At 41.6% G+C, this 288,358-nt stretch overlaps 3 protein-coding genes, 3 long non-coding RNA genes and 1 other non-coding gene across 24 annotated transcripts; 5 read left to right on the top strand and 2 right to left on the bottom strand.

The window, feature by feature from the left end:
- Positions 1–39,271: 39,271 nt before the first annotated feature.
- PLEKHF2 (pleckstrin homology and FYVE domain containing 2) lies at positions 39,272–107,074 on the top strand. Of its 6 annotated transcripts, XM_019453513.2 has the most exons (5): positions 39,272–39,397; positions 68,032–68,095; positions 78,134–78,233; positions 78,791–78,925; positions 104,446–107,074. In XM_019453513.2, the coding sequence occupies exon 5, from the start codon at positions 104,460–104,462 to the stop codon at positions 105,210–105,212; it is 753 nt and encodes a 250-aa protein (XP_019309058.2). In that variant the 5' UTR covers positions 39,272–39,397; positions 68,032–68,095; positions 78,134–78,233; positions 78,791–78,925; positions 104,446–104,459; the 3' UTR covers positions 105,213–107,074. The 6 variants fall into 6 exon arrangements, with proteins under 6 accessions (XP_019309058.2, XP_019309056.2, XP_019309057.2 ...); XM_019453511.2 differs by lacking the exons at positions 39,272–39,397; positions 68,032–68,095; positions 78,134–78,233; positions 78,791–78,925 and adding an exon at positions 79,311–79,425; XM_019453512.2 differs by lacking the exons at positions 39,272–39,397; positions 68,032–68,095; positions 78,134–78,233; positions 78,791–78,925 and adding an exon at positions 79,327–79,441.
- TRNAK-CUU (transfer RNA lysine (anticodon CUU)) lies at positions 61,844–61,916 on the bottom strand. The gene has a single exon. It is a non-coding gene; the product is annotated as a tRNA-Lys (tRNA).
- A 14,910-nt stretch (positions 107,075–121,984) lies between the features above and the next one.
- On the top strand, positions 121,985–147,843 carry LOC109269517 (uncharacterized). Of its 2 annotated transcripts, none has more exons than XR_008420052.1 (3): positions 121,985–122,576; positions 123,804–123,840; positions 146,952–147,843. It is a non-coding gene; the product is annotated as an uncharacterized LOC109269517 (long non-coding RNA). The 2 variants fall into 2 exon arrangements; XR_008420051.1 differs by lacking the exon at positions 146,952–147,843 and adding an exon at positions 128,471–132,560 and having other exon boundaries at positions 121,987–122,576.
- A 622-nt stretch (positions 147,844–148,465) lies between these two features.
- On the bottom strand, positions 148,466–179,224 carry NDUFAF6 (NADH:ubiquinone oxidoreductase complex assembly factor 6). 7 transcript variants are annotated; one of them, XM_019453505.2, is made up of 9 exons: positions 178,995–179,224; positions 171,359–171,458; positions 166,222–166,344; positions 160,867–160,923; positions 157,053–157,155; positions 155,886–156,019; positions 155,361–155,462; positions 151,339–151,395; positions 148,466–148,609 (listed from the first exon to the last, which is right to left on the bottom strand). In XM_019453505.2, the coding sequence occupies exons 1-9, from the start codon at positions 179,189–179,191 to the stop codon at positions 148,481–148,483; spliced, it is 1,002 nt and encodes a 333-aa protein (XP_019309050.1). In that variant the 5' UTR covers positions 179,192–179,224; the 3' UTR covers positions 148,466–148,480. The 7 variants fall into 7 exon arrangements, with proteins under 7 accessions (XP_019309050.1, XP_019309051.1, XP_053752517.1 ...); XM_019453506.2 differs by having other exon boundaries at positions 171,355–171,458; positions 178,995–179,108; XM_053896542.1 differs by lacking the exon at positions 171,359–171,458 and adding an exon at positions 164,690–164,816 and having other exon boundaries at positions 178,995–179,102.
- Positions 179,225–179,239: 15 nt separating this feature from the next.
- On the top strand, positions 179,240–239,840 carry LOC109269516 (uncharacterized). 5 transcript variants are annotated; one of them, XR_008420050.1, is made up of 7 exons: positions 179,240–179,443; positions 188,387–188,532; positions 191,315–191,368; positions 213,600–213,753; positions 235,184–235,206; positions 235,996–236,181; positions 238,656–239,840. It is a non-coding gene; the product is annotated as an uncharacterized LOC109269516 (long non-coding RNA). The 5 variants fall into 5 exon arrangements; XR_008420049.1 differs by having other exon boundaries at positions 235,996–236,190; XR_002081119.2 differs by lacking the exons at positions 235,184–235,206; positions 235,996–236,181 and adding an exon at positions 225,398–225,523 and having other exon boundaries at positions 179,243–179,443.
- A 9,337-nt stretch (positions 239,841–249,177) lies between these two features.
- Positions 249,178–255,724, top strand: LOC109269518 (uncharacterized). Its single transcript, XR_008420053.1, has 2 exons — positions 249,178–249,456; positions 254,917–255,724. It is a non-coding gene; the product is annotated as an uncharacterized LOC109269518 (long non-coding RNA).
- Positions 255,725–258,144: 2,420 nt separating this feature from the next.
- On the top strand, positions 258,145–276,415 carry TP53INP1 (tumor protein p53 inducible nuclear protein 1). 2 transcript variants are annotated; one of them, XM_019453510.2, is made up of 5 exons: positions 258,145–258,368; positions 266,088–266,347; positions 266,896–267,253; positions 270,421–270,458; positions 271,566–271,670. In XM_019453510.2, the coding sequence occupies exons 2-4, from the start codon at positions 266,236–266,238 to the stop codon at positions 270,440–270,442; spliced, it is 492 nt and encodes a 163-aa protein (XP_019309055.1). In that variant the 5' UTR covers positions 258,145–258,368; positions 266,088–266,235; the 3' UTR covers positions 270,443–270,458; positions 271,566–271,670. The 2 variants fall into 2 exon arrangements, with proteins under 2 accessions (XP_019309055.1, XP_019309054.1); XM_019453509.2 differs by lacking the exon at positions 270,421–270,458 and having other exon boundaries at positions 258,146–258,368; positions 271,566–276,415.
- Positions 276,416–288,358: the final 11,943 nt, after the last annotated feature.

Here is a 288,358-nt window from a genome sequence, read left to right as displayed (position 1 = left end):
GAGAGAGAGAGAGAGAGAGAGAGAGACACGGAGGAAGGGGCAGAGAGGGAGACAGAGGATCCAAAGCAGTCTCCAGGCTCTGCACTGACAGCAGTGAGCCTGATGTGGGGCTCGAACCCACGAACTGTGAGATCATGACCTGAGCCGAAGTCAGATGCTAAACTGACTGAGCCACCCAAGCACCCCCTAAATGATCCTATTTAAAGGTAACTTAAAAAGAAAACACTTAGGCCTCTATAAAATAGTGGCAATTACTTGACAAATTATATACAAGTATACTTATGAGCACAGATGTGCTCTTCAGGGAAAACACAAAGCTCTCCAGATCCTAGCTGCATCCCTGAAAGCCTCCTGTCCCAGTGGGGACAATGCTGGTCAGAGGAGGTCCATGCCCACTGCGTTCCACCCTTCAGAGAATGAAGTCTCTTGCAGAGCAGGCGGGCCCCAGACGCCAACAGGCCCATAGAAATGGCCTAACCCTAGGTAGATACCGTGGAAAGGGCCCTGAAAGAATGACTTTTCAATGTTAACACATTGAAATTGACTGCATGTAATTTACAGCAAACTTCGGAGTGAGGTCACGACTCTGGACTTGCTGTAGATGAGTCAGAACACGTCTGGCCCAGGAGACTCCACGCTCCAGCAAATGCGTGCTTTCTTGCACGTAAGCTGGCTATACCGGGCGGGCAGTGACCTCATGTAATCACCCCGTGTGGTATACTCCAAAACACGCCATCTCCCAAACTGGTTCTGCTCCTTGCATCACCCTGGCATTACCAGATACCTGATTCTGCAAAATATTTGCTGATCTTCTTGGCCACAGGGCTCTGTCTGCATAACCTGAGCAGAGACAAGGGGCAGTGCAGGGCAAGGGAGGAGGCTGCGATGGTCCTCATTCTGCCCCAACCTCCTGGGCCTCCTGCATCTCAGAGATTTAACAATCCCTCTTCTTTCCATCTCCTTTGAGGACTAAACAAGACAACAGATGGAAGTGCACTTGGAAAAGCATTAGGTGTGGAGCCAAGGCCAAGTGACATTTTTAATCACTGGCATTATTCAGTTTCCTCTGCAAACAATGAATTCCACATTGTCTTTGCAGGGTACAAAAAAAAAAAATCTTCCTCTAAATTATGTTTCAGTAGCTACGTGTTAGCTGATTCTCCACCCCCTTCCTCATTACCCACTTCCAAGCTTATAGCTCCAGAGTTCCCCAAGTGGACCACTGAGTCATAAAGAATTAACCTAACCCAAAGAGATGTCTGGCCCTAGTCCTAGGCTCCTTTGAGGTATCCCTAAGCCCTTGGAATGTCCTGCCTGATCAGGGTTTCCCTGGGGGCCTTGGACCACACAATGTGATTTATGGAGGGGGCTTTGGCCACATGGTATTAGCTTAACCTCCAGAATGGCTAAGAGATTCAAGTTCAGCCATGTGGGTGGTACAGAATGGCTCTCTGACTGAGCCTCAATAAAAATTAGACACCAAACTTCAGGTGAGCTTCCATGGTTGGCAGTCCTCCAAGAGTATTGTCACACATTGTCGCCAGGAAAAATTGGTGCTATCCATGACTCCCCTGGGAAAGGAGAGCCAGAAACTCCACTCTTGGAACTTTCTGCTCCACTGGTCTCTTTCCTTGGCCAGTTCCTTTCATTGTAATACACTGTAACCATAAGAGTTTTCAGTAAATTCTGTAAGTCCTTCTAGTAACTTATCAAAAATGAGGGTGAACTTGGGGGCCCTCAGACTTGCAAGTGCCATCAGAAGTGAGGGTGATCTTAGGGGCTGCCTCCACATTCTAAGTTCTTACCCATTTTTGTGCCATGGACTAACTCACCTGGTTTCTGGAGAAGGCTGTGGACCTTTTCCAGGATGATGTTCTTAAATGCATAAAATGAAATATAAAAATATTCAAAGAAAACCAGGTTGGAATCAAAGTATCAAAACATGTGCTTCTTTATTAACATGTTAAAGGACAAGTTCTAGTAGCAGATTTAATACCTAGTTTTGAAGTAGTGACACGAGTGGCCCATCTTTCAAGTTATCTGCAACAACTATGAAGAAATGTAGACTTGTGTTTCTTTCAAGGTCACAGGTTTTGTTACCACTATTGTATTCTGTCGCTTACATTCATAATTGAAGGTGATTCTAAATTGTAGTTAGAGGTTAGTGAAAGGAAAAGGTCAAAATTTTTTCCTATCCAAGGTCATAGACCCCATGAATTCTACCCACAGACGATCAAGGGGTCCATGGGCCCCAAATTAAGAATCCTGGTCAGGGGCTTGGATGATAATGTTACCCTTCATAGCTGCTGAGATAGATCTTATGTCAATAATAATAATAACAACAACAACAACAACAGCTAATATACATTGAGCATGTGCTCTGGGCTAGGCATGATAAATGTGTGTCATACAAATTGACATTATCACATTGTCATTTTTATATTATATCACTTAATGATGAGCTTTCTGGTTAAGAAAATAATGGCCACTGGGTGCCTAGGTGGCTCAGTCAGATAAGCATCTGATTCTTGATTTTGGCTCAGGTCATGATCTCACAGTTCCTGGGATCGAGCCCCACATTGGGCTCTGTGCTGACAGCTTGGAGCTTGCTTGGAGTTTTCTCTCTCCCTCTCTCTCTGCCCCTCCCCTGCTCGCATGCTCTCTCTCTCTCTCTTTCAAAATAAATAAATAAATAAATAAACATTTAAAAAATAAATAATGGCTACTGCTTTTGACACACTTAATCTGGGCAAGGCCCATGCCAAATGCTTGCAGTACACTATCCATTTAGGCCTCAGTACAAGTTGCTCAGGTGGGTGTGTTATTCCCATTTTATAGACAAGGAGAGTGAGGCTTAGAGAATTTTTTTTTTTTTAAAGACAACAACCATTTATTTATTCACAATTTTGTGGGTCAGAAATCTGGGCTTGATTCAGTTAGGATGGCTCATATCTGTTCCAGGTGTTGTCATCTTTGCTTGGTCATGTTTTTGGTTTTTGTTGTTGTTTTTGTTTTGTTTTTTTTATGAAATTTATTGTCAGATTGGTTTCCATACAACACCCAGTGCTCATCCCAACAGGTGCCCTCCTCCATGCCCATCACCCACTTTTCCCTCCCCCCAACCCCCCATCAACCCTCAGTTTGTTCTCAGTATTTAACAGTCTCTTATAGTTTGCCTCCTTCCCTCTCTGTAACTTTTTTTTCCCCCTTCCCCTCCCCCCTGGCCTTCTGTTGAGTTTCTCAGTTTCACTCATATGAGTGAAAACATATGGTATCTACCTTTCTCTGCCTGACTTATTTCACTTAGCATAACACGTTCCATTGAGGCTTAGAGAATTTAAGCAACTTATTCAAATTATAATGCTAGTAATTGGTAGAGTAAGGAATTCAAATTTGGCTCTCTGGTTTAAGACATAGAACAGCTCACAAAAACTGGCAGAAAGGCACATTTGCAAATAAAAAGGTACAAACAGAGATGCCACCAGATGACTTCACCACAATGGTCCTTCATTGTTAAGGCAGGAAGACTGACCACTGAATGGAAATAGACATAATTCAGCACAAGGTCCTGCAGAGATTAACAAATCAATGATTGTCAAGGCAAGGCCATGAGGAAGTTCCTGTGCTAATCATTGGTATTTGGAATCCAGAACCATGGAGGTCACAGAAGACTAATCGGTGAAGAGCTTCCTGGTTTCTCTAGGAACCCCCATGCTCTGCACACAGAGGAAACTGCAGGTGCCCCACTAGGCTAGAATCATCCTCAATACCAGGCCACGTGGGCTTTGCTTCCTCCAAAGAAAATAATCTTGGAAGGTCGCTATTAGAAATGGACTCCAGATTCTACAGAGCGACTATTGGCAGGAAAGCCCACACAAGAACCAATGTGCTTTGCAAAAGCAAAGGCAGGAAGGACTGAGACAGAGGTAGGGAAAACACCTTAAAGTAAGATAAGTCCCAGAACAGGAAACTATATGGCACCCGTGCCACCACTTCCTATCTCCTCACCCATGGCTGACCTTGCTAATGAGGCACTTATAATTCCCCCTTGCTGAGATTGGATGCAGCCTCAGAATCCTTCTCAACACAACTGTCCAGGTAGCTACAACCAATTGATTGACACACAGTTGAAACTTATTTTCCAGCTGAGCCAGGCAAACCAAAAGAAAAGGGGAAATGTGCTACACTTGAGATAAGGACACAAAACAAGAATAGCTCACACTCCTTGAGTGTTTATCTTGTGCCAGAAATCCTTGTTCTAAACACTTTACATGTATTAACTCATTTTTCCCCTTCACAGCAATCCTGTGAGGTTGATACTATTGTTAGCCCCATTTTCCCTATGAGAAAACTGAGACACAGATAGGTTACGTTACTTGCCCAAAGTCACCCAGCAAGTAAGGGATAAAGTTAGGGTTTGAATCCAGGCAGTCTGGGTCTAAACCTTGCATCTTTAAATAACCAGTACACTATGTTGATACTGTTCAGGTGCTAGGGATGTTTTCAGCTAACGATCACGGTAAAAGACAAAGATAAGAACAGCTTTACAGTTTTGCATGTTGGACAACAGCAAAGGTGCTTCTCCATCCTAGAAGACTCTTCTCTGAGTCTGTAGAGAGATGCTTTTGTCAGTAAATGTACCTTGCCCTGGCCCTGCTTCTCAGTGCAGCTGACTTCCCCATTTCCTACCTCCCCAGAACGGCTCATTTGCAGGTCCAGGCTGGCCACCGCTTGGACAGGTAGCCGAGCCCAGCAGGAAGTGTGTCTAAGGTTTCTAAGGCTGGGCCTCCCCTTCTCCTGCCTCACCTCGTGCCCTCCAGGGCCTGTGTATTCCCTGACCAGACTGCTGGCCTAATTGCAGATTCCTGGCATTGTCTAAACTGGCCCAGCTAGAACTGGGAAGTTTTTAGAAACCACGCATTCTGCTAACACCAGCTGTCGAGGAGAACAGATGCAGAGGAGGCCAGCTCCACCCCTGCCTAGGGTTCCAATGGTGACAAGTCAGATCTCCAAGGAAACAAGCCAGAGTTAAAGCATGCGACTCAGCCACCATATCGCATCTTCTCTTTTCAGAGATGGAGCCTAAGGGAGCCTTAGGAGAGTGATTGAATCCCCTGCTCTGCATTAGAAAAGGCTCATACATGACCTTATAGGTAGCTGCTCTCAGCAGTAGGAACAAGCATGTCATTGAATTTGAACTGAACCCAAAGCCACCACTAACATCCCCTCAAGTTTCCCTGTTCAGTGGCCGCTAGGCAGCCAGCAGGTGGCCATAGCAGAACGCAGCAAGGTGCTGTCTGCTTTACTACCTTTTACTACCATTCCCTCCTTCTGGTCTGTGGGCACAGAGATGGAAACAGAGACTTTCTCAGGGGCACTAGACCAGCAGCTCTCAGTATTACTAGTGGGGGTTCTAGTTTTTGCCCAGAGTGACCTGGGAACCACTGGGCTCCCACACCAAAACCCTGAAGGGGAGTCAGGTGGGAGCGAGTCTGGGCCGACTAGAGGGTCTCAGGCTGGCTGAGCCCATCCAACCATGTTAGCATCAGCCATCATTTAATGAGTTAATTCTAACTCAGACCCCCCTCCTGTTTCAACCCATGAAAGGGGAAATTTTTCAGAAACCCCATTTAAAGTGCTTCAAGTGCTTTCAGTAAATTTTGCAGAGCACTTTGCCGTATATAACCCCATTTCCCAGGTGATATTTATTTACTCTTACATGAAATCTGAGAGGCAAGAAAGGTAGATCGCTATACCCATTTATTAGGCAAGGAAATAGGTTCTGGAAGATGGGGTGAAAGCCAACATTGTGTGGCAAGTAAAATGGTAGAAAAACATCCAAACCCAGATCTGAATTTGAAGTCCCAGCTCTTCTCACCATACCAAGCCAACACCCTATTGTGCTGATACCTCATTGGTGACCCACTTGAGAGGTTCCTGGGGTACCATGAAGCAGAGGCAGAACTACAAATGAACTTCTGGGCCCTCACAGCCTCCCCCAGCCTGTCGCTCTGGCACCTGGTATGCCCTTCCCCCACTCCCCATCTCCTATCCCACCCTCACCTTCCTGGTAATTACTGCTAGAGCAAATAGCTTAGGCCATTAGACTCTTGCCAACATTTGGTCAGCATTCACCTACCACTGGCAGGACAGGGAACAGCTAAAATGAGAGGGTTAGACAATCCTGTCTATACTAGGATTATAAATGTGTAATTCTCTGCACTTATCTCCAGCTTTTTGTTAAGAAGTCATTTCAAAAATAGGTCAAATGAAGGGTGAGTCAGACAGCAGCCCTTCACATCTGCTTAGGTCAAGAAAACCCAGGTATAGAGAAATGTCCTAAGCAGTTCCCTGCAGTCAATGCTTTTGTTGCCACATGGAAATCTGGCGAGACCCCTGCTTTGGGAAATTTTCACAGGACCTGTCCAGCAAACTCCAGGCACATAAGTCTGCAACCTCACCATATTTTCCTTTTTGATGGTAGGATTTGGGACTGGTTCACCAAAGCTGCTTAGGCCCAGTCTCAAGAAACAGCCAGTTCCCAAGAGATCGAGTCCACATGGGTCCTCCTTACTTCTGAGGTTCTCTCTGGCACCTCTGCTGTCCCCTCTGAGGACTCTGAGGTCCCCTCACTGCGGTGTCCTGTCCTCCTTCCTGGCACAGGAAGAAAAGCAATCTAGTAAAATTATAGCCTGGTAAGATGTGGGTGTCACTCTTCCCAGAAGTGAGAAGTGCAATTCAGCAGAGGGAGAGCAGTGATTGGGTAAAGGGGTCAGAACCGGGTTGCTGACTAGGCCAGACTCGGGCAAGTGGCTATCACCTTCACTTTTTCTCCCTCCCCTGGCTTTCAAATCTGTGCTCTTGGTTCCCTCTTCCCCACTGGGGGACTGTATCTTAGGAAGATCCCAAAACATTTTGGCCATTTTCAGATATTAACCAATGATCCTTATTTTCAGGGATTAAAAGTGCCAAGCCAATCTCAGTGAGATCTTGAAGGTCTCAGCCAGTTTATTCCTTCACCTTCATCCCCCACCCCATCTTCCACCCCCACACCTGACCCAGACACAGAAACCTGCCATGAGAAGGGCTATCATCTCTTCTTTGTCTCTTCCTTTGAGTATTTCTACTCCTCTGTCACATTCACCACCTTCTTTCAGGCTCTCTGGGTTTGGGGCAAGAAGGAGAAATGAGAAGAGATATTTCTAAAAGGGGCAAAATGTCCTTTTAATTAAAGGGCTTTCTACTCCCCTCTGGCCAAAATCAGCAAGGAAAAAAACCCAGATGCCCAGTTAAATGTGAATGTCAGATAAACAAGGAACAATTTTTTGGTAATAGAAAGTGGCATGCCATATCTGGGCATCTTGTGTTTCATTTGGAAACTATACTCTGGCTGCTAAGTGCCTCCAAGTCATGGAAGGTGTATGAGTTTCCCATTGCTGCTATAACAAACCACCACAAACTTGGAGGCTTAAAACAACACACATTTATTTTCTCATGGTTCTGCAGGTCAGAAGTCTAAAATGGGTTGGCAGAGCTGCATTCCTTCTGAAGGCTCCAGAGGAGAATATGGTTCCTTGACTCTTTCAGTTTCTGGAGGCCACCGGCATTCCTTAGCATGTAGACAGCATCCCCCATCCACCCGTACCCCCCCCCGCCCCTCCCCCCCTGCCATCCTCAGAACCAGCTGCAGAGCATCTTGTCTCCTCTCTGACTTCTGCTTCTATCCTTATGTCTTCACTTTAGTAGCAACCCTTGTGATTGCATTGGGTCCACTTGGGTAATTCAGGATAATTTCTCCATTTCAAGACCCTCAGCCTAATCACTTCTGCAAAGTTCTTTTTGAGGTTAGCATGTGGATATCTTCTGGGGTCTGTTATTTAGTGGTTGTCTACAGGAAGACTCTTTCCCTATCCCTCAAGGGGATCTTTAGTGAGTTCTTTATTTTTTTTTTTAACTTCTTAAAAATTATTTTAATACCCTGTACTCATTAGGAAATTTTCAAACAACAGAGAAAAGAATAAAGAAAATAAGTGAAATTTACCTTAAACCTTCCCACCCCAAAATAGCCAATTTTACTGGGTCTTTGAGATCTTCACTACCTCTGCCACCTTTGGATTGCACACAGAGGTGATGGAGATCAGGAACCGGGATAGGAGCTGGATCCAGAATCAGTGAGCTCAAAAGCACGTCCTAATGTTAGTTCTTGCTCAAATTTTATTCAAGTCCCTTGGTCTCCTTGTGCCTCAGCTTCCCTTTGCCCCTTTAGGGAAAAATGTGTCAATGGCAGAGCCCAATATTAATGGCTACCATTTATTGGATGCCTTTTAGATAGACACGATATTGTATTATACGTTTCTGTATCCAGGAAATTAACTTACTCTCATATTTACCCAAGGAGATAGGCACGATCACTGAGGCTGTGAGAGTGGCTTGCTTAAGATCTCACAGCTGCTAGCAGCAACTAAATTAACATCTACCTAATGAACCCAGATCTACCCAACCCGAGAACTGTCTGCATAGCCACGACTCTGTGACTTCGTATACCATGTGTTGCAAATATCAGTCACTTTTACTGATGTCTCAGCTCCTGTCAAATACCCTTGCTATGTTTGGGGAAACTTCAGACCTGTGCGTTTCACCTCTACAATGTAGAACCTAGAAAACTCAAATCAGATTCCAGCCTTTCTTGCAACTTGGATGAAGGCACGTGTCTCAGATTCTGTCAGATACAATCCTATGCTTTTTTTTTTTATTTCTGCAATATTTTTTCTTTTAATTATTTTTTTCATCATGAGAAGTGAATTCTTTAATCTCCATCCCCTATTTCACCGATCTTCCACCCACCTCCTCATCAGTTTTTTCTTTATAGTTATGACTCTGTTTCTTAGTTTGTTTCCCTTTTTTCCTTTTGCTCATTTGTTTTGCTTCTTAAATTCCACATATGAATGAGATCATTTGGTATTTGTCTTTTACTGACTGACTTATTTTGCTTAGCATAACACTCTCTAGCTCCATCCATGTTGTTGCAAATGGCAAGATTTCATTCTTTTTTATGGCTGAATGATATTCCATTGTATATATATACCATTCCATTGTGTGTGTGTGTGTGTGTGTGTGTGTATATATATATATATATATATATATATATATATATACCACATCTTCTTTATCTGTTCATCTATAGGTGGACACTTGGGCTGCTTCCATAATTTGGCTATTGTAAGTCATGCTGCAATAAACAGTGGTGCATGTATCCCTTTGAATTGGTATTTTTGTATTTTGGGGATAAATACCCAGGATTGTGATTACTGGATGATAAGGAAGTTCTATTTTTAACTTTCTGAGGAATCTCCATATTGTTTTCCACCAATATGGCTGCACCAATTTGCATTCCCACCAACAGTGCACAAGGGTTCCTTCTTCACATCCTCACCAATACTCATTGTTTCTTGTGTTTTTGATTGTAGCCATTCTGACAGGTGTGAGGTGATATCTCATTGTAGTTTTGATTTGCATTCCCCTGATGATGAGTGATATTGAGCATATTTTCACGGGTCTGTTGGCCATCTGTATGTCTGCTTTGGATAAATGTCTGTTCATGTCTTCTGCCCATTTTTAAATTGGATTATTTGTTTTTTGGGTATTAGGTTGTATCAGTTCTTTACAGATTTTGGATATTAACCCTTTATCGGATATGTCATTTGCAAATATCTTCTCCCATTCAGTGGGTTGCCTTTTTAGTTTTGTTGATTGTTTCCTTTGCTGTGCAGAAACTTTTTATTTTGATGTAGTCCTAATAGTTTATTTTTGCTTTTATTCCCCTTGCCTCAGGAGACATAGCTAGGAAAATGTTGCTATGGCTGATGTCAGAGACATTACTGCCTGTGCTCTCTTCAAGGATTTTTATGGTTTCAGGCCTCACATTTAGGTCTTTCATTCATTTTCAGTTTATTTTCATGTACGGTAAAAGAAGGTGGTCCAGTGTCTTCCTTTTGCATATGGCTGTCCAGTTTTTCCAATACCATTTGTTGAAGACTGTCTTTTTCCCACTGTATATTTATTCCTCCTTTTCAAAGATTAATTGGCCATATAATTGTGGGTTTATTTCTAGGTTTTCTGTTTACGCGTATTTTTATGCCAATACCATACTGTTTTAATTACTACCACTTTGTAACATAACTTGAAATCAGAAATTGTGATTCCTCTAGTTTTGTTTTTTCTTTTTCAACATCGTTTTAGCTATTCGAGGTCTTTTGTGGTTCCATACAGATTTTAAGATTGTTCTAGTTTTGTAAAAAATGCCATTGGTATTTTGATAGGGATTGCATTAAATGTGTAGATTGCTTTGGGTAGTAAAGACATTTTAATAATATTTGTTATTCCAACCCACGAGCATGGAATGTTTTTCCATTTCTTTGTGTCGTCTTGAATTTCTTTCACCAGTGTTTTATAGTTTTCAGAGTACAGGTCTTTCACATTTTTGGTTAAGTTTATTCCTAGGTATCTCATTGTTTTGGGTGCAATTATAAATGGGATTGATTTCTTAATTTCACTTTCCGCTGCTTCTTTATTAGTGTATGGGAATGCAACAGATTTCTGCGCATTGATTCTACATCCTGTGACTTTCTGAATTCATTTATCAGTTGTAGTAGTTTTTTGGTGGAGTCTTTGGGGTTTTCTATATATAGTACCATGTCATTTGCAAACAGTAAGAGTTTTACTTCTTCCTTACCAATTTGGATGCCTTTTATTTCTTTATGTTGCCTAATTGCTGTGGCTAGGACTTCCAGGACTATGTTGAATAAAAGTGGTGAGAGTGGACATCCTTGTTTTGTTCCTGACCTTAGGGGAAAAGCTCTCAGTTTTTCACCATTGAATATGATGTTGGACATGGGTTTTTCATGTAAGGCCTTTATTCTGTTGTGGTATGTTCCCTCTAGACTTACTTTGTTGAGGGTTTTTATCATGAATGAATGTTGTATTTTGTTGAATGCTTTTTCTGCATCTATTGAAATGATGATATGGTTTTTATCCTTTCGTTTATTGATGTGACATATCACATTGATCATTTTGTGAGTATTGAACCCCTCTTACATCCCAGGAATAAATCCCACTTGATTGTGATGTATGATTTTTTTTGATGTATTGCTGGATTCAGTCTGCTAATATATTGTTGAGGATTTTTGCATGCATATTCGTGAGAGATATTGGCCTATGGTTCTCTTTGCTTGTGGTATTTTTATGTGGTTTTAGTATGAGGGTGATACTGGCCTCATAGAATGAATTTGGAAGTTTTCCTTTCTCTTGTATTTTAGTGGGCTCTCTGATCCAACGGGGGATCTCCAGTGCTGCCCCATTCTCTGATCCAGGCAACATGGGTGATGCCCTCTCCAGCTAACTTTCTACAAAAATTCCTCAGTACCTGCTTGAAGGTATAACCCAAGAGGTACTTTCTGCTGGGTTCTCCTCTCCTGAACAGGCAGAAATTGGGGTGGGGTACTTTCAAGTCCCTCAAGCCTGGCTACCACCCAAGGTGTCGGGTCACATTGGACCCCAAGGAAACATTCCAGCCCAGGCCCCAACAAATTCTAGAAGTGTATGCCACTCCGAAGAAACAATTTAATGGAGTACCATCAAGTGGCCTGCACATTCTTTCTGATTAAAGAAATCCTTGACTCTCTAAACAATCTTTAGCCTTTTCTTGGAACTAGGCTGGAGGTGGGTGATGTGCCAAGATCAGAAGTTGCAGGACCAGTTTGGATACTTCTTAGCAAGCTCTTCATGGATGGTCTAGCACCTCTCTTAAAAATACATGTGTGTTGGCAGAGGTGAAAGTGGTAGGGGTGGGAGTCACTTATTATTCTAAGCCTTGGGATTTAACCAATATCCCAGAGAGCCAGAAAACTCTAGCGTATCCATCCAGACAAAGAAAAAAGTGAGCTAGAGTATAAATTCAGAGGAAAGTACAGCTATCACCTAATCCCAAATGTTTTACTGGTATTTTTTTACTGGTATTTTACTGGTACTGATGTTTTAACAGAGGAGAGGGCAATGATTGACTTGAAGGTATGCATTGCTAATGAAAAAATGGTCCACATCCACTTCCACTTTCACAGGAAGCCTGTTATATACCTGGTGCTGCCTTCCTGAGCCCAGCACCAGTATTCTTCAGGGGAGGTTGGGCCCTAAGATTCACCTGAGCTGGCCCAAATAGCTTATAATGACCAATCGGAAAGCAGCTTGGATAGCACTAGAATGGCTCATGATCTTGGTCCACAGGTCCATCCTGCATGTAAACAGCCACCCACTGTATTTGGAAGGGTATTGAGGCTGCCCTGGATTCAGTGGGAGAGTGTGCCATAATCACCTTAGTGGGTTGAATCCTGGCTTCTCACTTACAAGTTGTGTTTACAAGTTATGTGACATTGCTGCTTAAACTCTGGGAGTTCGCTTCATTTTTTTTGTTGTTTTATTTATTTATTTTGAGAGAGAGAGAGAGAGAGAGAGAGAGAGAGAGAGAGAACGAGTGGGGGAGGGGCAGAGAGAGAGGGGAAGGGAGAGAATCCCAAGCTGACTGCACACCATCAACGCAGAGCCCAGTGCAGGACTTGATCCCACGAACCACAAGATCATGACCTGAGCCAAAACCAAGAGCTGGATGCTCAACTGACTGAGCCATCCAGGTGCCCCAGGAGCTCACTTCTATAAACTAATAAGACCTATTTATGGTAGGGGCATCTGGGCAGCTGTCAGAGCAGAACCTGCTTGGGATTCTCTCTCTCCCTCTCTTTCTGTCCTGCCCCAGCTCACACTGCTCTTTTTCTTTCTCTGAAAAATAAATAAATAAACTTAAACAAATAATATATTAGGGGCACCTGGGTGGCTCAGTCAGGTAAGCTTCAGACTCCTGGTTTCAGCTCAGGTCATGATATCACAGTTCATGAGTTCAAGCCCTGCATTGGGCTCTGTGTTGACAGCACAGAGCCTGCTTCGGATTCTCTGTCTCCCCCTCTCTCTCTCTGCCCCTCCCCTGCTCGTGCTCACTGTCTCTCGAAAATAAATTAATAAACATTATAAAATAAAATAAAATAAAATAAACCCATTAGGGGTGCCTGGATGACTCAGTCAGTTAAGCATCTAGCTCTTATCTCAGCTCCAGTCATGATCCCACAGTTTGTGGGATCAAGCCCCACATTGGACTCTGTGCTGACAGGTCAGAGCCTGCTTGGGATTCTTTCTCTCCCTCTCTCTCTCTGCCCTTCCCCCACTTGCTCTCTCTTTCTATCTCTCAAAACAAATAAATTTAGAAACAAAATACTGTACTAAAGACCTACTTATGATATGGAATTTTATGAAGATTAAATGAAGTGATGTTTGCGGAACACCTAGCACTCATTTGCACCCAGTAAGTGTTATCTTCCTTCTTTCCATATCTAAGATCGGTCTACCTTCTCTCCATGTCTATATGTTGGTGAGTGTACAAACTGGAAGCAGTATTTACCATTTAGTCCCTGCATCACATAGATGCAAACCCACCTGGGACTAAGGACAGAGACATCATTAAATCCATCAATGGCCCATCTTGGGTGTGACAAAATTCCTTTGGCATTGTCTTTCCGGTTGGCATTCTGAAGGGACAGGTTTTCATACCTGAAGAGACAGGCATAAGAATTAGGTGGTTTTGCCAGGAGCCCGTGAGATAATCACCCCCTCCGTACTGAACACGGACACACACATACACCACTTCCCAGAGGTAGTTGGAGGGATCGGAAAGAACCTGTCTCCTAGGACATCCATCCCCAGGACACCTGTAGAAAGCAGGGTATGGGGGAATCTTTTCAGCTTACTCAGGGAAAACCACTTAAACTCAACTGCAGAGTTGCTTTTCCTTGTCTTATTAGCGAGGTGCTAGACTAAGTGCTTTGGTTCCTTCTCACACAACCCGGTGAAGCTGGCAGTTCATCGTACCTAATTTGCACAAGGAACTGGGCACAAAGAAGTGCTCATATGGGGTTATGGTATGTGCACAAGAGCTCAGCACTGGTCTACAGGGCTCTGTTCTCCCCTGGGCGAGAGCTGCTCCCTGCAAGTCATCTGACCCGATACAGGTCTGTGCAGAGCTCCCAGCTTGGTGTGCTTCCCTCCCTAAAATGACTGACCCGTTTTGCCTCACCCACACCCCAAGCACCCCCAAAAGGCAGAAGGAAAGTGCACTGCACTTATCCGCCCTGTCCTCTGACGCTGGTAGGTGGCTCATCACTTTACCTACCCAACAGGGACCTGGCCACACGGGGAGGCCTTTTTTTGGCTTCAGCAGGCCACCAGGACTGGGGAGGTGTTGAGTAGACAGCACAAGGCCTGGGCTCCGCTGTGCCTCTCCCTGCGAAGGGGATGTAGCCGACACAGCACCCAGGGGACATCTGAAGTTGTGGCCCAGGGCAAAAATCTGCTCTTTGACTTTATCGTTCTCAAGAGCCCAGAAAGGAATCTCTACCGTGGGGCAGGCAGGAGGGTTCATGCCTTCAGAGGGCCTAGAATAAAGTGCTGACTCATGGACAGGTGTGAGCAGAGCTAGGGAGGGGTTGCTGGAGGGGTGCGGCTTTGCTAGCCTGGAGGTGCTAATCCCAGCTTCTCCCCTGACCTTCTGATGACCCGAGCCCTCCCTCTGCACTGATGTCAGGCTTCCTAGGGATCTAGGAGAGGTGGAAGATACCACATTAAGCTCCTGAAAGAGATCAAATGCCATTCTTTTGGAGTTTCCAGTTTAAAAGGAGGCCTGCAGGGGCGCCTGGGTGGCTCCACTGGTTAAGCGTCTGACTTCAGCTCAGTGCATGATCTCACAGTTCGTGGGTTCGAGCCCCATGTTGGGCTCTGTGCTGACAGCTCAGAGCCTGGAGCCTGCTTCGGATTCTGTGTCTCCCTCTCTCTCTGCCCCTCCCCTGCTCACACTCTGTCTCTCTCTCTCAAAAATTAATAAACATTAAAAAATACTTAAAAAATAAGGAGGCCTGTAGGGGCACCTGGGTTGCTTAGTCGGTTAAGCAGCGTCTGACTCTTGATCTCAGCTCAGAACTTGATTTCAAGTTCAGACCCTGTGTTGGGCTCTGTGTTGAGTGTGAAGCTTATTTTAAAAAAATAAAAATAAAAAATAAAATAAATAAACAAAAGGAGGCCTGCAAAAAAAATGAAATAGTCACTACAATACCAACGGCTCATGTTTGAATGGCACTTAACCTTTTTCAGGGCATTTCATAATGCCCAAGCCAGAAACCTGGTTAATCTGTATTCCTTTCCCTTCACAAACCTTTCTGTACCAGCCCAACAATGCTTTGTTGGTTGAATCCATTCATGGGAATTAATGAGATCCTCACAGTGACCTGGGAGGCAGCCAGAGTTACAAAATCATGCTTACAGATGGTAAGAAGGAAAGGGAATTGACATCTGTTAGGGGGTAAGGGTGCCACATTTAGCAAATCAAAGTATAGGATTCCCAGTTAAAGTTGAATTTCAGATAAATAGCCAATAATTTTTTAGTATAAGTGTATCCTATGAGTATCTGGGATGTACTTATACTAAAAAATTAATTTGCTGTCTATCTGAAATTCAGATTTAACTGGGTGTCCTATATTCTATCAAGTGACCCTAGTCAGAGGCCTACTGCACACCAGAAGTTGTCTCTATATTCTCTCATTTGATCCGCATTCAGCCCTGAGAGGAATCGATGATTAAGTTACATTGACCTTATTGTATGGATGAGAAAAGGGATACTTTGGGAAGTAACCTGATTTGCTTCATGTACTACAGCTCAGAAAAATTGGGTGGTACTGGAACCTCCAGCCCTTGATCTCTCACCCTACTTTTTAGTGGGTTGGCATTTGCAGGGTGAGATAGGGTTATGGCTGGCCTGAGCCATAGGGGGCAGCGGGAGGGGGGGTCCCACAGTATTATAGTCAGAGAAGACAGGTCCCAGGCAGGAGACTCAGTTCTTAGAGTGGAGCCCAGGCACATAGACCAAATTCACCTGGGTCCCTGTGGGCAACACTACACAGGCAGGCAGGGATGCCCCAGTGGCACCTGCCCACAGTTCATAACTGATGCCTTTGCACCCAAGTGATTTAAGATCATACGTGGAATGCTTGAATGCTACTTACTGCTATGACAGTAAGTAGTGTGTATGTACTAACCAACATACTAGTGTATTCATGTATTGGTATAAGTATGCGCCAGGCATTGTGACAACTCTTTATATCCATTACTTCTTTTAATCCCCACCACCACCAAAAAAACCCTAATAGTTTTATTACTAGTACTGATGGCCACCATTTGTTGAGTGTTACTTCCAAAAAAATATTTTAATGATTCTCGCAGTAGGCAATCACATCATCTTCAAACAGAGATTATTTTGCCTCCTTACCTCCAATAGTTAGACATCTTGTTTAGCAATCTTGTTCGTTGTGTTGACAAGCGCTTTTTAACAAGGAGATGACAGTGACACATGTCTTTTTCTGACTTTTTAAAAAAATTTTTTTGAATGTTTACTTATTTTTGACAGAGAGAGACAGAACATGAGCAGGGGAGGGGCAGAGGGAGAGGGAGACACAGAATCCGAAACAGGCTCCAGGCTCTGAGCTGTCAGCACAGAGCACTACACAGGACTCGAACTCATGAACCACGAGATCATGACCTGCGCCCGAGTTGGGATGCTCAACCCACTGAGACACCCAGGCACCCCTCTTTTTCTGACTTTAACAGGACTGTCTAATTAAGCATAATTCAGTTTGAGATTTTTTACAAATCACATTATAAATTTTTATATGACTTTTCAGTATCACGATCATAAGAAGTTTTTATATAAGACTGATTATATTAATAGATTTCCTAATATTGTTATCTCTGCACTCCTGGATGAACTTCACCTGGCCATAGTACATTTCTTAAGTTATATTCTATTGCTAATATTTTATTTGATATTTTTCATCCACGTTTATAAATAAGTTTGAAATGTGGGATATGTGTGCATATGCTGTGTGCTATCATTTCTGTCTTGGACAATTAAAGTTTGTGCTCTGCTTTTTGTTTGGGAAAACGCATAAGCTGTAATGCATGTTCAGTGTTTGCCTTCATATCCAGGGCAGAAAAACAAAGGGCAGCATAATGGTAACAGTGGTTATCTAAATACTGGGATTACAGGGTTTTTCCCTTCATTTTCTATGCTAATTGGGTATTATTTTTATAACAAAATGTTCTAAATACATGCCTTTAGAAAAGATTGAATGGCATTCTGCCAGCAGTTATCTCTAGAAGGGAGAATGAGATAGGATTTTTATCTTCTCTCTCTTGCTGTGAATCTCTCCAGCCATCAGCACCTCCCCATTTCTGTCCAGGCCTCCACCCTGCTGACCAAAAAATATAAATATACATGCTTACATAATTACTTTTGTAAGTGCTACCAACTCAGGACTTCTCAAATTAGAAGAAGCCAATATAAACAGATATAAAGTATTCTCAGGACAAAATGGACAGGAGATTCTGTGGCTATTAAGGGAGGGTAGGTCAGAGAAGGCTATCAGCTCTGAATGTCACATTTTGGAAACTGGAGTCAGGTATAAGTTATGCCTTTTTATATAAATCAGACAATTTGTCTCGGGATCTCAGCAAAATTAGGAAGTCCTGCTTCCTTTAGGAAGTTAGCGTCTTCACTTTAATGGGACAAGAGGGATTTTATTATTATTATTATTATTTTAATTTTTATAAGTTTATTTCTTTATTTGGAGAGAGAGAGAGAAACAGAGAGAGTGAGCGGGGGAGGAGCAGAGAAAGAGAGAGAGAGAGAGAGAGAGAGAATCCCAAGCGGGCTCTGCATTGTCAGTGCAAAGCCTGACACAGGGCTGGAACCCACGAACTATGAGATCATGACCTGAGCCAAAATCAAGAGTCAGGTGTTCAACCAATTCGGCCACCCAGGCGTTCCGGGATAAGAGGGATTTTAAACAGCTTGCAGACTTATACAATGCACCTGCAGCCTTATATTATGCACTAGTATGTAGATACTGGCATCTTTCTTCCAAAGATTCTCAAGTACTGCACCCATTTTGACTAACTTTCTTGAGCTGTTAAAAAAAAAAAAATTGCTGGAAGTGTGAGTCTTAAAAAGTAAAAAAATGTATTCTCTTTATCTGGATGATCAGGTTAGCTCTAGACTGAAGGCAAGGGCAGGGCTTGGCCCAGCAGGGTCCCCTAGCCCCTGAGGACATTTTATCAGGCCACCAGGGGACTATACAAACTGTTAGAGTAGAAAAATTAGTAGTTCCGCCAGCAAAGAAGTTCATTTTACTTTCCATCCCCAAAGAATGTCATAGCTTACCGACTCTGCCACTGGGCCATGTACAGAAGGTATAACACCACCACTACTCAAATCCTGATCTCAAGCTGCCCTTGTCTCCCTCAACAGCATTTGGAGGCCAAGAGTTTTGTCATTGCTCTGAGTTGGTAGATCATAATGCATATTCATCATCTGAAAAGGTCAAAGTTCAGATTTTCCAATGCAGGGTCATGATATAATTTCAAGTTGGCCAGACTAAAGAAGATTATTTTCAAAAACAACTTGCTCTGCGAGGTCAGATTTTGCATTCTCTGTGTCTTCCAAGCATTAAACGTTATTTGACCTCTATCATGAAAAATGTTTACTCATTCAACAGTTTTCTTTATGCACTCACAGCCCTGGCATTCGCTGAGTATTGCCAGACACGGCTATCGACCATGGCAAAATAAAGAGATGAAGAGTTTTTCTTCCCAAAGAGCTCATAGTCTAGAGGGGAGACAGATTTTGAGAACACAATTACATTGAGATCAGGACCCATAGAACGATAAACACAGGGTGTGATGAGAACACAGAGTTAGGGTGCCTACTGGCCTCCCAAGCTGAAAAGATACGTCAAGGCAGCCAGGCCAAGGAGGCTCCATAAGGAGGCAGGGACAGAACCCCGGCCCCTTGGGAGAACCTCAACCACTGTGCTTCCTTGATTCTAAGGCACCATGGACTGTAAGATACACCATGGATTTCTCAGCTATTGAGGAAGAAATAATAAGCTATATTTAAACTCAGGGCCAATCTAGGGTGGAACAAGTGAGGTACATAGGACACAAAATGTAAGGAGGCACTCACTCTCACTTGTGCCAGACCCCGAAAGTGACCTCCTTCGTATATTTCTTCCTAGGCACCGCTCCCCTTACTCTAATTCTGCTTAAATTACATAAATTTTTCAACTATCAATAGCATACATTGGTCAAAATACCAACATGTCACTTTCTTCTTTATATTATATTAATGATATATTATATTATATTATGTTATGTTATGTTATGTTATGTTATGTTATGTTATGTTATGTTATAATTAAGTCAAAGCCTGCTTTGTATTCAACATCTGAAGAGCCTTGGAAATTATTTTTGGCCATTGCCAGTTTTGCAAGATTATGCAAAGGCATCCCACCTTCCATAACCAGGACTTGTGACCTTGACTTCTATAATACCTATAAAATTAAGAGTATAAGTTCAAGGTCTGTGGATGAATCATAGAATTGCTTGCATTTTCTAGGTCCCCTTGACGTTTCTGAAGTTTTTGACAAAGTGTCCATTACTCTAGCTTTTCAGAATTTTGAAAATTTGGGGATGTATTCTGAGGGACTTGGCCATATCTACTGTTTCATTTCCATCACCTGGCATGCGCAAGCCATCTTCTGAACTTTCATTTCAATGTCATGTCATTGTGTGATCTTTCTGAAGATGTGAAGTAATAATTAAGAATCTAAAGTTAAAATTCAGTCATGTGAGGTACCATCTAAGTAAATAAGTCAGTGAAGTGCACATCTGATAAGCAGATGCGTCAGGCCAAGTTCTCACACATACAGATGTTAAGACACTCATGATAGAGCTTGTCCTCTGCCTGGCTGGCAAATTTCTTTTGACAGGTTTAAAAGCCCCAGGGTTGGCAAACTAGGGCTGAATTCCTGCTCCTGATTGGCCCAGGGGCCCAAAATAGTTTCTACATCAATAAATGGTTTTAAAAAATTGAAAGAATAATTCTTCATGACAAGTGAAAATTATGGGAAATTCAAATTTCAGCATCTATAAAAAACATTTTATTGGAACACACATAAGATACAGCACAATTTTAGAAATAGTACAATGTGAAAAGCTGTAATGTCCTCGGATAGAACTGATAAGGGAATAAAAAGTCTCCATTATCTCCCCAGGTATTTGGACAGAAGGGATGTGAAGAGATGGGGCCGTAGATGGAGAGGGAAAAAAGGGAGGATTTTATTTGCTGATGCTTTTTTTTTAAGTTTATTTATTTTGAGTGGGGGATGAGAGGCAGGGTGAGGGGGGAGAGAATCCCAAGAAGGCCAAGCAGACTCCAAGCTGTCAGCACAGAGCCTAAAGCAGGGCTTGAGCTCACAAACCATGAGATCATGGCCTGAGCCAAAATCAAAAGTTGGACACTTAACCGACTGAGCCACCCAGGTGCCCCTTGCTGATGCTTTTCTTAATTTTTTAAGATGAGAGATGCCTGTGGGCATTTATATGAGAGTCAGGAGAGACAGAAAGAAATACAGAGGGAGAGGAAGAGAGGGAAAGAGGAAAAAAGTGGGTGGGGGGAAGACAGAAACAGAGACAGAGAGACAGAGATAAATAGAAATAGATTGGCTAAAAATACAATATAGAACGGAATGAACTAATAGAGCATGTCCTGGAAATCTCGCTTGCCTTTTAAGCTCTCAAAAACAAGCTTTTAGAAACTATTGATTTCACATTTTTTATGATATCTCACAAAATTGTTCATGAAAAACAAACGGAATATTGAGTGGAAGTCATGCTCCTTCAGAAAGCAAACATTTTAGCCTTAAAGAGACAGTAAAAATGTTTCCAAACAATCATCTTGTATGTATGTCCATCTCCAGGTTTCCCAGTGCTTTTGAAAACAATGCTTAATTTGATCCAAAAAAACCACCTACAATGGAGACAAGGCAGATACCCTCATTCCTGATGTAAACAGCTTTAATTTTGCCAGGGACCACTAGGTGCCCAGGACTGGCCTAAGTATCAAAAACCTTGTATGATTTAATCCTCCCAACAACACCCTGAGGTTAAGTACAATTATTACCCCCAGTTTACAGCCAAGAGAACTGAAGAGTTAAGGAAGTTAAGTAAATGCAAATTTGCACAAATTCCTTCTTCTTTTTTCTTAATGTTTATTTATTACTGACAGACAGAGACAGAGCATGAGCATGAAAGGGGCAGAGAGAGAGGGAGACACAGAACCCGAAGCAGGCTCCAGGCTCCGAGCTGTCAGCACAGAGCCTGATGTGGGGCTTGAACTCAAAAACTACGAGGTCATGACCTGAGCCAAAGTCGGATGCTTAACCGACTGAGCCACCCAAGCACCCCAAATTTGCACAAATTCTTAAGTCCTCTTGATACAAATGAGGGAACTGAGGCCTGGACAAAGTCAAGTTACTCGTGCAAGTTACTCATATTCATAACTGGTTGAAGCAAGTCTTAACCCCATGCAGGTCTGACTCCAAAGCCCATGTCCTTCACTACCAGATTGCCCACCTCTCCTAGGTCATAGGTAAGTTAACACAGAGACAGTGCCTAAGGTCAACAGTCAGCATGGGAGTCAGAAGCCTGGCTACTCCTCATCAAAGATCTGTTTCTATACCACACCACTTCCCTGTTAAGACCTACACTGCTGATTCTGAGATTTCTAGATAGAGTTTTCAAACTTTTTCTGGTGAAAGTTTCCCTTGGGAGAATCAGATGATGTCAAATATCCTTCTACTGCTGACATGGAATGATTCTAAGAAAATGTACAGAAACTCAGAATTTTAATAACAGAGGGCATCCCTCTCATGTAATAAAAGAAAAACAGACTAATGGGGCACGTGGGTGGCTCAGTTGGTTAAGCATCTGACTCTTGGTTTTGGCTCAGGTCATGATCTCAAAGTTCCTGAGTTAGAGCCCCATGTCAAGCTCTGCACTGACAGGACAGAGCCTGCTTGGGATTCATTCTCTCTCTCTCTCTCTCTCTCTCTCTCTCTCTCTCTCTCTCTCTCCCCCTCTCTCCCTCTCTCCCTCTCACCCTTCCTCCCTCCCCTTCTCTCCCTCTCTCTCTGCTCCTCCCCTCTCAAAATAAATAAATAAATTTGAAAAAAAATTAAAAAAGAAAAAGAAAAGCAGACTGAGTGCGACTTCCTCAGGGTTCATGAATATATTTTAAGAATGTCCCCAAGAGGCCAAACAAGCAAAGGGAAAATGCCAGGGACACTGGGCATATACCCAAGTGTATCCACAGGAGCAGCACAGGCTACTGCTGTGACCAGTAAGCCCCTGGAGTGTGACTCCTTCCTACCCAAAGGATGATGCTTTCCTTGTCATCCTCTCCAGCCGGCTGGTACCAGGTGGCACCCTAAGTCACACGGAAGGGTCTAGAGTTATCACTTCCTCCTTCCCACAACAGAGGCCCTCTGCCAAGTGGTTGTGCCCACACATGCGTCCACCTACAACTTGCAAGGAACCATGAGCCTCACACTCTGGAATGACTCCCAAAGCTGGGGTGGCCACTTCTTCCTCAGCACTCTGCTGGATGACAGGGGACAGTGGAACCAACATGAAACACACTAAGTCAAGATAAAAGAGAGGAAGCGATGCAGCAGTGATTGATCTCATAATAATTGCAATTCAAAAATAAAACAAATCCCTGCTCCCAGGGTGTCTCATGCTCCAGCCAAAGGGAGGTTGGCTCAGGCCACTGAAGGAATCCATGCACCTTGGCAAGGCTTTGCAACTAGGGGCCAGAGGTGTGACTTCACCACTTAGTTGTGGCCTGGGGATATACAGCTGAAGTATTTTTATCTGTCCCTTTTTCTTTCCATGCAGGGACTGGGGGTAGGAGGAGCCCTAGAGGGGTCACCAGGCAGCCCCAGCAGGGGAAGAAATAACAGAAGGATGAAGGAATTCCAGCCCAATCTTCCTGGTTGTTCTCCACCTCCTCTGAGTAGTGAGTAGCTCAGTATATTTGTTCCAGAAACAAGCCTAAAATTTCACTTGGTAAATAAAGGGGGACTAAGACACTGCAGAACACTTATCTTGAGCTTCTAGAGAAAGAATAAGCAGCTTGACTACTTTTCAGACAATAAACCCATGAGAGAGGAACACCCCCACACATAGCCCTCCTACCCCTGGGAGGTAGTGGCCAAGTGTTTATGGTGGGGCTTGGCCAGGTTAAGGGTTCAAAGAAGATCCACTCTGTAATCCTGGTTACATGTTCGCTTAACCAGGGGAGCTGTCAATAAACTGATGTCCAGGCTCACAAGACAGTTAAATCATAACCTCAGGGAGAAGTCCCCGGGCATTGGTTATTTTTACAGAACCTTCTCCTCTCCCCACCCCACCTCCCAGCCAGGCCAGGTGTGCAGCCAGGGTTGAGAAGCACTGGCCTCAAAGCTAGGAAAGCCCATAGCAGCCGTGGTGATGTTCAGACATGAAGCATGTCTCGGCATCCCCAAACTGCAGACCCCAACCTATGAAATAGTGTTCCAGGCACATTTCTTTCCTCTCCACCCATTCCCCAAGGCTGCTCCAAGAGTGGTTATGTGGGGTTATGATAGACATCTGTTGCTTTTGGAGACAAATATCTCCTTGTTTCTTTAGGGGCAGTCCTTACTAGGCCTGTCCATTATGGTCCCTCTTCCTGGCTGGCGGAGGGGCAGACCCAGACTAAACCAATGCAGCCCTTTCTTCCTGAAATCTGATTCTTGTGGGGAGTACCACAGGAGCTGAATTATGTTGGTATGTGCCCATAAATAACTGAGAGTCCTCGAGATGCTCTGCTGCCTAAGACCTGGATGTTTCTTCAAGCCTCTGAGCTGTCCCAGGATCTAACACATCCCTTTATGCCTTAATTAGCTGTAATTGGTTTCTAGTGCTTGCAATCAAAGAACTCTGATTAATGATTTTATCGATCAGAGTAGGTCAGGTTATGCTCTGGTAATGCTCCATGCCATGGAACTGGGCTCTGTTCCATGTTATCCCCTCACCGGGCCCCAGGCTGATGGAGTAGTCATCCCTGGAATATCGCCAGTCACTATAACAGACGGGAAAAAGCACCTCAGAGGGCCTCACCCCGTCCATTAAGTGCTCATGCCCTGAGTGGCACATGCCAGTACTCACAGCTTAACGGCTAGAACCAACCAGAATTCCCACCCAACTGTTCAGTGCAAACCTGGAGGGCAATACTTGGCAAACAGCACTAATAGTCTTCAGCTACATTAATCCAATAATTCAAATATACTAAAGCAATCTGCCGTATTACTGCTTCAGTAGATTTTTGAGAGCTAGCTCGGCAGACTGACCACTCTTCAAAACAGTGTTCCTATGAGAAAATACATGCCAAGTTCCAAGCAGCTGGCTTATAAAATAAAGTAGAATGCAATCTGTTGGTAAGTTGGGCTTCCTGTCCTTACAATTTTATTTTAGAAACATAGTCCCAGAATTTGACAATGTGGATTGAAGTGCTCAACTGCAGCCATGACAAACAGATCCGGCCACATAATTTGTGGGCCCCGATCCTAGGGCCCCTTGTTCAAAAAGTAAGGGAAAAGTGCTGTTAAAGGTACTGAAATATAAAGCTTTTTCCTTTCTTCCATGGGTGTTTTTAATTTACTATTTAATATTGTTCTCAGCAAAGGAAAAGTAAACTTTTAAAGTATTAGCATGAATTAGGGCACCTGGGTGGCTCAGTCAGTTAACCCGGCTGGATCATGGTCGACTCAGGTCATGATCTCACAGTTTGTGGGCTCGAGCTCTGCTTCAGGCTCTGGGCTGACAGCATGGAGTCTGCTTGGGATTCTCTCCCCCCCCCCACCCGCCCCCCCGGCTCTCTGCCCCTCCCCTGCTTGCACACACTCACTTGCTCTCTCTCTCAAAAAAAATAAACTTTAAAAAGAAAAGTACTAGAATGAATTATACTGTTCATCTTTATATTGTGCAATGCCAGTTTTAAACGCAAATATAAAAGCATTTTACAAAGTTTCTATTTCAGAGTTGGTACTTGCATGTGTATTTCATTTTTAACAGTGGAAATGTTGTACAAAACTAACTCAGCTGATATTATTTCACTTAATACAAAACGGAGTACCAACAGAAATGCCAAAGGATACGATAAGAGTCCTTTGTTCACTCATGTTTCTCACCTTCTTTATGTGTTCAAAGCAAGTCCTGATTCAAACAAAAATGTACAGTCCCCCAGGCTGTTAGAGCTCCCGCTCACCCAGGCAGAGATCACATACCAACCTTGCACCTGCTTTAGTCTCACTGAACTCCTGTACATCGTGGGTCCGCCAGAACGCTGTGTCCCGAGGGCATCATGAACATTATATGTAAATGGGATGGTGAGGAGTGGCATTGAACACTCATATTGTGTAAGTCTGTCTCTCACGTGCATCCTCCATTGTCCCGCTGGACTTCACTTATGAAGCAGAAGTTCAAAGAAAACAGTTATTAGCAATTTTGGCACAGTGACAGCAGAGCATTAAATCCAGCACAGGACCCTTCTGAGCACAGGTCTATGTGACTGCACAGAGCACACCCAGGAAGCTGACCGTGATGACAACCATATCCCCTCTCGTCTCATATTTAGCAACTCTGAGTGACACCGATCTAAGAGGTGTGAACAGAGCTTGAGCGATATGGCCTGCCATTATTTGTTCATCACAAATATTTATTGAGCATTTACTATGTGCCAGGCACTGTTTCGAGTGCTGGAGATAACACAATAAACAAAACAGAAAGCCCTGGCCTCATAAAGCTGAACTTCTGCAAGAGAGACAACACAGTGTGTAAACAAAATAAATAGTGTGTTAGATGGTAGTAGATGCTAAGGAAGAAAAAAATAACAAGGAAAGGAGTAGGAAGGACTGGAGTGAGGGTACAGCTTTATATATTCATGTTTAACCTTTAACAGCCATTTACTGCCATAGTTAAACATAGATAAAGTATCATAAGAGAAAGCTGAGAAAGCTGATGGGGAAAAAAGCAGATCCTGGTGGTTAGAGAATAGGAGGGTTTTCCAAAGAGGGGGCCTATGCTGGACAAACCACCCCTCCCCCCACACAGGCAGGGTGCCTGAAGGGGGGGGGGGGGGGGGCTTCCTGTCTTTTCCAGCCAAGATTATCTATTGTGTGTAAACGTGAAATGAGGCTCGTTAAAAGAGTTTCCCTGAATGTAAGGACTAAACAAATTATGAGCTTTTGTAGCACCGGGAAAGTTCGGTAACCTACATTTAAATCAACTTTTCAGTCAAACTGTTCACATCCATGGTTAGATGAGCTCGTAGATCAGGCACCATAATTTAAGCCCCAAATGGGGGGGGGGGGGTCCCAAGTCCTGGGAACCAGATAGCCAATTTTCCTAAGTGAAAGAGAGAAGGTGAGGTATCTTCTGCCAGGGCTTTATTCTGCTGGTTGAGTACAAAGCAACACCAGACCTTCAAGAACACTGTCCTTGCCAGTCTGTCTTTTTAGACATCTCTAAAAGTCATTCAATTTACTCCAAGAGAATTGCTCACTAAGCAGATTATTTAAAAAAAATTTTTTTAATGTTTATTCATTTTTGAGAGAGAGACACATAGAGCATGAGCAGGGGAGGGGCAGAGAGAGGGAGACACAGAATCCGAAGCAGGCTCCAGGCTCTGAGCTGTCAGCACAGAGCCCGATGTGGGACTTGAACCCTCGAACTGCAAGATCATGACCCAAGCTTATATTGGATGCTCAACCGACTGAGCCACCAGGCGCCTCTCAGATTATTTTTTAAATGAGGTTATAATGCATTTCTCGACAAATGTAACATTTGACAATAGACATTAAGATGGAAAACTTTGGAAAAAACAAAAATTTCCTCTTTACCCTTTGCTTTTATGATGTTTTTCTACTCTTCTAGTAAATTAACGGACAAAGATTATCAGAAGGCTCTCTGGGGGACGCCTGGGTAGCTCAGTCAGTTAATCCACCACCTCTTGATGTTGGCTCAGGTCGTGATCTTGAGTCATAGGATCAAGCCCCTCATCCGTCTCTTCACTGACAGAGCAGAACCTGCTTGGGATTCTCTCTCCCTCTTTCTCTGCTCCTTTCTCTGCTCATGCACTAGTGCGTGCTCGCTCTCTCTCTCTCTCTCTCTCCCTCTCTAAATAAATAAATAAATAAATGAACTTTAAAAAAAAAAAGGCTCTCTGGGAACTTGTTCTTGAGTCACTTTCACATCCTGGGTTCAAATTCCACTTCTATTAATTTTTAAGACACCCGGTAGTTTGGGGAGAAGAAATTATAATTTCTGCAACTAAAGTGTGGTGACCTTGTAAAAAAGAAATCAGCATCAAATATGCTAACCATCCAGGGACACCTGGGTGGCTCAGTTGGTTAAACGTCAGACTTCAGCTCAGGTCATGGTCTCAGGGATCACGAGTTCAAGCTCTGCATCAGGCTGTCCATTGTCAGTTTGGAGCCCACTTAGGATCCTCTGTCTCCTTCTCTCTCTGCCCTTCCCCTGCTCATTCTCTCTCTCTCTCTCTCTCTCTCTCTCTCTCAAAATAAATAAACTTTAAAAAACTATGCTAACCATCCAGACACAGAGCCACGTACTATTGTCTCCTCGTCCCCTCTTTAATCTGGGCAGAGCTTGACTTGAAAATTAATGCTTAGCCAAATCTTCCTGCCTGGCTCCCCAAACTTGTGCCTGCAGGCTGGCAAGGGAAGAGGCGCTGGGGCAGCCAGCCGAGGAAACAGTCACTGGAGGTTGGGGAGCGGCCCACATGGGCACCGTTTATTCTGTGCTCTCAGGCAGAACGAAGAGGGCTGGTGGGGATGCTCGTTACTCATTCACCACTCCTACTCAGAACTCGGTCTGAATGGCTTCGTGTTATTATTTGTTGGCAGATTCTGCCCACGTCCCTTCAGCGTAAACCCTGGCTTCTCTGAAGCTGGCTTTGTCTCTCACCCCATGGTTGGGTGCGAGCTGCTTGCATTTTGAGGCCCTTAAAGAACTTCACGAAGTAGAAGAGACAAGAAAAGAGGCAGTCACACAGGACACACTGGGTGTACTATTCTTACCAGTCCTTCCAATTCCAAGGAACTCCCGCATCTTGAATAGTTAATGAAAGTTAATGCACAGCTGGGCCCCACTGACCTGATACCTTATCCTAACATGCCGGATAAAGGGTGTCCTTGGGAGGGCTCCCGGAACACAGGGATGACAGGACGACCACTTTACAGAAAAATTTATATTTGCAAATAGTATAGTTAAAAAAATAAAAAGCCAATGTAGGCTCATTGATTATAACAAAGGTATCACTCTGATGCCCCATGATTACTATGGGGAAGGCTGTGAATGGTGGGGAGAGGGCACACATGGGAACTCTGTACTTTCTACTCAATGTTTCTATGAACCTAAAACACTTCAAAAAATAAAGTTCATTAAAGACTAAAAAAAAAAAAAAAAATCTATGGGGATATCTCCCTATTCAGAATAGTTTCATAGCCCAACCATTTTTTTTATCTTCAGGCAGCAGCTATTTGCTGTAACTTAAAATACAAGTGTTAAATTTATTATTTTTTAATGTTTATTTATTGTGAGAGAGAGAGCAGGAGGGAGGGCAGAGAGAGAGGGAGAGAGAGAATCCCAAGCAGGTTCTGTGCTGTTAGCATAAAGCCTGATGTGGAGCTCGAACTCACAAACTGTGAGATCATGACCTGAGCCAAAATCAACAGTTGGACATTCAGCTGACTGAGCCACCCAGGCACCCACAAGTGTTAAATTTAAAACTCAAAATCTTGGGGCATCTGGGTGGCTCAGTCAGTTAAGCATCTGACTCTTGACTTCAACTCAGGTTGTGATCTCACGGTTCATGGGTTCAAGCCCCACATTGGGCTCTGTGCTGATAGGCCAGAGCCTGCTTGGGACTCTCTCTCTCTCTCTCTCTCTCTCTCTCTCTCTCTCTTTCTGCCCATCCCTCAGTCACACACAGTCTCTCAAAATAAATAAATTAATTTTTAAAAAACCTGAAAAGCTTAATTTTTTTAATGTTTATTTATTTTCAAGAGAGAGAGAGAGAGCAGGTGAGGGGCAGAGAGAGGGAGACACAGAATCCAAAGCAGGATCCAGACTCTGAGCTGTCAGCATAGAGCCCGATGCAGGGCTCAAACTCACAAACCATAAGATCATGACCTGAGCCCAAGCAACTGACTTGAGGCCAAGTCAGTTGCTTAACCGACTGAGCCACCCAGGCACCACCCCCCAAGAAACTGAAAATCTTAATAGTTACCATTAGTTAAACATTTGCTATTTCCAAGCTAAGCACTTTAATTATCTCATGGGCTTCTTAAAAACAACTCTACCAGAAAGGTGCTATTATTACTCCTATTTCGCAGAAGAGGAAACAGGCTTAAAAAGGTGAAGAAAATTGTATCCAGTCATACAACCAATAAATGACCAGCTAGGAAATTAGCATTAACTGAAAAAAAAAAAAATTAAGGCGAGGAGAAGCCATCAAATATTTTTTGCCTAAAAACAAACAAAATAAACACTCAAAAATTTAAAAAAAATAAAATAAAAAAACCCTTACCCTAGAAGATAAACAAGCTGTAGTTGACAAGCTTGGGCGAAGGGAGAGATAAAAGAGTAAATAGAGGGACATAGAAAGTGGGTATCATTTTCTAAGCAAGATACAGCTAGTGGGGGGAAGGGGTGGTTAAAAGAATTCTCCCAGAAAAAAAAAAAAAAAAGCTAAATTTGGAGAAAGAAAGGAAAGGGAAGCATAGGAGAAGAGAGAGAGAAGAGTATCGAGAGGATGGGTCATCTCATTTATTTGACTTTCATATTAGAATTAATTGGTTTCGGGGGGCCTGGGTGGCTCAGTCGGTTAAGCGTCGGACTTCAGCTCAAGTCACGATCTCGCGGTACGCGAGTTCGAGCCCCGCGTCGGGCTCTGGGCTGATGGCTCAGAGCCTGGAGCTTGCTTCCGATTCTGTGTCTCCCCCTCTCTCTGCCCCTCCCCCGTTCATGCTGTGTCTCTCTCTGTCTCAAAAATAAATAAACGTTAAAAAAAAAAATTAAAGAATTAATTGGTTTCAACAAAATCATAGTCTCTGGTGGCATCAAACGGGCAAATATGCCTTAAAATACTTAAATTCAATTATACAGTTCAATAAAAAAGGCTTTAAATAGTTTTTAGTTTTTATGTAGTGTGGCTGCTTCTGCCTGCCTTCTGCGTCTTAGAGTTTACACTACTGTGTCCGGGGCCCCTGGTGGGGTGAGGATCTCACTGCGCAATACTTAAAATATGTGTTTTGGGAGACACCTGGGGGGCTCAGTCGGTTGAGAGCCCAACTTTGGCTCAAGACACGATCTCACAGTCTGTGATTTCGAGCCCCTCATCGGACCCTCTGCTGTCAGTGTAGAGCCCACTTTGGATCGTCTGTCCCCCTCACCTGCCCCACTTGCACTCTTTGTCTCAAAATAAATAAACATTAAAAATTAAAAAAAAAAAAAGATGTGTGTCTGGGGTACACCGTGGCCCCAAATGCAAGCCAGTGGCTTCACCTGGTGCTTAAATGAAGAAACAGCCACCTGTTCCTAAACTGGAGAAAACGCTGTGTTTGTCTTCCTGAGGCTGTATGCTGGTCTCTTCCTGAAGGATTTTCAGAAGGAGCCTTAACTTTGCTGGAATTCTGCCCCCATGTGCTATTGTAGAATGTAAGCCCCACGGATGGATGGACTCGAGGGGCAGCTGTCCTTCTACTTCCTACCCAGCTGTCCCCAAACACTAGAACCATGTGTCAGGAGAAGCCACACCCAATATCAACGATGAATCTCTTGCTCTCTGTTCTCTTCATTAAGACATTCATTTTAAAGGACACACCTTCATTTCAGAATTCTTTATCAAAATTACACTGGGACCTCAATCATTCCAATTAGCAAATACCACCAAGTAACTAGGAAATTGGGTTGTCGGCAGGCCCCTGTCTCACGGCCTCAGGTAGGTCATCACCTTGCATCTCACATTCCTTATCTGGACACACAGGAGTGGGTCAGGTGACCTTAAGCCCTTCCAGATACAAACTTCTATTATTGTGTTCACCTCGAGCCGCATAGCAGGCAAAAGCTAGAGTTAAAAAGAACTCTAAATCTCAAACTCTGACCAATGAATGAACTTTGGATATATTACCCAAGACAGACCAGTTCACACTCAGACATAAGATCACACACACTGCACAAATATACTCATGTACATGGCCTCTACCCTATATACCGCATGCAGCCTAAAAAAGTTGTATCTCAGGGCACCTGGGTGGCACCAGTTGGTTGAGCGTCTGACTTTGGCTCAGGTCATGATCTCGCGGTTCATGGGTTCAAGCCCTGCATCAAGCTCTGTGCTGACAGCTCGGAGCCTGGAGCCTGGAGCTTTGCATTCTGTGTCTCCCTCCCTCTCTGTCCCTCCACTGCTCGCACTCTGTCTCTCTCTCTTTCTCTCTCTCAAGAATAAATAAACATTAAAAAAAAAAGTTGTATCTCATGCACGTAAAATAAGAAAAACAGTCTCTGTTATTGCCCTGGTATTCCATGAGAACATCTTAGGACAAATTGATAATAAGGTCAGCAAAATGAGCTGTCCTTTATGGGTCATATGACTGAACTTCCAAACCTGTACAGACTCCTGCTGTTATTATTACAAAACAGCAAAAGGAATAAAATAGTGATGAGTTAATATTTAATTGTTGAGCAATCGTGGAGAAACCCAGACTGAATTCAGAATGTTTAAACATCCAAATGTTGGATGACTCTGAGAATAGCACATCTAACAGTCACTGTGTGAGTTTACTGATCCCTATAGCACTTCGGAGCCTCAAATCCTGCATTGGCTCTCTAGTTAGATTTTTACTTCAGTTACCTTTTATTTATTTAGTCTGTCTTTTGTTTCTGAATTACTTACCCCTGGATTTTTAATTAAAGAAGTCCAGGCATGAATAAATTCATAAATCAAGAATAACAATGTCTCATTTAAGGATTTTCAGGTGGTGAGGTCACTGCAGCTTCAATGACGTACATATATTTGGTTTCTAGTGAGTTTGGGGTCTTAGATTAAATTACAAGAGATTTAGTACAGTTAATAATCACCATTTACAAGAAGGGAGGATAACAAACTACATCTGCATGTTCACGTAGGTCACGTAGGTCCTGACAAAAGCAAAATGTACAGAAAAATCTGTTCCTATTTAGGGTGGGATGGAGTCAGTGCAGCAAGGGTCAGAACCTCAGCATTCTGGAGCTCCCCCCAACCACAGTCTGCATTCAGCCACTGTCCCCACCGGCATCACGTAACTGGTCACGGCACATCTCTGCTTACAAACACTTGAGCAGGCACTGTAAGGCCCTGCGGGCCCCACCAGTCACTCTTCCACAAACACTGTGTCCCAGCCCCACTGAACTACTTAGTCATTGGTCCCTGGTAGTGTGAAACTCCCTCTTGTGCCTCGGACCATACCCTTCCCTCATTGGGAAAATCTACTCTCTCCAATCCAGAGAAGGCTGCTTTTTTCCAGAAATACCTGAGTCTTTTTTTTTTTTTTTTAATTTTTTTTTCAACGTTTATTTATTTGTGGGACAGAGAGAGACAGAGCATGAACGGGGGAGGGACAGAGAGAGAGGGAGACACAGAATCGGAAAACGGCTCCAGGCTCTGAGCCATCAGCCCAGAGCCTGACGCGGGGCTCGAACTCACGGACCGTGAGATCGTGACCTGGCTGAAGTCGGACGCTTAACCGACTGCGCCACCCAGGCGCCCCTGGAAATATCTAAGTCTTAATGGCTCTCCCATCAACTGAAGGACTTCTGAACTTGTGTCTTTGGAACACTTACAGCTCACCAGTTCTTCCAAGCACCAGATTCCTATTATCTTTGAGCAATGGCCAAAAGGTGAGCCCTTCCACTCCCTGACGGCCCTGGTCATCTCTTTGCCTACTCTAACGCCCAAAGAGCTCTGAGCTTCCTTGCCATTGATCAACTTCCTACTGCTCCTTTCTCTCTGTAACCTTTACCTGAGCCCTATACAACTTCATTGCATGTTAAAATGTCTCTCATCCATAATCATGTCATCAATGTGTCCTTCCCTCCACCTCCTTAGGCTAAACGAACTCCAGCTCATCCCTACAAGGACACCACTTTTCCTTGGCAATCTTCCTGAGGAGATGCCATTCATTCTCCTTCACCCCACAAACTATACCCAGGAGTTGAGAGAACCCCAATGTCAGTTTCAGATAACACAATTCCTTTACCCAGTCAGGCTAATGCTAAACTAGCCTTTACACTACATCCTGTCAACGTCAAAGTGCTGACCTCCAGACATTCCTCCTCCTCATTCAAGGAGCCTTTGGCACTTTGCCCAATCTTCCTTTCCACACCAAATCCTGCCATTATGCTGGATAGCTTCAAGATCTTGGTTCTGTGGTCTCAAAAGAATGTCCCCTCAATGCCACTTAAGCTATCCTTCCCCTGGCCACCTCCTAAACCTTGTCATCACCCAGAATTGTTCTACCTATGAAGTCTTAAATTCAATAGCCTACTCTGATCACAAACTATCACTTTTCATTTCAATTACCGTCACCATATCTGTATTTTATTTCAGCAAGACTTTCAGGATCCTGACTCCTCTGCTGTCTCCTTTTCTATCAACCTATTTTTACTTCCCTCCCTGTCAAACTAAGACTCTATGACACATCACATTAATCATTGTCTTACAAATACCCTCAACTCCACTGCTAAGTTCATTATCTTTCCATTGCACTCTCCCTTGATAATCTCATGTCCTCTGTTTGGGTATTTCTGATATATAATCTCTTTTTCTATAGAAGATGTGAAGTCATTTGCTTTGCAATTTCTTTTCACGAGACTGTAAAATCTCTGTACTTAATTTTTTTGAGCTAGAGAATTATCTTGACACAATACAGGTATAAAATACTGCCAAAAATTTGCTCCCGATGCATGTTTATAGCATTTTTATGAGAAGTTTCCCAAATCATGATAGCCACATGTTTTGCACATTTATTGCATGCCAAGCATGAGTATTCAAGCTTTGTGAACTCTAGGGTCTACCCCAAAATTCTGCAAGATATTTTCTTTTTTTAATGTTTATTTACTTATCTGAAAGAGAGAGAGAGTGCACACGAGCAGAGGAGGGGCAGAGGGAAAGAAATCCCAAGCAGGCTCCATGCCGACAGCCAGAGCTGGAAAGGGGCCTTGAACTCACAACCCCGGGATCATGACCTGAGCTGAATCCAAGAGTCGGAGGCTCAATCGACTGAGTCAGCCAGGCATCCCTCTGCAAGGTATTACTGACCTCAGCTCTCAAATGAAGAAACTAAGACTCAGACCGATTATATGAAACCAACAAGGTCCTGCTGCAAGTCTGCAACAGCATGGGCTGGGCTGTAGTTCTGGTTCTGAAGGAAGCTAAAGTCCATCTGCTTCCCACTTGCTTGCTTCTCCAGTGTGGGAATTTCTGTACCCATCCAGTTCAGTGATGGTCTTCTTACCAATGCTAACTGGAGAATATTTGTTATCTGTGACATGGAAACAATATGCAACAGTATAATCAATAGCTAAAGGACCAGAGATTTTCCCTAGAGTCGACGTTATGGATGACATCTCTTTAATTTTTTTTTTACATTTTCTTTAACATTTATTTATTTTTGAGAGACAGAGACAAAGTGCAATCAGGGGAGGGGCAGAGAGAGAGAGAGGCAGACACAGACTCAGAAGCAGGCTCTAGGCTCCAGGCTCCGAGCTGTCAGCACAGAGCCCGAGGCTGGGCTCGAACGCACGAACTGTGGGATCATGACCTGAGCCGAAGCTGGACGCTCAACCGACAGAGCCACCCAGGCATCCCATGGATGGCATCTCTTAAAGAGATTACTCCATGCCCAGGCCACGTATTTTTTAATATTACATGATTTCCTTTACTGAAACATACCATACCCATATCGTGCTTTATAAAGCCTTACTATAAGGAAATCCTATTAAAAAGCCAGTTCCCAACTTTCTTTTTTTTTGCCATTAGAAACAATATTGATACCAACTTTCAAAGTTCCTTTTTTCTAAATTCTGATCACCATAACATCTGGGAGAGATTTCTAAGATCTTGAATTTTTCTTCAGTCATACAGCCTACAATGGGATACTGACTAAAATGTTAGCAGTCACCAGAAAAAAATGATATTTTTCTCTATACACATCCCTGATCCCTTTAACGTGCCATATTTTTTGAAGCTACAAACTGATCAGTCTTACCCTCTGCCTCAACAAAGAGGCAAGCTTTTGGTTTCTCTGTTCATCGGAAAAGAGAGAAGCAGGTCCTCGAAATTTAAATAAACAGATCCAAATTGTTCCCAAAGGGAAGTCAGTAGCAAAGTTTTTCCAAAGCTTTGCAAGGCAGTGGAACGCAATTTGAAGTCTGCCTAAACTTAGTATTCTTATACTGGTTTGAGGGGGGATTTGAGTAGCTGAGGTAAGAAATCAGGAAAGAGGTAATGATGAGTAGCAGAGACATTCTTCACTTTGGGTAGGATAGCTTTTGTCATTTCCAAAGCGCACTTTGAAAAGGAAAAACCTGCTGAATCTTCTTTTGCAGATATGCGAAAATCAAGAAAAGGCCCCTGCTTGGCAAAGGCAGAGCACAGAACTGTGAAGAGGCCCAGATGCCTTGCAAAGGGAAATCCCTGCCATGGGCTTCTCCTTCTGGCACTTGGAACACAAGGCTGGGAGAGCCGCCTCTCCTGTCACACCCACAGAGCTGGCCTGTTAAGCAGGAACAAGCAGCCTGGCATTCCTTGGCACCCTGGCACTGGATGAATTAAAATGTCAACAAGCTGTAGCACTTCCTTTAAGCTTGCAACACTTGCTTCAAGAAAATAATGTATGTATACAGGCTCAGGAGACATTTATCTTTCTCCTGAGAGAGGATGTTCAAGTGGATACTTTTATCACATTTAATTCAATTAGCAATTATTGAGCACCTACTATATGTCAGGCACTGACTGTGTGAAGTGCTGATGATAAAAGTAATGAACAAAACAAACCCCGGCTTTATGAGTCCCACAAAAGCCTAAGAAAGAGCCATGAGAAAGCAACTCTAAGACAACAGAAGCAGATTAGACTAGCAGATGAGTGCAGTTCTGTTGGGAGGCAGGGCATGGAGAGGGGGAGGGGCTAAAGGGAGAGCACAGCAGGGGAAAGTGGTCACTTTGGAGCTGGGTTTTCTCCAAAACTTCAAGCCAGGAAGCCCATCTCAATCTTTCCTTTCAAGGTTCACTGTTCTAAGAACTCACAAAGGCCTGGAAAGAGCTACATTCTTTAGATACATAATATCCTAATTAGTGGCCATCCTCGGAAGCCAAACAAATCAGTGGGGCAGCAGACTTCAAAGCCACTCATCTGATGACAGGCTAGGACACAGAATGACTTTAAATAAGAATAAGCCCTGACTGTGCTGCATTTTGCTAACATCCCAGTTATGACCATTCCCAGCATGCCTAATTTTTTCACTCCTAAATTTTTTTTCTCTTTGTCATGCCAGAGCAAGATAAATCTGTCTTCAGTAATCCACAAAGGGAAATCTTAACAATTCATTTATTTTTTATTTTTATTTTATTTTTTTGAGACAGAGAGAGACAGAGCATGAGCAGGGGAGGGGCAGAGAGAGAGAGGGAGACACAGAATCCGAAGCAGGCTCCAGGCTTCAAGCTGTCAGCACAGAGCCCGATGCAGGGCTCGAACTCACAGACTGTGAGATCATGACCTGAGCTGAAGTTGGACGCTCAGCCGACTGAGCCACCCAGGTGCCCCAACAATTCATTAATTTAAAAATGCATATAAACTTGATCCTAAAAGTTATCATTCTGTTTGAATTTAGTAAGTGAGCAAAAGTTCTTGAATCCAACTGACATATTTCCCAGCAGGGCCTAGCTTCCTCTTGGTCTAGAGGCCAACTTTATTTTTTAAACTATAGGTTACGTAAGCAAATGTTCAGCCTTCAGAATAGAATTATAACCTAATAGTTGGTTCTAGCTTAGGACAGGAGACTACATCTCTATCTTGAGCTGTAACATGCATTCATTCCAAAATTTCTGAAGTACCAGTTATGTACATTAGCAGGGGTTCAAAACTGGAGCCCTCTCCACCTCTCTCCATCTGTCACACCAACCTCATTTTCATCATAGAATTTATACTAGCTGGCATTGTAGGATGTGATATACTAGAACAAAAGCTTCATGAGGGCAGGAACTTCAGTACCTTTGATTTTAGCTTTGATCACTGCTATAATCCCAGAGCCTAAAACAGTGCCTGGTGGAAAGTACTTGCTCAATGAGCTACATGATGGTTCATCCAGGTGAATAGATGAGCCAGGCATTGTGCTGTGTAGTTGACATGAATTTACAGGACACAGAAGTAGCTACCTCATTTCTACATAAAAGTAGTTGATGGGTTTCAGTCTAGAGCAGGATGGAAGGATGTGCCTTCAGGCTGATTTGCTTTAGCAAGCACATTGTTTCCACTTAGATCATGGATTGATTTGGGGTGATTTGACGTAGAGAATAATGGAGATTATGGAAAAGCAGCTAAATTCCCTCCAATAAGTGGATAAATAAATAAAAGAATAAGTGTGTTTGATTGACTATCAAAGTTTCTAAAATAGCAATCTGGGATCCTTTCCCTCAGGATGTTACATTTAGTAGGGTAAATAGACACATTATGGTAAACACAGTGGATGCAAAACACACATAAATAAAGTGTTGAAGAAGCCCCAGAAAATCAACAATTAAATAAAAAAGACAGGTGAGGTTATTGAGCTGAGGCTTATCGTAAGAATAAGAATTTTCCAGTTTTGCTCATTTGCAAAAATCTTCAGTAGTTCCCTCAAATACCCACAGAGACTTCCCCGACTTTGTGTAGCCTGTTCAGATTAGACATAGCAGCATGACTTTGAGCCAAACTGGCTGGGTTCATATCATGGGCTGGCCAATTATTAGATGTGTAAACTATGTCGCTATCCTTACAAGTTATCCAACAATACTAATATACCTACCTCACAAGGTTGACAGAAGAATTAACTGACTTAATAACTGTGCTTAGAATAGGGCCTGTCATTAGAAGCAACATCAAGTGATAGTTGCTATGATCTGTTATTGTTATTAATGGAATCACTATTACTGTTGTTGCTATGAACAGAATAGCATGCCTAGAGGTGAAAAAAATTACCAATTATGATTTAAAGGCAGTTCTAGTTTCCATCCTAGGCAGTGAGGTCAACGGGGTCTGCAAACGACGACCCATGCCAGAGAGAAAGCCAGTTTTAACAGTCTAGGTAAATCTTGCCCCCAAAACACATAGCACAGCCTTTAATATAAAGGGATGTTAAATTGAACTAGTCACATATATACAACATGAGCTTAGATAACAGATGCATTACAGAAGGGAAGTTCCCCGGGGCGCCTAGTGGCTTAGTCTTTTAAGCGTCCTGACTTTGGCTCAGGTCATGATCTCGCAGTTCACAAGTTCGAGTCCCGCGTCAGGCTCTGTGCTGACAGCTTGGAGCCTGCCTGGAGCCTGCTTTGGATTCTGTGTCTCCGCTTCTCTCTGTCCCTCCCCTGCTCATGGTCTGTTTCTCTCTCTGTTAAAAACAAATTAAAAAAAAAAACTTAAAAAAAAAAAGGGGAAGCTCCCAATGAAAACACATAATTACTACTTATTGATAACGGGATAATTAATTGGTAAAAGGAAAAAAAATGGGAAAACCTAAATGTTCAACAGCAGTAGAAGATGTAGAATACTATATAGTCATTTAAGAGTCTCATGCTTTACCGACTGAGCTAGCTGGGCAGTTTATAGTCATTTAAATAATTGTGCACAATCCATCTTCTGCCTCTATTGTTGACTCCTAGTTGAAAATTAAGCTTTTCGAAGTCTCTGTGCTCTTAAAGAACTAATTTCTAGAACTTAAAGTCACAGACTGGGAAGCCTAGGATGTGATGACTGTGGAGTGCTTTGGAAAATCCTGCTAAGTGGCGACTCACCTGTTGCTTGTTAGGGATCTTGAGGGCTGCGCACATTACCAGGACCTACTTTGTTTTCTGAAGTCAAGCCCTCGACTGAAGCAGAGGATGGTGTACAGACCTACTTTGTTTCCTGAATTCTAGAGCTGGGCTGGAAAAGAGGCTGCTGTTGCAGGTGTTTGAGAGAGATTTCTGGTCGGTTCTGAATCCCTTTGTCTGCAGTTGCTATGAAACATTTAAAAGGTGAGAGGCGGTCCTTTATTTCCTATAGCTCCTTGTTTATAAAGGGTTTTATACAGGTGAGAGCAGCTGATGCCTTAGTGGGAATATTCTGATCTGGAGTCTCTTCTGCTTCCCCAGAGTGAATTTCTTAACAGATTGAAAAATTCAAATTAGTGTCCATTGGCTACATCTTGAGTGTTCCCCGAATTGGGAAGAGGTGTAGAGAGCACAGAACAATGAAACAATGAACTGGCTGCAGTCGGGGGAAAGGTGTGAAACCTCATCGACCACAGCTTCTTAGACCACAGAGGGAGAAAATGCAGAGAAAATTAGTTGAGCCGTGGCTATGGGGCAGCTGGAAAACCTCGTAAGTGCAGTGGCCGCGCTTTCTGAGTTAAATATTGGTGTTCTGAGTATAGACCAAAACTGAGCTCTGTTGGAATATTTGGAATATGTGATTTCCTAATTCTGCAAAATCTTAATGGGAAATCAGACAGATTGTGTCCCAAGAAGAAGAAAACCTAGTAGCTGCACTTGAGAAATCTTGAGGAAGTTGAAAAGTAAATGGATGATTTGAGAAATCTGAGAAAACTGGAATTTGAAGACAGGTGTTTAAAAAATTTTTTCTTAAGGTTGTTTATTTGAAGAGAGTTTGAGCATGTGTGTGGGGGAGGGGCAGAGAGCAGAAGAGAGAGAATCTCCAGTAGGCTCTGCATTGTCAGCTCAGAGCTCGACTCAGGGCTCAATCTCACAAACCAAGCGTTCATGACCTGAACTGAGGTCAACAGTTGGATGCTTAATAGACTGAGCCACCCAGGTGCCCCTAAAACTATTTTTTAATTTAAAAAATGTTTATTGTAGAAAATTTGGAAAATACAAAACAGCATAAAGAAAATAAACTGTCTGTAATCTCACCACCGCGAAGTAACAACTCCTGGTGTTTTGTTGTATTTTCTTCTAGTTTTGAAAATTGAATGTGTAATGTTTAAAAACTATGGTAAAATACACATAACAAAATTTATCATATTGCTCAGTTGCTAAATTTTTTCTTTAATGTTTATTTACTTTTGAGAGACAGAGTGTGAGTGGGGGAGAGGTAGAGACAGGGGGAGACACAGAATCCGAAGCAGCTCCAGGCTCTGAGCTGTCAGCACAGAGCCCAACTCGGGGCTCGAACTCACAGATCATGAGATCATGACCTGAGCCAAAGCCAGAAGCTTAACCGACTGAGCCACCCAGGCACCCCTCATTTTACTCAGTTTTAAGTGTGCAGTTCAGTGGCATTAAGTACATTCACACTGTTGTGCAGATACTACCACCATCCACGTCCAAAACACTTCTCCCCTCAACACACTGGAACTCTGTGCCCATTAATCACTAACTCCCTCCCTCCAGCTCCTGGCAGCCACCATTCTACTTTCTGTCTCTATGATTTTAATCGAACACATAGTTTTTATTTAAAATTAAAATTATACTGTATATAGAGTTTTGTGCCCTGCTCTTTTTAACTAATATTGTATCCCTCATTAATAGTCTTGTCAATGTCATTTTGTAATATATTCTATACGGATGTCTCTTCCTTTTTTTTTTCCATTTTCTTTTAAAATTGTCCATATGCATACTTAAACAAAGTTTTGTGAGTAAGCGACATTCTGTAGAGTGTTTAAGTAACTCCATAAAATTAACAGCTGTTGAAATCTTTTGGGAAAAACAAGATTAATGCTGTCACGCAGTGTCTTCTCGTTTGATTTTGATAAACAAGCTACACTTGTTAGAACAGAAACAAGAAAAATACTTACCTAATCTAAGTGAATTTTCTGAGGCCATCTTAACATGATAAACACCTGTGCCAACATTCTACATTTGTTCCCAGTATAATTATTTACATAGAAAAAGAGAGGATTATAAAACATAAAGGAACCTACAGTTTTATATAACACTATCTTTCCTAGGAGAGTTATAAGATTTTTGGCCTCACTTCCACTATTTTTTTTTTAGACTAAATGCAGAAAAACCTAGGTGGTGGTTACTTTTAACCTAAAACACTCTCCAAGAAGAAAATTTTTCAATTGTGACATGAGACTAGGAAAACAAGACAGTCTTCTTTGGAGGCCCCATCCCACTCCCATCACCCCTTGGCTCATCTGTTAAGGTGTTAATGGGATTTTCTGTGTGGTGTTGGGACCTTTGTGGAGCAGGCATTGCGTCACTCCCTTCCCTGGGTCTAGAGCGCCTCTCCTGAGGGAAAGAGCAAAATTTACAGTTGTGGCCTAGGTGAGGGAAAATCCCTGAATCTTAAAAGCCTGTTTCTTCCTAGGGCCTCATTTCCCAACAAACCAAGCCCTCCCCAGGACCGTGCACTATGAAAGGAAGTGTCTTTTTCCTTTAAACCTTAGAAAATACACCCATGCTTAATCAGCCATGTTCCAAGCATATTAAAACAAGCTATTGCTAATGGTAGATTTCAACTAGATCTGTTCTCCACTGTACAGACCTCAAAGTCTTCAGTACCATTGAGGACTCTGTTCTTATTTTCCAGTGTGATGGGAGCACCACCCCAATCCAGAGAAATCTAGTTTCCTTGAAAGCTGGCTTTGCTCTCAGGGCATGTTCTTATGGGTGGCCACCGGTTCTCCCGGGCTTCCGATTGGCCAACAAAAATGGCCATGTTCACCATCCCTGCCTCCACATTCTCTCCATTCCATGACTTCCACTGCCTGGCCAAAAACTTCTATGGTTCATGCCAGGGGTTGATGACGAAGAGTTCCTAGTACTTTCCCTGTCCTAAATGCAGAGGAGAGCTCCTGTAGTGATGGTCCCTGGAGACCAGCCTCTTGAATGTTCTACCCAGGTTACAGAGCCCCAGCTTTCTCACTGGGGCTTTCTGGAGCCACCCACCCCCCCCCCCCCCCGGTGTTTGGTTCTCATTCCTAACCACCCCATTTCTACTGTCTCATCTCTAAAGTGTTTCCTATAATTGGGCAACTTCAAGTGCCTGTACAATAATTAACCTTCCATTAGTAGAAGTTTGACTTCTAATGCTTTCTCTGGTACCCCTCTCATTGCTTTAGGCTTCTGGAGAATATCTGCAATTGTGCTTTCCCAAGCCCTCTCCCTCTGAGGCTCCAAGAGTGTGGGATCTTTTGCATTGGTCTGGGCTGCAGAGAATGATCCCCTCAATCGTACATAAAGCATTAGGATGAATTGAATGTGGATGAGCCTGTCTGATCTAGAAATTGATTTTAACCAATCAGGGAAGCTACATTGTAAAGGCTCAATCCAGAGGCAGTCTCTACCCTTCTCAGCTCCTAATCAATTCCTGTTGTTCCTCATCCTGTGTGAGAAATAAATTGGCAATTGCAAAAAGTTCCCGAAATGAGGATATCCGTAAGAGTTAGGTTTTAACAGTGATTTCCTCCTCAAGTCGATATTCAAAATATAAATAGAGGGAACAATAGTAAACAGAAGGACAAAGCAAATAGTTAAACTTGAAAGCAAGTTTGCCTCCACAAAAACCCTGACGGAGTTGTGGTTGCATTTATTTTTCCTCTTAAAGAAAAGAAAATGAAAATTATTGATAGTGAAAAGGAAATGGTCTGAGTTGCTGAAATGTTTGGTTTAGAGGATTACTTCATATAAGGTCAGATGCAAAGTTGCCTTTGGCTTTCTGAATATCTTGTACCTTTGAGTACTGATTTTCTATAGGTTTTAGTTTCACTTTCTGTGTGTTTTTCATATATGTTAAATCAATTTATATCGTATGCTAATAACTGGCTAGTTTGGGATCAGGTATTTTTAAAAGTTATATTAATTCAGAAGGTGTTGGGAAATATTGGCCCAATAATGCAGCTTTCAGTATAATTTATGACCAGAAATCTTTGCATTAAAAAAATCTTCTGAGTCACTGTATCAATTATGTCCATAGAAGAATACATTGTTTTCTATTTTTGTAGGCATTTCCTGTTTCACTTTTACATATTCTGTAATGTAGGTACAACTATTGTTTTGTTGATTCTTGTACTTGGACAAACCAAAGTTCAGCAACACCGAGTTTTTTTCTTCTTCCCCTCCACGCCTCCCTCTCTTGCCCCAGGGTCACTATAAAAAGCAGGAATAAAGTGCATGTTGGCTGTCTCCCAGCTCAGTGTTCCATACTTTGGGTGAAGCCGGATCTTGGAGCACTTTTCAGTTACCTACTCATTTATGCAATCTGAGTCAGGTAAATATGCTTAAGCCAAATCAAAGCCAAGTGTTTAATATGCTTATTTTCAGAATGATTTTATTTACAGTAATTGCTTTCCTGTTTTTTACGCAATACATTATGTTCTTAGCAGGGCAGAGAAGTGTATTTAAACCCCCTATCTGGCGACTTGGCCCATTTTCTCTGCATCTGATGATAGCATCTGGCAGGACCCAAAGCTCCAATCCCAAGTGATTCACATAATGTACAATGTTACCCTTGTCTGGTTTTCTCTTCACTAGGACTGTCTAATAGGATTTGGACTAAAGAATTTCCACAAACTTAAAAGTTGAATCTTAGATTTGGATGGGATCTTTCAGTTCATTAAGTGCATTTCCCACCCAATGCAATAATCTCTTCCATAGCCTACCTGACAGTGGTTATCACCCCTTATCCCCCAACACCTCCAAGGACAGGCCCTCACAGTGGATGAGGCTGTTCATTCCACTCTGAACAATGAATTCCTGGAAAGTTCTTCTTCAGGTCTTCATGATGAACAGATATTTTTGTCTCTAATTTCCACCCATTGGTCCTACTTTGATCATCAGATGACAAATTACATCATGGTCATAAAATTAGAATTGACCTTAACATTTTTTTTTCAGTGTATTTACTTATTTTGAGAGAGAGAGAGAGAGAAGCAGGGGACAGAGCCCAACACGGGGCTCAATCTCACAAACGTGAGATCATGACCTGAGCCGAAATCAAGTCGGTTGCTTAACCAACTGAGCCACCCAGGCACCCCTTGACTGTAACATTTAAATTCTTCTTTCACACAGTGAAAATGTAAATAATTCTCATACTACCTCCTAAGAAGGTGACTTTTATTATCTAGGTAGATATTTCTTGTTCTTTTAACTGTTCATTCTCCTTTTATGGCTCACATAATTGAGATTCTTCAACTTGCCAGAGGCAGGAAACCCAACTCAAAATGGCTCAAATGAAGAAAAAAAGTATTGATTTACTAATTGAAAAGTCCAGAGGAAGAGGAGGGTTCTGGCCCAGCCAATGCCATTAGGGCTAGGTCTCACTTGCCATCTGTGTCATTCAGTGTCCCATCAGGAGAAACAAGCCACACAATCATTTGAACAGGGAAATTTTATTTATTTATTTATTTTTTTAAACTTTGTTTTAAATATAATTTATTGTCAAATTGGTTTCCATACAACACCCAGTGCTCCTCCCAACAAGTGCCCTCCTCAATCCCATCACCCACTTTCCCCTCTCCCCAACCCCCATCAACCCTCAGTTTGTTATCAGTATTTAAGAGTTTCTTATGGTTTGCCTCCCTCCCTCCCTCTCCGTAACTTCCCCCCCCTCCCTGGGTCATAGGGTAGATTTATTTTTAAATTTTTTGAGGAACCTCCACACTGTTTTCCAGAGCAGCTACACCACCAACAGTGCAAGAGGGTTCCCGTTTCTCCACATCCTCGCCAGCATCTATATAGTCTCCTGATTTGTTCATTTTAGCCACTCTGACCGGCATGAGGTGGCATCTCAGTGTGGTTTTGATTTGTATTTCCCTGATGAGGAGTGATGTTGACCATCGTTTCATGTGTCTGTTGGCCATCTGGATGTCTTCTGGATGTCTTCTTTAGAAAAGTGTCTATTCATGTCTTCTGCCCATTTCTTCACTGGATTATTTGTTTTTCAAGTGTGGAGTTTGGTGAGTTCTTTATAGATTTTGGATACTAGCCCTTTATCCAATATGTCATTTGCAAATATCTTTTCCCATTCCGTTGGTTGCCTTTTAATTTTGTTGATTGTTTCCTTTGCAGTGCAGAAGCTTTTTATCTTCATGATGTCCTAATAGTTCATTTTTGCTTTTAATTCCCTTGCCTTTGGAGATGTGTCGAGTAAGAAATTGCTGCAGCTGAGGTCAAAGAGGTTTCTTCCTGCTTTCTCCTCTAGGGTTTTGATGGTTTCCTGTCTCACATTCAGGTCCTTCATCCATTTTGAGTTTATTTTTGTGAATAGTGTAAGAAAGTGGTCTAGTTTCATTCTTCTGAATGTTGCTGTCCAGTTCTCCCAGCACCATTTGTTAAAGAGACTGCCTTTTTTTCCATTGGATATTCTTTCCTTCTTTGTCAAAGATTAGTTGGCCACACATTTGTGGGTCCAATTCTGGGGTCGCTATTCTATTCCATTAGTCTATGTATCTATTTTTGTGCCAATACCATACTGTCTTAATGATTACAGCTTTGTAGTAGAGGCTAATGTCTGGGATTGTGATGCCTCCCACTTTGGTTTTCTTCTTCAATATTACTTTGGCTATTCGGGGTCTTTTGTGGTTCCGTACAAATCTTAGGACTGCTTGCTCTAGCTTTGAGAAGAACGCTGGTGCAGCTTTTATTGGGATTGCTTTGAATGTGTAGATTGCTTTGGGTAGTATTGACATTTTAATGATATTTATTCTTCCAATCCATGAGCATGGAGTATTTTTCCATTTCTTTGTATCTTCTTCAATTTCCTTCATAAGCTTTCTATAGTTTTCAGCATACAGATCTTTTACATCTTTGGTTAGGTTTATTCCTAGGTACTTTATGATTCTTGGTGCAATTGTGAAAGGGATCAGATTCTTTATTTCTCTCTCTGTTGCTTCATTATTGGTGTATATAAATGCAACCAATTTCTATACATTGATTTTGTGCCCTGCAACTTTGCTGAATTCATGTATCAATTCTAGCGGACTTTTGGTGGAGTCGGTCAGATTTTCCATGTACAGTATCATGTCTTCTGTGAAAAGGGAAAGTTTGACTTCATCTTTGCCAATTTTGATGCCTTTAATTTCATTTTGTTGTCTGATTGCTGATGCTAGGACTTCCAACACTATGTTAAACAACAGTGGTGAGAGTGGACATTGAACAGGGAAATTTTAATCTAAAGAATTATTAACTATAACAAGGATTGGAATAACAATTTATTTCTTGGCTTTCAAGAAATAAAGAGAATTCTAAAAAATGCAGGAGTAGCACATATAAGGAGCAATATTCCCCCTGGGGCTGGGATAGAGTACCCAAGGACGAGCCAACCATTCCCATCCCCTGACCCTGAGTTGAGATCCAGACCTTGTTGGAGAGGTCACAGCTCTATTTCACTGATTGGCAGAGGAGTAGCTCTCATGCTGTTTCAGGGGAACTTCCTGGAAATTTACCCCCTGGAATTTGCTGGAAATTCATCTTCTTAGGATGCTGGGGAAAGTGTAGATGCTGATGAAGTATAACATTATGACAGCTACTAAAGAAAAAATATTTGAGGGCCCATGTACATTTTTGCAGAGCAGACAATAAATTGGGGCTGAATAAATTGGGGTTGAATCTGGGGCTAAGAGACAATAAATTGATAACTGGCAAACAACCATTATATTCCTTTCCTTTCTTCGGGCTCTATGCTCACTCTCCCATGGTAACAAGATGGCTGCCAGCAGCTCCAAGTTCCTATCTCTTCCTCTAGGTGACTCAGCTGGGAAGAGAAGACTCTCCCAAATATTACACTGGATCACGGTTAATCAAGTCTAACACAAGGTTAATCAAGATCTTGTAACACAAGAATGTGTTCATTCCTGAACCAATCACAGTATCCAGGTGTCTCTGTTGCTCTGATTGGCCAGGCCTGAGATATCCTACCCCTGGAGGTAGGGGTGAGTCAACCTCACCCCTATCAAATGTACAGAGAAAGTTCCAAGTAAAATCAAGCTGTTGATCCAGAAGAGGGAGTGGCTGATAAGCAGGCAAAACCACACTTACGGTCGTTAGGGGCAAAAATCTCAATCAGCCAATGCCTCTCTTTTCTCACCTTGGTAAAGTACAAACAATAATAATGTCTATTTGAGTTAGAAGGGATTTTTAAAATGCCACACCTTTATTCCTGCTCACATTTAGAAAAACTTGACAAATAGGCTCAAGAGCCAGTGGGATGCAGTATAGCATGTTAGCTTTATTAGGGAGAAAGGCCAATATCAAATGCCATTCAGGGGCTGTCACCATCTCTGGTAGCACTAAACAGCCCACAGGACCCTACATACCTCCCTGCCCCTCAGGCCATATGAACTGGCAACTGTAAAACTTATGAACTTATGGCATAGACAGAGATGAGTAGACCAAATCTTGTGTTCTTTGTAGCTAGACAAATCTCAAAGAGGAGAGTAGTGAGCTGATCCAGATATGCACAATTCTTTTTTTTTTTTTTTTTTTTTTTGGTGGGGGGGGGCACAAGTGAATAAAGGGAAGAGAAAGAGAGAGAGAGAGAGAGAGAGAGAAAATCCCAAGAGGGGCAGAGGGAGAGACAGAAAGAGAAAGCGGGGCTCACCCAAAGCAGGGCTTGTGTTTTTATCCCAAGTGGGGCTTGTGTTCACCAGAAGTAGGATTTGTGTTCTCTCAGTGTGGGACTTGAACTCATGAACCGTGAGATCATGACCTGAGTGGAAGTCAGGTATTTAACAACTGAGCCACCCAGGTGCCCCACAACTCTTCTTTGTAAACACTCCCTGCCCCTGCAAAATAAACTATTCTTCTTCCCCTGGGAAGAATACGTGAGGGTGGGGCAAGAGAACAGGAATGTAATTCTAGCAGAGTCCCATCTACACTCTCTAGCTTGGTTAATTGGGTTTACCCATTAAGATTATGGTTACCTAAAGTTTTAGCTACCTCCTTGGAGGATCAGGCATCTGTCAGATCTGGCTCCCTCCTTAATGGGGCTCTGTCAGTTCCAACCACTTTTCCTATGGGTTATTTTCTGGGCACTTGCAGTATTTTATTTTATTTTATTTTATTTTATTTTATTTTATTTTATTTTCCAATATACGAAGTTTATTGTCAAATTGGTTTCCATACAACACCCAGTGCTCATCCCAACAGGTGCCCTCCTCAATACCCATCCCCCACCCTCCCCTCCCTCCCACCCCCCATCAACCCTCAGTTTGTTCTCAGTTTTTAAGAGTCTCTTATGCTTTGGCTCTCTCCCACTCTAACCTCTTTTTTTTTTTTTTCCTTCCGCTCCCCCCATGGGTTTTGTTAAGTTTCTCAGGATCCACATAAGAGTGAAAACATATGGTATCTGTCTTTCTCTGTATGGCTTATTTCACTTAGCATCACACTCTCCAGCTCCATCCACGTTGCTACAAAGGGCCATATTTCATTCTTTCTCCTTGCCATGTAGTACTCCATTGTGTCTATAAACCACAATTTCTTTCTCCATTCATCAGTTGATGGACATTTAGGCTCTTTCCACAATTTGGCTATCGTTGAGAGTGCTGCTACAAACATTGGGGTACGGCACTTGCAGTATTTTAAATTTGCATTGGTTGCAACATTTAAAGAGGGGGTGATATCACGTACAAATCTCATTTCAGGTTCTTTGGGTGAAAAAAAATAAGTGACTTAGAACCCTCATTCTCACAATGAAACGATCTGCTCGACCTGAGTAGCAGCTGCCACCTTGAGATTGAGGATGATCTCTCCTGTTTGCTGTAGTCCACACAAATCCCATTTATTACAACTGGCCACCTCACTCATTTACTTACCTGCCTGGCCAATGTAGGCATTTAAACATATAACCCCTGTGCTAGACCCCCTATAACTGGTGCCTTCCCTGCCATTCTGGGTGGCCTGGTTCCACTAGGTGGATGCCCATCCGTACTCTTTTAGGTGGGACTAGCCAACTCTTACCAAGTGAGCCTAGAAGGGCGCAGGCAAAGGCTGATCTATTTCTGTAATTCTTAAAAGAATAAAATGACAATAGGCATGTTACCTGTGCAGTTAAGCATGGCTGTGGTTATTATAATGGTATAACCACCATGCAGAAAAGAATTTAGAATGTCCACATTCACATTCATGAACAGCCCGGAATAGAGGAAGATGGCGGCGTAGGAGGATGCTGGGCTCACCGGGCATCCTGCTGATCACTTAGATTCCACCTACACCTGCCTAAATAACCCAGAAAACCGCCAGAAGACTAGCAGAACGGAGTCTCTGGAGCCAAGCGCAGACGAGAGGCCCACGGAAGAGGGTAGGAAGGGCGGTGAGGCGGTGCGCGCTCCACGGACTGGCGGGAGGGAGCCAGGGCGGAGGGGCAGCCTGCCGGCCAAGCAGAGCCCCCAAATCTGGCTGGCAAAAGTGGAGGGGCCGGACGGAGTGTGTTCCGACAGCAAGCGGGCTTGACATCTGGAAGGTTATAAGCTAACAGCTCTGCTTGGAGAACGGGAGGGCTGGAGGACAATGGGAGGGAGAGTTGTTGAGCCCCGCACGACAGAGCGCAGTTTGGCGGGGAACAAAGGCTCTCGCCAGCGCCATCTCCCTCGCCCATCCCCCAGCCAAAATCCCAAAGGGGACCGGTTCCTGCCAGGGAACTTGCTTGCACCGCGCAAACACCCAACGCTGTGCTTCTGCGGATCCATCCCCTGAGCGGGTCTGACTCCCTCCCGGTGCTACAGGGCCCCTCCCGAAGCGGATCTCCGAAGGAAAAGCGAGCTGAGCCTGCCCCTCCCACCCCTGTGCACCTTGCCGATCCACCCCGGCTAACACGTCAGATCCCCAGCACCACAAGCCTGGCAGTGTGCAAGTAGCCCAGACAGTGAATCCCGCCCCTAGGAGAGGGGAAGAGAAGGCACACGCCAGTCTGACTGTGGCCCCAGCGGTGGGCTGGGGGCAGACATCAGGTCTGACTGTGGCCCCGCCCACCAACGCAAGTTATTCCAGACAGCACAGGGGAAGTGTCCCTCAGTCCCGCACCACTCCAGGGACTATCCAAAATCACGAAACGGAAGAATTCCCCTCAGAAAAACGTCCAGGAAATAACAACAGCTAATGAACTGATCAAAAATGATTTAAACAATATAACAGAAAGTGAATTTAGAATAATAGTCATAAAATTAATCGCTGGGCTTGAAAACAGTATAAAGGACAGCAGAGAATCTCTTGCTACAGAGATCAAGGGACTAAGGAACAGCCAGGAGGAGCTAAAAAATGCTATCAATGAACTGCAAAATAAAATGGAGACAACTACGGCTCGGATTGAAGAGGCAGAGGAGAGAATAGGTGAACTAGAAGATAAAATTATGGAAAAAGAAGAAGCTGAGAAAAAGAGAGATAAAAAAAATCCAGGAGTATGAGGGGAAAATTAGAGAACTAAGTGATGCACTAAAGAGAAATAATATACGCATAATTGGTATTCCAGAGGAGGAAGAGAGAGGGAAAGGTGCTGAAGGTGTACTTGAAGAAATAATAGCTGAGAACTTCCCGGATCTGGGGAAGGAAAAAGGCATTGAAATCCAAGAGGCACAGAGAACTCCCTTCAGACGTAACTTGAATCGATCTTCTGCACGACATATCATAGTGAAACTGGCAAAATACAAGGATAAAGAGAAAATTCTGAAAGCAGCTAGAGATAAACGTGCTCTAACATATAAAGGGAGACCTATAAGACCCGTGACCGATCTCTCTACTGAAACTTGGCAGGCCAGAAAGGAATGGCAGGAGATCTTCCATGTGATGAACAGAAAAAATATGCAGCCGAGAATCCTTTATCCAGCAAGTCTGTCATTTAGAATAGAAGGAGAGATAAAGGTCTTCCCAAACAAACAAAAAGTGAAGGAATTCGTCACCACTAAACCAGCCCTACAAGAGATCCTAAGGGGGATCCTGTGAGACAAACTACCAGAGACATCGCTACAAGCATGAAACCTACAGACATCACAATGACTCTAAACCCATATCTTTCTATAATAACACTGAATGTAAATGGACTAAATGTGCCAACCAAAAGACATAGGGTATCAGAATGGATAAAAAAACAAGACCCATCTATTTGCTGTCTACAAGAGACTCATTTTAGACCTGAGGACACCTTCAGATTGAGAGTGAGGGGATGGAGAACTATTTATCATGCCACTGGAAGTCAAAAGAAAGCTGGAGTAGCCATACTTATATCAGACAAACTAGACTTTAAATTAAAGGCTGTAACAAGAGATGAAGAAGGGCATTATATAATAATCACAGGGTCTATCCATCAGGAAGAGCTAACAGTTATAAACGTCTATGCACCGAATACAGGAGCCCCAAATATATAAAACGATTACTCACAAATAAAAGCAACCTTATTGATAAGAATGTGGTCATTGCAGGGGACTTTAACACTCCACTTACAGAAATGGATAGATCATCTAGACACACGGTCAATAAAGAAACAAGGGCCCTGAATGATACATTGGATCAGATGGACTTGACAGACATATTTAGAACTCTGCATCCCAAAGCAACAGAATATACTTTCTTCTCGAGTGCACATGGAACCTTCTCCAAGATAGATCACATACTGGGTCACAAAACAGCCCTTCATAAGTATACAAGAATTGAGATCATACCATGCATACTTTCAGACCACAATGCTGTGAAGCTTGAAATCAACCACAGGAAAAAGTCTGGAAAACCTCCAAAAGCATGGAGGTTAAAGAACACCCTACTAAAGAATGAATGGGTCAACCAGGCAATTAGAGAAGAAATTAAAAAATATATGGAAACAAATGAAAATGAAAATACAGCAATCCAAACGCTCTGGGATGCAGCGAAGGCAATCCTGAGAGGAAAATACATTGCAATCCAGGCCTATCTCAAGAAACAAGAAAAAAATCCCAAATACAAAATCTAACAGCACACCTGAAAGAAATAGAAACAGAACAGCAAAGACAGCCTAAATCCAGCAGAAGAAGAGAAATAATAAAGATCAGAGCACAAATAAACAATATAGAATCTAAAAAAACTGTAGAGCAGATCAACGAAGCCAAGAGTTGGTTTTTTGAAAAAATTCATGAACAGCCCATCACAGTGTACCCAATAGAATCCTATGATCATCACAGTATTTACACACACGCACACACACACACACACACACACACACACACACACACACACAGAGTGAGGAGAAGAGATTTGCTGGTAACTACTGTTGGGAGACAATTCTTCATGGATCTTCAGTGTTTCTGTATGACTTGCAAGGACAGGTACTGACCTCCCTTTATTCTAGATCATATTTCTTAGCCTCATCTAAGGATGTTTATACAGTGAATAGCCTTGGAATATAGAAATAGTGTCTCCCTGCAGAGCAAAGGGCAGTCATGTTTACAGTCCAGTATAATAAAAGATGATGTCTCCTCAGGAGCAAAGGGTATTATTACTGCCCATTGTAAAACAAGATTTGTGTTTCCTAACCATAGGCTTCCCTCCTGTAACTTACCCCATTGTGTGTGTAGTTCCCACTGGGTTCTCTTCACATTACACCAACAGCTGTGTTTCTTTATTATGTGACTTCAGTCCCTGCTCATGGCAAAGAAAATTGGGCCAGTGTGGGCCCCTGATTCCAGGACAGCATTACATTAGCTGGTCAACACTTACCCTGTGGTCTGGCTGGGCAAGATAAGCCTGGCCAATCAGAATTCTCTTTTGAGAGAATAAAGTTGCTAGTAACAGGAGCAGGAAAGGAAAGGATGCCTAGAAAGAGTGAAGACAAATTAGAATTGGGGACACAAAATGGTAACAGCAAGTCAAATTTTGAGCAGAACAGATGCACACAGAGAAACAATGTTGCTATAGGAAACAGAGACAGAGATAGAGTAGCCCAAGAAAAAGAGAGAAAAAGTAGCTTTGGTTCCTGATGGCTTCCTAGTTTCTGTTAACAAATATCTTTATCATAAATGCTCTTTTTCTAAAGATTTGAGTGACTCTTTGTTTCAATCAACCAAAGGACCCTGACCAAGACAGCTGGCCATGCCTGTAAACAGGCATCTAGCTGAGAAACAGTACACTATTGCTCTATCACAAAATACTCCTCTTCCAGAAAGGGACCGTGAATGTGGGAGCAACCATGTTAATTACCCTTAGGAAACAGAAAGTTGCCTTTAAGAATGTTACTTTAAAATGATGAATTTTGTGGTATTGAATTATATCTCAATAAAGCTGTTGATTTTAAAAAGTGTTTTTTTAAGGGGTGCCTGTGTGGCTCAATCAGTTAAGCATCTGACTTGGCTCAGGTCGTGATCTCAAGGTTCATTAGTTCTAGCCTGGTGTCAGGCTCCATGCTGACAGCTCAGAACCTGGAGCCTGCTTCAAATTCTGTGTCTCCCTCTCTCTCTGCCTCTCCCCCACTTGCACTCTGTCTGTCTGTCTGTCTGTCTCTCAAAAATAAATAAACATTAAAAAAAATTTTAAGTGCTTTTAAAAGAAAAGCTAATGTAATACAAATCATTGGGTTTTTTGAAGGTACCAGGGAAGTCATTAAGGACAAATGTGTGGGACAGATTGAGTCTGCCTTTAAGGAATAGGAGGAGCTTGGGAGTGTATAACCACATGCCCTGGGTCATTTGGATTTGTGACCTAAGAGCTTGGACAGTCCCAAGGAAACCTGAGGGGACCAGGATGGCCCCTGACTGTGGTATTAAATAGTCTGGGCAGCAGGTGTCTACTTAGGTAGTATTGACAATCCCTCCCACTCAAATGATCTTAACATCTGCTAGTGTTTCTCATCCATTAGGATGGCTATTAACAAAAGAATAGAAAACCGCAAATGTTGGTGTGGATGTGGAGAAATTGGAACCCTTGTGCTTTGCTGATGGGAATGTAAAATGATGCAGCCACTGTAAAGAAATTGCTATACTATTTTGTACAGAAAAGGAAACCAGTTACATGGAGGTGACTGTCTAAGTGGAGACTGTGGAGTGGAGAATGCCTAAGAAGGAATGCAGTGAGATTAACCCAGATAGGGCATTAAATGACACCAGAGACCATCACTCAGGTTTTAGCAAAATAAAGGACCCAGAAGAATTGAGCAGAGGCTTGAGATGACTCTCAGACCAACATGGAATTCTTAGGGGCTCTTCTCTCTGTAGCTCCAAGCTCATGCATAAATATTCATATTCATATTGTTTTGAGTCTGCAAATTGGAATATCATAAATGTACATGGCATCTAGGCCCAAGAACATTGGGACAGGCTAAGGGGAGGACGTGCTGTGTGAGACTTGAGGAGAAAAGCCTTGTCTGAGCCAGGTGAACTTTGCTGCAGGTGCACTGGGGGCATCATAAATGAGATGCTCCTCACTACAGACCCTCTAGGATAGTGTTTCTAATGCGTCATGTGAGATTCTGCATGTTCTAGGTAAGAAAGGATTTGGTCTTCCAATAAGGCTGATCTAGGTCACTGTCTGCAACCTCCCTACTCCCTTTGCTGATAAGGAAACAAACTTTAATTTGTGAAATAAAGGTGACTTATCCAAGATTATGCAGGCAGGGCCATCTCTGCCTCTTCTCATGGAATATTTTGCTACACTTCCAAACAATTTGAAGTTGTGTATCAGTAGGTCTTTATAACAATTCTACTTTTCTCTATTTTCTTTGAATTACCTTTATCCAGCACCCTGAATGATGATAGAATGCATTCTTATTAATTCAGGAAGGGGATCCTAATGTTGCCCATGGAGTTGGGGCAGTTTCTCCAATAATGGCGCCCTTAGCCCAATAGTAGCAAATAATGGTGGCCAGGCATCCTTAGGACTAGTGGTATATACCTCAGAGATGGTTAGAGAAGCAAAGGCCTCATTTGGGGGTCATGGGACAGAATGAACATATTGAACTCTACAGCTGTGGTCCCATTAGCATCTTGCCTAACCAAAAAACCACACACCAGACAGAATATGCTTCGGGTCCCTACCCAGCAACTTTTAAGATGCCTTTGCGAAACTCTGTATCAACAGACACAATTTCATTGCTCTGTGATGTATCTATCATTCATGGGTGCCATTTACTTCAGACGCCAGACGGGCTGCTTAAGCAGTTTCCACTGTCAGTGGTGTAGAGTGTTGGACACATTCCAGTAAAATTAAAACTAATACGTGTTGAGTGTTTGCTATGTCCCAGGGACTGTTCTAAGTGTTTTTTAATCTTGTTTTAACATTTATTCATTTTTGAGAGACAGAGCACGAGTGGGGGAGGGGCAGAGAGAGAAGGAGACACAGAATCCAAAGCAGGCTCCAGGCTCCCACCTGTCGGCACAGAGCCCTACGTGGGACTCAAACTCACAAGACTGCGAGATCATGACCTGAGCTGAAGTCGGATGCTCACCCGACTGAGCCACCCACATGCCCCTCTAAGTGCTTTCTATACATTTATTCATGTAATCTTCAAAACAACCCAGTAAGGTAGAGGCTATTATTATTCTGATTGAGCAGGTGTAGAAACTAAAATAAAGAGCTGTTAAGTCACTTTTCTGAAAGCGGCAGCCAGTAAGTGGCAGAGCTGGGATTTGAGCCCAGAAAATCTGGAGTCAGAATCTGTGCTTTTAAATCTTTACACTATTCTGCCTCTCGTGTACTATATGGTTTAATATAATGGGTAATTATACATCAGAACTACATTGTCTTTCAGTCTCCTGAAGGGCATTTTGACCTTCTTCAGGGTTGACTATCCCCCCCCACCCCAACCCTTTTTCAAGAGGCCATTGGTTAATATCCTTTCTGGATCCCAATGTTTAGTGTCAGTGCTATAATTTGTGTTGCTATGGAAAATTTCTGGCTGAATGCAGTTTTCCTTATGTTGATTAGTAAATAACTTGTAATTTTTTCAGGCAAAGAGTTTCTGAAAAGGAATTACTGGGTTTTTTTAAGATTTTATTTTTTTTAAGTAAATTCTACACCCAATGTGGGACTCGAACTCACAACCCCTAGATCAAGAGTCACATGCTCTACAAACTGAGCCAGCCAGGCATCCCTAGAAAGGAATTATTATCCCATGTCTCTAATCCTCTACTTGGAGGTGAAGCCTGGTGGGCTGTCCCTGCTTATCTGACCCAGAGTAGCCTGGGCAGGGAGCCTGAGGTTCTCACCCATGGCTATGAAGTTGGAACCAAGACTCTCAGACAGATTGGGGACATACATACAGACAGATAATGAACTCAGGAGTTTTATTCTAGCAGGGTCACCTAAACAAAGTAGCACTGAGGTGGGTCAAAAGAGCTAAAGCAGAGTGGAATGGGTTGAGAAACCCAGCAAAGATAGGAGAAGGAAGAGGCAAGCCAAAAGGAATCATTAGCGGGCTTTCCAGGCAACTTTGACTGACTCTGTGCAAGATCAGAGAAAGGAAGCTGTTGCCAGAAGTACTGACATGTTTGAATAAACTTCCCAAACTTCAGAGAATGCTTAAAACTCTATTCAAATCTTTATTAGTTTTCACATCCCTTAAATATGCATATAATCAGTGTGAACAATTCTGTGTGCTCTTTCACTTAGTGTTAATAAAGCATTTCTAGGAATCAACACAGTCCACATTCTTGGATCTTTTATGACATTCCTTCTTATTGCTCTTTGGCCATTTCCCTACCCTTGAAGCAATTCCAATATCTTTCTCTACTGGACAATGCTTGATAAGGTGTTGTGGACCTGTGCCTGCTAAGGCAGAATTCTCCCAGGCACACGTACACCTGGGCTCGTACTCATTGTGGGCATAGAATCTTGAATTCTGAATAGTCATCCGGGTCCACCTTGCCCAGCTGGCTACCTCCAACAATAACCAAAGGTGTCCTGGGACTCAGGGCCTCATAAAATCCATAAAGAATTAATTTAAAAAGACCAAACCCAGATTGAAAGAAGAAAAACTTATTATGTACCAGTTATCCTACACATAACCAGATATCAAATATTGTCTAGAGTGATTCTATGTTAACTTTAAAAATCCTCTGGTCGTGGTTAACACTTCTGTCCTTGCAATCCAGTGTGATTCTTCTTCTGCTTCTGTCATCCTGATTCTGTTGATTCCATTCTCTTACTTAAAACCCACCACTGAGTTCTGGGCTCTTAGGATGAAACCCAGTTCCCAACTCCAGTCAACAGAATTATGGCCCCAACGAGGTTCACATCTTAATCCCTAGAGCCTGATAATATTATCGTACATGGCAAAAGAGACTCTGCTGATATAATAAAATAAGGATCTTGAAACAGGAAGATTACCCTGGATTATCTGGGTGGGCCCAACATAATCATAAGGGTCCTTATAAAAGGGAAACAGGAGGGCCAGGGTCAGAGAAAGAAGATGTAAATAGGTAGCCTCCAGAAGCTGGTAAAATGAAAAAACTGATTCTCCCCTAGAGCCAGAACAGAAGAATGGTGCTGAGGAACATTTCTAAGTGCCGAGGTTCCCACATTATCCTCTTTGATGTCATAGAATTAGTCTTCTGAAAATCCGTAGACATATATCAGCCACAATATTTATTAAGTGCCCTCTGTGTGCAAAGATCTCTGCTTTAGTACATAATTATAGTTGGTTGAATAGTGGTACCCCCAAAATGTGTTCAAGTCCTAACCCCTACAACCTGTGAATATGACCTTATTTTGAAAAAAAGTTCCTGGGGCACCTGGGTGGCTCAGTTGGTTAAGCATCTGACTCTTGATTTCAGCTCAGGTCATGATCTCACAATTTGTGAAATTGAGCCCTGTGTGGGGCTCTGGGCTGACAGTGCGGAACCTGCTTGGGATTTCTCTCCCTCTCTCTCTGCCCCTCCTATGCTCTGTGTGTGCATGTGCTCTCTCCCTCTTTCTCAAGGTAAGTAAACTTAAACAAACATAAATTTTTTAAAAAGAGAAAGAAAAATGTCCTTGCAGATATAATTACATTAAGGATCTCAAGATAAAATCATCCTGGCATTGAGGTGGCCCTAACTCCAACAACAGATGTCCTTATAAGAGAAAGACAGAAGGAGGGGTGCCTGGGTGGCTTAGTTGGTTAAGTGCCAATTCGGTTTAGGTCACGATCTCACAGTTCATGAGTTGGAGCCCCACGTGGGGCTCTGTGCTGACGACTCAGAGCCTGGACCCTGCTTCAGATTGTGTCTCCCTCTCTCTCTGCCCCTCCCCCGATCACACTCTGTCTCTCTCAAAAATAAATAAACATTAAAAAAAATTTTAAGAGAAAGACAGAAGGAGATTTGAGGCACAGAGATGCACAGGGGCAAGGCCATGTGAAGACAGTGGTAAAGATTGGAGTTATGTTGCCAGAAGCCAAGGAAAGCTTGGAGATGCTAGAAGCTGGAAGAAACAAGGAATGATTCTCTTCAGAGGGAGTACAACCTGGCTAACACCTTCAGAGGGAATCCAGACTTCTGGCCTCCAGAACTGTGAGAGAGTCACTTTCTGTTGTTTTAAAACCCTTTCTGTGGTCATTTGTTATGGCAGCCACAGACAATACTACAACAACCTTCCCTACACTTCTCTGTTCTGTAAGCCACTAAGATCCTGTTTGCCTATCACACTACAGACAAAAGACACCTTTCCATCCTGCTCTTTCCCATCCCTCCACGCTTCCGCTTGTGGTTCCTGTCTACCTCTCCTGTGCTTTAACCACCTATTAGTACACACTTCTCTGAGTGACTTTGCTTTCAACACAAAAGCAACCGGTGCTGACCGGCCTGAATGGACGCTGGCTGCCATGATGGAGCAAAGTCCAGGAGGCCTCTGCTGTGTCAGGCATTACCTCTTTAGGTGCTGGATCATGGCTAGCAGATATTGGCAAGAGTCCCAACGGGAATTCTTGTTGTGTACCCAGAACTGTGCTAAGTGGCCTATATCTTTGAAACCACACCACAACTAGATGGGTGAGGAAACTGAGGCTAAAAAAGGTTCAGTGATGTGCCATATGTCACTAGTTAGCAAACAAGTAGCAGAGTAGGGGCTGGAAGCCAGGCAGCTTGACTCTGAGTTCTGTTGTGGAGCAGCTGAGGAAATGCATGGAGACGGTCATTTCTCTATGGAGTAGAGAATAGTTGGAAAGAAGTGCCATCCAGTCTGGGACCCTCAGAAACAGGAATTATTTATTTCAGAAAAATGGCATCAGAAGGGATACAAGTTGACTCATCATTCGGTCCCAGCTGGAGCCTCAGAGCCAAGGAATGCATCAACCCCAGGGGAAAGTGAGCAGGGGTGTGGAGCACTCTCCCACTGGTACCCCAGGGAGGGGTGAGCTCCAAGCTCGGGATACAACCATGGCAGAGAACTCAGAGTACATGGAAGGCAGAAGGATTTTTGGGGAAGCTGGGAATGACAGCCAGAACCCCAAAGGCGGGAACTTGGTAAGATTCCCTGAGGCCTGAGGTTTCCCGCATTTGCCGTTCTTTCCCCTCCCGCCTCCCTGAGCTGACCCTGTGAAACCTTGGCACGGAAAGGACACATGTGCTTATTTGAGTGATGCGCAGACTGGGTAAAACAAGCCAACCTGTGTGTCCAGCCTTGGAGTGGAGAAGTGAAGCCAGAGATAGAATGGGTAGTGTTGCCTTGAAAGAGGGAAGGGCCCTCAGCAGCCCGAGGCCTGTAGTAGAGAAAAAGGAGAACCAAGGAGACCTACCTCAGCCTCAGCCACAGGCATGGCCCCTGGGGCTTAACCACTGAACACTCAGTGCTCCCTGCACAGACAGGTGGAGGGAAAGTGAGGGGAGCCGACTTAAAAGTGAAGAGCAGCTGGTACCATGGAACTTACCAGTGCATGACCTCCTTGCTTTTACTCCCCAACCCCCCATATTATGATGGCCATGTTTGCTGACAGTCGGTGGCCTTTTCTGGTACTACGTATGTAGGTGTGCCTTACAGGGATTTTAAAATAAATCTAGTCCCAAGTGATTCATTATTCTATTACATTAGTTAGCTGTTGGCAGATCTGTCACACCGTATACAAAAGCTGAGCTATTTTTGTGCTTGTACTTATGAGTCATCTCGCCAACTTTCTGTATATATTTTCTACCACTGTTCTATAATCACATTTTTTCATTCTGGGAATACAGGTGTTAATTATGTTTTTACTTTCTCCTACATTCTTTTTATTCTGAGACCAAAATAGCAACAACAAACAAAAATATCTTTATTTCTTTAATATCCCATGGAGATGTCTAAAACTGACTTTGACACCCGTGCTGCAACTTAGATCTGAAGTTATAAATAAGCTACTGTAAATGTTCTTCTGAGATTTGCAATCAGCAAAAGTGTATATCAAGATAGCCTTGCATTTGTAGAGCCTGTCATAGTGTGTGCTCATCTTACCAAATGACTAAGTCTTCAAAAATTCTTTTTTGTGTTTACTAGATCTGCCTTGTCCATCATTGCTATTGAACTTTAAAAAGTTCATCTTAAACCCTCAATATGTGTTTACACCAAGAGAGCTGAAGGAGAGAGGGAAAAATATACAGTGACTCAAGAAAAGATGGATTTGGGGGCACGTGGGTGGCTCAGTCGGTTGAGCGTCCGACTTCGGCTCAGGTCATGATCTCTGTCCATGAGTTCGAGCCCCGCGTCGGGCTCTGTGCTGACTGCTCAGAGCCTGGAGCCTGTTTCAGATTCTGTGTCTCCCTCTCTCTCTGACCCTCCCCCATTCATGCTCTGTCTCTCTCTGTCTCAAAAATAAATAAACGTTAAAAAAAAAATTAAAAAAAAAAAAAGGAAGGATGGATTTGTATGGCAGAGAAGACTACAAAACATGTGTTTCATTTACTACACTATTTCTGGAAGGTCTCCCTTTGGCAACTTTAAAAACATTTTTTTTCATGTTTATTTTTGAGAGAGAGAGAGAGAGAGAGACTGCGCATGTGCGCGTGTGCAGGGGAGGGGCACAGAGAGAGGGAGAAAGAGAATCCCAAGCAGGCTCCCTACTGTCAGCACAAAGCCCAACGTGGGACTCAATCCCACCAACTGCAAGATCATGACCTGAGCCGAAATCAAAAGTCAGCCACTTAACCAACTGAGCCACCAAGGCGCCCCACCTTGGCAACTTTTAAGTGTTGTTATATCATTTCTTGGAGGCTTCTCTAGCTGTTCAAATGTGGTGAAAAGATGAGAGAATTGTAATATGAAGGTAAGGGAGGGTCTGGCTCCTCTGATTGAAAAACGTTTTTCCATTTTCCCCTTTTATGTCACCTCGAAACCCTGTCGAGTTGACTCAGTCACACTGGCTGGAGCTGAGTTGCAGATACTTGAAGGGACACACACTTCCCCATTCGTATGACCACACTGGGAAGTTAGAAGCATAACTTTGACTCAACAGGAATTTTTTTGTCCACATACTTTCCATATCCAAGCTGTCAGGCCTCAGATGAAGGTCTTTACACTGTGCCAAAGTTTATTCTCATGGGCATCAAACCCAATTGCTCAACAGATAGCTTGTTGTTGCTGCTGCTGTTGTTGTTGTTGTTATTTGTTTTTAAGTAAACTCTACACTCAACATGAGGCTTGAACTCACGACCCTGAGATCAAGAGTCACATGCTCTACCAACTGAGCCAGCCAAGCACCTCTCAACAGATAGTTTTGAGAGAAATTTGGACCTCAGAGAGCTTCCCATAGTCATTTGTCCAGACCGATGCCCTAAAATTACTGATGTCGACAAGTCAACTTGTGGACTTAAGGGATGACACTTAAGGAATGACACTCCTCAACAGCTGAAAATATGAGATGTTCTTGATTTTTTAAAATATTTCATAGATGCTGCAGATGATAATTTTGTTCTGCAACCATAACAACAGGGGCCCAGACCACTCTTTTTGTGGTAACTATTCTCAATATATTTTCGGCTCAGTTTCACCTTATTTTGAAGTGAAAATACACATATTCTAGAGAACCGAAGGTAGTGCAGGGTGGCTGGATCATTGTTGGTATTAATTAATAACAATCAGTCTTTTTGTTGAAATCAACAGAAAATCCAATTTACACTGATTTAACAAAAGAAATTCATTGTCTCACCTAAAAGGCAAGAGGTTGTTCAGGCCAGAGATGATTCAGGCCATAGAGATAAGTCTTGATGGTGTCAAGGGCCTCATTTCTTTTCCTCTCTCTGTTCTGGCTTCTACTATGGAAGCTGTACCCCCAGGCAGACTTCCTTCATGGTTGCAAGATGAATGTCAATAGTCCTGAGGTCATATGATTCCTTGTTCATGTCAGAAGGACAGAGAACATCTTTTTCTTCAATTATCAAATAAACTCCTGGGTTTCATTCCAGGAATGGGACCATTTACTGGATCCAGGAATATGGGGTAGCATGCTGGGCAAAAGTAAGCTCATCCCTGGAGCAGAGGGAGAATTAATCACATGTAAACTGTTTTGCTGAGAATGGGGTAGAAATGGTTATGCAAAAGAAAATGGGGGCAATGTTTTACCAAAAGAGGAGTATATGGATACAAGGAGGGAAAAACAACCAACATCCTTTATGGAGTGTTGGGAGGAAAATTGTAAACTACCCAGAAAAGTAGTCATAGTTGTTATGCCCAGAATTCGTGATCCCCCAAATACCGCCAGGGAGCCGAGTCCGATGTAAAAGCAAAAGAGCCTTTATTCAGGCTAGCTCGAGCTCAATCCCCTACCTGCACCGACGCAGCGGTGAGATACCGGGGAGAGAGAGCAAGTTTCAAAAGGACAAAGGTTTTATTGGGGCCTAGGGGCAGTTGGTGAGGTAATGGCTATGGCCTCAGCCAATTGGCTGGGGAAGGGTCCGAGTCCTGTTAGGCAGGTGAGGGGGGGGTTACTCAAGGGGAGGAGGTGTGGTCAAGGTGAAGGACACAGAACAAGATGGAGTCGGCCTGCGTAGGCCCGCCCTTTCATTCCCCCCTTGTCATGTAGCTGAGGGACCCAATCATGGGACCGGCTGCATTTATGGTGACAAGGGGAACAGAGTTTGGAGGTTTACGCAAAGTTCTGGGAACCAAGTGTCCCTGGGGTGGCTCTGGGAGGTCTGATTAAGTATTGTCCCCAAGCTGGTGTCTATGATCTGCCAGGTGATGTTTTGAGGGGCGTGGGGACTCCCGGCAGCATGAGCAATGACAAGCAGAGTTAACAGAGTTACCAATATTAGGTGGGTCGAATGCGCTGTAGCTTGAGCTTGAGCGGGTTGTGTTGGTCCCGACTGATGGCCCATCGCGTGACAAAGTCCTTCCGGATCGAGGAGGGGTCCGCTGGCCGAACGTGGGTGTGATGGACCCAGGTCGCGATGCCGTCTACCTTGAGAGCGGTGGGGGTTGTCAACACCACGATGTAGGGTCCCTTCCAGCGCGGCTCGAGGGTCTCTCGGTGGTGCCTCTTGACATAGACCGTCTCCCGGCCTGTACTGATGAGGTGTCGGGGTCGGGCCAGCCTCATAGATGGCACGGAGGCGCGGCCAAATGTCCTCGTGCACCCTCTGGAGCCCTCTCAAGGAAAGAAAAAGTTCTTGATCTTTAAACTCAGCAATAAGTTCAGCTCGAAGGCTGGGAATAACAGGGGGTGGCCTGCCAAACATGATCTCGTAGGGAGTAAAACCCAGAGTGTAAGGAGTGTTTCTAACCCGGTAAAGGGCGTACGGTAGGAGAGTCACCCAGTCCCCGCCAGTCTCCATGGTTAATTTGGTAAGGGTCTCTTTTAGGGTTCTATTCATTCTTTCTACCTATCCTGAGCTCTGGGGCCTATAAGCACAATGTAATTTCCAGTTTGCCCCCACCGCCTTGGCTACTGCCTGTGTTACCTGCGAGATAAAAGCTGGTCCATTGTCTGATCCTACCATGGTAGGAAAACCATACCTGGGTAAGATGTCTTCTAGTAGCTTCTTAGCCACCGTCTGAGCCATTCCATGCTTGGCTGGGTATGCCTCCACCCAGCCAGAGAAGGTGTCTGTAAATACCAGGTCCTCGTGTAGTGCCTCGTCGAAGATGGTGGGTGAGTTTTTGAATCCCTGAGGTAGCCGTGTCCAGGTGAGTTGCCCACTGTAGCCTTCCTCCAGATCATGCCACTCAAAGGCGAACAAGGGTTGGCTCTGGGGTGCCAACGGCAGACTGAAGGCGTCCTTTAAATCTAGTACAGTATACCAGACCCTGGAGGGCGCCAAGGAGCTCAAGAGAGTATATGGGTTGGGAACAGTTGGGTGTATGTCCACGACCCTCTTATTTACTTCCCGGAGGTCTTGTACCGGTCAGTAGTCATTTGTGTGAGGCTTTTTGACCGGCAGTAAGGTGGTGTTCCAGGCAGACTGGCAAGGAACTAGTACCCCTAGGCTTCGTAGTCTCTGGATGTGTGGCTGGATCTCCTTCCAGGCCTCCTGAGACATGGGGTATTGTTTGATCCTTACCGGACTCTCTCCTGGCTTGAGCTCTACCAGGACTGGGGTCCTGTGAGCGGCTAGTCCCATCCCCCCTGTCTCTGCCCAAACCGAGGGGAATTCTTGTAGCCATCTGTCTATACTATTCTCTCTCGGGAGAGCCTCCTGGTGGAGGAGGTATTCATCCTCCAGTTTCATGGTCAGGACCTGGATGGGGTGGCCCTTGCCATCGGTGACCTGAGGCCCCCCTTGTCTGAAAGTTATCTGAGCTCCAATCTTGGTCAGTAAGTCCCATCCTAACAGCGGGTAGGGGCATTCTGGTATTACCATAAAGGAGTGGGATACCCGGCCCGTTCCCAAATCTACTGTTCTTCGGGTAGTCCATGAATACTGGCTCATACCAGTTGCCCCTTGTACCCAGGACTTCTTGCTAGCTGGTTTTCCTTGTGGGGTGCAGAGGACCGAATGTTGTGCTCCGGTGTCGACAAGGAAGTCAACAGGGGTCCCCTCCACTTTAACAGTTACCCTGGGTTCGGGGAGAGGGTCCGAACCCTGACTCCCCTAATCACTTAGTTCATCTAGCTCTAGGACTTTTACTCGATCAGTCTTGCTTCCCTTCCCGCCGGCCCTTTTTAGACAATCTTGGGCCCAGTGCCCTATCTCCTTGCAGTATGCGCACTGATCCTTCTGCAGCCTCTGCTTCCCCCCCTTGGTGGTTCCTTTACCTTTTCTTGCGTCGTCTGCCAGCTGCCGGAGACGGCGGTCTCGTTCCTCAGGGAAGTCAGCAGTGGTAGCTAGTAGTATTCTGGCCAGGTCTCGAGTCTGCTTACTGCTGGCAGCTGCCATGGCGCGAGCCTGCTTGTCCTCAGGAGGCTCCCGGTTATTATATACCTTTTTAGCTACCACCAGTAAGTCCTGCAGACTTTTTTCTCCTAGTCTATTTTCTGTAATTTTCTCCTAATGTCTATGGCCGATTGGTTTACAAAGGCTATGATAACAGCTGCCTTGCTTTCCGGAGCCTCTGGATCCATGGGGGTATAGGTACAGAATGCCTCCATGATCCATCCTAAAAAGTCAGCCGGAGATTCATCTTTTCCCTGTTGTACATTTCCTACCTTGGCCAAATTGGTTGGCTTTCTAGCAGCCATTTGGAGACCCCCCATTAGAGTCTGGCGGTAGACCTGGAGCCTCTCCTTACCTTCTGCTGTGTTGAAATCCCACTGGGGCCGAGTTAAGGGGAAGGAGGCATCTATCTGAGCCTGGTTGGTGGTGGGATTCCCGTCTGCGCCCGGAACTAGTTTTCGGGCCTGATTGAGGATTCTTTCTCTTTCTTCAGTCGTGAACAGGACCTGCAAAAGCTGCTGGCAATCATCCCACGTGGGCTGATGGGTAAAAAGAACAGAGTCTAATAAATCAATAAGCCCTGCCGGTTTCTCGGAAAACTTAGGATTATGAGCTTTCCAATTGTAGAGGTCACTAGTGGCGAAAGGCCAATAGTGATGGGGCTGATTCCCCTCCGCGTCTGGGGGTTTGGTGGCTCGCAGGGGCAGAATAGTGGAGTAGGCAGCGGAGGCGGGTTGCTCCCTCTGAGACCTTTGTCTGGTAAAGGGCGGGCTTCCCACTGGAGCGTTTCCGCCTCCCGCTCTCAGAACAGCGTCTGCCTCCCCCAGAGGGGGAGGATGGTGTTCTTCCAGCATCCTAGAGGGGTTATACGGGGGAGGAAAAAATTAATTTTTCTTCAGTACCCCCCTGTAGGACAGGGTAGAGGGGTGCTGAAGGCTGGGTAAGACTTTTCTTCTTCTTTGTCCCCTGCAAAGCAAGAATGGGTTTGGCTCCGGAGGGAGCGGGGCTAGGAAGGGCTTAAGCCAAGAGGGTGGGTCTTCTACAAGGTCCTGCCAAGTGATAATGTAAGGGAGCTGATCAAGATGGCCCATCTTAGGCTGAGAGATGATACTCCTGACTCGGTGGATGGTAGGGAGGTCGAAGGTCCCCTCTGGTGGCCATCCGACATTGAAAGTTGGCCACTCGCTAGAACAAAAAACTGCAACCGACCCTTTCGGACTTCCACACTGAGGTTGTTAGCTCTTCCCCTCACATCCTTAAAGTGATCAATCATAATACTTAGAGGAGTAGTCTGAGTCTGTCCCATAATGTCCATCCAGTAAGTCCACAGAACAAAACAGAGAAACACAAAAACAGACAAACAGAGGGCCCCTAGAAAGTCTTCCAACTCCATAGAAGCAAAACTGAGAGCTAGCTTAGACATTTGAGGGGATTCCACGTCCCTCCAAAACCGATGAGGGGATTCCACGTCCCTCCAAAGACGACGGCCTCACGCCGACCAGTGGGAGCGACCCGCCTCGTCTCAGACCTTTGAGGGGATTCCACGTCCCTCCAGAAGGGAGGATCGGAACGTCTTCCGAAACTCCCAGCCCGTGGTCCTCCAGTGCGTCCACTTAGACCGCGTCGGGCACTACCAGAATTCCAGAAATGAGCACACACAGAAAAGACAGAACAAACAGACACTAACCGTGGCCAGTCAGGCTCTCCGGGTGGGGGCTCTCTCAGGGGTCTTGGGGATCCCGGACGAGCCCCCAAATGTTATGCCCAGAATTCCTGATCCCCAAATACCGCCAGGGAGCCGAGTCCGATGTAAAAGCAAAAGAGCCTTTATTCGAGCTAGCTCGAGCTCAATCCCCTACCTGCACCGACGCAGCGGTGAGATACCAGGGAGAGCGAGTTTCAAAAGGACAAAGGTTTTATTGGGGCCTAGGGGCAGTTGGTGAGGTAATGGCTATGGCCTCGGCCGATTGGCTGGGGAAGGGTCCGAGTCCTGTTAGGCAGGTGAGGGGGGGGTTACTCAAGGGGAGGAGGTGTGGTCAAGGTGAAGGACACAGAACAAGATGGAGTCGGCCTGCGTAGGCCCGCCCTTTCAATAGTGAAGGGGTTTGTTAAGGAGTCTGAACTCGACATCCTTTGAAGGGTTATAATCAGCTATTATCACCCAACATCTACAGAAAGATCTCCAGAGCCATTTAATAAGGCTTTTTTTGTGTGGTTGTAAGAGTTTGATGTCTGGTTAGTGAGTACATGGATGCCTATTATTTTCGTCTTTGTATTCTTTTGTTATGTTTAGAATATTTTACAATTAAAAAGTGAAAGTAATGTAAAGTCATAGTAGACATTATATCATTTTTTCTCCTTGCCTCATACCCAAGAAACTATATTTCCTTGTTTACCTTGTGCTGACCTATAGGCTGTAGGCAGCCTATATGATATCTATCCCTTCTGGGCTGAGGTAGAGAAAGGTCCTGTGTAAACTTTTAGTTCTGCCTTCTCCTTTAGGATGATAATGATGGCCAGCTGTTGAGATGATGGAGCCACAAGAGCAAAGCAGCTTCCTTGGAAAGTAAGTAGTCACATACTCTGGTTATCAATTTCTGTGTGTCAAATAACTCTAAAACTTACTGGCTTAAAGCAATAATTTTGTATTACCTCCCATAGTTCTGTGTGTGCTGAGTGGGCTCGGCTTGACCATTCTCCCTAGGGGTCTCTCATACTGTTGCAGAAAGTTGTTGGCTAAATCTGCAGTCTTTTGACCACTCACCTGAGTTGGAAGTCCAAAATGGTTAGAATTGATGCTATCAACTGGGTGCTCTGGAGCTATCAACCACAGCACCTGTATGTCTTGGGCTTCTTACTGCATGGGTCCTAGGTTCTGAGAGGAAGCAGCCCAAGAGTGTGTGTCCCAAGAGACCCAGGAGGAATTAAAAGTTTTCTTATGACCTATCCTCAGATGTCACACACCATCATTGCTGCCATATTCTATTGATCAAGGCAAGTCACCAAGACCAATCCAGATTCAAAGCAAGGGAAATTGGACTCCTACATTTGATATAGGGAGTAGCATGTGGTACAGGGAGGGTAAATACTGATAGTGGCCATCTTTTATTATCTGCTATATCTGACCTGACCTACAGTGGACTTGAGATGAGCAAAAAATAAATTTTATGTGTGAAGCCATAGAAATTTGGGGGGTTGTCTGTTACCTTAGCATAAGACTCACTTAAGCTATCAAACAGAATGGGAATTATAGAAAATATGAAAAAGTCCAAAGAAAAAGAATGACCGTGATTAACCTTTCATATTTCCTTCTTACCTTTTATTCATATTTTAATATAGTGATCATGCCATGTGGATAAGTTTATAGTGTTTTTTCCCCACTTAGAATTTTAATATAAATATAGCCCTTTCTTATACAGATGTCTTAGTAAAGACTTTAAATTATTATTTTTTGAAGATTTTATTTTTAAGTAATCCCTACACTCAACATGGGGCTCGAACTTACAACCCCAAGATCAAGAGTCACATGCTCTACAGACTGATGCAGCCAGGTGCCTCAAGACTTTAAATTATTGAATAATATTTCATTGATAAAGCACTCAACTGCTTCAAAATACACATTTAGTGTTTTCCCCCTTTACTTAATGTCATAAATAATGCTGCCATAAATATCTTTGTGCATAAAGCATTATTTCTTTTTGATAAATTATATTCATTCATCTTTAGATCCTTGATTTTATAAGGTTTTATCCTAATAAATGTCTTGACATCATCCCTAACTGTATTTCCTGTGGACAGTGCCCCAGTTTATAGTTCTAGTCCTGATCTCTCCACTTACTCTAGACTTGACATCACTAGTTGTGATCACTAATAGGCATTTCAAACCAAATATGTCAAATTATTCTTGATTCTCCTTCCATTTCTCAAACCAGTTCCTTTCCTAGGCATCCTTATCCCAGTCGATGAGGCCATGATCTGCTCAACTGCTTACGCCTAAGCCTGGGAGTTACTCTGCATTCCTCCCATTCCCTTGCCTTCTTGCAGTCAGTTAGCAAGTCCTACCTGTTTTATCTCCAAGGTATACCTCATTTGTCCATTTCTCCTTCCAAAGCTGCCCACAAGGCCATGCTATCATCATCTTCCTCTGAGCTACTGTGATGTTTTGCTGAGAGGTCTTCCTGTTTCCATTTTTGTTTTCAATTCTGAGTTAAATCTGTTAAAACTGTAAATCAAATAGCGTCACTCTCCTGCTTATAGCCAGGCCCCTCTGGTTCAGCCCAGAACGCTTCTGGCTTCTACCTACCTCACTTAGCTCTTAACACCAGCTCCTCCCCTGCCACACTGATCTCTCTACTCTGAGTTCACTATAAACTCTTTCTGCCTCAGGGCCTTTGCATAATGTTCCTTCCTGTCCTTGAACACTTTTCTCTACCTCTTCCTGGAGTTGCCTCTTTCTCATCTTTCAATTCGATTGTCTTGTCGATTGTCGTCTTCTTAGAGAAGCTGTATGGACTATTCTATTTAAAATAGCCAGTCACTTTCCATTAAGTACTCTGTGATGGCTCCAGAACTTTTATTGAAGAATAGTTTAGGGACAATAAATAATCTGGTTGAGAATGTGGGATGGTGGGAAGGGCTATGACACGTGTCTTGAAGATTCATTTACATAGCAGTTTACATTAGACTGAGAGACTATCAGTAGTCTTCTCAAAGACCAGTAATAGTGGTGGTGGGGTTGATGAATATTATGGGGATAAAACACCTCCCACCCTAAACACTCCTGGGTGATGTCATTGTACTTACCGTATCTGTTTCCTTTACTGCACTCATCACTGTCTGTAATTATCTTATTTTCTGTGCTTTCTCCCCTTGCTAGAATCTAGGCTCCTTAAAAACATAGTTCTTGTCTGATTTCCCTCCATACCCCATGCTACCCCCAACTCTAAGAACAATATCTAACTCATAGCAGTCAATAGATATTTTTAATAAGTTAATGAATTGCTTTATAGATAAATAGGACTAATTTACTCTATTTTATATTTCCACCCCAACCTTATCACCAAGTAGATGTCCATGGATTATTTTGGTTTTCAAATCCAAGATGTGCATATTTATGTTTCTATACATATACATGACACTCCATTTCTGGGAAAGTAGAATGTGTGTCAGGATTCCTCACACAGGAAGGCGGAAGCTAGGAGAAAACAAGGTAAAGATATGCTGGAGATGATATGGGAAAAAAAAAAGACAGTAAAAGGGTTCAGTACTTGGAGAATATGGAAAGAAGGTGCTGCATGCAGAGGAGACCATTCATACCTTTGCATTATCATTAAAAAGCTATTCAGTGTTTTCCAGATCAAAATGTTCTTTCTAACCTTTAGGAGTTTTGACCCCAGCTTTAGAAATAGTACTCTGCACCACGTCCTATGGTCTCTGGCTGTAAGCCTGTCTCTTGACTGTGTTCCCTGTTTCTTGGCTGGTTTCCTGCCTTGCCACTCAGTTTCATTTCCAAATTCGGGTTTCCTTATGTGTGAGTCATAGTTCAATAAACAGTGATTGTATGTGCTGAGGCTCAAATGAGGCAGAGCAGGGCTACTACTCTGCAAAGACTTTGGACATTTTCTCCAGAGTACTCTTGGTCCAGGCACCTCACCCCTCTTCTAGAACCAGGGGCCCTGTTGTATTTGGCCATGCCTGCCTGTTCTGGCACCCACCGGGCCTGGTGGCTGAACTTGGGCTAAGAAGTGAAGAAACATATGGGTGGGTTTGGATAGAAGTCAGGGACTGAGATGGGTGCTGGGGGCTGCTCCATACAGAGCCAGAGGGAGACTAGGTAAGGAGTGCAGTTGGGTGGTTACAACTGAATGATGGCTTGTTTTCATAGGATTTGTTCTGCTTGTGAACATTCTTCATTTGTTGTCAATCTAGAGTGTATGAAGGGTCACTAAAGAGGCACAGATATGAAGGAAGGACCTTTGCAAGAACTGGCCAGAGATCTATAAATCAGGCATGTCAAGGTTTAATATACTATTTCCTGCCTTGTCACATAAGTGATAAAATTTATATTTTATTAATAATTTCAACAGCAATAACATTTAGTACTATAACATTACCACCACATCCACTGTTTATTTAAGACCCTCTATTTTCCAGGCATCTACTATTTGCTATGTGCTTTGCTTATATTAGCCCCAATCTTTATAATCCTAGGGCATAGGGGATTATTTTCCCATTTTTACCAATTTTTACTAACAAGAAAATTGAACAGAACAGTTAAGCCATTTACACAAGGTTATAAGCTAATAAGTTGTAGAATCAGAATTTGAACTCAGGTCTATCTGGCTTCAAACTATGAAAGTTTTAATTTTTATTTTAAAATGAATTTTTAATGAAATCATGCTTAAATTTCTTCCCTTTCCATAAAAGTATGAACGACCTGTTTACACTACTACTCCAGAAAAGTATATTGCTTTTTAAAATAGATTCTTTCAATAATATTTGGATTTAAAGTTACTGTTGGATTTTATTTAATCTGGCACCAACTTTTAAAAACATAATACGGTATTCTCATTTTGCAGTTTCCATACTTATTTTAAGCTAGTTTATAGAAGGTAAACTTTTTCAATAACTGCTTGTGGAGGTCAACGTTTTGTCATTTACAAGAGTTAATGTTGAGAAATAAGGCATTTGTTGTATAATTCCACTCAACTGGCAGGGAAGGTAATGTGCAAATAATTTAGGAATTTTCTACAGAAGAAAGCAGACATTGTGCCTTTTTGTGTATAGAGTACTTGAATATGATTTTTACTTCATTGAAAAACTTACCCATGATTATGCCTTGTGTTTTTTTTTAATAAAACAATACATACTTATTGTAGAATATTGGTAAAACACATAAGAAAAAGAATCATGTATAATTCTACCAAAGATAAAAAAAATTAATGTAGTTGTATATTTTACATGTCCCTTTTATACAAAAGTTTCCATATTTTACATGTAATTTACTATCCTACCTGGAATTTATTTCAGGATGGGGTGTTGAGCCTTATGTTTCTAGAAAAACAGAGATGAGCATGGAACTAGTTCCTTAGTTTCCAATATGACGTGATGTCCCTGTTGGAAATATATAAACTCAGTTTGAAGTGAGACAAATCCCTGATCAATTTATACCCACTGTTGGAAAAATTCACAAGATTCGATGTATACTAGATGCATATGTTAAAACTCCCAAGATCAAGATAAAAAAAATTTAAGTTTATTTATTTATTTTGAGGGAGAGGGAGAGAGAGAGAGAGAGAGAGAGAGAGAGAAAGCACACGCAGAGGAGGGACAGAGAGAGAGGGAAACAGAGAATCCCAAGCAGGTTCCATGCAGGGCAGAGTCCAATGTGGGGCTCAATCCCAGAACCCTGGAATCAGGAGCTGAGCTGAAATCAAGAGTCAGATGCTCAACTGACTGAGCCATCCAGGTGTCCCAACATCAAATTTCTGCCAAGAAAATTTATTTTTTTTTATATTAATAAGGTTCTGTGTTCAAATTTAAATGTCATTTTTGAAGGGCATCTTGGTGGCTCACAGTTGATTTCGGCTCAGGTCACGATCCCAGAGTTATAGGATCAAGCTCTGTGTTGGGCTCTGCCCTGAGTGTGGAGCCTGCTGAAGAGTCTCTCTCTCTCTCTCTCTCTCTCTCTCTCTCTCTCTCCCTCTGCCCCTCTCTCCTGCTCACGCTCTCTCTCTAAAATAAAAAAAAATAATAATAAAAATGTCATTTTTTGATTCTGAGGTAAGATAGCTTGACAGATTGTTAAAAGCGCAGTAGTCGAGAAATACAATTTACAATAAATCTTTCAAGAAATGAATTAAAATTCCTTCCAAAAAGCTTCTCAACTCCCCAGCCTTAAATTCTAACCTTTCCAAGAGACATATGCAATATTTTTTTCCCTTTGTATGGATTTTATTTTTTAGAGCAGTTTTAGGTTCACAGCAAAATTGGGTGGAAAGTACAGAGTTCCATAAATCTCCTGCCCTTACACAAGCAAGCCTCCACCACTCTCAACAGCCTGCACCAGAGTGGTGCATTTGTTACAGTCAATGAACCTACACAGACGTGTCCTTATCACCCAAAGTCCATAGTTTATATTAAGTTCCCCCCCTGCTATAAATTTTGACAAATTATATAGTGACATGTATCCACCATTATAGTATCATATAGAAGTTTCATTGCCCTAAAAATCCTATTTATCCCTCCCTTTCCCCTAATGTCTGGCAACCACTGATCATTTTACTGTCTTGCAATATTTTTGAGAGAATTTTCTTTGTCATTTAATCGGAAAACATTTCTAAATGATCTTCTAAGACATGACTATAAGGCTCTCTAATAAAATAGCATAGAACTACATTTCCACGAATCACGAGGCCTTCTTGCTTTAAAGCAAAAAGTAGACAATGATGCAATTGGGGGATGTGGTTATAACTTGGATTATTCTCTTCACATAATGAAGTTTTATAAGGAATATAGTATCTGTTCCTACTTCCTGCAGCCCAGGATGTGATTGTGCCAAACTAGTTTGTACGACACAGTGGCGAGCAAAGCCACAAACATCCCATATTTAAATGTTTAGAAAGACCCACTGTGTATGATAGATTATAGCCAGGGAACATCTTGTCTTCTGCAAGAAGAAAAAATTCACTTTTTGTTCACTGAGGAATTAGAAAACATAAAGTACATTGTTTTTTAATCATGTTGCTGTCAGTCTGGACCTATTTTGAGACTGGATATTTAAGACAGCTATCCTAGTTTGTTTTGAATTATTTAGTATTGTTTCTTTAGTGCTTTATTATATATATATATATTTTTTTAATGGGTTTTTTTGGTTTTTTGTGTTTTTTTTGGGGGGGGGGGTAATTTCAAACTCACAGTTTGCACAAACAGAAATTATAGCAAGAACATCCATAAACTCTTTACCCGGATTCATCTACTAACATTTTACTCCATTTGCTTTATCAGTTATGTAAGTGATTTATTTCTTTTAGAGGTAATATTTACATTATATGTTATGTATGAAATATTTTCTGAATCATTTGAGGGTATATTATATACCTCATCGTCTTTTACCCCTAAATAGTGTGTATATCCTAATAGGGACTTTCTCTTAAATGACCAAGACAGTAAATTTAACTTTAATATAATACCTTTGTCTACTTTTCTGTTCATATTCCGATTTTTTCAATTGGCCCAATAATGTCCTTTGTAGCGTTCTTCCCTTCCGCTAGAGGGCCTAGTCTAGGGTCAGGTATTATATTTAGTTGCCATGTCTTTTCACCTCTTTTATTTTATTTATTTATTTTTTAAGTTTGTTTATTTATTTATTCTGAGAGAGACAGAGACAGCACAAGCAGAGGGAGGGGTAGAGAGAAAGGGAGAGGGAGAATCCCAAGCAGGCTCCACACGTCGGCGCAGAGCCCAAAGTGGGGCTCAAACCCACAAACTGTGAGATCATGACCTGAGCCAAAACCAAGAGTTGGACGCTTAACAGACTGAGCCACCCAGGAGTCCCTCACCTCTTTTAATCTGGAACGTTTCCACTGCCCTTTTTAAGAATACAGCCCCACCACCCCTTTCAAAAACGGAATATTATGTTTTCAGGTTTGTCTGATATTTTCCCAGAAGTCTATGGAAACAGCCCCCTCTAATCTGAGCTGTTTGAAGCTGTACTGGAGAATAATGGTTTCTCCTTTTCTTCTGCTTTTCAAATTTCACACATGTGTCTCCATTGGCGGGATTTAACCTGGAAACATTTAAGGAAAAGTCTTCTGGAAAATGGAATTCTAAACTTTCTCCCACAGCGCACAGAGGGGTGGCAATAGTGCTAAGTTGACCATGGAGAAGCTGGGGATAGAACAAAGAAGACCGTGAACTCCCCGTCCTCATGGAGCGTACTGTCTCCAGGGAGATCTATAAGTGCCATGAGGGAAACACAGGGCTGTAACCCAGAATAACAGGGGCACTCTCTCGGGGCACAGAGAACTGAAAGATGACAAGGAGCCACAGCTATGTGAAGGGTGGGGTGCGATGGGCTTGACTTTCTAGGTAGAGAAGTGGCCAGGACAGCGGGTCCCCTAGCAGAAAAGAGCTTGGTATATTTTTAAAACAACAGGAGATCAATATGACTGGAATTTGGTGGAGCTTGGCATTATTTTATGGTGGAGAGGATGGCAGAGGTTGTATTGTGCTGGGGTTTATAGGACCTAGTGATCAACTGGCATTTTGCTCAAAGTGAAATAGAAATGTTCCTACCCCATGTGGCACCTTTGGGCAAATTAGAAAAGAGCATCCACTTCTCAAAGCATTTCCATCTTGTTGGGAAATTGTTGTAAAATACTTTTAGTAGAACAAGGCACTTCACTGAAATCTGCCAGAGAATACTTGTAATAAATACAAAATTTTGGGGCACCTGGGTGGCTCAGTCAGTTGAGCGTCTGACTGCGGCTCAGGTCATGATCTCGCGGTCCGTGAGTTCGAGCCTCACATTGGGCTCTGTGCTGACAGCTCAGAGCCTGGAGCCTGTTTCAGATTCTGTGTCTCCTTCTCTCTCTGACCCTCCCCCATTCCTGCTCTGTCTCTCTCTGTCTCAAAAATAAATAAACGTTAAAAAAATTTTTTTTTTAAATACAAAATTTACAGTGTTCCAATTTGAAAGGCAGTCTTCCAAAGGGTGGGTTGTTCTACTACAACCTGTACAACTGCATATTGCAGCCTCCATGGGGAGTCATAGAAGGCTTTCTGTGGGGAAGTTGAACAATCCTGTGTTGTCCCTCTGTGGAGGGGACACAAGGAGAGGAGAGGATTTCAGATGAGGTGTTTTGCAGGCAGATCCTACAATATTTTAGAAGCAAAGAGACTGGATGAAGGAGATAGGAAAGAGGATGAGATGGTGATGACTCATCAGGTTTGAGGGTAGCAGTGCCATTTTGCTGAGATGGGCACAACTGGGAGAAGACGGGGGCCTATGGGTGGGGAGAACAAAGAAATCAAGGAGTAATTAAAATCCAGGCGTTTGCCATCTCCCCTTGAATGCTCTTTTCAACTAAAAGTTTACCAAATTCTTAACTTTTTAAAAAATAAATATCCTTGAAAAACTTACCCTTTAGAATCAAGGACAATTATAAACCTTTCAGGTTTATCAAATTGGGTAAAACTCAAATATTACCAATATTTTCAAGTTCCTCTATGTTTTAAGTATTCTGCCAGAGACTTTACATACCTTATCTCATTTCCTCTGCTCAGCAGTCCATGAGGTAGTTCCCATTTTTATTTCCATTTTATAGAGGAGATGTGAGGCTCAGAGAAAGATCTTATCACTGGATTTGAACATGGTGCCATGGTTACAGGTCCTAGTCACAAGTTGATCCTACTGCCTTAGTCCCTTGTTTATTTCAGCTTTATCAGTGCTATCCAAGAGTACATTCTGCAATGAAGGAAATATTTTATATCTGCACTGTCCAGTAGTCATGTGGCTATTAAGTACTTGAAATGTGGTCAGTGTGACTGAGGAACTGAATTTTTAATAACTACATGTGGTTAGTGGCTACCATATTTGTCAGTATAGCTCTAAATCAGTGAGGTCCCAAGAGGGTTGTGCTACAACCCAGGGAAGGTACAGAACATGCAGAGTGCAGAAAGAAAACACAAACAATGTTTTACATAATTACTTCTGATTTTTTGTGTGTATGTTTTATAATGTACCTAATATAGGTATACTAGGTATATAATAATAGATGTATATCTGCATACCATATATTACATACATTATTACATATGCAATTAATATACATCCTATACAATAATTTTTATCTAGCACTTACATAGCACTTACCATGTACCAGGCACTATGCTTTACAAATATTAACTCATTTCACCTTCATAATGAGACTATGACGTAGATACTTTCATTATAGTTCTTTTAGTTTCTAACTCCATGCATTTTACGTTAAGCTAAATAAGTATGCTGGGAAGGGAGAGAGGGCAAATATGTTCACTGATGGCTGAATGACCAAAAATGTTTGGTGACTAGACATAGCAATTCCTAATCTCAAAATTTGAAGAGATTTTGGAGATGATCAAGCCCATCTTTTTCCCCACTGAAATGTGCTTTGCACATAGAGGGATGAGGCTGAATGAAGGTGGGGTAGGGTGATGGTTGAGACAAGTGTCCTGGAGACATTTGTACTTGTCTACAGAGACAACCACAGCTAACATATGTTAAGATTTGTGTAATGATCCTAAAAGTTTCCCCATTAAAAAAAGTTCATCCTTGGGGCGGGCACCTGGGTGGCTCAGTAGGTTGAGCTCCAACTTTGGCTCAGGTCATGATCTAGTGATTTGTGAGTTCGAACCCCAGATTGGGCTCTGCGCTGACAGTTCAGAGGCTGGAGACTGCTTCAGATTCTGTGCCCCCTCTCTCTCTGCCCCTCCCCCCTAGCTGTCTCTCTCTCTCTCTCTCTCTCTCAAAAATAATAAAAACATTAAAATTTTTTAAAGTTCACCCTTGCTAGTTTTGTTCTAGCTACTAATTAAAAAAAAAAAATTTATTTTTGTTTCTGAGATGTTGAAATAGGAGAGGATAGGAGCCGAAGACCTAAAGATGATAGAATCCCACATCAAAAGAAAGCGGATCAGGATCAAGGCCTGCTCATGTTCCCTTGGTGGGTGCTCAGTTATGTGCAGCTCGGATGCTGGCGGCTCTAATTCAAGAACTGTCAAACAAAGGTTAAATATTCTTGAAATAATACCCGAATCTAATTTACACCTACACACTTTTTGTGTTGAGTATGCCGCAGTCCCCTTCCCCCATTCCTTGTCCATTCTCAGACATCTTTGATATTTCTGCATGTACCCATCAGCGCGCTTAGCAAACAGTTGCTGCGGTATGAGGAAGGGCGGGTTAACCTTACATACTATCATCACTGTTTCCAAGCCTGTTGAAGTAGGTAGATGAGGTTTTGCAGCGTCAGAGAAAAGTTCTGGGAAGACGAGAGTTCTAAGGCAGGCAATAAAGGCATGCCCTTAAAGGGCTGTGCAAAGTACATGGGGTAGGTGTTGTAACCGCAGTCCTTTCGGTTTCAAGAGGTATGGGCTTTACGGAGAGCAAATGAAACATGTGATGGGCAGGAACGCCGCGCTAAGCGGAACTAGCAAACAGACGTACGCCCGGACGCCTTTGCGAATCTACATTTACAAAGCCTTTCTTTCCCGCCTGTAGAAAGTTCTTAAGTTCCCTGGGGAGGCCCGTTCGTGGTAGGGGAAAGGGAACCCAGCCTTCCTTCCCTTCTTCCCAAGAACCTCGTAAAGAGATGAACAATCCTTTCCAAAGGAGTGCCAGAGCCACGCAAACCAGGTAAGCCTTCCCACGTGCACCCGAGGGGCCCCGGAGAGCCTGACTGCACACGGAGCGGAAGAACGAACCCTCTGCCTCGGACTGCCTAGGTGGGTGTGTCCACTACAGAGGCCCCGCCCCCTCGAGCACGTCGCGCGGGCCGCACGGGCGGGGCGAGGGAACAAGCAAGAAAGGGCGGGGGAGTGAGTGGTGTGGGTGTGCTCGTGCCCAAGCGCTCGCGCCTGGCGTGTGGGCGGCGGCGCGCCCGTGCACGCGCAGGGGAGAGGCCAGCCCCGGCGGCCGTTGTGGGGTTCGACTGGAGGGGCGGGGGAGTCACCTGCGAGCGGCTGTGCCGGTCGTCCGCCCGCCCGCCGCGTCCGGATCGCGCCGCCTGCGCGGGGCCGCTGGCTGCACACACCCTGGGAGACTGGGGCGGAGGAACGGGCAGAGTCCGCGCCCGGCGCCCGGGACGACGAGGAGTCGGACCTTCGCTGCCGTCGCCGCCGCCCGCGCCCGGCCGGGTAGGTGAAGCCCGAGGTTGGTTGTGCGCCCGTCCCTGGCGGGCCGGGAGAGGAGAAGCGAAACTTTCCGGCGCTTGCCTCCGCGGTCTCCGGGCCGTCTGCGGCGCGGGGAGGTGTCGTCGTCGCGGGCGGCGGCCGACGCCATGTTGGGGTCTGTGAGAAACGGGGCGCTCCCGGGCCGCTCCCCGCGCGCTGGCGTTGGCCCGCGGGCGCCGGCAGCGAGCCTCGCCCGCCCGTAGAACACAGCCGCCTGCGCCCGCGGGCTCGGGGGCCGTCCGGAGGGTCCGCGCTGGTGCCTGCCGGCGCCGCGGGACCGCGGGCGGGGGGCGGGCCGAGGCGCCAGCGGGGCCCCGAGGTCCGGCGAGAAGAGAAGTTGCGGGGCGTGAGGACTGGGGTCCGGTTCGCGGCCGGTGGCGTCCTGGGGCCCCATCGTTTTTCTTTCCGAAAAGTTTGCAGTGTCTGGGCATCAGGGACGGTGTAAGTCGAACAGCATATTTTTATGTGACTTGGCAAAATACGGCACCGCAGAATTTGCTCGGATAGAAGCGTTGGCTCCAACGCATTGTTTATTTCGAGTCTTTTAAAGTTGTATGGTCTTCTGCCGAATTTATTTTTCCTTTTTAAAATGTTACGGAGGGCCAACAGCTTGCTGCTCATGTTGCTTGAATTCCCTTGTGTGTTCTTTCATCATAGCAATCACTTGTGAGTGTGCGATGGCAATGGTAGTATTAAGGTTACAGATAACTAAGCCCTTTTGTAAGACTCACAAAGTATGTAAGTTGTTAAATAGCTTCTTTGTTGTGTTTTATAGTACGTTACAGAGGAGACTAAAGAAAGACTTACGAACTTTGAGGGACTTACAGGCATGTGTCATAAGGTGAAGTGATCTTTTCATTACGAAGTTTTTTTTCTCCTTTTCATTTTTTAAAGGTGCATGCCTGCCATTTTTTTGAGCATTTACCTTTTTTTCTGTATTCTCGTGGCTCACGGGGTCCTCAGGTTAATTCAGTATTAACGAAGGCTTCTATTTTTAATCTATTTGGGTCCTGACGGCGCTGGAGGTGAATGGTATTAAGTTTCTGTCCTTAATTGGAAAGCACATGCTATCGCCTCAAAAGATAAAACTGGTGTACTCACCAAGGCATCAGAGATTCAGCTTGAATTACCCCAGTAAATGAATGTAAATTGATATTTTTAAACAGAGGCATCTTAGCTTTAAAATTCTGTTAAATGAACTGAGGGGACTCTTAACCACAAGTAAGATAAACCCTAAATCATGTCTTGGAGAATTTCTTTTCTTAATCTAAAGGTAAAGATAGTTTCTGCTCAGATTTGGTTGCTAATTTCCTTAGTTCTTAAAAAAAAAAAAAATCCTTTTTGTTTTGCTTCACTGTCAAGTAAACACCATTATACACATTTGTTTTTCTGGATGAAGAATTAACCTAGAAATGAGGTGACTTAACTAACTTCACAGATCTAGCAACCAAACTGGTATTTCACTGAGGTCTTTAGGATTCTGAAGCCTTCTTGTTTTTCCTGTAGCATAACTTTGTAGAATACATAACTCCCAGTTGTGGGGCAATCTCTGTCCACCTTGTCTCCTCTGTCTTTGCTGCTCTTCTTGATTTTAGTTCTTCAGTATACTTATTTCCTAGAGAGCTGACTGACAGGGGTTCTTGTGGTGAAATTTTCACTTGAGCCTAACTTTTTGAAACCTTTCCTATGCTGTTCTCCTTACCATAACCCCCTTTTCTCCTCAAGAATAAATCACTTATCACATTGCATTCCAATAAATATTACATTGATCTGTCTTCGCACCTCCTTGACCACAGACACCGCACGGAATCTGATTTACGTCTTCATCCCCAGTGTGCCGAGAACACAGCAGATGCTCACTCAGTAAAGGTTTGAATGGATGAAGACACATATGTCCCATATAAATGTACTTCATGAATTTCTTATTAAATTGCCCTTTCCATGGGCATAGAAGTTAAATCTTCTCTAATGCCTCTTTCTTTCTTTTTTTCTTTCTTTCAGAATTTGTTAACTCAATAAATTTTGGCCTAGGGATACAGAACTTGAATGTTTATGAAATTTCCATGTAGATAATGGGCTGAAGTATAATCAACAAAGAAGAAGCAGTGTGTCAGCAAAAGAATAATCATTTCAAAGTGTAAAATATAGAGATAATGCCTGATAAATTTGAAGGTCATGTTTATACATTGAAGCTCTTTGGTAGAGCAACTCTCATTTCTCTGTCAATTTTTCAGAATTGTCTTAAAATTTTGGTTTAGAATGCCTTACTCGGTGCAAAGCATTTAAAAATTGCTTTTCTATTGCTAAGCTTATCTTTGAGAACTGGCTTTGTATGCCAGCTGCATGCTTAATAGCAATGTTCTTGTTGGCTTAACTGAATAAAGCATATATGTAGATACACTTTCAGAGTGCTGTTTCAAGTTGCAGGTCTCTAGGTGAAGGGGTTTAGTAATTCTATAATGAAATTACTGTAGAATTTGGGGTCAATTTTCTGCCCCCATCCAAAGTAACTTTCTCTCCAATTGATCCATAAACCAAAAATTGGTATGCTCAATTTGGGAAGCATTCAAGTAGTTGCTGTGAGTGCTAGAAAAAGCAGGTTGCTTATATGATAGACTTGAACAAATAACCAGCAAATTTGAATTCTAGCTCTCCTCCTTACTAGCTTGTGACTCCTGAACAAGTTGCTTAATTTCTCTAAACTTCACTGGACTCATTTTTGAAATGGACACAAATATTGCCTCAAAGAGTTGTGAGGATCTACTAAAATATGTTTGTGAAAGTGCCTGGTGCATGATACTCAGTAAGTTATATTAGCAAATGAACAAAGTGGCTGTCATTTACATAGAATCATAGAATTTTAAAAGGAAGCAACCTTAGAAATAGGCAGTTTAGTTCTCAGCCTTGCCGGCACATTAGGATTCCTTGAGGAGCTTCTTAAAAATACTGATGCCTGAACTCCACCCTAGAACAAATCAGAATACTGGGTTTGGGGTCAGGCATAGGTAGTTTTGCCTGTTTTTTTTGTTTGTTTGTTTGTTTTGTTTTTTTTAAACCACCCGTGATTTTAATGTTCTGTCAGAGTTTGAGAATCATTGATTTAATTCATTATCCCATCTCCTTATTCTCCTCATTTCGTGGTTGAATCAAATGCAGAGAGAAGTTAAGTGCCACCCAGATTCCTATCTCTCAGGCTGAAAAGGATGTATCTGAGTCAAAGGAAAGTAAAGGATTGCAGAGGTTAAAGTAACAGTTATAGTCATTTCAGACCATAAAGGTGGGCCACATTTGTAACTACAGTTCACTAACTCCAGTGACCTTCACCTCTACTCTACATCAGTAACCTACGTGGATGACTGAGTTACTTAACCTTGTCATCATCCTTAACTACCTCAAGTCTTAAAATCACCAGAGGTGATGATTCAAGAGCCCGTGTTTCTGTTTCTGTTTTCCATCATACCTGATGAACCAGCTTTGTGTCCTCATTGTCACCTCCCAGGCTGTTATTTTTCTTCCTTCTTTCCAGTACTGAACCTTATAGTTCATATTCTGTGAACTCACTAGCACCTCATATTCTTCTCCTTGACCTTTGCTGTGTATAACTGGTCAATTCTCAACCTGTAAATACCGCCATTTCCTTTTTCTGCCTAGCACTCCTGATAAAAGTCACAGCTTTGGTAACTTAAATATTTCTTTTCCAGCTGCCTGTGTACTAGTTGCTTTCTAATCCTTTTCTCATCCCAAAGTTGACTCATTTTCTCTGTTCTGTTTTTACTTTAACTCAGGTTGCAAACCCCAATCTTGACATTGTTGTCTCTTAGAGATGAACATGCTTCCTTCTAATATGATTAAGATTTTGTGATGTGAATTTTCTATTTTCCTCTTTGTATCAACTTTTTCATCTTTCTTTCTTTACATTTTTTGTAAGTGGAGCTATCCTTTTTTTTTTTTAATTAAAAAAAATATATTTTTATTTATTTTTGAGACAGAGAGAGACAGAACCTGAGCAGGGGAGGGGCAGAGAGAGAGGGAGACACAGAATCCGAAGCAAGCTCCAGGCTCTGAGCTGTCAGCACAGAGCCCAACGTGGGGCTCAGACTCACAGACTGTGAGATTGTGACCTGGGCCGAATTCGGACGCTTAACCGACTGAGCCACCCAGGTGCCCCTATCCTTAATTCTTTATACTTGTTTAATTTAACAGTAGTTGGGGGGAGGGGGGGAATTAAAAAGATCTTTTTTTTTTTTTTTATCAATTGTACCTATAACTTTGCATTTGTTTTTTTACACCTGATTTTTTCTACATGTTCTTTGCATTTTGTTACTTAAGAAGGTTTATTCTTTTTTTTTTTTTTTTTTAATCAGAGAATATGTGTTCATTATAAAATAATTAGGCAGTACAGGAGTGCCTGGGGGGCTCAGTGGATTAAGCGTCCGACTTTGGCTCAGGTCATGATATCACGGTTCATGAGTTTGAGCCCCCTGCATTGGGCTCCACACTGACAGCTCTGAGCCTGGAGCCTGCTTTGGACTCTGTCTCCCTCTCTCTCTGGCCCTCCCTCACTCGCACTTTGTCTCTCTCTCAAAATGAATAAAAACATTAAAAAAATAACAATTGGGCAATATTAGCATATTTTACCCTAGTGCTCAGAGACAACCTATACTAAATTTTTGATGTGTATTTTCTAGACTTAAAAAGAAAAAAAGTTTATATGTGCTGTTTAGAAACCTTTATTTAAGAAACTGCCTTATTTAACAACTTTCCACATTAAATATTAATCTCTGTTCTGTCAAAAAAATCCATTATATAGATAATGCCATTATTTACTTAACCAGTCTCCTATTGTTGAATGTTTAGGTTATTTCTGACTTTTCAACATTACTAAGACAAAGCCACAGTATGTGAATAACTTTGTACAATGATTTAAATTTTTTTGCATATATACTTGGAAATAGAATTTTTGTGTAAACTTTCTAAAGTGCTTCTGTTGCCAAAAATGGCATTCAGAAAAGTTGTTCCAGTGTGTTTTGTCAAGAATATGAGTGCCCATTTTCCCCATATCATGGAGAGGTGAATAATACATCATTTCCCTTTTTATTTCTTTGATTAGTACTGAGAACCAACATTTTTCTATTTACTGGTCATTCTTATTTGTTTTGGAAATTGCCATTTGTATCTTACCCATTTTTCTTTGGGGATATTTTACTTTTTTCTTATTGATTTTTTTTTTTTTTAATTATTTATTTTTGAGACAGAGAGATACAGAGCATGAGAGGGGGAGGGGCAGAGAGAGAGGGAGGCACAGAATCGGAAGCAGGCTCCAGGCTCCGAGCCATCAGCCCAGAGCCCGACACGGGGCTCGAACCCACGGACCACGAGATGGTGACCCGAGCCGAAGTCGGACGCCTAACCAACTGAGCCACCCAGGCGCCCCTTTTCTTATTGATTTAATTACATGGGCCCTTTGTATCTTAAAAATGTTGACCCTTTGTCATAGGTTACAGATATTTTTCTTAACATTAATGCTTTTTCCTTTCAATGTTGAAGTTTTAAAATTTTATGTGGTAAATGTTTTCTTTTAAGATATTTGGCTTTTCATGTTACATTTAACCATTCCTGTCTATGGCTAGGAATTTAGATTCCATTTTCACTATTAGAGTTAATGCCAGAGGGAAAATTTTTTATGCACAGATGTGTGCCCCTCCCCCTGCCCTCCTCAAGAGTTTCTTTCTCAGGATAAATTTCTGTGATTAAAAATTCCAGGATCAAAGGGCATTGCTTTCTGAAGTATTTTATTATTATACATTACCATTAGTCCTCGATTTGTCCACATGTTTCACTGCTTATTGTGGCCTTTTGGCACAATAAGGTTATTTAGTCTGTGAGGCTTGTGAGACATGTGCAATTATGTTGAAAAGGTGCTTTGTGCTCTGTTTTCTCCCCTTCTCTTGCTTCCTCTCTAGGTGTTCCTGAGAGGTCAGTCCTTTGCACTCTTCTTTCTTCCAGAGTATCAATCAGTATCTCTACATGAATGACTACTCCATCTTTTTAGTCCTGGAGCTCCCTGCTCATCCTAGCATTTCTGTTTGTCTGACAGATGTCTGTCTTGTGGATATGCTGAAGGTACTTCAAGATAAATATGTCCCAAACTGATTTCTTGTCCCTCCTGAAGCAAAACCAGCACCTGCCAGTGGCTTATGCTTAGACCTTTGAAGTCATCTTTCACTCACTTTTCATCCACATGTTCAGTTGGTCTCTAAATACTGTCCTCTATACCTCACTAATTCTCTCTTCCCCTTCTTATTTCTGCTGTTAATTATTGTGACTCAGGCTTTTGTTAATTTTCTGGGTTTTTGGGGTTTTTTGTTTGCCTTCAGTCTAGTTTCAGGAGTCTCTCCAGTCCATCCTGTGTACTGCTTTTGTATATGGATTGATATTTTCCTATTTGAAGGCCTTAATCTTCCTGTTGCCTGTATAATAAAGTCTAAACTGTTCAGTCTGATACTTACTTTTCTTTGCGGTTTGCTTTTCCCTATCTTACCAGATTTCTATTCAACCACTGTACTTTCTCCTGGCCCTACCCCCTCTAGCATGGACTCAACTGTTTCTTCTGTGGGGAAAATGTTTGTACATCATCGTCCCCCTTGTCTTCCTCTCTCCCTCTCCCCCAAATAGTTTGACCTACTATTGCATTAAGGCCCAGCTTGAATTTCTAGTCATTATAGAGTTGTTTCTAGATGTTCCCCCTGTCTACAGTTATCTCCCAACTAAACTTTTTGGCCCTGGGCTTTATCACTCTTAATTTTTTGAAAATATTTTTAGTTTGTTCTTCTCTGCTCCTTTATTTTTTTTTTATAATGTTTAGTATTTATTTTTGAGAGAGAGACAGCATGAGCGGGGAAGGGCCACAGAGAGGGGGAGACACAGAATCTGAAGCAGACTCCCGGGTTCTGAACTGTCAGCACAGAGCCCAATGCAGGGCTTATACTCACAAGCCATGAGATCATGACCTGAGCCAAAGCCAGACATTTAACCGACCGAGCCACCCAGGCGCCCCTAGTTTTGAGTGCTTCTTTTATCACTACTTTGTACAAAGTAAGGGTCAATAAATGTTTGCTACTACTTCATGTTTATTGAAAGTTAATACTAGTTTTACCAGCTTCCTCGCTGCTTAGACCAAAAATCTGTGGAGTTAATTTCAGCTTTATTCTTCCATATCTAGTCAGTCATAGCAATCCTGGACCTGATCTCTATTCTTTCTTTTTCTGTTGCAAACTTCACTCTTATCAATTCTTACCAGACCACTCCTTCCAAAAGCTTCAGAAAAAACTGTGAGGAACAAAAACTCACCGTAGTCTTATTTTTTTCTCTCCCCATTTTTCTACTAAATGTCTCTGTCTAGCCTCGGCTGCAGATGTACGTGTGAATTTCTGTCTTATTTTATTTATAATGTTTATTTTTAAGAGAGAGACAGAGTGGAGCGGGGAAGGGGCAGAAAGAGGGGAAGATACAGAATCTGAAGCAGGCTCCAGGCTCCAGGCTGTCAGCACAGAGCCTGAAGTGGGGCTCAAACTCACGAACCGTGAGATCATGACCTGAGCTGAAGACAGACGCTCAACAAACTGAGCCACTCAGGCACCGCACATGTGACTTTTTTTTTTGAAACAGATATTTTCCTGTAGAGCTTTGTGCCTTTACCATTGTTTTACTTTCTGAGGTTCCACATATTGTTCACACCTATTTCAAGTGTTCAAATGCTACATTCTTTAAGCCATATCTTCACTCTTCCTTTTTTGCTTCCTTACCACTTTATTATTTTTATCACAGTATTTATCTTATTGTGCTTTTCATTAAAATTTTGTGGTAACGTGTCTTGATTCCCAGCATCTCATTCATTCTTTCCCTCTGACACAAAGCATAAAGCCTTGAATGTGGTGAGCAGATTATAACTGCTTTGAAAAATACTAAAGAAAATTTATTAGGGATGTGATGGAATAATCAACTCCACAGTAGCATTTTAGTTGAGCTTTACTAGCTTTGTTTTTCAATATTATACGGTGGGTTTTTTGTTGTTGTTTTCAGCAGTCAGCCCTGTACAGCTGCCCCTGTACAAATACTTTTTGAAATGATGCACTTTTTTATCTGAATTTTGTTGATGGTAAAAATATGCACACATCATCATTTTTTGTTTGCTAACTAAACAGCTGTGCTTCTTGGCAAGAGAAGAAATAATTTTTATATATTATCATGAGATTGAGATTTTTTTAAAACAGGATCTGCCATGCTCAATACTTAGAATTTATAATTAGATGCTAGCTGAATGGACCTGAACATTTGCTTGTAAATTTAAATTCTGTGGGTCTAGTGAAGCAGTTGATGTATAGGGTGTGGTTCCTGTTTTCTGTGAATATTAGTACAGATGTCAAAAATGAAGTCTTTGATTTTCTTTAAACTCTAGGTTGAGAAGCTTCTGCTTCTGCTGGTTATACTCACCTCAGTACAGATTGATGGCATATATATGCAAGCATTTTTGTAAGTGTTTTGGGGAATACAAAATTGTACGAAATAATATTCTTCTAGGAACCTCCAAATATTTTAGGGAAAAGTAGGTATATAAATCTTGATTCAAACCTTATAGAACATAAAGTGCCGTGAAGTGGTACAGATAAAATGATAGGAGAATTTAAAGATGAAACAATATCTCTGGGTGTGAAGCTACTGAGCTGACTACATCTTGAAGAATTGGTAAGATTTCAGAATGGCAAGGGAGAGGGGCACATATTGGGCTCAGAGGTAGGTGAGGAAGCCAGAGTATATTCTAGGAACAGGTGGTAATCTGGTTTGATTATAATAGAACATATAGAAAGAGGTAAAACTAGAAAAATAGACTGAGGACAAGCTTAGGCATGACTGATGGGCTTTGAATGCCAGGTTAAAGATTTTTGATTTGATTTGGTTGGCCAGGGAACCTTTGGTTTTTGAATAAGGAGTTAACCTGATTATAGTATAGTTAAAGAATATTAATCTTGCCTTGGGTTATATGGCTTAAATGCTAGTTAAAGTCTGGAGGTCTTGTTTAAAACCTGAGGTCCTTATTCTTCCCTCTATCTCCAACTTTTCTAAAGATCTTTTGTAACTCCCAGTGTCTTTATTCTGTTTTTCCAATTTTTTTAAAATTCTCAACTATGACTTAGTTCTTACACACCATGGTGAATTTCTCTACCAAGCCTAACCTGTTTGAAATTGCCTTTACTGACACCCTAAAGTAGTCACAGCTTTTACTTTTTACTCCCTTATAGTATTTGAATGATTACTTTTAGCATTTTAATACTTATTACCATATTTCAGTTCTTTTCCTCAGTGGCTTTCCCCAAATACATAATAAGGTTCACATAAGTTAAATATTTCTATAATGTTTATTTCTGAAGGTAACAATGTATATTAGAAAAAAATTGCATTTTTATAAAAACTAGCTGTGAGACCATGGGAAAATTGTTTAACTATACATGACTCAATTTATTTTTTTGTAAAATGTATGTAATTACCACTTAACAAAATTTAGATCATTAAAACAGTAAAATGTGGAAATGCCTAACACTTGTATAGGTGTTGAGTACATGTTAATTTTTCTTTTTTCCTTTTCTGGCTAAGCCTGTAGAATAATGCATTTGAGTCTGCTCTTCAGTAATGGGCAGATTTGTGCCTAGAGGAGACTTCTTAAAAAATTACTGTGGCTTCTCTCTATATGTGGTTTAAAATTTTGGTTTCAGTTCCTCTCAACTCAGCTTTATATGAGTTTAAAATTAAAATACAAAAGCTTGTCCCTCTTTTTCTTATCTAAGAAATGTACTTTTTAAAAAATCATTACTAATTTCTGTAATATGTTGTGGAAGAGTATTCAAGATGCTGGCATAGGAACTCCCTCCTCCAATGGACACATCAAATCTACAGCTACCTATGGGACAGTTTCCTCTGAATAAAACTTGAAAACTAGCCAAACAACTCCTTCACAACAAACTGTTAAAAGGACCACATTGAGACAGGTAGAAAAGGCAGAGATACAATCTTGCCAAAAACTCCACCCTCATTGCGGGAACCCTCAGTTGGGATGGATCTCACAAATGGAGCTTCTCCCTGAGGAACCAGGGGGTTCTGCCCTGATAAAGTAATGATCATAAAGATGCTCACTGAACTTGGGAGAAGAATGAACCCAGTGAAGACTTCAGAGATAGAGAAGTAAGAAAGTACTAAACAAGTCACAGAACTGAAGAATACAATAAGTGGACTGAAAAATACTCTAGAGCTGTTCAGCAGCAGACTAGATGAAGCAGAAGAAGGGATCAGTAGTCTAGAAGTCAGGGGAGTGTATAACTCACCCCAACACAGCAGCAAAAAGAAAAAAGAATTCTAAAAAATGAAGATAGTTTAAATGACCTATTGGATAATATCAGGCAGAATAGCATTTGCATTATCAGGGTCCCAGAAGGAGAAGAAAGGAGAGAAAACTTATTTGAAGACCTAATGGCTGAAAACTTTCTTAACCTGGGAAGGAAACAGACATTCAGATCAGGGAAGCCCAGAGAGTTCCAAATGAGATGAACCCCAAAAGACCCACACCAAGACATATTGTAATTAAAATGTTCGGGGTACCAGGGTGGCTCAGTTAGTTAAGCATCCGACTTCAGCTCAGGTCATGATCTCACTGTTCATTAGTTCAAGCCCCACATCAGGCTCTCTGCTATCAGCGTAGAGCCTGCTTCATATCCTCTCCCCCTTTCTCTCTCTGCCCTTACCCCACTCAAGTGCACTCTCTCTCTCTCTCTCAAAAATAAGTATAAATTAATAAATAAGTAAAATGTAAAAAATTAGAGCACCTTAAAAGCAGCAAGAGAAAAAACAACTGGTAACAAAAGAAGGCACTGTCAGCGTACTTTTCAGTAGAAGCTTTGCGCACCAGAGGGGAGTGTGGCACAGTGTATTGCAATGCTGAAAGGTAGTAGTAACTTTCAACGAAGAATGCTCTACCTGACAAGGTTATCATTCAGAATTGAAGGAGAGAGTTTTTCCAGATAAGCAAAAGCCTGCTTCAGATTCTGTATCTCCCTCTCTCTCTCTGACCCTCCCCCATTCGTAGTCTCTCTCAAAAATAAAAACATTAAAATTTTTTTTTTAATAAAATAAAAGAACATCCTATCAAAGAATGAATTGGTTAACGAGGAAATTAAAAAGTACATGGAAGCCAATGAAAATGATAACATGACAGCCCAAAACTTGTGGGATGCAGCAAAAGCAGTCATAAGGGGGAAATATATGGCAATCCAGGCCTTCCTAAAGAAGAAAAAAGGTCTCAGATACACAATCTAACCTTACACCTCAAAGAGTTGGAAAAAGAACAGCAAATAATACCCCAAACCAGCAGAAGACAGGAAGTAATAAAGATTAGAGCAGAAATCAATGCTATCAAAATTTTTAAAAACCAGTAGAACAGATCAGTGAAACCAGAAGCTGGTTATTTGAAAGAATTCACAAAATTGATAAACCACTGGCCAGTTTGATCGAAAACAAAAAGGAAAGGACCCAAATAAAATCAAGAATGAAAGAGGAGAGATCACAACCAACACTGCAGAAATACAATAATAAGAGAATATTGTGAGCAACTATATGCCAATAAAATGGGCAATCTGGAAGAAATGGACAAATTCCTAGAAACATATAAACTACCAAAACTGAAACAGAAAGAAATAGAAAATTTGAACAGACCCATAACCAGTAAAGAAATCGAATCCATAATCAAAAATCTCCCAACCAACAAGAATCCAGGACTGGTTGGCTTCCCAGGGAAATTCTACCAAACATTTAAGGAAGAGTTAACACCTATTCTCTTGAAGGTGTTCCAAAAAATAGAAATGGAAGGAAAACTTCCAAACTTGTTCTTTGAGGCCAACATTACCTTGATTCCAAAACCAGACAAAAACTCCACTACAAAGGAGAACTATAGACCAATTTCCCTGATGAACATGGATGCAGAAATTCTCAACAAGATGCTAGCCAACCAGATCCAATAATACTTTAAAAGAATTATTCACGATGATCAAGTGGGACTTACACTTGGGATTTAGGGCTGGTTCAGTATCCACAAATCAATCAATATGATACATTAATAAAAGAAAGGACAAGAACCACATGATCCTCTCAATAGATATAGAGAAAACATTTGACAAAATACAGCATCCTTTCATAATAAAAACCATCAAGAAAGTAGGGATAGAAGATCATACCTCAAGGGGGCACCTGGGTGGCTCAGTCGGTTGAGCGTCCAACTTTGGCTCAGGTCATGATCTCGCAGTTTGTGAGTTTGAGCCCCACGTCGGGCTCTGTGCTGACATCTCAGAGCCTGGAGCCTGCTTCAGATTCTGTGTCTCCCTCTCTCTCTGCCCCTTCCCTGCTCACACTCTGTCTGTCTCTCCTTCAAAAATAAACATTAAAAAAAAAATTTAAGAAGATCATACCTCAAGATCATAAAAGCCATATGTGAAAGATCCACCACTAATATCATTCTCAGTGGGGAAAAACAGCTTCCCCCCCTAAGGTCAGGAACACGACAGGGATGTCCACTCTCATCACTGTTATTCAACATAATATTGGAAGTCCTAGCCTCAGCAGGCCGACAACACAAAGAAATAAAAGGCATCCCAGTTGGCAAGGAGGAAGTCAAACTTTCACTGTTCACAGGCAACATGATACTCTATATGGAAAATCCAAGATTCCACCAAAAAACTGCTAGAACTGATCCATGAATTCAGCAAAGTCGCAGGATATAAAATCAATGCACAAAAATCGGTTACATTTCTATACACCAATAATGAAGCAGCAGAAAGTGAAATCAAGGAATCGATCCCATTTACATTTGCACCAAAACCCATAAAATAACTAGGAATAAACCTAGCCAAAGAGGTGAAAAAGCTACACATTGAAAACTATAGCAAGCTAGTTGAAAGAAGTTGAAGAAGACACCAAAAAATGAAAAAATATTCCATGCTCATGGATTGGAAGAGAAAATATTGTTAAAATGTCGGTACTCCTCAAAGCAATCTACATATTCAATGCAATTTCTGTCAACACTGGAATTCTTCACAGAGTTAAAACAAACAGTCCTAAAATTTGTATGGAACTAGAAAAGACCCCAAATACCCAAAGTGATCCTGAAAACGAAAACGAAAGCTGGAAGCATCACAATTCTGGACTTCAAGTTGTATTACAAAGCTGTAATCATCAAGGCAGAATGGTACTGGCACAAAAATAGACACTTAGATCAGTGAAACAAAATAGAGAACGCAGAAATTGACCCACAAACATATGGCCAACTAATCTTTGACAAAACAGGAAAGAATATCCAGTGGAATAAAGACAGTTTCTTCTGCAAATTGTGTTGGGAAAACTGGACAGCAACATCAGAAGGATGAACCTGGACCACTTTCTTATACCATACGCAAAAATAAACTCAAAATGGAGGAAAGACGTAAATGTAAGACAGGAAGCCATCAGAATCCTAGAGGAGAAAGTAGGCAAAAACCTCTTTAACCTTGGCCACAGCAACTTCTTACTCAAAATGTCTCTGGAGGCAAGGGAAACAAAAGCAAAAATGAACTATTGGGACCTCATCAAGATAAAAAGCTTCTGCACGGTGAAGGAAGCAGTCAGCAAAAGTAAAAGTGATCCGACAGAATGGGAGAAGTTATTTGCAAATGACATATCGGACAAAGGGTTAGTATCCAAAAACTAAAGAACTTATCAAAGTCAACGCCTAAAAAACAATAATCCAGTGAAGAAATGGGCAAAAGACATGAATAGACACTTTTCCAAAGAAAACATCCAGATGACAGACAACATGAAAAATTCTCAACATCATCATCAGGGAAATACAAATCAAAACCACAATGAGGGGGTGCCTGGGTGGCTCAGCCAGTTAAGCGTCTGACTTAGGCTCAGGTCATGATCTCATGGTTCTTGGGTTCAAGCCCTGCGTTGGGCTGTGCTGACAGCTCAAAACCTGGAGCCTGCTTTGGATTTGGTGTCTTCCCCTCTCTCTGCCCCTCCCCTGCTCATGCTCTGTCTCTCAAAAATAAACATTAAAAGAATAATAAAAAACCACAATGAGATACCACATCACACCAGCCAGAATGACTAAAATCAACAACTCAGGCAATGACAGATATTGACAAGGATGCAGAGAAAGAGGAACCCTTTTGCACCATTGGTGGAAATGCAAACTGGTACAGCCACTCTGGAAAACCATATGGAGGTTCCTCAAAAAATTAAAAATAGAACTACCTTACAAACCAGCAATTGCATTACTAGGTATTTGTCCAAAAGATACAGGTGTGCTGTTTCAAAGGGGCATATGCATCCCAATGTGTATAGTGGCACTATTGACAATAGCCCAAGTATGGAAAGATCCTAAATGTCCATTGACAGATAAATGGATAAAGAAGATGTGGTGTGTATATATATATATATATATATATATATATATATATATATATATATATATATATACATACATACATACATACACAATGGAGTATTATTCGGCAATCAAAAAGAATGAAATCTTGCCATTTGCAACAACGTGGATGGAACTGGAGTGTATTACGCTAAGTGAAATAAGTCAGAGAAAGACAAATATATGACTTCACTCATGTGGAATTTAAACAGATGTGGAATTAAACATATGTGGATATAAAAATGAACATAAGGGAAGGAAAGCAAAAATAATATAAAAACAGGGAGGAGGACTAAACATAAGAGACTCTTAAATATAGAGAACAAACTGAGGATTACTGGAGGGGTTGTGGTGGGGATGGGCTAAATGGGCAAGGGGCATTAGGAAAGACACTTGCTGGGATGAGCACTGGGTGTTATACATAGGGGATGAATCACTGGATTCTACTCCTGAAATTATTATTGCACTATCTGCTAACTAACTTGGATATAAATTTAAAATGTGTGTGTGTGTGTGTGTGTGTGTGTGTGTAAAATGGTGTATGCCCCCACCCTAAGCAGTTAGGTAATTTTTATGAAATCTCTCATTTTAGTGCCTGAGCTGAGATTAGAATCCAGGTCTTTTGGTTCATAGTTTATTAGTTTTTCCAACTATAATGCACAGTTGAATATTGAAGTTCACTGATATCAGATGTCATGGGTATGTGTAAGAAATTAATTAGATGACTTTTTGTTTTAAACTCAACTGCAAAGATGAGATAGTAAGTTTTGATTTTCATTGAGAACTGGGCCATAGTACTGTGACTGTTGGGCTCTCTTCTCCATTGTAAGTAGTGTTCTCTTTTTTTTAGAAGAATTTTTGCCTCTTCTAGTGTTACATTTTTAACAGGTGGTAGGCCTCCACTGAAGAGCATATTCAGAAACAAGATGTAACCAAAGACTAAGGTGGAGCTTGAACAATTGAAATGTAGTTCTTGTCTGCAGTTGTGAAGGAGATAACTTGAAGCTTTGGATTGTTTAATTTTTTTTTTTTAATTTTTTTTTTTTTTCAACATTTTTTTATTTATTTTTGGGACAGAGAGAGACAGAGCATGAACGGGGGAGGGGCAGAGAGAGAGGGAGACACAGAATCGGAAACAGGCTCCAGGCTCCGAGCCATCAGCCCAGAGCCTGATGCGGGGCTCGAACTCACGGACCGCGAGATCGTGACCTGGCTGAAGTCGGACGCTTAACCGACTGCGCCACCCAGGCGCCCCAAGGGATTGTTTAATTTTTTTAATTGGTATGTAAATCTGGCTTTATGAAAGTTAAAAGGTTTTTTTTTTGTTTTTACCATTTTTTTGGTTTTTTTTTTGGTTTTTGTTTTTTATTCTTTTGCCTTAGTTCTTCCCTTTGTAATTATGAAATAGTGCTGCCAGACACTGTTTGCTGAAAAAGAAGACAAAGGGGAAATCATTTGGAAAACGGGGAATTTATAAATTTCTGTGAAATGGCTGGGCATGGGGGAGAAAAAACAGAAATACCAGTAGTTTTCTTATCAATAGTAGTAATAACAAATTAGAAAATACAATGGGGAAAAGATTAGATTCAAAATAGCAACAAAAAGCATGAAATACCTGGGAACCTACTAAAGAAATGTCTCTTGTTAGAAGAAACCTACAAAATTATTGGGCTACCAAGGAAGATTTGAAACCTTAGGAAAAGAGATTATCAACCTGGCTAGGAACAATAAAAACTTAGGATGTTGGGGTGTCTGGCTGGCTTGCTCAGTGGAGCATGTGACTCTTGATTTTGGGGTTGTGAATTTGAGCCCCATGTTGGGTGTAGAGATTGCTTAAAAATAAAATCTTAAAAAAGAAAAAGGAATATGGGAACTTACTCTAAATTAACATATGGTTGTAGCATGAAGTCCATAAAAATTTTAGTGGATTTTGTTCTTTAGTTATTGTAATTGAAAAATGGTCCTAAACCTTGGCTGCACATTAGAATTACCTGCAGGAGGGGCGCCTGGGTGGCTCAGTTGATTAAGCAGTTAGACGTCTGACTTCAGCTCAGGTCATGATCTCACGGTTGGTGGTTTGAGCCCCGCATCCCCAGGCTGTGTGCTGACAGCTCAGAGCCTGAAGCCTGCTTTGTTTGGATTCTGTGATTCCCTCTCTCTCTCTGCCCCTCTACCACTCGTGTTCTCTCTCTCAAAAATAAATAAGCAGTAAAAAAAATTTTTTTAATAAAAATAAAAAATAAAGAGTTACCCAGGGAGCTTTTTAAAATATTCCAGTGTCCAGCCATACCTTTCATACCCCAGACCAATAAAATTAGAGTATTTTATTTTGGGGGAGGGACCTAGGAATCAGTATTTCTGTAACCCTTTGTATTTATCATTAGTCCATTGGCTTCCATTTTGGTTTTTGAGTTTCTATTTTAAGCAGTTCAATTATCATAGTAATTGATGTTTTGTAACCTTTATTTCTTAGAGATCTGCAAAACAAAAAAGAAAATTACTTAATAAAAAGTAGAATAAGGGGTGCCTGGGTGGCTCAATTGTTGAGCATCTGACTCTTGATTTCATCTCAGGGCATGGTCCCAGGATGGTGGTTCAAGCCCCATGTTGGGCTCCACATGCAGCCTGGAGCCTGCTTGCGATTCTTTTTCTCTATACGGGATCTTAATGATCTTGCTTTTCTGCATTTTGAAGCATTTAACTATTTTGGTGTCCTATCATACCTTTCAGTTTTATAATGGCCTTGCCAAAAGTACTGCATCATCTTTCAAAAAGATACAAAAACAGTGTGCAGATATTCATCCTTCTTATTCTTTTGTTTGTTTTAAGCCTACATTTAACATATTTGAGAATTTAGATTTTTCAATTTTTAATTTTCCATCTTTAACTGCAAAGAAAAAAATCAAAAGAGGTAGGCATTTCAGAACTAGTCAGAAGATAAGTGTAAAGAAACAGCAATACTTTAATAATATTGGCAAATCATTATAGTGAAGTCTCTGAGTGTTCAGATGATTTTCTAGATGAGGTTTTTCCAACTCAGAATTAATAAATAAACAGTACTGAAGACAGAAATGAATATATTACAGGGGCACCTGGGTGGCTCAGTCAGTTAAGCCAACAACTTTGGGTCAGGTCATGATCTCAAGGTTCGTGGGTTTGAGCCCTGCCTCAGGCTCTGTGCTGATAGCCTAGAGTCTGCTTTGGATTCTGTCTCCCTCTCTCTCTGACCCTTTCCAGCTCACACTGTTTCTCTCTCTCTCTCTCTCTCTCTCTCTCTCTCTCTCTCTCTCTCTTTTTCCCCTCCCTCCCCCATCCCCTCCTCCCCCCTCTTCCCCCTCCCCCTCTCCTTCTCCCTCTCCCAAAAATAGTTTTCTAAATTTTTTACAAAAGAAATGAATATATTATAGACTCAGGTGTTATAACTTATGAGCAATTAGTTGCTTTTTTGGATATATATACCTTCAATAACAAATGTGGGATAAGAAATTTGCTGTTTAAATTCTTATAGTTTTTAAAATCTTTTTTTTTATTATTCCTTTATTCTTATTTCTATAAATTAGTCATAAAATGGCTTAAAATATAGTAAGAGGGGTATTTTAAACTTAGTAGATTGAGATGGTTGGTTTTTTCCGGTATATTGAAAGTCAGTGCTTTCCTGTGGTTCCAGTGTGCAGCTAAGGTTGGAAAGTACTCTCCTAGTAAATTTCACCTGGACAAATAAACAGAGGAGATTAGGTAAGACGTTTTTAAAAGGTTAAGTAATGAGGATAGCCTGGATTAGTCCTACCAGATGTATAGTAATCACACAAGAATTAGAAAACAGGATAATGGATTAGACCAAACAGCCCAGAAGCAGATGTTAGAATATATAAAAGTTCACTATAAAGAGGGTGTTGTAAATCAGTAGCTTAGATTAATAACCATTAATAAATGTTGCCACTTTTTGACTACTTGCTGAACATTTTATATGCATTATCATTTAATCCTCTTCCTGACAAAGCTGTTGCTATTATTATTCCCATTTACAAGTGAGGAAACCTGAGGTCACTTAGTATTTGGCCATTCTAAAGCAGTTGGCTAGCTCTTTTAGAATGCAAATGTTCAAAAAGAAAAAAGGAATTTTTACCTATGTCAGAATAAATTTCAGGTGGATAACAGAATTAAACATAAAGTTCATATCATAAACATAGATAATAAATACAGGTATCCCCCACTTTTTGAACTTTATGAAAGACCTACATTAGTACTTCTGTTCACTGGCTGAAAGAAACCCAAGGTGGATTTTTATTTTTACAAAAAAAGGTGAAACAAGTGAAAATAGTGTTTGCTTTGTGGCACCTGGCTGGCTCAGTCAGTAGAGCATGCATCTCTCTCTCTCTCTCTCTCTCTTTTTTTTTTTAACTAGGCTCCATACCCAATGTGGGACTTAAATTCATGAACCCAGGATCAAGAGTTGCATGCTCTACCGACTGAGCCAGCCAGGCACCCCAAGCATGCAACCGTTGATCTCCAGGTTGTGAGGTTGAGCCCCACATTGGGTGTAAAGATTCCTTAAAAATTAAAATAAATAAATAAATAAGTAAGTAAATAAATAGGGCACCTGGGTGGCTAAGTTGGTTAAGTGGCTTGGGCCGTGATCTCACAGTTTGTGGGTTCAAGCCCTGCATTGGGCTCTCTGCTGTCATTGCAGAGCCCACTTTGTATCCTCTGTTCCCCTTTTTCTCTATACCTCCCCCCTCTCAAAAATAAACATTTAGAATAGAGAAAGAGAAAGAAGAGAAAAAGGAGAAAAATGAGAAAAGAAAGAAAATAGTATTTGTTTTGCAGTGAGCCATCATAGAGTTAGTACATACCCCGAGCAGTGACAGTGGCACCACCAAGCTCCTCTCCTGGAGTTCAGCATCTCTGCATCAAGCCACATAGTTTTGAACTGTGTCTTAGATAATGCATCTGTGTTTTATCTTGATTTATTTTTGTGTATACATTAGCAAGATTTGTCCTAAGGTATCAGAAAAGCCTAAAAGTGGGGGATTTTTTTGGTCTGGGAACACCCAAAAATGTTTCCATATAAATTAATGGGAATTGCTTTTTTGCTTTTAGCCTTTTCGTTTTACAGAAGGTTTCCTGGGAAGGCTCTACTTTCTAATAGTAGATGAAACCTGTAGGTGCACCTGATATCTGGATAAGGAGAGCTTAGGAGTAATGGAAGACAGATCACAAAGGGAAATGTCTAAGTTTAAGAAATAAAACTGCCTCTGTGTCAACCACCATAAAATACAGTTTAATATACTAGGAAAAGCAAAGAAATAAATGGGTTAATAGCCTTTATGTGTGAAACACTCATACAAATTAATAATTCCTAAATATACAAGCTTAGAAATACAGGTGGTTAATAAACACTTTAGAAAGTGGTTGGCTTCACTAGGTAGCTGTGAAATAAAACACTGAATTAAATTAAAAGTAAAAGATGGGATTTGAAGAGGGCATTTGTTGGGATGAGCACTGGGTGTTGTATGTAAGCGATAAATCATGGGAATCTACCCCCAAAACCAAGAGCACACTGTATACACTGTATGTTAGACAACTTGACAATAAATTATACTAAAAAAAAAAAGTAGTATATTATTTTTTGTCTCAGGACCTTTGCCCGTAGTATTAGGTCCTTTGCATGGCTGACCTCCCTATCCTTTAAGACTCAGTGTGTTGCACCATCTCAGTGAACCCTTTTTGAATTACTTAGTAAATGAGTTTTTCCCTGTATCTTGACACCCTGCTGATTTCCTTCATTGCACTTCACCTTTCAGAATCGTTTACTGCCTTTCTCCTTCAGTAGACTGCTCTGAGAGGAGAATAAGAATGCCATCTAAAAAGTGTTCAATAAATGTTAAATAAAAAAGTAAATGAAAGTAATAGAGTGACATGCCATTTTTGGTATCTAGTTTGCTGACATTTTTGAGGAAAAATATGTGAGACAAGATTAGGTATGTACAGTCATTGTGCTGCTTGGTAAATTGGTGTTACCTCTCAGAAGGGAAATTTTGTAAAAGGTAACAGCCTTAAATATTCGTGCCTTTTGACCAAGTAATTTTATTTCTTGGAAACTGTTCTAAAGAAATCATCTCTGCCAGAGGATGGGGAAGCTTTCTTCCTAACTCTTCGTATAGTCAGTGGTATTCCTTCCTAAGAAAAGTAGATAAAAATTTAATTAGGCCATGTCTTAGAGTTGTCTTCTCCTTTTTCTGTGCCCCTCATTGAGTAAGTTATGCAAAGGACTCCTTCCTTGGCTGGCTGAGTAATCTTACATTCTATATTCTCACAAAAGTCTTTAAGAGTTCTTACTGCTTGAGGCACCTCACTGTGCTCTTGGTAAATTTGAATTTGGGCTTTGGGGGAAGGCAGAGGCCCTGTTTAGGCCCTGAGTGAAAGGGTAGTACCCTAATCCAGTTTACCAAAGAACCTTGCTTTGGGGTATCTAGCAGTAATCCAGCTAAAAGTGGTACTTTGATTTTGCTTTTGGTGACTTCCCCCTATTCTCCCATCCCTCTATGTGCTGTCCCTGCTGGACACCCAACTATTTCTGTTATGTGTGTGTGCTTGCGCGCACAGGGCATTTGTGTATTCCTGGGTTTTTTAGCTCAGTGCTTCCCTTCTTCATGTCCTTCTTCATGTCCATACAGAAATATTTTAGGACCAACAGGGATAATGGAGAGGTCTTTATGCTCATTGTTGTTCAAATATAGGTCACAATCCATTAGTGAAATCAATCAAGTGGGCCTGCAACTATCATTAAAATAAATGAAGATAACAGAATACATTATTTATAGTTGGAAGAATTATGAGTATGTATTTGTAATCCTGCAGTATGAAATGTATTTTTTATGTGGGTCACTGTCAAACTTTGAAAGCTATTTGTTCTAGCCAAATATCAATTAATGATGCCCAAACATCTCTTTTGTTTCTTCATTCTTAAATGGGGCAAGATTTATGAACAGAGATTCAGGCTTAAAATTGTAAAATTTGAAGAATGATCCATTCAGGAGACTGGCTAAATAAAGCATGATGACTTGTCCTTTCAGGTTATTTTTTTCTCAAGTTGGTATTCTTTTCTTTCTTTTTTTTAGGGTTTGCAGTGAAGGTCCAAAGGTTAGCAATAGCTTTCTTAATTCTTGTAGAATCAATGGAGCCTTAAGGAATAATTAGTGTACCATAATATACTGGTAACAGCACAGAGGAATCACATTGGAGCCCCAGTTCTGTGACAGCCTTGGACAGCGTTCCTAACTCCTTTATATCTGTTTACCCATCTATAAAATGGAGCTAATAGTGCATTTCTATTGTAAGGTTGCCCTGAGTAGGTTATACAGTAATGCATGCAATGCTCAGCTGGGTGCTTGGACTCCCAATGAGTAGAATAACTTCCAGGCTGTTTTGCCTTGGACATTATTGAATGTCTGTCTTTGTGCCTTAGTTTCTCCTTCAGCTCACATTTCAGCAAATATTATTAGATGCTTCTTTGGAAGATGTAAAAACTTGTTTAATTACTTCACAGGAATTTGAGACCATTAAAGTCAGAAAATAATGAATGTAAAAAGTATTGCACAAATTTGGATGGTATTAATTCCAGTAGTAGCAATAATAGGAAACCTGTTTGCACTGCATTTGAGCTGATTAATATCTGTATGTCCAAAGAAGTAAAATCTGCCGTTGATTTAGATGGAAATAAATAGATACTTTCAGTTCTCTAAAGCACCAATCTCTTCTGCCTTAGGACCTTCAGTTACTTCTTTTGCTTGAAATATACTTCTCTGTCTCCACGCCTCATGTCTGTGTATCTAGTTCCTCCTTATCAGCTGAAAGAATACCACTTTAGAAAGGCCTTCCCTGACCATCTAGTCTGAGTAGCTTCTTAGTTCTTTTTTTCAAAAATCACTTTAAGGGGTGCCTGGGTGGCTCAGCCCGTTAAGCATCCGACTTCAGCTCAGGTCATGATCTCATGGTTGGTGAGTTCGAGCCCTGCATTGGGCTCTCTGCTGACAGCATGGAGACTGGAGCCTGCTTTGTCTCCCTCTCTCTTTTACCCTTCCCTGCTCACGCTGTCTTTGTCTCTCTCAAAAATAAACATTTTTTAAAAAATCACTTTAAAAAATCAGTACATTAATTTACAACTTGGTTCTCGATTTTGTTTTCTGTTTCCCTTCTCACCAGCTAGGATGTAAGCCTTGAGCAAGGACATTGCATGTGTTGTATATTATTTTTTCTCCTGCACCTAGATTAGTGATTAACAAAATAAATACTTGTTGAATGTTTAAAGATAGTGTAAAGTATGAAAATTATCTATAATTGTACTTCTTAGAGATAAGTAACCATTGTTGACATTACATAGTTTTCTAGTTTTCTATGTGTGTGCTTACATATTTATAAGTGCCTATGATTATATGTTAAACCATATTTCACTGTGTGTAAAGATGAACATGTTTTACTGATGTCTCAATTTGGGGTGTCATATAATCAGGGGCATGCCATGATGTAATTGTCAGCATTTTTCATTTTCAGTGGCACATAAAATGAGGATGTGTCTTATAGTATCTTAGATTTGATGAAACACAGTATATATTTGAAACAAATGAGATTATGACATTCAACTCTTTCCCCACCTAAATATCTTGAGCATTTTCCCATATCACTATGTTTAGACCTATCTCATTATTAACATATACTTAGCATATTATTATGAGTGTATCATAAATTGTTCAGCCAGTTTCTCTTGTGGACATTTGGAGCTTCTCCAACTTTTTTGTGTGTGTTACAAACAGTGCTATGTTGGATATACTTGCACATATGTTTATGCACTCGACTGGAATTTCTTTTGATAAAATACTTAGATCAGTGAGTATACATATTTTCTGTAGTGTACAAGAGTGCCTGTTTCCCTGTATCCTCAGTAGTACTTCATCTTAGGAAATTTAAAAAATTTGTGTTAATCGGATTAGTAAAAAATATCCTAATGTTGTATATCATTGAATTATGAATGAAATTGAGACTCTTTTAGTGTTAATGAGGTGTTTTTATTTCCTCTCCTGTGACGCACTGTGCATAGAACAGTAAACCTTTAATTGGTTGGCACATTTGCTGCAATTAGAAAAAGAAGTCATCACAGTTTGGAGCCATGCATTATCATATAAATTCTTTGGAACAACTTTAAGGGCAGAGCCTACCCTTGTGGAGGGCAAGAGAGCTTTATAAGGACCCAAGATTGGAGGAGAGACAAATTCAGGAATAATCAGAATCTTTGTAATGGAGACCAAAAAGGGGTACAGTGTCATCAATTTATGAACTGAATACTGGAATTTAGACTGTGTTCTTCATCTTTAAACTTTAAATGCTCCTCTTTAATATGACTTGGTTGTGGTAGTATTAGGTTAGTAAGTTTGAAATAGGGCACAACTCAAGGACTTGAATGAAGTCAATATTGGATCTAGAGATTAAATCTATGGTCATTTAAGATTAGATTAATATGAAATGCCAAAATGTTCTTGTCAACATTTTTGAGCACCTTTGCTGTGCTGGAGGGTGTCATTTTCGGAGATAAAGATCAGATAGCCTCTGTCTTTTAGGTTCCATTGCAGCCTTGAAGGAGACAGATTTCATCCTTTGGTAAGAATGAAACCAAAAGGTACATGGAATGTAAAGAGCATAGAGGAATGTATTTAGTCTAATAGAGTTTAAGGGAGACTTCTGAATTAGATATAACCTAAACTGAGTCTTGAAGGATCAGTAAGAGTTAGGTGTGAGTAGTAAGTATTAAAGGATATACGACAGCATAAGAGAAGGTACATGTGATGAAATGGACTGTAAATAGTAGGATATTAGAACAAGTTTGAGGTGAAGAGTGACTTCTGATGAGTCTAAGAGGGTAAGCAAGAACTAGATAATGAACAGCCTTGTATGCCATGCTAAAAATTCTGCATTTTGTAGATCAAAGGGAGTTCTTTTGAATAATGACATGGTGAGATTTGCATTTGAGAAATCACTGCCTGAAGATTGATTTATGGGGCAAGACCAAAGGCAAGGAGACACGTCAGGAGACAGTCTGGTAATCCAGATGAGAGGAATAAGGCCTTAGCTCAATGGTAATAGCTTAATTAATTTCTCTTATTCAGAACCCCTCTGAGATTAAATTTCATGGGACTGGGATTATTATTTTGCAGAGAGGACTTCTATTTATCATCCAGTTGCTTATTCCTTTATGTCTGTAAGAAGTTTATGCTTTTCATAAGTACCTAATTCAGTAGTATAGTGCTATGTTGAGATGGTTAATCTTTTTTGTATGCTTTGTAATTTTCTTAGAGGGAAACAATTTTGTTGGAGTATTTTGCCTATAAGTAAAAGTATGGATTTGTTAAATTTAGGTTATATAATCTTTTAACTTACATAAATTTCCAATTTCTATGTGCTAATTTCTTCTTCTTTTTTTCCCAAAGGCTACTAGCAGAAGATGGTGGATCGCTTGGCAAACAGCGAAGCAAATACTAGACGTATAAATATAGTAGAAAACTGTTTTGGAGCAGCTGGTCAACCCTTAACTATACCAGGAAGGGTTCTTATTGGAGAAGGAGTATTGACTAAGTTGTGCAGAAAAAAGCCCAAAGCAAGGCAGTTTTTCTTATTTAATGATATTCTTGTATATGGCAATATTGTCATCCAGAAGAAAAAATATAACAAACAACATATTATTCCCCTGGAAAATGTCACTATTGATTCCATCAAAGATGAGGGAGACTTAAGGAATGGATGGCTTATCAAGACACCAACTAAATCATTTGCAGTTTATGCTGCCACTGCCACTGAGAAATCAGAATGGATGAATCACATAAATAAATGTGTTACTGACTTACTCTCCAAAAGTGGGAAGACACCCAGTAATGAACATGCTGCTGTCTGGGTTCCTGACTCTGAGGCAACTGTATGTATGCGTTGTCAGAAAGCAAAATTCACACCTGTTAATCGTCGTCACCATTGCCGCAAATGTGGTTTTGTTGTCTGTGGGCCCTGCTCTGAAAAGAGATTTCTTCTTCCAAGCCAGTCCTCTAAGCCTGTGCGGATTTGTGACTTCTGCTATGACCTGCTTTCCACCGGGGACATGGCCACGTGCCAGCCTACTAGATCAGACTCTTACAGTCAATCATTGAAGTCTCCTTTAAATGATGTATCTGATGATGATGATGATGATGATGATAGTAGTGACTAAGGACATATTTTGAAATATTTAATTGGGTGTGACTACCTGAGAAATCAGCTCTGGGGGAACATAGAATTCTGAGCTTTCTCTCAGTTTTGCTCTAGCCGTGAATTTGCCTGAGAATCTTTTAACCTATGTGCCTCGATATATTCTATAGACAATAGGTCCTGTCATTTTGTCCCCCCACCCCCACCCAACTCCCCGCTCTTCTACAGGGATAGACTTTTGCAAATCTACCAGATAAATTTTTGGTTTCTTATTCTTGTTTAATTTTAGATTATTTTGTTGGAAGGTTGAGAAAAGATTTTTTTTTAACAGATCATGTATTACATTGACGTTTACTATATGTTCTGTTATATGGAAATACCAAAAGCAAAAAATGATGGAAAAAGTTGTATAACGCAGTTAGCTAATATTATTAGCTTTTTTCCTAACCATTCTATGTAATGGTTAAGACACCAGTAACAAAAAAACGTGATTTGAAAATACTTTGTTCGGCTTTTTCATATACCAAGTGGTGCCTTATCATAATAGCACTGTTACATGAAATAAGCCCCTACCTTCTCACTTTTAGTTTGTTTTGAAAATACACTGGTGCTCTTTGAGGTGATAAAATGAGCGTTTATGAATGGGTATACTTACAAAATACTTCTCATCTGCAAGCTACAAATAACTAAATTTAGAGCTTCTTCATTTTATATGAATATTTTTCCATAAAATAGTTGTGATTATATTTTTATGTTTTATAGGTACCAAATTGTCAAATATATATTTTAAATTAATAGGTTGTCATTCTTAGGGATTTGATTTGAAATTTATCAAATACAGAATTGTCACACTGCATTAGTTTCTACTTTTAGTAAAGCATATTTGTAGGTATAAATTCATCTGCTTTAACATTATTTCTAGAATGAAAAATCTTACAAAACTTTTGAAATTAAACAATCTCTTTAAAAAAAAAAAAAATCCCACGATAGAGCATAGATCTACTTGGGCTGAAGACTTGGAAGAAATAATGTGTAAGAATGATGAAGACGGACCAGTTAAGTTTGACTAGACTTATATTGGTGGAAGTATTGTCTATTTCAGTGTGAAACTATCTTGAATTTGCAAATATAGTGTTATATTTTATAAAGTTTTGTAAAGTCCCAAATGATACTTCTATTTTTGTAAAACAATTATATGTTAATCTGTTTCTGAAATCATTTTGCAATCTATAGAAATAGAGTAGCAGTTGATCTTTCTAAATTGTAAACTTTATTGAGTCAGCCTAGATTGCTTTTGAGAATTAGTAATTTTTCACTTTTTGCTTTTGAGGCAGCCATTTAGGTTGAAAGTATATTTATCATATAAAACTTGATGCATTTTGCACTATTCTCTCCATTTGTATGCTGCAAATAACTACAGTCTTTCAAATATGAAAAAATCAGCCTAAAGTTTATTTTAAATTCCAAACTTCTGTGTTTTTAAATATTTAAATCTGGATATATTGCAGATGTCATGACTGTTTGATTCAGTAATATGACAGAGAATTTTTGGGTTTGGTTAAGGCACTAACTTTACTGTTAGATTGTGAAAGCATCTGAGATACATAGATTTCCCTGTAGGAAATGTGAAACAAAGCCACAACAGGTTTTTTTGTTTGTTTTAATATCATATGGACATTTGTTTCCAAGCAATATATACAGTATAATTGCAGTATAATTAATCAACATATCTCAAAAAGACCATGAAGCCTGAGAAGTGCTAATGGAGACTTTCTGGTACATAGCAACCCAGCAAATTCAAGAACCAAGGGGAAATCTGGGATGACATTTGCATTGTCAACCTCTGTTGACTGTTCTTACAATAAAAAATATTTTACAACTTAACTCTCTGTTTCTTGCATACTGTGACTTGAAGATTTTTCTCCCTTTCTAAGGTAATGAAGATATTCTGCATATTTTACCTCTTTCAGTAGCTGGGGGTACCTTTTATGTGCCAGGCATTGTTCTAAGCACTAGGGACAGAGCAGTAAACAGAATTTCCCTCCTTTTAATAGAGTTTACATGCAAAATGGAATCCAAGATGTGTTTTCTTCCAGAATTTGTTCTGTAATGTTTAAAGCTTCTGTAAATCTTTGGTGCCTATTTCTCATGCCATTCCTCTTGAATAAAATTTACTTGGACTGTACCTGCAGTACATTAACCAAATTGGTAACTTTTGATGTAAAGGAAGCAAGATTCCATAGATGCCAACCAAAAATATTAAATTGAATACACCTTATTACAGTACATAAAATGTCCATAGTTAAAGTCATTTTGTTTCTATATCTTTATTACCTTCATGCTGAAATTCTTATGTTCAATTATAATATTGAATTGTAATATTCAATTATAAGTATTCAATTGTATACCTAATGATTCTTGAAAGATTCTAGTACTTTAGCCACACTCTTTTCTCTCAGATAGGCTAATTTTGTTCTCAAATACTTTGTATCTTTAAAGCGTATAATAGCAATGATTTGCACATCCACACGTATTAGATTGCTATACATTTTACAAGATAAATAAAACTTAAGAGTGAAGTGTAGGATTAAAATGCATGACGGGGCGCCTGGGTGGCGCAGTCGGTTAAGCGTCCGACTTCAGCCAGGTCATGATCTCGCGGTCCGTGAGTTCGAGCCCCGCGTCGGGCTCTGGGCTGATGGCTCGGAGCCTGGAGCCTATTTCCGATTCTGTGTTTCCCTCTCTCTCTGCCCCTCCCCCGTTCATGCTCTGTCTCTCTCTGTCCCAAAAATAAATAAAAAACGTTGAAAAAAAAAAAAAAACCTTTTTAAAAAAAAAAATGCATGAAATTTATTGATGGTAATTTTAAGGCTTTATTTCTTATTTTATTTATTTTTATTTTTATTTTTATTTTTAGAGTGTGCGCCAGCAGAGGAGAGGAGCAGAGGAAGAGCGGGAGTGAGAGAATCTCAGTCAGGGCCCACACTCATCCTGACAAAGTGCTCGAACCCTGGAACCATGAGATCATGACCTGGGCCAAAAATCAAGGGCCACTCGGGCACCCCTAAAATAACTTAGTTTTGAAAGAAAGCCTTGGGGCACCTGGGTGGCCCAGTTGGTTGAGCGTCTGACTCTGATTTGGGCCCAGATCATGATCTCACACACAGTTTATAGGATTGTGTGTGGCTGCAGGCTGACAGGGTGGAGCCTGCTTGGGATTCTCTCTCTCCCACTCTCTGCCTTTCCCTCGCTTGTACGTGTGCTTGCTCTCTCAAATAAAAAATATAACGTTATTTTAGATCATTTATTAATTATCTGTTCTGTCAGGCTCCATAGATTTAGTGTTGGGTGTTCTAAACTTTAAAGGTACATTTTTGTAAAGGTTATTATCAGTGGCATTCTCTTAAACATCAAGTCAAATTTCTTAAAAATTACGTTATACTTGGCATCTGCACTAATTGAAAATTTTTACAACAGTATACTCATATATACAATTGGTTGGCATGATAACCCTGTCATTTTAATTTATCAAGAATTAAAGAGTAGAGGAAGTTGGTTGAAAATATTGCTAACATTGTCTTTGCTTCAGCATCCAAACTGTTATTGTTACATTATTTATACTAGTTAAAATGATTCTCTAGTAGTTTTTTCAAGAACAAAGTAGCAGTAAGTACCACTTTAATCAGACTTTGTATGCTCCTGTTATCTTAGTGTTGAGAGAAAATACATACTTTACTATTCCTTATTTTTAGCAGCTTTGAGATATAATTCACATACCACACAATTAACTGATTTAAAGTATAAAAGTCAGTGGCTTTTGGTATATTCTCTAAAACCGTGCCACTATTTCCAGGACATTTTCATCACCATAAAAAAGAAATGCTGCACCATTGGCAGTCTCTCCTTGCTCCTTCCCCAATCCCCTGACCCTAAGCAGCCGCTAATCCACTTTCTATCTCTGTAGATGTCCTTATCTAGACATTTCACAAATGAAATCATACATTATTTGGTCTTTGCTGACTGGTTTCTTTCACTTTTTATGTTTTTAAGTTTCCTTCATGTATCAAGCATGAGTACTTCTTCCTTTGTATTGCCGGATAATATTCTGTGATATGGATGTCCTGTATTTATTCATCAGTTGACATTTGGGTTGTTTCCACTTTGGGGCTATTATGAATAATGTTGCTGTGAACATTTTGTGTTCAGGCTTTCGTGTTGACCTGTGTTCCTTTCTCTTGAGTATATACCTCAAAATGGAACTGCTGGGTTATATGTTACCTCTATGTTTAACTTTTTGAGGCATCGCCAAACTTTTCCAAAGTGGTTGCACCATTTTACTTTCCCATTAGCAGTACAGGAGGGTTCCTCTTTCCCAACACCTGCTCTCTCTGATTACAGCATGTGAAGTCTCTGGTTTTCATTTACATTTTCCTAAGGGTTAATGAAGGTGTGGATCTTTTCATGTGCTTATTGGCTATTTGCATGTCTTCTTAGAAGTGTCTATTACATCCTTTGTTCTAGGTTGTTATCAGTGAGTTGTAGGAGTTATTTATGTAATCTGAATACAATACTCTCATCAAAAGCACCATTTACAAATGTTTTCTCCCATTCTGTAAGTTGTCTTTTCACTTTCTTGGTGGTATTGTTTGAAGCACAAGTTTAATGAAGTCCAGTTTATCAATTTTTTCTTTTATTGATTGTGCTTCTGGTGTCATTGCCTAATATAAGATCATGAAGATTTACTTCAGTGTTTTCTTCTAACTCTGAGTCTGATTAGGACTCTTGGTTATTGATACCCAGAACATATCGTTAATATTACCTCCAAAATTAGAGTTGGAAATGATTTCCTAGTAAATCATTCGTTAGCAAATTTCCAGGCAAGTGAAACAGCAGTGCGTTCCTATCAGCCTTCTGTTTCAAGCCAGTAGGGTAAAACCTTTTGGATGTACTGCGGGCAGACTCAGAAAAATATTCCATATGCTGATGACATGGTTTATTGTTATTTGGAGCTGCCTTAATATATATTTGGTTTTGTACTCCAATTACTATCAGAATGTCTCAAGATAAACTAAGTTTTTTTTTTGTTTGTTTTTTTGGGTGTGTGTGTGCGTGGTTTTTTTAAGAGCGAGAGAGCATGAGCTAGCAGGGCAAAGACAGGAAAAGAGAATCCCTAGCAGGCTTTTCCCTGACAGCACAGAGCCTGACTGGGGGCTTGAACTCATGAACCGTGAGATTGTGACCTGAGCCAAAACCAAGAGCTGGAGGCTTAACCGACAGAGCCACCCAAGCACCCCAAGATAAACTATTGTGAAAGTAATAGGGTAAAACTGTTAAGTTTAAATTTTTTATATATTTTATAGGAATATTTTGATGACTTGAAGAAACCAAAATTCCAGAGCTACTTAAGGCAAACTTTGTACCTCATAAACATGTATTGAGCACTTTTAATGTGCCTACTACTGTGGAAAAGAATGAGCTGTTTAAACTCACGACTCTCATGATTTTCATGACCTTGGTATTTCTAAAGATGATGCACCAGTGATCTTTAGGATGCCCCTCAGTGGAAGTTTGTCTGATAATTCCTTATTATTAAATTCAGTTACGCATCTGTGTAGCAGGAGTATCACAGAAGCTGTGTTTCCTCATCATGTCAGGTGTGCTCAATTTCAATTTGTCCCATTACTTATGTTCACTTTGATCACTTCATTGGGTGGTATATGCTAGACTTTTTCATTATAAAGTCACTTTTTCTGATAAGTATTTTGTGAAGTTATACTTTGGAGACTATGTAGAAATTATATTCCTCATCAAACTTTCATTTTGTTCATTTCTTTAATGGACTCATGGTTTCTTAGTTCAGTGGTTCTCAAACTTGAGTGTATGAGAATGCCTTGGAGGGCTTCTGAAAACATAGACTGCTAGACTCTCATCTCCAGAGTTCCTGATTTTGTAGGTCGGAGTAGGACCTGAAAATTTGCATTTCAGACCAGTTTCCAGGTGCTGCTGTTGCTGCTGGCCCAGGAACCATACTTCATTACCCTTTATTATCAGAATTTATTTTGATGCTCCTATTGTCCCTAAATTTGGTCAGTGGCAAGTTGGCTCCTGTGGTCTACTGACAAGTCATTATTTGAGTCCTTTACATTTTTGCTACAATAGTATGTTCTAGACTCATCTTGGATTTTCCCTGCCGCAACCCAGGAATTGGCCATTTCTCCAAAGAGCTATTGTGTTTTTTAGTGGAGAGTGCTTTAAAGCCAAGGTCTGGGCAGTAGGTGTGCCTGTTGCTTTGGGAAGAGTACCACCCCCAGGCCCGTTTAGGAGACAAATCTAGGGAACATGTGTATGTGTGTGTGTAGATAGAAATCTAGATTTCTACCTATCTCTATTGAAATTATGACTTCATACTGATACTCCAAATATAACAACACTATAGGGTTTCTCTCTTCTCTGAGAGTAAAAGACTGGTTCTCATTAGCTTTAGTATATTTAAATTATTTGATCAGTCTCCCTGTAGGTAACTTGTCTCTCATCACCACTGCTACCTCTCTCTCATATGGATACCTCTAACCCCATTCAGGCTCTGATGCTTCATACCAGGCTTTTCCTATCATGGATGCCCCATGATATTAGGCTAGGTATTAGGCTCTAATACCCCATGCTGGGCCTCCCCCACTTCCACCCTTCTGTGGATGTCTTCACCATGATTGTTCTCTAACACCTCATTCTAGGCTGCCCTCACATATGGATACCCTCCACACTTGGGTTCCAGTCCTCATTAGTGGACCCCTTTTCTGTGGGGATACTCTCGTCACCCTGCCTATCTCTGACATCCCACTCTGAGCCATCCGCACACAAGGACCCTTCACCCTGTGAGGTCTCTGACTTCCTCATACCTGAGCACCCTCCTCACCCTGCTTGGGCTTTGACACCAGGCCCCCAGCCTTCCTCCTGTGTGAATGACCTTTTCACCATGCTTGGGATATAGAACTATGCTGCTCCCATGGAAGGATACCCTCTCTCGTTCTGCTCAGGTTCCAACCACCAGGCCAAGCTGCTCCCCCCATGTGGACACATTGCTGTCTTTGGGCTCTGATTCCTTGCACCAGGCTATCTGCCCTCCCCCACCCATCACACCCCCTCCACACACTCTCCTCTAGTCTCTGACACCCCACACCAGCTGCTCCTTTGCACAGACCCCTGCTTTGTTCTGGCCCACCTAACGTCTGTAGGACTGAATTGTGCCGATGGAGAAGGGAAGGACTGCACATTATGTAACTCCTAACAAAGAAAGGGAGGTAGAGGAGAGAAAAAAGAGCAAGCAGGCAAAATGAACTCACTGGTAGCATATATAAATAAGACAGATAAAAGGAGAGGTCCAGAGGCAGGGTTGGAAACCAGGAACCAGGCCCGCCCCTCACTCATCCTAACTTCACCCTAAGACCCCAAGGGGATTTGGAAACCATTATCAGTTGATATTTGTCAGAACACCCAAATGTTAGGTTTCCCAAGATAACTTGGTTCCCACTTGTTCTTATTTAATGATGATTAAAAAGTAAAGGCGTAAAGTTATTTTCAGAGCTTTAGTTTAACTTACAAGTAAATCTGGGGCGCCTGGGTGGTTCAGTCAGTTGAGCATCTGGCCTTGGCACAGATCATGATCTCATGGTCCGTGGATTCGAGCCCTGCGTTGGGCTCTGTGCTGACAGCTCAGAGCCTGGAGCCTGCTTCGGATTCTGTGTCTCCCTCTCTCTCTTCCCCTCCCCTGCTCATGCTCTGTCTCTGTCTCAAAAATAAATAAAAACATTAAAAAAATAATAACTTACAAGTAAATCGCAAATCAACTTGCTTTAACAGTGGTAGGACCTGACATAGAGTAAACTTGAGGTAGGAGACTTAGACCTCAGTCTGGATGAGGACTTCATGAATGAAATTTATTAAACTGTGAGAGAGTTTTAGTGAAAGGGCTTGAAGTGGATTTGAAGCACTCAGTTCTCTAGAAATTACTTTAAAATGTATTTCTGTGTTAGGAAAAATAAGTGGCCACTGTTACATACAATCCTACGCTTGCACATTTGAGCCAATATGATACACCATGGTGTGTTTCAGAAAAATAAAATATGTAAATAGAAACTTTGGTATTCACATGTACAAACGGAATGTTGCGAAATAAATGAACGTAATTATACAGAGCAGTGTGTCAAGAAATAGAAGGAGAGCAAACTGCTATAGCAAGGGCAGTGAGGTTACAAGATTATATTTTTGAGTAGCTGGCTTTTTTTGAAACCAGTTTATTTTTAACTTGGTATAATAAAGCATTTTTTGGCTTTTCAATTTTCATATTTGGCTTCTCAATTTTATAGGCTTCTATCTTTTAAAAGCAGTTCTCAGGGCTATTTTATCTAAATCTGCCAGTAGAGAAACTAAAAGCTGTGCTAATAAAAGTCAGGTTTTGGGGCGCCTGGGTGGCTCAGTCGGTTGACCGTCGGACTTCAGCTCAGGTCACAATCTCGTGGTCCGTGAGTTCGAGCCCCGCGTGAGGCTCTGGGCTGATGGCTCTGAGCCTGGAGCCTGTTTCCAATTCTGTGTCTCCCTCTCTCTCTGCCCCTCCCCCGTTCATGCTCTGTCTCTCTCTGTCCCAAAAATAAATAAAAAACGTTGAAAAAAAAATTTAAAAAAAAAAGTCAGGTTTTTCCTTGTTGCTTTGCATGAATAAAGGAGTGAAAAAGCGTATCTGATGTATAAACAAATGACTTATAAAATTGTTAATGGTTTCCTAAGATTTAGATACCATTATAGAGAAGCATCAGTGTAACATCAAGTTTACAGTGATAGTTTGACGTTTTACATCTAATGGTTTAGAAATACCTCTTGTGACTTGGAATATTTTGTAGTAACTTTTAAGATATTAAAACCAGAAAGAATCGATGGCAAATATTAAAAGCAGTTTTCACTTGGCCAGTTGCTGAAATGCCAAATTATCTTAATTCCAAGCAAAGCAAGTTGTAGAGTCTAGACTAGAAGGTGTAAATTAATATATGGTTGACCCTTGAACAACAAACACAGAGGATGGGGTGCCAATCCCCACGTGGTGGGACATCTGTGTATAACTTTTTACTCCCCCAAAACTTTACTAACAGCCTACTGTTGACCAAAAGACTCACGGATAAAATAAAGTCAAGTAACAAATATTTCGTATAAGTATTTTACACTCTATTCTTACAACAAGGGGAGCTAGAGGAAAGGAAATTATTAAGAAAGGCATAAGGAAGAGAAAATGCATTTGCAGTACTGTACCATATTTATCAATACCATAAGTTTATATTTTCTGTTTACAAGATGAATCATCTGTCATTACCTATGTCAATATTGTCTCGTATGATACAAAACACTGTAGCTATTATTATTGTTAACACTGGGCATCAAAAATGAAAAGATAATATGAAAAAGAAATTCTTATTTACAAATACAACAATTCATGCATTGATAATGAAGAAGCAGCAATATGATTGCTCTATGGTATCCCACTGTAATCAGTAGGATTGCTTCACAGTAGCCTCGTTTGTACACTAATGAATGGTTACAAACGTTTTTACGGCATACCACATTACCATCATATTTATAATACAGTATTAGAAGCATTGTTACATTTTTAAAAAACCACTTGCCTGTGATAACAGGCTAATGTGTAGTTTCTCCAATTATGAGAGAGGCACACTGTATGGCAATGTAATTCTCTGAAAGCAAGGTTATAAAACAGTAAGATAACTAACATATTACTTATTTTCTATTAACTATCACTCACTTCATGCCTATGTGAGGATAAGCTATCTACTTCCATACAAGTCTGGCACACGATGTTCTCCACAATGAATACTTAGGCGTGATGATGATGATGGCACCAAAACGTCTCCTACAGTTCTTGCTGGACAGTTATCAGGTTTTCACACAAAGACACACACATACACAACAGATAGGTTTTTCAGCTATACAGCATGATGATTATTTACTATTCAGTAAGTGGAAGTGGATCATCATCACGGTCTTCATCCTCCTCGTCTTCACATAGGCTGAGGAGGAATAGGGGTTGGTCTTGCTCTCCCAGGGGTGGCAGAGACACAAGGCGTGGCAGACGTGGAAGTAGAGGCAGGTGAGGCAGGCACACTGAGTGGAACTTTATGGAAATGCATCAAATTCCTGACTGTCTCACTTTTTTTTATTTCTCTAAAACTATTTCTATATGGTACCAATCCTTCTTCCACCATTTGCTTTCGTTTCAGTGCCCATGTCTCAGAAGGGTCCGTGTCATAACAGAAGTCAAGAGCAGTCTTGAATAACCAGAACGCTTCCACAAGTTTGTCTAATGTCAGTTTGTTTTCTGGCACCGCTTCTTGTACGTCTTCTTCCTCATCAGCTGGCCCTGGTTTGGACTAACTCATCTCCATTGGGTGTTCTTCTGTTAATTCCTCTGGTGTGGTGTCTGTTAGCTCTTGAATTTCTCCAAGATCCATATCTTGAAACCTTTCACTTTCCACCTTTTTCTTTTCTTTCTTTTTCTTTTTTTTTTTTTTTTTTTTTTTTTGCTATATCCACAATCTCTTTCATGATTTCCATGATTGGTTCTGCTGTAAACCCTGTGAAGTCATGCACAACATCTAGACACAGTTTTCTGCAGCAGGAATTTATTGTTTCAGGCTTGATGGCTTACATAGCTTTTTCTGTAACAACAGTATCTTCAGTGGTGTAACTCTTCCAAACTTTCATGCTGTTCTGTCTGTTGGGGTTCTCCTCTGTAGTGTTGACAATCTTTTCCACAGAGTACCATGTGTAATAAGCTTTAAAGGTCCTCACGACTCCCTGATCTAAAGGCTGAATTAGAAACGTTATATTTGGGGACAAGTAAACACCTTCACTTTTGAACTCATGGAGTTCTAGGCGGTCAGAGCATTTGTCCAATATCAAAACAACTTTAGAAGGCAGTCCCTTATTGACAGGGTACTTCCTGACTTCAGGGACAAAGCATTGATGGAATAAATACAGAAAAGTGTTTCTCGTTGTCCATGCCTTCTTGTTGTACAACCAAATACCTGATAGCTTGTGTTTTATCTCTTTCCTTCAAGGCTTGGGTGTTAGCAACTTTATAAATAAGGGCAGTCCTGATCATAAACCCATAAACTACATTTGCATTTGCCTATCCCTTCCTGCCTTAAATCCTGGTGCTCGCTTCTCTTCCTTACTAATAAATGTCCTTTGTGGCATTTTTTCCCCACAGAATAGGGTACTTTGACCTGCATTAAAATTTTTTCAGGTAGATATCCTGATTCTCCTCAGTGATTTTCTTTTCTTTTCTTTTCTTTTTTTCTTTCTTGTTTTGTTTATTTTATTTTACATAGAGAGCAGGGAGGGGTGGGGTGTACGGGTAGAGGGGCAGAGGGAGAGAGATGATCCCAAGCAGGCTCCACACTCAGCATGGAGCCTGATGCGGGGCTCCATCCCACAACCCTGGGATCATGACCTGAGCTGAAGTAAAGAGTCAGGTGCTCAACTGACTGAGCCATCCAGGCGCCCTTCTTTTCTTTTCTTTTCTTTTCTTTTTTAAGTTTATATATTTTTCTTTTCTTTTTTAAATATTTATTCATTTTGAGAGAAAGAGAGAGAGAGCACAAGCATGAGTGGGGGAGGGACAGAAAGAGAGGGGCTGTCGGTACAGAGCCCAACTCAGGGCTCAAACTCACAAACCATGAGATCATGACCTGAGCTGAAGTCAGATGCTTAACTGACTGAGCCACCCAGGCGCCCTTGTTTCTGCTTTTTTAAATGTTTGTTTGGTTTTTAGATTCTACCTGTAAGTGAAATCATATGGTATTTGAGATATTTCACTTAGCATAATACTCTCTAGGTCCATCCATGTTCTCAAAATGGCAAGATCTCATCCTTTTCTATAACCAAGTTATACTCTATTTTATATATATATATATATATTTACATATAAATATATATTTACATATAAATATATATAAATATATATTTACATATAAATATATATAAATATATATTTACATATAAATATATATAAATATATATTTACATATAAATATATATAAATAAATTTATATATATATATATATATATATATATATATATATATAATATGCCACATCTCCTTATCCATTCACTATCAGTAAACATTTGGGTTGCTTCCATATCTTGGCTATTGTAAATAATGCTGCAATAAACATAGAGGTGCATTATCTTTTTGAGTTAGTGTTTGCATTTTCTTTGGGTAAATACCAGTAGTGGAATTACTGGATCATATGGTATTTCTATTTTTAATTTTTTTTAGGAATTTCCCTACTGTTGTCCACAGCGGCTGCACCAATTTACATTCCCAACAGTGCACAAGTGTTCCTTCTCCACATTCTCGCCAACATTTGTTATTTCTTGTCTTTTTGATATTAGACAGTCCAACAGGTGTAAGGTAATAGTGATTTTAATTTACATTTCCCTGATGATTAGTTATATTGAGCATCTTTTCATATATCTTTTGTCCTCAACAGTTTTCTTATTGGTGTCTGGGATGTCATCTGTTACCTCTCGGTCATCAGAAACTGCTCCTCCTGTTATCTTGACATTTTTTAAGCCAAACCTCTTTCTAAAATTATTAAACCATCCTTTACTGGCACTAAATTCTCCAGCTTTAGATCTTCCACCTTTCTTTTGCTTTAAGTTGTCATATAATGACTTTGCTTTTTCTCGAATCATATTAGAGCCCATAGGTGTGCCATTCTTCTAGCAATCCTGCACCCACATGAAAGCTGCATTTTCAATATATAAAATAAAACAGTATTTTGCAAAGAGTGCAAGGTTTTTGCACCTGCTGGCATAGCTGCAGCAACAACTTCATGAATTTCCTTCTCTTTTTTTACAATGATCCTGACGCTGGATTCATTTATCTTGAAATGGTGGGCAACTGCAAGGTGCAGACCTTAGTCTATGGTACGTACCTTGCAATTCAACTTCCTCTTGTAATGTCACAACTTTTCTCTGCTTCTTGGGAGCACTTGTGGCATCACTAGTGGCACTTCACATGGGTCTCAGGATGTTATTCCAGGTTTATGGTACTGTCCTCACATGATAAAAAATATGTGGGAACCATGAGAGGTCAGTGTTTACAGTGATACACAATCACTGGAAAGAAGCTCTTCACGGAGATGATTAGCGTCACATGACTTTTTAAATGGGTACTCACATTGGAGCTCAGTGCAACAGCAGCAACAGGAGGTGGCTATGAAATTATTGCAGTAGCACAGTAATTTTATGCAATTATGATTTAATACCACATCTGTACGTTTGTTTATATTTTCTCAACTGCGAAAAGCAACATGTACAATCAGTGTTTGTGTGCATAAATTTTGATAAGTTTTAACTTTTTATAAGACATTTGTGTATATTTTATGGTAGTGATAAAATAGCCTAGAATCTATACGTATTTTATACATTCATGACATACTTAATTTTCTTCGATATTTCTAGGCTACACAGTTTGTAACTTTCTCTAAATTTTCACAAATCTTCAAAAACATTTCCAATATATTTATTGAAAAAAATTTACATATAAGTGGACCCATGCATTCAAACCCATGTTGTTCAAGGATCAGTTGTATTTTGGATATTATTTCTACACATAAGGATGGATGTAGGAGAGTTTTAAGAGGCCTTATGAGCCTAATAAAAGGTGCTTGACCAAGCTTGGGGTCTAGCCTGGAGATGATTAGTACAGAATCAAACTATGTCAAAGAAAATTAAAAATAGACTTACCCTATGACCCAGCAGTAGCACTGCTAGGAATTTACCCCAGGGATACAGGAGTACTGATGCATAGGGGCACTTTTACCCCAATGTTTATAGCAGCACTCTCAACAATAGCCAAATTATGGAAAGACCCTAAATGTCCATCAACTGACGAATGGATAAAGAAGTTGTGGTTTATATACACAATGGAGTACTACGTGGCAATGAGAAAGAATGAAATATGGCCCTTTGTAGCAACATGGATGGAACTGGAGAGTGTGATGCTAAGTGAAATAAGCCATACAGAGAAAGACAGATACCATATGGTTTCACTCTTATGTGGATCCTGAGAAACTTAACAGAAACCCATGGGGGAGGGGAAGGAAAAAAAAAAAGAGGTTAGAGTGGGAGAGAGCATAAGAGACTCTTAAAAACTGAGACCAAACTGAGGGTTGATGGGGGGTGGGAGGGAGGGGAGGGTGGGTGATGGGTATTGAGGAGGGCACCTTTTGGGATGAGCACTGGGTGTTGTACGGAAACCAATTTGACAATAAATTTCATATACTGAAAAAAATAACTATGTCAAAGAGGAATTTGAGGTTAACCACATGCTAGATAATTCCATTTAGACACAGTAGAAGACACACAGGTGTGATTCAAAACCCTTGGGTGCAATGTGACGTTGGGAACACTGGTCTAGATGTAAGTGAGAAAGTATAAGCATGAAAGATAAACAAGACCAGTTGTTTACAGCTAACATACAGTTAGGCAAATTGCTCAAGAGCATGACAAAATTAGAAGGAGGTGGGCAGAGTCGGGCTTGGCTGAAGGGCATATGAAAGAAAGGGGAAGAGGAACAAATGAGTTATTTTCATTTGTCCGAAAGAATGAAGGGAAGAATTTCGGGGGGGGGGGGGAGTACGTAAAAGAATGGGGAGTTTTCCTGGAAAAGCTTCCAGGAGAAAACATAGAAGATAGATCTCAGCTTGGTGTGGGTGTTGGGAGGATGGGACAGATGACTTTCGTGACAATAAGCAATAAACAAGAGCAGCAGCAAGAAATAGTAAGTGGGAGAAGATTGCTCTTAAGAGGAAACGAGAGGACCGTGATTCAAGTTTGTCTCAAGCCAGCAGAGGAGGAAAAGGAGGGAGAGGAGACCACCCAGGGGAATTAACAAGGGAAAGGTGAGATGGGATAAGAATAAGAGGTTCACTGTAGAAATGTCAAGTCTCCCAGAAAAGAGATATTGAAGCATAGAACCAGAGAAACCAGTAGAACATGAGATAAAGGCAGAGCAGGAGAAGAAGGATATTAACATCATAACACTTGAGTAGCGGGTACAACCATGCTACTTAAGTAGGTGAGGAATGAGAAATTCTAGAGATGGGGCCTCTAGATGGAAAACTCCAATGTGATACAGAGAGGGCTGCTTCCTGTGCAGGGGGTTCTCCCCCACCACAATGGGTTATTTGGGAAAGGGGGGCCCGGTGGGTAGACTCGCGTGTGATCTGAAATACCTAACAAGAGCTTCCCACACCAATCAGAAGGTGACACCTGCTGAGGCACAAGGTCCTGGAGCCCTCACACTGTGCCCGGGACACAGGAGGTAGGGGAAGACATCCCAGAGGAAGGGCTGGGAAGAGCCCATCATCGGGGGGAGCAGGGAGGCAGATATTTGCCCAACCAGTAGGAAAGTACAGTAAACTGCACAATAGTATAATAAGTGGCGGCCAGTATTTAAACACAAAACACAGTCCTCACTATTGTGAAGTTAATTAAGAATAGTATTTTTCAGGGGTGCCTGGGTGGCTGAGTTGGTTGAGTGTCCCACTTCGGCTCAGGTCATGATCTCATGGCTTGTGAGTGCAAGCTCCACGTCGGGCTCTGTGCTTCAGATTCTGTGTCTCCCTCTCTCTCTGCCCCTCCCTGCTCGTATTCTCTCTCACACACACACAAAAATAAAATAAAACGTGAAGAAGAAGAAGAAGAAGAAGAAGAAGAAGAAGAAGAAGAAGAGGAGGGGGGAGGAGGAGGAGGAGGAGGAGGAGGGGGAGGAGGAGGAGGAGGAGATTTTTCAGGGCACCTAGGTGGCTCAGTCAGGTAAGCGTCTGACTCTTGGTTTCAGCTCAGGTCATGATCTCACGGTTTGTGGGTTCGAGCCCTGCATCCAGCTCTGTGCTGACAGTGTGAAGCCTGCTTGGGATTCTCTCTCCCTCTCTCTTTGCCCCTCCCCTGCTTGCTCTCTCCCTCTCAAAAGCAAATCAATAAACTTTAAAAAAGAAGAAGAATATTTTTCAAAATATTTTCACAAAAAGCACACATGATAGAGAAGCTTATTCTGAGTCCAGCTGACCCCACACTGAACTCAACAAGCGCAAATGATCCCCAGGCTGTGAGCTGACTAACCTTGCCCCACCCCCAAGATAGGAACTACCACCAGCTTGGAAGACAGGTGCCCATTGCCAGTTGTGCCACATCCCACTTCTCCCATGGAAGGGTACCACTGGGGTTTGAGGGAGCAAGTGGGGCACAGCCATGCTGGAACTTTCTGAGAACGACTGCTTCCATCCAGGAAAAAAGCACTAAAGCTCTGAGGTTTAAGAGGATGGTTGGAGATATAAATTGTAGAGGGAAAAATTCTGTTATCAAATATGAAAAGTAAGAATATTGACAACTCCCCCTTCCTTTCTCTCCTAAATAGTTGATAACCTATGTACATTTCTTCTAAATACAGTGGCACCGGAAGGGAATTTCAGAGGGATCTTTAAGAAGGTAGTTTGGCTGAAAATAATCTTATGCCCGATTTCTGAAGCCAACGCCTTAGGTCACTGTGTGAGTAGTAGAGCCAGAATCTCCAGCACACTGTGAACAAGGGGAGTTGGCAGAGAGGAGCTACCACTGCAGACCCATCCTGGTGGGTTTACAACGTGGGGGGGGGGGGGGGGTTGTGGGGTGGGAACTGAGTGAAGTCGGGGTAGAAAGAAGCAGAACCAGTCAGACAGTGTACAATAGAAGAATATTCAGCTCTTGCACCACTTGGGGGAAGGTAACGACTTTGAACCTTTCACTTCCATTTTCCGGAGGGAATCTAGAAAGAACCTAGCATGGGCGAGGCGTCACACTGGGACGCCATCTAATGTACATGCCTGTCCCACTCCAGTCCTGGCAGAGCTCTAGGGGTCCAGGATCGGCCAGTCTGCAGCAGAGGTGAGAGAGTGATCACAGCGGGTAGAGGCCGTCAAGCCAGGTGGGCGCCCTGGACTCTAAGGCTCCTGCAGCAGGGAGGACTGCAGGGGGCGCTGTGCGTGGCAAGTGCAGGCACCTGCGATAAGACCCCGCGTGTGGACGAGATACTCCGCCCTGCGGCGGGAGGGAGGGACGGAGGGCTGGTGAGCGTTGGCCTTCGGCCTTCGTCTCCCAACGCCCCGGGGCGAGGCTGGACTTTCCACAGTTAGCTGGACGAGGGGAGTCTTGAGAAATGGCGTTTTGTTGTAATCGGGTGTGTGCCACTCCCCGGCCCTGAACCGAATGTGCAAGAAAGATTGGAGGTTGTGAAATCCAAATCGGAAGACGCTGCCTCACTGCGGATACTGTGGTAAGAGTGGAAATGGGGGCCTCAAAGGCCGGGGGGGGGGGGGGGGGGGGGGGAGGTGGTCAGCGTTACCCAGCACTTGGCGACTGTGTGTTACAAAGAAATGCAAAGTAAAATAAAAGGACAAGGGAAGGATATTTGGATCTCTTTTCAAGGAAGTACAGAATAGTAGGCAATGTTTTTTAAATGTTTTAAAAACACTTGGGGAGCCTGGGTGGCCGAGTCAGTTGAGCGTCCGACTTCGGCTCCGGTCATGATCTCGCAGCCTGTGAGTTCAAGCCCCGCGTTGGGCTCTGTGCTGACAGCTCAGAGCCTGGAGCCTGCTTCGGATTCTGTGCCTCCCTCTCTCTCTGCCCCTCCCCTGCTCATGCTCTGTCTCTCTCTCTCTCTCTGTCAAAAATAAATAAAACATTTTTTAAAAAGTTTTAAAATAAAAACACTTAAGGTGAAAGCCAACGAAAGGTTTTAAACAGCAAGCAGTCATATGGCTGCACAGAAATTTAAATGAAAAGCATAGGTCAAGGACACAAAGGCTGAGAAATGATACAGCAGCCAGAAAAGTGCAATTGTCATAGCCAAATGATAGAATGAAGAAAAGGTCTAGGGGATTTTAGGGGAAATATAAAAGGGAACAGAGTGTCTTACAACAAGAAGGAAAAAAAAAAAGTACCAAGTATCAGATATGGGGATGAAGAGTCTGGATAGCAGAAATATGGACTCCTACAAATGTGTAAGAAGCAGCCAGAAACAGGAAAAAGCAATGTAGAAAGGAGAAAGGGGAAGGTGTAAGCATGAAATTTGGCCCCTGGTAACCCCCCAAAACAACCATCTGTTCACCCAGAAGATAGCACACCCCTCCCTCAGGCGATGGTGGTGACCACCTTACAGCCATAGACTTCCTGTGGCTGGACATTAGGATGTACTGACCTGATTGCAGTGAGGGAGGGCGCTCCAGAGGACCACAGCATCTTTCCTCAGGATTCTGAGGAGAGTGTAAGAGAAGGGGCCACTTCCAGATTGACTGCTGGTTCTCAGGCAGCATTAGGAGAAGCTGAGATTAACTGAGAATTGAGTGCTGTTTGTGGCTGAGCAGTGGGCTATCCACAGTGATAAAGGTAAATAGCAAGGTAGGTCTGGGGGCGTCATTGATACGAATCAATTAGCACTCAGAGAGGGTTATTGAGGCATTTTACAGCCTTGACAGAAAAATATTTTCTGTTTATTTTGCAGCCGGCCTTATCTGTCTGTCCTCCCAGCATGGTTAAAGGTAGGGCTGCTTTTTTTCTTTTTCGATTTGAGCTGGTTTTTACTGTTAAGTATCAGTCAGGTGTTTCTCTTTCAGTCCCATTTTGGCTGAGAGCAGACAATGTCAGTCCATAGGACAGTATTCTGTGAAATCCAGATCTTCCCCATAATCTGGGTTGATCTAAAGGCAGTTCAGAGAACATAACCTATAGTCAGATGAAAGGAAGCTTCTCATTCCTTCTGTTGCCCAATCAACTGTTGCTCATGTGATAGGGCAATGGCTATGCACTAGCTTCTGATCTCTGGAGGTCACACATTTGAATACTGCAACACAGACAGGTAGTAGTAGAATAGATTATGATCAGGGTGTGTTATCCATTTCTAAACCAAGAGCTAATTTACTCAAAATTATGCCAAGAAAACAGGTTCCAGCCCCAATCTGCAGAGCCTGTAGAACCAGATACAGGGGTATTAGCTAAATTACCTAATCTCTTGATTTCCATGTTTGTCCCTCAAATCTTTTTGATAATGTTGAAGATTCTAAAGAGGTCTATAGGAATGCAGGTACAACACTCTTCAAAGATGACCTGTGTTCTACCTTGAGAGGCCTGTATGGCATCTAGAGGGTTCCATCCTCAACCACTGCCTGTCTGATTTTATGAACCTTCTGGATGAAGCTTTCCATCACCTTAGTGACAGTGTCTAGTTCTCTTGCTATTCTCTGAGCCAGGGCTCATAGGATTTTTCTCATTCTTCAGGTCTTTTGTAAAGTATGGAATGAAAAGGCATGTGAAAAGATAGCCCCAGATTCCTTTTGAGTGGTGAAAGTTTTTGAACTCAGATCAAAATCTAGTTTTTCTCATTCTTAGAATCACACAATCTAAGGGAATTTTATGGGTCAAGTGGACCCTGGATGATCCTGAAGGCAGGCATTAGTTTACCAAAATAGCAGATCTCTGTCCAATTTTCATGTGACAGCTAATAGGCTTTTGTGCTGCAAATCTGATCCCAGTTACTAGGGGCCGTCAGAAATCTGTCTTTGGCCAAAATGCTACTATGGAGTTGTCAGATGGTATTGTAATTTGTCAAGTGTGATTCAGGACCAAGCAGTGCAGTTTTTAGTGTAGAGATCAAGTAGATCTAAACCAGAATTACTTGGACCTGAGCCTATATACTATATTTAAAATAAGATCTGTAGGGGCGCCTGGGTGGCTCAGTTGGTTAAGTGTCCAACTTTGGCTCAGGTCATGATTTCACGGTTTGTGGGTTCGATGCAGGCATCAGGTTCTGTGCTGACAGCTCAGAGCCTGGAGCCTGCTTCGGATTCTGTGTCTCCCTCTCTCTCTCTCTGCACCTCCCCTGCTTATGCTGTGTCTCTCTCTGTCTCAAAAATAAATAAAAGATTTAAAAAATTAAAAAAAAATAAGATCTGTAAAAGGAAAACAGCCTCTAATATATTCCCTCTGTTCCCCAGTACTCTCTCAAATTCTATTTCTGTGGAAGTTTGGTTATAAGAGCTCACTCCCATGATAGGCACCCAAGTGCATTTACAAGAATTGGTTTCTCTGCCCCCGTCGGTCAGTCAATTAATCATAATGTATTCTATTCTTTTGAGAAAAGGTCCGCAGCAGGGTTTGGGGGGTTTAGGGGAATGTGTGTGCCTGTGTGTTTGCCTAAGTGTGGGGAAATAGGTTCTACTTCCATAAATGGATCAGAAAAAAAGCTTAGGGTGGAAAGCCACCACCACAGGGGAAAGTGCCCAAGGTTAGGTAGTGAGATATTGTAATGGAATCACAAGTAACTTGTAATATCACCTGCAGGAAATTACTTTCCATCTGACACTAATATACTATTGTACTTTGATTACAAATCCACGTGCCACACACCCCCCCCAGACCCTTTGCTTCTTACGCATACAAGTTATGATTACTGTCTGATTGTTTTCTCCACATTCATCATGTGTGTAAGATCTTGTTTTCTTCACATTCACCACGTGTGTAAGATCTTGTTTTCTTTTGTTCACCATGTGGGTAATATCTTGTGAGCTCAATAAATACAGAGACAAAACACCTGTTCGGGGCTCTTGTCTCCTCCCAGACATTAGCCTTTCTCGTATTCAGTTCTGTGTCTGCTCTCTTGCTGGACAAGGGAGAACTCCAGACTGATAGTCTGTGACACCCAAGTGCTGGTTACATCACATCCATCTGACTTTCTCCTCAGGTCACTTGTTGGATGTGTGACTTTAAGCAAATCGCCTCATCTTTCCTTATGTGCATAATGAGTACCTATCGGTCCTTCACTCAATGAATATGTACTGAGAACCTATGTGTACCAGGCACTGTGCTAAGTCCTGGGGATACTAAGTGCAAAAGTGGACTCTGTACCCCCAGAGCTTATGCTCTACAACAATTAACTGATTACTAATAATTAATCAGATTATTAAAATAGTCGCAATTGGGACACACCAAGGTACAAGGGAAGAGGTGTGCTGCCCCAGGTCTGGGAAGATCACCCAGGGGAGGTGATACTCCCTGCAAAGGATGGGACAGGAAGGAAATGCCTACCGGGCAGAGGGAAGGCACAGGAAGGGGTGGGAAGGGCCTGGTGAGTCAGATGGCCTGGCCTCTGCCTCCCCTCTCTGATCCTCCAGCTAGTTCCTTCAGTGTGCTGTATCTGGGAAGGTCATGAAAAGGGACCCATGTCCTAAAAGTAATTAGCCTCACAGAAAGTCCTCTCCCGTCCATTCCTGGGAAATGAAGACGCTAATAGGCTCCATGGCAGCAGGGGAGGTGCCTGCCTCAGGGGAACCAGTCCCAGCAGAAACCCTCATAGCTCCCTGCTGCTCAGAGACCCCCACACACACCCATGGCTCCTGCCTCCACTTCTCGTTCTCTCCACTGGCTCCTTCTGCCTGCCTGACTGCTTATTCTGACCTCTTCTGCGCCTCACCAGTTTGTTTTATGAGTGGCCATTGTGGTCTCCTTTAGTAGCTCTCGGCTTCCTCCCCCCACCCCACTGGCTCCCCCTGCTAAGGGAGATGGGCTTGCTCAGTGGCCCACTGTCTGAAGTTCATCTCCCTGGGTCAGGCATGCACCAGACACAGGCTCCAAGGTGCTTAACCTGGTTGTATGGGGTGGAAGTAGGAAGGTGAAATACACAGGAAGACCACTGCCCCTGGGCTCCTTGGGAAAGGCAGGCACTTCTCAAGAGCTTTACAACCCAGAGTAACTCCCCCTGAGAAAGTTCCCCACAGCTGAGGTGGATGCGCCTCCTGGCATAGTGCTTGCCAGTCTCTGTTGTACCTGCTGCCCTGCTTCCTCTCCGGATGTTAGCCCTCTCTGTCGGTTGGCTAGGGCAGCTATAACAAAGCACCACAGACTGGTTTCAGAGTCAGTAGCTTAAACCACGCTGTGGAAAGGCGTGAGCATGACCAGCGTGAAGGGATGCAGAGAATAGCACGGTCAGTATAAGATGTTTATTTTGTTGAGCTGTAGGAAATGAAGTTGAAGGTCAGGCCCATTTCTGGAAGCCCTGAGTGCCCAACTGAGGCATCTGGAAATTACCCTGCAACCAACATAGCTGCCCTGAGAAGTCTTGAGCAGAGGAAGAACTTGAGGCAAATGGCATTTTAATGTTAGTGAAAAATCTGGCATTAGGCAGCTTCTGCCTAAAGATATGCAACTTTTATTAAGAATTTGAGAAAATTGTGAATTATGCAGGGGAGGGAGGGGGAACCTGCTTCTTTCTGGTCAAAGGTTGATCTTTCTCATGATGTAACATTAGGTAACAGTATCACTGAGGCCTCATTTGAAAATCACATCCTTTAGGGGCACCTGGGTGGCTCAGTCGGTTAGGCGTCTGACTTTGGCTCAGGTCATGATCTCAAAGTTTGTGGGTTCGAGCCCCATGTTGGGCTCTGTGCTGACAGCTCAGAACCTGAAGCCTGCCTCAGATTCTGTGTTTCCCTCTCTCTCTCTTTGCCCCTCCCCTGCTCATGTTGTCTTTCTGTCTCTCTCTCTCTCTCTCAAAAATAAATAAACATCAAAAAAAAATTTTAATAAAATAAAATGGACTCCTTTAGAGGTACCTGGGTGGCTTAGTCAGTTGAGCGTCCAACTCCTGATTTTGGCTCAGGTCATGATCCCAGGGTCGTGGGATTGAACCCAGTGTTGGGCTCCACGCTGAGCCCCTGAGCATGGAGCCTGCTTGGGATTCTCTCTCTCTCTCCGTCCTTCCCCCACTTACATGCACACTCATTCTCTCTCTCTCAAGTAAAATCAGCAGCTCCTTTTATGACATGACAAGGTCATTTTCTAGGAGGTGTCAATCACTACCCTTGCTTAAAACTTTTAAAGAGTTGAAGTCTTTCTACTGCCTTCCAGGAGACCCCAGCAAGTGGCTCTCTTCTTTTATTGTTTTGATTTCACATGGTTACCTTGCCCTGCTCACGCTATCACTGATCTGTGTTTGTCAGAGATTCTCTTATGGTAATTGATTAAAAACAAAAACAAAAGACTAAAGCTACCAGTTAAAACCAAACGCTTTCTAAGCCCAAGTAACTAGAGAGGTAGGGATGCAGCTGGCCTCAGTCATGCTTGGAACCAAGAACTCCAGTCCTTCAAATCTCTCTTATGTTGGCTTCATTCTTTCAGGCTGGCTGGCTGCACAAGACCCACAACCTGAATGGCTACATCCTTAATTTCCTCCAAAGAAGACAGAGGACCCTTCCTTACCAGAACCAATTAGAAAATTCTAGGGAAACACTGGTTCATTTACCCACCCCTGCCCCAAGAGATGCTTATGATTGACCTAGGAAGGAGAAAATCACTCCTCAAAAGAAGGGGGTGCTAATCTAGGCTGATAATAAAGGTCTCTTTGGGGGCCTCAAAGAAATTAGTTTTATTTTCAAGCATCTTGAGGCTGTTTGGCCCTGGTGACCCCATAGCCTGAATTTTCCTGGACGGTTCCAATTTCATTTAATGTAAGTTTTCCTCAATAAAGATGATTTTTAAGTATATAACAATATGATTTTTGTACACTTTTGTACAAATATCATATGAATGAATGAACAAATCTGAAAATGATTTGTCAAATCTTATGTCCTTGGTTTAGAAAACCTGACGTATTATTGCTCTACTATAGAGCATACTAGAGAAATTAGCAGAAATCTCTGGATCTTCCTTCTGTCATATGAGTTCTTTCATTTGTCTGTCAACCCACTTGAATGGAATCCTTTTGACCTTGAATTCTGCTTGATGATCAACCAGGTCTGGGGTATTATGGACATATCAACAATTGGTGAAGGATGTATTGAGAAATAATGTTTTGCACGTTAGACTCTTTGAGGTGTGGAGCCCTTTTTGTTGGTTGCCTGATAAACATCATCCCAGGTTCCTCTGAATGAGATTCCTTTGAGATTGTCAGGCACCTTGCAATGCCTACATCACGATTTCCCCTCTTTTGGCTTCAGACTAAACCTGAGGCTCTTGATCTAATGGCACTCTCTAATGGCCAAGGGTAATGAGATGGCTGGAAGGATGACACTAAGGACAGGAGCTCGTGAGAAAGTAAAGGCACACAGGACAGAAAGAACCCACACCTGGGATTGGAGGATCACTATAAGAGTGAAAAGGAAGAGATGAGTCTGAGGGACACTGTGAAAGAAGAATCCATGGAACCTGCTGACTAAATGGATATACAGAGAGAAGAGTGGGGAGTTGAAGATGGCTCAATAGTCTGGCTCTAGTCTGTGATAGCAGCAAAGGAACTACTCAGCCATTAATAGAAATGGGGAATTTGGACAGGGTGCCTGGGTGGCTGAGTCATTAAGCATCTGACTTTGGCTCAGGTCACAATCTCACAGTTCGTGAGTTCGAGTCCCACACTGAGTGAGCACTAGCCCCACTTTGGGTGAGCCCCACTTTCTCTCTCTCCCCCCGCCTCTCTCTTTCTCAGCCCCTCCTGGGATTCTCTCTCTGTCTCTCTCTCTCTCTCTCTCTCTCTCTGCCCCTAGCTCACTTGCACCCTCTCTCTCTCAAAAACAAAACAAAACAAAAAAACAGGTCAAAGATCAACCCAGTTAGGGGTCAGAGGGCACCAGAAAAGCCACACAAGTCAGTAACAAAAATCTTCTCAGGTTATCTTCACATACTTGTATGTAGCCCTGGCAATGATTGAGACTAATTAGCTGGAACATAGCCTTTTCTTCCTTTTTTCTTTCTATTTTTTAACTTCTTATTATAGAGAACTTAAAAAATAAGCAAAAGTAGAAAGAACATAATGAGCACCCGTGTTCCCATCACCCAGCCTTGACAATGATGATATCATGGTCCATCTCGTTTTCTCCCAACCTGCACCCACTTCTCCCTGCACTGGTTTTGAAGCAAATTCCAGACATCATATCTTTCATAATAAATATTTCAGTATGAATTTCAAAAGATAAGGACTCTTTTTTAAGAAACATAAGCACAATACCATTATTGTGCCTTACAAATTGAGTAATATATTATTAATATCAAGTCAGGTTCAAATTTCCATTAAAAAAAAACAGTTTATTTGAATCAGAATTCATTTTAGACCATAGATTGGGATTGTTTGATAGGCTTTTAAGTGTCTTTTACTATGTGGATTCTCTCCCCCCCCCCCATCTTCTCCCTTTATTTTTGAAGAAATGGAATTCTTTGCCCATAGAGTTTTCCATGCTCTTGGTGTGCTTTAACATGTTCCTCTGTCTCCTGTATGACCTACAAATTGGAAGCCCTGATCAGATTCAGACCCATTTTTTATTTTAAATGTTACACAAAAGATGCCCAGAGAAGGTGTTAGAGGGAGCCATGGCTGTGGATGGAATCAGCAAGAAGGAGTATAAGGAGAGGGCTCCGAGAAAGGGCAACATGGAAGGGGCGGGCAGAGAAAGAGACTCTCCTGGGCAGGAGAGGTGACAGAGCAGGTAGAGCAAGGCTGAAGTGGGATGGCCAGCTCACACCTGGGGGCTCTTCTGGGACCATGCTGGTGTCTGCACCTCGGAGCTGCCCATGGGAGCAGGGGCATTGCTCACCCCTCCTCGCCTTCCATAGAAAGCAGCCGGCTGGCTTCTCCTCTAGGGGCCCCACTTCTCTCCTCTTAGGGGCTCTGGCAGTCTGGGAGGAGAAAACAGGAGGAAACAGGGTTGTCCTCTAGAAGTACAGAAACACAGCCTGAGGTGCATGTGCAAGACCATGCTTTTCCTCACTACTTGGGACTGGGCTCTTCTTCTGAGTGCCTCCTACCCACTGTCCTCACTGCCGTGTACCGCTTTCTTGCTGCCTGTGAAGGTTATTTGTAGTCACCCTTGTTCTGGGGCCTTCCATGGTAGAACCTGTGGACACCCCATCCTGCAGCACAGGCTACTACTGGGCAGACACGCCTGGCCTCAGGCTGGTGGATCAAGACAACGTGGTCACCTGTGTCCCGGTAATGCCCATTTGGCTGTTTTGCTCTGCCTTGCTGCAGAGCCAGGAGCATCAAGTTCTTTGTCTTGGAAAGTTCTGGCAAGAGGTTGGGCCCATCACAAAGGTCTCTCTTTAAAAGGAAATGCTGGTCAGGGCTTCTGAGCCCTAATAGTAGAAACCTGTGAGCTGAGAAGCACAGTCCACTGAGCTCCCCTTTTCCAACTGCCCAGACACTTCCAAAATCTCAGCATCAATCACAGCTTTATTTGGCATCAAAGGCCTCTGGCACAAGGTTAACTCAGTACTAACAGATACCCAATGGCTCTCAAATGTACTATAAAATACAGATTACTATAAAGGATACCGTGGCTTCAACATGAAAATTAAGCTGTTTAGGGAGTGGGACAAAGGATAGTTCAGTTCTGATGAGGGTTGAGAGGGTTCTAGCAGGGGGAGCAGCCCTGGGCAGGTCCAGGTGGGGCTGCAAAGTGGGGGCAGCCCAGCAGGAAGGCCCTGGGTCTTAGCAAATGGCCAGGATGGGGAAGGCAGGACATATGCAAGGAAAGGAAACTATCATTTTATTGAGCGTTGAGAAGGCGTTGTGCTGGTGCAGAGATTCATACAAAGATTAACTTCTGGGGAAGAGGGGTTAAAAATTGCTGAGGTGGAAACCGGCATCTTTTGTTACTCCTTTCCCTTGAAGATAAAACCAGTCTGTGCTGAATGAAAGAAGACTTGAAAGAAGCGGATGTGAGGAGCAAGAAAACCCCTCGTGACTGGCACCAAACTCGCTGCCAATATAGCTCATTCCTCAGCCTCAAACAAGGCCCGGGCGTAAGGCTGGCATTAGTCACAGCTGGCTCCGAGGTGCCTCTGGGCTTTGCTGGAGCCAAGCCCAGGGACCAGGAAGGGCTTTAGCCCACTTCCCTTAAGATTCCCACAGGCCACCCAGTCACCACCTCTGAAAGTAGGAGGGATACCTCTCCACCAACCATCCAAACTCATTCCTGGCAGGAATTCTGTCAGGAAGTACTTACAGCCAAATGGAGCCAGGCTGGCTATTTTTAGGACGGAGGCCATTTTCCCTGTGCCCACTGAACAGGATGCAGGACTCTTGAAGCCCTCGTGGAGAAGCTGCAAAGGCCGTTGGGTCCGCCTTGGTGAATGGCCAACCTCTTGAATTCCCCTGCAGGCCCGGAGCCCCCAGGACAACCTGTGGTGGTGTGCATGGGAGACTGTGATGCTGGCTGACTAATGGGGGCTCTGTGCTGGTGAAGTCTGCCTTAGGCTTTCAAATGACCGTAGGGTGCTAACAGACGCAAAGCAAGTTGGTTTTACCACAGAGTGTAGATTTCACTTTTTTTTTTATTTTTTTTAAAAATATTTTTATTTATTTTTGAGACAGAGAGAGACAGAGCATGAGCAGGGGAGGGGCAGAGAGAGAGGGAGACCCAGAATCGGAAGCAGGCTCCAGGCTCTGAGCTGTCAGCACAGAGCCCGACGCGGGGCTCTAACTCACACACTGCGAGATCATGACCTGAGCCAAGTCGGACGCTTAACCTCCTGAGCCACCCAGGCGCCCCTGTAGATTTCACTTCTAAGGGATCTGGATTATCACCAGTTTTGTTTCCCTGTAATAGAAATTGCTTTTTACTGCTTGTTGCTTTGTTATTTTCTCCCTCTGATTTAGACAAATAATATAGGGAGAGTGATTAGAGGGGGAAAAAGTCATGGGAAACATGCTTCCAAATCACAGACCTGAGAAAAGGAGAAGAGTGGGAGAGGCTTTTTCTGCTTTTAATTGCAGGTGAATTACACAGCAAAGTGCTATAGAAGCGAATTATGACACCAGAAATTCTCTGCCCAGCTCTGGTTGTTGATACATTTTAATCCTTATGTGCGACATTAACAGTTTTAGTGTATCTTAATTACCTGCCATCTGGCCTATTTATTTTAAATATAGCTTCTGAATTCATGGATTTTTATGTGCTTTTTTTTGTTTATATATAGATATGTGTATATATATCTATATGTGTACATGTATATATATATCTTTTTTTCATAATCTAAAGTAGAAACTCAGCACTTATTTTTAGAAGCTCATTCTTTGAAGTCGCAAGAGACAAAAATGTATTTCCTCTCTTAAAGTTATTTGTTTGATAACCTGAAATCATTAAAGCATCCAAGATATAAAAGTCCAAGATTCAGGGCGCCTGGGTGGCGCAGTCGGTTAAGCGTCCGACTTCAGCCAGGTCACGATCTCGCGGTCCGTGAGTTCGAGCCCCGCGTCAGGCTCTGGGCTGATGGACGGCTCGGAGCCTGGAGCCTGTTTCCGATTCTGTGTCTCCCTCTCTCTCTGCCCCTCCCCCGTTCATGCTATGTCTCTCTCTGTCCCAAAAATAAATAAAAAAACGTTGAAAAAAAAAATTAAAAAAAAAAAAAAGTCCAAGATTCAAACCTTAATGTCTATAAGATACCAACAGATAAAATATAGCGACCCAGTTTTCTCTCAAAGTGAGATAGGTATGTATACGGATAGATTAAAATGGCCAGCATGCATGTAGCACTTACTAAGTGCCAGTGTTAACTCATTTAATCTTCACAACAGTTCTAGGGAGTAGGCACTGTCATTACCCCACTTTATGGATGAAAACATTGAGGCACAGAGAGGTTAAATAACTTGCTGGGGGTCAAACACTAGGAAGTGAAGGAGCCAGCGCATAAATTCAAGCTGCCTGGTTCTAGAGCCACGTTCTTGTTCTATGTTCAGTGTCTCTCAAAAAAAAAAAAAAAAAAGGCCCTCCCCTCCTTAGGATACAGAGGACCCTCAAGACACCTGCTTTGAACTGAGTCATTGTGTGGGTATGAGGTTCACGAGTTAAGGAGCTTCTGGGACAAGAATAAACAAGGTGCAGAGAAGTGAAGTCTGCCCCAGACAGTGTGGCTGGTATGTGGCTGTGGCTGGACAGGTTTCAAAGTCATTGTGTAACATCAAGCACACACTAAACCGCTTTGAAGTATTTGTAAATAAAGTTCTTAGAAAAAAATATTTAATAATTCAAAGGAGTTTTAAAATCACTAGCTATGTGAAAGCACATCTTTAAAGCAAACCATAGTATAAATAAATATAAGGTGGTAGCATTGGTCTTATGGAAATAACACAATTCTTACCCTCAGTAATTTTAGAATCTAATAAGTCATTGTGGTGATGCACACAAAAGTTTACAGGTTTGATTAATATTGTTGAAATGGCATCTGGCTCCATAACTAAGTCCGTGACAAGTCCATGACTTGTTGCTCTTTGTTACACTCTGTATCTTCCTCTAGATTATAAATTCCCTGAGAATGGCCACCTTACCTTGTTCCCTGCTCTAGAACAGTGGCTGCTACTCAGCAGGTGCCCAATAAATGAACACTGAAGAAAGGAATGAGTGAGTGAGTGAATTTGCCAGTCTTGTTGAGGCCATGGACTTGGGTAAGCAATTTGAGGATGAGACTGCCATTGAAAGGATGGGGCCGAAGGAGGAGACGGATAGCAAGCAGCAGGATAACGGTGACCCCAGAAAGTAGAGGTCCGTGAGAGCCAAGACTACGGATACAGTTCAGGAAGTGGTGAGCAGCGTTAGGAAGCACCGCAGAAAGATTTAAAAGGGTGAGAATTGGGAAGACACTGTGGCTTTTGGTATGGGGGCTGAAAAGAAAGGGTAGCTGCAGGAGAGAAATTGCAGTGGAATCCCATTTGCACGGGACTTAAGGAGTAATTGGGACACTAGACAGGAAATTTGGCAGCGAATGGAAGGAAAAAGAGATGACAGCACTGGACATTTTCTTGTAAATGCAAGGACATTGTTAATTCACTAGAAAAGTGTCATGTTGTCACTTTGTTGCTGTCTCAAGTGGAGGCTCCCTCTCACTTGTCCTTTGTCCTAAGAGAACAAAAGGGGCCTTGAATTTCACAAGTGCCCTAGTGATGCATCTGAGAGCCTGGGCTTTGGAATCAGAATGCCCTAGTTCAGATCTCCATTCTTCCTATTTACTAGCCAGCCTTGAGACCTGGGAGAGATTATTTAATTCCTTAAATTTTCTCATAGGTAAAGTGGCGATTCAGTCACTGAATGTTATGAAGCTCCTACCGTATGCCAGACACTATTCTGGCGGGGGAGGTTAGCATACCATGGGAAATAGGTCTCTGGACAATTCCAAAAACATGAAGCCAACTAATATTTTTAAATTATGTCTTGGCTTCCACTTCCAGGAAGATGGAGTTAGATGTGCTGTTTCCTAATGCTCCCACTAAGTACAACTAAAAACCTTGGACATTATTTATAAGACATAAGAAGACTCTGAGGGTGCCTGGGTGGCTCAGTCGTTAAGCATCTGACTTCGACTCAGGTCATGATCTCACGGTTCGGTTCGTGAGTTCAAGTCCCACATTGGGTGAGCCCCATTTCTCTCTCTCTCTCTCTCTCTCTCTCTCTCTCTCTCAATATCTCTCCCCCTGCCACACCACCCTCTCCCTCTCTCTCTGCCCCTCACTTGCACCATCTCTCTCTCTCTCTCTCTCTCTCTCTCTCAAAAAAAAGAGAAGACTCTGAAAGGTGGAGAGAAGACAACCAGACCAGAGACTGTGGGATCCAAGGCACAACCTGGCAATGAGTCCTCCGAGTTTTCTTTTAGCTTCATATACACAGACTTCTAGCTTTAAGAGGCTGGCAACCTAGAAGTGCCAACAGGAGCAGACAAAAACTCCCCAACACAGGCCTATTCTTTCTAAGCAGAAGTCCAGGAAAGGGGCAGCCTAACAAGACGAAAACCTTTTAGACAGTAACTACTTGCTCCAGCTAAAAACCACAGGAAGAACAGTGGCCCCACTCTCACCCACAGCAGCAAAAGGGGGATCAGGAGCCTAGACTTCCTGCTTCACCAAGCTATATCAAAGGGCTCCAACTGCAACACACACACACACACACACACACACACACACACACACACACACGCTGAGGTGCTATCAGGGAAGGCCATAGACAGCTGGGACTTTTATCCTCACATGACAGTAACAAGGCCCCTGCCACCACAGTGTCAGTGGAGACCACATGGGGAATCTGAACTCCACCCACAGACAGCAGTAACAAGGGACTCCTCCCCCTCCCTGCTGGAGTGGTGTCAAAGGAGGCCTAGTGGAGAGTTAGGACTTTCGCCACTGCCCAGGGATAATTAGGCCACCTTCCTGTGATGTCAGCGGTAACAAGGCACTTCTGCCCCTCCCAGCCAGGGTGGTATGTATGAGTGGATGCCCAGTGGGATCTAGAACTCCCATCGCTGCCCAGAAGTAACTAGGAGCCCCTAACAGTGTGAACTCGGGTCAAGTGGTGAATGTGGGCTCCTACCCCCCTCACCCCCACCCTCTCTGACCTTGGCAGTAACAAGGCAGTGCTCCTCTCTTCCTCTGCCAGATTGGCATCAGAAAAGCCAGTTAAGGGGTGCCTGGGTGGCTCGGTTGGTTGGGCGCCCGACTTTGGTTCAGGTCATGATCTCACGGTCTGTGGGTTCGAGCCCCGCGGCAGGCTGTGTGCCGACAGCTCAGAGCCTGGAGCTGCTTTGGATTCTATGTCTCCCTTTCTCTCTTCTCCTGCTCTGCTCATGCTCTCTTTCTCTCTCTCAAAAATAAATAAACATTAAAAAAAAATTTTTTTAAGCCAGTTAAAACACAGGTTTAAGTAGGATCCAGACTCTCATAATATCCAAAATGCCCAACTTTTCAATTGAAAACCACTCATATACCAAATATTAGAAAACTCTCAGAAGAAAAAAAATCAATATATGCCAACACTAAAATGACAGAGATGTTAGAATTACCTGACAAAGGTTCTAAAAAAGCCATCTTAAAAAGCCAATTACAGACATGCTTGGAACGTGAAAAAATTGAAAGTCTGAGTAAGGAAATATAGTCTCAGTACAGAAATAAGAAGATATAAAGAAGAACCAAATGGAAACTTAAGGACTAAAAAATACAGTAACTAAAGTTAACTCAGTGGTCGGGCTCAATAGCAGGATTCAGGGACCAGAGAAAAATAAAATCTATGAACTGGAATATACAGCAATAGAAATTGCCCAATATGAATAAGAAAGAAAACAGACTGGAAAGAAAAAAAAAAAAAGAAAAAAAAAAGAGAAGAAAGGAAGGAAGAAAGGAAGAGAAGAAAGAAAAGAAGGAAAAAAAAGAAAAAAAACAACAACAACAGAGGCTCAGGGACCTGTGGGCCCATAACACAAAAGTCTAATATTTGTGTCATCCAAATCCCAGTAGGAGAGGAAAAAGAGAGCAAAGCTGAAAAAATACTTGTAGAAATAATGGCTGAAAACTTTCCAAATTTGGCAAAAGACAGAAACCTACAGATTCAAGATGTAAGCAAATCAGAAACAGGATAAACCAAAGAAATCCATACCACGTCAAATTTCTCAAAACTGAATATAGTGTTTGTACTTCTATCTGTTTCAATATAATTTTATGCCTGCTGAGTATAATTAAATTTAGAGCTGATTTTTTAAAAAACTAAGACAAAAGAATCTTGAAAGCAGTCAGAAGCAATACCTTATACAAAACAAAAACAATTTGAAGGATAGCAGATTTCCTATCAGAAACCATGGAGGCCAGAAGGAAATGGTACAATTTGCAAGTGCTGAAGTGAAAAAACTGACAACCCAGAATTCTATGTCCAGTGAAAATATCATTCAAGAATGCAGGGAGGGGTGCTTAAGTGACTCAGTTGGTTAAGTATCTGTCTCTTGATCTCAGCTCAGGTCTTGATCTCAGGGTTGTGAGTTCAAGTCCTGCATTGAGCTCCACACTGGGCATGGAACCTACTTAGAAAGGAAAGGAAAGGAAAGGAAAGGAAAGGAAAGGAAAGGAAAGGAAAGGAAAGGAAAGGAAAGGAAGAAAGGAAGAAAGAAAGAGAGAGAGAAGAAAGAAAGAAAGAAAGAAAGAAAGAAAGAAAGAAAGAAAGAAAAAGAAATAAAGAAAATGGGAAAATCAAGACATTATCAGCTGAAGAAAAACTAAATGAATTTGTCATCAGCAGACTTATCTTAAGAGAATGGCTAAAGGAAGTTCTCCAAACAAAAAGGAAATGAAAAAGGAAGGAATCTCAGAATATCACAAAGAGAGAAAGAACAACAGAAAGTAAAAGTTATGAGTAAATACATTTCCTTCTCCTCTTAAGCTTCTGAATTATGTTTAATGGTTAAAGCAAAAATTATAACACTGTCTCTTGTGCCTCTAAATGTATATAGAGGAAATATTTAAAAGCATTTATAAGCAGGGGAAGGCAAAACGATGTAAAAGGATTTAAGCTATGGAGATTCCTCAAAAAATTAAAAATATAATACCCTATGATCTAGTAATTTTCCTAGTAGGTATTTACCTGAAGAAAACAAAAACACTAATTCAAAAAGACATATGAACTCCAGTGTTTATGGCAGCATTATTTACAATAGCCAAGATATGGAAGCAACCCAAGTATTTATCAATAGATGAATGGATAAGAAGATGTGGTATATACATACAATGGAGAACTAGCCATAAAAAGGATGAGATCTTGCCAGTTGCAACAACATGGATAGACCTAGATGGTATTATGCTAAATCAAATAAGACAGGACAAAGACAAATACCATACAGTTTCACTTCTGTGTGGAATCTAAAAAACAAAACAAACAGAAACAGAATCATAAATACAGAGAACAAACTGGTAGTTTCCAGAGGGGAAGGAGTTGGAGTGAGGGGGCAAAATAGGTGAAGGGGATTAAAGGTACAAACTTCCAATTATAAAATAAATAAGTCACAGGGATGAAAGCTACAGCATAGGGAATATAGGCAATAATATTGTAATAACATTGTATGGTGACAGATGGTAACTACATTTATCCTGGTGAGCATAGCATAATGTATAGAATTATCAAATCACTATGCTGTACACCTGAAACTAATATAACATTGTATATCAACTATACTTCAATAAATAAATAAAAATAATTCAAAAATGTAAATAATCTAAATCCATCAACTGAAAGAGATTGGCAGAATGGATTAGAAAATATGACCCAACTGAATGCTGTCTACAAGAAACTCACTTAAATATAACAATATAGGTAGGTTGAAAGTAAAAAGATAGAAAAAAAAACATGCAAACATTAATCAAAAGAAAACAGGAGTGGCTATTATAATATCAATAAAGTACACTTCAGAGTGAAGAAATTTACCAGTGATAGGCTTATTATGTAGTGACAAAAGGATTAAATCCACCAAGGAGATATAGCAATCTTAAATATGATGGAGGCACCAAACAGCTACAAAATATGTAAAGCGAAAGGTAATAGAATGAAAAGGAGAAGTAGACAAATCCACAGTTATAGGTGGAGAATCCAACATGCCTCTCTCTACAGCTGACAGAACAGCTAGACAGGATCAGCAAGGTTATAAAACATCATCAAGTAACAGGATTTAATTGACGTTTGTGGAACACTTCACCCAACAACAGCAAAATACATAGTCTTTTCAGTTGCCCGTGGAATATATGCCAAGATAGGGTTATGACCAAAGCTCACAATTTTAAAAAGTCCATTAATCAGACCTATTGGTCCTTTAAATATTTAGATATACACATTGTGTTTATATTGGAGTTAGTTCATCAAAAACAAAGATTTAAAATAAAATTTATTTCACTTTCATTATGAATTGATACTGACTGAATCTCATCTGCCACAACTGATAACTCCTTTCTTCCTCTCCCAAATAGGGGGCAGCAACCCAAGACAGGGGAGGCACTCTAAGAAAACCAAAATGATGAAAATCTGGATTTCCAAAGATGTTTCCACATTCACAGATGTTTTAAAAAATGATTGGCCAAAATGTTGCTCTACTGGAAGCTCCCCTATTTAGCCTAACTTCTCTTTCCTAATACTAGGTACATTCAACATCTATAGGCAATTTCCTACCTTAACTAAAGTGCATGTACAGTGGCTATGATGAAAGTTTGCCATTTATCTCTGTGCGTGCAAACAGACTCATAAGCACACACTTGGTCCCCACTGTCATATAGCAGCAAGATGACGGTTGTGCCTTTTAACTCAGCAAAGGATATGGCACATATATCTCATTCCTTCAGGCTCTCAGCCCCTCAGTTGGCCAGACTATTGTGGTTATGAGTGACAGAAATTCAACTCTCAAACTTGCATAAGCAAAAGGGAAGAATTTGCTGGAAGGCTCATAAAACCAAACTGTTGGCATGACAAGGGGTGCTGTGGCACCATAGATATCCTTGCTTCCCCAGCCCCTAACAGAGCATCCAGTTTGCTGAGTGACTAACAAATCTTTTTTTTTTTTTTTTTTTTAACTCCCTGGGCAACTCATTCCAGGTGTAGACAATGAGGAGTTGGAACCACTGGATGTACTCAGTGATGTGCATGAAGAAATTGCTGATGTTCACAATCAGAATTAAGAGGTCTATCCCTAAGATAGGGTCACACTTAACATTTAACCACATTCTCTTCTCCCTAGTGTGGTTTCCTTGGTTCAGGGAAGATAAAACTCCCACCAGGAAGTGCCATGTCAATGTAAATAGTGATTTAAGTTGCTACCACATACCTAATGAGTTATATCCCAGAAATGTCACTGGGAAAAAACAAACAAACAAAAAATCCTCCCATCTGGGGAGTTTGCATCAAGATTGAAAAATTTAAAAATCAAGACAAGGATGCTTCTCCTTTCTCCCTTGAACAAAGAGGGAAAAAGATGGAGGAAGAACCAGATGCTTTTTTTTTTTTTTTCCATTTAATTATGGGAGAAGATTTACCAGTGACGAGAAAGTGACCTTTGCCCCAGAAAACAACCTCTCGTGCGCTGGGCATTCTGGACAACTGCAGAACCAGGCCCAGGCCTCTCAGTGGACTGCTCCGTGGTCAGGACAAGAGAGCAGCCTTTCCGGGAAGCAGTCATCCCTCAGATCCATGCCTGCCTCAATTTCCTCTTCCTTCTTGCTTCTCCGTCCTCCTAGGTGTATTTTCTAGGAACATTCCATGAGCCAGGACCACTGTAGCTGCACTGGCGATTAGTTGCAATAGTAAGTCTTCCTCTGGCAGGAGCAAAATAAGTGTCTTTCACCTCCAGTTCTCACCAGGACCCAGCTGGGTTTTTCCTTCAGAGCCCACACATTGTAGGCACATACTGGTGTAATTTTGCCTCTGACATTCAGGCAACACAAGTGTCATCTATTGCTCACCATCCCCGCCCCCTCCCCCCCCCCCCCCCCCCCCCCCCCCGCCACCACACACACACAGAGGCCCGCTCATGAAAAAGCTGGAGAGAATAAGAACTCGTGCCCCCAGAACTAGTTTAAAAGGTGAGCTGAACAACTGGGCGGGGTCTCCATCTATATGAGACACTAAACATCACAGAAATAACAGATCCCACAAGCATCTCCTCACATAACCAGTAATGGAAACTGGTCCCACTCCCACAGAAGGAGACGATGCCTTGAGTGGGGAAAATGGTCCTCATGGGCACCAGCTCCATCCACACTAAATGAATTGTGAAATTTTACTTAAGTGAACATTCGTTTGGATAGAGCTAAATTATTGTTAATCTGTCTCACATTCCTTGGTCAAGCCCGGCACCCAGCATGCCACTTCTCTTACGATGGCTCACCACTGAGCTAACTCGTCAGGAAACAAAATGAAAATCCTGTTTTACTTTGTACCTGTCCAAGCCCACAAGAAAAAAAGAAAATAGTCAAGGAGATTTAGAACTGTGTAATGTGTTGAGAGTGACTGCCCAATTCTCAAAGCATCTTTTATTTTTAACAAAGTTAGAACATTCCTTTAAAAAGTGACCTCCTCTAAATTATTTAAATTACCCTTCAGATTCAACTTGGATATTGAGTATATGCTTAGCATGGCTGATGGCATTGGTTCAATCGGGCAACTGTCTGTAGATCCACATTTCACATCTTGCCTCAAATTCATTTCATGTGGTTTAAATGTGAAAATATCAAAACACAAAAATATTAAAAGAAATTGTTTTAAAAATACGGAAAGAAATTGAAAGGCAAATGAAACTGTATGGAGAAGTGATAGAAGTATAGAAATCCTGTGTTCCATTCTAGCCTGGAAATCTTACAAATATTGACAAAGTTTATTATGCTGGCTTTTCAAGGAACATCCATCCCATGGGATGTCCTATACCACTTTATTTGGTTATTAAAGGAAAGGTTGAAGGGCACCTGGGTGTCTCAGTTGGGTGAGCATCCAACTCTTCTTTTTTTTTTTTTTTTTTAAGTTTATTTATTTATTTTGAAAGAGAGAGAGCATAAGCGGGGTAGGGGCAGAGAGAAAGGGAGAGAGAGAATCCCAAGCAGGTTCTGCACTCACAGTGCCCATGTGGGGCTCGAACTCATCACCAAAATTAAGAGTTGGACGCTCAACTGACTGAGCCACCCAGGTGCCCCAGAATGTCCAACTCTTGATTTAGGCTCAGGTCATGATCCCAGGGTTGTGGGATCCGAGCCCTTCATCGGGCTCCACGCTGTGTGGAGCCTGCTTAACATCCTCTCTCTCTCTCTCTCACTCTGTCTCTCTCTCTCTCCCCTGCTCGCTTTCTCTTTCTAAAATAAAAATTTAAAGGGCACTTGGGTGGCTCAGTCAGTTGAGCATCCGACTTCAGCTCAGGTCATGATCTTGCGGCTCATGGGTTTGAGCCCCACATCAGGCTTGCTGCTGTCATCCCGTCACTCTGTCTCCCTCTCTCTGCCCTTCCCCCACTGGTGCTCTCTCAAAAAATAAATATTTAAAAAAATAAAAAGATAAAAATGTTAAAAAGAAAGCTTTTTAAAAAAAGGGAAGGTTGACCTCAGGAGGCTGAGGGCCCTAGGTGCAACTTAGATTATCATTGCAAAATAAGAAAGAAAACATACTCCCACTAATGTTCTGTAGAATAAAAATTAAGAATATTTTTCTAATATCTTTTTACACTGTATTACTTTACATTGTATTACTAAACTAAAATGCAGACTAAAAACAACACACAGAAGATACCAATTTTGTATATTTTGTATGCCAAGGAAGAAGTTGGAAGAACATAGACCAAAATGTTAATGGTAGTCATCTCTTACCTGGTAAAGTTATAGTTGATTTTAAAAATATTTTTCCTTTATATTTTTGTATTTATTTTTTTCCCAATATTTCTGCAGTGAACACACGTACATTACTTGTGTAAAAAAACAAACACATTAGTTACCAAAAAAAAAAAAAAAATCTCAGGGGGAAAAAAATCTGTCTCAGGAAAGAGTACATTATACATTCTTCCAAACCAGGACTGAAACAGATTTCTAACAGCCATATGGAGGAGCTCACAAGGAATGGAGGAAGTGTCTTTATGTTCATTCATTGAAATGAGAACTTTCTCAACTCGTTTGTCAACCTACAAGATTAATATAGGATAAAACCACTGCAGCAAGGAATTAATATAAGAGGGTGAAATAGCTCCTCAAATCGTTAACGTCGACTTCCTAAAAAATCTTTGTAGCACCCGTAAAAGAGATCCTGTGGTTCTAACTTGCTGTCTGAGAAATTCAATCTGTAGGCCTGTGTTTTAAACACACGGGATATTATTATATAACTAAGCAGCTGGGAAGATTAATCGTGATTAAAAATAAAAAGGGAAAGTGCACAGTACACCAAACAGGACTGTTTAATGAGAAAAGGGTGACTCAGAGGAAAACAGTATTTGTACAGGTAATCAAAGTTCCCCTCAGACTTATCAACTAAGAATAAAGACACTGTATCTCATATTTGACTCAAAGGTACTCCTTATCCAAGAAATGATTACACCAGTAATACTGCAAATAATATCCGTGTGCATATACACAAAATACATGTATTCTGGACCATTTGCGAAGTATTTATTTTCAAATTTCGTGCCCGTTCTTAAAATCCAGACACCCGAGTGTGTCTGTGATTTCTTTATCTTTCCTTCCTCATTCACACCCTGCTTTGCACGGTGCCCAACAGCCTTGTTTCTTGAACGCCATTGCGTACCACGCCCTTGACGCGCACCCCCAGTTCGGCCTGCACATACGAGCCCCATCGTGTTCACATCCCCTCAGCGCCCATCACCCCTATGCCACAGCATGTTCATTCAGATACAAAGGTGCATGGAGTGGCACCAGGGTTTATGGGAGGTTCTGGGGACACAGAGATGAATAAAACATTGTCTTGCACTCAGAGAACTTTGAGCGAGGGACAGATGCACCAACAACAGTTACCATATGGTTGGGGGAGAAAGTGGGCCTGCTTGTGAAGCCAGCCTCAGATTGGCGTTCCCTTGTTATTAATCCACCACCCACAAATTCTCCAGCAAGCACGACTGCTTAGAGAGCAGGCAAGTAACACCGACACAGGAGTCGGGCTGGGTGGGAGACCCCTGTCCTGGGGCCTGAGGCCAGATGCAGAGTACACATTCTGCCCAAAGGCATTCAGTGTCTTGTTCTTTTTCAGAGGCCCTGCCTGCCGGCCTCATTTGGTTCGGGCTGCCGGTGTGTGACTTCTGTGTATTACGGACACATCATTTAATGTTTATTTAGAACATCTAAGTCATCGTTCTAGGCACTTTACGTGTATTAATTCATTCACTCCTCATAACAACTGTTGAGATAGATATAATTTTGCCCATTTTATAAATGGAGCAACTGAGACACTGGAGTTCATGTAACTCGCTGCAGTTACACAGCTATCAGGGTGGTGGACCTGGGTTTTGCACCCAGGCAGTCCACACTCTTATAAGAAGCCCACACTCTTATAAGAAGTGCTTGAAAACACCATACTGCTCTGTATCTAAACTTTTAAAATGTCTTTACTCAGCTTATACTACAGATGAGTTACATATTTAATGTGCCAAATATCCCTTTTACTGAACAAACCCCTTTACCTGGTATATACCGATTTGATGGAAAAATTCACTTCCATCTATCCATTGTTCCATAAATGTAATGACATTCCCTGCTTATCACCCTCTTTCTGATCTGAAGGGTCTGAATTTTTTAGAAATACCTTTTTAGGTAGCCAAGAAATATGTTTCTCAGAGGAGAAAGCAGGCCTTGTTGAAGTGCCAGTTACTTAATGGATTCTTCCCTCACTCCCCAGCTCCTCCCCCCTCCTTCCAACCCACTGCCATTACCCTTCTCAATTCTGGGTGTTAGTGGTTTCTTGCTCAGTCCTCCTTACAGGTACAAACAGGATAATGTTTTGTTTTCAATAACTGCATAATGTTTACAACTTTGTGGATCTTTCTGGACAAGGTTATTAGGCCAGTGTCTTCAGAGAAATCCTATTTATAAGAGCTAAAACAGATCCAAGGGCATGTAGGGATTTGGTGAAACAGGCAAAATATATATAAACTCACAACTCTTTGATCTTCATTCAGAATGTCTCACTGGACCAGAGGATGTGGCCACATTTTATTCACAGACTTTTCTGAGAACTCTGGACATTACATTCTGTTCTTTTTTACTTAAGTTAAAGCCAAAATATTGGGTCTTCACACAGGCTATCCGTTTTGCCTCCTGGCCTTTGTTCCCACTGCCTCCTCAGCCAGGACCTCCCTACAGCTACACCCCTCCCCAAACTCTGGGTCCTACCCAACCTTCCTGACACTGTCACATGCTGCCTTCTCTGGGAGACCTTTTTGACCTCCAAAGTGGCGACGTGTCTCTCCTGTATAGACCCCATGACCAGCACTTAGTATCTATTCCAGTTGCCTATTTATTTCTCTCACCTAATTTGTAGTTGGAATTTATGTAACCGTACTTTTTAACCTAATCTGTACCTAAAATACATACAATAATACTCCCTTTTGAAAAAGTCGTGCCCTGGAGCTTTTAAACTTGGCAGTTTATTTTACAGTCTCAAGAATGGTAAAAATACATGGGTTGTGGGCTTTGGCAATGAACTAATGTGGGTTTGCCATCCAGCTCTAGTTATAATGGCTATATGACCTCGAACTGAACATCTCTGAGGCAGTTTTATCCTTTGGAAAATAAATACAGAGAAGTAACTCTGTGAAGATTAATGCATAATGGTACAGAGCTTTCGTCTGTCCAAATTCAGGCTCCGCTGAGTGTTAGCTGCTGTTACGTTTCTCAAGAGTAATTTAATTTTGTCAAAAGGAGACATTTAATCAAAAAGAGAGGAAGAGTCCTGCCAGTTGAGTGGGAACTACTCAGAATGTATTTTATGACGATGTGCAACTTTACCTACATTGAGATTAATCTGTAATTTATACTTAACATTGGTCATCTGTTGCTCTCCACCTGTTCAATACCAAAATACATCTTACATGGTTTGAAAACGTATCGGACTCCTTTACAATGCTCTAATAAAAAAAATCCCAGAAATTTGAAAAGTGAAAAACAATGTTGGCACCATCTAAGGGAGTATCTTTTCTGCCATGAAGTTAATAGTACGGTAAATGTCACTGAGTAAGACCCCACTTTAATCTCCAGGAGACTGCAAACTTGAGTTCATCCAAATTTCTAAGCATCAAATTTAAAATGGCTTAGAGAGTATTTTGAAATTATTTACCTAATAGTAAATTGGTTTCTGAGCCAATAAGGAATCCAGTAATCCACTTGCATGTTTAAACCCTTCTTTTTAAGACCCTTAGACAGGAACCAAGATGCTTAGTAGACGATTGCTGCCAGATTTGACCTGGGAAGACCCACAGGCAATGCTTCCTAACAAAGAATGTCTCTGATGAACTCTTCAGCTCTGGGCCATTCCGAATCCCAAGAGGAACGTGTCCCATTTCCTTGTACTCGCTGCTTGTAGATAAGCTAAAAGGCTCTAAAGTCACAGAATCAAACTATAAGGATATTCCTTCAGCATCACTGTCAAGAGTATACTCACACATACAACCACCTTGCATGTTCACACAGACACACACTTGTTATTCTCTACGTACTCTATATCAGAAGCCATTCTGGGTGCTGTGGGACCCCACGATGAATAAAACAACGTAGTCTTGCCCTCAAGCAGCTCTCGGTTTGAGTTTTTTTTGCAAAAATGTAGTATTTTAAGCCATCACTGATTCACAATGGAAGTAGGCACTAATTCCAACCGAAGGTTTAGAGATGAGATGGAGGGACGGAACACCAGAGGTGTGAGTGGGCAGGAGACAGGACCACTGAAAGGGCGGGAAAAGGAAACTGTGGCATAACCCTGGCCTTGCAGTCAGAGACTCAGAGTCCAGATCTTCCAATGACCAGCAAGTGCACACAACTACGTTTTTTGTGGTTAGTATATATTTTATGATTAATATTTTTTAATTACCCCCCAAAATCCTTAGTTCTCTTTTTCAAAATCAAATGAGAACATGGATGAAAGTATACAGCCAGAGCTTATACTAGTAGCTCAGCTAGTATACTAGTTTTTAAAAATGTAGTATCCCCTTTATGAATGCTCAATACAATTTTGGTAATATACTTTACATTAATACACATTTTGTTAATGAAGTTTTGGTCATAACGCTGAGGGACAGATTGTAAAGCGGCGGGGTTAAAAAAAACAGTGAAACTTTCAAGTCAGCTTTTTAAAGTCAAATTAGGGTTCTAGCTCTTGACAGCCAGCTAGCTTACCTTAAAGAAGTTCTTTTATCATGGTAAATTTTCACAGAGTCGTAAAGACGAAATGTTAGGGAGATAAAGCCCTCACGATAGTGATTGACACTCCTCAAATATTAACTTCGCTCTTCATGACCCCCAGCTGTACTGGCCCCTCGAGTTGTGGCTGCTCCACACGCAAGCTGGGTGCTCCTTGAGCCCCTGTGCTCTTCTCCTGGGGTGAGGCAGGGAGGAGACGTTAACTCTCCTGCCCCCTGGTGGCTGAACACGGCCTGCAGCATCAGTACAGCTCAAACCACACTCCCTCCCGGGGGCTCCGACCTGACAGAGCACAGCAGACACCGACACTGTCTGGGCTGCTGGTGACAGCCCTGGTGCCTGTGGCAGAGCCTGGGCAGTGTTGTGGCACTCTGGTCCCCCAGCAACATCTCATCAAGCCTGTGAGCTGCACACACCCATCCTAAAAATTCTTAAGTAAACACCTCCTGTTATTTGTAAACAAGAACCGTTAACTAGTATACTTTTGTAAAACTAATAAAAGTAAAGATCAGTGCCATAAAATTATTTTAATATCTTTTTCTCCATGATTGAACATACAAAGATAATGGTAGTAGTGTATTCTTCTGCTGTAAAGATGGGTGGAATATGTCAAAATCCACTTGTTGAATTTTCTTTAAATAGTCCTCCAGGGCAACCTGGAAAAGGAAAAGAATGGTCATTAGATCATAGAATAATTAAGTTTTTAAAAGAAAATGGGGCGCCTGGGTGGCTCTGATGCTCATCGGTTAAGCATCAGACTTCAGCTCAGTCATGACCTCATGCTCTGTGAGTTGAAGCCCCGTGTCAGGTTCTGTGCTGACAGCTCGGAGTCTGAAGTCTGCTTCGGGTTCTGTGTCTCCCTCTCTCCCTGTTCCTCCCTGGCTCACACTCTGTCTCTGTCTCTCAAAAGTAAATAAAGATTTAAAAAAATTAAAAGGAAAAAAAAAAAGACCATGACCTGAGCCGAAACCCAAGAGTCAGATGCTTAACCAAGTGAGCCACCCAGATGCCCCAAAGGCATCTTCTAAGAAGTTTCTATTAGGCCAGTAAAACAGGATCAAAAAGCTAGTACTAGAAATACCAAGCCAATCCTGATCATAATTTATACGGTTATGGCAGAAATGTGTAAAAGATTAGAGAAATTACTGTTTGTCAGGTCTTATTACTAGATTCTGTAGAAAACAAAAGGGGTGTTTCAGTCAAGGACAGTGAATTCCATCACCCCACCCCACTCCCACAGAAATGAGGAGCTCAAGTTGTTCATTTATAAACTTATTTTGTGGAAAAATTTAATGGATCTCCATGTTCTTGCTAGAAAACAATTTGCAACCTGGGAGAACCATCACAGGTCCCTATAAATATCACCCCATGCCTCCTCCCGTCACATAAAACTCGATACAGCTTTCATGAGGATTGAGGAACAGGATGGAACACAGTGTTCTTTATGGTTTTCAGTTATTTTTATTAATCTGTACCTTTTAATCTTATTTCAATAAAATTTATTTTATTAAATATTTATTTATTTAACAGAGAATCCACTTGGTTTTGCACAAACTCCTAAGAGGCACCTCTTGCCCTCTAGGTCCACATGCACAGCTCCCCCTAATGTCTGCAGTACAACCTGTGTGATCCAACAGAGATCCTGCTGTGGATTCTCTGCACTATGAGCCAAAAGACAACAAGAAGGATTGTATTTTCTCCAGACTTTTTTTCTATACACTTAAAGACAGATGAGGATATGTACAAACTCAGCATCTACTTTTTAAACCCTAAACTTATATATAACAGGAGATATGTGCATGAATGTGCACAGCTGCTGTTATATTAGCAAAAAACCTGGAAACAATCTAGAATGTCTCTGATCAAAAAAAAAAAAAAAGGTATACTATTCACAAAATGAAATATACTGCAGTGAAATGAGTGTACTATAGCTAGATGAAGTAATATGGATGAATGTGTGTGTGTGTGTGTGTGTGTGTGTGTGCATGCGTGTGTGACCTAGAAGACATAAACAGGTATGATCCATTTTTATAAAGCTCAAAAATAAAAGTAAACAATGTATTGTTTAGGAATATATAAAATGGGGAAAATCCTTTGTGGAATAGAAGAAAAAGGTTAATAAATTCAAAATTCAGAATACCTACTTGGAGGAGGCAGGCAGAGGCAGGGGGATGAGATGGGGGAAAACACATGAGTGGGATTTAATGGTGACATTCTAGCTCCTGGATTGAGTGGTGAGTTCATGGGTATTTGTGATGTTAGGCTTTGTAACACATGCATACATATATAGATATATCCGATTCATTTGTAGCATTAAAATTTTTAAAAGAGGGATGCCTGGGTGGTTCAGTCAGTTGAGCATCTGACCGGCTCAGGTCATGATCTCATGGTTCATGAGTTCAAGCCCCACATCAGGCTCACTGCTATCAGCTCCTCTGTCTCCCCCTCTTTGTGCCCCTTCCTGCTCACGATCTCTCTCTCTCTCTCTCTCTCTCAAAAAAAACAAAACATTAAAAAAATGAAAAAAAATTTTAAAGCGAATGAAAGAAAAAACTTTGAAGATATTTTGATGTACTTTCACATGCTGTCTTTTTTTTTTAGAAAAAAGAGCTCACATTATTCATAATGTTCTGTAACATTAAGTGATATTTAATATTTTATGATCAACTTTCCATCTCTAAGAATTCTATGTTCATTTTTAATACTTTATAATATCCAATTTAAGGAATAGTTAATGAAGCCAAGGTACAAACATGATAGAATATTATATAGCCATTAAATATTGTAGTTACAAATATATTTAATGATGTGGCTAGACGCTTGATAAGTAAGACAATGGCATGTAAAGTGTGATTTCAACTATATACAGAAATTCATTTAAAAAAAAAAAGAACAGAATAAATAGTGGTTATGTCTGGGTCCCAGAATGATAGGTGATTGTTATTTTCTTTTATTATTTTTATATTGTCTAAGTCTCCATTCTGAGAATTTAGTTTTTACAACTAGGAGAAGATTCCATTAAATACAGGTGAAACATGACCTCATAATTAGAGCTCAACTGGACATTCACAAATTAGGATTTGGTTCAAAGGGAAAGTCTGGCTAGTGGTGTGTGTGTGTGTGTGTGTGCGTGTGTGTGCGCGCACACACACACGCACCTGTATAGACCTATGGAGTCTGGCGACTCCACTCACCCGCCTCTGCGAACTACAGGCATGACTGTAATCAAAAGCTGAATGTAACTCACAAAACCCACCATTAAGGGAGGGAAGCAAACACAAAGACTCCAAACTAAAGAACTTCATTGGGAACTTTATAAAACAGAAAAAGAGATCGTACACATCTGCTTCAGTAATTAACCAGCCTTCTCTGTTAATCCACTTACCGTCTGAAGAAAAGCAGGAAATGCTTTCACAGGAACACTTTTGTGGAAGGACCTAGCCTACAAAGGAAGACAAAAGGAAACCGGTTTCAAACATAAATATTTCTGGAGATAAACACTCTCCTTCTGAAAGTGAACACAAAGCAATACCAGAAGTTTAACAACACAGCTAGGGCTTCTCTGAAAGGTCAGAAAATAGCTCTCCTGCCAATTAAAATTAATCTCCTAAGCCTAAAAGACTCCAGAAAAGGTACTTTAATAAGAATCTCATTCTTTCTTATGGATTGGCTTTGGCCTTTTCCAGCTGCCTAATAACACCCACAACTTTGGCCCTCCAGCTCTGTGGTGAGGGGTGAGTGAGGAAATACTTGCATTAAGAAGTCCCTGTACCTCCCTAGCTTCGATCATCAGTATCTCCTGGTTACACGAATGTAAGAGCCTCCTAACTGATCTTCCTGCCCGGTTCTCGACCTTTAATTCAGTTTATACAGGCTGCCAAATGAATTATTTTACTTTCTGTTTAAAATTTTTTTTAATTTATTTTAATTTTTACTTTAACTTAACCCCTTGATACACCAAGTCTTATCTCTTCATTTTGGAATCCCAGGGCTTCTACATCTTGGTTCCAACCTCTTCTATCCCGCCTAACTCCCTACTACCCTGGACCACGAAGCCCTGATCCACTCACGCTGATGCCCATCATCCTGCCCTCACCAAGCCCACTCTTGTCTGCGGGTCTTCATTTACATGGTCAGATACTGCCTCTACCTCCTGACATCTTAACCCCCTGCACTCTGGTCTTACCCTCAACCATCTACTAAAATTGGTCTTTTCAAGATCACCCAAAATTTACTAACCGCCATACCCATCTTTTCAACCTCTCTGTAGCATGCAAAACTTTAATATTCCCCTTTCTTAGAATTTTCTCCTCCTTTGGTTTCCAAGACACTGACTCTCAGTGCACGTACTTCTTTGGCCATTAGTTCCTTTCCCTTCTTCTTAGTAACTGGCCCTTTTTTCCCTTCTACCTGAGAAGTGGAGGTGGGCCTTGGGTCCTGCCCTTGGTCCTCATGTCTAGATGTACTTTCTTCTCGGGCAACACCACCCACACTTAGAACTTTAACCAGAGGCTTTCTATGTGGATGACTCCCCAATCTTTATCTCCAGTTCTGACCTCCCTTCAAAGTCCCAATCCTGCAGTCTTCAATAGCCCATCTCCCTAGGTGGCCTCAAATCCCCTTAAATTCAGAGATGTCCAACAGCTGGCCCAGAGGCTCCTGGTTAGCACCAGCACACCGCTGCTTTTCACAGTAGTCTCTGAACGGCACCATCATCACCTAAACCTGAACTCCGTGCAGCCTTCCCTCTTCCTGATCCTGCTACCACCCAATCCGTCAAGTCTAGTTGATTCCTCCTCTGTTGTGTGTGTGTATAAATCTATATAAACATATCTAAACATTTACCCTAAGTCAGACCTTCTTTCTCTCTCTCCTAAATAAGCCTCCTAACTGATCTCCCACCCCCCAAATTCGTCTCAAACACTGCTGGCCAGGTTCTCTAATGTGCAACACTACTGTCACTGCTCTACTTGATGGTGGCTATGATGAAGGGAGCCCACTCACATGTCACTTATGATATGCCAGGCATGGTTATAAAGTCTTACACACATTAACTCATTTATCTAAATCACAGCTCTTTGAGTTCAGCCCTAATATGACCCTCTTTCCCAGAGGTGGCAAGTGAGGCACAGAGGTGAAGATCATGTGATCAGGAAATGGCAGAGCTAGGACTGAAAGTCAGATTCTGGTTTCAGAGTCTGCACTGTCATCCACTGTGCTCCAGAGCCTCTCAAATCTTCCCGAACTCTATTATCTTCCTTCGGTCCACCCTTCCAAGCCTGTGTTCCAGGATCCTATTTCACATAACCTACAAACCAGTAGTTTTCAAACCTGGTGTTTAAAATCATTTGGAAATTTTAATTCCTGGCCCCATCCCAGGTTTACTGTATCACCAGGGGGTAAGGCCTGGGAATCTGTATTTTTCAGATGCCTTAAGTGTCCATCAACTGGGACTGGTCAGGTTCCAACTCAGGGCATTCCTGCATTTATGATTCTGTTGTGTTCTCAGACCTCATGTAAAACTCTGCTAGTTTTAAGTGATTTCTCATCTAAAGTTCCATGTATTTTACCTATACCTCCGTTGGGGTGGAGAACTATGCTTCAGAAAATTTAGAAAAAGATTAATATAGAATCTTGGCCCTCAAAAAGCTTACAATCTGATTACCTATTTAATATTTCACAAAAATTTACTGAGTGCCTATAATGTACCAGGCACTTTAGATGTTGAAGAATGCAGCCTAGAACCAAACAAAGTCACTTACATTCTGTGTCAGGCAGTGAGAAGTGCTAGGCCAGGTAAAGGGACTGAGGGAATGGAAAAGGAGGCTGTTATTTTAGATAAGGTAGCCAGGAAGAATCTTTCTGATAAGGTGATATTTGATACTGCCTATGGGTTTGGGAGTGGAGGAGTTGGGGGTGAAGAACATCTTCCAAGCAGAAAAACAGCAAGTACAAGGGACCTGAGGTCTGCAGGTAAATGACAAGGTCTTTAGGATCCACTGAGGCTCAGAAAACAAACAAACAAACAAACAAACAAACAAACAAACAAACAAATGGAAAAGAAAAAGGTTCACAAGAAGAACCAGGGAGAAAGAGCATCATGAGAATCAGGGAGATAAAAAGTTTCCACCAAGTTTTCAGGAGACACTAAAATGAAGTAATGGTTCTAGGAGAATCAGGAAGGAATAGCATGATTCAGATGAAGGATGTAGTTTCAAGAAAGGGGAGAAGGGGGCACCTGGCTGTCTCAGTTATTGGAGCCTGAGACTTGATGTCACGGTTGTGAGTTCAAGCCCCACATCAGGTGTAGAGGTTACTTAAAAATAAAATCTTAAAGGGTTGCCTGGGTGGCTCAGTCAGTTAAGTGGCTGACTCTTGATTTTGACTCAGGTCTGATCTCACAGTTCATGAGTTCAGGCCCCGCATTGGGCTCTGTGCTGAGAGTGCAGAGCCTGTTTGGGATTTTCTCTCTCCCTCTCTCTCTGCCCCTCCCCTCTCCCAAAATAAATAAACTTTAAAAAAAAATTAAAGGGGCGCCTGGGTGGCTCGGTCGGTTAAGCGGCCGACTTCAGCTCGGGTCATGATCTCGCGGTCCGTGAGTTCAAGCCCCGCGTCAGGCACTGTGCTGACAGCTCGGAGCCTGGAGCCTGTTTCAGATTCTGCGTCTCCCTCTCTCTGACCCTCCCCCGTTCATGCTTTGTCTCTCTCTGTCTCAAAAATAAATAAACGTTAAAAAAAAATTAAAAAAAACAACTAACTTGGATGTAAATTAAAAAAAAAGAAAAGAAAGTTTCAAGGAGCAAAACGTCTATGATGTCAATAGCAGAAAGAGTTAGCATGAATGAGAGTTTTAAGTGCCCCCTAATGTGGCAATAAGGAGATTATTTAGTGATGCCTATTATTAGAATAGGCAGGATGGAAGCGAAATGATAGCACAATGAACGGTGCCATGGTGCTGCTGGCCTTGAGGTAACAATGAATGTAGCCACTTACTCACAAAAGTTTAACCGGGAGGGGGGAAATGTGCCACAGAATATCCGAAGGCTGCCTAGAAAAGGGGTGAGTTATCAGGCCAGCTGCGGACACTGAGGACATGAGCTCCTGGGAGAGGAGCCATCAGCCCTGGCAGGGCCTGTCCCCTGAGAGTGAGAGCTGGTGGGTGCACAGAGCACAAAGGAGCTCACCGAGGAAGCTGAGGCTGGGCTTGCTCGGTAAAGGATGTGTTCATCTGCTGAGAGGGAGACAGGGGGACCATAAAAAACTGGAGAAAGTTTTCAAGAGTGCCTGAGATAAATCTGGGATTTCAATGAGAAATGGAGTAAAGACCAGGAACCCTAACTATGCTCGAGGAACAGCCACATCTAGAAATAGTAGTTTCCTAAATAATTTGGCAGAGAGCCTACTTACATGCTTTAGGTGCAAGTGTGCCTGGCTGGCAATGTCATATATCACATCTCTCACATTTTTAGCTTGGTTCTGCCGTAGAAAATCCTCTTGTGAAACGCCATGCTGTGTGGGAAAATACACATTACGTTAGGAATCTAAAAGCACACTTTACCTTAGTTCAAGAACAACAGGTGACAGAATAGAATCTATAGTACAATGTTTATTTTGTTTTTGAAAATACATGTACACACACTTGTGTTTGCACCTACAGACACACATACACACACACTCCTAGAAGAACATGCGACAAGATGTTAATTACCAACAGTTGTGGGTAGAACAAAATTATACAAGCAAGGAAACATGGATCCACCACTGATCTCAGGTGCCCGACTGATAAAATTCTGATGTGATAACTGGAGCAAAAAAGCAATTAGCATTCATTTCAAAGCAGTTACTTGAACAGATGAAGCAAAGAACCAAGAGATAATGTCCCTCCCCATGTTCCTGAAGTAAATTATTAGAGGAAACAAGTAACAGCCTTACCAGCATACAAATTTCCATGGGAAGGAACACTCTTCTTCTGCTACCATGATAGGGCGTTGCTCTCAAGCAAGTGACAATGCCCTGCGCTTTTCCAATGTGACTTGCGGCATGATCTGCATGAAGATCCTTTACACCTAGGATTTTAGAAATGAAGCAACATGGCTTACATGCACAACAGATCAATAGAGGCAGCTTGGAGAAATCACCTAAACATGTAAAAGTAGGTGTTTATCTTGTGTGTTATATCTGAAAAACAAGACTTATGTGAGCAAAACTGGGCACAAAGACAAGCTGACTGTTTACCACTGAACAGGTTTCCGAACCTCAACTTTTAAATGAAAGTGTTTTCCTCAGACTACAGAACACTGAGAACACATTTGGAATTTTAATCAGCTATCTTGGAAAAACATTACAAGTCTTCCATTTCTTCTCCTCAATGCAATTTCCATATGACCTCATTTTAAGTATACGCTTGACAAACCGTCTGCTCTTTGCTCCCTCCTTTCATTGTGTTGGCAAACATGTCACCGGGCACACAGGCGGAATGAGCCTGGGAATCTCAATAGGGACTTGTGTTACTCCTTTAGGGTGACATAAAGATATATTACCTTCTTCAAAAGAGAGGGTATTGTCCTTGATCCAAACAATCTCCTCATTACAATAAGACCTCACCAACTTAAAACAAAGTAGATGAGGAAAAGGATCATCTAAATTTGTTTGTTTTATTGATTTTTAAGAGGACAGAGAAAGAAAAGTCTTGCAAGAACTTTGAGAAACGCAGTTTTATATTTTCTACTTTTTATTTTTTTTACACGGGGAAGTTTTATTGACAGGGAAGGAAGAGTCAGGCCCCAGGTCTTCCAAATTGTAGGAGACACTTGAAAAAGAAAAATCACCTGTAATTACCAGATTATTAATTACAGCATTCCCATGAGGTAGCTAAAGTACTTTTATGAGAGCCTGAGTATTTTGATTAGTCTGCACTCCAAAGAAAGATATATATATTCCCCTTTCTGCTAAAGAAAAACAAACAAAAAACCATTCCTTTACAGATGGTGTGAAGAAAACCTTCGTGTTAAACCAATTAGACTGTCAGATTATGAAAGAGTGAAGTCTGAGAGGTATTTTCTTTGAAAACAGAATTATAAAACTGGAAAAATGACTTACCCAATATTTCTAGTGTTAAATAAAGAAGAGAGCTCTGAGTGTTTTCAGCATAGTTTTCCAGTTCCTGGATATTACGATATGGTTTGTCATCCAAATTTTTTTCCTATAGTCAAACAAAATGCAAATAAAGTTTGATGAATTATCAATATTTTATAAAGAAAAGCACCATTTTTTTGCCCTGAAGAATTAATAAAGAATAAAAATAATTAGTATATATTGTTTAGTACACGATAAGATTAAAATAAAATTAAAATATTAAAGTCCTACACATTCAGTAATTACAAATCACCCCTCAAAATAATACCTTGGGAATAATCTCAATGCACAAATCACCCCAGACATGGGGTTAGCTTAATTTTTAATTCCTTCAAAAGCCCAAGGAATCATGAGACACTGACTTAACTGAGTTCTGACTTAAGCACTTTAGACATTATCTTTTTAATCCTAGAAACCTCCCCCCCCCCCCCCAAAATAAAGAATTAATGCTTTTTCCATGTTGCAGATGAGGAAATGGAGCCACAGGTCACATAGCTAGTAAATGGTGGGGATAGGATTCAAATCTATACATTTTAACTGTTAAGCCCATGTTTTTAATAAAGAAAAGGTGCGTAGAAAAGGAAAGGAGATCATAACCAGGCCCTACCCCAAAGAAACCAAGCTCCATAAAGTAACGGGGGTGATTACTTTACCTGATCACACTATATTCCAGAAACCGAAAAATGTAAATCTCAGGCTAAGAACATCTAGCCACTTTTATCATAATACATCCACAAAGACCCTACTGCCAAGGAAATATACCCCTTCCTCTTTATTTTTTAATCAGAAGAAAATGGCACTAGCAATGATCCCAGGGGAAAAAATTATGTCCAATCTTTTACATTTTTTAAAAATTGAGTCATAATTCACATACTGTAAAATGTACCCTTTTAAAATGTACAATTCAGTGGTTTTCAGTATATTCACAAAGTTGTACAACCATCACCACTATCTAATCTCATACTGTTTTCCCGCCTCAAAGAGAAACCCTGTATCCATTAAGCAGTTACTTCCCACTTCTTCCTTCTCTCATCCCCCAACAAACCACTCACCTACTTTCTGTCTCCATGGATTTGTTTGCTCAGGACATTTTATAAAAATGCAGTGATACAATATGTAGTTTTTTGTATCTGGCTTCTTTCAGTTAGCACATTTTTAAGGGTCATCCATGTTGGAGCACATATCAGTACCTGATTCTTTTTAACTGGAGAAAGTATTAATAATATTCCATTGTATGGATATACCACACTATGTTTTTATTCACTCATTGGTAGACTATGGGTTGTTCCCACTTTTGGACTACTATGAATAATGCTGGTGTGAACATTTGTTACAGATTTTGTGCAGACACATGTTTTCATTTCTTGGGTATAAATACAGGAGTGATACTGCTGGGTCTTTGGTAACTCTATGTTTAACTTTCTGAAGAACTGCCAAATTTTTTCCAAAGCAGCTATACCATTTCACATTCCCATCAGCAACGTATGAAAGTTTCTAATTTATCTATATCCTCACCAACACTCATTATTGTTCATATTTTTATTATAGCCATCCTGATGAGTGTAAAGGAGTAATTTATTCTGGTTTTGATTCACATTTCCATAATGAAAAGATGTTGAGCATCCTTTTAGGTGCTTACTGGTCATAGGTAGATCTCCCTTGCAGAAATGTTTACTCAAATCCTTTCCCCATTTTTAAATTGGGTGATCTGTCTTTTTATTGTTGAGTTTTAAGAGTTTTACATATTCTAGGTACTTATTCCTTATCAAATATATATATATATAACTTGCAAATACTTTCTCCAATTCCATGGACTGCTTTCTCACTTTCTTGAAATTTTTAATTTTGTTTAAGTCCAGTTACCTGCTTTTTCTTTTATTGCTTATCCTTTTGATATTGTATCTAAGAAATCACTGCCTAACCTGAAGTCACAAAGATTTATATCTATGTTTTCTCCTAAGTGTTTTATAGTTTTAACTCTTACATTTAGGTGTTACATTAGGTGTTTGACCTATTTTGAGTTAGTTTTTTCATATGGTGTTAGATAGGTGTTAGATAGGAATCCAAATTCATTCTTTGCATGCAGATATCTAGTCGTCCTGATGTTATTTGTTGAAAAGGCTATTCTTTACCCATTGGATTATCTTCACACCCCTATCAAAAAAATCAACTATAAATTTATGGGTTTATTTCTGGACTTTCAATTCTGTTCCATTGATCTATATGCCTATGCTGTGCCAATAATCCACAGTTTGATTACTATAACTTTGGAGCTTTCTTCTTTAGCAGGATTGCTTTAGCGATTCTGGGTCTCTGGTGTTTCCATATGGATTTCAGGATCAGCTTGTTAATTTCTGCAACAAGGCAGCTGGAGTTTTTATAGGAATTGCACTAAATCTAAAGATCAATGTGGGAGACTTGAGCCTAGTCTTTTACTCTTAAATATCCCTCCCTACAAATGCCAGATGTTATTTTCCATTAAACCAAAAAGTTATCTCTGTCTTGAATTTTCTAATTGTCTTTACCTCATAAAAACAGAAAACACCTGAAAAATAGATCTTCTTAGTGCTAATTAACTCTGTAGGCCAACAACTATTTCTTTTATTTATTTATTTTTAAAGGCTTTATCTATTTTTGAGAGAGACAGAGTACGAGCAGGGGAGGGCCAGAGAGAGAGAGGGAGACAGAATCCACAAAGCAGGCTCCAGGCTCTGAGCTGTCAGCACAGAGCCTGATGTGGGGCTTGAACCTGTGAACCACGAGATTATGACCTGAGCCGCAGTCGGACACTTAACTGACTGAGCCACCCAGGTGCCCCAACAACTATTTCTTTTAAATGCTCAAGTCGTTATCTCCTGTTTTGGTTTGTAATTACTATAGCCTATGATTATTAATAGGCTGTATCCAAATAAACTAAGTGAACTCACATTTTCATGACAACAGTATGTGATAAATATCAGGCCAATGAGGACACTGAGCCAACCATGTGTCAGAAAGATTACATAAATTAGCCCAGGCCAGAGAGTAATTTGTATGCTTGGTTGGAAGTAGAACTCAGTTCCTAGAACATAGTATAGCATTCCATTCACTAGAATAGAACCATCAGACTTTCCTATTCCCTCAACTATCTGGACAGAGATCCAAATATTGCGTGTACATAAAGGTATGTGTATGACTACTCAAGTTTTGATGATATTAAGGAATTATCTGTAATTTTTTTAAGGTATGATCATTTATTGTGGGTATGTTTTCTAAAAGCATTTTTAAAAATCTTTTCAAGATATAATATATATTTGCAAGCTAATAATATGCTGGTTTATTTTAAAATAATCCAGTGGCAAAAAAATAATAATAAAATAAAATAATCCAGTGGCATTTAATGAGAAGATTTGGTAGAATATAGATGAAACAAGATTGGATATGTATTTATAACTAATTAAAGCTGGGTAACAAATACATGAAAGTATATTACACTATTCTCTCTACTTTTGTATAAGTCCAAACATTTCCATTTAAAAACCAAACAAAATAGTAGAGTGGGGGTAGGGTGCGCATACCCGTCTCTGCCTAGGTACCTGTGTTTGCCTGTCTGACTCAAGGTGCAGGGGCAGGGGGCTGAAATGAGCGCATGTAATGATAGAGAATGGATACAATGACAGTTCTCTAAAATCTCCTTCCTCCAGAATGTAACACACATATTAAAACATTTCCTCCCTGAGGAATTAGCTTACAGATAAAAAGGAAGAAAACACTTATGACTTGAGCAATTTCAACTTACTCTTTCATCAATGATTTTCATAAGCCATCTTTTAGTCAGATTATGTCTTTTGACAGCCTGAAAAAAACAAGAGTGTTGTAAATTTTTAGAAAGTACTAGAAATGACTTCAGCAGACTGAAAATGAACAAACCAAATACAAAACTAGGTAAGGAAACTTGTAATAACTATCACCAGATAGCTATGTTAAAGTATCAGGGGAAAAGAAAATGTCCCTAGAAAACATTTCAAAACATTTCCAAGTATAGATAATACATCCAAAACATTTCCACTAGACTTTTTTTCTTATGCTATTAGTAATTTAACAATTCCACTTTAAAAATAAAAACAAAACAAGAATTAAATAACAAGCTTCTGTTATGTGATTCATCTTGACTTCTATGCTTATTTATTACACACAAACTTTTTTCCATAGGACAAAAATTTTACTTAGTGAAAATAACCACTTCTCCAAACACGAAAAGAGTAACTAAAAGTTCAAAGAAAATAATCTGTAGGGTACAGTTTTATCTTAGCAAATAGAGATTCCAGTAGGAAAAAGCACACCTAGTGCCCAGATCTTGGTCTCCAGTTCCACTCCCCCCGAAGGAAACGGGACTCTGGAGAAACAGAGGCAGGGGAGATTCAAGGTGATCCTAGAATATTTTACTGTGCCAGAAAATACAAAGTGTCCCAAAAAGTGATGAGGATGCATGTCATAAGGACATAGGACCCAGTTTGATAAGACTCCCACTATCCAAGTCTGGGACAACTTGAACATCAAAATAATCATATATAGTAATGAATTATAAAATACTGGAAAACAACAGGAATTCACGAGTTCATAGCAATAATCAATAAACAAATACAAGAGATTGAGAGCTCTTCCTTATATTAGAATGCCAAGTGCCAACCAGTAATGTTGACCGAGTGCTAGAGTCTGGAAATTACCTTTTTGCAATCATAACAAATAAAGACTGAACCAGACAAGAACCATCAATGAATGCTAAGTTTAGGAAGAAACTGACATGGAGCAGGATATGTGCATAGCCTTAAAGTTGATTAATTTATGAGAGGAATTATAATTACAGACTGGGAACCCAAGCAACATCTTGACCAGGTGATGAAAACAGTGCCAACAAAGAACAGATGGACAAAGTGTGCCAACAGATGTGATACCCTAAGAAGAACACATCACCTTTGCAGTATTCTGGCCAAACATGTATAAACTGAATTAGTCATGAGAAAACATCAGACAATTCCCAAATGAGGAATGTTCTAAAAAAGCAGGGGAAGGAGGCTATACTCTTCAAAACTGTCAATGACAGGGCACCTGGGTGGCTCAATTGGTTAAATGTCCGATTTTTTTTTTTTTTTTTTTGATAATTAAAAAAAAATTTTTTTTAACGTTTATTCTTGAGAGGGAGAGAGGCAGACAGAGCATGATTGGGGGAGGGTAGAGAGAGAGGGAGACACAGAATCCAAAGTAGGCTCCAGGCTCTGAGCTGTCAGCACAGAGCCTGATGCGGGGCTCAAACTCACGAATGGTGAGATCATGACCTGAGGTGAAGTCGGACACTTAATTGACTGAGCCACCCAGACACTGCAAGTGTCTGACTCTTGATTTTGGCTCAGGTTATAATCTCACAGTTCATGAGTTCCAGCACTGCATCACACTCTGCACTGAAAGCGTGGAGCCTGGTTGGGATTCTGTCTCCTTCTCTCTCTCTGTCCCTCCCCCGCTTGCTCTCTGTATCTTTCTCAAAATAAATAAAAATGAACTTTTAAAAAAAAAGTCAATCAATGTCATAGAAGATAGAAGCTACAGAAATGTTCCAGATTAAAGCAGGAGAAAGAGACGTGACAACTAATACATGATCCTAGACTGGATCCTATACTCGAGGGGAAAATACTATTGTGGACATTACTGGGGAAACTGACAAAAGTGGAATATAAATGGAAAATTATATAAAAATGTTACATCAAACTTAAATTTACAAAAGTTAGTAGCTATTCAGATAACATAAGAGAATATCCCTATTCTTAGGAAATACTTAAAGTATTCAGGGATGAAGGGCCATGAAGTATAGAACTTATACTCAAGTGATTCAGATAAAAATTATGAGTGTGAAAATGCACACACACACAGAGCACACATGAACTTGTATGTGGGCACTGCACAAATCATTAACAGGATAAAAATGTTAACAACAGGTGAATCTGGATGTAGATTATGCAAGTGTTCTTTGTACCGTTTTAAATTTTGCAACCTTTCTGACAGTTTGAAATTATTTCCAAATAAGTTTTAAAAACATTGTTTTCTTGCCAAGTCAACAATAAGTAAGATATATTTTCATAAAAAATAAATATGGCAGGGGCACCTGGATGGCTCAGTCAGTTAAGTGTCCAACTCTTGATTTCAGCTCAGATCATGATCTCACAGTTCAGGAGTTTGAGCCAGCATGAGGCTCCGCACGCTTGGGATTCTCTCTCCCTCTCTCTCTGCCCCTCCCCTGCCCTCTCTCTCTCTCTCTCTCTCTCTCTCAAAATACATAAATTTTTTAAAAAGGGAAGAAAAAATAAATATGGTAGTGAAACAAAGTCTCAGGAATATCCTATACTCCATCTAAGACTCTAAGACATCATTGATACTAATGACTAATGATACTAACTGGAAGCACAGAGAACAGAGCCCATTCTGCCTTCCAGGAACTAACAGAAGCTAAAGGAGCTGCACGGTGTTGGTTGCAAAGCTCTCTCAGCACTGTTGCTATTACATGGCAGGACTCCCTGCAGGCCTCTCCCCAGTCCCAGGAATCAGCTTGGGATTCCTCAGTCATTACAGAGTCCTGATCTTGTTCTATTTTGTACATGTCTGAGTGGGGCACAAGGCATGTTTGATCTTTGTAACCACCATCAAGTACCATTCCTGGCACATAAAAGTACTAAATACATATTTAACCATAGAAAGTCAGATTTTTGTTTACTCAAGGCTGAAGCCATAACAGCTATAGTTCCTTGACCATAAAATATAATTCTTCTGTCTGATTCTGAAGGAAATCAGAGATCAAGGTTAAAAAAAAAAAACACAAGGATTTAATAAGCAGCTGAAAATCTGCTGAATAAAGTATCAACAATTTTTAAAACAGAAGCCAAACAGAATAAAAACCTTGGCTATAAACATAAGTTCAAGCTTGCAACTAACATTAATACACAGAGAAATGGAGAAAACCATATGAAATACACATGTAATTATAGATATGCAATTATCTTGCATCCTAAAAGCACTAATGAATCACTGTGGCAGAAGAGTTCTCCCTGCACAATACACTATCACTCTTTCCCCACTTAATCTTCTAAAAGAACCTGATGCTCTCTAAAGAACCAATGAAAAGTTTTACTGGACAGTGTGCAAAAAGCATGTGCTCCAACAGAGTGTGGAAGGGTAAACATGCAATCAAGACATCTGCTATGACCACCACCTGCTTCTTTCAAATATTCATATTAACCTTCAACACTGGTCATATCAGAAAGCTGGTCAACAGCAATCATCAACATTTAAAGAGCTATTAAAATCGGATCAATTGGCACATGTGTAAACATTCTACAATTCAGATGGGTCTTCTGTTTTTTTTTTTTTTTTGAGAGAGGCCAAGACAAGATAAATTTGTCTTGAAGGAATCTCTAAGGATGCAAGCCTTAGCATAAACCCCCACTGCGGGGATGTCTGAGTGTAAAAGAATAGTTTTTCTAGATTTTAGAGAAAATTTTTCTCTAAATGGAGTCCCCAAGGTTGAGGTTCTTAAAGTGAGGTAAACAGAGATAAACAACTAATCTAATACTCACAGCTTCCCATCCACTTTTTCTTCTCAGTCCCAGACTTGGGGGCGCCTGGCTTTTTCCATCCTTACTGGGGCTCTGTGAAGTCAGTCGGGGGCCCAGGAACGGGGCCTGCCTCTGCTGGTACACAGACCTGAGAAGAGGGGCACCCCTGTCAGGCCTGTCCGTGGCTCCGTTACAGAACCTGTCTTTTAGCACTCATCACACTACAGTAGGGACACAGATCAGTGACAAAACGCACCTAATTCCCTTCCTCCAGTCATGGTGCAGCACATTTCAGAACTCTGCGTGGCTGTTTATGAATGAGGGATCCATATAACTGCTTTAATGTGAAACTATTCACTGTATACATCTAGCTGTCCGAATAATTCTCCAGCCCATAAGTTTCCATTCTCTAATACTTAAAATTCATCAATGAATATGCAACAAGGCAGTTTTACATTTGTGTCTGGACAATGGTGATCGCAAGTCTCCCTTCACAAAAGATCAGTATGCGTTTTTCTACAGCCCACAGAATGGATTGGAGCACTAGAATAAGGAGCTGCTGGGCAAATAGAACAATTAACCTGCCACTGCTTCAAAATGTATGGGGTTTGGGGTGCCTGGGTGGATCAGTAGTTGAACGTCTAACTTCAGCTCTGGTCATGATCTCACAGTTCATGGGTTTGAGCCCCACATCAGGCTCTGTCCTGACAGCTCAGAGCCTGCCTTGGATCTTCTGCCCCCCAACCCCCATCCCTTCCCCATTCATGCTCTCTCTCTTAAAAATAAATAAAACATTTTCTAAAATGTATGGTGTTTAATTTCTACAACCAAATATGTGGAAAACAAATAAGTAGTTGGTAACACAAAGGGACCAGATTCTTTTTTTTTTTTTTTCCTTTAATAAAGAAATTCAGCAAAGATCTGTGCAGGTTATTAGCAGATGATTTAAAATTCCTATCAAAACTAACAGCTTTGAACATTACATGAGCCTAAGATTTTTTCAGGATAGATTCCCCATAGCCACTAGCCAAATTGTATGCATCAAAAAGTATGCTCAAGGGGTGCCTGGGTGGCTCAGTCGGTTAAACGTCTGACTTCAGCTCAGGTGATGATCTCACTGCTCATGAGTTCAAGCCCCACATTGGGCTCTGTGCTGACAGCTTGCAGCTCAGATCCTGGAGCCTGCTTCAGATTCTGTCTCATCTCTCTGCCCCTTCCCCAAACATGCTCTCTCTCTCAAATATAAATAAACATTAAAAATAATTTTTTTTTAAGTATGCTCAAATAACACTTACAAATTAAAGGTAGCATTTTGTGGGGCTCCTGGGTGGCTCAGTCGGTTAAGTGTCTGACTTCGTCTGAGGTCATGATCTCATGGTCCAGGAGTTCGAGCCCCACATCGGGTTCTGTGCTGACAGCACAGAGCCTGGAGCCTGCTTCAGATTTTGTGTCTCCCTCTCTCTCTCTGCTCCTCCCACACTCACACTCTGTCTCTGTCTCTCAAAAAATGAATATACGTTAAGAATTCTTTTAAAGTAGCATTTTGCTTTTACCTTCCACAGCTCGATGGCCACAGGCTGCTGGGGTGGGTTGTCACTGTATATGTCATCCACAGTTTTTCTCCAAAACTCCATTCGCATCAGTCCAATTGTTTTCTCAGAGACTGAGTCCTTAACCTGTAAACAGCATTCAAAAACCTTAATAAATGCACTCTTCCTTCACAGTCTCAAAATCAGTATTTGTGACTGCATAACCACATGATTCAGCCAAAAACGAAGTTTAACTCTGTATATTTGTTTTAATTTTTCCTTGAAGCTATATATCAATCAAATTCTTGTCATTAAGAGGTTCCTAAATAAAACTGCAAATTACTTCCAATATTTTCAAGGTCTGCATTCAAAAATAGGAGATCGTCTTCTAGAAATAAATTGCCAAGAAAAAGAGTGGGGGCAGACAATTAGATTAAAAGAAATTTGATAGATGAACCAGTTGCAGTATGTGGACTTTATCTGAATCCTGATTTGAAGAGGAAGAGAAAACTAGGAAAAATCTGAACACTAGATGTTTAATGATACTAAGGAATTATTAAATTTTTAATGTTGGACAATGGTTTTGTAGTTATTTTTTAAATGAGTTATCTTTTAGAGATACATATGGCAATATTTACAGACGGAAAAATTTATCTGAGACTTACTTCAAAATAACTTGGAGGTGAGGATGGGGTAGGTGGGGAGAGAGATGAAAAATCAAGATTGGCCATGAGCTAGTAACAGGTGGAGCTGGGTGATGGGTTTATGGAAGTTTACTATACTACATTCTCCAATTCTATATATATTCAAAATTTTTCCATAATAAAAACGTTTTTAAAAGTAAGCATAAGAGAAGAAAAACAATCTTCATTAGATTAGTGATGGTAAAATTATGTGTAAGTCTGGAGATGAACCTAGGAAATAGAGCCAGGGGCTTTCTAGAGGAAGCAGTGAAGGAAGTAACATTTACCAAATGTCTACGAGTGCCAGGCCCTTTGCTAGGTACTGTCCCAGAGATTATCTGATCTCAGTCCTCACTACATACCCACAGGGTCATTACCAATATACCCATTTACAAATAGAGAAATTATGGCTCAAAAAAGTGGTAGTTTAGGGGCGCCTGGCTGGCTCAGTCAGCTGAGCGTCTGATTCTTGATTTTGGCTCAGGTCATGATCCCAGGATCAAGCCCCACATTGGGCTCCATGCTGAGCGTGGAGCCTGCTTATGTATTCTCTCTCTCTTTCTCTCCCTCTCTCTCTCCCTCTACACCCCTCCCTCATCTGATCCCTCTCCCTCACTCGCAAACTCTAAAAAAGAAAAAAAAGGAGTAGTGTATCTTATGCTGTGCACACTCACAACTCATAACGGAACCAGAAGGACTAGCAAAAGATTATGGGGGAGGGGAGTGGTGGACTACAAACGGGCACGTGAGGGAATTTTTTGGGTTGATGGAATTGTTCTTTTTTCATGACCACAATGGTGAACGCATGACTCTATGCATGTTTCAAAACCTATAGAACTGTACACCACAAAAAGTGACTTTTACTGTATGTCCATTTAAATAAATTTATTCACTCACAAAGTAATTTTTAAAAAGAAAATTATTATACCATCTCCCCACTACTGATTAAGAATGGCCTTGTTAGATTCAGGCAGGAGTAACCAATGCATGCTAAATCTAGGAGGTAAGGTTTTTTTCAAGACAATTGACATATACTAGTTTCAGGTGTACAACATAACTTGATATCTGTATGAATTGTGGATGATCACCACAGTAAGTCTCCATTACCATATGCAGTTACTAATCCTTTTCTTCTTGTGATGAGACCTTTAAGATCTACTCTCTTAGCAACTTTCAAATATATAATATAGTCACCATGCTATATATTACAGCCTCATGACTTACTTATAACTGGAAGTTTATACTTTTTGATCACCTTCACCCATTTCTCTTACACCCACGCCCTATCTCTGCAACGACCAGTCTAATCTATGAATTTTGGGGATTTTTTTGTTTTTTAGATTCCACATGAGTAAGATCATATATTTGTCTGACTTATTTAGCATAATGCCCTCAAAGTCCATCCAACTTGTCACAGATGGCAAGATTTCCTTCTTTTTTATGGCTGAAAAATGTTCTAATGTATATTTACACATTTTCTTTATCCATTCACCTATCAACAGATACTTAGGTTGCTTCTGTATCTTGGCTACTGTAAATAATGCTGCAGCGAACAAGAGGGTGCAGATATCTTTTCAAGCCAGTGTTTTCATTTTCTTCAGATAAATATCCAGAAGTGGAATTGCTGGGTCATAGGGTAGTTCTATTTTTTTTTTTTAATTTTTTAACGTTTTTATTTATTTTTGAGACAGAGAGAGACAGAGCATGAACGGGGAGGGGCAGAGAGAGAGGGAGACACAGAATCGGAAGCAGGCTCCAGGCTCTGAGCCATCAGCCCAGAGCCCGACGCGGGGCTCGAACTCACGGACTCACGGACCGTGAGATCGTGACCTGAGCTGAAGTCGGACGCTCAACCGACTGAGCCACCCAGGCGCCCCGGGTAGTTCTATTTTTAATTTTTTGAAGAATCTCCTTACTATTTTCCATGGTGACTGCACCAGCTCACATTCTTACCAACAGTGTACAAGGGTCCCCTTTTCTCCACATCCTTGCCAATGCTTGTTATTTCTTGTGTTTTTGATTCCAGTCATTCTAACATGTGTGAGGTGATATCTTGCTGTGGTTTTGATTTGCATTTCCCTGATGTTAGTTGTATTGAGCAACTTTTCATGTACCTGTTGCCCATCTAGGAGGTAAATTCTGATGAGGACCATGGTCTTAAAATGTCTACTCACATTTAACAAGGAAAAAATATTAATATTTTGACTGTGACCAAAATTAGTATCACCAATAAGAGACAGATGGATATTTCATACCTCCTTATGATTTGCTGAAAAGGACATACATCACTTAGTAGTATTAGACTAGGAATGCATAATATGACAAAAAACAAAACAACTCCAAATGAGAAATATTCTAATTTTTAAAAGTATTTTAAAAATAAAAAATAAAAGGAAAAGTATTGTTTTAAAAATGTCAATGTCATAAAAGACAAAGGCTGTGAAAATGTTCCAAATTAAAGGTTAGAGATATGAAAATTAATGCAATACATGATCCTAGATTGGCTCCTGTACAGAAGGGGAAAAAAATGCCATAAAGGACATTGGATCATTTGACAAAATTGGAAACCAAACAGATTAAACATTGTATAAACACCAAATTTACTCAAATTGATTACTGTGGTTACATAAGAGAATATTCTCACTTGTGAAATACATACTCAAGATTAAAGGGATAAGGGCCATTGGTAGTGAAGATACTCTAAAATGATTCATAGAATGAAATATATAGACAAAACGACAAAGCATGTGTGGCAGAATACTAACGAAAGGGTCTATGGGTATTTTTTGTACTATTCTTACCTTTGTGTGTGTGCAATTATTTCCACATGAAAAGTTATTTTTGTTAATGGTCTTGGTGGTGGGTGGGTCTCTTAGTAATGTTTAGTATTCAGATCCCGGTGGTATATGGTCTATTCTCAATAAATATCAAGAGTAATCTTTTAAAAATGTGACCAAGCTTTGATGTCCTTTTCTGCTCAGAACCTTCCAATGGTTTCCCATCTCCAAGTAAAAGCCAAAGTGACTGCACTGGTCTCCAAGACCCTGCCTTTCGGGCCCAGATACCTCTAACCTAACCTCCCATGCCCTTCCTCCCTCATCTGCTATACCACACTGGCCTTTTATCAGGTACATTTGCACCTCAGAGCCTTTGTACTTCCTGTTCCTTCTGTGTAGAATACTCTTTGCTCACATACCTTACTCCCTTGCCTCCTTCAAATCTTTGCTCGAATGCTACCTTCTCAGGTTTTTCCTGACTACTGTAAAATCAGAACCCCTGCAACACCAAGCCTTCCCCATCCCCCTTAATTTTTTTTTTCCATAGTACTTGCTTCTATCTGATACATTACACAGTACTTGTTTTGTTCCTTGAGTACATGGGCTTTATATGTTTTATTCAGTGTTATACTCCAGGATCTAAAACAGTACCTAGCATATCTGAGATAATCAAATACTTATTGAATGAATGAATGAATGAATGAACAAGACTGTGTGTGTAAAGCAGCAGCAAAACACTCCTACAAGGTGACAGACAATTCAGGGAGAACCCTAATGGTTTGTTCATTAAAAATGGAACTGTAATCACTGTAAAGCGATAATGGAAGATCACAATGGGGACTCTTTACTGCTACACTGTGCTGAAGATGCAGATGTTGTTTATGCCTGAAAAAGGATGAGGTTAAAAAAAAAAAAAAAATGGACTCATGACATCTAGAAAGACACCAACAAAAATACAGCCAGAATCTATCAGACTGTGTGCAGATTCAGTGTCTCACCTCAGTTGTGCCTCAGTGCTCTACTCACATCCTTTCACTCCTTCCTAGCTCACTTCCTATCCTATCCACTGGAGAAGCCCTGCCAAAATTTGCACTTTCTTTGAGATTTCAAACCCTCCCCTGCTCCCTCACTCTTAATGTCTGAGCCCTCCATCTAATTTACTGAGAAGACCAAAGCCACACCACTTCAACTCCCACATTTCCATCCTCCAATTCATGTTACGTCAGCCCATGATCTTTCATTCTAAGAAAAAGAAGGCTCTTTCCTTCCTTTGTAATTTTTTAGACAAAAGCGAGTTAGCATGATCTAAGACCTGGGTTTGCTATAATTACTTCTATTGCCTACTTCACGTTAAAGCTAAAACGTCATTTAAAAAGTGCTTTGAAAACTGCTATAAACAGTGAGACTGTGATTAACCTACTCAACTAACAGACAAACATAAATGTTAATTGCATAGTTTTATAATAACCTTAGATAAAAGAAATTAAAATTCCAGAATGGTAGTTCCAGAATCGTTAAGTTTGTTAGCTGGTTTATTTTTGGAATTTAATTGATAAGCCTAACTAGAAGAAGGACAAAGAAATCACCAGCGGAGACCTTAAACACATCCAGCATATAAATTATAAATATATTTCTTTATTGTTCAGCATTAAATATTTTCACCATTTTTGCAAATAATTTTTGAAGGTATTTAATACCAGCCTGAGCCAGTTCCACATTGAAGGCCCTCAGTGCAAAGGCAGAGCTTCTGGAGTCTGCAGGGAGCAGCAGGGAGCACAAATAGCCTTCGTAGTCTCGTTTCCTATAACAAATAGGCAAAAAAAAAAGACCCTTACTTTTCACGTTCTAAACTGTACACACAAAAAAAAAACGCTGACCAGAATTAGTCCGGCTTTGGCTCAGGTCACGATCTCACAGTTTGTGAGTTCGAGCCCCACATCGGGCTCTATGCTGACCGCTCCGACCCTGGAGCCTGTTTCAGATTCTGTGTCTCCCTCTCTCTCTGACCCTCACCCGTTCATGCTCTGTCTCTCTCTGTCTCAAAAATAAATAAAAACGTTAAAAAAATTAAAAAAAAAATAGGCCTGAAATCTCTTACTTATTTCTTTATAATTACAAAAATGTATCTGCCCCCAATCCCAGACCAGGTAAAAAGAAATAATCTCTATTATTTTTACTTATGTAGTACTTATAATTTTTTAAAATTTTAATGTGTTATTTATTTTTGAAAGAGAGTGAGAGAGACAGAGCACGAGTGGGAGAGGAGCAGAGAGAGAAGGAGACACATAATCTGAAACAGGCTCCAGGCTCTGAGCTGTTAGCACAGAGACTGACACGGGGCTCAAACTCACAAACTGGGAGATCATGACCTGAGCTGAAGCCAGATGCCCAACCAACTGAGCTACCCAGGTGCCCCTATAGTACTTATAATTTTAATTGTCTCCAAGTCACTGTGGTTTTGGTAAGAATTCAAATGAGCTACTGAGGTGGACTACTCAAGAAAGTAATCCCAGCAAGTAATGGTATGAACTCACTGTTTGTTTGTTTGTTTGTTTGTTTTAAGTTTATTTATTTTGAGAGAAAGAGTGCACACATGCAGGGGAGGGGCAGAGAGAGAGGGAGAGAGAGAATACCAAGCAGGCTCCACATGGGCAGGACAGAGCCCAAAAAGGGGCTCAGTTTCACGAACCATGAGATCATGACCTGAGCCAAAATCAAGAGTCAGACACTTAACCAACTGAACGACCCAGGCACCTCTTTAATACATAGATAAAGACACAGATAAGACACAAAAACAGAAAATAATATAGGAGTGTGGGTGTGTGTGTATATTTATGTTTCCTAGCAGCATCTGCTGAGAGAACATGGAAGCAATGATATCTCCTAAGCCCCCAGTATCAATGAACACACCTAACACCTAGACCTTTGGTTTCTAAATACCATTCTCTACTGAAAGAAACGAGGGCTCATTGGAGGAATGACTAAGTCCAGGGCTGGGGCAGGAAAAATACCAGATAGGCCAGAGACATCTTGAGCAGAAAGTAATGAAACGTTCAGAGTAGAGGGACTTGTCAAAACAACAAAGAAACTGGCCTGACAGGGGCACCTGTGTGGCTCAGTCGGTTGAGCGTCCAACTCTTGATTTTGGCTCATGTTATAATCCCAGGGTCATAGGATCAAGCCCTGCATCCATCCGGCTCTGCAGTAAACATGGGGCCTGCTTGAGATTCTCTGTCTCCCTCTGCCCCTCTCCCCCATCCCGCTCATGGTCTCTCTCTCTCTCTCTCAAAAATAAAAAAAAAAATGTTTTAATTAATTTTAAAAATAATTAGAAAGAAAAAGAAACTGGCCTGACAAAGTTCCCATTCGCCAAGTCTGAGTCAATCTGAGCATCAAAAAAATGATAGTAACATTGTAATAGAACACCATAAGCCCATACCAATATAAATAAATGTATGAATGAATAGGAAGGGAAGGGAAAAACCCGACAACCATACAATGCCAACTGATAAGTCTAGAAGACATGATGAAATATTTTTTAAGTCCTCATTTGATAACAAAGTAATTGAGTCAGACAAAAATCATCAATAAAGGTCTTAAAATGTTAAATGGGTAAAAGTTTGATAGAATATTTACATATGCTGTGAAGTATCTCCTCACAAAACACTTATTACTAATTAACATTCTTTCTTTTCCTTTGTGTACACATTTAGTTGTATTGTAACAAAGCAACTTGTACACTTTTACCTTTTAAAACTGAACATCATCATTCCTTTCCAGTGAAAAAAAAGAAAATTTAAAAATAAACAGGAACAAAATGACAATAGAGAATGTCAATTCCAAATAAGATCCTACAGGTTCTGCTGATTCTCCCATCGAGTGGCAGGGCTCAAGGCATCATTAGGAGAGAATTGTATTTTAAAAGTGTCTTCAGGGGCACCTGGGTGGCTCAGTCGGTTAAGCATCCGACTTCGGCTCAGGTCATGACCTCACAGTCTGTGAGTTTGAGCCCCGTGTCAGCTCTGTGCTGACAGCTCAGAGCCTGGAGCCTGCTTTGGCTTCTGTGTCTCCCTCTCTCTCTGCCCCTCTCCCATTTGTGCTCTGTCTCTCTGTCTCTCAAAAATAAATAAATCTTAAAAAGAAAATAAAAAATAAAAATAAAAGTGTCTTCAACTGCAAGGATGTGTTAAACATCATAGTTAAACATGCCAAAGGAGAAGCCATGTTGCCAAAATGCCCACTTAAACCCACCCAAAATCTCAAACCCACCCTTTGCTGACCTTCTATAACCCCATTTTTAAAGTTTTTTTTCTTTATTTTTTTTTTTTTTTAATTTTTATTGATATTTTGAGAGACAGAGTATGAGTGGGGGAGGAGCACACAGAGAGGGAGACACAGGATCTGAAACAGGCTCCAGGCTCTGAGCTGTCAGCACAGAGCCCAATGCGGGGCTCCAACCCATGAACCACAAGATCATGACCTGAGCCGAAGTCCAACGCTTCACCGACTGAGCCACCCAGTTGCCCCCTTTTTTTCCTTTTTTTTAAACAAGAGAAAGTAGACAGATACATGTAGGTAAATGCTAACTATCCATATTCACATAGAGACACAGTGTAATCTCCGAGCCCAATATACACTAATATTCTCATCAACTAAATTTACAAGGCAGAAACCCAGAAGATACCTTCTCAACCAAGTAATAAAAGGTTCACACCACAGAAATAGGGTAATCAACATCATGTGCTTCCTGAAATGATAGTGAGAAAAGCACAGCATATTCCTGTAATATTCCTGCCAAAAAGGTATAAAACATAAGGAAACATTAAATAAACCCAAACTGAGAGAGATTCTACACAGTAACTGGCCTGCTCTCTTCAAAACAATGTCACACTCATGAAAGATAAGGAAAGACTGAGAAATTGTTTCAGCCTAGAAAAGAGTAAAGGGATTTGACAACTAAATGTAGCATATGATCCTAGATATATGAAAGAAATAATTGAATAATCAGCAAAATTTGAATGGAGTCTGTGGATTTGACAGTAAATTGGATCAATTTTAATATCCTGATTTTGTTGATTGTACTATAGTTATATGGGAGAGGAACCCTGGGTTAAGAAATACACACTAGGGGCACCTGTGTGGCTCAGTCGGTTAAGCATCTGGTTAAGCATTTTATGGGCTCAGGTCATGATCTCACAGTTCGTCAGTTTGAGCCCCACGTCAAGCTCTGTGCTAACAGAGCAGAACCTGCTTGGGATTCTCTCTCTCCCTCTCTCTCTGCCCCTCCCCCATTCATGCTCTGGCTCTCTCTCTCTCTCAAAATAAATAAACTTAAAAAAAGAAAGAAAGATGGGGCGCCTGGGTGGCGCAGTCGGTTAAGCGTCCGACTTCAGCCAGGTCACGATCTCGCGGTCCGTGAGTTCGAGCCCCGCGTCAGGCTCTGGGCTGATGGCTCGGAGCCTGGAGCCTGTTTCCGATTCTGTGTCTCCCTCTCTCTGCCCCTCCCCCGTTCATGCTCTGTCTCTCTCTGTCCCAAAAATAAATAAAAAACGTTGAAAAAAAAAAATTTTTAAAAAAAGAAAGAAAGAAAAAGAAAGGAAGGGAGGGAGGGAAGAAGGAAGGAAGGAAGACACATATTAAGGGGAGGTAATGGGACATCATGTCCACACCTTATTCTGAAATGTTCAGAATGTTAACAATGAGGTAATTTGGATGAACAGTATACTGGATCTCTGTGTACTATTTCTGTAATTTCTATGTCAATTTGAAATTACTTCAGGGGCGCCTGGGTGGCTCCCATCAGTTGAGTGTCTGACTCTTGATTTCAGCTCAGGTCACGCTCTCGCCTTCATGGGATCAAGCTCAGAGAGGGATGGTGCTCTGCGCTGACAGCACGGGACTTGCTTGGGATTCTCTCTCTCCCTCTCTCTGCCCCTCCCCCACTCTCTCTCCCTCTTTCTCAAAATAAATAAATTTTTTAAAAAAGTAATGAAATTACTTCAAAATAAAAAGTTTAAAACAGCATAGTCCTTATTATATATACATCATAGGATGACTGCCTATTGACAAGGCTACTTTCACTATAATACACTGGAACTTTATTATAACATTATTTCCTATAAAACAGTAAACTAAATAAAGTTAGGTCCAACTTGATTCCATGGAGTTTAGATGCTGAAATTTAGACTACTCCCAGATTTCAACTGGTTCACTTTTTGTTATCTTCCTAACAGAATTTAAACCTCTTCTAGCCACACCCTTCACAATTTCCTCCAACTTCCACATAAACAAAAGGAACGGATCACAACAAGTGACCCTGCTATCACAAAACAGCTCTACTAAAAAATCTCACCATGAGTGGTTTCAGCTACAAAATGGACAGTGTGGGCAAAACAGCTCTCTAATTTATACTTTAATTTTTTTTAATGTTTTATTTCTTTTTGAAAGAGAGGGCACAAGTGGGGTAGGGACAGAGAGAGGTGGGGACAGAAGATCCAAAGCAGGCTAAGCACTGAGAGTAGCAAGCCTGATGTGGAGCTTGAACTCACACACTGCAAGATCATGACCTGAGCTGAAGTCGGACACTCGACTGACTGAGCCACCCAGGCGCCCCTAATTTATACTTTTAAATACATATAGATATGTTTTAAAATTAAATTTTAATATTAAAAGTCTCTGAACGTCAAAAGTGTTCGGAAATTAATATGAAACAGAGAGAAAACACTGAATAGCAATCAAGATTACAATCTTAATTTCTATCCAATTAGCTGACAGAAGTGATATCCGCCACGTCTATTTCCTAATTTCCAAAATGAGGCTTGATTTCCAAAATGAGGCCTGTTTCATATCTCCTAAAAATAATCAATATGTGAAGTACATCAGGTTTCTTACAGGGAAATGAAAAATGAAGATATACTAGTATGGTAACAACCTTTGGGAAATAAGATACTCTACACAAATAAGGGTTTCTCTGTAAAGTTGTTGTGTTCTGTGTTGTGTGTGTGTGTGTGTGTGTTTAATTTTGGTTGGAAATTTTTCTAACAATATTACCAACTTCTTTATATTGAGTAAGATATACTGATTACTTAACCATTTTTTCATCACTCAGGATCAGTGTTATAAATACTGCTTACTGGTATACAAGGATATCTTAAGTAGCCAACCAAGGTCTAATTATTGAACTCTTTCAGATAGAAATGCCACACTATGACGGTTTTATACAGCAATAGGGCGTTTCATTCATTCACTAATTGCAACATTTATTCAGGGCCCGCTATGCACCAGCACTGTCTAGACACTGAAGATAGGTATAGACCTCAGTCTGGTAGGGAGACACAGACATATGATAAATAAGCATATCTGCTGTCAGGACTGCTGTGCTATTTCCACGGACCTGTGCCACTGAAGCACAAAAAAGTGGTTCTCCAATGAGGTGGAGATAGGATGGAAAACAGGTGCACTGTCAGACATCTTCACTAACATCTCCTTACCCCTTTATAGCACTAATTCCAAAGCCTGAGGCAGCCTTGGGGTTCCTCAGAAACAAGCCCCAAGATGCCTATGTAAATTAGGTTTGACATATTCCCAGGAACCTAGATTCCTAGCAGAGCTCTGGATGGCTAACCCGAATTTCTGGCCTGGTATCTTTTCCAATATTTGGAAGCCTTGCATAAGATACATGTCCAAAACAACCTTGCATGAATAATTTCAGAGGCCAAATTTTTCAAAGATTAATGGACAATCTGAAGCCAGAAAGTGCAGTCTTCCTTTCAAGTTTCATTTTGTTTTTGAATGAAACTACTATTGTGCGTTTGTTATGTGCAGCATTTTTACATACATCATCGCATTTAACCCTCATAACCAGGCTATAACATAGGAGTAGAAATTTACAAAAGAGCAAATAGCTGAATTTTAATGCAACTTTTCCAAATGATGAACCTAGGATTAATAAATGCAGATGAAGTATGCCTGTGAAATCCAGGCTTTTTAATAAATCACTAGTCAGAAGGCTCCATTCCACTCAAATATCTACATAGACAAAGTATCTGCCCATTTGTGAATACATATTTGAGAAAACTGTCATGTGATACCCATAAACTATTACTAAAAGAATAGTATAATAACTATATATACATATACTATAACATAGTGATGATACTATTACTTCAATATAGTAATACATAAGAAATTAGGAAGAGTGATTATTCACCTCCGGATAGAGAAGTTAGGACGCTCCTGGTGTCAAAAATTGCCCTGAACAAGTAAGTGGATATGGGCGGTATACATTTTGACAACTTGTGTTTATCAAAAAATTATACTTTAAAATATATAAAAATGTGTGTAACTTTTTAGGAATTTTGGCTTATTGCTCTGATTTCCACTATTGTTATCTTGTTTCCCCTGTAAGTAATCCACAAATAGGGCAGAAACATTATTTTAAAAAGTGATTAAAAACAAAACAAAATGCTGAAATGCATGAGAATTCTGTTGTTATGCTACATTTTGCTAAAATTGAATATAAAAAATTTGGATTTACTAGTCCAGTCAAATCCAAGGTAGCTTAATTATTCTAGCATTTCCCAGAAGTTCTTCAGACCAGGTACTTTTTTGAGCCTTTCACCAAGGTTATAAGTCAAAGGCGGCAGAAGGGCACCAGAGGCTAAGCCATTGATCTTTGCAGTCAGGCATAATTCCAAAACTGGCCCCTGCCCAGACTCACTAGGTCACCTGGTGACCTGATTCTTCTAATGATTCCGCGCATGATTAACAGCGACTGCCATGCGCCAAGTCCTTCCGGTGTTATCAAGGCTGAACAAAATTGTCATTAGGCCCTAACTTTATGAGACTATTCTACTCAACCTCTGGTATATTCCCTTATCTCTCTAAACCTTCGTATCTTCATCCATTAAAAAAGATAATAATGGCTTATACTGTACTAACTGTGCCCTTGCTTTGTGCCAGGCACTGTTCTAAACGCGTTAATCCTCATAACCCTAAACGGTAGGTCTACATTTGTGCATCACAATCTGTAAAGAAGATTAAGTAAACTACTTGTAGTTTGCATAGTGCCTGACACAGAAGAACTCAGGTAAAAATTACTAGTCGTCCGTCAAACTTTTACAAAGCTGTGCATGCAGTAGGTTTAGGTAAAAATTAAGGTTCAGTCAAGGTGACAGACGAGAAGTTTTGCCACGATTTCGTGGCCTGCGCGAAAATTCCGTTGGCCTCAGTCCCCGCCAACCGGCTCGCCCCGGCCAGCCCCGAGTCCCGCCGCGCCCACCCGGGTCCCTCCGGGCCACTCCCGGACCACCTGCCAGCGCAGGCCGGGCTCGCTCACCGCAGCAGCTCCATGCAATAGCGGTCGGTGCCCGAGGCGCCCGATCCGCTGGCCGCGGCCACGCTCCGCCCGGACCCCGCGAGCCCCGGGAGCCGCCGCGCACGAGCCCACAGGCCCCGGGGCGGCCGGCGGAGGCACAGGCCGGTAACGCCGAGCCGCAGCGGGCCGCAGGTGGAACCCAGCACGGAGGCCGCCATGACACCGACGTCGCGTGCCCTCCGACCCCGCCACGCCTCCTCAGGTCCACCCGCCCACTTCTCAGCGGCGGGCTGACGGCCTGGGGACGCCGCTCGGAAGGGAGCCAGGTGTCGCTGTGCTCCTCTGCATCTGGGTCGTCGCCGCCGCGCTCTTCTGCTTTGTGGGTTCCAGAAAAGCCCCGCCGAAATCGGCGGACCCCACGCTGTCTCTCCTCCTTCCTTCCGGGTCCTTCTGAAGATGTATTTATCAAGGTAGGAGGATAGAGAATATTTTATTTGACAGTTTACTAGCTTAATTTATAACTTTTCAGTATTCACATAGTATGTGAGCCTCCTTTGGTACTCTTACCCGCCGTCTCTCAAATATTAAAGCTGGGTCTAGTTGCCATGACCTGACCTGGTCCAAGCCATCCATCTCTGCCTACCTCTGGATCCCAGTGATACCTCCTGCCTCCCAGATTTGCCTGGTCTATTCATGCAGTAGCCAGGCTGGTTCTTTCTAAAGTGTACATCCGGGGGTGCCTGGGTGACTCAGTCGGTTGAGCGTCCGACTTCAGCTCAGATCATGATCTCACCGCCCTGAGTTCGAGCCCCAACGTTGGGCTCTGTGCTGACAGCTAAGAGCCTGGAGCCTGCTTCGGATTTTTGTCTCCCTCTCTCTGCCCCTCCCCTGCTCTCACTCTATCTCGCTCTCTCAAAAATAAATAAACATAACATAAAAAAAAAAAAGTGTACATCCGATCATGATCCTTGCTTGCTTGACAGCCTTTACTACTCATTGGATAAAGCCCTTCCGTGATATATGCCCTCTATTTACTTTTCAGCCTCAACCCTATTTGCATTTGTGACTCCAGTTTAATGTTTCTCCTTAAACCCAAAGGAGTGTATGCATGGTCCTACCAACTCTCTCCAATTAACCCTGCTTTGGTTTTACTGCCAAGACTGCCTCTGCAGCCTATGCAGGACCTCAGTCCCTCCTTCATAATGTTCTCTTCTCTCTCTTTAGCTCTGACAGACACACACTATTAGTGTTTTTGATACCACAATTTAAGCCTGATATGTAAAAGAAAAAAAAAATCATGCATCTACATCTCTAGTTCTGATCTCCTGCCCAGCTGGAATTTTCCATCTGGACATCTTGCCATGACTTCAAAGTCCACTAACTCCCCTTTTTAGTTTCTTTATTTAACTGGACAGTAATTCCCTTCTCACAACCAGGGGAAGTACTGTGGAGTCATCCTTCTGTCTTCCCTCTTCTATATCTAATGTAATGTGACTGATCAGGTCCATCAATTTCTCTTCCTTTACATACTCACATACTTGGTTTTGTAGCTGATACAAAACCTGGATTCAGATCCTGGTCCCACTTCCTACTATCTCTGCGACCTTTGGTGACAGATTTACCTTTTCTTGTGCCTCAGATACTTGCCCTACGAAATGGAAATAATAATAAAACCTACTTCATAAGGTTCTTGTACAAATTAAATGAGCTGATGTATTTAAGGCACCTAGGCAGTGTCTCGCCCGTAAATAGCACTCAACACAAGTCAGCTATGTACGGAAAACATTAAGAAAGACTTTTTAGGGGCACCTGGGTGACTCAGCTGGTTGAGTGGCCAATTCTTGATTTCAGCTCAGGTCATGATCCCAGGGTCGTGGGATCGAACCCTGCATCAGACTCCATGCTGAGCTTGGAGCCTGCTTGGGATTCTCTCTCCCTCTGCCCCTTTCCCCAGCTCCCACACTCTCTCTCTCTCTAAAATATAATTTAAAAATTAAAAAACAAAAGAGTTTAAAAGGAGCAAAACGATTGTGTCCCAATGGTAAGCTAGACATTGTTCAGGTTATTTGAGTCTAAGAGTTCTTGGTGCCTTTCATCATCTTTGAGCTATTTTACATTTCTCTAAGTTACAGAATATTGACAACAGTGCACATTATTCTTGTCCATAAACATACAAATTATGTCATAGGAGTTTCAGTTGGTTATTATTCTATGGATATTGACCAGTTTCGTATGTGTTAAGCAGATTTACTTAAGCATTCCTGACTGCCCATATAGTCTGGTACTTTGATTATTTCTTTGAATTGATTGCAACGTCTTACTGGTTCCCACACTAACTAATGAGTTAAATGAAAAATTTTTTTAATATTTTATTTGTTAAGTAATCTCTACACCCAACATAGGGCTCAAACTTACAACCCTAAGATCAAGAGGCACTCTTTAAATGAAATTTTTGACATGTCTTCATTTTATAGCTGTATGAGAGTCATGTTTCTACAGTTTTGTTAAAAACTATTCTTTAACAGCTACCATTAGCTATTATTAACTTATCTTCTATTTTATTTCCATTACCCAGTTTCATATCTGTCTGATGGACATATTTAGTTTTCTCACTTCCAGGCCAACCAATCTGTATTGAAAAATACCATTTCTAGTAATCACAAATTAATGCAAATCAAAGTCATGCATACTAAAAGTGTTATGAGCCTATAGACACATAAACTTTAAGGCAGAATTCCAATTAATGGAAGTAGAGGAAAAATTAAGGACTTTTAAAATTATGCTGTGGATAACACACTGTCACCAACTAACATTTATAAGAACATCTGTTATTTGCTAATCTTGAAATTAATGTTTTTTTTTAAGTTTCTTTTGAGAGAGAGAGAGCAAGCAGGAGAGGGGCAGAGAGAGAGGGAGACAGAAAATCTCAAGCAGGCTCTGCGCTGTCAGAGCAGAGCCCAATGGAGGGTTCAAACCCACAAATCCATGAGATCATGACCTAAGCCAAAACCAAGAGTCAGACGCTCAACGAACTGAGCCACCCAGGTGCCCATTGAAATTAATTTTTTAGAGTTATGAGCACATAAAATATTTCCTTAGTCTAATTACTTGATATCAAAACGAATATATTTGAAATAGGCATACACTTTCATTCAGTCAAGATTGCAATCAAGGCAAAACCTCAGTGCTTAACTCCAAAATTGACTTTTATAAGTAAATAACCATAGAGGCACAATTTGTTAACTTGGCCTTTAGCTGTGACAGTTGCTCACTATATCCTTTCTGAATATATGACTCTCCATGGTGAGGTGTTCCATCTGTGTAATTATGGATGAAATATAATAACATTTCTTTCCAAGCTTTAGCTCAATAAAGATTGTCCTGTGGTTGATTGCTATATTTTAAAGAGCTATGCCTTATTGTCCCATAATATTTCTCCCCCTCTCATTTTTTTCATGGCCTCTGCCAAGAAGTGAGTTTCATTCCTTCTGTTAAAAGTCAGTCTGGCATTTTGGCTTTTACATGACACCTTGAGCATCTAAATGGTCTGAGAAGGTCTACACCAGACCACAGCTGGTTAAATCTCCCAGGAGAAAAATACTCCACACACTTTCTCCTCCTTCTCCAAGGCCCTCAGGGATCAACCGACTTTTTGGTCCATTTTGTTTTGTTACATGTTTTTCATTATATATATATATATATATATATATATATATATATATATATATATATATACACACACACACACACACATACATACACACACTATATATATATATTTATGTATATATATAATATATATAGTATACATATACATACATACACACATTTGCCTATATATTTTAGACTTCTTTTAATGATATATATGTATATACTTTATATTCTTTAATTATACACACACACATATTCTTTAATGCTATACATATATATGATTAAAGGAAATATGGAAAATATAGGCAAATGTAGGGGGAAAAATCATGCTAAAACCAATAATTCAAACAGTTACTGTTTACATTTTGGTATTAGATCTAACCTTTTCTCTGTGCATAGGCTTTTTGCTTGTTTTTATATATTGCCTCTATAATATTTGAATAGCCAAACATGGTCATAAACATTTATTATGCTATTATTTCATTCATTCTAAAGCATTTATTGAAAGTCTATTATGTTCCTACACTGTACCAGGAACCAGGATTCTAGGGTAAGCAAATAGACATGTTCCATGTCTTCAAAGAGCTTTATTCTTTTTTTTTTTTTAATTTTTTTTTAACGTTTATTTTTGAGACAGAGAGAGACAGAGCATGAACGGGGGAGGGTCAGAGAGAGAGGGAGACACAGAATCTGAAACAGGCTCCAGGCTCTGAGCTGTCAGCACAGAGCCCGACGCGGGGCTCGAACTCACGGACCGCGAGATCATGACCTGAGCCGAAGTCGGACACCCAATCAACTGAGCCACCTAGGCGCCCCGAGCTTTATTCTTTAGTAGTAAAGACATTTACACAAAAAGTCATCACAAATAAATATATAATTACAAAATGTGATAACTGCTATTGTGTTAATGAGGTTATGAGTTCAGCTGCTCAAATTAAGACACAAAATAACAGTGCTGCAGACAAAGTAGACATTGAGTCCTCTGGCAGTTTGGGTGCAAGCAGTCTCAGGTTGCCTGGAGATTCCAAGATCGCTGAGCCCCAGGCTCTTGCAGTCTGCTCATTCTACCATCTGAGGAGTGGAGCCTTCACCTGTACGTCCAGGATGGCCCACTGTTAGTTCCACATGGCAGCCAGCAGCAAGAGTGAAAGCAGAAGGGGCAAGATGCCCTTCTCTTTAAGAGAGTAGTCATTTGGTTTGGCCGGGGGGGGGGGGGGGGGAGTGGGGCTCATTTGGTTGAGCATCTGACTCTTGATTTCAGCTCAGGTTGTGGGGTCGAACCCCATGCCATGCCCCGTGCTGAGTGTGGAACCTGCCTAAGATTCTCTCTCTCTCTTTCCCTCTCCCTCTGAGAGGAAGCGTTTGCTGTCTCTGTCTCAAATTAAATAAATTAAATAAATAAGAAGTCATTTCTGGGGCGCCCGGGTGGCTCAGTTGGTTAGGTGACTGACTTCGGCTCAGGTCATGATCTCACAGATCATGAGTTCGAGCCCCGCGTCGGGCTCTGTGCTGACAGCTCAGAGCCTGGAGCCTACTTTAGATTCTGTGTCTCCCCCCTGTCTCTACCCCTCCCCTGCTCACTCTCTCTGTCTCTCAATAATAAATAAATGTTAAAAAAAAATTTCTTTAAAGAAGTCATTTCTATGCCATGGCATATAGCAATGCATGTGCTTCATTAAGCATTAACTAATAAGAGTTGCAGTGAGTCTAATTTCAAATTTCATAGTGGTGATGAACATGATATATTAGATATTTACAAAACTATTATGTGATATGAAAACATCTGTGATTTCATTTGGTGACAAGATCATAGTTACTGCTAATACTTTTATGCTTCGTTGCCTGTATTCCTAATTGAAGCAAATGCTAAATTTCCATTAGCCATTCATGAAAACACAGATGTAATTTTTTTCCCATTCCAGTTCACCGACTCCATGAATTCCGTGCACAACTTCCTTGGGTTAAGAATCTCCTGCTTTAAGGGTACAAGCCAGAATCTGCATGTGTCACATCTGCTCATATCGCATTAGTCAGAATTTAGTTTTCTACAAGGGAAGCTGGGAAGTAGTTTTTATTCCAGGCAGCCATGTGCCCAGTTAGAAATCACAGGTCCTATTATTACTGAAAATGAGGAGAATGGATATTGGGGTACCACTAACGAAAAAAAAAATGAACTTTATACTATGAAAAAATTTAATAGCGAGTCCTAATCCAGATTATGGAGTCAGGAAAAGTATCTCTGAGAAAGTGCAGTTAAACAGAGATATGAAATATGATAAATAATAATAATAATAATAGTGCCAAACCTGTTACTTATTGAGTGCTTACCACGTGCTGGGCATTCTTCTAGTGTGCTGCCCATATTAATTCCGTCTCACAACAACCATGCTCAGTTCAGGGGGACTGTTCAGGTTTTAGCCCTGAAAGTCCTGTATCCCGGGAAACCCCTCAGTCTAGGGAAGACTGGATGGCTGCCACTGTGTTGGTGCTATTGTTGTCATCCCCATTTTATGGAAAAGGAAACCAAAACATGAAAATGTTAAGTAAGTTGCCCAAAATTACACAGCTAGTATTTGGCAGAGTCAGGATTTACATCTGGGAAGGTTGCTCCAGTCTACCTGCTTACCTGCTGTGTTAGTTTGCTAGGGCAGCTGTAATGAAGTACCATAGACCAGGTGGCTTAAACAACAGAAGTTTATTTTCTTACAATTCTAGAGGCTAGATGTCCAAGATCAAAGTGTCAGCAGGGTTGATTTCTTCTGAGGCTTCTCTCCTTGACTTGTAGATGGTCACTTTCTCCCTGTGTTTTCACATGCTCTTCCCTCTATATCTGTGTCCTCATATTATCTTTTATAAGGACACCAGTCATTGGATTAGGGCCCACCCTAATGACCTTATTTTACTTTAATTGTGTCTTTGAAAACTTTATCTCTAAATAACAGTTACATTCTGAGGTACTGGAGGTTCGTTAGGACTTCAACATATGAATTTGGGGGAAACACAATTCGAGCCCGTAACAACTACTGCATTCTGCTACCAGGCGAAGAGTGTGTGTGTGCATGGAGGTGGGGGTAGTGTTCCACAAAAGAAAACTGCATGTGCACAAGCCCCGAATCAGTAAAGGGTCCGGCACATTCAAAGAGTGAAAGCCTTGCAGCTGGCATTTACCGAATGTGCAGGAGGGTGGACCACGTGAAAATGGAGAGGTAAGCAGGAACCTTGGTGCTGTGATCTTTTGTAGGCCAAGTTGAGAATTGAGGATTTTAAGTGCACGAGGAAGGCCCTGGAGGGATTAAAGCAGGGGTTTGGCCTAATCCAAAAACTCAGATTTTAGAAGACAGCTCTGGTGCGTATTTGGAGAATAGACTGGAAGCAGGAGGACTGGTTAGGAGCTTCTGCTTGGAGCCTGGGCCAGTGTTGTTGGGGACGTGGACAGGTGTGGCAGTGGAGATGGAGAAAAGTGGGTGAATATCATGTGGTGAAGGTAGCACCAGCGGAACTTGCTGATGCACAGAAGGGGTCAGAGAAAGGATGCTTCCTGCTTCCTCCACCTGGCAGAACCCTTTTTGTACATGTATTCCCCTTCCTCCCTTAGAAGAGCCAGGTACCATCCTCAGCCCACAGACGTACATCTTACAAAAGAACCTAAGCGTGGTATTTCCACTCCCATCACCAGTGATTGGTCCAGGCCAGTGCATGTTTCCCTGCTCTGGTCAATGACACTGAAGAAAAAGTCTACTGTGGGGCTTCTGAGAAATTTGCCTCAGTAATAAAGGTACAATATACAATTTCACTTATGAAATATTATTGCCAAAAAGGTTTAACAGAAATCTAATTAAGCTTCTAAATATAATTTTGAAGTTCACAAGAAATATAAAGATAAGAGGAACAAGATAAATGGCATCATGAGGAAATATATCAGAATAATTCAAAAGAAAAACACAATGTCATGAGAAATGAATTGGGGGAATGTTCTAAATTTAAAAAGACCAAAGAAATATCACGGCACCTGGGCAGCTCAGTCAGTTAAGTGTCCGACTTCAGCCTAGGCCATGATCTCACTGTTTGTGGGTTCGAGCCCCGCATCGAACTCTGTGCTGACAGCTGAGAGCCTGGAGCCTGCTTCAGATTCTGTGTCTCCCCCTCTCTCTGCCCCTAACCTGCTTGCACTCTGTCTCTCTCTCTCTGTCTCTCTCTCTCTCTCAAAAATAAATAAACTTAAAAAAAAAAAAAAGACCAAAGAAATATAAAACCAAATGCAGTGTATGCAACTTGATTGGATTCTGGTTTGAAAAAGATAAGCTATAAAATATATTTTAGGGACTAATGAGGAAATTTGAACATAGACTGTATATTAAGTGATATTAGGGAGTTACTGTTAATTTGTCTTAAGTATGCTGTTGTTGTGGATCTTCAGGAGACATATATATTCTTAGGAAATACAGGCTGAATCATGTAGGTGTACAGTGTCATGATGTCTGCAACTTACTGTCAAATGATACAGGAAAAAGAGTGAAGGTGGGAGGCTAAGCAATTGTGCCGTGTGGCAAATGTCATCAGTTGTTGAATCTAGGTAGAGTGTATATGGGTCGCCATTGTACCACTCCCAACTTTTCTGTACATTTAAAATTTTTCAAAATGAAGAGATGAGGGGTCAGAGAGACACAAGGAAGACACATACCTCTTCTTCCTCTGGATGTTGTCAGTTTTGAATGTGATGCTCGTGACTGAAGCAGCCATCATGCAGCCATGAGGGAAACTAGCGTGGAGCATCTAGCTGAAATGCTGACCTGGCCCTGGAGCCCTGCTGACATTAGCAGTAGATGCATTTTCGGCCATTGGAGCTGCCTTCCTCCTAACTTTCTGTTATGTGAAAGAATCCATATTCCTTACTATTTAAGCATTTTGAGTTGAGCCATTATCTCTAGTGGAGACAGGAAAAAATACTAAAAATAGAGTAGTCAGGGAGGCAGCAGGGAAGCCAGGAGACAATGGTGGTAGAGATATAAATCATAAGTTGTGTACAGTTTTGCTCTCTGCTTATCACAGTATAACATGCATTTTCCCATATCATTAAGATTTACTTATGAACATTTTTATTCTTTTGGAATAAGTAATATATTCCTGTGTTAAATATGGCCACAGATTTTTTTGCAGCTACTCTCATCAGAGGTGGTCTATTCCCCACCCCCTTGAAGCTGAGCTGGTTGGGTTTTGTTTTTGTTTTTTTTTTTTAAGCACAGTTAACATACAGTGTTATATTAGTTCAGTTCTACAATATAGTGATTCAACAACTCTGTACATTACTCAGTGCCCAGCACGGTAAGTATAGTCGTCATCTGTCACCATACAACGTTATTACAATATTACTGATTATATTTCCTGTGCTGTACTTTTCATCTCTATATTCATTTATTTTATACAGAAGTTTGTACCTCTTAATCCCCTTTATATATTTCACCCATTACCCCCACCAACCTCTCCTCTGGCAACCACCAGTTTGTTCTCTGTATTGAAGCATCTGTTTAGTTTTGGGGCACCTGGGTGGCTCAGTAGGTTAAGCGTCCGACTTTGGCTCAGGGCATGATCTCAAAGTTTGTGAGTTCAAGCCCAGTGACGGGTTCTGTGCTGACAGTGTGGAGCCTGGAGCCTGTAACCTGCTTCAGATTCTGTGTGTGTGTGTGTGTCTCTCTCTCTGCCCCTCCCCCACTCATGCGCGCTGTCTCTCTCTCTCTCTCTCAAAAATTAAACATTAAAAAAAGAAAATTAAAAGTGGATGTTCCAGCCCCTTTGGATGAACTGCAACCCTGACAACTTCACTGCAACTGCATGAGAGACCCTGTGCCACAGCTCCCCAGAGCCACCCGGCAAAGCGGCTTCCTGATCCTTGGCCCTCAGAAACCCTGAGGTATTAAATATCAGTTGTTTTAGCCCATTAAGGTTTAGGATAATTCATTATATGGCCATGAATACTAATACAGTCATTTCCTTTATTTACATACATATATACAAATATGAACATAGATTCTACTCTCTCCCCACCTTTTCATATAAAAGATAGTATATTGTTCACATTATGACATTAGCATAATTTCTCTTATAGGTATTTCCATAGAAGGTCATAGAGAGTTTCACCAATTTTTTATAGGTACATACTGGTTAATTTAACCGGTCTTCTAGTGGGAAACACTTGTTTTTTTTTCTATTCATTTCCTGTGACAACTGGCACTGAAATTATTAGCTTTGCACATTACTTTTGTATGCTAATGTATAAATAAATTCCCAGAAGTACAATTTCTGGGTCAAAATTGTGTTTTTGATAGATGCTGCTAAGTTCCCTTGATAAGGTTTATGGCATTTTGCACTCCTACTAGATGTGAGAGAACCCAGTTCTCTCAAAAGTTTTGACATTTTTGCCAATTGGATAAGTTAAAAAGTAGTATTTCAGTATAATTTTAATTTACATTTCTATTATTCAGAGGGAAGATGAGCATTTTTTCATAGTTTTAGAATTACTCTTATATCATTTCCTGTAGACTGTCTTTTCATAAGCTTTGCTCACTTTTCTATAGGTTACAGGCCTTCTGTATTGCTTTGTAGGAGCTCTGTGTACATGAGGGAGATTAGTCCTATGTCTGGGACATAGATCACAACTTTTTTTCCCAGTTTGTTGTGGCTTTGACTTTTCCTGTAAAATCTTCCCATGTAGAAATTTTGTAATATATTTGTATTTAGTCAGACTTTATCAATACTTACTTTCAATGCTTCTGGATTTTGAATCATCATTATAAAGACCTTCCCATTAAATTTTTTTTAATTATTGTTTGTTTTCTTCTAGTACTTCTATACTTTTAACTTCTGGTTTTTTTTCTTTCTTGGCTTTTTGTTTGTTTGTTTTGGAGGAAATAAATGTTGCAAAGCATGGATCCAACTTTTTTCTTTCTATCTAGTTCATCATTTATTCATCAGTCCACCTTTTCCCCCTTTGACTTGAGATGCTTCCTCTTTCATGGAATGAACTAATGTATGTGTTTTCTGTGTATACTGTTCCATTTGTCTATTAGTATTCTAGCACTGTACTCTCTTACCTATTGCAAGTTTAAAATATGTTTTCATATATATCTGGTAATACTGGTTCTTTCTCATTGCTTTTTTTCCCTTGCCAGTATTTTCCTGGCCATTCTTATTTATTTTTCCATTTGAATTTTAGGATCAGTTTTTCTATTTAAAAAATTCTAAAGTTATTTTTTTAGTTATGTTAAATTTATATCTAACTTACAAAAATAGGTATTTTTATTATATTGAGCCTTCATAAACATTTTTGATGACAATGTTATTACTTATCTTACTGATAACACCATTGACTTAACTGTGCTCTTGTTATTTGATCCTTATGTTTTCCCCAATTTTTGATTTTATAAATAATTCTTAGATAAACCACTGTAGTTGAATCTCTGTGCATATCTGTGATTATTACCTTGTGATAAATTCCTAGAAGTAAAATCACTAGTCAAATGCTGTGAACTTTTGAGACGTCTGGCATTGTCACGATTCTTACCAAAGAAATTATGTCTTCCCACAAAATGTGGATGAAAGTCATAGATTTATTAATTCTTTTTAAGAACTTTAATACAGAGCTGTGAACTTTATTTTATTTAATTTGTTTATTTTTATTTGTTTTTGAGAGAGAGAGACAGGGGAGGGGCACAGGGGAGAGTGGGGACAGAGGATCCCAAGTGGGGTCTGCACTGACAGCACTTGAGCCAGATGCAGAACTTGAACTCATGAACCATGAGATCGTGATCTGAATTGAAGTCGGACGCTCAACCAACTGAGCCACCCAGGTGCCCCAGATCTATTAAATTTTTTAACACTCTTCCTATGTTAACATGTCAAAAGTGATATCTCACTTTTATTTTTCATTTATTTAATCATCAGTGAAATAGGACATTTTTTGTTTACTACGTATTTATATTTGATTTCTAGTGATTTATTGTCAACATCCTTACTCATTGTTTTTTTTGTTAAAAACCTAGTAGTTTATTTCAAAGTATAATTTTTTTTTCCTTACCCATTTTAATGCTGATGGTCTTAATGTTTTTCTTTTTGATCTGTATGAGCTTTTATATATTAAGGCTCTCAAATCTAATTAGTCTTATATTTGTGTCAACTACGTTAACACTTTATTTTTTGTTGTTTATAATATGGTTTTTGTGTCAATTTTTTTTTTTTTTATTTTAAAACACATACTCACTGAGGGGTGTCTGGGTGGCTCAGTCGGTTGAGCGTCCAGCTTCTGCTCAGGTCATGATCTCGCCATTCATGGGTTTGAGTCCCGCGTTGGACTCTGTGCTGACAGCTCAGAGCCTGGAGCCTACTTCAGATTCTGTCTCCCTCTCTTCCTGCCCCTTCCCTGCTCGCACTGTCTCTCTCTCTCTCTCAAAATGAATAAACATTAAAAAAAAAGAAGTTTTAAAATACATACTCACTGAATGAATTAAATAATACAGAAATAATATAGTAAGTATAGTAATAAGTGATAATATAGTAAAAAGTAAATTTTTTCTTTGCCCCAACCCTCTCACTTCTGCTAAGGGCTTTGTGTGGTGATGTTTTTTAACATTCAAGATTTTAAGCTTTCTTTGTTGTCAAATGTATATAATTCTTACTTTCTTAATTTCTTCCATTAGTTTATGCTCAGAAAGACGTTCCCATACTGAAATCAGAGGTAGAGGGGAGCCAAAGTGAGTATAGAAAAACCAGTAGGTGGGATATTGAGGTTGTCTGGGCAAGAGATTATTGTGGCTTGGACTGGGATGATGGTAGAGGACATAAAAAGAAATGGACAGATCAATATATAATTTGGAGATTGACTTGCTGACAGACTGATGGGGAAAAGTAGTGGAGAGGAGAGAAATAAATGATGGTTCCTGTAGTTTTGGCATATGCAACTGTTGGAATGGGGTTATCTTTTTCACATTCCTAAGCTGAAGAATGTGAAGTCTTTATGATACTTTCTCAGTGATATTCATTGACATGTGATCCCCTTTTGCAGGGTCCTTAAATACAGGCCAACATATCCTTGGTCTGGTTATTATTTTTTTTTAACATGCCATATTTTAATGTGCCTGGCTACTTAGTAGGAATGTTCTTTTGTTTACAAAGTGTTTTTGAGTTTGTCTCTTGTTCTCATTGATGACTCTTACGTAGGTACTAATATGGGCTAAGGTTTTCCATTCCCTAGTCAGTGAGAGCCTCAGAAAGAATGTTTGGAGCACTGGAGGATCGAAAACATGGGCGGGGAGGTATTTCTCAGTGCTCTCTGCTGTTATCAGATTGTTGCAATGAGGGCTCTCAGGCAGTTCCTGAGGACTGGTGCTGCAAAACTCACCACCTCCTTTTATTTCAACACAGGGGTCATCAAAGGAGAACCTAGTTTATGAGTGTGTGGCCTGGAATAGCTAGTTTGGAACTAATCAGTAAAAACACAGTCAGCAGGTTTGTTGTTGATATCCTTATTGTGCAGAACAGTGCTCAGTGAAGCTTCTAGTCCTCCTTGAACTCCACAAACATGTTCAGGGGACACTGTCGTTTTAGTACATCACAGCAACATCAGAGTCCCTACCATAGGGGAAGAAATAAAGGTGATGGCCTCTGATGCCCCCACCCTATACAATCAGTCTGATGACTGCATATGACCACTCTCCCTTAATGACCCAGAGAAGCCCTCTCTAACTTCCTGCCAGAAGGACACACATCTAGTTGTTTTTCTGAGAGTCACAGTGGCTTCTGTGGAGCTATGCTCTACACATGCTTCCTCCTGATTCTTCTAGCAACCAGTAGCACAGGCCAACAGGGGGAAAGGTTCATTAGAGTTAGAAATGTAGTCTGTGGTCTTAGAACAGCTTTTCTGGGCAAAAGTAACTGATCCTTCTAGGGAAATGAGCAGTCTACGTCTTTGAAAAATTACATTCTAGCTGATCCACAATTCTATTGCATAATCATGGGTCACACCTGCAGCCAAATTAAATATGTTTGTCACTAGGATATTTCCATCTGGCAAACAAAATACTGTGGTATTATACTGCTCCCTCTTCCTGGAATGTCCTTGTGTGCTATATCTTCAAGGAGGCCATTTGGCCATGTTCCCAAATCCCTGGCCTTTGACCAGCCACCTCCTGCCTCTGCAGACTCCCAAGAGAACTATGTGGAGGGACAGTCCTGGCAAATGAACACTGTTTTTTACACTGTTTATACAAGCCTCACTGCTAAGCTTGTCTGGATCACTTCAGTGACAAAAAGAGACATAGACAAACCCAACATAAATGGTGGGACCCAAAATCTAGGTCAAAGTGATAAAGCTGCAGCCCTGTGCTTTCCTGAGAAAGCAGGGGTGCAGGAAGAGACTCTCAATCTTATCCTTGTCATCAGTGTCCTAATGCTCTTTTCCCACCTCATGAACGTCTACTCATTCTATGAACCCCAATGCAGAAGCCTCTTCCTTTCTGAGTTTTCCATGACCACAGCCCCATCCAAGAAGAATGAGTGGTTCCTTCATTTGTGATCCTGTTTATGTTTCTCCTTGATCACTGTACTAGGTCTTATTGTGGTGATCTGTTTATCTGGCCCTCTTCCCAGACACCAAAGGTAGACTCTGTCTTACTCCCCCTTTTATTTCCAGTGCCTGGCCAAGTGCCCGGCCTTGGGAGGTGTTTGGTGTAGTGTGCTGAAAGCCATGTCTTTTGGCACTGGAAACAAGGCACCTGGTTGTACAAAGTGTGCAGTGCACAAACATGCTGGGCCAAGGTGGTGAGTGGGGCTGGTGTGGGCTGCTTTGGGGCTGTCTCTGCGGAAAGGGAGCCTAGTTTTTCACACAGAGGCACTAGCAGGCAGGGCTGTCTGAGCCCAGAAGGGGTACTTCCTAATTTGCACCAAGACACTACATAGGCTTGCAGTCTTCCCAATTGCAGACCCAGGCAAACCAGACCCAGCAGAATGGCAGAATATGAAGAAATTCAAGCTTGAAAGAGTAGTTTCCCTTGTGAAAAGTTTCCACTACTCATTTAATAGGCAAGCCTTACAGTTACCTGATTTTAGAGAACTTATTGTCAATTATGAATAAGAAGAATTTGAATGTATTATGCTTTTCAGTGTAGTGTATTTAGTTCTTTCTCTTCAATTACAATTTTTAAAATGTATAAAATTATACAATTTTAGGCCTGAAAGTTATCTATTGATTTTTTTTTTTTTTTTGAGCTTTTAATACTGTCTCTATGCTCAGTATGGACTAGGCACCAAAAACTGTAATAAAAATTGACCAGTGTCAAATAACTATTTGGTGGCAGGTTTTTCATTTGCTAAAAGGGCATTTACCATACAATTCTATCAGAAACGAGGCAAAGTGGTCACTATGTTAATGCAATTGGAATTTTATCCATCTCACTCTTTGGTTTCCACTGTGGTCTTATATTGTCAATTTTTCAATGCAGAAGCTGTCATTTCTTTAGTCCATCCCCCTTTTATATGTTCACACCTACCTACTAAAAATAGACTATCAATCATTTGGGGGATATCATTACTAGATTGGGAGAACCTTGAGGAAAGGAAGTAAGTCTCAATCTTATTTGTTTTTATCCCATGGTGTTATAACATAGTATATAGTTGTTCAATAAATCTTTTTATTTTATTTATTTTATTTTTTAAAATGTTTATTTTTGAGAGAGAGAGTGAGAGTGGAAGAGGTGCGGGGTGGGTGGACAGAGGATCCAAAGCAGGCTCCACGCTGACAGCAGCAAGCCCAATGTGAGACTTGAACTCACAAACCGTGAGACTATGACCTGACCTATGAGCTGGAGTCAGATGCTCAACCATCTGGGCCACCCAGGCATCCTCAATAAATCTTTTTAAAATGAAAGTAATGAATGACGGCATTAATGAATGAATGAGTAGGAGGTAATGAGAAGTGACAAGAAGGCTTACACTCTATCTGTGATATTTTATTTAACAAATGTCACAATATTAAATTATTTAAATTTTTTTTGACATTTATTCATTTTTGAGAGACAGAGAGAGACAGAGTGCGAGAGGGAGAGGAGCAGAGAGAGAGGGAAACACAGAATGTAAAGCAGGCTCCAGGCTCCGAGCCACCAGCACAGAGCCCAACACGGGGCTCGAACCCACCGACCGCAAGATCATGACCTGAGCTGAAGTCGGACACCCAGCCGACTGAGCCACCCAGACGCCCCAAAATATTAACATTTTCTAAATCAGGGTGGTGGATATATGGATACACATTATCTTTTTCTCCATGGTGTTTTTCATATTTCAAAATTTCTAGATTTTTAAAAACCAAGATGAGTAGTAGAGGCGATAGCAGTATGACAGAAGTGCCTTTCTTTAAGGATCTCATTACTTAATTAGGGAGTTGTTCCAAGTATGTATAATTGGACTGTACATTTTTAGGAGTTGACTGGGGAGGGGGAATAAAGCAGCAAATAACTCTGAAACTAGAAAAGCAGGAATTGACACAACTTGTCTAGTTGTCAGGGTATCCCATGAATCAGCAGATAGGCACTTTGGCATATTTTAATACATATCCAGCATCTATGAATTATGAAATATGGTCAAGAAGAACGGGATCAATCTAGGTAGCACAATACCAGCTAAATACCTGGAGGTTGGTAGAAATCCTGTAGAGACTTCTGGCAAAATATCTTTTGACCTTTCCAGTCAGATCTGTTCTTTCTCCTCTCCATCCTGCTCTCTTCCTGGAATGTTGACCTGTATGGACTACATCAGTGGATGCTCATGACTTCTGCCTTCTACATCTAACAGGGGACACCTGTTATTTTTGCATGTACAGCTTCCTTTCCCCATTCCTTAGGTTAGAGAACCAGGGACCACCATGTATGCTCTCTCAGGGATTGTATGCTGCAGTGAGTCCCATTCATACAGACTCGAACAGGAATAAGAGTTCTGAAGCTGTACAACTTTGTGGCCCTGACGTAACTCTTTCTTTTGGTAAATGCACCTCATCTACCTAGATAGTACAATCTGTGGGTCTGCTTCCTTGCCACAGAAGTGGACATGTGATTTAGGCTAGTCAGAGAACTATCTCTAGAAACCACCACTGATTATTGTAGGACAAGGCCCATGACCCAAGGAAGCCAACGGCACTCTTTGAGGGGTTGTTTGAGTGGTAGGAGAGAAAGAATCTCTCCTGAGATTTCTAATACTAAGAAGCATGAAAGTCTAGAGCCTCTAGCGGTTCTTTTGCCACATAATAATAAAAGCCTACCTGCAAATAAAGTCAACACAGAGGAAAGGAGAATTGAAAGAAGTAGAAAAGGAGACAGATTATTGATGATACAGGTTTTATCCACAGCTCTGCCTAAATTACTCATGAGCTTTTTGGTTATATGAGCTAATAACTTCCCTCCATTGCTTAGGAGAGTTTGAGTTGATTCTGTGTCACTTGCAACCCCAGGAGTCCTGGCTAAAACAGATGCATAAGCGAAACCATAAATCAGGAACTTGGAATTTGTTTTCTCCTTAACAAAAAACTCAATGTGCTGCTTTTGACAATGATGATGGCATTTTTCTGCCCACAGCCCTCTAACGGCTTCTCTTCTTTCCCAGGGAAGAAGACGACTGTCCACACATGGCCAGTTGGTCCCTATGTGGTCTGACCTTATCTCTAACCGCCCCCTTTCCTTCCCTTTGCTCACAATGCATCAGGAAACCTGACCTTGGTGATCCTTACACTTGCCACTCATGTGCTCCCACCAGAGAGTATTTGCACCTGTTCTTCCCTCTGTCTGGTCTATGCTTCTCCCAGTTATCTTCTTGACTGTATTCTGTTCTCTTTTCATATGGAAACTTCCCTCATCACCCCATCTAAAATCTGAATATCCCTCTTGGTATTAGTGTCCTAGGGCAGTCATAACAAAATACAATCTAAAACTTTTATACAATAGAAATTTATTGTGTCACAGTTCTGGAAGCTAGAAGTCTGAGTTTAAAGTGTTGATAGAGTCAGTTTGTTCTTTTTTTTTTTAATTTTTTAAAAATGTTTATTCATTTTTTAGAGAGAGAGAGAGAGACAGAGCATGAACCAGGGAGGGGCAGAGAGAGAGGGAGACACAAAATCCGAAGCAGGCTCCAGGCTCTGAGCTGTCAACACAGAGCCTGACATGGGGCTCGAACTCATGGACTGCAAGATCATGACCTGTGCTAAAGTCAGTCACTTACCTGACTGAGCCACCCAGGTACCCCAGAGTCAGTTTCTTCTGAAGACCATGAGGGAGAACCTATTCCATGTCCCACTCCTAGCTTCTGGTGGTTTGCTGGCAATCTTTGATGTTCCTTGGCTTGTAGAAGCATAATCCAGATCTGTGCCTTCATCTTCACGCCGTGTTCCCCCTGTGTACATGTCTCTCTGTGTCAAATTTCCCCTTTCATAAGGACGCTTGTTATTGGATTAGGGCCCGCACTAATGGCCTTATCATGACTTGATCATCTGCAAAGATCCGATTTGCAAATAAGGTCACATTCACAGGTACTGCGAGATCAGCATATTTTGGGGGGACACAGTTCAACTCATACCACTCTTCTTATCTTGTCTTATTCTTCTTTATAGTATGTATCACCATTGACATAAACTTATGTTACCTTTTTTTTTTTAATTTTTTTTAACGTTTATTTATTTTTGAGACAGAGAGAGACAGAGCATGAACGAGGGAGGGTCAGAGAGAGAGGGAGACACAGAATCTGAAACAGGCTCCAGGCTCTAAGCAGTCAGCACAGAGCCCAACGCGGGGCTCGAACTCACGGACCGCGAGATCGTGACCTGAGCTGAAGTCGGACGCTTAACCGACTGAGCCACCCAGGCGCCCCTATGTTACCATTTTTTAAGTTTATTTATTGATTTTGAAAGAGAGTGAGGGAGGGACAGAGAGAAGGAGAGACAAAATCCCAAGCAGGCTCTATGCTGTCAGTGCAGAACCCAACACAGGGCTCAATCCCACGAACCATGAGACCATGACCTGAGCTGAGATCAAGAGTCAGACACTTAACCAACTGAGCCACCCAGGTGCCCCTATTTTTATCATTTAATGTCTCTCTCTCACCCAACTAAGATGTAAATTCCATGAACATGTGGATATAATGTTACATCCACACTATTTAAAACAGTGCCTAAGCATATAGAAGGTATGCAATCTAATATTTGGTAAACAAGTGAATACTAAACAAGAAAATAGATTCTCCAATTTAAAAATATTAAAGTCTGAAACTTCTCTTTGCAAAGTCAAGTATTTGAAGACACTAAGGCTTCTCCAGTTTCTTTGATGTGCATATTCAGAGTCTAAGACTCACTGGAGATCTATCCAAAATCTCTATCACAAACTAACAAATACCATTACTTTGAAAATAGAAGACTGGATAGAAACACTTGGAGGAAGAATGGAATTTGGGGGTGGCAGGTTGAGAGAGGACATGTGACAAGTGGTAGAAGTTGAATGAGGTTAAAAGTGGTCAAGTTCTTGCAAAATCTTAAAGTAGTGATCTTTATGCCTGACTTCATGACAAAAGTATGCCAGTGGCCATCAATGGAGTTACCTTGTGTTCATTACACATTAAAAAGCATTTTTTTAACATGAAAACAAGTTTTGCCTGCTGAAGATATTAGGAGTGCCCCCTGTGGCATTTATTGTGATGTATTATCTGTATATACCTTTATCAAGTGGTCTTATTATTATCCATCTTTCATCTGATGCCCCCTTTGGACTGTGAGCTGAGGGGCAGGAGGTTCTGTCTTTGCTAGCCCATAGACAGTCAAAAGACAAGTGGTAAAAGAAAATATTTGTCGCACACTACACAAAAGAGAGTTAAGAGCCCTTACTTACATAAGGCTTTTATAAATCAGTAAGAAGACAAATGAGCCAGTGGACCAAAGGAAGTGCAGGTGCCGTAGAGACATTACAAGCTGCTCCATCCTGGGGGATCCCCGGGGGGCTCATTTGGTTGGGCCTCTGATTCTTGATTTCGGCTCAGGTCACGATCTCACGGCTCATGGTTTAAACCCCACATCAGGCTCTGTGCTGGCAGTGCAGAACTTGCCTAGGATTCTCTCTCTCTCTCTCTCTCTCTCTCTCTCTCTCTCTCTCTCTCAATAAATAGACTTTTAAAAAAGTTGCTCACTATTACCAGTAGCCAGGGAAACGCAAATTAAAATAATAACAAAATTGAATTTTTGCCCATCTGCTTGGCAAAAGTTGAAAAGATTGATAACTTCCAGGCTGGTGAGGGTGTAGATAATCAGGAACTTTCATACTTCTGGGTGTGGGGCAGTATATGGAACTGTATGTTCAGATTTGAAATATATTGACCTTCTGTCCTAAAAATCCCATGTTTAAGAATCTATCCTATAAAAGAATCCCTCAAAATTATACATATCAATAAAACTCCCAAATTTCAATACAGGAAAGACACAGGGGTGCCCATTTGGTTTTTAAAAAATCACGAATATGCTATTTCTTGTACTTTTGAATTTATGGAGTAAAATTCCTGTTCTCTACAGAATTAATTAAATAGCACAATCAACATTTATCAAATGGCAAGTAGAGGCAAGGGATGTAGTCAGATTCCTCAAAATGCTGTTTTAGGGATTTAGTTGTGAATATTTAAGAAAATGATTCTTCAGCTTCTACCACTCCTACCCTAAATCAGTCTCTGGTGTAGGTAAACCATTAAACCCCAAAGCTGAGAAGGCAAGAAGTCAGAAGGGCGGGGAGTGTATCCAGGGCAGTAAACCTGTCAGCTTTTGCTCCCAAATGTCACTCCCTGTTTTGGGCATCCTTAGTTGTTTGTGTTTATAATAAGAAGGAGAGGGGCACCTTGGTGGCTCAGTCAGTTAAGTATCCAACTTCAGCTCATGTCATGATCTCGTGGTTTGTGGGTTCAAGCCCCGCATCAGGCTCTGTGCTGACAGCTCTGAGCCTGGAGCCTGCTTCAGATTCTGTGTCTCCCTCTTGCTCTGCCCCTCCCGCCCCCCTTGTGCTCTGTCTCTTTCTGTCTCTCAAGAATAAATAACTGGTAAAAATAATAATAATAATAGAAGAAGGACAAAATCCTGGGGTGCTTGGGTGGCTCAGTCAGTTGAGCATCTGACTTTGGCTCAGGTCATGATCTCACAATTTGTGAGTTGAAGTCCCGCATCGGGCTCTGTGCTGACAGCTCAGAGCCTGGAGCCTGTTTCGGATTCTCTGTCTCCCTCCCTCCCTGCCCCTCCCCTGCCTCTCTCTCAAAAAGAAACATTTAAAAAAATAAAGGAGAAAGTCCTATTTAGAGCAAGAATTTGCCACAACCACTTTCTCATATTAAAGGAGCAGCTTTATATTTCATATTTATAGCCAGGGGAAAGACCAGGTAGTAGGTAGAACTCTTTGAATATAAAAGTTGACTCCTCTCACCAGGAAAGAAGAATTATTTTTATCGTACTAACTGCTCTGTGGATAAAAATGTGAGAAGAGTGGCGCCTGGGCGGCTAAGTCGGTTGAGCATCCAACTTCAGGTCAGGTCGTGATCTCATGGTTTGTGGGTTTGAGCCCTGCGTGGGGCTCTGTGCTGACAGCTCGGGAGCCTGCAGCCTGCTTTAGATTCTGTGTGTGTCTCTCTTTCTGCCCTTCTCCCACAAGCTCTTTGTCCCTCGAATAAACATTAAACAAAAATTTTTTAAAAAGTGAGAAGAAACTAGACTTCTAGGGTAAGGGAGAAGATGCTGGTCAGGGAAATGGGTGAGATTTGAGGGGTTTGAGAGTGAGGGGAGGCTCACCCAGCACAGGGCACTGGTATCCCTCTCTACCCCCACCTTCCCACCAGCTGGGAGCAGCATAGGTTGACTGATAGCCTCCAGCTTATACCTCCTTCAGGATCTGCTGTAGGTTTTTTTGTTCTTTTGGTGTTTTTTGGTTTTTGTTTTTGGAGGGGGGTATGGAGGGGTTCTGCTCTTCCCAGGGAAGTCCCCAGCAATGCCTGAGGCAAGCCCTGTACAAGAGCTAGATCTTTTCGCCAGATAAAGGGCTCTTTACCATGTAAGCTGTGCTTTGAGCATCTCTGATTTTGGCAAAGCCTTTGTCAAGTTGGCCTGGGTTGGAGGGCTCCCCCTGCCCAAGCTGGCTTGCCTCCCCTTTGTCTTCACCTTTTACTCCTCCAGAAGCCTTTTCCACCCCTTCCCCATCTCAGCACCTGCTCCCTGGAGAGCCCACTTGGCACAGCTAAAGACCCTCATTTGCAACTATAGATGGACTCACACCAGTGGGGGTTTTTAAGACACTTAATGGAACTTTTTCTCATTTTAATTTCAAGTTCAGAATTTAAAACCAAGTAATTGCCAATCTGTTCTCTACCACACAATCACTGTGTAACCTTGAATGATGGCTGATTTTGTCTGAGCAAACAGTCGCAGATTCCCTCAGGAGCATATTCCTTTTCATTTTTTTGTTGTCAAAGAGAAATGAAAGAAATTCTGGGGGGAAATTACCTACAAATATTGCTACAAAACTTTCTAAATTTTATGAAAGTAGAATCCTAGTTTTAGAATAAGAAAAGATCTTAAAGTGTGTTCCAATTAAAGTCCCTCACTTTACATTGGAGCATTTATCCATAGAGCCCTTGAAAATTATAATCTAGATCTCCAGTTACAAAAACAGACAACAAACAACACAAAACAACTTTGCAGCCATCTTAGTTAAAACAGTTGATGTTCCAAATAATTATACCTGTGTTTGCATTATTCAGGATTACTGTCATTCCAGGTGGTAACACCCACCTAGAGAAACTAACATTTATTAAAGGAGAACAAGAAGTTCAATCATTAGGGTCTCTTTTTTCTAATGGATATATTTTCCTTTTCATTGTTTTCAACTTACCAATTGTATTTCCTTTTTTTTAAGTTTATTTATTTTGAAAGAGAAAGTGTGAGTGGAGGAGGGGCAGAGAAAGAAGGAGAAAGAGAGAATCCCAAGTAGGCTCTGAGCTGTCAGCATAGATAGAGCCTGATATGGGGCTCGAACCCACAAACCCTGAGATCGTGACCTGAACTGAAGCTGGACTCTTAACTGACTGAGCCACCCAGGCCCCCCCTCCCAATTGTATTTCTTAAAAAGACAATTCCAGGGGCGCCTGGTGGCTCAGTCAGTTAAGTGTCCCAACTTCAGTTCAGGTCATGATCTCACAGTCCGTGAGTTCGAGCCCCGTATTTGGCTCTCTGCTAACAACTCAGAGCTTAGAGCCTGCTTTGGATTCTGTGTCTCCCTCTCTCACCGCCCCTCCCCTGCTCTTTCTCTCCCCCTCTCTCTCTTTCTCTCTCTCAGAAAGAAATAAACATTAAAAACAAAAACAGGACAATTCTGTTTTCTTTTTCAGAAAAGCAATGCATAAGACCACTTTGCCTTTCTGGTCTATACTATGTGCTGGGGAATTTGCAGTCATATTAATGCAATACAGTGTGTTTTGTGGGGAGAAGCATTCTTTGTTAAGAAGAAAAATTACTTTAAAAATGCATAAAATGTTTTAAAATAACATTAGTAAATAGTTATTACTTGTTTAATAAGCTTTTAAATATGTTTAAGGGGAAGTTGACACTCAAAATGATTTTTCTGGGTGTGTAATAGAGAAATAATACATATCAATTCCTTCTATTCTCTAAACACTCCGTTCTCTACCCTGTTGTGTGATCTCTGCTGAAATTACATCTCCACTTGGCTCTTTCTCCTTTACAAAAAGGAGAAGCTCAACTTCAGACCCAGGCTGCTTGACCTTCATTTATCCACTTTCTGCCCCAGCTGGCCTGGAGCAGATGAGGTTACAGTGAGATTTCTTAGCCTCTTAGGATGACTCTGGTCCCTAGACCTTTCTCTGCTGCTGCTTTGAGGGTCTCTCCTGCACCACCCACCCTCTCTCTCCCATGCCACACTGACCCAGTAGTTCCCTGGACAAGATGGCTAAGGATCTAAGTCCAACTATACCTGGTTTCTATAGTTTTCCAACTATACCATGAAACAGCCAACTCATCTACAGGAAAGGGTAATTTCAACTACAGATTACACACAGATGGTTGAGTGTCTTTCCTATGCTACTAAAATTGAGACAGAGTGTTTCCAAATCAAGGGCAGTCATTTGAGTGAACAGTATTTACTTATGTGTCCTTGTATGTATGTATTATATGTTGGCTAACAGTGATGGCATCTGTGTTCACAAGCACAGAGTTCAGAATATTTCCACATTTATAATATGTATGTGTAAGTGTTAGTGAGCCCATATCATAAATGGACAATTGTTTAAATCTTAAACAGTTGAGTGGTGCCTGGGTGGCTCAGTCAGTTAAGTGGCCAACTCTTGATCTCAGCTCAAGTCATGATCTCCCAGTTCATGAGATGGAGCCCTGAATCAGGCTCTGGGCTGACAGTGCAGAGCCTGCTTGGGATTCTCTCTCTGCCTCCCTCCAGCTCTCTTGCACGTGTGACTGCTGTCTTTCTCTCTCCCAAAATAAATAAAAATAAACTTTAAAAAAAATCTTGAACAGTTTAAATGGGAACTACCCAATAACATTAATTACCGTTTTTAGTAACAGCTCAGGATAAATAGAGTTCCTCGTAAGGAGCTTGTGATCTAAACAAGATTTATCAAACCAATACTATAAAAGTTAGCTAAGAAAAGCCTAAGCTTTGGGTACCTGGGTGGCTCACCCAGTTAAGCATCTGACTTTGGCTCAAGTCCTGATCTCACAGTTTGTGAGTTCAAGGCCCGCATCGGGTGAACACGCGCCCTGCTTTGGGTGAGCCCCACTTCTCTCTCCCTCTCTCTCTCTGCCCCTTGTGGGATTCTCTCTCTCTACCCACCTCCCCCACCCCACCGCCCTCACTCACTTGCTCCCCCTCTCTCTCAATAAAAGAAAGAAAGAAAGAAAGAAAGAAAGAAAGAAAGAAAGAAAGAAAAGCCTAGGCTTCAGCATCTGGGGGAGAAACTGGTCTTAGAATTTGCCCTTTGTTACACTTCCCAAGCTAGGATTATTCAAGGTTTTTCTTTACACAACTGGTAATGGATAAGACCTGATGATCAACATCTTTAATTCGCTATGTATTACTAAATAATAATGTACTTTCCCCATTATTGATTAAATATTCTCAGTTTATGGTGAGGGAAAGGAAGAGGAGAAGAAGCGGGCACAGAGCTGGAAAGCTATCTGGCCCAGTCCTTACATTTATAAAGGGGCTTGCATTTAGGCTTTTGACATTACCTCCAAAAGAGATTACACAAAAATATGCTGATGGGATTGAAATAAGACAGCCTCATCCAAATTTAAAATTGAGATCCCTGACTAAACTATATCACCTTTAGTGTACTATAGATTTTAAAAAGTAAATCTTGGGGTGCCTGCGTGTCTCAGTCAGTTAAGCATCTGATTCTTGATTTCAGCTCAGGTCATGATCTCATGGTTCATGAGATCAAGCCCTGAATTGGCCTGGACCCTGCTTGGGATTCTCTCTCTCTACTCTCTTAGCCCCTCATGCACTTGCTCTCTCTCTCTCAAAAACAAACAAACTAACTTAATAAAGTAGCTTCTAAAAATTAAATCTTTAAATTTTCTTCTGACTAGCACAACTGTTTTGTAATTTTTTTTGTATTAAAGGCATTGATTATTAAAAATGTAAACATTCAAAACACAGTAATTTTCAAACCTCATTTAAAAAAATGTACTATACTAGGAACCTCAAAAATAATGGAGGCAACGGATCTTCAGCCTTTGAAAAGTTCTGAAATTATTTGGTTAGAATGCAAATATTTCCATGAGGTAGTAAGAGTATTTTCTTTTTTTTTTAAGCAAGAGTATTTTCATATAAACCTAAGAAACTATAGACTAAAAAATCCAGAAAAGGAGGTTACAGGAAAGAATGAATTGTATGCTTCAAATGAAAACTCATTGCAACATTTTTTTATTGGGTTTTTTTTTTTTTTGCCTCTATATTGGATTTTGTGAATTTTAAGGGGTATTTCAATCTTACTATTTCCACATGTTAATACATATTTCAGATACATAATATCTGCACCTTAAAGCATACTTTTTCTGCATGAAGTCACTAACTTGCTTTGGTAAACTTACAGAAATAGCACGTGTGTGAAGCTGTGAATATTCAACCAGAGTAGCCTGCATGATGAACCAGTGTTCTTGGACACCTGAGGCTTGGAATGCTGAAATAAAACTTGACAGATAGAGGTGCTTTGAAAGACAGGTCTTACAGAGATGTCTTAAAGGAGAAAGGAGTGACAACTAGAATGATAAGAAAGTCAACTGTCATGACTTAGAAGGGAAGGTTAATCCTGGGCAGCAGGTCAACAGAGGTCATTATCTGAATTACAAATATTCTGAAAGGGAACTTCTTGTTTGCCCAATCCGCATAACTGCATTGTCTCCTGGGGAAGCATTTATGGTTCTTTCAGCAAATTCAGTACAGAGTAATAGAAACAACCATTTTGAGACCTCTTAATAGACTAAAATATGAAGGCAGCTGTCCAGTTGGGAAATTATATCTTTGAGACCCATAGCATTGGTTTGACCAAGGGAATTCAGAGAAGAATAGAGGAGAAAAAGATATAAAGGGCACCAAAGGTGAAAGGAAGGTTTGAGTCTGAATTCCATCTCTGCTACAGAGTTAATGTATTCCCACTGGTGTTAACACAAGTGCCTAAGGTAAAAGCACAATAAAAGGAGGAAGGCTCATAGCGTCAGCCCCACTCTGAAGAGCCCAGAGTTCTGAGAGCTAAAATGCAAGCTACTGAGGAACAATGGCACAAGCTGTAACTTTCTAGGATTCCACAGCGGGCAGGTTGAGGAAGATTTTAAAATCTGCAGTGGTATTCCAGGAAGGAGCATAACAGCCACAACTAATGGTTTGTTTCATGGTGACCTGAAATATACTTCAAGAGAAACCCTCTGAATGTCCCTGATGTCTTTGGGTCTCTGTGTCACACCTCAAGATGTCTAGCTTGGTGAGGGTCTCACTCAGGGTGGGTGTATGCTCTGAATATATAATCTCAAGTATTCCTCATAGCAGCTCTATGAGTTGGAGAGTTTTACTCGCATTTTACAAAGTAGGAAACTGACCTCAAAAAGAGATGTCAAGTCATTTGCCCAAGGTTGGGTGGGAAAATTGGGCTTTAGATCCATCTGACCCTAAAAATGATTCTATTTCCACAGTATCTTTCTGTGTCATTCTTACTGTTACTTTACTGCTTGTAAGTTGACTTGATTTCCCCTTTCTTTAAGGGAAATCACACAGGCTTAAACCTTTGTTGACCCTTCCAAACAATCATTCCACCACTATTTATTGAGCATGTACTAAGAGCTAGGCATTGGGGTTAAAGAATGAATGAAATACAATTCCTGGCTCCAGAGAGCATGCAGTTCATACATGGAATCAGTTACTAAACTGTATAGGATTCATTTATCATATACCTCTCCCCATATTTCTCTTCTGAGTATCTGGTACGGGCCCTCACTGCCTGGACAGTAGTCTTTTAACTGGTCTTTCTGTGTTATTAGCCAGGTCACGGGAGATCTACTCACAGAGTTGTGGGCAAGGTAAAGAATTCTTTTAAGCAATACAGAGACATCCAGAAACTAGTAGCAGTGGGAAACTACAACCATGCCTAGGGCCAAAATATTCCAGAGCTGCCTGCCCCTTAGGAGCTACAACCATGAAAGGAAGCAGCTGGGAAACGTCTCTCTTCTTCTGCCATTGTGATCTATTGGAGCCATGCTCTGCTCCAACTCAGAAGCCAGACGGCCAAACAGAATCAGGTCTGCAATCTGCAAGGGTCAGCCTCCCTGTACAGAGAAGTACGGAATGGATTGGGTAAGGGCAAATGAAGAATAAGCAGCTCTCTATCTATTCATTTGCTCAGCAAATACGTACTGAATGTGTGTAGTCCACGACAGGCGCAGTGCCTACAGTAGTGAACAGAACAGGTCTTTTCTTCGTGGAGCTGACAGTTTGGTGAAGGCCACTGAGAATGAGCCTAATTCAAACAGAAGGAAAAGCGGTGAAGAAAAGGAACACAGGTCAATAAGAGAGTATAATAAAGGAAACTGAACCAACTTTGAGAGCCAGGGAAGGTTTCCCAGAGAAAAGGACAGGAGCTGAGAGATCAAGGAGATTAGAAAGAGGAGAGAAAGGGCTGGAGAGAGCATTTAAACACAGAAGATGGAAGGGTGAAGTGCCAGTGGTGGGAGGGAGCCAGGCTCCTCCAGAAACAAAGAGAAGCACAGGAAGGGGAATTGTGGCCTGCGTAGAGCTAGGGAGGGCAGCCAGGGCAGATCATGGGAGGCTTCATGGGCCAGGTTAAGGATTTTGGTTTATATCCTAACAGCAAGTGGGAAGCCAACAAAGCATTTTAATTCAGGAAGGGAATGAGGATGGGTGGATACAGTCAGATGCCAGAACTGGTTTGGAAGATCACTCTGGCTACAACATAGAGATTGAATTGGAGGGTGGGTAGAAACCACTTCTAGGCTATTGTGGAAGTCCAGGTGAGAGAGAATGAGAGCACGACCTATCATGGTGGCAATGGAGATGGAGGGCAGTGAAGATATGAAGAGTGACTTAGGAGCCATAACGGAACTTGGCAGTGCATTGGACATGGTGGGGCCGGGGTGGGAAAGAGAGTGAAGTGCCAGGATGACTCCTAGGTTTCTGACTTGAACAAATGATTAAGGTATTCACTGAGCTAGGAAAACATGGTAGGCCAGGTTTGGGGATTGTTATCGGTTGAACTGTGTCCTCTCAGAAAAGGTATGTTAAAATCTTAACTGCCAGTATCTCAGCATGTGACCTTATTTGGAAATAGGGTCTTTACAGAGGTAACCAAGTTAACATTAGTGTGGGTCCTAATCCAAAATGACTGCTGTCCTTACTAAAAGGAGAATTTGGGGAACGCCTAGGTGGCTCAGTTAAGCGTCCAACTCTTGATTTTGGCTCAGGTCACAATCTCATGGTCTTGAGATCAAGCCCTGTGTCAGGCTCTACACAGAGCACAGAGCCTGCTTGGGATTCTCTCTGTCTCCCTCTCTTCCTGTTCCTCCCCTGCTCGCTCTCTCTCTCTCTCTCTCTCTCAAAATAAATAACCTTTTGAAAGGGGGGAGTGGATTTTGGAAAGAGACAAGCACAGAGAGAAGACCATGTGAGACACAGGGAGAACACCATCTATAGTTCAAGGCATACCTATGCTACCAGAGGCCAGGAGAGAGGCATGACACAGAATATTCCTCATTGCCCTCAGCAGGAGCCAGCCCTGCCAACACCTAGACCTCAGACTTGTAGCCTGCAAAACTGGGAGACAACAAATCTCTGTTTTTTTAAGCCACCCAGTTGGTGGTACTTTGTGATAGTAGCTCTAGGAAACTAATACAGGAAGGAAAATCAGAACTTTGACCCTGGACGAGCTGAGTTTAAGGGGCTATTTGAGAAACAGCATCACAAAGTAGTTAAGCATGGACTATGAAGCCATCTGCCTGGGTTTGAAGCTAGGCTGTGCTCCTTACCAGCTACGGGAGCACACTCACATTAATGTAAATCTGTTAGCCACAGCCCCCTCACCTGTAACTAGGAATAATATGACCTTTCTCATACGGTTGTCATGAGGAGAAAATGAGCTGAACCTAAAGCACTTAAAATGGTACCTGGCACATAGTAAGCACTACAAAAGTTTATTTACACATAGACAACACATAAAGCATCCCAATATTGAATAGAGTTGATAATAGAAGTCTGGAATTCAGAAGAGAGGAGTTGTTGTTGTTGTTGTTGTTGTTGTTGTTGTTGTTGTTCTTCTTCTTCTTCTTCTTCTTCTTCTTCTTCTTCTTCTTCTTCGAGACCACACCAGTGGTGGGGAGGGGCAGAGAGAGAGAGAGAATCTCAACCAGGCTCCCTGCTCAGTGTAGAAATGAATGTAGGGGCTCGATCCCAAGACCCTGGGATCATGACTTGAGCCAAAATTGAGTCAGATGCTCAACACACTGAGCCACACAGGCGCCCCTCCATTTTAAAATTAGGACTCATTGGCATGTAACTGAAATCATAGGGGAAAACAAAATGGCCTAGAGAGAGAGTATGGGATGAGAAGAGGAGAGGGCTTCTGGACAAGTCTTGACAAGTCTTGACACCTACAACATTAAAACGAGATTCATCAAAGAAGTTGAATCATCAAAGGAGATAAAAAAAAAATGTCTAGAGAAAACCACAATGAAATATTACCTCACACCTATTACGATGACTGTTAGGGACTGATTTGTGTTTCCCCACCCAAATTGTATGTTGGAGCCCTAACGCCCAATGTTACAGTATTTGGAGATGGGGCCTGTAAGGAGGTAATTCAAGTTAAATGAAGTACTAAGAGTGAGGCCCTAATCCAATAGCAGTGATGTCCTTATAAGAAGAGAAAGGGACACCTTCTCTCTACTTGCATATGCACAGAAAAAAAGCCATGTGAGGGCACAGTGAGAAGTTGCTGTCTGCAAGCCAGGAAGAGAGACCTAATCAGAAACCAACCCTACTGGCATCTTGATCTTGGACCTCTAACCTTGAGAACTTCGAGAAAAGAAATGTATGTTGTTTAAGGCACCTATATGTGGCATTCTGTTATGGCAGACTGAGCAAACTAATATAATGACTATAATTTATAGAATGTAAAATAATGTGTTGGTGAGGATGTGGAGAAATTGGACCCCTCATATATTGCTGGTGGGATCAGAAAATGGCATAGCCACTGTGGAATACAGTATGGGGTTTCCTCAAAAAGCTAAACATATAATTACCATATGACCCAGCAATTTCACTCTTAGGTATATGTCCAAATTAATTGAAAACAAGGACTCAAACAGATACTTGTATGCCAATGTTCATTGTAGCATTATTTACAAAAGCCAAAAGGTATATCAACAGATGTAGTATACCTATACAGTGGAATGTTATTCAGTCATAAAAAGAAAGGAAGTTCTTACATGCTAAAAATGGATGAGCCTTGGAAACATTATAGGTGAAATAAGCCAAACACAAAAGGACAAATTATATGATTCCACTTACATGAGGTATCTATTTTTTTTAATTTTTTCTAACGTTTTATTTATTTTTGAGACAGGGAGAGACAGAGCATGAACAGGGGAGGGTCAGAGAGAGGGAGACACAGAATCTGAAACAGGCTCCAGGCTCTGAGCTGTCAGCACAGAGCCCAACGCGGGGCTCGAACTCACAGACCGCGAGATCATGACCTGAGCCGAAGTCGGATGCCCAATCAACTGAGCCACCCAGACGCCCCTACATGAGGCATCTAAAATAGGCGAGTTCATAGGAGCTAGCAGGGTTTGGGGAAGGGAGAGACGGGAAGCTATGTATTAATGGGAACAGAGTTTCTGTTCAGGGTGATAAAGTTTTGGAAAGAGATAGTGGTGATGGTTGCACAACATGGTGAATGTTGTTAATGACACGGAATTGTATATTTAAAAATGGTTAAAAACACAAGTTTTATGTTATGTATGTTTTACCACAAAAAAATAATAATGACTAGAGAGTTTGGAAAATAGCAAGAGAGTGTGGCCTCATGGAGTCAAGGAAAAGAAAGTTTATCAAAGGAGAAAGTAGTTAATTAAGAATGTTAAAGGTGAATAAGTGAACTGATCCCCTTAGCAAGAACTGATCAATGGAAATATGGTAGTAGAAGTCAGACAGGGTGGGTTGAGGAGTAAGTAAAAGAGGAGGAAATGTGGGTGGTTGTAGCTAAGTCCGTCAAGAAGTTTGATTAAGATGAGAGAATTGAATATGTTTGATGTTGATGGGGAAGATACCGATTGAAAAGAGGGGTCACAGAAGAATGAAGGGATCGTCTAAGGGCAACTTGCTTGAGGCAGAGCAGCAGAGTCCAAAGCATGGGTGCAGTGGCTGGGCTGAGACAGGAAGAGGAACTGCCCCTAAAAAGCAAAAGGAAGAGAAGGAGAGATGAGGCCAATTGGGGATTCAGTTCTCTTGTGAAGTAGAAGGTGAGATCCACCAGCTGGGGGCAGCAGGGGGGTGAGACTGAAGGAGAGAAGTTGAAAAGAGTGGAGAAGGTTTGAAGTCAGCATGTGGGAAAGGGAATGAGGAGTGAAGGTGGTTTGTCTTGCAGTGCTAAGGGCTGGTCATGGGTGACTTTCTCCAGCACTGCTCAGCTACCGGAGTCAGGTTTGGAGAGAGCATGGAAGGAGGGGCCTGCTCTGAGTTAGGGTTTCCCCAGATGGTACAAAATTGAAGGTGCAGGAGAGTTGAAGGCTGAAGAGGCAGAAGCCATGGGGAGTTACCAGGGGGCCCAGGGCTCTGAAGGTGGGGGAGGAGTGGCCAGCAGGGTGAGGGGTTAGGAAGTGGAGAGCATTACCGTATGCCACCCACACTTATCAGGGGAGCATTTCTGAAGTACAATTTCAATCACGTCCCTCCCTTTAAATCCACCAACTTAAGTAAAGACTGAGCTCGCATTAAAAGCCTTTCCCAGTGGGGTCCAAATGTGTCCCACTTCAGACGTATTCCCAAAACCTTCCCCATCATCTTCTGTCCCTTCTGTTCCTCTTGGTAGACCTACCCAATAGTGAACCAAATTGGACTATAAGTTCTCCATTGCTTTCTTACCTCTGTCCACTGCTTATGTATTTTACTCCCTCAGGAATGTCCTCTCCATGACATAAATCACACTCCTTTATCAGCATTCTTATGGTACTTAATGCACATGTCTATTACAGCCCTTGCCACATTTTATTCTAACTTTTTTGTTTACATTTGTCGAGGGTATCTGCTGTACTCATCTACCCAACATCCCTTCTACCATGGCCCCTCACTTTTTTTGGCAACAGATCCACCGTGCAGTTAGATAATTGCCCTTCCTTCACTCATCTGGATCTGGCATGAATCCCAGTGCGGCTCCAGGACCATCAGGCTATAGTTATGGGCACATGACCTAAACCAGGCCAATCAGCATCTTTTCTCAGGATCATATATGTGGAAAGTGAAAAGATCTCTTTCTCTTAGGTCTACTAGCTGAGATGATGTCATCCAGAAGTTGTCTGTGGCCAGTTTCCACACCTTGACTTCTAACCACTTCCACATAAAGGAAGCCAATTGAAATGGGGGGCCGGGGGGGACGGAAACCCAGGCAGGGATCACATTATTTGACTGATGCCACCTGATGTCACCTTCTTTCCTGGAACTCACAATTGTACCAGCCATTCAAGTGCCTTTTTTGCTTAAGCCTGCATGAGCTGGTTTTGTTTACTTGCTCCCAAAAGAGTCTCAATGAGTATATATGTTGTCTCCTCTGCTAGACTCTAAGTCCTCAGCTAGACATAGACTTTGAATCCCAGCACCTTGCTTAAAGGGTGACCAATAATGTGAAAGAAACATTGAAATCCTAACAATCATTCCAGGCCCAATTCAATTTCATATCCATCTATAAAAATTTTACTAAACCTTCAGACCAAATAGGATCCTTCTCAGAACTCTGTGACTCCTAGTGGCCTGTTATAGACTTTGCTTCTTATTTTGGCTGTTTGCGTTCTTGGCCATCTCTCCCTACCAGATAATAAATACACTGGATGCAGGGCTTAAGTCTGTGTAGTAAGTGCTCAATAAAAGTTAACTCTTCTTCATTGCTCTCCCATGTGCACAGAGGGAAAAAGAGAGACAGTGAGACTCAGTTTCTGCTCTGAGGTGCTCGCAGCACATGTTCAACAAATAATGGGAATTGCCTTGGCCTGAATAGAAAATGAATAGAGAAGAAAGAAAGTAATATATATCCTTCCGGAGAAACAAAGCTCTAGACTGAGAGCAAAAGATATTTTTATCACGAAGTGTTAGAAGAATGCAGAACAGGCTCAGAAACATTTTATAAGTAGATCAGGAACCAAATATACTGGAAATATAAAACCACTCACAAATAAAGTCAAACACGGCATTTCCACAAATATACACTAGCAACCATAGGAGTCAGTAAATCCTCTTTTCACTGTCTCCAAATTTCTTTCCAATTAAATACAAGTAAGTTAATCTGATTCCCCGTATATGTGTAACCCTAGATAAACACAATTGCTATAAAATGCCCTGCTTCAAAATACAAATCAAAGCCACACGGAGATGCCACCTCACACCAGTCAGAGTGGCTAAAATTAACAACTCAGGAAACAACAGATGCTGGCGAGGATGTGGAGAAAGGGGAACCCTCTTGCACTGTTGGTGGGAATGCAGACTGGTGCAGCTGCTCTGGAAAACAGTGTGGAGGTTCCTCAAGAGATTAAAAATAGAACTACCCTATGACCCAACAATAGCACTACTAGGAATTTACCCAAGGGATACAGGAGTGCTGATTCACAGGGGCACATGTACCCCAATATTTATAGCAACACTTTCAACAATAACCAAATTATGGAAAGAGCCTAAATGTCCATCAATTGATGAATGGATAAAGATGAGGTTTATATATACAATGGAATACTACTTGGCAATGAGAAAGAATGAAATCATGCCATTTGCAGCAACATAGATGGAACTGAAAGGTATTATGCTGAGTGAAATAAGTCAGTCAGAAAAGGACACATATCATGTTTTCACTCATATGTGGATCTTGAGAAACTTAACAGAAGACCATGGGGGAAGGGAAGGGGAAAACATAGTTACAAACAGAGAGGGAGGAAGGCAAACCACAAGAGACTCATAAATACAGAGAACAAACTGAGGGTGGATGGGGGAGTGGGGGAGAGGGGAAAATGGGTGATGGGCATTGAGAGGGCACTTGTTGGGATGAGCACTGGGTGTTGTATGTAAGCCAATTTGACAATAAATTATATTTTAAAAAATTAAATAACTTAATTGATTAATTTAATTTAATGCCCTGCTTCTCCAGAGAACACTGATGAAGTTTACATTGTTCCAACTATTCCGGCTCTATCTTAAATATGCTGGCGGAACTTCATTCAACTCTGTGGCCCCCATGCACCACCACCCTGAAGCTTTCAATCTGCAGACACTCTGGGAAGGAAATATCTGTTGGATGAATGGTGAGCAACTTAAATCAAACCTTCTCCCTCAGGTGTGATCATATCCAACTTCCTCACAGTTTTCTCTTCAGCTCCTTCAGAGGTTTAAGAGTCCAGCTGGACAGCCAAATTGAAGCAGAAGTCTATGCCAGAATCTTGGAATCTTAGTCTAATCTCTGGATAGCCTTGGGAGAATCAGGCAAAAGGCATCTGACAAATATGCCCAAAGTGATTATGTCACCTCAGCAGTAAGAACATTGTTCAGTGTCCTCAGTCACCTGAAAGCTCTCCATGTTGCAGTTAAGATCTGGAGAGACCAGCCGGCTGGCGGCTCAGCAGGGTGTCATCACAAAGTGGCATTACCAGGGTGAAGCACCAGAGGCTCAGGGCCTCAACTTTTCTGCATTTGATCAGAAATTTGATTGGACCTATTGTTCAAGATAGGCGTATTAGTCAAGAGTTCTCCAGAGAAACGGAACCAGGAATGCCTTGTGCAGTAGGATATTAGGAGGATATTTATCCTAGGAATTGGCTCCTGTGATTATGGAGCCTGATCTGCAAGCTGGAGAACCAGAAAAGCTGGCAATATAGTTCTGTCTGAGTCCAAAGGCCTGAGAATGGGGGCTGGGAAAAGGGGGGAATGATGGTGTTGGTCCCTGGTGAGGCAGAAATCCACCAGGAGCACCAATATCTGAGGGGCAGGAAGAGAAATGTCTCAGCTCAAGTTGAGAGAGCAAATTTATTCTTTCTCTGCCTTATTCCATTCTTCTTCCTCTACACCCTCAGTGTAGACTGGAGGATCCCCACCTCATTGGCAAGGGTGACCTTCTTTACTCAGTCTACTGGTTCAAATGCTAATCTCTTCCAGAGACACCCTCACAGGCACACTCAGAAATAATGTTTTACCAGCTGTCTGGGTCTCCCTTAGCCAAATCAAGTTGATAAAATTAACCATCATAGAAGGGTGATCAAACTCTGGGAAACTAAGTCACACTCCCCCAAAACAGTTCCCAATGGGTCAGAGATTCAACCAACCGGAAATTTAGTCCTTCTACCCTAGTGAAATAAATACAGAAACTTTATGCACAAAAAGGTCAGAGGATTTTTTTTTCTTTTTAAAAAAAATTTTTAAGTTTATTTATCTATTTTGAGAGAGAGAGAGCAAACAGGGTAGGGAGAGAGAGACAGGGGAGAGAGAATCCCAAGCAGTCTCTGCACTGTCAGCGCAGAACCTGATGTGGGGCTTAAACTCACGAACCCTGAGATCAAAATCAAGAGCCTGACGCTTAACTAACTGAGTCACCCAGGCACCCCAAGAATGTACAATTATTAAAGCACTGTAAGTTTTGAAACAGCCAAACTGAACAACTCAGGTCAGAATATACATGGGAAGACTGAATTATCTGAATTGTGCACCCTACTCCCTGTCATCAGATGATTATATGATTTTGCTTTACTTTGTGCTCTGTAGACACAAGCTTGCTCTTTAGAAGAAGCTTCTTGGGCACTTTGTGAAGGAAGAGCTTAGTGCTTTGAATGGTTTGTTGGGACTCCATCATGCCTTTGGTGCATTTACTTATATTTACTGAAAAATTTACTTGTATCTAAATAAAAAGAAAAATGAACACATATTAGCATTTAGTATAAAACACCAAACCTGAGTTATAAACCACATTCTACATCATGTCATATTTTTCTTTTTTTATAGGTTCTATTGTGAAAATTTCCCTCCATACACAAAAGTCAAGTATAGTAATCCTCCATGGGCACCTGAGTGGCTCAGTTAAGCCTCTGATTCTTGATTTCAGCTCAGGTCATGATCTTACTTTTGCGGCTTTGAGCCCCCGCTTCAGGCTCTGCGCTGACAGCCTGCTTGAGATTCTCTCTCTCTCTGTCTCTGCCCCTCCCCTGCTTGTACTCTATCTCTCTCAAAATAAATAAATAACCCCCCCAAAAAAATCCCCCATGAATCTTTCACCTAACTCCAATAAGCATCATATTTTGCCTTCTTGTTTCCTATCTCCCTCTTGGTTTGGCTAGGATATTTTAAAGTGAATCCTAGACATTAAATGTCATTTCACCCCAAAATACTTCATTATACATCTCAAAATATGACATTTTATAGTCACAGTGGCAATATCACACCTAAGGATTTTTTTTTCTTGTAAGAAGAGGGGATTAACTATTCCAACTATTACATAGTTGGAATTTTTCTTTATAATAGGCATGTTTTACTGTTACACTAAAATGCACATTTTTAAGTTATTGCAGCATATAATTCATCTGTGAGACCAAATTTTGGTTCTGTGAGGGTAGAGACCATGTTATTTTGCCTTGACCCTGTACCTCTAGCACATAGCACAATGTCTAAGATGCTGTAGGTGCCAAATAAATTTCCAAATAAGCTTCTTTACTCTTGTCATTCTATTCTAATTTAAAAAGTGTTCACAGTCATATAAATTAGGGAAAGGCTGTTTAGTCAACAATCAGAGTCTTTAGACACTATAGTCCATAGTTTCCCAACTTGCAGATAGTGTCTATTAGTGGTTTGTGAAATTAGTGCAGTGAATCACAGCTGGCATTAAAAAAAAAAAAAAAAAGAATAGAATTCAGTAGGAAAAAAAAACAGTACATTTAATGAGGATATTGTTTCATGAAATTTTGTTTCCGTTTTGCACATGCTGTGTGGTGATGTAAAATGTATTTCTTAACTCTGGGTTGCAGTCAAAAAGTTGGAGAGCCACTGGTCTGGTCTCATTTATACACACACCCTGCTCCCCAGCCATAACAAACCACTTTCAGTTCCCTAAAATGTCATGCCAGTTTCTGCTCTAGAGGACCTGGTACTTCTTGTTTCCTTTACCTGAAACGTACTTGCCCTCCTTGTCTACCTGTGGGCCCCTGGCTTTCTCTTCAAGATGCAGCTGAAGCCTCTCCCCTGTGAACCCCTGTGATCCTTCTGAGCAGAGCCAGACTCCCTACCAGGTGTTTCCCCCTCCCCTTCCACCTGATTCATCACAGTGCTGCTCACTAGACAGGTAGTCACCTCTTCTACTAGTGTGGGTTCCTGAGAATGGGGACTTCATGGTCCTTACCTCATATGCCAGGGCCCCACACAATGGCTGTAGCACTCAGTACATGACTGTCAAATAATTACAGGGCAAAGCCTTTATAAAGAACAAAGCAGTTCTTTATGTAATAAAATAGAATAACATCGGGGCGCCTGGGTGGCTCAGTCGGTTAAGCGTCCGACTTCAGCTCAGGTCACGATCTCACGGTCCGTGAGTTCGAGCCCCGCGTCAGGCTCTGGGCTGATGGCTCAGAGCCCGGAGCCTGTTTCCGATTCTGTGTCTCCCTCTCTCTCTGCCCCTCCCCCGTTCATGCTCTGTCTCTCTCTGTCTCAAAAATAAAATAAACGTTAAAAAAAAATTAAAAAAAAAAATAGAATAACATCCAAACTGGAGCATCCAAATTTTTCAGCAGAAAGTGAAAAAGCAAGATGCCATACAGTGTGGATAACATGCTGCCAGTGTGTGTGTGTGTGTGTGTGTGTGTGTGTGTGTGTGTGTGTGTGTATTTGGTGGCAGAGAGTAGCTTTGGAAGAATACAAAGGAAACTAAGTAACAGTGGTTGCCACCTGGGGACAGGCATAGAAAGGACACTATTTCACTCTCTGCCTCTTGATTTTTGTGCTGTGTGCATGGGTTACCTGTCATGAAAATTAATTAATAAATATTCCCCCCAAATACTTTTATAAGCAGTGAATATAAGAAAGACAAGATTAAAAAAAAAAGACAAGATTCATGGCTTCCAAATATCCCACATGTAGAAAGGCATAATTATTTTTTCTCGACTGATTTAAAAAAAAAAAAAAAAAAAGCCTGTATCGTCTGTGACACTTAAAGATAAGCCTAGACTTTTTCTGATTTACAGCAAAAAGGAGAAGTTGCCTCTCCATCTAACCAGGACAGCCTGAGTGTAAGGGGGAGACTGGGGTGGATGGAATTACAGTTGCCCAGAAATAAGCAAACCTCCAACCTTTATGGAAAACCACAGGTCCTTAGGAAAGCCTGACTAATGAACACTCAGCAATTGTCAAAGAAGGCAATGGTAACAAAGGAGAATCTAAGCTAATTTTGTAAGCATTTGGAGAATAGGGTTCTTCTTCCTGCATTCCTCTGATGGGGCTCTCCAAATTCTTCACCTCATTAAAATATTCCTTTATATAAGGCTAATTATGAGAATTAAAAGAGCTGCTTATTACAGATCTGGGTTTCTATGACAACAGTAAAATAAATGCCCAAGTGTCTAAAGCATTGAGAAAAATAATATACACTAATAATAGGTAACCCTGTGAATCCTTTTAATAAAACAACTAATTGAGAGCCAGCTACTCTACATGTTATAACAAGAATGACTGTGGAGATCTGCATACTTCTTAAAACCTAGCAAAACATCCTCTGTTAAAGTCACTGAAAGGATTCTGAGTCAAAATACATCCTACTTTAGGAGTATCATTGAGGTGTTCCAAGCATACCTGTTGTGGAAGGAAAGATAGTTTTCCCTTTTGCATTACATTACAAACCTGTCTCTTCCATTTCCTCCCTCCCTCCCTCCCTCTCTCTTTCTGTTTTGTTGAAGTGCCTGCTGAAATCCTGGCAGGGGTGACCCTGGCCCCAGGTCAGGGCCTGCCCCAGAGCTGTGTGCAAAAGCAGCAGGGAACTTGCTCCCTCGTGCTGCATCTGGTTCCTCTCTTCAGCATGGAGGATGGACTCCACATGGGGAGCCCTGAGATGGGCCTTTTCGGATTAATGTTCTCAAACGCACATTCTTTTCTGAAACAAGTTATCTTCCAGACTTATTGCAAAGCAAATGGCATGATCCTCTATATTCATTTGCTATGGCTTCCATAACAAAGTACCCCAGACCAGGTGGCTTACACAACGGATGTTTATTTGCTCACAGCTCTGCAGCCAGCAGTCCAAGATCAGGGTGTCAGTGGGCTTGGCTTCTTCCAAAGCCCCTCTCTTTGGTGTGTGGGTGGCCATCTTATCCTACCTGTGTTTCCCATCATCTTCCCTTTGTGTGTGCCAGTGTCCTAACCTCCTTCCCTTATAAGGACACCAGTCATATTAGATTAGGGCCCACCCTGAAAACCTCATTTTAACTTAATTACCCCTTTAAAGACCCTATCTCCAAATACAGTTACATCCTGAGGTTCTGGGGGTTAGGATTTCAACATACGAATTTGGGGGAGCACAGCAGGATCAGTTCATACCAACTAGCACGCTCCTTTCCAACGTCATTTTGCTGTCCTTTCCAGTAAGGTGAGCACCACCCAATATAATTGTTGTCTTTGTAAGAGGAGGGGATTAGGACACAGATACACATAGAAGGACAAATGCCATGTGAACATGAAGACAGCCATCTACAAGCCAAGGAGAGGGGCCTCAGAAGAAACCAACCCTTGATCTTGGACTTCTGGCCTCCAGAACTGTGAGAAAATAAATTTCTGTTTAAGCCCCCTGATCTGTGGTATTTTGTTACAGTAGGCCCAGCAGACTAGTGCACTTAGACCAGAAGAATTGTTGCGGCTATAGCTTATCCGACAATCTGCCACACCCTCCAAGACCTTATGTTCCTTGTGGTCTGGAATTCTGTTGTTCTTGTGCATCATTGGCATTAAATAAATATTACGTGTTATTAAGCCTGTTTTTCAAGGCAAGAGAAGAAAGAGAAGCCAGAGAAAATGGTAAAGGATCAGAGAAATATGAGGGAACTAGAAGAATGTTTGTGTCACAGAAGCCAAAGAAAAAGAGAATCTTGGCAAGAGATCTTTGGAAATCTCAAGAAGGATGAGGGCTGAGAAATGGCCATCGGATTTGAAAATTGGTAATTGACACACCAAATAGTTTGCAGCATGAGAGGGGCTGAGATGGGTGGCAGGGAAGAAATTCACCAAGGAGAATTTTACATTTTTACCATATATTTCTACTGCTTGATATGTTTTACATTAAGGATATATCTACATGTAAATTTTTTCTTAACATATAATCATTTTAATTTTTTTTTTATTTTTTTTCGAGAGAGAGTGCACATGCAGGCACATGAGCTAGGGAGGGGTAGAGGGAGAGAGAGAAAGAGAGAGAGAGAGAATCTTAAGCTGACTCCACACCAAGTGTAGAGCCTGAATATTTAACTGAGCAACCCAGGCGCCCCTCTCCCATATAATTTTTAAAGAAAGAAAATGAAGTCCTCTCTGGGCCCTCTACCCCTACCTTTTGGAAGTACAGACTTCCAGGAGTTTAGTGCACATTCTTATACGTTGCTGGGGAGTGCAAAATGGAAGAACCCCATTGGAGGGCGATTTGGCAATAAAAGAAAAACCAAAATTATAAATGCAGTTAACTACACTTTAATAAAATTGTTTAAAAAACATTACAAATGCATAAATCCTTTACACACACACATACAAAATGGCACTATGTACAAGGATATTCACTACAGCTTTATGATAGGAAGTCGGAAATAATCCAAGTGTCTTCCAATAAGGGACAGTTAAATAAACTGTGCTACAGACACACAATGGAATCTTATCCTGCTGTTTAAAAAAAAAAATGAGGAAGCTCTTCTTGTACTGATATGGAAAGATTTCCAAGATAGATTAAATGAAAAAAATAAGATACAGAACAGTTGTATGCTCCTTTTATGTAAGTAAGTAGGCAAAAGAAGAATAAATTTATAAGTATACAAATAATATATGTATTTTTAAATTTGCTTATATTTGCATAAACTCCAAAGGGATAAGAAGCAAATAGAATTGGTTACCTGGAGAGGAGGGTGTAGATAGGGACAGAGGATCATCCTAGATTATTTTCCCATTTATATACAATGTTATTAGATCCTTATAACAAATCTGAGGCAAGTATTATTATCCCCATTTTACAGATGAAGATTAGAAAAACTAAGTCACTTGCCTTGTTTATCAGTTTAGGCAGCTGGTAAACAAGGAGCCTGATTCCAGTCTAGCTCTGCCTGGCTCCAAAGTCCATGCTGTAACATCGTTCAAACTGTTCCCCAAATAAACACAGGCCCCTGGTCTTCAGATTTATGATCTAAAATAAATGACATCAAAGGCCGAATAATCAAAAGTAATAGCCAAACATATTTTAACATGTTTATGCAAATACAAGGGGCTAGAGATTAGGAGATGTTTTTTTATTAGAGGGGCTGGTTTTACTGGTGGTTTGTGTTTGTTTATTTGTTCCTTTGTTGGCTTCCTGGCTTTTTAGATGTCTGGTTTGGAAGCAATAAGTGGAGGAGGGGATGGAAAGATGATCTACTTTATGTGGTATATACGGTTCCCTTAGGCAAATAATTTTTTTGAAGCTTTTGAAGTTTTGCATTTGTGCTGTTTAGCTCCTGTACATGTGGTCCAAGAAAGCCTGGAGATAAAGGAAGGGAAATAAAAGGTGAAGAAAAGTCCCTTCCTGGTTAAGACTTCTGCTATCACTGCTACAAGTCTTCTGGGTAGAAAGGACTTACTGTCTGAGCATAAATGGAAAAGTCTGGAGTTCATCCAACGACAAGAAGGTTTTGGCTCCCAGTTAAGTTATACTGAGTGTTCTAGATCTTTTGTTAACTAATTGTGTCCTTTTTTCCATGTCATAAGGAAATCTCTCTTAGGCCAGAATCCTTTTCTAAATGGAAATATCCAAGCCTTGAGTGAAGTAGCTCTTACTCTGAGTAGTTCACATCCTGAAGTCCATTGGTTACATATTCATGGTTGTTATTTATGTGTAAGACCTGAGTGGTCCTTCAGAGGGGTTCTAATTAGAACTCTCTGAATGGCAAGGATTTTTTTTTCAAGTTTAGTGAAAAAGAGGGGAACCTTCAGAACCCATAGTAGAAAGTGGAGGGTTCTCCATGTCTCAGTTCTCTGATAAAGATGGAATAATAGAGTAGTCGCTTCTTCCTGAGGTGACTCCTGTCCCCACTGCAGTGACTTACAATGCAAGGACCACACAAAATTGTTGCCCTAGTTCCAAACTACCTTATGAATACTTTGCCTTTGTCTTGCAGCAAAGCTGACATCCGGGCTTGACCCACGGGCCTTTGGTACTCCCAGCATGACTAGACCACACCTTGTGGTGCTTTTGTTCTGGAGACCAGCCTCTCCTTGGCTCATGACAACTAATAGAAGATGAAGCAATCTTAGCTGTGACACTGCTAAAGTCAATGTAGGGTAAAACTTTCCTTCTTTGTGGTCTTAAGGGGAAATAAGAACCACTGTGATCTGCAACACTTGAAAGAGACTTAGCACTCCCTTGGTAATGGATTAAGTATGACACCCAGATCCCCCCCCGCCCCATCCACTGTCAGCATCAAAGCAAAAATCTGAATGTGTTGGCTGGTGAAATGGTTTATTGGCTGGGCAGTGTCTCACTGTTTTCATTCAGGGACCCTCGGTTCATTAATTTCACTACTTACTCATTCATTGCTCATTTTCTCATTCATTCGTATGTATTGAGCCAGACGTCGTATTAAGCACTGCGCTTGCAACAGAACAAGACAGAGAAGCAATCTCTGACCTCAAGGAGCTTATGGTCCAGCTGTCCAGCTCTGCCTCACCGCTCCCAAACTTCAAACTGCTCCCTCTCACCTGATCTTCAGGCTTCAGAGCCAGAGCTCTGTCTCTCCATCTGCACGAGTGCCAGTTGTCACTGGAGAGCCCTTAGCCTATCAGCTTCCAGCTGAAGGAAGTAGTGAAGTCTAAAAATAATCAGCATTATATAGTTTGAAATACCTTTCTTATTTGGAAAACAACTCATTTGAGCCTCACCACATATTTGAGCTGGGTGGAAATTTCTTTCTTTCTTTCTTTTTTTCTTTCTTCCTTCCTTCCTTCCTTCCTTCCTTCCTTCCTTCCTTCCTTCCTTCCTTTCTTTAAATAACAGCCTTATTGAGACATAATTCACATACCATACAACTTAACATTTAAAGCATGCAATTCAGTGGCTTTTATTTTTGTAATGTTTATTTATTTTTGAGAGAGAGAACAAGCCGGGGAGGGGCAGAGAGAGAGAGGGAGAAGCAGGCTCTGTGCTGAAAGCAGAAACCCCTATGCAGGGCTCAAATCTGAATTGTGAGATTATGACCTGAGCCCAAGTTGGACACTTTAACCAACTGAGCCACCCAGGCGCCTCATCATTAGCCATTTTAAAGTGTACATTTAGTACACTTTAAAGTCAGTAACATTTAGGGGTGCCTGGGTGGCTCAGTCGGTTAAGCGTCCGACTTCAGCTCAGGTCATGATCTCATAGTCTGTGAGTTCAAGCCCCGCGTCAGGCTCTGTGCTGACAGCTCAGAGCCTGGAGCCTGCTTCAGATTCTGTGTCTCCCTCTCTCTCTGCCCCTTCCCTGCTCATGCTCTGTCTCTCTCAAAAATAAATAAAAACATTTAAAAAAATAATAAAGTCAGTAACATTTGGGGTTTTCACAGTATTGTATAAACAACACCTCTCTGTAGTTTCAAAACTTTCATTATTCCAGAACTCCTGTACCCATTAAATAATCACACCCCATTTCCTCCTGTCCTTAACCCCTTGCAACCTCTAATCTGCTTCCTATCTGTATGGATTTGTCTATTCTACATATTCTTAAAAAGGAATCATAAAATATGACCTTTTGTGTCTCGCTTCTCTCACCTAGCATCATGTTTTCATGGCCCATGCATGTTGTAGCATGTGTCAGTACTTTATTCCCTTTTATGGCTGAATGATATTCCATTATGTTGATATTTCATATTTTATTTATCCATTAATTAATAGATGGTGTATTTCACTTCATTTTATACTTTGGAGTATTTCATTTTATATGTGAAGAAACTAATGCAGATAATTGGCTGGATCGTTCAAAGCCAGGTTTCCTGGCTCCCAATCCAGTGCTCATCCCAGAAAATCCACTAGGTCCCATAACTTAAAAGTACACGTTCATTTCTATCTAAAACATTTATCAATCAGATTGTGCAATAGGGAATGCAGCTAAGAAATGCAACATAGATTCTAGGACCATCACCTCAGCAGCCTCCTCACTATTTGCTATTGCCTTTTACAGGTTTTTCCCAATTTCCAGGGAAAAAAGAAAAGTCAATAAAAAAATGGTCCTTTGCCGAACATAGTTCTCACTCTTGCCCCTGTCCCTTTCTCTGATTCTATGTCTCTCTTTTATGTTGTTGTCTGTGAACAAGCCATAGGTCATTAGAATGGGCCCGTGAGAGCTAAGACTGAGAAAAAAAAGTTCCTGATTAAAAAGAAGTACATCAGAGGTCAACAGCCATCATCATTCAACTTCAGTTGCCAAGGCACAGGCTCCAGAATCCACAGGCCACATACGCAAATGTTAAGAAATTCATCCCAATTACTCTTGTCTACCCAATAATTTTATACACTTAGATGAGGCACTTGGTGGGGAGATATTGTAGTGGAGGCTACTACATTATAATAATTATTTCTGTATATGGAGGTTTTATTCAATTTTAAAAGAAAACAACTTTAGACCCTATAACAAAGCAAATCTGTCCAGCTTTAGATCAAATTCCAAGAGTAGCCAGCTTCTGTTTTTCAGTAGCTGGCCAGAGCATCTGGCCTTAATGAGCTCCACTGACATTTCTTCATCCCATATAGTGTAAAACAAAACCAATCCAGACTCCTTGATAAGCTTTACATGAGTTTTACAAATGGTTTCTCTAATGGTAAGCCAAAATCATTTTTTGTATTCTCTCCAGATAACTTTACTGTAACATATAGTAATGTGGTGAGTCTTGTGTAAACTGTCAACCAACGCTCTATGATATAAAAATCAATATACTGTATATGCAAGTGAAACAGTGCATAGATTCTAACCTGGACCTACTAGGAAAACAGTCTCAATACATTAATCACAACACTGTGAAAATCTGTTCAGGCTGCTATAAAGAACATCATAGACTGGGTGGTATATAAACAACAGAAATTTCTCACTGTTCTGGAGTCAGAGAAGTCCAAGATCAAGGTGCCGACAGATTCAGTGTCTGGTGAGGACTCACTCCCTGGTTCGTAGACGGCCATCTTCTCACTGTGTCCTCAGACAGCAGATGATAGGGCAAGAGAGCTCTCTGGGGTCTCTTTTGTAAGGGCACTGATCCCATTCGTGAGGGTTTCATCTTCATGACCTAATCACATTCCAAAGGCACCATCTCCAAAAGCCATCATATTAGGGATTAGGATTTCAACATATGAATTTGGGGGGGACACAAATATCCAGTCTATAGCATGTAGCAAGGCTAACGTTGAATAAATTAACTCAGAAACATCACAATTAAATACCAGCGTAGTAAGCCAGGCTAAGAGAAGGAGGCTGATATAAACAAGAAAATGTCAGAATTTACTGTGCAGAATACCAAATTGATGTTTCAACCCCAGTGAGTTTTTTGCAGTTCATCTCTCATTTCCCCTCTGTCTCCGGCCTTCGTCTCTTGGGGTTTCCTATTCCAGGACTCAGTTAGCTAGCCAGCTTAAATCTGGGTACATCTGCCAGCCGGGAACTATTCCAGTCAATAGTGACTGCTGTTCCTCTTATGAATATTTGTGTGCTAAGAACTAATTCTAAACATATTCTAATGCCAGTGCACCTCCTATTCTAATGGTTTGCTCTGTCCTGGCGTGGCTGGAGACATAATGAGTCCCACAAATCAGCACTCTTGGACAGCAGACCTCCTTCAGGGCAGGAAGCTCCAAGGGAGAGGAGTGAGTGTATGTCTAAAATGAAAAACCTGGTCTTTCCCTCCTGTTGTGGGAGGGGGGAAACCCTCAGTTCAGTCTGTCTCCTGAGTGTTTCTTTTACTACTCACAAAAAACACTTCACTTCTGACACTTCTGGTCACCAAATGTGTGGGGGGAGGGGTTCTCCCACAACAACAAGCAAGTCTCCAGCACCAGCTGGATGTCTTACAATTTGACTCAATCCTGACACTATCTAGCCAGAAACACACCCTCATTTCAGATGCCAGTTGTTAAGCCCAGGTTATTACCTGTGCTTCTGAACTACTGACTATTGATAGGAGGTTCCAGTGACCCCCTCCTTGGGGTTGGTTAATTTGCTAGAGCAGCTCACAGAACTCAGGGAAACACTTACATTTACCAGTTTATTGAGGGATGTGATAAAGTATACAGATGAACAGCCAGATAAAGAGATACATAAGGCAAGATCTGGGAGGATCCTGTGCACAGGAACTTTTGTCTCCATGGAGTTGTGGTACAAAATCATCCTCCCAGGATGGATGTGTTCACCAGCCTGGAACCTCTCTGAACCCCACCCCCACCCCCAGTACTATTGGCATTTTTTTGGAGGCTTCATCACCGTAGGCATGATGAGTCATTAACTCCGTTTTCAGCCCTTCTCCCTTTTCAAAAGAATGGGGGAGGGGAGCAGAGCTGAAAATTCCAAACTTCTAATCATGGCTCGGTGTTTCTGGTGACCAGCCCTCAACCTGGAGGCACCCAGGGTTGCCTTCTTAGAATAAAAGACACTCCTATCACCCAGGAAATTACAAGGATTTCAGGAGCCCTGTGTCAGGAACCAAGAGCAGAGATCAGTGTATAGTTTTTATTATCTCACAATGTCCTACCATAATTTCTGAAAGAGACTAGGAGCAAAACATCAAGGCATATTAATACAGTACTAGGAAGAATGCATCTCTGATTTGCTTGTTCATCTGTAAGGGCGAACAAACCGAGAATAACCAGTACAAGTTGAAGAATACTGCATATAGTATGATTACATTGGCTTAAAATTTCAAAACTATATGTCCCCAGGGATATATCCAAATTTAGAAATACAGTAAAGAAATACATCAGAATGTAAACACCATCCTGGATAGTTGTTACCCCTAGGTGACAAAGAAGCAGTGCTTTCAGGGAAAGGCAAAGGAACTCAATGGTATCAGGAGTTTAATTTCTGAAGCTGAGTGATGGGTACAGGAGTGTTAGGAGCACCATCTGTTCACAATGGAGTTCCTTTTTTTTTTTTTAGTTTGTCAGCTTTAACGATTAACAAAGTAAATGTTGAGAGACACCACCACATAAATGAGAGCTCTTTCCAGTCCTCAATTTGTCTGTTTCATGTGCCCAGTTAGTCTTTTTTTTTTTGTTTTTTGAGAGAGAGTGTGTGCATGCATGCAAGCAGAAGGGCAAAGAGAGAGGCCAAGACAAAATCCCAAGCAGACTTCTTTCTGTCAGCAAAGAGCTTGGCACGGGGCTTGATCCCATGAACCTGAGCCAGATGCTTAACCAACTAAGCCACCAGGCGCCCCCAGCATCTTTTCTTAATTGTGGTAAAATATACATAAGATTTACCATTTTAACCACACAGGTGTTCTTTTAATGATACTGGCTCACATGTGACAGGTGAATATCAACATGACACAGAAATGCAGTTGGTTCATACACAACTTTTCCAGTATGTTAGTATTTTGAAATGATCAGGGCAGACCTTCTCACAAAGAGGAAGTGTTCATCATATTTGAGGACCCCAAGGAAAGAGCTGAAAATCCCACATCAGCGCCTTCCTTGAGTGGATATAGGGGCTGGTTTTGTGGCTTCAAGAACCTCTGCATTTTCCACTACCTGAAGCCGTCTGGGGAAGTTGGCAGTGCAGATGGCAAATTATGAAGACCCTTCTTATGTTTAAATAAAGTGATTCAAGAAAGTTAGATTGTATTTTTTATAAGTTTTTAAATTTATTTTGAGAGAGAAAGAGCGAGCAAGCAGAGGAGGAACAGAGAGAGGGAGAGAGAGAATTCCCAGCAGGTTCTGTGCAGTCAGCGCAGAGCCCAGCACGGGCCTTGAACCCACAAACCCCAACATCTTGACCTGAGCTGAAATCAAGAGTTGGACGCCTAACCAATTGAGCCCCAAGAAAACTAGATTGTATTTTTAATTATGGTGATGAGCATCTGTTTTGGAAGCAAATGCCTTTAAGGACCCTCATCTCTAAGGAGGAAACAGGGGTGCCAGGATACAGGCTGCAAAGAAAGGCCATGTGTTTGGTTGCAAATGCGAATGGAGAGTGAAGTGTGCCAGGATATTTATTAGGATGGTTATTTTTATTAGGGCTCTGCTTACAAACTTCGTAAGATTTTGAGTGCCTGTTCTTAACTCTGTTCTTCCCATAAGCCCTTTTATTTGTCATGCATGATTTGGCTTGGTACGAGGTTTTTCAAAACTACAGAAGAATTGTTCTTGCTGTCTACATATACTCGTATATTCTAAACAAATCTTAAAAGTAAGAAAAGGCTGTAATAAGGAGAAATAATCTAAGTAGGAGAGTGACTTCTTTTCTGTCTTCTGGGCTGATGTTAACTCAGGGGCGAAGCAAATCAAAATGGCTTAAACAATAAGGAAAATATATTATTTCATACAACATAGAGTTCCAAACATAGGGTGGCACATGTAGAGTAACATAATGATGTCTTTGAGGTCTGAGTCACTTTCCATCTTCCTCCTCTGCCATCCTTACCACCTTGGCATTCATCCTGAACTTGTGCCTTCTGGACACAAGATGTCTGCCATAGCTTTAAAACTCAGTGTCATGTAACTGTGTTCAAAGGCAAAAAGAAGTTTTTGCTTTAGAGTCTTTTTTTTTTATTAGGGAGAAAACTCTTTCCAGAAGTCCACCTGCAGATTTCCTTTCAGGTTTCTTTTGCCAGAGTTGGATCACGTGGCCATCCCCTAGCTGCAAGAGAGGCTGTTTAATTTTTAGCCTTTAGAGAGGGAGGCAGCTCTACCAGCAAGGAAAACACGATGGGAATGGCTCTTGGGTTGGCAACCAGCACTGTCAGCCAAGGTAGTAGGTGACCAGTCAGGTCTATCAGCAGACATAACCAATGCTTTACTCCATGATGTCACCTTTAAGATTATTCCAGTTCTTAAATGGTCTTTTCATCACAAAGTCTGTAATGTACCACACCCTCAAATTCACCCTATGCCTTTCTGCCTCCCATCTTTTGCACATTCAGTTCCCTCAGCCTGGGCTTCTGTCTCCTTCCCCATCTGCTTTTAGACATAGAGTCCACTCTTGAAGATGCCACTCAAACACCACTGTCTCAGTAAAGCCTTCCAGATAATTGGTCATTCTTTGCAACTCTTTCCTCTGGTCTCCCATAGCATGGGGAAATTCCCCGACACAAGGTCTAGCACAGGGTCTACAAAGGCTCAACAATTCTGGCGGATTGAATTGAACTGTTTTGCCCTCTGAGCTGAAGAAGGAAATTTAATAGAAAACAAGTTTCTCTTCATATTATAGTATTTGAGGGGATTTGAGTGAAGTGATATTGCACAAAGGAGCCACCCTAAAAGCTTAACATTGTCTTTTTCTGTTTTACACTGTGCTTTAACTATAAAAATATTTCTTGCCCAAATTATTTAGGAAGTTGACCTAAAAGCAGTTGTTTTCCTCTCCCAAATTATTGGAGTGACTGTTTTCACCCTTTCAAATTCTTTAACTTATAAGCACTGGTCTTTATCGATTTTTAACCTGCTTCTCAAAATTAGTAACATGTTAATAGTTGTTGAAGTTGGATGGTAGGTGCACGGGAATTCATTACACTACTCTACATTTGTGTATGTTTAGAATTTCCATACAATTAAAAACTAATTGGTTCTCCATGTTTCAGAACCTTTGAAGCTTATGGTTATGTATTTAGTAGAAAGTATAGTAGATATTCAAATATTACACATGGGAAATTAGTTTCCATTCAATTCAGACACAAAATCTGCAGTCTTTTTGGTAGGGTTTTCTTCTTTCCTTCCCCAGATTCAATGAGTCATGAAGCTTTATTCTTCCATTTACTTTTGGGAAAAAAGTGCCAATGCAGAGTATGAACATGTGCCAGCTCGTCAATGATGTTAAAGTTCTTCACTGTTGAGGGGCACTTGGGTGGCTCAGTCAGTTAAGTGTCCGACTTCAGCTCAGGTCATGATCGCATGGTTTGTAAGATCGAGCCCCATGTCAGGCTCTGTGCTGACAGTGAGGAGTCTGCTTGGGATTCTCTCTCCCTCTCTCCCTCTCTCTCTCTCTCTGCCCCTCCCCTGCTCATCCTCCCTGTCTTGCATGCTCTCTCTCTCAAAATAAACATTTTTAAAATGTTCTTTATTGTTGATATGTACTTTTTTCTTTTGACTAGATACTTCTGTGGCCGTGTTGGGTCTTTGTCAGGTGGGTTCCAAGTGCGATGGTTTCACATTTGCTTAAGTAAGCTAGAGAGCTTTCATATAAGGGAAGGGAAGAGGAGAAGGGAGAAAGAAAGAAAGAAAGAAAGAAAGAAAGAAAGAAAGAAAGAAAGAAAGAAAGAAGAAAGAAAAAAGAAAGAAGAAAGAAAAGGGAGAGAAAGAAGGAAAGAAAAAAGGAAAAGAAAAGAAAAGAAAAAAGAAAAGAAAAGAAAAAAAGAAAAGACCTTTGACTCAGCTGACACCAAATTTTGGCAACAATAGTTAACCAAAGGCAAAATTAACCAAAATTCTTTTAGGTGAGATAACAACTTTACTCTTTATGTGATCTCAGTAAATGTGTCTTTCAGTTCATATAAAAGGAACTACAGAGGTTGCATTTTATCACATTTTTTTGTAGAAGATATACACAGCAGAGCTTCCTCCCTTGTTCCCTTTTTACAAAGTTCTGTCTGTTCTCCACGGCTTAGTTTAAATTCTGCCTCCTCTGTGAAACCCAAGATTGAGGTCTCTATTGTAATAAAAATAATTATTACAATCTTAGCCAACTTGTATTGAACTCTTACTATACCAGAGGCCACAAGTTGAAGAGCAATTATCTACCTACTCACCAAATTCATTTGGGAAGAATAGCAAGAATAGAGTCCCAAGTCCTTCCTCTAGAGAGCCTAATTTGGTAGCTCTGAGGTGAGCCATGGAATTTCCACTTTAATAAGAACCTTCTGGTGATTCTTCAGCCCAGCTAAGTTCAGGGAACCAGGTGGAATGAATAAACCCTGGGCCCTGGACACCCTTTGGATGCAGACTGCCTGGCCTGCAGACTATGAAGATTCATTAGCTTCCTGTAAAATCCGCTGCTAAGTAGCTTTTATTGTGCTCAAGCTTCATGTATATTCTTCTACTTAGTTCTTGCAACAACCCCATGAGAAAATTATTATCTCCACTTTATAGTAGGAGAAGACAGAGGCTTCAAAACAGAGGCTGAGGGAGATGGTGACCTGCCCAAGATTATACTGAAAGCAGTGCCAGGAAATCCAGGTGTGCTGTGTCCCGGAGCCGACTAGTGTTGTCAGAACCACAATACTGAATGTTCACACTCTGCCTTTATGAATCTTCTCTTTATGTGAATGAGCCTGTTAAAGTTAGAGATATAATGAGTCTTAAGTTGGTTGGCTCCTCTGTATTACTGTGGGTCACCGGTGAGTTGGGACTCTTCTCAGCTTTGCAGCCAGCATCTCAAGGTTTCCAGTTTATGCAAACTCTAGCAACTACTTGCTTAACCAAATTCATAGGAGGCTGACCAAGCACATGCAATGCTAGTATGTTCATGGACAACGGGAGGGTACCTACCTGAATATCAACCCAGTCAAGGGACTAAATCACAGGTCGGAAGATAGTTGGGTAAATCTGGAATCAGAAATAGGAGTGGGATGCCATGCGGCAATATTTTCATCATGCTAGGTTAAGCAAACAAATGACTGTTTCTGCATGGGAGGGATACATCTGTCCAACCAATAGGGGTGGAGGTCAAGAAACAGAGCTCTTATCAACTCTCTTAAGAAAGCACTGAATAAAAGGTAACAATTCTTATTTTCTAGTCTTCCTTTTAAAACAAATCTCCATAGGGGTGCCTGGGTGGCTCAGTCGGTTAAGCGTCTGACTTCAGCTCAGGTCATGATCTCAAGGTCCATGAGTTCGAGCCCTGCGTCGGGCTCTGTGCTGACAGCTCAGAGCCTGGAGCCTGTTTCGGATTCTGTGTCTCCCTCTCTCTCTGACCCTCCCCCGTTCATGCTTGGTCTCTCACTGTCTCAAAAATAAATAAATGTTAAAAAAATTTTTTAAACAAATCTCCATAAGCACAGTTTGTAAAACTATCTTGATTATAAGCATCTAAGAGCCCAACTCACCTGGCTTACTGAAAATCTAAGTTGCAGAAGACCTGGCCTCACCATGGCCAGATTGGGGTTCAAGTGGTTTGCTGCTTTCCATGTACTGTGTAATTCTCAGGCTCCACGTGGAAGCAAGATGGCTACAGCTACAGTTGCTGCAGCCACAAGGTCCAAGTACAACATGAAAAAAAAGGAGCCTCTTTACAGTGGCTTCAATTTAACTCGCTTAAATTACTTGCTCACCTTTGAACCAATCATGAGGCAAGAGGAATGTGAAATGCTGATTGGCGTGGGCTTAGATCATGTGCTATTCCTCTTGAGGCAAAGGTGGAGCCCCAGACACTTCATGGGCTATGGAAGGATGGATGCCCAAACCAATAAAAGGCACTCTTGCTGAAAAAAATGGGAATAGAGGTAAACAAAGATCAACTAAACTATGGCTTCATGCCCAATACAGTTAAGGTATCAGGTGACAGTGTTAGTTTTCTTCTGACAATAACCACAGGCACACCTTCCTCAGGTACCCCAGTCAGCTTCTTTGAGCTTGGGTATCTCTCACAAACCATTTCTTAACATGGGCAATTTCTGCAGTGGACTAAACTCCTTCAACATGAGTAGTTCGACTTCCCCAGCATTATAAAATATATATAAATATAAATATAAATATAAATTATTATTTATAATAATAATTATTTATATATATATAATATATATAATATATATAAATTATTTATATTTATATTTATATTTATATTTATATTTATATTTATATTCATATATGTATTTCATCCCAGTCTGTTTTTCATGGATAAAGTTTGGTTTTTGTCACTGCCTTGTTTTACATTATTGTCATCCTCCTACACATATTTCTACTTTTCTCCTTAGCATTATATCATGAACATCTTTCCAGATTATTACATAGACTTTATGAGTGTAATAAATTTTTATAAAAATATTTTAAGGAGCACCTTTTTATAAAAATATTTTAAGGAGCACCTAATATTTTAAGGTGGCTCGGTCGGTTGAGTGTCCGACTCTTGATTTTGGCTCAGGTCATGATCTCACAGTTCATGGGATCGAGCCCCATGTTGGGCTCTGAGCTGACAGCAGCAGGGCCTGCTCGGGACTCTCTCTCTCTCCCTCTCTCTCTGCCCCCCACCCCCATGCTTGCCCAAGCTCTCTCCCTCTCTCTTTCTCAAAATACATAAATAAATATTTTTAAAATATATTTCAAAAGATTATTACAAAAGTAATATGTTTGGGGGGGAAAATTCAAATAACACAGAAGTGTGTAAAGTTAAAAAGTAAAATCATCAGGTTTTAAGAATGTGACCTAAACTCATGCTGAAATCTCTACCTCCTTATAAGACCTTGAGAAGAAATTTTAAAGATACGAAAAGGAAGGAAGGAACGGAGGGAGAAAAGTAAAAACAATATAGCCACTCCTGGAAGTAAGAAAGGCCCCTCTCCATAATGGCTTCCTTAAGGAAGGGGAGATGGGAAACCATGTGAGGAGCTGAGGCACCCCCATCCCAGAGCCTCCACATGGGCATTAACATAGCCAGACCACAGCGGACTCAGGGTGGAGGCAGAGATACAGTCCAGGTAGCAGGTGAGCTCACCCAGCCTCTGAAAAAGGCCAGCACCATCCAAAAGAGACAGAAACCTCCACAAAAGGAGGACCTTGCACCTGAGAAAACACAGATACCAGAACAATGAGGATGTGAAAATTAGGGATTTCAGATCCTCAGAGACACAATTCTCAGTCTCCATTCTGGAATAGCCCGGGAGCTTTTGCAGATCAAGATACCTACTGCTCCCCAGACCACATTTAACTGCTCCCTAGACTTCACTAACCCCCAGTTAAGTCAGAATTTCTTGGGACTCAAGCATCAGTATTTTTAAAGTTTCCAGGTGAATCCAGTGTGCAGGAAAGGTTGGTTTCAGCTATCCAGTAGGGAATCACATTCATGAAATGAAAACAGAAGGCTTAGGGTGCCTGGGTGGCTCAGTCGGTTAAGCGTCCAACTTGGGCTCAGGTCATGATCTCGTGGTTTGTGAGTTCAAGCCCCTCATTGGGCTGTCTGTTCTCAGCACAGAGCCCGCTTTAGATCCTCTGTCTCCCTCTCTCTCAGCCCCTCCCCCACTTGTGTTCTATCCCTCTCTCTCTCTCTCTCAAAACTCAACATTAAAAAAAGAAAACAGAAGGCTATAAAACAACAACACATGATCCTAAGAAAGAATCAGCTAATGATGCTGAAAATAAAATAAAATAAAATTGTAGACAGAAAAAATTAATAACCTGAATATCTGACTGGAAATGACCTGAAGGCAGTCCCTTCAGATGAGCCATGTCCCAGCATTCGTTCTGCCTCTTTCCTCCCCCAAGCCCTCCCTCCCTCTCTTTCTCTATTCCCAATCTTAGATCCTGTAAATACAGTCAAAAGAGCACCATATAAAAGTCTAGCAAACACGAGCAACAAAAAAGTTTCTGGGAGACCAGCAGCTGCAGGTCACAGGAATTCTGTGAAAGTGTGCTCTTTCTAACTGCCTTGGCTCCCCTTTGCCTGAGCCTTGGTGGGATTCAAACTCAGGACCTGGGAGGCACACCTGGAACTTTCAGTGAGGGTACAAATGGGGAAGCCTTGAACGAAGGAATAGTTCAGTAGACATCTCACTGTGCCTTCATCTACTCTTTTCTCCTCCCACACCTCCCTCCTAGGAAGATAAAATCTGGCAAAAATGATCAATTAGGACAGCTTTAACGGGGAAAATAGACTCAAGAAAGCCACCTGCAGCATGTGGATGAAAGGGGACCCTCCATCCCACCCATCCCCCATCTCTGTCTCTGCTGGCCCCAGCAGCATCAGGGCAGGCAGAGAAAGGCTTGCTCTATCCTACGGACAATTTAGTATTTGCATGACACAGGTGGGGCTGGCAAGCACCCCACACAGTACATTTGGAAGGCCAGAAAGACAGCAGTGAGGAGCCAGAGTTTTGGAAACAAACCTGGGTTTGACTTCCTGGCTGCCACTTACTCGTTTGGGACCTTGAATGCCTTGGGTTTCAATTTCAGGTCAATGCTTGAGGCAAATGTCTTCACTGAGGCATTCAGAGACTCAGTACCTGTTCCGGTGATAATATCGCCACCTCCTAGCATAGGGCTAGAGATTAAACTGGATAATGTAAAGCCCCTAGCACAGGGGAGGTACTCAACAGATGGTCAGTCATTCTGCCCTTCTGAAGGAATCCCTACAACCAAGTCTCAGTTACTAACTGGAAGCTGTTCTCTCTCTAGGACCTGAGAGCTGAAACACACAGGTGAGATCTATAATATTCTCCAAACTATTTATAAGCATGTGCTCTTGCTATGCACATATGTTTCACATAGTTATAATGCCTTATGGATATCTATTTTTAGGGGTGTAAAAATATCTGGATTTATACAACTTTCTCCAGATGTTTTTATATACACTGGATTTCATTTTATCCACAATAAAGGGAGTGAATTTAGTTTGGGAGGGACCATTAGCACTTTCAGTCTACAAAGACCCTCTGAAAAAGATAGTTCCATCCACCGATAAACTTGCCTCTGAAGGATCTTGGGCTGGGATCTTGCTGATAAAATATTAATCTGTATGAGACTTCTATTTGGAAGTATATCAAGACACTCCTTGCAAAGATTTTTTAATTAAACTTTTTATTTTGAGATAACTGTAGATTCATATGCAGTTATAAGAAGTAATACAGAGAGATCTCCGGTATCCTTTACCGGTTTCCCCCAATGGTATAGCATCTTTCAAAACTCTAGTACAGGATCAGAACTGGGATATTGACTTTGAAAGAGTCAAGATACAGAACATTTTCATTGCTGCAAGGATCCCTCTTGCTGCTTTTTTCATAGCCACACCCACCTCTGGCCCCAGCAGAGGACCCCCAGCAACCTCTAATGTGTTCTTCTTGTCCGTAATTTCATTCTTGTCATTTCAAGAATGTATAAATGGAATGATACAGTATGTAACTTTGGGAGTTAGCTTTTTTTCACTCAGCATAATTCTCTGGAGATTCATCCAGGTCATTGATTCTATTTATTTTCTTAATTTTTCTAAGTGCTTATTTTTGAGAGAGAAAAAGAGAGCAGGAGAGAGTGGAGGGGCAGAGAGAAAAGGAGACAGAGGATCCAAAGCAGGTTCTGTGCTGACAGCAGAGAGCCCGACGCAGAGCTCAAACTCACAAACCATGAGATCGTGACCTGAGCTGAATGAAGTTGGACGCTTAACTCACTGAGCCACCCAGGTGCCCCAGGTCATTGCTTTTATCAATAGTTTGTTCCCTTTTGCTGCTGAGTAGTTTTCCATGCACCATAGTTTGTTTAAACATTCACACATTGAAAGACGTCTGGGCTATTACAAATAAAGCTCCCGTAAACATTCATGTGTGGGTTTCTGTGTGAATATGAGTCTTCATTTCTCTAAATGCTTGGGAGTGCAATTGCTGAGTCATGTGATAGTTACATGTTTAGTTTTAAAAGAAATGGCCAAACTAGTTTTCAGAGTCGTTGTGCCATTTTACATTCCTACCAACAATGTATGAGTGGCCCAGTTTCTCTGCATCCTCATCAGAATTTGTTATTGTCACTACTTTTGTTTGTTTGTTTAGCCATTCTGATAGGTGTACATAATATTTCACTGGGTTTTTTTTTTTTAATTTTTTTTTTAATGCTTATTTATTTTTGAGAAAGAGAGACAAAGCACAAGCAGGGGAGGGACAGAGAGAGGGAGACACAGAATCCGAAGCAAGCTCCAGGCTCTGAGCTGTCAGCACAGAGCCCGATGCGGGGCTCAAACCCACGGACTGCAAGATCATGACCTGAGCCGAAGTTGGATGTTTAACCCACTGAACCACCCAGGTGCCCCAATATTTCACTGTGGCTTTAATTTGCATTTCCATAATGGCTAATGATGGTGAACATCTTTTCATGTGTTTCTTTGCCATCTGTATTCCTCTTTGGTGAAGTGTTTCTTCATTTTACCCATTTTATAATATGATTTACTTTTTATTGTTGAGTCTTGAGAGTTCTTTTATATTCTAGATACTGGTCCTTTGTGGAATATGTGATTTGCAAATATTTGCTCCTGGTTTGTAGCTTCTCTTTTTATTCTTTTAACAGGGTCTTTCTCAGAGCAAGTTTGTAATTTTGATGAAGTTTGGTTTAACCATTTTTCCCTTTACAGATTATACTTTTGGTGCAAGTCAGAGAATCCTAGATTCTGAGATTTTTCTCCTTATGTTCTTTTCTGAAAGTGTTGTAGTTTCACATTTAAGTCCATGAGTTAATTTTTGTGTAAGGTGTGAGACATAGGCCAAGATTTGGGGGTTTCTTTTTTGGTTTTGGTCTGTGATTTCTAATTGTTCTAGCAACATTTGTTGAAAAGGTTATCTGGGCCACGAGGCATGGGAGGAAGGGTGTGCCTTCCTTGCAGCACAGCACAGCCATCCCTCTGAGGGGATGCCACCACTTGGGGCTCTGCAGGGGCATGCTAGCTTGTAGGGCTCCTCCAGGAAATGTCTTCCTGCACCCACATTCCTCACTCACCTCCACCTCTCCAGGGACACTCAGCATCACCTGTCACTTCACTGGGCTTAGGCTTTCCTTAAAGAATGGAAGAGCTACTGGGTTCAGGCGCCCATGGACTTCCCAGCCCGCAAGAATCCCTCAAGCCACAGGCATGAGCGAGCCTGGCTCCCTGCTTGAAAGGGGGAGAGAAGGATGCCTAGAGAAAGAGGAAACATAAATGAATACTCCAATATTTTGTCACAGAACTATTTTACATGCTAGTTTTTACTTCTGATGATTGCCTTATTAACAAGTGATAGCAAGAAAAAATCACTTTTATTTTATTAATATTTTTGTTTAACAAGAAACATATATAGCAGGTATCATATACCAGGTGCTGCTCAGAGCTGTTTATGAATACTAATCCATTTGGGGCACCTGGGTGGCTCAGTCGGTTGAGCACCCAACTCTTGATTTCAGCTCAGGTGATGATCTCATAGTTTGTGAGATCAAGCCCCATATCAGACTCGGTGCTGAAAGCCTGGAGCCTGTTTGGGATTCTCCCTCTTCCTCTCCCTCTTGTGTGAGTGCACACTCTTTTTCTCTCTCACAAAATAAATAAATAAACATTAAAAAAAAATCAATGCTAACCCATTTAGTTCTCATAGCAACTTTATAAGGTAGGTCCTATAATTGTCCCCATTTCACAGAAGAGGAAAAAACGATGACCCAGAGAAATTAAGTAGCTTGCTCAATCAAGGTCACACAGCTAGTAGTGGCAAAGCCAGAATTTGAACCCAGTTTGTCTTTAAACGGTGCAATCCTAATTACAATGGCAATTCCTGAGAATTCCTCTTGAGAATTGAATTTTTTAAATGTACTTATTTTTGTAATTAGAAGCTCATTTTCCTTTAGCTTGACCTTTATGACCAATTTTAAAGATCACATCTCTGTTCTCTAAATCTGTCTTGCATGCTATTGACTAAAAATCACTTAATCATTTTGAAAAATAACCTCTTTCATCTTTTCAGAAAACAGCTTTCCAGGAGAGCTTTCTCCCTGATGCTATCAGAGCCACTATTTTTCTTATTTAGCATTTGTCAAATGGCTGCAATTTGATACGTGAGGGAAGCAAGGTTGAGGTGACACTTGCCAGAAAATAAATAATAGCTGGTTGGTTTCACAACTAACAACACCATTCTTCAATTTTCAGGTGAGTCAGAATTTTTAAAAACATATGTGAAATACACATAAAGGACTAGAGAAATAGAAGTTATGGCTGTCTGTGCTCTTTATCCACGAGAACCCCGAAAACAGAAGCATTCCCACCAGCCTGACCCTGACATCACAGCAAGAACCTCCAAAGCCAGTCTTTGCCAAATCAGTAGGATAGAGAAGCAACCGCAGAGGAAAGGAAAGGACAACAATGACCCATACGTTATTGCCCAAGTGCTTTTAAGCAAAGGCCTGTGGAGGCAAGGTTGCGCCAAACCTGTTACAGGAAATTAGATAACACGTATTGTTTGGAAGCTTCAGCTCTATCCTCCAATTCCATTAGCTATTCCTTGACTCTCAGTCCTTTGGGGGTCAGGGCCACCTCAACTCCAGCGCTGGGGGCTCCAAGAAGAACTCAACTGACAGCTACGACTGCCCACCCAGCACCCGATCACTTGGACCCTAGGGCTGCAGGTCTAGGCAGGGCCCCCGAAGGCCCAGCTGTGTGGCTGGTGTTCACTTGGTGGCTCATTTTTGCTCTGATATTTTGGGATCCCAATTAATGTTCATACCTTTTGAGACTTTATTATTTACTCCCAAAGAACAGTTTGTTTTTTAAGTTTTAGTTAGATGCAGACTCCTCAAGGGCAGAAATTTCTGAATTATCTTTGTAATCCCAGGACTTGACACGTGGAAGCCAGCACAGAGGACAACAAAGAAAGAAAGGTAGCCAGTCTTCCCGAGAGACCTGGAGGGAACATTTTGATAGGTCTCCTTTCTTCTATAAATGTTTTTCCCAGGGGTGAGAATATAAAGTATGTACAATTTGCAATCCTACTTTTTGCTTTCAATTAATGTGATACAGGCATTTTCCTGTGTGCTATCAGCTGAATAATTGGGCCTCCCACCCCAGATTTACGTGTTGAAAACTTGATGCTCTAGGTGGTAGTATTAGGAGGTGGGGCCTTTGGTCAGTAGGCCATGAGGGTGGAGCCTTCATAAACGGGATTAGTGTTCTTATAAAAGAATCCTCAGACAGCTTGCTTCCCTCTTTTACAATGTGAAGATATCACAAGTGTGCGACCTGAAGAGGACCCTTACCCGACCATGCTGGCACCCTGATCTTGGACTTCCAGGCTCCAGAACTGTGAGAAATAAATTTCCATTGTTTATAAACAACCTAGTCTTGGGGCGCCTGGGTGGCTCAGTCAGTTATGCGTCCAACTTGCATCCAGCTTTGGCTCAGGTCATGATCTTGTGGTTCGATTCGTGAGTTCGAGCCCCACATCAGGTTCTGTGCTGACAGCTCAGAGCCTGGAGCCTGCTTCAGATTCTGTGTTTCCCTCTCTCTCTCTGCCCCTCCCTTGCTCATGCTGTCTCTCTCTCTCTCAAAAATAAATAAACGTTAAAAAATTTTTTTAAACAACCTAGTCTCTGGTATTTTCTTACAGCAACCGAAATGCACTAAGATACTGTGTTACCATAAATTCTTCCCATTTTTTTTTGTGTGTGTGCATATTGTGTGCATGTGATTAATACTAACATTTGTGTGAATGTACCAAAATTTTCTAAGCCATTTTTTTGGTGTTTAGCATTTGGATTATTTCCTCTTACTGTTGTAAATAAAACTGTGGCCAGCTCTTTCATCTGCAGTGTGGCTTAGTTTCTTAGGATTCTCTAAACTGGAATTGCCGGGTTAAAGGGAATAAACAGCTTTTGCTAATTTGATAGTTTAAAACACGTCATCTTGTGGTTTCAGTCTGTATTTCTTTCCTTGCTAATGGTGCCAGACATTTTTCTCTATCTTTGTTTACTAGCTATAGTTCCTCCTTTGTGAATTGTCTGTTTGTGTCCTTTGTCCATTTGCCTGTTAGGGTCTTAATGTTCTTCTTATCGATTTGCATGAGTTTTTTTCCATTTAAAAAAATTTTTTTAAGTTGATTAGTTTATTTTAAGAGACACAGAGACAGAGAGAACACGAATGGCAGGGGAGGGGCAGAGAGAGAAGAAGAGAGAGAATCCCAAGCAGGCTCAGTGCCAGCAGCACAAAGCCTGATGTAGTACTCGATCTCATGAACCGTGAGATCATGACCTGAGCCGAAATCAAGAGCTGGCCACTCAACCGACTGAACCACCCAGGTGCCCCAAGTTTTTTTTTCCATTTTAAAGATTCTAAACCTTATCATATTTTCTGAAAACAATTTCCCTCTTTCTGTGGCCTGGGTTTTAATGCTATAGTGTTTGTTTATTGATATAGAGATTTTCTACTTTGTATAACTTAATAAGTGCTTTTCCCCTGTACTTCTATTGTTTCTCACATTGAAATTCTTGAAAGAGGGTCGTATGGGTGGCTCTGTCAGATGAGCATCAAACTCTTGATTTTGGCTCAGGTCATGATCTCATGGTTCATGGGTTTGAGCCCCATGTCGGGCTCCATGCTAACAGTGCAGAACCTGGTTGGGATTCTCTCCCTCCCCCTCTTTCTGTCCCTCCCCCGCTCTATCTATCTCTATCTCAATATACATAAATAAACTTTAAAAAAAGAAGAAATTCTTGAAAGAGAAGCTCACACCCAGGTTGCTTTTTTAAACTCCACTATTTTCCAAAATTCACCATCATCCAGCTGTTGAGTCTAGGACTCTTTACAAGGTGTTCTCTGTAAACTCACCAATGATCTTCTACGACCTTGGAAATCTTACGGCTCCCACGTGACCTGGAAGCATCTGGAAGGTGGAGAGCACCTCTCCCCGTGACCTCCAAGGTGGACCCTGTTGATTTTACCTCCCTAGCATCATCTGCTGTTTCTCATGGGCTGCTCCTTCTCAGTCCCCTTCACCAGACCCTCCTTATCCTCCTAATCCTCCTAATCCTCCCATTTCCAAAGGTTCTGAGAGATGTCTCCTCTTGTTCATTAAGTCTTATTCCCCAGGTGATTAATCTCATTTAGTCCTTGGCTATAAATGCCAACTCCATGCTGGTGACTCCCAAATTTCCATTGCCGACTGGGACCTCACCCCTCAACTCCATACTCCCAACTTCCTCTGCACCATCTCTACTAGGATATATAACAGGCATCTCAAACTTCACACGTGGCCACAAGACCAAAGTCAAATCTTTGATTTACTCTCCTAGACTTGTCCTCCCTATCCCAGCAAAAGGCAACTTCAACCTTATAGATACACTAAAAACTTTGGAGTTATCTTTGACTCCACTCTGTCATACCCTAAATCTCCAGTCTATTAGAAAATCTTATCAAATGTATCTGGAATCCAGTCACTTTTCACTTCCACCCAATCCAAGATCTGTCACCTAGGCTACTGCAGTAGAATCTCAACTGGTCTTCCTGCTTTCCCTCTTGGTCTTTTCACCATCTGTTCCCCATACCACAGCCTTTTAAAAGGTGTCACACCACGGCTTGGAACCTTCCAATAAAGTCTTTACCACGTCCCGTAAGTCAGCACATAATCTGTCTCCCACCTCACCTTTTTGATTATTTTCTCCCTTGCTTACTCTGCTCCAGCCAAGTTGGTTGTATGATTCAGTCAAGATAACCAAGCATGCTCCTGTCTCAGGAGGTTTGCACCTGTTCTGCACTCTACCTGAAATGCTCTTCCACAGATTCCCTTGCTGCCTCGTCTGCTTCAGTCTCTACTCAAATGTCATCTCATGAAAGAGGCCTTCCTTTACTCTGCTTTATTTTTCTCCATAGCGCTTGTTGTCACTTACATATGATGTATATATTGTTTATTGTCTCTCTCCACTGACTAGAATATAGCTCTATGGTAGAAACCTTAAAGTGGTTTCCCATGATCCTGACCTCCCAGTATTCCTGCCCTTAGATAATCCCCTCCCCTTGAGTGTGAGCTGAACTTAGTGACTTATTTCAAAACAAACAGAATGTGGAAAAAGTGATTGGACATCACTTCTAAGATTAAGTTACAAAAGACTAACTGCTATCCTGCTTCTTACTTGACCTCTAGCCCATTGGAAAGGCCCACATTGCAATGAGTTGATGTCTCTGGCCAACAGCCAGGAAGACATGAAGCTAACAACTACATTGAGTGAGCTGGGAAATAGATCCTCTTCTAGCAGACCTTGAGATGACTACAGCCTTATGTGAGACTTCAAGTCAGAGGCACCCAGAGTCCCCAAGTCATGCCCAAATTCCTGATCCACAGAAACATAATAATAATAAATATTATTATTTATATAATAATAATAAATGTTTGTTTTAAGCCCTGGGTTTTGGAGAAATGTGTCACACAGCAGTAGCTGACTAAACAAGGTCCAACGGAGCAGGATTACTATTTGTTTTATTCACATTATCCCCGACATCTAGAAAAGGCACACAGTAGTTACTTAGGATTTTTCTGAATGAATGAATGAGTTTCAGTTGTGCTGGGAAGACGGTCTGTTTTGCTCAGGACAGTGAGGTATGCCTATGTGAGTACCAGAAACTACTTCAGCCATTTAATTACCATTTGTTAAGCCATCCTGAATGCAAGGCCAATACAGAGGGGGCAGAGCCAAGAAAATACATTCGCAGAGTCAGAGACCCAGGGAACACACCTGGCCTACCTGGGAAATTTTTTGGTTACTTGAGCAAAGTTTAAACTAGCTTGGGCTGAGTTCTCAATTCTTTGAAATGAAAAGCATCCTAACTATTACAGTTTTTATAGCATCATTCTCTCCCCTGCCCCAAATATTCTTTATTTTTTTCTTTCCTCTGCCTACCCCCTTAATGGCAGAGATTACAGTTGTGTATGCAGTTTCCATTCTCCCTTCTTCTCTATCAAGAGAACGTGTTTTGGTTAAAGGAATAAGGGGCCTAGCTAAAGAACTACATTTCCCAGCCTCCTTTGAAGATAGGGCATGTGACTGAGTTCTGGCTAGTGTAAGCAAAAATTACGGGGTGGGTCTTCTGGAAAGACATTCTTTTTTTTTTTTTTTTTTTCCAATATATGAAATTTATTGTCAAATTGGTTTCCATACAACACCCAGTGCTCATCCCAAAAGGTGCCCTCCTCAATTCCCATCCCCCACCCTCCCCTCCCTCCCACCCCCCATCAACCCTCAGTTTGTTCTCAGTTTTTAACAGTCTCTTATGCTTTGGCTCTCTCCCACTCTAACCTCTTTTTTTTTTTTTTTTTTTCCTTCTCCTCCCCCATGGGTTTCTGTTAAGTTTCTCAGGATCCACATAAGAGTGAAACCATATGGTATCTGTCTTTCTCTGTATGGCTTATTTCACTTAGCATCACACTCTCCAGTTCCATCCACGTTGCTACAAAAGGCCGTATTTCATTCTTTCCCATTGCCACGTAGTATTCCATTGTGTATATAAACCACAATTTCTTTATCCATTCATCAGTTGATGGACATTTAGGCTCTTGGAAAGACATTCTTAAAAGAGGCTCACTTGGCTGTCCTCTTCCGCTCTCCTGCTGCCTGAAATGTGATGGTGGGATCTGATGTGGCCATTTTATGATTGAAACAAATTTGAGGATGAAACACACACACACTAAATATGGTGGAAGAAAAGAGAGGGCCTATGTCTCTAATGAAGCCAACATACTAACCCTGAGAACCCCACCTCAGAACTTCTGTGATGAGAGAAATACAAATCCTAATCTTGTTTTTTCTGTTCTCTATAGCATAGCTGGCATAACCCTTAAATATGAACTTCCCCAGAATGTGTCCTTGTCTTCTCTTTTCATGCACACACCTTTCCTAGCTGACCTCATCTGCTCCCATGACTTCAAGAATCTCCATGACTTCTATGTAATAAAGACTCCCAAACTGATGCCTGTGCCTCCTGCCAGTTTTCCAGACTCCAGACCCAGAGTCACAAGTGACTCCTGATATCGCAACTGGATAGCACTTTAGAAGCATTGGGGGGATCGCATGGATTGTGGTTCAGGTAGATATCTTTTCCAATCCTGACTCCACAACTCGGAGTAACCTGGAGTGAGCAACGGCATCTCGGAGCCTTAGCTTTCTTACCTGTGAAATGAACATAGTAATACTACTTCATAGGGTTTTTTTTGAAACAAATATATGTAAAACAGTGCTTGTCATATAACCAGCCCTAAATACCTTTAATTCTCTCCTTCCTGTCACCCATCTCCACCCCCTACCCATGTCCATTCTCTTCTTCTTACCTTCAGGTACATGTCTTCACCAACTACCCAGTCTCCCAAGATAGAAATCTCAGAATCTTCTTCAGCTTCTGTCGGTCCCCATCCTTCCCTCATAGCCAATCAGTGACCAGATTCTGTTGATTTTATCCTACAACTGTGATCGTGCTCTTCTATCTCCAGTGTTACTCTTACCAGCCCTTACCTGGCTTCTTTCTTTTCTTTTTTTTTTTTTTTAATTTTTTTAACGTTTATTTATTTTTTTGAGACAGAGAGAGACAGAGCATGAACGGGGGGAGGGTCAGAGAGAAGGAGACACAGAATCTGAAACAGGCTCCAGGCTCTGAGCTGTCAGCACAGAGCCCGACGCAGGGCTCGAACTCATGGACCGCGAGATCATGACCTGAGCCGAAGTCGGCTGCCCAACTGACTGAGCCACCCAGGCGCCCCTACCTGGCTTCTTTCTATGGCCAACCATAGGCTCTTCACAACGTAATCTTCCACCTTTCTATCAGAATTGTCCCTTTGGGAAACAAAACACAAAACAAAACAGGATCTTGTCTCTGCATAGCTTATGGACCTTTCCTGAATTTTGTTGCCTACAGAATAAAATCCAGATTCAAGGAACGGTCATCCGAGGCTGTCCCATCGCATCCCATTCAGCTTCTTGCTCCTCTCTCCCCAGGAACTCACCATTCTCCAGACATATTAGGCCATTTCCTGACTCTGTCTTCACAGCTTTTGGGATGTGTATGTTCCACCCTTGATCCTTTAAACCACACGGTCACCATCAATAGGTGGCCCAATAACAGTTCGAAAGTTTAAAACGTTACTCCCTGCACTTCCCCCTTTTCCTCCACCCATTCTAAAAGAATCTGTTCTTAGTCTCAGGGGAGGTTAGGCAGGTGGACAGCAGAGTTGGCCTGGAGACACTGCCCTCCTGGCTTGCATTTCCCAAGCCCTAAGCCCACTGAGCTGAATAGGTGAGAGTGTGCCCCTGGAGGAAGCAGGGCCAGAGGGAGGTATTTCCCTAAAACCAAGATGAGATGCCTGGGCCTGGGGAGAGGAAAGAGGTCTCTGGGACCCACCAGCATCAGGGAACCTGTGCCCTGCTTTCTAGATGCACCAAAAGGTATAGCAGGCACTTGGTGGGATTACCCATGATACACCAAGGAGAAGAGATTCTACAGCCAGGGTTTTGTGTCATTGAGACAGTGGTGCAGGGGACTGAACAGCCCTGCAGGCTGAATAGCACACCAGGATTTTAGCACAGCTGTGGGTGTGGGGGGAAGCCCCAGGAAGGACTAAGATTAATTTCATACAAGCCTAATAAGATAGGGCCTGGGGCTGAAATGAAGCTGAATGATAAGAAATGAAATGGGGTATTTAGTGCTCAGAATTTCTTACTTCCTTGAGAAGCAAGCCTTGACCCATCTTCTTGGGCTCCTGCCCTGCCCCTCCCCACTTGCCCTGTGATCTCTTGCTCTTGTCTTTCTGCCCCAGATTTCTGGCTCCCTAGACCTGCTGTCAGGGGGTTTTGCCAACCCTCACAACTTCCCTCCTGGTTCTTTGGACTTTGAGCTTCCTGCAGAGCTATTGACTCTGCCAGCAGCTTGTTCCAGCATGCCCCCACCCAGCTAGGCCAGCCTCTGGCCCTGAAGGATAGGGGTGAGAAGGGACACAAGCCCAGAAAGCTTTTTTTTTTTTTTTATCTGTATCTTTTTTTTTTTTCGATATATGAAATTTATTGTCAAATTGGTTTCCATACAACACCCAGTGCTCATCCCAAAAGGTGCCCTCCTCAATACCCATCACCCACCCTTCCCTCCCTCCCACCCCCCATCAACCCTCAGTTTGTTCTCAGTTTTTAAGAGTCTCTTATGCTTTGTAGAAAGCTTTTTTTCTCTTCTCTACCTGGCAGAACTTTACTTATCCTTCAGGGCTTTGCTCAAATGTCACCTCCTGGGAGCCTCCCCTGACCTCCCTAGGCAGGGTTCCTTCTCTGGGTTTCACAGCATCTTGCTCATACCTCTGTGCTTGTCACAATGTATTATTATTCATGTATTTACCCTGTGGCTTTTTCACCTGGAGTATGAACACTTTGGGGATAGGAACCATGTCTCATTCACCTGGCACAGTGTCAGCTAAAGAACAAGGCCTCACAAATGCTTGTTAAACATCATTTCTCATGCGGTCCCCTAGACTCTCATGCACCATTCTATCCCGTTCCTCTGTATTGGGTAGGGATGCATCTGGCTGCAAGTAACAGAGAACCTGACTACAGTGGCCTAAATAGAGATTTATTTTTCTCACACAGAAACAAGTCTATAGGTAAGCAACTCAGAACTGTCAGACACAAAGCTTCTTCATATCTTTCTATCCTGCTGGGTTGTTTTTTTTTAAGTTTATTTATTTATTTTGAAAGAGAGAGAGAGAGAGCAGGGGAGGGGCAGAGAGAGGGAGAGAGAGAATCTCAAGAAGGCTCAGTGTTCTCAGCACAGAGCACAGAGCCTGACTCAGGGCTCAAACTCACAAACTGTGACATCATGACCTGAGCCAAAATCAAGAGTCAGACACTTAACTGACTGAGCCACCCAGTATCCCTATCCTGCTGGTTTTAATGTGTTGGTCCTAAGATGACTACTGTACCTCTGAGCATCACATATCAGTTCTAAGCAGGAAGAATTAGGAAGGGTGAAGAGCCAAGTATAACCCTTCACATCAGGAAAACACAGGTTTTCTCAGAAAACTTCTGCTTATATCTTATTGTCCAGAACTATGTCACATGACCACCCCAAGCTGCAAGGAAAGCTGAGAAGGGAGGGGTAGGCAAGGGAGAAAGTGGAGGAGCAGGGGTGTGAATGAGAACATCCTTGGGCCCAACCCCAGGCCTATGGAATCACAAATGCTGGAGGTGGAGCCCAGCATTCTGTGCTGTAATGAGCCTCTGAATGATTCCGATTCAGCTGAAGTTGGAGAACCCTAGTCCTATATTATGGCCAGTTGTATGGTAAGGAAACAGTCCTAGACTGGAATTGAAATCGCCCTTTTTTTCTTGTTAATGTTTATTTATTTTAGAGAGAGAGCAAGCGAGCAGGGGAGGGGCGAAGACAGAGGGACAGAGGATCCAAAGACGCAGGCTCCATGCTGACAGCAGAGAGCTTGATTTGGAGCTCAAACTCACAAACTGTCAGATCATGACCTGAGCCGAAGTCAGACACTTAACGACTGAGCCACCCAGGTGCCTCACCCATTTTTTAAATATAATTTTTGCTACAGGCCAGCCAGGAGACCACAGTTTTCTGATCTATAAAATGGGAATAATAAAGGTTGTCCCAACTTTATTCACTGAATTGTTGTGAAGACCAATTTAAATATTGCAGATGAGGGGCACCTGGGTGGTTCTGTCAGTTAAACATCTGATTCTTGATTTCGACTCAGGTCATGATCTCATGGTCTGTGAGCTGGAGCCCGGCATCAGGCTCTGCACTGATGGTACAGAACCTGTTTGAGATTCTCTCTCTCCCTCTCTCTCTGCCCCTCCCCTGCTCGTGCCCCTCCCCTCTCTCTCTCTCTCAAAATAAAAAAAATTAAAAAAATAAAAAAATTTAAAAAATAAAATAAATATTGCAGATGAAAACATACTGAAAAATTAAGTCATGGGACAATGGTACTGATTTTGGAAATTTAGAAGTTCTGAGTTCAGTTTATGTAACTGATGTATTCAGCAGAGTAGAAAAGCCTGGGAAAAGCAAAACTATCTGTACAAAGTATGAAGAGATAAAAAAAATTACGACAGTAAAGGACGAAAATAGAAATTGAAACCACAGACGTTCAAAATACACTGTTATCAAAAACAAATGTTTGCATCAGCCCCAGTTGTTGCTGCTACAGGTGGTTTCCATGAGAGGAAAGAGGACATTCGTGGTTTCAAAACAAACACTTTGGAGGATAATGAGATGGAGTATTTAAGGGAAAGGGTTGGTAAGAAGATATGAGACAAATGTAAGGGATTTGGTGTTCTACCATTTGGATTAAAAATACTGAGATGCCAGGGCGCCTGGGTGGCTCAGTCGGTTAAGCGTCCGACTTCCGCTCAGGTCATGATCTCGCGGTCCGTGAGTTCAAGCCCCGCGTCAGGCTCTGTGCTGACTGCTCAGAGCCTGGAGCCTGTTTCGGATTCTGTGTCTCCCTCTCTCTCTGACCCTCCCCCATTCATGCTCTGTCTCTCTCTGTCTCAAAAATAAATAAACGTTAAAAAAAAAATTAAAAATAAATAAATAAATAAAAAATACTGAGATGCCATTGAGCACCAAGTAGATTGTCCGTCCCTCACTGTAGGAAAACCTGCTCATTCAGTTCCATGTTTATTCATTCCACAACAGTCGCCCATGCAACCAACACTGTATTTCATCCGTGAATTGGGATGGTTCATCAGCTGCTCACCAGGCCCCAGGGAAGTCACAGAGTGACATTTGCCTTCAGATAAACTCCTTAGGTTGGGTTATTGCTGTGACTGAAATAGCAGAGCCATCCCAACAGCGGGAGATTGACCTGTCCGCTGAAGTGAAAACCACAGTGTCAAGAATGAAGTGTTGACAAAACAAAAAACATACACTGAAAGACAAGGACTTGTACACTACAAATGGGTGTATTCTGTAACAGGTGAGTTGTAGCTCAATAAAGAAGAAAAGAAAGAAAGAAAGAAGAGAGAAAGAAAAGGAAAGAAAGAAAGGAAGAAAGAAAAAAAAGAAAGAGAAAGGAAAGGAAGGAAGGAAAGAAGGAAGGAAGGAAGGAAGGAGGGAGGGAAGGTAGCAAAAGAGAATGAAGTGTTTACAGGCGGAGATCCTGTGACTGGGAGGCTATGCAGCCGCTAAGAGACACTGTGTGGTGTGTGTGTGTGTGTGTGTGTGTATGTGTTAAATCTGTCCGTACAAAATGTGAGGCCAAGGTTTATTTACTGATTGATTTGTTTAACATCTGGGCTCCAGCATGCAAGTGCTATGATAAGAGAGTTTGTAGAAGCAAAATCACAAAGCCACATGCTTCTTGGCTCTGGTGAAAGAGGGTAGCAATCTGCATACGGAAAGCTGATGATGTAACTGTCTGAAACTGGTGGTGACCTGAAGCCAAGCTTAGTCCAGATAAATAGGCCAATTCCAGGGCACAGATCAGAAATATTCAACCACTTTGGGGACTGGACTTCCTGAGGGTGTTTTCTTTCATCAATCAGTCAAATAGAGCCTCACCCGTTTCTCCTCCTTCCCCTTCTGTGAACCCCTCACAACCTCCCTCACCCCTGCAAGTGGTAATAGGTGGCCAGGACAGCTATAATTCCATATGTGAACACGTTTCCTTTGTTGTGTTACTCTCCTTCCTTCCTAGGGGATTGTTCTGGTTATTGCTGCTCCCAAGAACAGGTATTGAAATGTAGTCAGTGGGACAGTATGTTTTGGGGTTAAGATCACAAGTTAGTGACCTGGATAAGTCATTTAACCCCTTTTGATCCCATCCCTTCTCTGGTATTCAAGAACTTTCTCCTGAAATAACCCCCTCTCTCCTGCAGCCACAGTCTCAGATTCTCTATCGTGCCGTTCTCACCAGCAATACCAGCGACTGGAACTTCTCCCGTAGTAAAAATCCAAAATAAATACAAAACCTCCCTGTCTCCCCATTTGGAGAGAATGTCTTTAGTTCCACCTTAATCCTTTGTTCTGTTCTCCTTCACAACAAAATTCCTAAAAAAGAATTGCTTCGGGGCACCTGGGTGGCTCGGTTGGTTGACTGTCTGACTCTTGATTTTGGCTCAGGTCATGATCCCGAGAGTGGTGGGATCCAGCCCTGGATCAGGCTCCGTGTGAGAGTGCAGCCTGATTAAGATTCTCTCTCTCTCTCTCTCTCAGGGCAGCTGGGTGGCTCGGTCCCTTAAGTGTCCCACTCTTAATTTCGGCTCAGGTCATGAAGTGGTTCGTGAGACTGAGCCCCACGTCAGGCTCTGTGCTCACAGCACGGAGCCTACTTGGGATTCTTTCTCTCCCTCTCTCTCCCTCCCTCTCTCCGTCTCTCTCTCTCAAATAAACTTTAAAAAAAAGATTCTCTCTCCCTCTGCCTCCCTACCCTGCTCACTCTATTATATAAAAGAATTTAAAAAAAAAAAAAGAATTGCTTAGTGTACAGGCTGAATTGTGTGTGACCCCCCCCCCCAGCCCCAAAATTAATATGTGGAAGCCCTAGCCCTCAGCACCTCAGAAGGTGATTATATTTGTAGACAAGGCCTTTAAAGAGGTTTAGGTTAAACCAAGACAGTCTGATTGGGACCAATCCCAATCTGCCATATTTACCAGAAGAAACTAGGACGCAGACAACACAGAAGGAAGTCCATGCAAGGACACAGGGAGAAGGCAGCCATCTGCAAGTCACGGAAAGAGGCCTCAGGAGAAACCAATCCTTCGACACCGTGATCTTGGACTTCCAGCTTCCAGAACCGTGAGAAAATAAATGCCTGGTGTTTAAGTCACCCTTCTGCAGCACTCTGTTATGGTAGCCATAGCAAATTGATACTCTTAGCACCACTGACCACCATCTTGCTGGAGCCAGAGACCATTTGACTGTCCTTAATCATATTTGACTTCTCCACACTCAGTCCCAATTTCCTTTCTAAAGGCATTTTTGGCACTTAGATTCCAGGTTACCTCACTCTAATTTTTCTCTCACCTAATCAGCTGCTACTTCTCAGTCTTCTCCGCTAATATTCCTTATCCTTCTTTCTTCTAAATATCAGAGCCCTAGGCCCAGGCCTCAGCCCTCTTCTCTGTTTAGATCCTCTCTCTGGTCATTCCATCCAATTCTGTGGCTTTAAATATTATTTAAAAGCTGGTAAGTCACACATTTATGTTACCAGCCCCTACCTGTGCCTTTAGCTCTGCACTCAAATATGCAATTGCCCACAGGATTTCCCCCTAGATTTCCAAAGAGCATCTCAAACTCAACATGTCTGAAACTCTAATGGCCCATCACATTTAGAATGAAATCCAAACTTCTCATCCCTGCTTGCACGTTTCCTCATGACCTTTCTGACCTCATCTTCCACTGCCCTCCTCCCTCACCACCCTCCAGCCACACTGCTGGCCCTCTATGCACACACTTACTCTTCCTTCTGCCTCTACTACTAGTCACTGGATAGAGCCTCACAGAGCTTACTTACTCCTTTACATCATTCAGGGCTTGGCTCAAAATTCACCTTCTCGACCCACTGTCTCACATATCACTCTCCTAAAGGTTGTAGAACTCAGTACTCTCAGGTTACCCTTATAACATTTTAATAACCTCATACTATAGTGTCAAGCATTATATTAAATGCTTTATATGCATGATCTCATTTAATCCTCAGGACCACCTGGTAGAGACAATCTTATCTCCACTTGCAAATGAAAAACTAAGGCTAAGAGAGGTCAAATCCAAGGTCATAGAGCTTGCACTAAGGTCTGATTCCAAAACTAGTACTCTTAACCATTAGAAACAGCTGCTTCTCACTTTAAATGCTATTCTTAATTATGGAGGTATGGCCTCCAGGCTTGATTGGTTTCAGTTGCACTTGTGTTTGAGCAGGTAAAGTAACTCAGGGGTATCGGTGTGTGTTGGGGAAGGGCTTATTTTCCAAACTGTGGCTTTAAACGTTCAGATAATACAAAATGCAGGTTAAGTAGGGACAAATTCAAACATGGGTCTAGACCTCTGTGGCTTGCTTGTATAGACTTATTAAAGAAGATGAGAGCATTTTGTCCTTAACCTTGTTGGGTTTTTTTAGGCTCAAGTTCTGAGAAGCTATTAAAGCTTTTAAGCTTTAGATTTTTCCTTTAAAAAAAAATCCCATTTCCACAAGGTGATTAGAAACAAAACCCTTACAATAAAGTCCTTAGGAAAAGGTCTGTGTGCTGGTGAAAACAAATATTTATCGAACACCTAATGTCCCAGACACTTTACTGATTTCATTGTCTCTCCAAGTTGGTATTATTTTCCTGCTCTTCCAGTTGAGGACACTGAGGGACTCAGAAGGTAAGTAATGTCCCCATACGGAGCAGGAACCCCCCAGTTTCCTCCTCTTGCTTACCACATGCTCCAAAGTGGTTTTGCCTTCCCAGCATGCAATGTAATTGATTACCTGAGGCCCATTCCATGACTCCTGTTCTCCAGGCTCTGAAATTTAGTTCCATGCTATGGTAAACATGAAAAGTTACTTCCTAGGGACCTATGTGCCTTTCTGGAAGTGTTGCAGAAACCCAAAAGACTGCAAAGGAATTTAAAGTTCTCATAGGTCTGTGGGTCTGCTCAGGTAACCAACAGATACCAGATCACACCCAATTCTCAGTTGACACTGTTTCGTTCAAGAACAGTGCTATTCCTCGAGCACAAAAACTCTTCTGCCTCCAGCCTTTGCAGTGGCTCTTCTGGCTGCCTAGGCTACCCTTTCCCCTCATGTCTGCCCTCCTGTTCTGGCTGCTCAAGTGCTACCTCATCAAAGACGCCTGCCTGACCATCCTATGTCCCCACCAGCCTCTCTAACCCTTTACCCAGCTTTGTTTTTCTTTGCAGCACTCATTGCATTATATATTTACTTGCTTATTGTTTCTCTTCCACTAGGTGGAAACTTCTTCTTGATGGCTGAGAGTTTGTTTTGTTCACTACTGAGTCTCTGGTGCCTGGCATAAACTAGGTGCTCATTAAATAATTATTGGAGGCATGAATGGATTCTGTGAATACAATAGACCTGAATGAATGGGTGGATGGGGCTTAACCACTACAGGTCTATATATTTATGTGTTCCCTCTTCCTGAGCTACAAAGGGAAAGAAATGGCTACTCCTACCAAGAGGACTAAAGCAGAAGAGGCCCCAAAAGAACAGAAACCAAAAACCCTCCTGCCTCAGGTTATCAACATGCTTAGGTCTTTTGCCAAAGCCATGAACAATCTGGACATTTAAGAACGTAAATTAATCTTGCAAAATGTAGTAGATATTTAAGGTAGTTAATTCCAGCAAAAAGAATAACCCAAAAACAAGTTTCCTTAAATAGGAAGACCATGTAAGTGGTGTACAGCTTATGTAAGTACCAATCATATTATCTGCATCATCCTTTTAAGAAGAGCAGAAAGACACATTCTACTCAAGCTGTCCCCATAATAGAGCAATTCATGGCTACAGACCCCACCCGGGGCTGCCTCTGGCACATGGCAACAGTTGGGCAGTGACCCAGAAGTAGGCATGTGAGTGACGAGTTAGCTTTGGCAGCAGGAGTTGTAGAAGACCTGACCTGCACTCACACAGGTAGCCACTGCAACTGCCCTTTCACCCGGTTGGGTCTACCCCACGTAACTGGTCCCTAGGGCTTTGCGACTCCCTAGGGCTGGGATGGTGTATACAGGGACATTCTGTATCATGTATCCAGGCCATATGTATTAAGGATGTGATTAAGGATAATCATCATAAGGATGATTCCCTTTCTGCTCTGCAGCTAAGTTTTAATACAGTTTAAAATAATTGAGTACTTATTTGTGCATTCACCTAAAAACTAAGAAGCCTTTAAATTCAGGACTTTAGAGGAACTGGAGAGAGCACTGTGTGTCTGGGAGACTGTCATCGATCACTCATAATCCAGCCTATGCCACCACAGCCCCAAGGGCTCTTCTCCCCAAATACTGGCTGCTGAATGGGCTAGGCCCACCTCCCTTCTCCTTTCTGGTGCCTCAGCCAGAACACAGGCTCTTTTCATTTTGAGGATTTTGTTTCTAATCACCATGTGAACATAGGTAGGATATAGGGTTAAAAAAAAAAAAAAACGAATATGCAAGAGTTATAAGGTTCCAGGGGCTGGGAAAGCTGTTAACACCTATGTCCCTGGTATCATTTCTGACTTCTTCCTGAGATGGTAAGGGCATCCCAGTTAGATTTGTTTTCTGTTTTTTTATTTCAGAAAGTAGAGCACCAAACCTCTGGCTTCCTTCTGTTTCAGGCTTTCTGGAGACCATGAGAGACCCTTTCTTTTCTTCTCTTAGAACAGATTTCACTGGAATTCCAAGTGATTGCTCTTCTAAAATGCAATTAAACAAAAACTCTTCTGTCTTTCCCAGACACTTGACAGCATGCTGGATGGACGATACAAGCCCAACAGGCTGCATTTGCTGATGGACCGATTGTAAATTGCCTGAGCGGACTTCACTTTCAGACCCTCCTCAGTATAGACTGGGCGACTTGTTGCTTTATTGTTCTGAGCTTGCCCTGAGTAGCCACCCAGTGGGGTTCTCCATCTGTGGCTTGATAGGAAGCAACATTCTTTAGCAGCCTTGAAGCAACTGGCAGGGCAATGGCCACAGCCTGCCTTTGTAAGCAGGAGGCAGGGGCATTAACTGTATTGTTTCTGGATGTTGGCATAAATGTGGCCCTGCCCTGTGGTCCTTCACAACAAAACTTGAGGTTGAATCCCTTTTGTTAGGGTAGATAAGGGAGTGTATTGAGCTCCATGGAAAACAGACAGGAGGACTCTGACAGATGGGGAAAGGGTCACCCCCACAGCAGGGAGTCAGCCTGGACGAGGGTACTATAGCAACCTGCTGAGAATTATCCTGCCTATTAAAGGATGGTTGGATTCACTGGGTCTGCCCAGGCAGGGAACCTGGCTGGGTCTTTGTCAGCAGACAGACGAGAAGCTGGTGTGCAGCTGTGTGATTTGACAGTTTGGTTGTATTCAGACAGCTCTATGTTGTGGAGATGACATTACTCCTGGGTCTGACCGCATGCATCTATGTAAACCAGTGGCATACCCGAGGAGGGAGTCAGTGGGAGCAATCCACTCCCGGTGCAGACAGTAAGCAGAAAATTTCTGTGTGTGTGCTTGTCTGTAGAAAATTTTCAAACAATAATAAAACTAAGTAAAAGTCAGTTTGCTTTTTATTATTTTCATGCTCCAACAGTTCCAAACAATGCACAGGGATAGAATACTTCTCCCTCATAGGGGCAGACTTCTCCCACACCCCCTCTCTCACCCCCTTGGTATGCTACTGGGATAAACAAGCACTGGGTGGGGAGATTACAAATCAGTGAGAGGGTAAACAGAAAGCAAATGACCCCTGAGATAAGAAGTTTTTTTTTATCCCCCAAATTCTACTTTGTGGAGTTTAGAGAAGGTTGATCTGTCTGCCAGGGGCCTTCCTATTGTTTAGCTTTGCGTTTTGGTTATCTATTGCTGCTTGTAAAACCATGCCAACATTTAGTGCCTTAAAACAACAGTCATTTATTTGTTTGTGATTCTGCAGTTTGACAGGGCTCAGTGAGGATGGCTCATCGTTGTTCCCTGTGGCGTCTGCTGGAGTTGGAACTTCCTAGAGGGCTTTTTCACCCCTATGTCTGGTATCTCAGGTACCATGAGCTAAATAATCTAGGGGCTGGCCAGGCATGTCTCTCTTTCCATGTGGCCTCTCTACATAACTATATGCTTGGGTTTCCTTGCAGCATGGTGTTCTCTTCTTATGCGGTAGCAGGCTTTCCCCAGAATGCAAAGCAGAGGTTGTCAGGTTTGCTTAGTGTCTGGTCTTAGACATGCTAGAAACATTATGTCTGCCACATTCTATTGGTCAAGGCAGTCACAGGTCCAGCCCAGATTCAAGGGGAAGAAAAACAGTCTCCACTTCATGATGCAAGAAATATTATTGTGACCCTCTTTGGAAGCATCATCTACCTCACATTGTTTTCTCCATCATAACAAAGTATTGTATGCTTTCACATTTTGCCTTTAACAGTGATAAACCTTATCAGATTGGAAAAGGTAGGTCTCAAATTACGAATTAGACCTTTAGAATTATCGTGCCTTTATTCTGAATGGGAAGATGGTCTCTTCATGGATTCCTAAGAAGGAGCAAGAGTTTATGGAGCTCCAAAGATAGCAATGATATTAGAAAATATTGGGGTGAGCCTGATTTGCCAAAACCTAAAATCTAAAGCACACTCAATTCCATGAGATTGTCCAATCCAAGTTACAGCCTCAGTCTACCTCCTGAGGAAAGTTCAAATGGCCACCTTATTTTTGTTATTACTTCTGGGTATCAGAAAATCCCCTGAACTTTGAGTTACATCCTTTAAAACCAGGATTCTTGTGAGAGTCAGAATGGTGAGAGCCCTTCAGACACTGTATGATTATATCTGTGAGCAGTTGCTATAAATTTCGCCCTGGGTCAGAGAATTGCATCTCAGTACAAACAGGAACCAGGAGAGAAGAGATGCATCAACATGACTCCCTTGTCTCTGCCAGACACAGTTAATCCATCCATCTGCATACAGAACTTTGATTTGGAAAGCATCTGTTGGCTCACCCTTTCATTCTCTTCTCACTATAAATAACCGGTGAGCAGGTAGGCCCCATGTGAATGCCAACGGTATGCAGGTATGACAACAGTAAGAGGTCAGAGCTTCCGTGGGTCACTCTCGAGCTTGGATGCAGAGCCTAGGGAAGAAGCAGCTCTCCACGCTCCCCTCCCTCCAGGGTTCTTCAAGTCTGCTGGAGCAGAAGCCCGGCCAGATCACTGACCTCACTGACTTCAGGTTTGGTCTCATGGCCTCTTCTGCTCCGCCTGCCTGCAGGTTGAATCCTGAGCCTGCAGGCAAGTTCGGTCAGCTCCCAGTGTCAGTCACCACAGGGTGCTGGGGCCTGGCTCAAAAAGGAGGCTAAGGGGGCCAGCATCCCCTGTACCTAGAACCAGACTTTCCTTCCCAAGAAGCCCAAGAAGCGGGCCTGGAGCTGCCTTTACAGAGCCATGTCTAAGGCTTTACCCCTATATTGGCCTGAACAGGCCTCTTGGGGTCTCTGGCCTCCATCACTCTCAACGCCTTTTTTTTTCTTTTTTTTTCTGCTCACAGCAAAAACTGCTGTGTCCCTCAGTGCCCCAACCCCTTGGCCCCTGCCCCCTTACTGGGGCAGACGGGCCACTGGGGTCGGGCTCTTCCTCTCACCTTTCCCGTTCTCCTCACACTCCCGCGGGTTCCCATTTCTGTTCGCCCCCAGGCCCGCCTGGCCTCCCCTCCCCTCCCAGTGGCCCCAGTGCCGGCACCCACCCTCTCACACCCTTCTCGCCCTCCCTTCCGCTCGCCCCTCTTCTCGCCCCTCGGCTTTTGTTGCCCGGGCTTGTTTCTAACTTGAGAGCGTCGCCCGGCTCGGCGCCAGGTCACGTGCGTTAGTGACAACCTCTCGCAGGGCGGCCCCGGGCCCCCCGCGCCGCCGATTGGTGGGATCGGGCCTGGCGCGGCCCCGGGGCGGGGCGGCCGGGCGGGCGGGCCCGACGGGCGGGCGCAGCGGCCGATCAGCTGTTCCGAGCGCTGCACAACAACAAAAGGAGCGAGACGGGCGGCCGGCGGCCAGCAGCTCAGCACCACGACCGCCGGACCTGCCCCGCGCCCCGCGCCCCGCGCTCTGCGCCCGCTGGCCGGGGAGCCGCAGCTACCTCAGCAGAGCCCCGCGCCCGTGCGCGCCGGTCCCCTCCGAGCGGCGCGCCCGCTTCCCTCGCCGCCGGTCCCCGCTGCCGGTGGGGCCCACGTAAGTGCGGGCGGGGCCGGCGCCCCGGGCCGCTCTCTCCCGCCGTCCCGCGGGCCTCGGGCCGGGCACCCTCCGCGCCTCCCGCCTCCTCCCCTGGCGGCGGCCGGCCCGAGGCCCCGGGTGCGGGCGGAGGCGGACGAGCCCGGCGCTGGGCGGCGGGTGGGTGTTCAGTTTCTGTCTCCTCCTGCGAGCTTGGCCTGTTTTCTTGGCCGCGGCGGGACCTCCTCCTCCCCTTACTCCTCCTCCTCCTCCTCCTCCTCCTGCTCCAGCACTCGGCCGTTGGACTGGCGTCGGGGGCTGCGGGAGGAGCGACCTCGGCGCCCCGCTCCGCCGGCCCCGCGGCCCTGCGCTCCTCGCCTCCTCCGCCAGCCCTCGCGACACCGGCTCGCTCCCGGTAGCACCAAGGGTCCTGCGGCGCCGGGGAACCCCCCTTTCTTGCCCGGCGACCAGCGCCTGAGTGTCCCAGGTGTCCGCCTGTCCGCCGCATGTCCCCTGACCCTGCCTGATCTTACACATCACTATAGGAGATTGCACCTGTGGAAAGGACACTGTATTTGCCCGTCAGGAGTAAAATCCTAATCGTTTTGGTCGCTGACGCCGATTGGGACCTTACTCTGTGCCAGATACGACATCGAGGGCTTTACGTGCATTATCTCCGTTGCTCCTCGCAGAGACCCTCTGAAGTAGACTTTATTATCTTGTGGATAGGAAACCCGAGGCCCAGAGAGATTAAGTTATTTTACTCGAGGCCACACAGCCAATTAAAAGGAAACGGTGTTTTCTCTTTCAAAGTTGCAGATGAATTTATATGTGGGCATGCCTCATTTTGTATTGTATTTCGCAATTACGTCTTTCGTCATCTTCTGTGCCAGTTCCAAATTAGAGTGGGTTAAGGAAGAGCCCCTTTCCATCTGTAACTTCCAAGAACTTGGGCATTTGTTGCTAAAAGAGCCTTTTCTGAATGCAGAGTAGTTTCCGAAAAGGGGAGGAGAAAGTGACCCATAGGGTCATTGAACAGTCCTAATAATGAGGTACCCCCAGATCCTGAAATCATTTGCGTGGTAATTGAAATACATTTTTCATTGCAGATGTGAAAATCCCCGGGAAGCTTTTGATTTTTAAGTCCCAGCCACTATCATTCTGAATGTGCAGCATAATTTTTAAGAGCTCCTATCTGGAACCAAGACCTCATTAATTTATATGACCAAGGTCTCTTTTGTTTTTTCATCCCATCTTTTGTTCTTTTCTGTGAATGCTTGCTTGCTCACTCAATTGTTCCCTCCTGTTTCTCTTGGGAATGGTCCTACTTTCAAAATTTGAGGTTAACTGGCTAGGAGTTACCGCTTATTGCTGTCTTTGTCCACTGGCATTCAGCCTTCAGGGCAGACAGTGGTGGGTCCCTGAGAGGAAAAGCTCCCCATGACCAGTTGAATAGGCGGAGTAGGAGTGGAGCAAGCAAGGGCAGCTTTCTTGGCTTGGTTTTTCTGCAGTTTAAAATCAATTTTAAATTGAACGAGCGTATTTATTTTTCTAAAATAGGGAGGGTGGGATATAAAGAGAAAAATCATTTTGAGGCTGCTTTTCAGTGAAGACGTGTTAGTTCAGCCACCTGATATTTCGAAACTGTCAAGAAGCCACAACTGTACACATAGTTCGAAGTTAGATCATCAAAGTTGTGGGTTTTTTTTTTTTTTTAATTTAAAAATGTTGTTTTTGGAGCCGCCTACTGGCAGCCAAAACCAACTGAAAAGCACTGTTCTCTGAAATTCATAGAGCCCGAGTTGAGGCTGGAAGGAGCCTGAGCAAAATGATGTGCAGGGAAAAGCAAGACACTTGGAACCACACAGACTTATGCTCTATTGCTGGCTCCACACCTGACCAACTCTATCACTCTCAAGCAAGTTACTTAATTTCTGAGCCTAGTTTCCTTATTAGTAAAATGTGACAAATAAGTACCTCAACTCACTGTTATATATCACAAGTATTCAGTAGATTGTAGCTGTAATTATTATATAAACATTTTGTAGATAAAGGCATTCTGACCCAAAGGTGCTAAATGGCTTACAGTCACACAGCTGGCATGGAATGGAGTTAAATATTCCAAGTTATATTTCATATTCTGAGTTAATACTTACTGGCTGCCTGCTATGTGGCAGGCTCTATTCTAAGGGATACACACTTAATCCTCACATGGCACTATCTTCTCCATTTTAGGGATGAAAAAACTGAGGCACCAAAAGGTTACTAAATATCTTAACTTCATACAAGTTGCAAGTAGCGTAGCCAAGATTTCATACACAGCAGGGTAACTCCAGAGCCACACTACCTGTTGGTTGTTTGCCTGTCTCAAAAATAAGATAAATTATACTAACAAGCTCTTCTAGACTAGCAACGCCTTTTCTGAGTTCTCGAACTAGAATGCTCTTCCTCTTAAGTATTAAACTTAAAGGTATTAAACCACCTTTCTGCCCACTGAGCATTTCTAACTCATGTAATAATATGAAAAACATTAATGATAAAATGTTAAGTAACAAAGCAGGAAACAGCATTGTGCCTTCACTAGACTTTATGGTAAAAAGAAACCTTATGTGTAGAAGAAGCTAGAAGGAAATGCATAATACACCAACAGTGATTGTAACAAGGCAGTGGAATAATTGTTTTCCTTATTTATTTTCCAAACTTCCTATAATGTAGTTAATTTTATAAGGAAAAAGACGTGTGTGTGTGTGTGTGTGTGTGTGTGTGTGTGTGTGTGTGTGTGTGAGAGAGAGAGAGAGAGAAAGAGAGAGAGAGAGTGAGTGTGAGTAAGTAAGTGAGTGAGTGAGACAGGGACAAAGCTGCCTTCTTAAAATGCTGGTGCCCAGATACTTTGTTTCTTTTCTCCACTGGGATGAAACTGCCCTGGCAGGTTGGCTGAGGTTGGTTAGTTATCGTGTGGAGAGCTTGCACATGCCTCAAACAGCAGTACTACCTTACCAGTCTTCTTTGCCCCTCCCTCTTTGCTGAATTCCAGAATTTTATTTGTAAATTTGTCCTCTTAGGACAACTTCTTTCTCTGGAATTCTCATTTTAGTTTTATCCATTGCCCTAGAGTTGTAAATATCAACAAGTCCACAACAGGGGTGACTGGCTGGCTCAGTCCAGTAGAGCATCCAACTAGATCTCAGGATGAATTTGAGCCCCATGTTGGGGGTTTACCTTTTAAAAACTTAAAATTTTTTAAAAAGTCTGTGACATGTAGTGAGGAGTGAAGTCTGAAGTTCTGCTTTGACTTACGGCTTCACATAGAACCAGGCCCATCAAGAGCCTCCATTCCTGGGCAGGAGCCAAGGTGAAGAATAGCAGAGACTGGAGAGGGACGGTCCCTGGGTCGTCAGCAGGATAGGCTCTCAAGATTCTGGAGAGATTTTTCTAGAACTGCATTGTCCAGTATAATATGTAATGTGAATTACATGTATGTTTGAATTTTTTAAAATATTTCTTTATTTTGAGAGTAGAGGGAGGGGGAGGGGCAGAGAGAGGGGGGGAAAGAGAGAATCCCAAGCAGGCTCCATGCTATCTGTGCAGAGCCTATGTGGGGCTTCAACTCACAAACTGTGAGAACCTGAGTCAAAAAACAAGAGTTGGCTGAGCCACCTAGGCACCCTGTTTAAATTATTGAGCTATCTTACATTCTTTTTGAGGGGGTATTAAGTCTTTAAAATATACTCTGGTAGGGGCGCCTGGGTGGCTCAGTCAGTTGAGTGTCCAACTTCAGCTCAGGTCATGATCTCATGGTCCGTGAGTTCGAGCCCCGCATAGGGCTCTGTGCTGACAGCTCAGAGCCTGGAGTCTGCTTCTGATTCTGTGTTTCCCTCTCTCTCTGCTCCTCCCCTGCTCACACTCTGTCTCTCTCTCAAAAATAAAGATTAAAAAAAAATTTAAATATACTCTGGTATATATTTTAACCTATATCACATCTTAATTCACATGTAAAAATTTCATTGGACATGCTTAATCAATTGTTCTGAACATACTTGAATTTTTTCTAAGAATAGCTCAATTGTCAACTTCCAAATTTGAATTTTAAATGGGTTAAAATTAAATAAAATTTGAAATTCAGTTTTTTGGTCATACAAGTCATATTTCAAGTGTTCATCCACCCAGGGTGCCTTGCAGCCACCTCACGAACCGTTCTAGCATGTTGGGGTCTCTCCCGACAGCTCCTTTTCCTTTGTGACACCTACAGAAAGCAGGGTAAAGGAACTTTGCATAGTTAGCCCAACCCCACTTCTTCATTGTGCTAGAGTCTGTGGAGAGAGTAAAGATGTGATCCATTTTTCCAGTGGTAAGACTGAGGCTCAGGAGGGCTAAATTGTTTAGTCTGAGCCACCTGTGGTAGAGGGAAAGCCAGAACCCCCTACTGCTGGGGCCCAGGCCAGCACTCCTTCCCTAAGACGACTCTGTGTCCTGCCCGCAGGCTTCAAAAGGTGTGTCATGTAAATACCAGCTCTGACTCAGGACAGATGAGAATGAGCTCTTCCCTTGCCTGGCTGGGCTCCTGAATACTCTGCCCACCCACGGATGGTTGCTCTTGCAGGAAATAGGGGATATCTTAAGGCAGCCACTGACTTCAGGAAACCAAAAGAAAATTGACTTGTGCTGCCCTGTGGAAAGTTCCTCCAGAGACACCTTTCCTGTGGCAGAATTGTATATGTTCCAGGCGTAAGCTGGCTTCCATCACATGGGTTTGGAGCTGGAGCTAGAGGAGCGCAGTTTGCAGTCAGGAACCTGCAGCTAGCTGCCCGACCACCGTGGCCCCAGCATTGTTCTCTGCCTTCTCGCTGCCACCTAACTAACTGGCCTGGGCCCTGTTAAGTTACCCTGATGTGACATCGCTCTTGGGGGAACACGGTGCTCACTCAGGATGAGCAGGGGTTTTCTTGTGAGGTGCTCTGCTTCCTGCCCAGCAGCTCTGCCTTCCTAGCTGATGCAGGGCCTGCAGTCAGCCCTATACTCTGGAGAATTGGGATTATTCTCTCAACTATTTCAGCAGACACAGAATTGTACTTGGGACCAATGTATGCCTTTGTAATTTAAGATAAGGGGGGATTTTTTAAGTATCTTTTTTTCCCTCCTCACTTACGTGCTCAAAACCTTTACTTATGTCAGAACTTGTGGTAGCTCATCACCTACACCACAGTAGTAGGTCCAGCAAACTACACAAGCCCACTTTTCTCCTAATTTCTTTTACATGGAACATAAAGCTGAATTTGAATTCTGTACTAGAGCTCCAGCCTTCATGGTTTGGCCCTGCTGCTTTCCAGAAGGCTTTCAGGAAGACTGGTTATGCAAGTAACATTTCCTGTTGACTCTCTTTTAATAATTAATGGCTGATGATGATGGATTGTGACCACAACAGTGCTCAGATGTCATTTATTTGAACACACACTCGTAGTATTACACATTCGTAGTAGCATGCCAAACAGTTGTAGCACTCCCATTTGCACATAAAGAATTCAACCAAGAATCTCATCAAATACAGATTGTAACTACATGTACTGCTAAAAATGATGATTGTTTGAAAGTGAAGAAGGGTCGTGGCGCCCGGGTGGCTCCTTTGCTTGAGCATCCAGCTCTTGATTTTGGCTCAGGTCATGATTTCAGAGTCGTGATATCAAGCCCCGCATCAGGCTCTGTACTGAGAGTGGAGCCTGCTTAAGATTCTGTCTCCTTGCTCTCTGCCCCTCCCCCACTCGTGTGCATACACATGCTTGCGTGTGTGCTCGCCTTCTGTCTCTCTCTCTCTCTCTCAAAATAAATAAATAAATAAATAAAAGAAAGTGAAATGTCAAGAGTCTGAAGTTAGATTCAAGGCTGATGCTGGTGAGAAAGAGTATCATTTAGGAAGATGCTTTTCACTATCCCTGGATGGTCTCATCTACTCATGGTTTCTGTCACTCCCTTTTGTTGACAACTCCCAAATCAGTGCCCCCAGCTGAGACCATGCCCTTGAACTCCAGAGCCCTATATCTAGCAGTCTACTAGACATCTCCAGGTTCATGACTTGCAGATGCCCAAATTCAGCTTGTCCAAGATGCCCAGCCTATGCCTTCTGCAGTATGCCTCTTCCACTAAATGGTCCTGCCATCTCCCCAGTTGGCCAAGCCATAAACCTGGGTCATCCTTGACTTTTCATTTCTGGCTTACATGGTCCTACAGGATCTGTTTCCTGCTTAGCACCCCTAGCGCGCTCTCACACCTGTCCATCTGGATCTTCAGCCATACAGAAGCTGCCACATTCTCACTCATCTGCAGGTTTCCGGTGTTCCTTCTCCCCCTTCCTCCATTCTTGATCTTCTCAACCACTCCAGATCAAAGTAATTTACTGCAGGAATCCTTCCTGACGTCTACCTGTGTAGATCTGAGGAACACTCAGTACTTTTTCCATGGCATTCATCACATTACCTGTCTTCCCCTGTGCTTAGCACTCTGCTTGATGCATGATACGTACTCAGTAAATATTTGTAGAATAATAGTTGACACTGACTGAGAATTTGTGCCAAGTGCCTTGCTAAGTAGGTTGCCTGCATTATCTCATTTCACAAGAGTGGGGTCAGGGAGACCATCTAGGAGGTGGTGATTGGCAAAGTCCAAAGGGACACCAGATTGGTTTCAACTAGGATAAAAGTGGTGGCAAGAAGTGGGCAGATTTGAGGCACGTGCTCAGCTAGAGTCAACAGGACTTGGTGAGAATTTGGTTGAGGGGTTGGGTAGGGAGTGGAAGGAGTCAAGGGTAACCGCTGGGTGCTGCTGCTTCTCCTTGCTGAGAAGAGAAAGAAGGACAGTGTAAGTTTGTGGGGAAATAATTAAAAGTTCTCTTTGGTATGTGTTAGGATTGATATGCCTATCAAGTAACCAGGGAGAAATGGATATATAAATCTGGATTTCTGGAATAAGATCAGACAAGCCTGGAGTTCCTCATTTAGAACTCACAGAACTCCATGAGGTAGAACTATTGCCAGCTGAAGTAGTGTAACTTCCTAACTCGCGCAGAGCAAAAGCAGCAGAGACGGCATTTGAACCCAGGCACACTGACTACAACACCTTCCTGCTTGCCACCACGCGGTGAATGGTTTCCAGTTCTAGTTGCTGTCATCCTCAGTTTTCTATGGCATAAATTTCCCTGTGCCAGCTGTAGAAATTGTTTTGAAGGCCAAATCATGCTGTACCTACTGATTTTAAATGGAATTGGGTCTGCTTGCAGCCCTGTAGAAGAACAGAACAGAAGAGAAAATGAGCCAGGGAAACATGGCAGACATCTGGCCCTGCTGCAGCCTTCCTTTGGCAGCTTCGGGGCAGTTGAATATCATATAGCAAGACCGTTAGTATCTAGTTTTTCTCTTCTTACGGGAAAGGAGTATGTCACCTTGAAATACATAATTCAGATTGATCCCTTATAAAAGCACAGATGTGGAAAAGAGCCTTTCATTTCACATGTAAGATGTTCACAGGTTGCATTGAGAACTCAATTCATAATGGTTTATAGATGAAAGGTACTGCATTTCTTGTGTTTGATGCCTGCTGGAAGGGAACGGCTGTAACTGTAGACTAAGGCATGAGCTTTCTTCTAGAGGGGTGTGCACGTGTGTGTGTGGGCACATGCTTTTAAAACCACACACACATATTATATAAATATATACTGATTTGAAATAACCTTCTTTTCCTGTTTTATTTTAGGGATAATGATTCTTCTTGCTTCCCACCTAAGTTGAATAAGCACCTCGTGCACTTTAATCTCCTGTCGTGCCATCAGGCTGACTGAAGACAGTGTTTTGAAATCTCAGCTATAAAGACATCCCGCCAAAGTCTCAATCTTGCCTTAACGATGTTCCAGAGACTGAATAAAATGTTTGTGGGCGAAGTCAATACTTCTTCCAATCAAGAACCAGAATTTAGTGAGAAAGAAGATGATGAATGGATTCTTGTTGACTTCATAGGTAAGGTATTCTCAGCAGTTAATCATCACAGCAAAAATGGAAACTCTTGCATCTGAGTTTTTGCAGAAGTAAACCAGTAACTTTGAAGGTTTTTAAGCCTTTAAAGTAAATAAGCAAGAATTTGTCTAAAATAATTGCAGGAAACATCCTGTGCCAGATAATCAGTCAGTGAAGTTGATTGACGTCAGATCTTCCAGTTTTGCAACTCTCATACCCTGCTCAGATCAGATGCACTTTAATAGGAAATCCTTGTAACCCACATTGCTCATCATGTTTACTTTAGCAGGATAGAAAAATCGTCTCCTGCAAAGCCACCGTAATACATCTGATGCAGTGATACACCACACATACACACACACTAGGTGCTCAGAAGTTCTTTTATAATCATTGAGTGAATGTAGATGCTTTTGTGTCTGACCTAAATGAAAGGAGAAATGTGAACATCAGCTAACAGTATCATCTCTTCTTTTTCTGTGCTCTCAATCTGCTGTCATTGTGATGCCCATCCTCCCGTGGGACTTCACCAACGTATGTGGACTGTGATGTAGACACTTGCACTGGTTTCTCAGCAGCAGAAGATGAAGAAGAAGACATCAGTGAAGAGTCACCTACTGAGCACCCTTCAGTCTTTTCCTGTTTACCTGCATCTCTTGAGTGCTTGGCTGATACAAGCGATTCCTGCTTCCTCCAATTTGAGTCCTGTCCAATGGAGGAGAGCTGGTTTATCACCCCTCCCCCATGTTTTACTGCAGGTGGATTAACCACTCTCAAGGTGGAAACCAGTCCTATGGAAAACCTTCTCATCGAACATCCCAGCATGTCTGTCTATGCTGTGCATAACTCCTGCCCTGCTGTCAGTGAGGCCAGCTGTGGGGCTGATGAATTTCATAACCCAAGTAGCCCCAGGTACGTTGTAAGTGCAGCTGACCCTTGTACAACGTGGCTTTGAACCGCATGGGTGTACTTATACACAGAGTTGTTTTTCTTTTTTTCTTTTTTCTTTTTTTTTTTTTTTTATGAACACAGTACAGTACTGTAAATGTATTTTCTGTTCCTTATGGTTTTCTTAACATTTTCTTTTCTCTGGCTTACTTTATTGTAAGCACACAGCAGGTAATACATATAACATGCAAAATATGTGTTAATTGGCCGTTAATGTTATTGGTAAGCTTCCCAGTCAGCAGTAGGCTATTCGCAGTTAAGTTTTTGGGGAGTCCAAAGTTGTACATAGATTTTGAACTGCACAGGGGCTGGTGCCCCTAACCCCTGAGTTGCTCAGGGGCCAACTGTATTTTATTCTGTCCATGGGCAGTCTGTTCGGCATGCATTTTATTTGTTTCTACTACAACTTGAAGCTAATTTTTTAGAAGATGCAGAGTAATATTAGAGATTTATGAAGGCATGTCTATAGTGCACAAGGTAGTAGATGGTATAAAAAAAAGTGTTCATTTTACATTTTCAAAAAAATTCATTAGAATACAGCCCCAATTATATAATGCAGAACTGTTGCATTTATAGTACTCTGCTGGTTGGGGCGGCTGGGTGGCTCAGTCAGTTAAGTGGCCGGCCGACTTCGGCTCAGGTCATGATCTCACGGTCTGTGAGTTCGAGCCCCGTGTCGGGCTCTGTGCTGACAGCTCAGAGCCTGGAGCCTCCTTCAGATTCTGTGTCTCCTTCTCTCTCTGCCCCCACCCCTCCACTCTCTGTCTCTGTCTCTCAAAAATAAATAAACATTATACACACACACACACACACACACACACACGCACGCACACACACACCCGTACTCTGCTGGTGACCAGAAAGAAAAGACTAGCATTTCTGCTAAGTGTCTTAGAATATAACTCTGGCACTTTATACACTGAGTTATTTGGTGTATCAAATTCAACAAGAATAGTATATCTTAAAATAAAACTCTTATTTTCTTCCAAGTGGTCTTAACTGGGTTGCATCAAATGTCACTTAACCTCAAAAACCTGGCAGATCTCAAGTATGAGTTTTCTGTCTTACGGAGGAAAGGCTTCATACCCAAACAATACTTTTTTGTTGTGTGGAGTTCAAGGGGTCTGAAAGGCTCTGTTTGAATGGCAGATGGGTTGAGGGCTTGGAAAGGTTCAGGGAGAGAGTACCTTGTCAATAAAGATTGACATGTTCCCAAGCAAACTTACAGAAATACTGTCACCTTTATCCAGCGAGCATTTTCAAGATTGCTCCCACCTGCTAAAATAAAGTCTATGGCCTTGTTAATCAGCTCGAATTCTGGCTAGTCATGATGCATGGTAGTGAGCTGTGCCTGTGGTATTACGATGTTTTGGTGATGTTGGTACCGACTTAATTCTCTAAATACCTGTTAAGGCTACAGGTGAATTGGAATCTTTGGAGCAGCTCAGAATGTTCCTGTAGTTAGTCCTGTAGTCCAAAGGGCCTCTTTTTAGATTGTCCAGGCTCTACCTTGACTAACTGGATCATTGTATATATTTTCTACTATTTCCTGTTTGCCAGATAATAAACAAAACCCAGGCAGCTCATTAATTTAACTTTACCAGAGTTTGCTGCACTCATAAGTCTTAATATTGTAGATAATCTCGTCATCTTCTATGAGGATAAACATATCCTTTACCAAATTGAAAAATAATTTGCTTATATAGTTACCCAGGCTTTGTACTGGGTAAGATCTTTGATGGGAAATGTTACTTTAACTGGCACTTTGTTCAATGCTGTAAGTTTATCAAGAGATCAGTGTCTCAGGCATTTCAACAAAAATTTAAAATGAGATTTTTTAGACATGGTATTGATTAAATTGCCATATAGTCTATTCAAATTAATTTCTTCACTTCTTAGAAATCCTTCCCACCTGGTTCTGATCTCACCTCTGTGGAATTGGACTCAAGAGTTTCCCATGATTAATAGTCACTATAAACTTACTGGGATTTGTGTACTTACTTCTCAGTGTTTAAAGCATGTGTGTATGTATATACAGCACTTTATAAATAACATTATTACAGAAGCAGTACATATGCATTGCAGGAAGTTAGAAAATGCAAATATGTAAAAATTAAAAAATTTAAAAAGACACTTGTACTACCTAGAGATGGATGCTGTTAACACCCTAGAGTGTATCCTTCCAGGTGGTTTTTTCTCTATATGCCCACAAGTTTGTACACGCGTGCACACACACACACACACACACATTTTTAACCTAAAGGGATCAAGTTGTATATACTTGTATATAGTTGTGTAATCTGCTTCTTTAGGCAATGGTCTCCACCTTTTTTTTTCCCAGTAAAATTTCATTTCATCTACTACCCAAACTATACTCTGTTTTCTGCACCAGAGCCCAGAATATTTCACCTAGTTTTGCCCAGACAAGCATCCAGTCCAAGACCATGCGCTGCGTCTGGTTATGTGTTTGAGGTTTTGATGCAGTCATTATGCTCATTGTCTGTATCTTGTTTGTTTTTATATCTTGTTATATGTTTTGGTATAACATGTAAGAAAGTTAAACAAATATGTGCTTTTCCATATATATAGGATCAAAAGAATACCCTTAACTTCATATGAATTCTTTCTGAACATAGGAAAGTACTGCAGACTATCTTAGTTTTATAAAAACTAAATGTTTTTAACATCTTTATTTCTGGATTTCAAATTCTTATTTACAAAAGCCCACTAAATCAAGATAGATCAGGTGTTACCAACATTAGGATGGCTATGTAGTAAATATCTGTATTTTCTGAGCAGGAAACAAATCATGTCTTTCAGAAGTTAGATTGCTTCCATCCTGTCTATCCTTGGGAATATTACCATAAAGCATTACATAAAGCATGTAAGAATAAGGTGCTTCATAATTACTGTAGATGGGCTTCAGAGTGTGTGTTTTATTGCATTTTGACCTTTATAAGTATTGTTTATGAAGGTTTATGTGCTATCATAATCTCAAGTAATACATGTGCCTTTAATGACCCATAGTAAGCCAGTTTTAATATAGAAAATGCACCATGTCCTAACAGTAAAATTAAGTAGCATTTTAAATCTTACTAGTGATTTAATAGTTCACCATTTAACATTTGTAGGGCCAGGAAAAGCTGCTTATAAGACTCACTGGCACAGAGTAAGTATATTCCCTTTGAGACTGTGTGATATGTGTTATCAGTCTGAACAGGAAGGTTAAGAACTCAAAATGCCCACCTTTTAAAAACTGCTCTCTTTGTATTAACTTCTTTCTATTAGTTTCTTAATGTGATTCCCTTTAATTCTACTATTTTTTTAAAAATCTTTAAAAAATAATAGCATTTTCCTCTAGTGATTATAGCCACAATTTATAACTGCCCATGTTGTGTAAAATAACCCTAAAACTCTTAAAACTCTTCATGTTATGTGTTAATTTAGTTTACATCTATCCTATTAAATTAGCTTTTAATATATAAGACAGATAATAACCACATGGTTTGTAGCCGGATTTTAAGATATGTTCTCCTCAGGTCTTTGTAACATTTCTATGCAAATGCCATTCCAAACTGTGCCCTGTTGTGATATAAATTTTATAGTAAGCAGGTAGCTTTTTATCTATAAAAATGTTAAATGAGTAGAATTTTCTATGCATGTTTCTATTACATAGAGACCTGCAGCTTATTTCCTGGAACCGTTACTTAGAGACAGAAAACGTGTGAAGGTGCAGTTAGCATAGTTCACCAGTGTCAACCTGCTTCATAACAGTCTTTGGAGTAAGACCTGTATTAGAATCTTGGTTGTATGAGGTAGTAGTTGTGACTTTATCGTTGTTGAGCCTCAGCTTCCTGATCAGTAAAATTTGAGAATTAATATGTTTTCCTTTTAAGATTATGTCGAGAATTAAATACATTATATTTGCAAATACAGATATGCAGTAAATGTTAGTTCTCCTCACAGAAAAACTTATCTAATGCTGCATAATTGAAATTCATTCAAAATGTAAAGCACTTTTTAAAAGACAGTCTACTTAATCCCCCCCAACCCCCGCTGTGGATTATATGGCATATTTCTGTGAAAAGGTGGTTTCTCCTTTCTAACATTATCAGTCATTGTGGTTACAAAATATAAACTTGTCTGTCAGCCATCAGACAGTAAGATCTCTTTCAACCACAAATCAGTGTGGCAAATTGAATCACTAAGTAACTTCTTCAAGTTCATGAATAACGTACTCTGTTACTGAATGCATCCTCGTGTTTTTCTGTTTCAGAGTGGAAGCTCAGGATGAGATGGGGCAGCACATTCACTGCTATGTTGCAGCTCTTGCTGCTCATACAGCTTTTCTGGAACAACCCAAGAGCTTTCGCCCTTCCCAGTGGATAAAAGAACATAGTGAAAGACAGTCTTTAAACAGAAATAGCCTTCGTCGCCAAAATCTTACCAGGGACTGCCACTCTAGGCAAGTCAAGCACAGTGGCTGGGCCGTCCATCAGCCCTGCCCACGTCAGTACAATTACTAAGAATTTCAAGGTTGATTGGTTTCTCTTGGTTTGTGCATATGTGTGTGGATGTATGTGTACGGACAATGAAGATGCTGTTTCAGCCAACTGATGACCAATCACATAGTTTTATCAATGTGTTTAGACACTATCTTGAAAACCAGATTTACATGCTGTGTATCACATAATGCCTTGCTTTTAACATTTACTTTTTTGTAAATTTTTTCAGAATATTTTTGGAAACATATCAATACAGTTACAGTGTTTGGTGTTTTGGGATGTCTTTAAATCTGTTAAGGTGTATATGAGTTAGCATTCTAAAGACATTTCTTCCCAAGTATGAGGATAGGCATCTTTCAATTTCATTTTATTTTGTATTAATCAATATTTCGAGTAAGCAAAAATTTATTCTCAGGGTCAGCCATACACTTTATTGACCAGTACTTGATAATCTTTTGTGTATATAGCGAATACATTTTTACACACTAACATGAGCATTAACAGGTGATAGTTGCCATGGATATAATGGAATTATGGCTGAACTTTCTCTTGAAAGAAAACTTGATATATTTCTGTGTGTACAGGTTTTTTGTTTTTTTTTTTGTTTTTTTTTTTTCCAGATTAGCCATACAGTTCATTTTGGAATTCAGGTACATTAAGTGTTAGTGAACAGTGCTTTCAGTAATTCCGATGTGACTGTGTGACGTGGTACAGAGACATTACAAGGATCGTGGGACAGAAGCGCTGTCTCACATGCAGAGGGGATCCGTCAGATCTGTGAAATTGTGTTTGGGAAAATGTATGTCTCCACCTACCCCATTAGTCCACCATTTGACTTGTGTGGATTCTTTCCTGCCGGCTCTGCCCACTTGGCACTTCACATCAGCTGTAAATTCAGAAGTACCTGTCCAGGCACTTTAGTGACTTCTTATTTATAACTGTCCAAGGAAAAAGAGGTAGGCTTTGTATTTCTGATACGGTGACGGATCATCTGCTGTGGAGCCTGCCCTGCTGAGTGGCAAGCGAGGCTGAGAAGGAATTCCTGGTGACAACTTTTCCTAGCATCTAGATGAAGAGTGACGGGTTGGCTTCCTTGAGTTCTCTTTTTTTTTTTTTTCCCTAACTCGGGCTTCAGGCAGAATCTTTAACCACTTTGGCCTCTGTTTCCTCCACCTATGGGGGAGTAGTAGTATTTACCTCCCTCACGGTCGTTGTGCGCACTGTGTACTGATGGAAGTGGGCTGTCCAGGACTGAACCTTGTGTGAAATCCCAGGGGCCTCTCTACTGAACCTGATGGTGGGGGTGGGGCCACAACTGTTCTTCAGAGTGTTGGTGCTAATGAGGCCAGGGTTCAGGGCTCGAGTCACATGGAGGCCAGTTATTTATCATTTAGAGAAAATCTATCTTACCTCTAGCCGGTCACTTTATTTTTTTAGCGATTGTGATGGGTTTTGCTGAGCCATCCACATTCACCAATTTCCTCTCAAACTAAACTAAACATAGACAATCCAAAGCACATTCTACTGACAAACAGTAGTATCACCTTTGTGGTCAAAGAGCTTATTTTTCCAATGCCTCTGCAACCCTAATTAAGTAAATACATGTCTATACAAGGTTTTCAAGGGAAAAAGCAGCATATAGTTATGTGAAGTATTATATTTTCTAATAACCCTGTAGCAGCTGGATGCAGGGAACTATGGGAGACTTTTTCAAGTGAAGAGCTGAGCTCTTTTCTGACCAGGGCTGGGAAGTTTGGAGGCGGAAGACGTCACACAGCATCGTCAGATGGTGGCGGTAGGTGGTTCTTCCACTGGCTGTGACGAAGTGCCAGGAATGTCTCTTTAGAACAAGAGTTTAGACCCCCTGCTTTCCTTATTCCCTTTCCATTTGAACCACCCCTTTATTTATTTGTTTTCTAACTAGGGGCCAAGTCTGTAAAGTTTTGTCAAACTGAGCTAGAAGTTATTTTGTTACTATTTGTGTTTACGAGAGTTGAGAGGTGAGGTAGAGTTTTCATGAAGGTGTGTATGTTTTACATCGTGTCTGTCTCTAGGGCCATATGTTGGTAACTTGAAAATATACCAGCTAAATGTTTTCTGGATGTAAGCCTCTGACTATATGGGGGTCTCTTTTTTCATATATTACATGCAAGTTGTTAGTACCTCACAAGCTACAGAAGTTCAGCCATGAGAATTTGTTTGGCAGCATGAACAGATTTGTGTATAACATAGCTAGGATTTTTTTTTTTTTTTTTTACTATTATTTTTCAAATTTCCTGATACCTGAAATACATCTACATCTCTGTCAGTTATTGACTTTTTTTCTGGCCTTCTCTGGACCTAGTTTTTTATGGTTTATACCTGGAAAACAAATACTTTCAGGCTTGGGATTTTTTTTAGGGTTATCATGCCATCTGTCATATCATACTGTGGTTTTTGTATCAGTATCTAAGTTTTCTGTCTTAAATTGGCACATGTTAGAATGGAAGAAAGTGGTTACGTAATTCATTTGAAGTTCTTGGTCATTAGGGGTTTGTTTGGCATCTACTACGTGTGGTACCAGGATGATGTTGACCTGTTAAGTATTCCTTGAAACATGGCCAAAATGCAATTTATTATAAGTTAATTATTATTTTTGCTCTTGTAAATATTAGTGGTTTACATAAATGTGCTTCAGTGCATATTTCTTAAAAATTCAAGCAGTGAGAAATAAGACCCCTCCGAATTTAGTGCTCTACTTCTAAACTGATAATATATAGAACGTTACTTGGAAAAAGTCTGGAATGTGTGGTGCACAAGCAGTGCTTCATGGATGAGTCCCTTAGTTTTTATAACGCACCGTGTTTCTCAAAGTTTGTGTTTTCATTAATAAAACATTTTATAATGTGTATTCTATGTTTGTTACTTTTTCTTTCTCCACTAATTATGTATTGCACTGTGAGCTGAAGATTAACCCTGCATTATTTATCTTCTGTGGCAATGCATTTATATGGCCGGGCAGGTGGGGGATTTTTTTTACAGAAAGGTTCACAGTGATTGGATGTTTGACTTTCTACTCCAGCGAGCTGTTTCTACATTAATTTCCTGTACATTTTCCCAGTTCCCATGCAGGCTGTTCCTGTTTACATACCTTCTCTGTTTTATCAGTGCTTTGATTCTAGTGAGAACACAGTTTACTGAAAACTTGAGAGGGCGCTCAGCATCGCCTGTTGTTTTTCCTTCTCAAATCTGTGTAGTACAGTGGTTTGTTATCTTTACATCTTCATTGAATGTAAGTGTTTTCGCTATCCTCTTCTTCAAGGAAATATATTGTCTTTCTATATCTTGAGAAAAAAAGAACAAAAAAGAGTGTCTTTCTTATCCTGTTTTTCTTTGAATTGTAAACAAACAAACAAAAAAATGAAGGACTCCAACTAGAAGATAAACATTGAAGTTTAAATAGGTTAGTGGAGAAAGTTTAAGAGTTTCCAAGTGTCTTTGTTTTTAGAATCAGTTAAGAGACTGCTCCTTGTACTGGAGACACTAGCATGTTTGTAATGTTACCTTAAAACTATCTTCATTTTATAAGGCCCATTCATGCTGGCTAAATTCTTTTAAAAGTTGGGCTGTTCTCATGGATGGCTTCACTGTCAGCCATGTTGATGCATTATCAATGGCATCCTTATCTACTTATTTTAATGCTGAAAATTTTATATGAAATGCTTTATTTAGGAAACCTACCTAATTCAGTGGTGTCAGCCTTGCCACGTACCAATTTCACTTGAAATACGACACCAGTTACAGTGGTTTGGGGTGGAGAAAGAGGGACCGGAAAGCATACAGATAAGGATATTTCTTTCTCTTTGCAACAGTATCCTTTATGGGGGAGGAGAGGTTACTATTCAAAGGAAGGCAGCTTCAGTGGATGTTTTATATATCGTTTAGAATTTTCCTTACAACATATTTTTTTAATTGTATAATTGTTAAATGCCCCATTTTGCTCTGTATTTGCCTGAAGTTTTAGTATTTGTTTTCTAGATGGACTTCTAAAAACCAAATCAGTACTTGGGGAGCTAGATGTGTGTGTATCTAAGCTTGATGTGTATGAGTGGTTTTTGCTTGCTTTTTGGTTGCATTTTCCTCCAGAAGTTTGGAATTTTAATCAATAATTGTGTGTTGTTATTACTTTTTTGAGTGGCTTGGTTTTTTTGTCTCAAGTAAAATTGTGAACACATTTGCTTTTCAAAGACAGGGCATCAGTTATAGAGACTGAAGAGTATTGTAGATTGTACTATGTGCCTTCTTGATGTATTCCTAAACACAGATTTTTTTCAACTTGAAAACTCAAAAGGGACATTTGGTTAGATTATATACTGTACATCATCTATGCATAAATGGCAGCTTGTTTTCTTGAGCCACTGTCTAAATTTGTTTTTATAGAATTTTTTATACTGATTGGTTCATAGATGGTCAGTTTTATACACAGACTAAACAATACAGCACTTTGCCAAAAATAAGTGTAGCATTGCTTAAACATTGTGTATTAACACCAGTTCTTTGTAATTGAGTTCAGTGGTGCGTTTTGCACTACTTGGAGTTGTGGTTTTTAATCTGTCAGTAAATAAAATGTTCTTTAACTTCACATTCGTCTGATTCTCTTATTTTATCTTTATGGTCATCAGCCTTAAAACTAGATACAACTGAATGAAATTACTTGCTGTTTAGTTTTACTTGCCCAGAATATATGTTTACTATTCACTTTAAATACTGTTTTTGAAACTTGTATAAAATTAGTATGTTAAAATTTTTCACCTGAAATGCATGAACATTTAAGTGAACATGAATTTGAGAATGACTTCCAGCCAGTACCTTTCCTTCCGACCAATCTGTGTTTAAAAAAAAAAAAACAGATTAAAAAAAAATTTTTTTTAATGTTCATTTATTTTGAGAGAGAGACAGAGCGTGAGCAGGGGAGGGGCAGAGAGCGAGCGAGACACAGAATCCAAAGCAGGCTCCAGGCTCCAAACTGTCAGCATAGAGCCCCACACAGGGCTCAAACCCACAAACCGTGAGATCATGACCTGAGCTGGAGTCAGATGTTCAACTGACTGAGCCACCCAGGTGTCCCCAAATAGAGAATTTAATACAGAATTTAATACACTAGTTCTTAGCCTTTGTAAAGCTAGGTTGGCGAATTCTCAATGGCTCTTTCCCAGTTAAATACAGACACAAGCTTATGCAAACATTTTAGGGCAATATGAATGTTCCTGGTGTCCATTAATACCCTTATTGTGGAGCTCTAGTTTAATTAGGCCAGTAAACATTCAGACAACCCAAAGAATATCTCCCATGTTAATGAATCCTTGGGGAAGCTCTTCATTCTAGAACTAGCCTATGTCAAGACAGATTTTTATCATTTCTGAGACTCTGAGCTGAGAGGTAAAGATTGCGACTGGGAATGAAGAGGGGTCACCCCAAAGGTGGAAAGAGCATCTTGAAATGAAAGACCCAACCCTGGAACAGCAGGTGAGTAGTCATTGCTGAGAAGTGTTTGCCAGGCCTACTTAACAAGGTAAAGGAGTGACTGAGGTATCTAGCAGCTCCATCACATCTCAAAGGCAGTGACTACATGGAGTCTGTAAGGTAAGTTAGAAGTGAAGGTGTTTTGTGGGGATGGGCATGTCAAAGTTTCAGTTTGACATGTGGCTTAAGATTATCTAGCTCCTGGGGTGCCTGGGTGGTTCAGTCGTTGAAGCATCTGACTCTTGATTTTGGCTCAGGTCATGATCATGAGATGGAGCCCCAAGTCGGGCTCTATGCTGACGGCGCAGAGCCTGCTTGGGATTTTCTCTCTCCTTCTCTGCCTCTCCCCCTCCCTCTCTCTCTCTCTCAAAATAAACATTAAAAAATAAAAAAGATTATCTAGTTCCTTTGTACTTACCAGAAGGTTATTCATTTCAGCATTGTCTGTGAATGCAGCATCTCGAAAACCACCTATATCCTTATACAGGGGAGAATGATTGAAAATATTATGGCACACCAAAAATCATCAACACCTAGGAATAAACCTAACCAAAGAGGTAAAAGGTCTGTACACTGAAAACTATAGAAATCTTATGAAAGAAATTGAAGAAGACACAAAGAAATGGAAAAATATTCCATGTTCATGGATTGGAAGAAAAAATATTGTTACAATGTCAATACTATCCAAACCAATCTACACATTCAATGCAATCCCTATCAAAAAAAAAAAAACCCTAGCATTCTTCACGGAGCTAGAACAAACAATCCTAAAAATTGTGTGGAAACACAAAGGACCCCAAATAGCCAAAGTAATGCTGAAAAAGAAAACCAAAGCTGGAAGCATCACAATCCTGGACTTTAATCTGTATTATAAAGCTGTAATCAGAACATTGTGATACTGGCACCAAAATAGGCACAAAGATCAATGGAATAGAATAGAGAACCCAGAAATGGACCCACAAATATATGGCCAACTCTCTTCAACAAAGCAAGAAAGAATATCCAATGGAAAAAGGTCTCTTTAGCAAGGTTCTGAGAGAACTGGACAGCAGCGTGCAGAAGAATGAAACTGGACCGCTTTCTTACATCATACACAAAAATAAATTCAAAATGGAAGAAAAGACCTAAATGTGAGGCAGGAAACCATCAAAATCCTAGAGGAGAAAACAGGCAGCAACCTCTTACCTGACATGTCTCCAGAGGCAAAGGAAATGAAAGCAAAAATGAGCTATTGGGACCTCATCAAGACAAAAAGAGCAGAAAAGGAAACAATCAACAAAACTAAAAGGCAACCGACAGAATGGGAGAAGATATTCATAAATGACCTATCAGATAAAGGGTTAGTATCCAAAATCTATAAAGAACTTACCAAGCTCAACACCCCAAAACAAATAATCTAGTGGAGAAATGGGCAAAAGACATGAATAGACACTTTTCCCAAGAAGACATCCAGATGGCAAACAGACAATAAAAAGATGCTCAACATCACTCATCAGGGAAATACAAATCAAAACGACAATGAGCTACCACCTCACAACAGTCAGAATGGCTAAAATTAACTCAGGAAACAACAGATGTTGGAGAGGATGTGGAGAAAGGGGAACCCTTTTGCACTATTGGTGGGAATGCAAACTGGTGCAGCCACTCTGGAAAACAGTATGAAGGTTCCTCAAAAAATTAAAAATAGAACTACCCTATGACTCAGCAATTGCGCTACGAGGAATTTATCCAAAGGATACAAAAATGCTGATTCGAAGGGGCACATGTACCTCAATGTTTATAGCAGCACTATCAACAATAGCCAAATTATGGAAAGAGCCCAAATGTCCATCAACTGATGAATGGATTAAGAAGATGTGACACATATATGCAATGGAATACTACCTGGCAATGAAAAAGAATGAAATCTTGCCATTTGCAACACGTGGATGGAATTGGGTATTATGCTAAGCAAAATAAGTCAGAGAAAGACAGTTATCCTATGATTCCATTTGTATGTGGAATTTGAGAAACTCAACAGATAAATATAGGGGAAGGAATGGAAAAATAAGACAAAAACAGAGACGGGGCAAACCATAAGAGACTCTTAAATACAGGGAACAGACTGAGGGGTTGGTGGAGGGGAGGTGTGTGGAGGGATGGGTTAAATGAATGATGGGCATTAAGGAGTGCACTTTTCAGGATGAGCACTGGGTATCGTATGTAAGAGATGAATCACTGGGTTCTACTCCTGAAGTCAAGACTACACTGTATATTAACTAACTTGTACATAGATAGATAGATAGATAGATAAATAAATAAATAAATAAATAAATAAATATCAAGTGCTAAAAATAGAAGGAAAAATTATGACACATCCACACAATGGAGGTCTATGCATATCAATCCAAAAAAAATGAGGATAACCTCTACGAACTGATTTGGATTGATTTCTGAGACTTTTAAATGAAAAAAAAAAAATAGCAAAGTGCAAAAGAATATAGTAAGTTACCCTTCATGTAAGAAAGAATGTTAGAAAACACACACATATCTATTTGTGCGGAATGTTGGAAGAATAAGCCAGAAGCTAAAGAGACTGGTCACCTACAGAGGATGGGTAAAAAAAGAGTTGGACACAAGGGAGGAGGTGGATCAGGTCTCTGAGGATGAGGGAGTGCTTCATTTCTCTGAGCATCCCCGTTTGTACAACTTCAGCTTTTAGAACCATAGAAATGCAAAAAAAAAAAAAAAAAAAAAAAAAAAAACCACCATAGAAATGCTTCCAATACCTCCCAATAAAAAATGAAAATCAACCAGGGTGTTTGGAGGAGAGGAAGAACCCCAAAGGTGAAGCAAGGGCGATTGAACCTATTAGAAATGAGTACATAACCACACTGAAAGGAAAGGGGTGGGGGAGAACTAAGCAACAGGAAGTCAGTATTTTGACCAGGTATGCAAAGCTGGGACAAAACTGCACAAATAACCTGCTCTAATTAGTAGATCTATTTCTCACAGACATAGCAGTGAGACATAGCAATTATGTCATTATTTTATGTGTATACCAGGACTGAACAGTGAATGTGTGATAGAAAATGAGAGCCGGGTTTCTCACAGTCTGTGGTATACACCCACCTAAGACGACCTGTGTAAGTTACAGCTTCTACAACCAATCCCTTCCCTTTCAGTGAGGGCTGAACCTGTTGCTTCCCACCAATAGAATATGACAAAGGGGATGTTGCTCCTAGATTAGGTTACATTCTATGGCAAAGGTAGGGATTTTGCAGATGTAATCACAGCCTTAATCAGTGGACTTCAAGATCAAAAAAGAGATTCTCCTCGATGGGACTGACCAATCAGGCAAACTCTTTGAAAGAGACTCTAGGGGTCACGGACTTGAAGCAGTTTGCTGCTGGTTTTGAAAGAGACAGCTGCTATGAATTCTACAGCCACAAAGAAAGCCAACTGCCAGTGACCCAGAGAACATGGGGGCAGATCCTTCGTCAGTCAACCCAGTACCACTACTCCTCCATGTAGCTGTTTCTCCCACTTTACTTGCTTCAAGTTACTAGAAATATTCAGGCTCCCACCCACTTTCTCTGTGGCCACCATCCCCCCATTCAGCCTACACCTCTTTCTGCACCATTTGGCCATTCCCACAACTACATGCTCAACTGAATCTCTTATCTTTCCAACATGACTTCATGTCATGACTTCATGACATGACTTCATGTCAACCTCAGTCTAGGACTTTGTTCCTATGATCGAGCTGCTCAAGAGCTACTGTACAAAATCACACAATTGTGGGGAGCAGGACCATGGGATACTTAGGGTATACAAGCTCAAGTGCCATTCTTTGGCCATTCTGCATGCCTCTGATCAACTCTATGCACTTCCCTTTCTCTACTCTCTTCGAGCCCCCAAGTCCAATGCTATCAAACTTTAATGTGCAAACGAACCATCTGGGCAATCTTAGTAAGGATGCAGGTTCAGATCCAGTAGGTCTAGGGTGGGGCCAGAGATGCTGCATTTCTTTTTTTTTTTTTTAATGCTTATTTATTTTTGAGAGAGAGACAAAGCCTGAACGAGAGAGAGCCAGAGAGAGAGACACACAGAATCAGAAGCAGGCTTCAAACTCTGAGCTGTCAGCACAGAGTCAGACGTGGGGCTGGAACTCATGAACAATGAGATCTTGACCAGAGCCAAAGTCAGACACCTAACCGACTGAGCCACCCAAGCGCCCAGAGATGCTGCATTTCTAATAAGATCCCAAGTGATGTCCATGCTGTGAGTTCATGGGCCACATTTTGAGTAGCAAAGCTCTAACCAAACAGTTCTGAAATTTGAGTGAACATCAGAATTACAGGAGGGCTCTTCAGGCACTCTGGAAAACAGTATAAAGCCTCCTCAAAAAATTAAAAATAGGGGCGCCTGGGTGGCTCAGTCAGTTGAGCGTCCGACTTCGGCTCAGGTCATGATCTCACGGTCTGTGAGTTCGAGCCCCGAGTCGGGCTCTGTGCTGACAGTTCGGAGCCTGGAGCCTGCTTTGGATTCTGTGTCTCCCTCTCTCTCTGCCCCTCGCCCATTCATGCTCTGTCTCTCTCTGTCTCAAAAATAAATAAACATTAAAAAAATATTAAAAATAGAACTACCCTATGATCCAGCAATTGCACTACTAGGTATTTACCCAAAGGATACAAAAATACGAATTTGAAGGGATACATGCACCTCTGTGTTTATAGTAGCATTATCTACAATAGCCAAATTATGGAAACAGCCCCAGTGTCCATGGACTGATGAATGGATAAAGAAGACGTGGTATATATATACAATGGAATATTACTCAGCCATAAAAAGGAATGAAATCTTGCCATTTGCAACAATGTGGTGGAGCTAGAGAGTCTAATGATAGGCAAAATAAGTCAGTCAAGAGAAAGACAAATACCATATTATTTCACTCACGTGTGAAATTTAAGAAACAAAAGAAACGAACATGGTGGGGGTAAAGAGTGGAAAACCGAAGAAGACTTAACTATAGAAAACAAAGTGATGGTTACCCGAGGGGAGGTAGGGGCAGGGGATGAGCTAAATAAGTGGTGGGTGGGGATTAAGGAGTGTGCTTGCTGTGATGAGCACCAGGTGTTATATATAAGGGGTGAATCACTAAATTCTACACCTGACAGGCACCTAGCTGGCTCAGTCGGAAGAGCATGCGTCGTGAGTGCGAGCCCGATGTTGAGTGTAGAGATTAAATAAACTTAAAAAATTATTTTAAAAAATTCTACAGGGGCGCCTGGGTGGCTCAGTCGGTTGGGCGTCCGACTTCGGCTCAGGTCATGATCTCACGGTCTGTGAGTTCGAGCCCCATGTCGGGCTCTGTGCTGACAGCTCAGAGCCTGGAGCTTGTTTTGGATTCTGTGACTCCCTCTCTCTGACCCTCCCCTGTTCATGCTCTGTCTCTCCCTGTCTCAAAAATAAAAATAAAACATTAAAAAAAATAATAATAAATTTAAAAAATTAAAAAAAATCTACACCTGAAACTAATACTACACTGTATGTTAACTGGAATTTAAATAAAAACTTGGAGGGAAAAAAAGATGACCTAGAGAGCTCGTTCAAACACAGATCACGGGGTCCCACCTCCAAAGTGTGTAATCAGTAATTCTGGGTTGGGGCCCCAGTATGTGTATTTCTAGCAAGTTCCTAGGTGTGGCTGCTGCTGTGGGTCCGGGGAACACACTTTGAGAGACCACTCAAACCCAAAGCTGTCCTGATCTCTCAGCAGATGATTGTGTCTTCTCTCTGACAAAGGCAAGGGAGAAGCCTGCGTGGGCTCCTGTGGCACCCTTCCCTTACTGCAGCCACCATCACACCACTGGAGGATGTTACCAAGAGGAAGAATATGTCTACTAGGGAAAACATCGAGTGAAGCAGAGATGGGTTGTTTTGTGGAAATTCTCAACTATTTTCCTTCTGATGGTAGCATCCCTATTTTCAGCTAGGGATCCTCTATTCTCCTGCCATGATCCACATTAGTTACAGATGGCCTGAACGTTCCCAGATCTGGGAGTAAGTGTATGAATGAGGCCTGGCCTGGCAGAAATGCACTCCCCTTGGCCACAGCGGTGAGCCCATGGATAGGATTGTGAGCTACCCAAAGCTAATGAGATGCATTTGAGATTCTTTCTGGGCCTGCAGAGAGAGAGAGTCTGAGGCCCATTTCCACCTGACTTCAGTCAAGGAACACGTGAACCTAGAACTACAACCATGCTCTCAGCCCAGAAACGGGGAGGCTCTTGGGAGCAGAGCCCGTGTGGAGGAAGTGAAGAAGGGAAGGAGAGACGGCCCTGCTTGGTAATATACCCTACTGCCTTGATCAAGCTCTACCTTTGGACTATTGTGTAGGTGAGTAAGATTTCTCTTTTTGCTTAAACTGATTTGGGTTGGGTTCTCTTTATGCCCTCATGGCTCCTAGTAGAGCAATCAAAGAGCTTTTAGTTCAGCCTCACTGACCAGGGTTAAGCTGGGTATGCCCTAGAGAACGGGGAGAGGTGAGTGCTGGGAGCCCAGGAGCGTGGCTGAGACCATGAGCAGGGACAGGAGTGAAAGACCTTTGTTTATGGAGGTTCAGCCCCCCGCTGAGTGTGGTACCCCACATGGGGGGTTGCTGTGGGTTGCTGGCAGAGGCTGTTCAGTGTAAAACCCAGCCCTTGAGGCAACAGCTCTCTGAGGGCAAGGGGCTGAGAGCTGGGAGGCAGAGCTCTGGAAGGGCACTGGAGCTCCTGCAACGTGGGGCTGCCTGGCAGTGACGGCAGCCACAGTGGGATCCAGCTCCAGCTGCCCCCCCCCCCTTTTATTGTACCATCTGCTGGCATTCTTGCCTGACCCTGGGAGAGGGACACAAGGGGCTCTCTCGCAAGCCAGTAGAAGGGGTGCTTGGAGCTCACTGAATTTGACTTGCAATGTCCTAACATCTGGTGTTATGTGGTCCAAAATTTTTATCTGCTGCTCTTGTTTAAATCTGCTTCTCCTGGGGCGCCTGCGTGGCTCGGTTGGCTAAGCGTCCGACTCTTGATTCCATCTCAGGTCCTGATTTCATGGTTCGTGACTTTGAGCCCCGAGTCAGGCTCTGCCCTAACAGGGAGCCTGCTTAGGAGTCTCTCTCTCCCTCTCTCTCTCTCCCCCTCCTCTGCTCCCTCTCTCTCATTCTCAAAATAAACATTAAAAAAAAAAAGAGTTTTTTAAAAATCTGTTTTTCGGGGCGCCTGGGTGGCGCAGTCGGTTAAGCGTCCGACTTCAGCCAGGTCACGATCTCGCGGTCCGTGAGTTCGAGCCCCGCGTCAGGTCTGTGCTGACGGCTCAGAGCCTGGAGCCTGCTTCGGATTCTGTGTCTCCCTCTCTCTCTGCCCCTCCCCTGTTCATGCTCTGTCTCTCTCTGTCTCAAAAATAAATAAATGTTAAAAAAAAAATTAAAAAAAAAATCTGTTTTTCCTGCTAGGTATTCTATTCCCTCTGAATTGTCTACATTTCTTTCCTTCCATTCCCCTTGTTGTGGAAACTTCCGTGTTCCACCACTTTTAAGATGCACATTGATTCTCACTTTAACACCTGTGATATCCACACGTGTCCCACAGTCAGTGGCATGCCATAGCACAAGTGACTGTTTGTTCTTTCTTAGTGACACATAAAACGGGCTTTCTTACAATTCGTGGTATCTTAGATGCAATGAGACCCGATGCAATGAGGCCCTTCTCTGGGCAGCACGCTGATCTCTCCGAACACATGTAATCCTGCTTCACTTAGGGGTTCTTGGAGCTTGGCCACAGGTGGTGGTCACTCACTGGAGCATCGCCAGTGTCTTGCATTTAGCAGATCCTCAGCATGACCTTAACTCACGTTTTCATTTGAAACTGGGACTATTAAGATTCTTCCTTCTTGCTTGGCTACCTCCTCTAAACTTGGAGTGTGACCTGCCAAAGTGAGTAAGGCTATAAGAGATTGTATATTAAAAAAATATCTATCTATATATCTATCATCTCCATGGATACTTCCTGAACCAGCTCCATTTTATTTAGAAATTTTGGTCCTAATATATTGCTCCAAGTGTAGATTTCTGAGTGTTTCTCTACTATATTTTATTTTTAAATTCACTGCTGTATTTTAGACTTTGTTGCTAACTTGACTGGTTTATAGTGTTGATTGTGGATAATGAACTCAGATAATACAAACCATCTGGAACTCAGGATGTCTGCAGAAGCAGAACACTGGCCTGTGGGAGACCTAGTACTGTTCTGCACCGGTCGGGGGGCCTGGTGGATTGGGAAGAGGGGACATCACTCTTGAAAGGTCTTACAGGAGCCTCTCTGCCGCTGGGATGGACTAAGTATAGACAAAAGCAGTGGGTGGGCTCAAAAATATGAATGCCTGGTCTCTCTGAAAAGGATAGAGCAAATCATGGCGACTACACCAAACAAATGACATTCCCAAGTACTTGATTTCTTACTTGAGAATAAGTAACAATCAGTAATTATGGGGTACATTTGATAAGGAGGAAAGTGATGGGTATTTTTAAATGCTTTTATTCAAATGATTATGCTGGTGCATCTAGTGGGGTGATATTTTATTTTCAAGTTCTATAAGCTAAAAACTACGTATTCAAAGGGATAGGAACCAAAGGGATTCCTACAAGAAGTGAGGGGTTTATTTCCTATAAGAGGAATAAAACTTTGAACTTTTTTTTGTTGTTTTTTTTTGTTTTTTTTGTTTTTTTTGTTTTTTGATGTGGAATGATTTACCTGAAGAGAATATGTCCTAAAGTTGCTTCAATACACCCTGGCCTGGTGGTTTTGCATAAAATTTAATGTTTAACTAAATTAAAATTAATCTCCTATCCAAATATAAGGAATGAAAAGGGAGATGGATGTTATCAGTTGCTCGGCATTTACTGAACACCTCCCTGGGGCAAAATGTGGAGTCTGCGTTGGAGAGGAGGGTGTTGGGGGTCCTGTGAGGACAGAACTATGTGTAATAGAGGTGGGGATAGGAAAAGGAGGCTTTTTAGTTCGGGCAGGCCTGGGGACAGAAAAAGGATACACTCTACCAACCTCCATGTGGGGTGCTCTGAACAATGAATTACAGGAATAAAATTATTCGTGTCAAAGAAACATTCGAAAACTATATTCAAGAGTAAATCATCATACAGAAATCAATGAAGTGATATTTTATACAGCTATCTCATAGGCTAAAAATAGCCTCTAGAGAAGTTTACAAAGGTGAAAAATGGATTGGTAATTAAAGAGCTGACCAGGCTTTATCTGTGATAAACAAAGCCTCTAAAATAACACTAATAGAGTCTGTTGTGGTGGCTTCCCCGGACAACTTCTTTCTCAGCCAGCCTCCCAGGACCTACCCTGTCACCACTGCCTCGGAAATCCTGGGAGGCCCAGGCCAGGGTTACCTGCTTCAAACCAAGCCTGGGCCCCAGGGAGCACGAAGAAGAGTGGCTTCTCCCAGATGAGCCTGGATCGTGTTGATGGCAGTGATCAGGAGGGGAGTCCAACATGCTTAGAAGTTCTTGAGTTTTACAGATCAGGCAATATTTTTTCTGAGGGGGGGAAAAGAAAGATTACAGATATTTATCCAGTAATCCAGAGCAAGTTAGAAAGCCTTGCAACTAAAAAACAACTGAAAAGAAACAAAGAGACAGCTTTGCTGATCCTAAAACATTTGACAAAGAAAGCGTTTGGCAACAACGTGTGCTAGAGAATGTCCATTTGCAGCCCCAGAGTGCTGCAGAAATTCTCCGGGGTAAGGGGATTGCTATTAGCACACAGAGGCTGCTATTGATACCTTGTACTTAAGTAGCAAACATGAGAACAAGATTGATGTATATTCTTTTTTTTTTTTTTTTTTAATATTTATGTTTGAGAGAGAGAGAGAGAAACAGGGTGCAAGCGGGGGAGGAACAGAGAGGGAGACACCGAATCCGAAGCAGGCTCCAGGCTCTGAGCTTTCAGCACAGAGCCTGACACAGGGCTCAAACTCAAGGAACTGAGACATCATGACCCGAGCCGAAATTGGACGCCTAACCGACTGAGCCACCCAGGCACCCCAAAATTGATGTACATTCTTAAAGGAAAGTGAATAAACTTAAGAATTATTTCTTATACACTTGCTATAAAATTGGATTGGTAAGCTATTAACACATGAGGTTATAAAATTTAGGGGAAGATTTGACAAAGAGTGGATGACCTACTTTTATGTTGCAACTGAATTTTTGCCCTACTTTTTAAGTAGAATTTTTACACTTATTGATGTTTTCTAAAATCTCTATAGTGTTGATACATTAAATTTTTTCTTAGAGATTCTTTGTGGTTGCATTTTCTTTTCCTTATTTATTTACTTTTTTTTTGGATTTTCTTTTCCTTTTTATCCTTGCATTTTCTTTTTTCTTATTTGTTATTATTTTTCAGAGAGAGAGAGCGCATGAGCAGGGAGAGGGGCAGAGAGAGAATCCCAAGCAGGCCCCACACCCAGTGTGAAGCCTGATGCAGGGCTCGATCCCATGACCCTGGGATCATGACCAGAGCTGAAGTCAAGAATCAGACACTCAGCCAACTAAGCTACCCAGACAACCCTTTTGCATTTTCTATTTTAGAGCCAGTTTGGGGGCAGGGTGCCATTGTCAATATACTTATAATTCAACCATCTTGTCATTACACAAAAATAATCCATTTCAGACCAAAAGCATTATACATTTCATTGTCAAATTTTGACAGAGCTTACTTTTACTTCTCTCAGTTGTTATATTGGAGGAAAATACACTAATCTGGAAACTGGGAGATGTGGGTTCCTGTTGTATACCATAGCAACGCCTCTGCTGTAGCTGAAGTTCCAGGAAGGGTGTTCCAGGAAGGGTGTTAAAGTACCAGAGGATGTGCGGCTAATGCAAAGATGTTGGTAAATGCCTCTGCCGCTCTCATACGGGATACTCTGGAAAAGGTAGGCACCAGAGGATTGCAATCCTTAGATTATTGTAGTGGGGTTAAGTTTTACCACAGGAATTTATAAGCTGATACTACACTGT

This window comes from Panthera pardus, unplaced genomic scaffold (genome assembly GCF_024362965.1).
Source record: "Panthera pardus isolate Hobbes unplaced genomic scaffold, ASM2436296v1 HiC_scaffold_7, whole genome shotgun sequence".
Classification (NCBI taxonomy): domain Eukaryota; kingdom Metazoa; phylum Chordata; class Mammalia; order Carnivora; family Felidae; genus Panthera; species Panthera pardus.
The sequence above is the reverse complement of the archived record's forward strand: the minus strand, read 5'-3'. Positions and strand labels throughout refer to the sequence as shown.

Bases quoted from the DNA above. Each gene is read 5' to 3' on its own strand.
- TP53INP1 (XM_019453509.2), top strand. From the start codon at position 266,236: ATGTTCCAGAGACTGAATAAAATGTTTGTGGGCGAAGTCAATACTTCT. The intron at 266,348-266,895 runs GTAAGGTATTCT...ACTGTGATGTAG, and splicing joins GATTCTTGTTGACTTCATAG to ACACTTGCACTGGTTTCTCA. The intron at 267,254-271,565 runs GTACGTTGTAAG...TTTCTGTTTCAG, and splicing joins CATAACCCAAGTAGCCCCAG to AGTGGAAGCTCAGGATGAGA.
- PLEKHF2 (XM_019453513.2), top strand. From the start codon at position 104,460: ATGGTGGATCGCTTGGCAAACAGCGAAGCAAATACTAGACGTATAAAT.
- NDUFAF6 (XM_019453505.2), bottom strand. From the start codon at position 179,191: ATGGCGGCCTCCGTGCTGGGTTCCACCTGCGGCCCGCTGCGGCTCGGC. The intron at 171,459-178,994 runs GTGAGCGAGCCC...TATTTGTTATAG, and splicing joins TATTGCATGGAGCTGCTGCG to GAAACGAGACTACGAAGGCT. The intron at 160,924-166,221 runs GTAAAAGCAAAA...TGTTTTTTTCAG, and splicing joins TGGCCATCGAGCTGTGGAAG to GCTGTCAAAAGACATAATCT.